The 288,358-nt window shown below is 40.8% G+C and overlaps 6 protein-coding genes across 12 annotated transcripts in view; 5 read left to right on the forward strand and 1 right to left on the reverse strand.

The window, feature by feature from the left end:
* Positions 1 to 2,359: 2,359 nt before the first annotated feature.
* On the forward strand, positions 2,360 to 112,809 carry LOC134354289 (sodium/hydrogen exchanger 11-like). Of its 2 annotated transcripts, none has more exons than XM_063063215.1 (10): positions 2,360 to 2,422; positions 12,562 to 12,613; positions 63,069 to 63,194; positions 69,551 to 69,649; positions 91,701 to 91,901; positions 100,084 to 100,221; positions 101,307 to 101,495; positions 103,766 to 103,877; positions 106,602 to 106,654; positions 112,642 to 112,809. In XM_063063215.1, exons 3-10 carry the CDS (start codon positions 63,069 to 63,071, stop codon positions 112,762 to 112,764), a joined length of 1,041 nt encoding a protein of 346 aa, XP_062919285.1. In that variant the 5' UTR covers positions 2,360 to 2,422; positions 12,562 to 12,613; the 3' UTR covers positions 112,765 to 112,809. The 2 variants fall into 2 exon arrangements, with proteins under 2 accessions (XP_062919285.1, XP_062919284.1); XM_063063214.1 differs by lacking the exon at positions 2,360 to 2,422 and adding an exon at positions 8,756 to 8,833.
* Positions 112,810 to 118,150: 5,341 nt separating this feature from the next.
* uevld (UEV and lactate/malate dehyrogenase domains) lies at positions 118,151 to 144,830 on the forward strand. Of its 2 annotated transcripts, XM_063062093.1 has the most exons (13): positions 118,283 to 118,333; positions 118,522 to 118,606; positions 118,839 to 118,969; positions 121,086 to 121,151; positions 123,200 to 123,363; positions 124,182 to 124,317; positions 126,831 to 126,949; positions 129,146 to 129,251; positions 130,682 to 130,852; positions 132,149 to 132,322; positions 133,239 to 133,332; positions 134,770 to 134,893; positions 140,863 to 144,830. In XM_063062093.1, the coding sequence occupies exons 5-13, from the start codon at positions 123,289 to 123,291 to the stop codon at positions 141,025 to 141,027; spliced, it is 1,164 nt and encodes a 387-aa protein (XP_062918163.1). In that variant the 5' UTR covers positions 118,283 to 118,333; positions 118,522 to 118,606; positions 118,839 to 118,969; positions 121,086 to 121,151; positions 123,200 to 123,288; the 3' UTR covers positions 141,028 to 144,830. The 2 variants fall into 2 exon arrangements, with proteins under 2 accessions (XP_062918162.1, XP_062918163.1); XM_063062092.1 differs by lacking the exon at positions 118,839 to 118,969 and having other exon boundaries at positions 118,151 to 118,333.
* Positions 144,831 to 146,251: 1,421 nt separating this feature from the next.
* tsg101a (tumor susceptibility 101a) lies at positions 146,252 to 170,755 on the forward strand. Its single transcript, XM_063062094.1, has 10 exons — positions 146,252 to 146,381; positions 146,556 to 146,640; positions 152,729 to 152,794; positions 153,602 to 153,765; positions 156,684 to 156,810; positions 160,535 to 160,598; positions 165,057 to 165,160; positions 167,300 to 167,502; positions 168,696 to 168,935; positions 170,482 to 170,755. The coding sequence occupies exons 1-10, from the start codon at positions 146,340 to 146,342 to the stop codon at positions 170,569 to 170,571; spliced, it is 1,185 nt and encodes a 394-aa protein (XP_062918164.1). The 5' UTR covers positions 146,252 to 146,339; the 3' UTR covers positions 170,572 to 170,755.
* Positions 170,756 to 171,087: 332 nt separating this feature from the next.
* On the reverse strand, positions 171,088 to 185,577 carry LOC134353756 (L-lactate dehydrogenase A chain). The gene is made up of 8 exons (XM_063062096.1): positions 185,457 to 185,577; positions 179,708 to 179,844; positions 179,135 to 179,252; positions 178,076 to 178,249; positions 173,913 to 174,086; positions 172,946 to 173,063; positions 171,695 to 171,818; positions 171,088 to 171,491 (listed from the first exon to the last, which is right to left on the reverse strand). The coding sequence occupies exons 1-8, from the start codon at positions 185,524 to 185,526 to the stop codon at positions 171,327 to 171,329; spliced, it is 1,080 nt and encodes a 359-aa protein (XP_062918166.1). The 5' UTR covers positions 185,527 to 185,577; the 3' UTR covers positions 171,088 to 171,326.
* Positions 185,578 to 189,690: 4,113 nt separating this feature from the next.
* Positions 189,691 to 273,061, forward strand: gtf2h1 (general transcription factor IIH, polypeptide 1). 3 transcript variants are annotated; one of them, XM_063062102.1, is made up of 17 exons: positions 189,691 to 189,849; positions 195,809 to 195,910; positions 198,209 to 198,264; positions 204,687 to 204,863; positions 208,033 to 208,234; positions 214,262 to 214,424; positions 214,897 to 214,990; positions 215,171 to 215,320; positions 216,142 to 216,221; positions 223,392 to 223,513; positions 234,640 to 234,727; positions 245,861 to 245,949; positions 249,384 to 249,501; positions 252,290 to 252,380; positions 258,941 to 259,056; positions 266,594 to 266,686; positions 272,108 to 273,061. In XM_063062102.1, the coding sequence occupies exons 4-17, from the start codon at positions 204,710 to 204,712 to the stop codon at positions 272,192 to 272,194; spliced, it is 1,647 nt and encodes a 548-aa protein (XP_062918172.1). In that variant the 5' UTR covers positions 189,691 to 189,849; positions 195,809 to 195,910; positions 198,209 to 198,264; positions 204,687 to 204,709; the 3' UTR covers positions 272,195 to 273,061. The 3 variants fall into 3 exon arrangements, with proteins under 3 accessions (XP_062918172.1, XP_062918170.1, XP_062918171.1); XM_063062100.1 differs by lacking the exon at positions 195,809 to 195,910 and having other exon boundaries at positions 272,108 to 273,060; XM_063062101.1 differs by lacking the exons at positions 195,809 to 195,910; positions 198,209 to 198,264 and having other exon boundaries at positions 272,108 to 273,060.
* Positions 273,062 to 282,613: 9,552 nt separating this feature from the next.
* The window catches only part of hps5 (HPS5 biogenesis of lysosomal organelles complex 2 subunit 2), a 69,433-nt gene continuing 63,688 nt past the window's right edge, over positions 282,614 to 288,358 (forward strand). The window contains exons 1-3 of one of the 3 annotated variants that reach the window (XM_063062099.1): positions 282,614 to 282,707; positions 286,519 to 286,723; positions 287,474 to 287,584. In XM_063062099.1, coding sequence (XP_062918169.1) covers positions 286,619 to 286,723; positions 287,474 to 287,584 — 216 coding nt within the window. In that variant the 5' untranslated portion in view covers positions 282,614 to 282,707; positions 286,519 to 286,618. Of the gene's footprint in view, positions 282,708 to 282,984; positions 283,094 to 286,518; positions 286,724 to 287,473; positions 287,585 to 288,358 lie in introns of those variants that run through there. The other 2 variants (XM_063062097.1, XM_063062098.1) reach the window with 2 other exon arrangements.

The raw sequence follows: 288,358 nt of genomic DNA on the forward strand, positions 1-288,358 counted from the left end.
AAGATGGTGAATGTTACGCCACTGTTCAAAAAAGGATGTAGACAAAAGGCGGGTAACTATAGGCCAGTACTTTTAACATCTGTAGTTGGGAAAATACTTGAAGCTATCATTAAAGAGGAAATAGCGAGGCATCTGGAAAAAAATGGATCCAACAGGCAGACACAGCATGGAGTTAGCAAAGGCAGGCCCTATTTGACAAACTTACTGGAGTTCTTTGAGAATATAACGAACGCAGTGGATAGAGGGGAACAGATGGACGTTATTTACTTGCATTTCCAGAAGGAGGTCGATAAGGTGCCACATAAAAGACTTATCCATAAGATAGGATGCATAGAGGTAGAGGTGATACACCAGCATGGATAGAGGTTTGGTTAGCTAATAGAAAGCAGAGAGTTGGGATACATGGGTGTTACTCTGGATGCCAATCAGTGGTGAGTGGTGTGCCACAGGGGTCGGTGCTGGACCCACAACTGTTCATGATATACATTAACAATCTGGAAGAGGGGGCCAAGTGTAGTGTACCTAAGTCTGCAAATGATACTAAATTGAGTGGAAAAGCAAATTTTGCAGAAGACACGGCGAGTGTGCAGCAAGATATAGATAGGTTCATTGAGTGGGAAAGGGTCTGTCAGATGGAGTACGATGTTGGTAAATGCAAGGTTATCCACTTTGGACAGAAAAATGAAAGCAGATTATCATTTAAAGAGTAAAAACATTGCAGCATGCTGCTGTATAGAGGGACTTGGGAGTGCTTGTGCATGAATCACAAAAGGTTGGTTTGCAGGTGCAGCAGGCTATCAAGAAAGTAAATGGAAGGTTGGCCTTTATTGCTAGTGGGATTGAATTGAAGAGCAGGGAGGTTACGCTGCAACTGTACAGGGTACTGATGAGGCCGCACCTGGAGTACTGCGTGTAGTTCTGGCCTCCTTACTTGAAGAAGGATATACTGGCTATGGAGGCGGTGCAAAGGAGGTTCACCAAGTTGATTCCAGAGATGAGGGGGTTAGACTATGAGGAATGATTGAATTGCCTGGGACTGTACTCGCTGGAATTCAGAAGAATGAGAGGAGATCTTATAGAAACATACAAAATTATGAAAGAGGTAGATAAAATAGAAGAAGGAAAATTGTTTCCACTGGTATGTGACACTAGAACTAGGGAGCATAGCTTCAAGATTTTAGAGAGTAGATTTAGGATGGAGATGAGGAGTAACAACTTTTCCCAGAAAATGGTGAAACTGTGGAATTCTCTGCCCAATGAAGCAGTGGAGGATACATCAATAAATATATTTAAGACAAGGTTGGATAGAGTTTTACATAGTAGGGGAATTAAGGGTTATGGGGAAAAGGCAGGTAGATAGAGATGAGTCCATGGCCAAATCAGCCATGATCTTATTGAATGGCAGAGCAGGCTAGATGGCCTACTGTTGCTCCTACTACTTAGGTTCTTACCTAATAATCTCGTTCATCTATCCCTTCTCCTTTCTGTTAATCGCTTATTGAGTCAAATCACCCGGTCCAGAGAACACCCTCCAGATCCTTCACAAAGTCTTGGGCACAAGGGCGTCCTTTAGTTCATCGCTCAATCCGTTATGGAATACAGCATTTAGTGCTTCTATATTTCAACCCCTCTTTGCGGTCATGGAACAAAATTCTATGGAATCATTGACCACAGACTGAATCCCCTGAACAAGTTGTCCCATGTCTTTCGACGGGATGATAGAACCCCCTCCTTAAAGTCTCTGTAAAAAGGTCTGCAGTGGCACAGATGGGTGAACCCTTCTGCCGGAGTGTGATGGCCAAGGCAAGGGGTCTTCCAGTAAGGAGCGAGATGATATAGGCTATCTTACTGTATTCCAACAGGTACTTGGATGGCTGTAACTTAAAGGCCAAGCAGTACTGTACCATGAATCCACGGCATTCTTCGGGGTTACCATTATACCACTCAAGAGCTGTAGGTGCAGTGATCCTTCATGAGTATTGACAGAGTCTCCAGCTTGAGCATGCCCAGAACTGGCAGCCATCTGGCCAAGCCTGGATCCTGCCTTCTGCGAGTTGGAGTGCTTCTGGAGAGTGGAGAGGATCTCCTGAAGATATTTCTCTCTCTCTGAATTAATTTCATAATTGTAATATTCCCAATAATGTACAAGCCTAGCTCAAGTTTCCTCTCGTGGTCTGCCCTTAAACACATTTTAACAAGTTATTTGCTTTTATCTTGTTCTGTACCAAGCACTTTGAACTGCCTTGTGTTTGAAAAGGGCTGTACAAATATACCTTGTTTGCTTATGTGAGGCTAGCTTAGAAACTGTAGGGGCCCTGCAGATGTATTTTAAATATCCTTAGCCATGGATGAGGTGCTGGAGGAATGGAGGATAACTAATATTGTCCCGTTGTTTAAGAAAGGCTGGAAGAATTATAGGCTGGTGAGTCTGACATCAGTAGTGGATAAATTCCTGGAAGGGACCGGATGTACAAGTATTTCAATAGACAGGGCCTGATTAGGGATAGTCACCATGGCTTTGTGCATGATAGGTTGTGTCTAACCAATTGTATAGTTTTTCAATGACATTCCCTAGATAATGGATGTAGGAAAGGCAGTGGATGTTGTCTACCTGAACTTTAGCAAAGCCTTTGACAAAGAGCTGCAGGGAGGTTAGTCAAGAAGGTTCAGTCACTTGGCATTCAGAATGATGTAGTAAATTAGATTCGATATTGGTTCTGTAGGAGAAGCCAAAGAGTGATAGTAGATGGTTGCCTTTCTGACTGGAGGCCTGTGACTGATGGTGTGCCACAGGGGTAGGTGCTAGATCTATTATTATTTGTCTTTTATATCAACTATCTGGATGATAATGTGGTAAACTGGATCAGCAAATTTGTGGAAGGTGCCAAGATTTGGGTTTAGTAGTCAGCGAAGAAGGCTATCAAATGCAAGCTTGATTTTTCCACTGAGATTGTATGAGGGGGGAGAAGATGGCAGCGCGATGGCAGCGCGTGTGGCCACTTCGGTAAATGATATCTGTTATCTGTCAAGTTGGGGACCATGCACAATTCTGATTTGATGGAGACAGACGTGAGAGCACAGAGGAACATCTGGAAAACTTCTGAAATGCTCGCTTCGCTGCCACCACTACTGTGTGGTAACTGGAATCTCCAGAGCTGAAGGCCCCGAAATCCTCGGCTTTGTGTGTTTCAGCGGCCAGGGTGAGATCGAAGGCGCTCAGCAGAGGGTGGCGCTCAGGAGGCTGTATCGGAGGAGCTGGTCGAAGGCTTGAAGTTTTTGGACGGATGGACTCAGTGTCTGCTGTGGTCGGCTGCTTCCAAGGTATCGGCAAGTTGATGGTGCCTGGAGGTTTATGGCAGGGAGTTTCTCCCTTTTGCCACCTGTTATCGGGGACTCGGGAGTCGATCGACTCAGGACTTTGAGACTTTTTTTTACTGTGCCTATGGACTGTTCTTCATCAAATTATGGTATTGCTTTGCATTGTTGTAACTATATGTTATAATTATGTGGTTCTGACAGTGTTAGTCTTTGGTTTGTCCTGTTTTCTGTGATATCACTCTGGAGAAACATTGTATGATTTCTTAATGCATGTATGCATTTCTAAATGACAATAAAGGAGGACTGAGTGTTCTCATAATCTAAACTAGAACTGGAGGTCATAGATTAAGGATGAAAAATGAAATATGTAAGGTGAACCTGACTGGAATCTTCTTCAATCAGGACAGTGCAAGTGTGGAATGAACTGCCAGAGGAAGTGGTGGATGTAGGTTCGATTTCAACATTTAGGAAAAGTTTAGTTAAGTATATGAATGGAAGGGGCATGGAAGGCTTATGGTTGAAGTGTAGGTCAAAGGAACTAAGCAGAATAACAGTTTGGCACAGACTGGATGGACCAAGTGGCTTGTTTCTATGCTGTGCTACTCTATGACCTATTGCTTTGGTTGTTCAGTAGCAAATACAGTTTGGTCAACAGACAAAATGCTTGAGAAACTCAGCAAATAAGGCAGCATCTCTAGAGGGAAAAAAATACTTGATATTTCAGGCTAAGACACTTCATCAGCACATAAAGCAGATGCTACCTTTGTGAAAACTATAGGTCATCGTAGGTTACAGTCCCATACCAGGTTATGATAGGGTTCTGTCCTGAGGACTCTGTGCCCCAAACAATTCACAAGATGCAAGTGTTGCTGTCTGGAAATATCTTTAAATAAAAGCATAAAGCTAACCAATGCGTAGTTTAACCAGGGTGTTCAATTCAATCATTCAGAATTCTCTGCAGGATGCAGTGATATTGCTGTGAACTGAATCCTCACATAGCAGCAGTTACCTCGTCTTGCAGGAACAGCAAATCCATCCCGCTGGTCTGCCATTTTTGTATAGGCTTTATGTGTCAGACATTTGTAACCTGGAGAAGAGCAGTACCAAGCAAAGAGCACCTTCCCTAATCCTGGACTTTTTGTTAGACTACACATCATGGTAAAAGGTCATAATTAAAGATTATTTACCTGAATGCATGAAGCATGTAATGATGTAGATAAATTGATGATAAAAATAAAAATAAATCATTGATCTAAATATGTTAGAGCCACAGTTGCCAGGTGACCAAAACTGGAAATAAAATTCCAGGTTTCAAAGTTCAAAGTACATTTATTTTCAATGTATGTATACTATAAACAACCTTTAGATTCATCTCCTTACAGGCTGCTGCAAAACAAAGAAACCCAACAGAGCCCATTTAAACAAAAAGAAAACCATCAAACACCCAATGTGCAGCGGAAAAGAAACAAATTGTGCAAACAATAAAAGTTCTGGAAAGTGAGTCCACAGACACAAAGCCGGTTATCACTGCAGCTGATTCAGGAGCCCATTAGTTGGAGGCCAGAGCTTGAGTTCAGTGCAGAGGCAAGAAGACCTCCCAGAGCAGCAAGCTGAACCAGCCCATCCCTCACCTCCAGCCTTGACACCCTGACCTTTCCAATCTGGCCTGACACTTAAATCATTCAAACTGTGGGTCATTCCTCACACTCAGACCTGGCCCTTCCACTTTGTAATATATTGTGTGAGTATTCGTAGCGTCAGAGTGCGTATGACGTCAGGACGTGCAGAAGTAAAATGGAAGTCTGGTGAATAAACGTGGTTGTTCAATCTACAGCGGTGTCCGAGTCACATCAATATTACACGGTGTCAGAAGAAATATCGGAACAAAAAGGAAGAGAAGACACGTAAAAGATGTCATAGTTACAGCCACCGTCAAGTTTAAGCCTACAAGGTAATCTTGCCGAGAACTGGAAAGTATGGATCCAGAAGTTTGAGCTGTTTTGCACCACTACCGGCGTAGCTGAGAAGACTGAGAAAGTGCAATGTGCTACGTTTCTGCATCTGGCAGGAGAAGAGGCAATAAAGGTTTGCAACACATTTTTCTTCCAAGATAATGAGCAAGATAAAACTGAAGTGTTGAAGAAAAAGTTTCAAGATTACGGCGAACCGAGAAAAAACCTACCGTACAACCGACACAAGTTTTTCACGCGGGCTCAAGGACCAATAGAGACCATAGACGCCTATGTAACAGATCTGAAGAACAAGGCAAAAAACTGTGAGTTCAGACAACTGCATGACTCTTTAATACGTGACAGGATTGTATGCGGCATACGGGATGATCAAGTGAGAGGCAGGCTATTGAGAGAGGCAGATCTTACATTAGAAAAGGCAACTGATGTTTGCCGTGCCAACGAGATCACGTCAAGTCAGGTTAAAGTGCTCAATGAAGAGATTGAAGTGCACAAAATAAAAACTCTGATAACTGATGAGAGTAGGACAAAACCAGCTCCACAGGATGATCAAAAGGAAGTTAACCGCAACAGATGTGGTTATAAAAGTGGATACAGAAAATGTCCAGCCTTTGGTCAGACATGCAAGTTATGCCAGAAAAGAAATCACTTTGCAAAGATGTACAAATCAAAGGAGCACACAAGGAAAATGCATGCTGTGGAACAGAGTGAGGGCAACAGTGACATGTTCATTGGCACAGTTGAAGTGCAATAGGAGGTATGCATCAGGAATATTGACAATGCAGAGATGGGGGATGAAGATGATTGGACTCAAGATCTGGTAATAAACAGGAGGAATGTGACATTTAAGCTTGACACTGGGGCAAAGTGCAATGTAATGTCAGCAGAAACATTCAACTCACTGGACATCAGAGGAAGACTGAACAAATCCACCTGCAAGCTTGTTGCCTATTTTGGCCACAAGATGGTGCCACTGGGCAAAAAAAGCACTCATCTGTGTGTACAAAGGTTAACAATACAAGGTCGAGTTTGAAATAGTACAGCAATATGTTCCAGCAATACTGGGCAAAGCAACATGCACAAAGCTAGGCCTGGTGAAGCAAATCTATGGTGTTGAAAAAGAAAATGACATTCTCAAAGACTTTGATGACTTGTTTTCTGGATTAGCATGTTTACCAGGGAAACAACATGTCCAGATTGATCCAACTATTGCACCAGTCGTGCATGTCCCGAGAAAGATACCAGTAGCTCTCAGGGATCAAGTAGTGGAGGAGCTACAAAGAATGGAACAGATGGGAGTCATAACAAGACAATTAGAACCGACCAACTGGGTGAATAGTATGGTGACAGTGGTCACAGAAAAAAAAAACGAGGATTTGCATGGATCCACAAGATCTCAACCAAGCCATCAAAAGAGAGCACTATCCACTGCTCACGGTTGAAGAGGTTGTCTCCCGCATGCCTAATGCAAAATACTTTTCAGTATTAGACGCAAATCAAGCTGGATGAAGAAAGTTCCAAATTATGTACTTCCAACACGCCCAGAGGGAGATATCGTTTCCTGCCTCTACCCTTTGGCATTTCTTCTGCATCAGAGGTATTCCAGAGATCCGTGGCACAAATGATTGAAGACCTGGATGGGGTGGTCAGCATCATTGATGATTTGCTGATATGGGGTGACACAATTGAGGAACATGATCAGAGACTGAGGAAGCTCCTGGAGAGAGCACGTGAGTACAACCTAAAACTGAACAAAAGTAAATGTAAGATCAGAACTACAGAGATCAAATGCATAGGTCATGTACTCAGCGCTGATGGGCTAAAACCAGATGATGAAAAGGTCAGAGCTGTGGTACAACTACCACCACCCGAACACAAGCAAGAACTATTGAGGTTCATGGGAATGATACAGTATCTTGCCAAATTCATTCCCAACTTATCAGAGGTCAGCGCTCCACTCCGAAAGCCACTAGAGAGCAACACTGAATGGCATTGGGAAGACAAACAAAAGAAAAGTTTTGACACATTGAAGCAGTTGGTTACCAATGCACCAGCACTCAGGTTCTATGATGTCAATAAACCGGTGACAATGTCTGTGGATGCCAGTTCGGAGGGAATAGGAGATGTTATACTGCAGGATGGGAGGCCTGTGGCTTATGGATCACGAGCACTTACGGACTGTCAATGCCGATATGCTCAAATTGAGAAGGAATTACACGCCATAGTTTATGGGTGTGAGAAGTTCCACCAATATGTATGTATATGGCAAAGAAATCCAGGTTGAGAGTGATCACAAACCGCTTGAGAGCATCTTCAAAAAGCCACTCCACCAAGCTCCTATGAGGCTGCAAAGGATGCTTCTCCGGCTACAGAGGTACACTCTCACAGTCACCTATAAGAACTGTACATCGCTGATGCTTTGAGCCGTGCTTACCTCACAGAGCAAAAGGAAGAGTTGCTAGGAAGAGAGCTGGAGGTCAACTGGGTTACACCTCAGCTACCCATCTCTGAGGAGAAGTTGAACATGTTCAGGAAAGCGACTGCAGATGATCCTGAAATGCAAATGCTAAGAGACATTACAGTGAATGGATGGCCAACAGAAAGAAAAGATGTTCCAAAGGAAGGATCAGGACTAATGTTCAAAATGGCAAAACTCATCGTACCAAACCAAATGAGACAGGAAATGCTCAACAGAATTCATGAGTCACACCTGGGGATAGTGAAATGTAAAGAAAGAGCAAGGGACATTCTCTATTGGCCAGGCACGTCAACTCAGATAGAGAACATTGTGTCTTAGTGTGCTGTCTGTAATGAAAACAAAAACAGCAATTCAAGAGAGTCTCTGCTTCCCCGCCCACTACCAGGAAGACCATGGGAGAAGATTGGCACACATCTCTTTCACTACAATGGTGCAGAATATCTGCTTTGTGTGGACTACTATTCAAAATATCCGGAGATCACCAAGTTAAGTGACATGTCCAGTCGAGCTGTCGTTACCACAATGAAATCGACATTTGCAAGACATAGTAGTCCAGATATTGTCGTTAGAGACAATGGTCCACAATATGCCAGTGGTGAGTTCAGAGGGTTCTCAGAAAGCTGGGAATTTCAGCATGTTACTTCCAGTCTAGGGCACACTCAGTCTAATGGACAAGCAGAGAGAACTGTACAAATTGTCAAGAACATGCTCAAGAAGGCACAAAGCAGCAACGGTGACCCTTACATTGCTCTGCTTGAATACCCCACGCAGCTGTTGATGGGACATCATCTGAAGTCCAAACTACCAACATCCACAACTCTACTGACTCCTGAAGGTAATGCTCAAGTACATGACAAGCAAATAAAGCAAAAGAGCTACTATGACAGACATACAAGACAGTTGCCAGATCTGCATACAGGTGAAAATGTCAGAATACAGAGAGGAGACACTTGGCAACCAGCTGTGGTTGTGAACAGACATCAGCAACCAAGATCCTTCATAGTTCGCACGCCGGATGGAAGAGTCTACAGGAGGAACAGGAAGCATCTGCTGAAGACAGGCCAGAGTAAGTTTCCACGTACAGATGCACAGGACATTTCCACAGATACAGACTTGGAAACAAACGACACCAAGAGTGATGCAGACCCCAAAGACACAGAGGTCACTCGGGAGACTGACACTGATGAAGGACAAGCACAGTCACAGTTGTATCACACACGGTCTGGGAGACAAATCAAATTTCCAGCTAGATACAGAGACTACGCATACATACAGTCTCACACAGTTTGAGGCAAAGTCACGCATGTTATAAGTTCCAAGGTGTGAAATAAAAGGTTTATTAGTCTATGTTAGTAAAAGAAAATACACTGCTTGTTAGTATTGTAAGATACAATGCAGAATACAGTACAAGAAGGTAAGATTTTTTTTAGTTTATGTCATGGTTGTTGCACTGTAAGAAGGGCATACATAGAGGCATTGTTTTGGTAATTCACAGTGTTGTAAAAAAAAGTCTTGAGAAAGGGAATGTAATGTACTGTGTGAGTATTCGTAGCGTCAGAGTGCGTATGACGTCAGGATGTGGAGAAGTAAAAATGGAAGTCTGGTGATTAAACATGGTTGTTCAATCTACAGCGGTGTCCGAGTCACATCAATATTACACACTTCAATACACCCTGGGGCCCTGGCCCTGCCACCTTGATTTGACCCATACTGCCTTCCCAACTTTGCCCGATGCTTATGTCAATCAAACCTCAGGCCCAGGCCCTGCCACCTTGACTCTGCATCGCATCGCCTCACCTTGGTTCTGCCACATCAAATTGCCTCAAGTCCGCACCAGTAATCGCCTAACATAGGCTCGTGGGTAACACTGTCGTGTCTGGGCCAAGCTGCCTCGATTCAGCCTGTACCCACCACATCACAACAAGACTTTGAGAATTTAGTTCACACCATAAAAAATGCCAGATCATACAGATGTTTCAACAACTTAACTCCAAAAGGGAAGTTACAGCTATTGATTGCAGTGATTGTATCCAAGAAAAGGTGTAATTAATACTGTAATTTTTTTCTTTTGTTTGCTCTCTGCAAAATATTGCTGTGCGTCACCAGAACCCTCTTAAATCTTAAATCTTGACATGGTAAGAAGAAAGAAAAGATGGTGGGGTAGTTTGAGAATAAAGGATGACATTAGGATAGTGATGCTGAAGTATATTGGCTTAGAAAATAAGGAAGCAGAATCAGTTTGGAGATTTAATTAAAAAAACATTACGTATGATTTTTGATGGGAAAAATCAATAGGTATCTTGGATATAAAGGTAATGTAATATTTATGGGTAATGTTAATCTTCATATCCAATGGAGAAATTGGCAAAGGATATCTCAAGAATAAAACAGTTGTCTCGACAATCAGATTCCATAAAGAGAGCAAAGTATTTTAAATCTGTAATAAGGCAGGATTAATTAGTGCTTATCATACAAGAAATTCTCCAGTGAAGAGTATTTCTTGACATGATAAGAATTTCATATTCTCACTAAAGATGGGGTTTTGGGGTACTTGGAGACTCATGGTAAAATAAGTCAAAGTCAGTATGGCTTCTGTAAAAGGAAATCTTGTCTGACTAACCTGTAGAGTTCTTCGAGAAGTAGCAAGCTGGATGAGCAAAGAAGAGGCAGTAGATGTCATTTATTTGGATTTTCAGAAGGCATTTGATAAGGTGCCACACATGAGACTGCTTAACAATATAATATCCTATCTTGTAGGAAAGATAGTGGCATGAATAGAGGATTGGTTCACAGACAGGAGGCAGTGAGTGGGAATAAAGGGGACCTTTTCAGGTTGGCTGCCAGTGACTAGTGGTGTTCCTCATGGGGTCAGGATTGGGACTACTACTTTTCCATTGTTTGTCAATGATTTGGATAATGTAATTGATGACTTTGTAGCAAAGTTTGTGGATGATATGAAGATAGATGGAGGGGTAGGTTGTGCTGAGGAAGCAATGCGATTGCAGCAGGACTTAGACAAATTGGAAGAATGGGCAAAAAAGTGGCAGATGGAATACAGTGCTGGGAAATGTACGATAATTCATTTTGGTAAAAGGAACAATAATGTGGACTATTATCTAAATGGGGAAAAGGTTCAAACATTAGAGGTGCAGAGGGACTTAGGAGTCCTTGCACAGGACTCCCAGAAGGCAATTTACAGGTTGAGTCTGTGGTAAAGAAGGCAAATGTAATGTTGGCATTTATTTTAAGGGAAATAGGATATAAAAGCAAGGAGCCAATGCTGAGGTTTTATAAGACACCAGTCAGGCACACCACTTGGAGTATTGTCAACAGTTTTGGGCCCCATATCTCAGAAAGGATGGGTTGTCATTGGAGAGAGACCAGAGCAGGTTCACAAGGGTGATTCCGAGAATGAAGCAGTTAACATACGAGGAACTTTTGGCAGCTTTGGGCCTGTACTCACTGGAATTTAGAAGAATGTGGGGAATTTCATTGAATCCTACCAAATGTTGAAAGGACTAGATAGGGTGGATGTGGAGAGGATGTTTCCTATGGTGTGGGTGTCTAGAACTAGAGGGTATAGCCTCAAAATTGTGGGGAGACCTTTTAGACCAGATGTAAGGAGGAATTTTTTTAACCAGTGAGTAGTGCATCTGTGAAATGCTCTGCCACAGAATGTGGTGGAGGCCAAGTCTGTGGGTATATTTAAGGCAGAAGTTGACAGTTTCCTGATTGGTCAGGACATCAATGGATATGGCAAGGAGGTGGGTGTGTAGGGTTGAGTGGGATTCAGGATCAGGCATAATGGAATGGCGGAGCTGAATGGCCTAATTCTGCTTTTATGTCTTATGGTCTTACTTAGATGAGGCAGTTAGAAAGGAATGAAGGGACAGTTGATGAAAATGAATTTGGAATTTAAATTTAGAAGTATAGTGGTGGATAAGCAGTGACAAGCAAAGAAATACATAATTCTCACACTTTTGAGGAATTAAAGCATTTACAGAATCTATTTAGGCATCTATCCTTGCCTAACAAAAGAAATGAATATGCTATTCAATTGAAGAAAAAGGCTTTAAAGTGATGGGAAGAAACGTGTATTGTCATTGATTGCATTGAATTACATCGAAACTGCACCTGGCAAAGCAAGTAAAGAGTATTACTTCATTAATAATAGTCTGCCCAGTATTGTGAAAGAGCTTTGGATTGAGGCATTAGTTGTCTGCCATAGAGCTCCCAGCTTCTAACCTGCCCTTGTAACAAATGTGTTTAAGTAGCAGTAGGTTTATGTTTAATGATAGCATGATTTTAATGAGGGATTCAACAATGGCTTAGAGATTGGCCAGATCTTGGTACATGTAGGCATAGACAATTTATGTGTGGAGTGGTGAATAGAACTGTGCAATGAGCAGACAATATCTCTTTGACTGACCTTTGGTGGACAAAAAACACTTTCAGCTGCTTCATCAATAAGCTTTATTTCACCCACTGATTTGAGAAGCCCCTCTCTTGGAAATGAGATGACTTGTCTCCAAAATCATCATTGTGTACCCATGAATTCAGCTGTATAGAGTATTACCATTGGCTTCTATTTTGCTGTCACATACAGTATAGTCACACATTGATTTGATGTTAAGGATCCCTGGAATTTGGATCTTTTGACCATATTTAAGCCTAGGCAATAATATGTTCTATATTTATAGAATCACACTTCAAAGATTTTATATATTTAAGAGAAAGTTGAAAAATAATTGTTACCAGTTCTAATACACTGAATGAAAAATTATTTTTTTAAAGCAACTGAGAAGTATTGTGGACAGAAATTATCAAGAGGCAATAAAAGAATTGGGTGAGTAACAAGTCTTGAAACTCTGCCAGTAAGAGGTTTACGATGTCGAGTTGGATTAACAGATGTATATATTCATTACAACAACAAGTCAAACTAGGAATTGACATACTTTGGAAATCTAGCAAAGAGGTATGGCTACAAAACTGGGCCATGTAACGTTGTTCTAGTTCAGTGATTGCCTATTTGTTTCCTATTTATAGAACTGCTTGTGATGTTTGGAACATTTATTAACAAAGTTCCAGATGTTTTACTCCAGTATCCAGTTGATAGATTTGACAGCAGGGCTATCAGATCGGATGTGATGTGAAATGAATGCTACCTTGATTATCCTGTTAATGGCATATTAATTTTGAATACAGAAATCTACTGTACCTGTTAGCCTCCTTCCTAATCTCCATTCAGGGTCCCAAACAGTCCTTCCAAACAGGCAACATTTCACCTGAATATCTGTTGGGGTCTTCTACTGTGTCCGGTGCTCCCAATGTGGCCTCCTCTACTTTGGAGAGACCCAACATACTGTATATTGAGGGACCACTTTGTCATTCATTTTCGCTCCATCTGCAGTAAGCAAGATTTCCTGGTGGCCAACCATTTCAATTCTAATCCCTATTCCCATTCCAACATGTCTGTACATGGCCTCCTCTACTGCTACAGAGGACACTCTTAGGTTGGAGGAACAATACCTCATATTCTGTCTGGGTAGCCTCCACCCTGATGGCATAAACCATTGATTTATCTAACATGGTAAATTTCCCCCTACCCCTTCCCTCTTGCATTATTCACTCTGGTTCCTCTCATACCTTGTGTCTTCTCCTCACCTGCCTATCACCTCTCCCTGGTGCCCCTCTCCTTCCTTTTCTCCCATGGTCCACTCTTCCGTCCTATCAGATTCTTCCTCCTTTACCTTTTCACCTATTAGCTCCTAGCTTCTCACTTATTTCCCCTTCCCCACCCATCTGGCTTCACCTATCACCTTCTAGCTTTCCCCTCCCTCTATCTTCTTATTCCAAAGGAGAGAAGGGAGGAGGAGGAGGAGCACCAGAAGGTAAGATAGGCAGGTTAGGAGAAGAGAAGAAGTTAAGAGAGGAGTCAGAAGAGGGAAGGAGGAAAGAGGATAATTTATGGGAAGTTAGAGAAATTGATTTTCATGCCATCAGGTTGGAGGCTACCCAAGTGGAATATAAGGTCTTGCTCCTCTAATGAGAGTGACCTAATCTTGGCAACAGAGGAGGCCATGACCTGACATGTGAGAATGAGAATGGGGATTGGAATGGAATTAAAATACTTGGCCATCGGTAGATACTGCTTGTTGTGTACGAAGCAAAGGCACTTGATAAAGCAGTCTCCCAATCTATGTACATCAGGCCTCACAGTGTAGAGAAGACTGCACTAGAATGATGGATTGCATATTTATTATTGTCTGGTTGCTCAGCTACCGCCAACTCGGCTATGTGAAAGTAGAAAGATGGACTTAAGAAATTATTATGGAAGAGGTGTGAGAAAATGCAAAAAGAGATCTGAAAGATGGCTATAATTATGAGCTTAACGCAACACCATACAACATAGGAGACTAATTAGACCATTCAGCCTGTTGAATGCTCTGCCATTCATGGCCAATTTTATTTTCTGTTTAACCTCACATTCTTGCCTTCTCCTAGTTTCATATTCAGTTACCTCTGCACTCTGCAGGCACAGATTCTATGCTGATGGCTCCAATGCTAGCCAGCACTCAGTCCTTCAGTATATTAAAATGCTTCCACTGATCTGCTGTTGCAAAAGGAATGGAGATATTGGAAAATACCATGCTACATGCTTAACTAACATGTTTGCTGTGGTTGAATAACTGGCAATGTGTAGAAGCTTGGGATGTGGAATAGAAATGGTGTGTGGATCAGCCTTGATTATTGAGAGAGAGGGGAGGAACAATGTCAAGGTACACACCATTTGTTGAAAGATGTCAATTCACACAACTGGGCTGCCACAGGAGGTTATTAAACTTTTTGCAGCACTGCATCCTTCTTGGGGTTTTATACCTTGGTCAACATGATGACATCAGTGTACTTTGATAGTAAATTTACCTTGAACTTTTTGAACTTTGATTTATTTTGATAGCAATTTCAGTTTGGGGCAGAGTGTAATTTTTCAATACTTCAATTTAATTTTAAAAGTATATTGAAAGTGCATATAAATTCCCTTTCTCCTGCCAAGATATTGGTCATGCACATGCAAATGTAAATCTGAAAACCATTAAAATGTTAGATACTACAAGTTCAAATTATCTGCTTAATTCCTATTTTTAAAAATTCCACATGCAACAGCAAATAAACAGAATGATCTCGTGTTACATACACTAAGAGCAATCAGTATTTTTAACATTAAATGGATAAGTCACTTAAAGATGCTTTCAGCTTATTAGTAAAATAAAACATAAAAACAAACATAAAAAATAAAACCTAAAAATAAACATAAGATCTCGCCAAGACAGTACTTATCAGGTGTGAATACTGCATGAATACTGTATGTAAGTAAAATTTCACTGTGCCTCTGAATCGTAGAAGTATCCTTCAAAGCTATTGACTTTAATAATTATCTTTTACAGATTTGATTTTGAATGCTACAGTCATTTAAAACTATTCAAACTACAATAATACATTTTGTGAATTAAAATAAATTTACTAAAAGGAGATCAAATTCCTTTCATTATAATAAAATAATTAAATCAATCACAAATCTTCCTCATTTTGCAGGCTGGGAGTCTCCACTTAAAAAAATGGGGTCTCCCATTCCCAAGCTTTGGATCAGAGAGCTTATTTCCCTAATGTTATGGCATCATCATTCAGCAAATTCTAGACTTACAGTAGATTTACATCATGTCCGGAATTTCAGTGCAAGCGGTTGAACAGTGTTGATTCCAAGAGTGACTGTAAACTATGTATCATCCAGTTTTTCATAGGGAACTTTGAATGTTTTTTCATTAGTGAAAGTTTATATAATTGAAATACAGATGTCTTGGTCGAGAAGTCACACTTGGTTCTGGAAGTTAAAAAAATCAATTATTGTCTGCCAGTTGTGCCTCTAACCAAACTGTTTCAATATAGGTATGACCAGATATGTTTTGTTCACAAAAAGCCGACGATTCAGTCTGTCTAATTATTGTCTACCCTCAATTGTCAATAAAATAAGGAGTCATGGAGAGTGCATTTGAACAACATTAACTCGAACAATAATCTGCTCAGTCATATTTTGGGTTTTGCCAGGACCAGACTCTTTGCAGCCTTGGTACCAACATAAACCAAAATGGCCTGAATTTCTGAGGTGAGTTGAGAATCAATGCTCTTGATATCAAGACAACATTTGATGAAGTGGGGCATTGAAGGGCCATGGCAAATGTGAGATCAGTGCCTTTATCTTTCTTTGTGCATGGAATGGTTGAAGTCATTCCTTGCACAAAGAAAGATGGTTCCTCAGGGTGATGTCCGAGATCCAACTAACTTCAGCCATGTAGGAAGACCTATGTCAGTGTTCAGGCACCGACAGGTAAATATCAAGTAATAATTATCCCATAAAAGTGCCAAACATGGACCCTAACATGAGAAAGTCTAATATTGACAGTCAATTGCTGTTATTGTTGAGTGCCCACTAATAGGGGATAAGCCATTAACCAAAATGTCAATTGTAATAGCCATAAAAATCCCATGGCTACAGGAGCAAGTCAGACATTGGGTATCCTGCTTGAGTACCTGCAGAGAGGACATCACAGGATGCAGAGAAATGGCTATGGGATTGCTTCAAGTCAGTGCACTGAAGTCAGTAGCTTCAAGGACTGGTATGTGGATCTGAATGAATACACCATGTTTGTCACAGACTTTCTGGAAAAAGTTATAGATGAGTGTGTCCCCACAAAATCATACAGAGTTTTCTCCAACCAGAAGATGAGTTAGATGAACCTTGAGATCCGCATTTTGCTGAGACCAGGTCAGAGGCATTCAAGTCTGGTGACCAAGAAAGTTACAAGGGGTCTACGTACCATCTCCAGAAAGGCATCTCGGAGGCAAAGTGGCAATTCCGTACTTGAATACTGTCACCTCTTATAAAATAAAATTGTGACTTAGGTGGCAACATGGCTTTGCTTCCAGATGTGCTCTATGCCTCCTATGCTCACTTTGACTGTCAAAACATGCAGGAACTATCTCATACATTCTCAGCCTCCTATGATCCTGTGATTTCTCTCTCTGAGGCTGATGTGCGAGCAGCCTTCAGGAACGTGAATTCAGGAAAAGCATCTAGCCCAGACGGTGTACTTAGTTAAGTACTAAAAACCTGTGTTGATCAACTCGCTGCAGCGTTCACTGAGATATTTATGCTCTCACTTAGGTAGTATGAGGTACTCACCTGCTGCAGGCTTCAGTTATACTGGTGCTTATGAAAAATGTGATAACCTGCCTCCATGACATCCACAGTGATGGTGTTTTGAGAGGTTGGTTATGAAACACATCAACTGCCTGGGAAGCAACTTGTATCCACTCCAATTTGCCTACTGGAGCAACAGGTCCACAGCAGATGCCATCTCATTAGCTCTTCATTCAACCCTGGAACTTCTAGACAGCAAAGGTGCATACGTCATTTACTGCCAATTGTGCCTCTGGCGTTTAGGGTAGCAATGAAGGTCCTCAGTCTCTGGTGATGTTCAGGGCTTCCTTCATCATGTCAGTAGCTTCCTCTTGGTTTTCACCACTTGCTAGTCATGCAAGTCCTGGGTGAAGCTCAGGAATACCATCGCACTCAGATGTAGAAGCAATCTTCATTGGTGTTTCTGTAACAATTTTGTTTCACCAGTCAGGGTTGTTAGCCTGAGCTGAACCCCTGAACCTGGAGGACTGTTGGACCACTATCAGTCTGGCCTCTACCCTTTGACCTGTTTGGCATGGGTGACCCTACCAAGAGCCAAAGCATAAAGCCCTGATTCCAGCCAACATAGCTCTCCAGGTCATTGAGGCACACGAGCCTCCAAATCCTATGACAATGTTGTGGTCCTCTTGGAGGATGCGTATGTTAGAATGCTCATTATTGACTGTAGCACAGTATTCAATACCATCATCCCCTCAAAACTAATCAATAAGCTTTAAGTCCTTGGCCTCAATAACTCTCTCACTTGGATTTTGCAATTGGATCCTGGATTTCTTTACTTGCAGATCCCAGTCAGTTTGAAATGGCAACAACATCTCCTCCACAGTCTTATCAGCACAGGTGCACCAAAAGGCTGTGTGCTTAGCCCCTAACTCTACCCACTTTAAACTTATGACTGTGTGCCCAGGCACAGCTCTAATGCCATATTCAAGTTTGCTGACGACACCACTGTCGTAGACTGAATCAAAGGCAGTGTACGAAATTTTAAACTTCGACAAACTCCTACAGATGTATATTGACTGACTGCATGTCAGCCTGGTATGGAAACACTAATTCCCTTGAATGGAAAATCCTATTTGATACAGCCAAGCCCATCAACAGGTAAAACTCTCCCTACCATTGAGCATATGTACATGAAATGTTGTTGCAGGAAGCAGCAATCATCATCAGAGAGCTCTTTGCTCTCTGCTGCCATCAAGAAGGTGGTACTGTCGATCTGTCTCTCTACCAGAAGGCTTTAGGTTCAGACCCAGGGAATAACTGTCAAACACAGTTTACTTAAAGGTACATAATGTTTATTAGCAAACTTGTGTGCTCAGTTGAACTACAGAGCCCCAGTCACAGAGCCTGGGACAATCTGCCACCCAAGTGATCCCAGAATACTGCTTGGAGCTGCTGATATACATTGTTATTCTGATTGTTGCTAGGTATTCTTGGCAGCATTCCCAGGCAACAAACACTTCTTTGTTCATTAGTCATCTTTGCAATATTATTAGCTTAGCTGCAAATAAGTCAGTTAGGTTTTAGTCTTTTTAATTCTGCATATAATTTCTTATTCCTGCCTTTTGTCATTCCATGACAACTAGGATTATCAATGTTGGGGTTGTTGTACATCTTAATTTTGATATTCGTGTAAGAAGGGTGGATAGTAACCCTTGGCATAAGCCGAAGGGCTTTCCGCATCATCGTAGTCTCCGCCCTCATTATTTGCCCCTCGGTCTCTCTGGGGTCCCCTTCCTTCTAGGGGCCTCTGTATAAATGTCCCCGTGGGTGTAAGACAAAAGCACCGGCTGACAAGGGGCCATAAAGCTCGCAAAAGTGCAACAAGTATGAGTGCTCCTGTGATGATGATAGCAGAACGGGTCAGTCCACCAAAGGTGCCACAATCCTTCTTCTCAGTTTATTTACCTCCTTTCGAATGTGAATGGAGAGACGGGTAATGTTCCCTCATTCATCTGGGATGTGGGTGTATCACTCTTGTCCTATAACGACACATGCACCTTTGGGGAGCATGCCTTATGAGAATAGGTTGAGTAAACTCGGCCTTTTCTTCTTGGAGCGACGGAGGATGAGAGGTGACCTGATAGAGGTGTATAAGATGATGAGAGACATTGATCATGTGGATAGTCAGAGGCTTTTTCCCAGGGCTGAAATGGTTGCCACAAGGACACAGGTTTAAGGTGCTGGGGAGTAGGTACAGAGGAGATATCAGGGGTAAGTTTTTTTATTCAGAGAGTGGTGAGTGTGTGGAATGGGCTGCCAGCAACGGTGGTGGAGGCGGATATGATAGGGTCTTTTAAAAGACTTTTGGATAGGTATATGGAGCTTAGAAAAATAGAGGGTTATAGTTAACCCTAGTAATTTCTAATGTAGGGACATGTTCGGCACAACTTTGTGGGCCAAAAGGCCTGTGTTGTGCTGTAGGTTTTCTATGTTTCTATGTTTACCTCCTCTTTCAGCCAGAAAAAAAATTGAGGGCCATTTGGTTCTGCAAAGCTGTCTGTTGTAGCACCATCATTTCAGTGGTGATGGCCCTCACCTGATCCTGGACACCATCCATAGCCTTAGCAGTACTATTGGCCATCTCCTCGAAAACTGTGGCCAGATTGATGATTTCCCTTGAATTGCGGGCTGCCCCGTAGAAGGGGAAAGCTGTCATCCAGAAGCACTCTGATTGTGAGATTCCTCGCTTTTGCTGTAAGAGGGAAGGATGCTGGTTCAGGGTTTTCCCCATTCGCCTGTGGGTACAGGGTAAGCCAGGAAGCGGCATCCCATCCAATTCCTACCGTCTTTTTGGGTGTCACATCGGCTAGCTCTTTCTCCTGGGAGCCACAAGCAGGCCGTTTCCCCGCAAACCCATTGAGTTCTGTTCAGGGGCATGGTGGTTTGGCCATTGTATAAATGGCACAGGTGCTATTGCCCAGAACGTAAGTCCCCTTACCTTTGAAATTACAGTAGCAGATAGTATTTGCTGGTTGGTCAGATCTGACAATGGTGGAAAGCCATGACATCTGACCTCCCCATTGGATGGCTTTTTCCAGGGAGACGAGTGTACCAACCATCAAAGCAATGGCACCTACAGTCTCCAATCACATCACAGGTGCAATCTTGGGCCTCACTAGTCTGAGTGTCATTAGAAAAGGCCCTGACTGACCGTTGTTCACTGCTGTTCATGTCACAATGGCGGGGGCACTGGGAGCAAGGGTGGACCCAAATGCAAGACACATCTTGTGAGGTTACTTAGGTTTAGTTTATTGCACAATACCAGGAGAGCAAGACAGAAGCAGGAATAGCGAACAGGATAAGGACTCAGGACTACGACTGGGCTGGGACCAAGGGTCTGGGCTTGGACTCAGAATTGGCTCCCAGAACTAGAGGAGACATGAAGAGGCTAGGGTATGGACTCCGAGCCCGAGACTGGGCAAGGACCCAGTACCTGGGTCTTGCCTCGGGCTCGGACCCCAGAACCAGGCAAGGACATGACATGGGCTAGAGAGAGTAGGAACATGGAAAACAGAGCCTCGGTCTCGGGAGAGCAGGTACATGGAACCTTGGACTCATACACAGAACAGAGAGCCGGGACCCCTCCTTGGGTACAGGACATAGGGCCGGGACTCATGACCCCCGCGGGGCAACGGCAAGACGGCCTGACTTACCCCATGGAGGTGAGGACAGGACGAGACATGACTCCCCACGGGGCACCGGCAAGACGGCCAGACTTACCCCACGGAGGCGAGGACAAGACAAGACAAGACAAGACCAACACAAATGAACACCAGACAAGTACCTATCTAACTCCGGTGATGGAATAGACCGAAGTGCAGGCGGGGGCTGCAGACGAGGGCTAGAGGCGAGAGGGGCAGAGAAGGGATTCATTCACACAAGGGGGTAGGACAGGAATCACTGACTGCCAGGGCCAGGACTAGACTCAGAACTGGAAGCTGCCAGGGCCAGGACTTGACATGGTACTTGATGGTACTTGAACACCGCCAGGGCCAGGACTTGACATGTTACTTGAACGCCGCCAGGGCCAGGACTTGACATGGTACTTGGATGCCGCCGGAGCCAGGACGTGGACGTGGTACTTGGATGCCGCCGGAGCCAGGACGTGGACGTGGTACTTGGATGCCGCCGGAGCCAGGACGTGGGCATGGTACTTGGATGCCGCCGGAGCAAGGATGTGGTGCTTGGAACCTCCGGGTAGTGCTGGGCTCTCGACTCGGCCCGGGAACAGTAGACAGCAGCTCTTGATTCTCTCCGGCGGGTTAACTGACGGACCCACCTTGATGAGGAAACTTTGCAGGCTCGCTTCAGCGAGGTAACTGGACAGGGTTGCTCCGGTGAGGAAAGGCGAATTACCGGCACTCACTTCGGGCGGAAACAAGGCTTGCTCCGGCCAGATGACATTGGCATGCTGTGACTTTGCAGACGCTCCCGCACCGAACGGCTGAAAGCCGGAGACTATAAACTACTGGTTCAGCCGAGTGTTAATTGCCTCTAATCACCAAAGTCGAGGGACACGGGAAAACAGGGAATCAACGGTCCGGATCATAACATAAACAAGCTAAATTTAAAGGGACCCTGATCTGGACCATGACAGTTCAGCGGAATGGCTGTTAGGGGAAGCCCTATCTTCCCATGGCGAGGAATTGCTGCACACACCCAGCAGGCAGATGAGTCATTTTCCCAGCATAACTACAGTAAAGCGACTCTAAGGTATTTGGCTTGGTTACTACAATACAAGTGCTTAAGATTACAAGTATAGATAGTAATAGCTTAGTCATGAATGCACACATTTGACGTGTCCTAGATATGTCCATTTCAGAAGTCCTTGTAGCTTGACTGCCATCGGAGTGGTCAGTAAAGCTTGGTAGGGTCCTTTCCAGTGAGGTTCAAGCTTCTTTCTAAGATGGTTCTTTACTAGAACAAAGTCTACTGGGCGAATTGGATGTTCACTTTCCAGTTCCTCTCCTTCCCGGTGGGCCTCCTTCACCTGTGAATGCAAGACCTGGAGAGATTTGTTTAGTGCCAGGATATACCCTGTAATTTCATTCGACATTTGATTCAGGTCCATCTCAGGTAATTTTGGGGGTCAGCAAGGCAGCCTTCCAGGGGGTTCTTAATGGACTGCCATATACTATTTCGGCTGCCGACAGACCATGTTTAGCCTGATAATGAGTTCTCATCTGGAACAAGACAATCGGTAGCACTTCGAGCCAATTTTGACCGGTTTCTTGTCCTAATTTAGCCAATTTGTTTTTCAGGGTCCCATTAGTCCTTTCAATCAGGCCTGCGGTCTGTGGGGATAATGGAATGTCTGTTTAATCTCCAGAGCCTGGCATAGTTGGGTATTAATCTTGCCCACAAAATGAGGGCTGTTGTCAGATACAACTTGCTCCGGTACCCCGAATCTGGGAATGATTTCTTTCAACAAAATACGCACCACGGTATTGGCTTTGTTATCTGTTGTGGGATATGCTTCAATCCATCTGCTAAAGACATCAAGAATTACAAGACAATACCTATGATAGTGCACGTGCGGTAATTTGATAAAATCCAGTTGGCAGAAAGGGTATCTTGGCAATGGGGTATATCCCTTTGGGCATGGGGTGCCTTTTCCTGGATTATGTTCTTGGCATGGTCTAGAAACATTCTCCACTACGTTCTCCAGGTCTGGGCTCCACCATGATTCCAGACATTGCCTTACCATTCCCTCCTTGCCAAGGTGAGTATTGGTATGTACAAAATCTACAATATTGCCCAGAATTGTTTCAGGTACGCAGACCTGATGGGCAGGAGTAAGCCAGAGGTCCTTGGTCAGTGAGTAAAAACATCCAGCCGATTTCCAGGTGGCTTTCTCTTTTTCAGAGGCGTCCCTCTGTAAAACATGTATATCCTCAATTCCAGGCGTACCCTTTGATTCAGAAACGGGGGATTCAGTTTTTCCCCAGCGATTCGTCACAATGGTGGAGGCGAATACAATAGGGTCTTTTAAGAGACTTTTGGATAGGAACATGGAGCTTAGAGAAGTAGAGGGCTATGGGTGACCCTAGGTAATTTCTAAAGTAAGTACATGTTCAGCAATGGCTGAATGGCCTGTATTGTGCTGTAGGTTTTCTATGTTTCCATTTGGGGAATAATCAGTGCTCCGGTAAGGGCAGCTTGTTTCACAGCTGAGTCATCTCTGTTGTTTCCACAGTCAGTCTCAGTCGTACCTTTAGTGTGTGTGCAGAGCGTTTAATAATGGCCATTTGTGAAGGAAGACAGGTGGTTGTCGATGTAAATTTTATTAGTGATGGGCATACCAGAGGAGGTGGCGTAACCCCTAGCTTTCCAAAGCTGGCTGAAATCATGAGCGACTCCAAAGGCATATCTAGACTGTAGAAATATTGGCCGATTTCCCAGTGGCTAGGATGCATGCTGTAGTGAGTGGGAGAGTTCAGCTTGCTGTGCAGAGTGAGGAGAAAGAAAGGAAGCAAACTCCATGGTTTTTATATCGGAAACAACAGCATATCCTGCATGGCGCTGGCCTTGGTTGTCTATAAAGGAGCTCCCATCTGCATAGAAGACTAAGCAGGGGTTAGTGAGGGGGACATCAGTCATGACATATTGGACTTCTGTCAACTGATGATTTGGTACAATCATGGGGCAGTGAGTCTAGACACTCAGGAGGGCATTCTGAAAAGGTGACTGGGTTCACAATAGAACAGGGGAAAAGATGGAGAAGGGGCTCTGTAGGAGGAGGACCTCATATCTAGTGCGGCCGAAATTGACAAGGCCCAGGAATTTACGCATCTGAGTCGGCGTGGTGTATTAACAATGGGGGTTAATTAGCACAGGTCAAGGGCTGAATCTGGTACCTTCTGGTCTATTAAGGTCTGTTCCACATTGATGCCACATTTGATAACAAAATCTTTTAAAAACAAACAAATCTTTCTTTCTTTCCGACAAACTAACACTAGATTTAAAAAAAAAAGTATAATGGAGTGTCCTTGTATTGTCCAGAATTGGACAACACCAAAAATCAACCTTTCCTCAGAAGGAAAGATAACAAATATTAAAATATAGAAGATTGCTCTAGCCATCCACTGAAAATTTAAATGAACGTTTTTCCCTTTAGATGGCCTCTGTGGTTTGCTATGAAAGACTGAACTACTACACTTCTTTCTGACAAGGCCACAGATTGTTAATACAGCTACAATGATAAATAATGGACGTCTTTATCTGATTTACAGCTTTCCTAGAAATACTTTGTCTTTGTGAACTACTAACTAGTTTAAAATGGCTTTCTGAAGTTTGAGTGCATTCTGACCAGTTCATATTGTTGACTTTAACGTTGTCGGCCATCTTGTTGGGCGGGGCTTGGAGATAAACAGCATTAAAGTGTTCTAGGAAATCATCAGGGGTCTCACCTTTTCTGGGTTTATACTCTAAGACCTTAGTTATATCTAAGGAGTGGGCCAGAGCATGGGACAAGGTGTCCGATATATTTTCAATCATCCGTGGTTCAGTTTGCCCGGTCGCAATTAACTGGTCGTAGTTGCCATGTCTGAGCCGAGTGGGGAGTCATGTCTGATCAGTAGGAGTAAGGGCAGCCATAGCCAGAGGGAACAAATCTCAGGAGTTAGCGGAATAAATAGTCAGGGCAGTTCTTAAATAACTATAGAACCCTTGGTGTCGGCCTTTTTGTCAGAGGCGGCATTCAGTATTCCACGGATTTTGGAAGGGGTCCAGGGCTTATGGATTTGCATAGTGGGTGCTTGTCCTGCCACTCTGGCTTGTGGGTGAAGAATGGTCTCCTTGGGCAATTGATACCGATTTCAATTGAGGTGAGTTAAATGTTAAAGTGATATTAAAAAACAAGGTATCCTTGCATGTTCCTTGAATGTAAACTTTGTAGCAGAGGAGTAAAGGGTTGCAAATATTAACTGAATTGCTTAGAGGACATGAGGGATATAACTGGAACATTAAGGCTAGTTGACTAAGTTGCTTGCAGGAAAATTTTGAGGATGTTAATCCAAGACATAGTTAATTAACATTTAGGAAAAAATGGATCAGTAAATGAAAGCCAATGTAGACTTGCTAAAAATTGAACTTTTGTCATGAAATAACTAAAAGGTCTGAAGAGAGTATGTTAGTTGAAATCATTATGGACTCTCAAATAGTGTTTCAGAAAGCTTTTGGAATTAAAAAGAGAATAGTGGAATGTATCCCATACAAGGGATAGAAAATGGAGAGTAATGGTGAGTAGTTATTTTTTAGATTGCTCGGAAGTATGCGACAGAATGTTAGAACCACTGTGTCTTCTTGAGATTTATTAATGATTTTAATGCAGGACAAAAGTTCAAGGTTTGCTGCTGATGCACAACTTAGAAAAATAGTAGTTAACTATAAAATAATGGATTTCAAGAGAACATAGACATGTGGAATTGACAGACTGGTAGATAAAGTTTAACTTTGAGAGGTACAAAGTGATGAACTTTGGAAGGACAAGGAATATCCTAATGAAGTAAGTTATACAGTCTTAAAGAGAACAGACATTGGAAAGTTTATGCACAGAAATATTTGAAGTGGCAGGCTAAATTGAGAAAAATGTAATAAAGAAAATCTGGGATGTTGAGATCCTTGGTGTTATTTAGAAAAAATATTATGAGTATAATAGCAAAGAAGATTGCAGACCCTTTATACAACAATGCCTAAACATCAAGTGGAATGCTGTACTTTGTTCTGGACACTCAGTTTTAAAAAGATGTCAATACCTGGAAAAAGTGCTTAAGACATTTATTTTATTTTATTTAAAGATACAGCACTGTACCAGGCCCTTCTGGCCCAACAAGCCTGAGTCACTCAATCACACTCATATGATCAATTACCTATCATACATCCTTGGAATGTGGGAGCAAACTGGAGCACCCAGAGGGTCACGGCAAGAACATGCAAATCACTTACAGACAGTGGCGGAATTGAACCCAATTCGCTGATGTGTAATAGCATTATGCTATGGTGATACCCCTTTTTTCACACATTTAACAATAAACAGTTACTAGGACGATATCAGCAATGAAGAATTCTGCTGTTGGACTAGAGAAGTTGCCATTGTTCTCCTTAGAATCAGACAGGATAAGAGAGAATTTAATAGATGTTTTTAAAGACATGAATGGATTTAGTAAAATAAATGAAAAATTGCATTTTGTAGAGTAAATATAAAACTGTAGTGGTTGAAGAATTAATAAACGGTACAGATTTGAGATGCATTGCAAAACTGGAAACGTGGAAATTTCTTTTAAGTAGCAAGGTGTAGTCTCAAATCCAATGCCTGAAATTGTGATGGAAGTAAATTTATTTATAATTTATAATAGAAAGGTTGAGAAACAAAGTGTTTCAGTCATTTCCCTGTCAAGGAAATCTTTGTGGAGAAAAATTTTAAACATTGGAATCATTGATAATGGAGATAATGTAAACTTTTGGATTGTGTATGAAAATCTTTCAGCATTGTAATTATAAATCTGGCAATCTGAATTAATAAAATTCAGCATCATGATTTCTGGTGACACACACAAAATGCTGGAGGAACTTAGCGGGCTAGGCAGCATTTATGGAAAGAGTAAACAGTCAATGTTTCGGGCCAAGACCCTTCATCAGGACTAGTCTGGCCTGCTGCTGCTTTGGATTTCCAGCAATGCAAATTTTCTCATGTTTATGATTTCTGGTGAAATTGCAGTTTACAACCCTCTGATAGCTTTTCTAGTACATTTACAGATGGGAATTTTCTTAGCAAATGATTTCATTCATGATTTAAAGTTCTTAAAGTAAAACTATCCAGAACGTATGTACCTTTCAAAGTTTATGGCTGTAGGAGGTATACATGAATAAATTTAATTCTCAGTGGGATGCAACCTTTTTAAGGCAATATGAAAAGTGTTCAGCAATTTTTCAGCATCCACAGATGTACGTATCCCATATTGATGTGTGGTATTTTTTGTATCTGGAGCTCAAGTACATTTCTAAAGGAACAGAAATGTTACATGATTTGGTCCCAAATAAATGGTTCAATTTAATATCAGAGAATATATACGGTATACATCCTGTAGACAACTATGAAATAGAAGAAAAATCCTAAAGAATGAATGACGAGAAAACATTAGAACTTCAAAGCCCCCGACCATGCACAAGCTGCAGCAAAAGCATCTTCCATGATAGGAAACATCCTCTCCACGTCCACTCTGTCTAGGCCTTTCAACATTCGATGGGTTTCAATAAGATCCTCCCTCATTATACTAAATTGCAGTGAGTAAAGGCCCAGTGCTATCAGTTGCTGCTCATACAAGAAGCCTTTCGTTCCAGGAATCATTCTCATGGAACTCCTCTGAAACTTATTCAAATTCAGCACATTATTTCATAAATAAGGGGCCCAAAACTGCTGACAGTTATAAGGCTTTACCAGTACTTTATAAAGCTTCAGCATTATACTGTTGCTTTTGTATTCTAGTCCTCTCGAAATGAATGCTAACATTGCATTTGCTTTCCTCACCACCGACTCAACCTGCAAGTTAACCTTTAGAGAACCTTGGATGAGATCTCCCATGTCACCTTGCACCTCGGAATTTTGAATTTTCTTCCTGTTTGGAAAATACACTGTGCTAGCTTTTCTCAACCTCTTCGCCCCAGAGGTACCTTGAAATATTTTTCAGGTCTCGGGGAAACCCTGCATAAAAATTATCATTTCTACAGCTCACAGTGTGACCAGTAAGCTGTAGATATAATAATCCAAAATAATTGTCAGTGCTCTTTTGAGTAGAGAATGAACTTTAGCCAACCTTTCTTGGAAAAAAAGGTAGTTAAGCTTATCTTGCCTTTCTTGAAATTAATCTTTCTTTCCCTTTCATAAATTTTTAGAAGTCAGAAGGCAAGCATAATAAATTTCTGTTAAATAACTGGCTTTAGCCAAAATAGGATTTAATTTTTCTAAGGTAGGGGCAGTAGGTTTAATTTAAATAAAGGTTGTAAATTGATTTTAATTAATGCTATTTGCAACATGTAAATTTATTAACAATGTTGAATAGTAAAGTTACTAAAAACCATAAGCCAAAGCAATTTGAATGAAAATATAGCTTAAGATGCAATTTTATACAAGGCTTTTGAAAAAACATTTTCTTACTAAGTGACATGATCAGGCTCAAACATCGGTCCAGCATGTGAAACCTGTGCTTGTTATTTTTGGCTGCACAAATACTCAATTCTGAGTCAAACTTGAGATAAGTACACATGGATTTCACCTTCAACTGAAATGAGACAATCTCTATCCTGCTCTTGATGCTTGTTAAACAAGAAAAAGCTTGCTCACACATGTAAGAAGTTGAAAACTGCAGCAAAATGTTCATTGCTTTCCTATGAATGGCAGGATACTGTTCTTTCACAAAAATCCAGAACTGCAGAAATGCAGCTCTTCCAAGTAGTTTCTGATCCTTCCTCACTCTCAAGCCCAAGCAGCGGTGGAAACATTTCAAGATTTCCTTTGGCAACATGATTTTTCCAAAGATTCAGTTTCCTTTTAAATCCAAGAATTTTGTCACTTGAAGTCAAAACATTTTCTACAGGGCCTTACAGAGACTTGTTCATCTGGTTCTTATGATGAAAAATGTCTGCTAAGTTGGCAAGTTTTTGCAGCCATTCTTCCTCTTCAAACCACTCAGCAAAACCTGGCCTACTATTTTCTTGAGAGTACTCCTGCAATTCACCTTTCAGCTCAAACACCCTTTTGAGAAATCTTCCTCTGCTAAGCCACTGAATTTCTGTATGTAGCAGGAGACTGGTGTGCTTTTTGTCCAGGGTTTTTCAAAAAATATTCTTGGGTGAACTGATCTTTGTTTTAATAAAGTTAACCATTTATGTAGCATCATCCAGAACTTTTTTTCATTTCATCTGCAAGATTTTTTGACAGCAGCACCTCTTTGTGAAGAAAGCAGTGTGTTGTGACAGTCTGGATTTTCTTTTTTGTACAAGAGAAAGGTAACCTCTCATGGTGCCAACCATTGATGGGGCACCATCAGTACAAATGCCAACACAGTCCCTCCAGGACAGGCTTTTTGTTTCCATATATAAAGGCAAAACATTAAATATATCTTAGCCTTTGCTTGTTTTGGGTAGCTCTTTGCAACAGGAAAGGTTTTTTCTTGAATTTCACCATCACTTACAAATCTTACAAAGGCTACAAAATGATATTTATTGGTGAAATCTGTTGACTCATCAACCTGAATAGAGAAGCTGTTGTTTTTCAGTTTATCTCACAAAACTTCTTCAGCATCATGTGACATGTCATCAATATGTTGACATCGTACTGTCTGAGAGTGGCTGCCTTCTTGCCTGAACAAAAAACCATGTGTAGCCCCCCTGGCCACCCTCAGGGTCGCTCGGCTTGCTGTCAGCTAGGGGAACAGCCCTCGGCCCCGCCCAAATAACAGACAATACACCAGATACAATTAAATGATTTACAGTTTATAGATATTACTGGAACTATATAATTAATAGAGAATAGAATGTAAAAGGAAATTAAAAGGCGCCACACTTATCAAAGTTCAATCTCTTCGTGCACAAAAAAGTTGGAGCTCAGGACCCTCCTTCTTCACCCTGCGACCCCTCGGACCTCCTCGACCGGCCACCTGGGACCAACAACGGTGGTCGACCAGACGCTCCACACAAGTCCGTCTCCGTCTCCCCTCCTTGCCGAACGCCCCGCTCGGGGTCCGACCCCATTAACGGACTCACAGAACCTGGTCCATTCTCTGTCTCTCTCTCCCGCCTTCTGCCCCAAAACCCCGCGCATACAGTATCTTCAAATACACCAAAAACATAACAATTATCCCAATTGGTTCATTCGTCCTCATATCAATAGATAATACAAAACAAACTGCTAGCGGGAAGGACCTTCTCAGCGTTTAACATAAAAAAGAAGCCATTTTAATTAGCCTACACAGTAACATAAAAGATGAAACCCCCTTACACATGCAAACACAAAATACTCTGCAGATGCTGGGGTCAAAGCAACACTCACAACACGCTGGAAGAACTCAGCAGGTTGGGCAGCATCTGCGGAAACGATCAATCAACGTTTCGGGCCGGAACATTGACTGATTGTTTCTATGGATGCTGCCTGACCTGCTGAGTTCCTCCAGCGTGTTGCAAGTGTTGAAAAAACCATGCAAGAGCCCATTCTCAAGCTACTATATGCTCCTCTCGCACATACAGAGGACGCTGTACATCTTGCAGTCTCTTGGTTCGCCAAGGCTGCAAAGTCTTTTGGGTTAATGGTAAGTCTGAAAAAAAACAATGATCCTCCATCAGAAGCCACCTTGTGGCATTTACAACCCACCACTGATCACCATTGATGACCACCCTCTCACCACAGTTAAGCAGTTCACCTACCTGGGCAGCGTCATCTTCAACGATGCTACAGTAGTAAGGGTCGCTGACAGTCGACTCGCCAGAGCTAGCAGTGCCTTCGGGTGCTTCCAGAAATGTGTGTGGAAGAACCACCAGCTGCATCTGTCCACAAAAATCTGGCTGTACAATGCTGCCATTGTCACAACACTGCTATACAGCTCCAAAACCTGGGTCTTGTACTGCAAGCAAATCCGGTTGCTCGAGCGCTTCCATCAGCACTGCCTCTGCTCCATCATGGGTATCAGCTGGCAGAATCATGCCCACAACAATGAGGTCCTGCAGAAGGCTTAAATTCCAAGCATTGAAGCCATTTTGTGCTCAGGCAACTCTGCTGGCCAGGCCACATTTCTCGCATGGACAATTCCAGGTTACTGAAAGCAGTACTCTACAAAGAACTCTTTCAGTGCAAGACAGATTATGGTGCCCTGCGCAAGAGGTACAAAGACCAACTTAAGCAGCAGCTGTCAGGCAAATATTGAAGTCAACAAGTGGCAGCAGCCAGCTTGTGACAGATCCATGGCAAGAATTTTGAGGAATCCAGAAGAGTAATCATTGAAGCGAAGATGAGATGCAGGAAGGATCCTACTACCCAAGCACCTGCAACCCTGCTGTTCCAGTGTCCCTAGTGCTCCAGAGTCTGTGGATCCAGAATTAACCTCTACAGTCACCAACAATCCTGGGGGCTCTTCTTTCCCTCCTGATCTTTGCAAGCGAAGAATGAGCCATCATCATTGATGAACGTGAAACTTTTTCAATTTCTCGTTCTCACCAACCGTGTGACTTTTCATTTTTTGGGTAACAAGTTCTGCTACTAAATAACTTGCTTCCTGGGTTTTTTAACAGACTGTGACTTTATTAACAAATACTTTACTCTGTTTTGAGATTCCAATAGCCGTTTAAAATTATCAACACTTTTATGTGTCATATGGCTGTGATTTATGGTTAAGTATCTTTCAATTCTGCTGGAGTCATTGCTGCATTTGTAAGTTGTTTGCTACAGACTAGATACAATGGAATGGGACAACTTGGGTCAACAGTCCATGTAAAACCCATTGATAAGTAGCTTTCAATGTAAAGATGGACTTTTTTGTGCCTATTGTTGCAATAGTGCAATGAAATTACTCAGAAGATTGTAATTCAAAAATCGCCACATTGAACCTTCAAGCATGTCTTAAAGCACAGGGATTAATAAAATATACAAAATGGGCGGGTCTACACAATGCTCAGAAAATGCACTTTATGATCTCACCAGCCTACTGACCTTACCTCTGTGCGATACAGTGCTCACCGATGATCAACAACCACCCCTCTCTTGCCTCAAAAACTGAGAATGGACTCAACCAAATAAACACAGTCCTACTGTGCACTGCCATACTGGGCTGGGAGACCTCGAAGAAGATTGCTGATGGGTCTGCTCAGTCACTGCCCATCACTGCAAGCGTGAAGTTCAAAAAACAATATATATATCTTTTAAAATAGCAATCTCTTGTAAAACTCGAACGATCTCTTGCGGAACCCCAAATGCATAACTATACACTTCCTGACACTGTATTCCATTTGCCACTTCTTTGCCCATTCTCCTCATCTGTTGTAGTCCTCTGCAGCTTACCTGCTTCTTCAACACTACCTGCAGCTCCATCTGCCTTCGTATCAAACACAAGCTTGGCCGCAAATCAATCAATTCCATCATCCAGATCATTGACATACAATGTAAAAAGAAGTGGTCCCAACACCAACCCTTGCAGAACACCACTAATCACTGACAGACAATCGGAAAAAGCTCCTTTTATTACCACTCTTGCCTCCTGCCAGTCATCCAAGACTCTATCCTTGCTATGCTGGTATCGTTCCAGTACTGTAAAACCATGTGCTCTTATCTTTTTAAGCAGTCTTGTATGGCACCCTGTCAAAGGCCTTCTGGAAATCCATGTACACAACATCCACCAATTCCCCTCTGCCTGTCCTGCTTGTTATTTCCTCAAAGAATTCCAACAGATTTGTCAGGCAAGATATTTATTTAAGGAAACCATGCTGACTTTGACCTAATTTACCATGTGCCTCCAAGCACATCCTTAACAATTGACTCCTAACCACTGTCAGGCTAATTGGCCTATAATTTTCTTTCTTCTGCCTTTCTTGAAGAGTGGAGTGACATTTGCAATTTTCCAGTCCTCCGGAACCCATCCAAAATCTAGTGGATCTTGAAAAGTCATTACCGATACCGCCACAATCTCTTCAGCTACCTCTTTGAGAACCCTGGGGTGTTGGCTATGCGGTCCAGGTGATTTATTGACCTTCAGATTTTTCAGTTTCCAAGCATCTTCTCTCTGGTAATAGCAACTGCACTCACTTCTGCGTCTTGACATTCAAACTTCCAGCATATTATTAGTGTCTTCCACAATACTTATTCAGTTCATCTGCCATTTCCATGTCCCCCATTACTATTTATTTTTCCAGTGGTCTGACATCTATTCATGCCTCACTTTTATTCTTTATATATCTGAAAAACCTTTGATATCCTCCTTGATATTATTGGCTAGCTCACCTTAATATTTCATCCCCCCCCCCCCGATGTTTTTTGTTGCCTTCTCTTGGTTTTTAAAAGTTTCCCAACCTTCTAACCTTTCATTAATTTTTGCTCTTATGTTGGCTTTGACTTCCCTTGTCATCCATGGTTGCATCATCCTGCCTTTAGAAAAATACTCCTTTAGGAAGTATCTGTCCTGCTCCCAGAAACTCCAGACAATGCTGCTCTGCTGTTATTAATTGCTGCACCTGTTACCAGCATATGTGCACGCATGACTGGATCTTATCAAAGTTAATATGTGAGATAGAACTTAGTGAATCATTGAGAACATGAGTGGGAAACAGCAAGTGAAATTGAGAATTTGGTTGAACAGGAATTGATTTTAAATGTGAATAGATCAGCTGCCAAGAGGTATGCATCCATGTAGAAATGTTTCACTGAGCTGCACACCACTGCAAAGCCTCCCAATTGATGTTTTGAGTTTTATTTATTCTATGTTGCTCCTCCTCTCTCCTCCCCATGTACGAAGAGAGATATCAGCTAGCTGACAAATGGTCGTTATTTTCAAATGTGGTACCAATTGTTGTAGGTCATTTCATATGCTAATAAAGAGATAGATTCATCACTTCTATTGTGAGATTGTTATACCCAAATGGAAAATATCCTAGACATAAATACAAGAGGTTCTGCAACTGCTAAAATCCAGAGTAACATGTGCAAGATGCTGTAGGAACTTAGTTCAGGCAGCATCTATGGAAAAGAACAACAGTCGAGGTCTCAGGCTGAGATCCTTCATCAGGACTGGAAAGGAAGGGGAAGAAGCTTGAATAAGAAGGCGGGAGGGGGTGGTTCGTAAAGACTACAAAATGATACCAAGTGAGAGAGAATGTGAGTGGGTGTGGAGAGGGGATGAAGGGAGCAGTTGATAGGTGAAAGGGGTAAAGGACTAAAGAAGGAGGAATCTGCTGGGGAGGAGATATTTTACAAGCATCAGAAGGACTCAGAGCTATAAATTAGGCTGTAAAATATTTACTTGAACACATCAATTTAACTGAATGGATGCTGCTGAGGAATTGTCAGTCACATGCAGTAAAAATGTAAGATTAAAATGGAATAGTTCTAATTTAGTTTGCATTTTGCATAAAAACATTGAGAGAATTGGGAAGATAGGTTTGTTTCTTGTCAGGTATGTTACACAGAAGTTTGGAGGTCAAACAGAATTATGGATATATAGGTCAAAGTAGAGAGAATTTCATGATTCAGCATTTTGGAATGGATCAGCACTGTTGGATTGGATTGTATAATTGTCATTTTCCTTGTAATTTAATTTGCTTATGCTTGTTTGTGTTTTTATATAATTACATATACTGTGTATGTAATTATTCAGTGGGTTTTCTACTTGTTGTGATTGCCTTTGTATCTTTCCAGAAACTTTCTAAATTTCAGTAGTGGGTATTGCATTACTTGAATGTGGCTATCTTATTGGTTAATTTAAGCAATGGAATTTAAATAGAATATGTCAATGGAATTTATTAGCAAACTGGTAGAACAGACCAAACCATATTGGCACTCTTGTTTTCTTTTGCTGTTTCCCCTGCCAATAGGCTCGTTGTTATTGCTCCCTGCCAGCTTTACTTTTCCCTCCTTTCATTCTTGTAACGCTTAATAAATGATCATAAGCAACAAGTTTTATGCCTCATTCTCGACTTCCGAAGATACATCAGGTAATAACAGCACTTGCCTCATTATGTACTTTTCCACTGTGTAGGAACTGCTCCCTGCTGGAAGCATTGGATTATTTCACTTTTGTTCAAAAAAGCTCGTTTCTGATGAGGGCAATATGAAATCATGATGATAGCTAACAAATAAATGTTGATAGTGACCCAAAATCTATGAAAAAATATATTGTGCACAGGTGTATGAGAGTAGTTCTTCATTATTGTTCATAGACAGATAAACAAATGAGTGCCTTGCTTTTATCTTCTCTGGCTGTTACCTGATTTACATTTTCCAGAAGTAACAATGCCCAGTTACTTTTGCAATTCAAGTCTATAGGGTGAGATGAAAAAAAGCAAGAAGTCCTGTTTGACACTAAGCACCTTTGCACCATCTGCCACAGGCAGGACTTGCCAGTGGCCAAACATTTTAATTCCCATTCCTACGCCAACATGTTGTTCCACGGTTTCCTCTTGTGCCAAGATGAGGCCACCCTCAAGGTGGAGGAGCAACACCTTGTATTCTGTTATAGTATCCTCCAACTTAATGGCATGAATATTAATTTCTCCTTCTGGTGAACAAATTCCCCCCTCCCTTCCTCTGTTCCCCACTCTAACCTTTCACTTCCGCTCTCCTGCGTATTACTTCCCTCTGGGTCCCCTGCTCCTTCCCTTTTTCCTATTGTCCATTCTCCTCTCCTATCAGATTCTTTCATCTCCAGCCCTTGTCCTTTCCCACCCACTTGCTTCACCCAACACCTTCCAGCTAGCCTTGTTCCCCTCCCCCATCTTTTTATTCCAATATCTTTCCCCTTCCTTCTCACTCTTTTCTGTAGATGCTGCCTGACCTGCTGAGTTCCTCCACCGTTTTTGTGTGTGTTGCTTTGGATTTCCAGCCTCTGAAGACTTCCTCATGTTTGTGCTTGACTCAAGACAAAGAATAGGGTGTAAGAATGTATGAAGGGTCCAGCTGTGATTCAGCTATTTCAGGTGCAGCACTGTAGCCTGATGGCTTCATGATTTCCACAAGGACAAGACAGCTCAGTGTTTTAAAGTTAGAGGAGATGGAGTATGCTTTATGATTAACTTATCATGGTACACACAGGCATAACAGTTGTGTCTCAATCCTGCTCACCAAACCTGGAACATCTAGCAGTCAAATGTCATGCATTTTAACTGCCAAGGGAGTTTTCCGCCATCATCTTGGTAGTGGTGTGCATTCCACCTCAGGTCAGAGTCAGGCAAACACTGGAGGAGCTGAGCACTGTGATCAGCATTCACGGAACTGTGCATCAGGGTGTCTTCCCTATCATTGTCTGGAATTTCAACCAGGCCAGCTTGAATAAGTCTCTGAACAACTATCCTATATGTATCAACCAAGGAACCAGAGGAGCCAACAAACTTGCCCACTGTTGTACCACCACCAAGAATGCTCACCACACCATCTCATGCCCAGACCTTAGAAAGTCAGATTATCTGGCTGTACTGCTCATTCCAGAGTATACCTAGAGACTACAGACCACAGCGCTAGTGGTGAGGACCAAAAAGGTCTGGTTAAGGGAGGCAGAGGAGCGCTTACAGAACTGTTTTGAGTCAGTGGACTGGATAGTATTCAGAGATTCATCTTCTGGTCTGAATGAATAAACCACAGTTGTCATTGACTTCATCAAGACCTGTGTGGATGAGTGTGTGCCTTAGAGGATGTACTGGACATACCCAAGCCAAAAGCCATGGATGAACTGGGAGATTCGTAGTCTGCTGAGGGCTAGTTCTGTGGCATTCAAGACTGGTTTCTTATTTAATTTATTTTATATGCTGTATTTTCAATGTAACTTATAGTTTTTAAAATTGTGTATTGCTTGTACTGCTGCTGCAAAACAACAAATTTCACAACCTATACCAGTGATGTTGAACCTGATTCTGATTCTGATGATGTGTGTCAACAGATAGAGCCGCACTGATAAACCCGTTAAACACAGATTTTAACTATATATAAAAATGTGTCTTTCCTCCAGAAGGCAGTTTATAAACCGCATTGTTGTTAGTGCTACTACCTCACAGCTCTAGTGACTTGATCCTGTGTTTGGCATGGTCTTTTTGTGATCTGATTTTCCTCCTTCACCTGTATGACCACTAAATTACATGGGTAGAATAGGTAAGTGGCAGAATAATCAAAGAGCAGTTAGTGACACAAAGTTGAATGATTGTAGGGAAATAAGGCTGAGAATGGAATTACTGGGATTGCTTTGTTGGGAATTGGCATGGACTCTGAGCTGCATCCTATATCGTAATAAGGAAATGATGGATTTTGCATACTTTGTTCAAATTTTTAATTTTATTCTTCAGTATAGTACAAGGCTAGCATAGCTAATTGGTTTTGAGAGGTGGTAGTGAGGCACTGTATTGAACTACTGATGTGCTGGTGAAGGACTCCCTGCAATCTGTGTTCAAAGTACATTTGTTATCAAAGTGTGTATACTATATACAACCTTACAGGTAGCCACAGAACAAACCCAGTAGAACCCATTTTAAAAAAGACCATCAAACATCCAATGTGCAAACAATAAAGGTAATCAAATAGCATTCAGAACCATGAATGTCCACAGCCACGAAGCCAGTACAGCCAATCCAGGAGCCTGTTAGTTGCTGGCCACAGCCTCGGTTCTGTGCAGAGACGAGTAAACCCTGTGCCAAACACCGGCCCTTCCCTTGCCTCTGGCCCCAACACCCTGACCTTTTCAATCTGACCTGGCACTTAAATTGGCCAATCCTTGGGTTGTTTCTCACTCTTGGATCTGGGTCCTGCTGCTTCAATATGCTTTGGGTCTGGGCACTGCCGCCTCGACTCTTCCTCGCCTCAGTTCTGCCACCTCAAATCACCTCCATCCACTCCAACAATGGCAAAACATTGGCTTGTTCTCTAGGTAGATTTATATCCAGCAACAATGAAGAAATAACAATATATTTTCAATCAGCTGATGTGTAACTGGAAGGAAACTTTCAGGTGGTGGTGTACCTGTGTATTTGCTATTCTTTCTTTGTGATAGAGGTTGCAAGTTTAGATGGTGCTGTTGCAGTAGTCTGGGCAACTTGTCTTTAGCACTCATGCTGCTTCCCAACGTTATTTACTATGGAGATATTCTTGCAGCTTTATCCTCCCATTAACTATTATTGCCTGTCAATATTCATAGATTTGGCAGGTTTACAAAGTTTTAATCTGAGGCTCAAAAGGGATTCTCTGTTTATTACATGCTGTTTTCGCTGTGCAGCTTGGCACCTATTTTTTTAAGTAGGTCTGCTCTGCTCCCAGTATGCTTCCATGCCACTGAATCAAATTGTATTTAATCCCCTGGTTTGATTGTAGAGTGACAGATGTGCAGATCATGAAGTTACAGTTAATGACTGCTGCTGCTATTTCTGTTGCTGGCCACAACATTTGGTTGATGCTCTGTTTTGAGCTGCTAGATCTCTTCTTAGTCTTTCCCATTAAGGAGAGTCCTCAACCATGAAAATGGGAGTTCATCTTTGTCTCAACAAAGGCTGTGCTTTGGACACTTACACTAATGCTGCCATGAATAGTTGCATCTGTCTACAACATTGAATCACAGTGGGTTTAATTTGGCTTTTTTGACACTGATCAACAGAAAAAGAATCTTTCTTGTCAAAGTGAAAACAGATCTCTGCAAAGTGATTTAAATTAATTACAAATATAAAACACAAAATAATTAATTGCATAAATATTCACCCACTTCAAGTCAGCATTTAGTAGATGCACCTTTGGCAGCAATTACAGCCATGAGTCTGTGTGGATAAGTTTCTATCACATTTGCACATCTGGACACTGCAATTTTTCCCCTTTCTTCTTCACATAACTGCTTAAGTTCTGTCAGATTGCATGGGCGTGAGTGAACAGCCCTTTTCAAGTCCAACCACAAATTCTCAATTGAATTGGGCTCTGGACTCTGACTTGGCCACTCCAAGGCATTAACGATGTTGTTTTTAAGCCATTCCTGTGTAGCTTTGGCTTTATACTTGAGGTCATTGTCTTGCTGGAAAACAATTTTTTTTCGCAAGTTGCAGTTCCCCCTGCAGACTGCATCAGGTTTTCCTCTAGGATTTCCCAGTATTTTGCTGCATTCCTCTCTACCTTCATAAGCCTTGCAGGACCTGCTGCAGTGAAGAATCCCTATAGCATGATGTAGCCACCACCATACTTCAAGTTAGGAATGGCTTACACCAAACATAGCGTTTAGTATGATGGCCAAAATGCTCAATTGTTTTTCATCAGACCATAAAACCTTCTTCCAGCTAACTTCAGAGACACCCCATGCCTTCTGGCAAACTCTATCCAAGATTTCATGTGAGTTTTCAAGCAACAATTATTACATGTGCAGTTTCTCCTATCTCAGCCTCTAAAGCTTGTAATCCTCCAGAGTTGTCATAGGTTTTTTGGTGGCCTCCCTCACTAGTCCCCTTCTTGCACAGTCACTCAATTTTTGAGGATGGCCTGCTCTATGCAAATTTACAGCTGTGCCATATTCTTTCCATTTCTTGATGATTGACTAAACTTTACCAAATGACATGGAAACATTCTTGTATCCATCTCCTGACTTGTGCTTTTCAATAACCTTTTTGCAGAGTTGCTTGGAGTGTTCTTTTGTCTTCATGGTGTAGTTTTTGCCAGAATACTGGCTCATAGCAGCTGGACCTTCCAGATACAGTTGTATTTTTACCACAATAAGGTGGTAAAAATAGAATCAATAGAATCACCTTAACTATACACAGGTTTCCAAAACGAGATCTCTATTTAACTAATTATGTGACTTCTGAAACCAGCTGTCTGCAACAGTGATGATTTGATGTGATATATTAGAGGGGGTGAATACTTATGCAATCAATTATTTTGTATTTTATATTTGTAATTAATTTAGATCATTTTGTAAGGATCTGTTTACATTGCGATGCAGAAGAGTTTTTCTGTTGATTAGTATCAAAAAAGTCAAATCAAATCCACTGTGATTCAATGTTGTAAAGCAATAAAACATGAAAACTTCCAAGAGGGGTGAATATTTTTTATAGGCACTGTCCCTCTGTGGTTCACTCACTTCCTGCCACAGATTCCATCCAGCAGCTATTGTCTTGGATATTGGTGATACAAGCCACATTTAGTGATATACATTGAAATCCCTCACCCAGTGTATGTTTTGTGCCCTTGCTACTTTTGATGCTGCGTTAAAGTATCGTTCAACATGGGTGAGTTTATATCTGTAGGGAGTGGTGTCAGGTAGAGTTTCTGATGCCTGATGTCTGAGTTAATTTTGAGGACTCTCAGGGCTCTCACTTTCCAGCACTGTTGGGTCTGTTATGCTGGTGGTACATGTTGTATCCAACTATTGTGATGAAGGAGACTGACAGATTCAAATAAATTATTCTTTCTGTGATGATGTCAAACCGTTGCTCAACTAACAGCTCTCCCTGTTTTGACACTAGTCCTCTGGTTACAAGGTACACCAGATTGGAAATACTTTCAATGCCCAGCTTGATAACAGCTTGTGTATCTGGTTTTATTTTTAGGTTTGGTATAATTGTTATAACACAACTGAACAGCTTGCTCTGGTTGTCCAATGTCTCCACATATGGAGGATACTGCTATAAACAATAATCTGACTTTGAGTGGGATGTATTGCCATTTCCCCAGTTGTTCCCACTCTGGGTACTTTGAGATTATTTTGCTAAGTGTGCTGCATAAGCTGAACTAGCAAGGCAGACATATCCAGGGACTCCAAAGGAGGAACCGAAGAAGATCTTATGGTTTATACTTTATCATGAACAATAAACAGAGGCCCACACTTCTATCTTAATCTCTGCAGCTGGAGACATATGTTTTCTAAATCATTAGTGACAGGAACATTTACCTTCTGCAGAGGAGACTGCAGACATACATTGCTTATCAGTGATGAATATGATTATGAAGACACGTAGTCCTCTTTTATTGTCATTTAGTAATGCATGCATTAAGCAATCATACATTATTTCCTCCGGTGTGATATCACAAAACACAGGACAGACCAAGACACAAAACACAGGACAGGACAGACCAAATATCATGATCTTTTAAGGATCGATGATAATGATTTGTATGTTTTGTGAGAATAGCACACATCAATCCTTGATGTGGCTAGTGGCACACTTGATAGGACATTGTACATTAAGATATATTCACTGATCTTTACCTTTGGAAAGTTTATCTGGAAAGTTGACTGACTCAGAACAAAGAAGCAGGTTTCTCATCTTCTCTGCCTTCTCTATCAAGGCCTGCAGAGCAGCCTGCTGTCTCCCATTCATTGTCGTTCAACACATAGTGAGCATCAGGATGTCTGCTCATATCTTCTGCTGTCAAAATATGCCTTAGCCTTAAAAAGTATGGTTTGACTTTAAGAAGCTCAAGCTATCTTAAGTTCTGTTACCTGTTCATAATTTTAAAGCCTCTGCTGAGCTAAGGCATCATTCAAATGTAAGGTTAACATGGACCTGGTGTAATGGTTACATCAGTGGTGACATGTAATGGCTTGATCATGAATCATGATATCATCTGTTGTTTTCTGAAGCTGCCTGATTTCTCTACCTAAATGTATTTCTGCATATTTGTTGAAAGATAACTCACATGCCCACTTCTGCAGCCGAGTTTATAATTAGCACACTATATCTTGATATCTTTGTTTTATATGACTTCAAAAATCCCCAGTTACATTTATTTGTTGATGTTCAAAGAAGGGAAGTTATTTGAACTTAAATATTTATTCTTATGAAATCTGTGTAAATTAAACAGTTCGAGCACGTTGGAATACAGGTTAATTTATTTCAAATATATGACATGGGAATACTTCATGAAGAATGCTTCCGCAGCTACAGCCAACGTAAAAGGTTTAACTCTTTAGCTGCTGTTGAAAGCCTGAGGCTTTTGAAGTCTTATTACTTTGATTTCTCTAATAGTACATGATACTATTCAATTTTCAGACTACAATTTATCTGTCAGTCTCCCAGATTATTTGCCCTGTTTGGGACATTTTTAATCCACTTAGTTCAGCTATTACTTCAGAAGTCGGTTCAGTAACACTGAGAGTGCATTTTACAGCTTTTAAAATAATCATCGTGAACCATCTTTCATAGAAGTAGGGTACTGATTTCTAAAACCCAACAATTAGGTATGAGGTAACTGAAATGAAAGTCAGATAATAACACTAATGGGCTTGTGCTATTGAAATTTCACTGTGAAGATAGATTTAGTACATTCCACAGTAATACATCCAGTTTTGTGATTAAGTAATTTCTTTATCCATTAAGTCTGGACAAATAAGCTTGTTATATGAACAAGATAAGGCTTTCAGACCATATTTCCCAAGCGGGTCAGAAACTGTTTGAGCTCATTACATATATGAAACCCCAGATGTAATCAGCCCTGTCAAACTGCTCTGATCATAATGTCTTACTGTGGGTACTATGAATTGACTGAGCTCTAACTATGTCTGTCATAAATTGGAAGTAATTAATATATAAATGTATTTATCAGAAGGAATGGGTAATATTTTTATCAACAGCAGTAATGCAAACCTGGCAATAAACTTATACTTTTATAACAAAAAATATTATAGATACATCAAAACATTGATTTTTTATCTTACATAAAATTATATCAGATGTAATGCTGTTTTGCTCCATTGAAAGCTCTTCTTTAAACATGTATAACAAATCAAGAATTTAACAACAGCATGAATCACAATAGGTAGTTTTTAAAAATGATGATCTAATTCTTACAAGTCAGCAAATACAGAAAATGGTTGAAACAGCATTTTGTAGCATCTGTGGAACGAGAAACAGAAGTCAGTATTTCAAAGTTCAAAATAAATTTATTATCTAAGTACATATACTGTATGTCACCATATACCATCCTAAGATGCACCTTCTTGCAGATATACACAGTAAATACAAAGAAGCACAACGGAATCAAATGAAAAACTGCCCACAACATAGACGGACAAACAACAAAGGACAACAAAATGTGTGATTACAAAAAGAAAAGTATAAACAAAATAGTAATAAATAAGTAATAAATATTGAGAACATGAGTGGTTGAGCCCTTGAAAGTGAGTCCATAGGTTGTGGAATCAGTTCATTATCAGGGTAAGTGAAAGCTATCCACTCTCTGGTTCAGGAGCCTGACAGTTGGTGGGTAATAACTGTACCAGAACCTGGTGATGTGGGATCTAAGGTTCCTGTACCTCCTTCCTGATGGCTGCAGTGAGAAGAGAGCATAGCCTAGATGGCGAATATTTCAGTTCAAAGCCCCTTTGCCAGAACTTTGAAAGAGAGAAAACAAGTTGGTTTTAAGTTAGAGAGATTGAGGACAAAGGCATTATCTCCGATAGGGTGAGTTCAGGGTTACTGTGGAATAGGCTGGAATTTCCATTTCATCTAATTTTCAACTTTAATTCTTTAGTCTTTGGCCAGTTCTTGCTTTTCTTTTTCTATTTTTGCTGGGTAACCTGTTGGACTTTTCTAGTATTTTACCTTTCAGATTTCCAGCAACTGTTGTGTTCTGTACAAGACCATAAGATATAGGAGCAGAAGTAGGCCATTTAGCCCATCGAGTCTACTCTGCCATTCATTCAATCATGGGCTGATCCAATTCTTCCAGTCAATCCCACTCCCCTGCCTTCTTCCAATACCGTTTGATGCCCTGGCTAATCAAGAACCTATCTATCTCTGCCTTAAATGCACTCAATGACTTGGCCTCCACAGCCACTCGTGGCAACAAATTCCACAGATTTACCACACTCTGACTAAAGTAATTTCTCCACATTTCTGTTCTAAATGGACATCTTTCAATCCTGAAGTCGTGCCCTCTTGTCCTAGATTCCCCTACCATGGGAAATAACTTGGCCATATCTAATTTGTTCGGGGCTTTTAACATTCAGAATGTTTCTATGAGATCTCCCCTCATTCTCCTGAACTCCAGGGAATACAGCCCAAGAGATGCTGAATGTTCCTCATATGGTAACTCTTTCATTCCTGGAATCATTCTCGTGAATCTTCTCTGAACCCTCTCCAATGTCAGTATATCCTTTCTAAAATAAGGAGCCCAAAACTGCACACAATACTCCAAGTGTGGTCTCACGAGTGCCCTATAGAACCTCAACATCATATACCTGCTCTTAGATTTTGTACCTCTAGAAATGAATGCCAACATTGCATTTGCCTTCTTCACCACCAACTCAACCTGGAGGTTAACCTATAGGGTATCCTGCACAAGGACTCCCAAGTCCCTTTGCATCTCTGCATTTTGAATTCTCTCCCCATCTAAATAGTAGTCTGCCCATTTATTTCTTCCACCAAAATGCATGACCATATACTTTCCAACATTGTATTTCATTTGCCACTTCTTTGCCCATTCCCCTAAACTATCGAAGTCTCTCTGCAGGCTCTCTGCAATCTCTCCAGCTACTTCCTTCAGAACCCAAGGGTGAATTCCATCAGGCACAGTAGATTTATCCACCTTCAGACCATTAAGCTTCCTGAGCACCTTCCCAGTCATAATTTTCACTGCACGTACTTCACTTCCCTGACATTCTTGAATGTCCGGTATACTGCAGATGTCTTCCACTGTGAAGACCAATGCAATATACTCATTCAGTTCCTCTACCATTGCTGCGTCTCTCATTACAATATCTCTAGTGTCATTTTCTATTGGTCCTATATCTACTCTCAATTCTCTTTTGCGCTTTATACACTTAAAAAAGCTTTTAGTGTCTTCTAGTGGGAGCTTGGGCTTTACTCTTTGGAGAGAAGGAGGATGAGAGGAGACATGATAGAGGTGTACAAGATAATAAGAGGAATAGATAGAGTGGATAGCCAGCGCCTCTGCCCCAGGGCACCACTGCTCAATACAAGAGGACATGGCTTTAAGGTAAGGGGTGGGAAGTTCAAGGGGGATATTAGAAGAAGGTTTTTTACTCAGAGAGTGGTTGGTGCGTGGAATGCACTGCCTGAGTCAGTGGTGGAGGCAGATACACTAGTGAAGTTTAAGAGACTACTAGACAAGTATATGGAGGAATTTAAGGTGGGGGCTTATATGGGAGGCAGGGTTTGAGGGTCAGCACAACATTGTGAGCCAAAGGGCCTGTACTGTGCTGTACTATTCTATGTTCTATGTTCTATGTTTTGATATTAGTTGCCAGCTTATTTTCATAATTCATCTTTTCCTTCCTAATGACCTTCTTAGTTTCCTTCTGCAAGTTTTTAAAAGCTTCCCAAACCTCTATCTTCCCACTAGCTTTGTCTTCCTTATATGCCCTCTCTTTTGCTTTTACCTGGCTCTGACTTCACTTGTCAGCCACGGTAGTGCCTTTCTTCCCTTTGAAAAATTCTTCTTATTTGGAATATATCTGTCTTGCACTTTCCTCATTTTTCACAGAAACTCCAGCCATTGCTGCTCTGCTGTCCTTCCTGCAAATGTCTCTTTCCAGTACACAGGGCCACACCACCCCCTCTGCCTACTAACCTAAGTTTCGGATACACTGTATGTCCTTGGACGTTCAGCTCCCAATGGCAGCTATCCTTTAGCCAGTTTGCAGAAATGGCCACAATGTCATACTCGCCCATCTATAGCTGAATTTCAAGATCATCCATTTTATTTCTTATGCTGCATGCATTCAAATATAACATTTTCAGTCCAGTATTGTTGCTTTCTGTTTTAACTGCACTATGGTTCTATTGCCCTGTAACTCATCCCACTGCCTGTGATTATGCCTGTCCTTTGACAGCTGGCTGTATCTCTCAGTTCTGGCAGATATCTGTTGTCTCATTTTTGTTCTCCACATATTCATACCTCCTTTAGACAGATTAGCTGTTATTAACAAGACTTTTGCACCCCCTCCTTGTTGATACTCATCATTGCCAGCCTTCATTTTAACATTTTCCCAACTCTGAAGAAAGGGCATCAATCTGAAACATTAACTTTTGGTTTTCTCCTCCTTTCAATAGATGATGTTTAACCTGCTTTTACCGTGAGTTTGTTTTTATTTCAGATTTTTAAGTAGTACAGGTGCACATTCCTTTATCCGAAATTCTGAAATCCAAAAAGCTCCGAAAACCAAAGTTTTTTTTTGCCAACAGTTGACGTCACTCACTGTGACGTGGCAGCACTAGCAGAGTCCACCAGACGTCAGTTGTGGCTCAGTGCTCGTATTGGTTACATGTGCATTTGCTGTTCGCTGATATTTTGTGTTCACTGTTGACTTTGTGTTTAATTTCACTGTGAAAATGTCAAAAAGAGCTGCAGATACCCCTATGGGTAACAATGAGAAAAAGAGAAGGAAGCATCTGTTTCATTATCAATAACGCAGAAAGTGGAGCTATTGCAGAAGCTTGATCGTGGTGTGTCTGTGCAGCGCCTGACTGAAGAAAATAGTGTCAGATCTACCACTGTATATGATTTAAATAAACAGAAAGACAAGTTACTGAAGTTTTATAATGACAGTGACACTGACAGTGACGTTCTATATTTATTCCAATAAGTGATTTACCATGTGTTTGATTCAGTTTGTGTGAAGCTGTATATTTTTATGTTTTATTGAATGTTTTTGTTGGAAATATTTTTTTTCTTGTCATTATTCCCTAAACAATACAGTATAACAACTATTTACATTGTATTAGGTATTATAAGTAACCTAGAGATGATTTAAATTATACGGGAGGATGTGCGTAGGTTTGGTGCGCTGCTGGGTCCTAAAGTCCATCGCATAGAGACTGGTTAAATGAGGGACTGGAGCATGCATGTTTTTTGGTGTAAACACGAGGAAATCTGCAGATGCTGGAATTTCAAGCAACACACATAAAAGTTGCTGGTGAACGCAGCAGGCCAGGCAGCATCTCTAGGCTGAGGTACAGTCGACGTTTCGGGCCGAGACCCTTTGTCATGTTCTTTGGTATCGGGGTCTGAAATCCGAAAAATTCTGAATTCTGAAATGCAACTGGCCCCATGGATTTCGGATAAGGGATTGTGGACCTGTATAATGTATTAATAATACAGAAGTTTGAGCTAATGATCTGGAGAGAAGCATTGAATTCCCACAACTGGAGCAGAGGAATTTAATTTTGGATATATTTACTGAATTTAACTTGTATGAATGCAACCATGGAATTGCCAGATTGTCGTAAAAAATAATCTGCTTCACTCATGGCCTTATGGAAAGAAAATTTATCACATTTATATTGTCTGACCTACGATAAACTTCAAACTCAGGCCAATGTGAATGACTTAACCTTCTCCCTTGAACTTGCCCTCCAAGCCACTCAGCTCAAGAACAGTTAAGGATTGCCAGCAACCTTCAATATCCCACCAATAATTCACATTTAAAAGATAAGTTTTAAAGGAGATACACTTTCTCATCTTGACCAGGTAGGTGAGATTACTGAATTTCTTAGAACACTGGATTTGTGTCCTTCAGCATTCTCTGCACCCATTGGTTGTGTATCTGGACAGTTTAACAGCTTCTGCAGATACAGCTCATCTCTAATGCCTCTTTCACATGATCTCCTATGTGATGCCTGGAAAACAATGGGCCTAATTCCTACTATTAGTCACCGTTCTACATATTTTTTCAAATCAATTTCACTTGTAGGAAATTCAACACCACCTGCTATAACCGTAGTGTTTTCCCTCTTTAGCATCAGTTGTCTTAAGTGGTGCAGGCTAGCTTTAACTGATCCTACTCATTCATAATAATGATTCCCTGTTAAAATGTGGGGTTTATGCTATCATGATGATAGAATCACTATACTTAACAAATATAGAAAGTTATGTTGTTGAAGTTGAATTTATTAAGCATAGTCTGATATTGATAACCATTTTAGAGACTAGCTAGAAAGCCCACTGTATTTTAGAGAATATTCTGGAGATTAACATAATAGTTTTCTAAGAGAGAGGCATCAGATTGTGAAAAATTTCTCCCCTTGCATGCATGCTGACATGATGTTACCTGGATCCATCATCATTCTCTCCTGAATTTCTTTTTTTCTGAACTCAGTGTGTTTCTTGAGGAGTTTGATTCTCCCGGTTTCTCGTTTCACATTGAAAATAAGAATGATAAATCAATTCATAGAGCAAAGCATTTCATTATGACAGCAACTTGATTATATTACCATATTTTGACATAAATGATAAAGAACATGCTGTCTGCTCACAATAGAGACTTGTACTGTTCAACTTGGGCAACTACAGTTTGAAGTCAGAAGTTTACATACACTTTAGCCAAATACATTTAAACTCAGTTTTTCACAATTCCTGACATTTAATCCGAGAAAACATTCCCTGTCTTAGGTCAGTTAGGATCACTATTTTAAGAATGTGAAATGTGAAATAATAGTAGAGAGAATGATTTATTTCAGCTTTTACTTCTTTTGTCACTTTCCCAGTGGGACAGAAGTTCACGTACACTTCGTTAGTATTTGGTAGCATTGCCTTTAAATTGTTTAATTTGGGTCAAATGTGTTGGGTAGCATTCCACAAGCTTCTCTCAGTAAGTTGCTGGAATTTTGTTCCACTCCTCCAGACAGAACTGAGTCAGGTTTATAGGCCTCCTTGCTCGCACATGCTTTTTCAGTTCTGCCCACAAATTTTCTATTGGATTGAGGTCAGAAAATGATGTCAAGTCTGGTTCATCCTTGGGAGCAATTTCCAAATGCCTGAAGGTACCACATTCATTTGTACAAACAATAGTACGCAAGTATAAACACCATGGGACCACACAGCCGTCATACTGCTCAGGAAGGAGATGCATTCTGTCTCCTAGAGATGAACGTACTTTGGTGCGAAAGGTGCAAATCAATTCCAGAACAACAGCAAAGGACCTTGTGAAGATGCTGGAGGAAACAGGTAGACAAGTATCTATATCCACAGTAAAACGAGTCCTATATCAACATAACCTGAAATGCTGCTCAGCAAGGAAGAAGCCACTGCTCCAAAACCACCACAGTTTTCAAGTGCACATGGGGACAAAGATCTTACTTTTTGGAGAAATATCCTCTGGTCTGATGAAAAAAAATTGAACTGTTTGGCCATAATGACTATCGTTATGTTTAGAGGAAAAAGGGTGAGGCTTGCAAGCCGAAGAACACCATCCCAACTGTGAAGCATGGGCATTGCAGCATCATGTTGTGGGGGTGCTTTGCTGCAGGAGGGACTGGTGCACTTCACAAAATAGATGGCATCATGAGGAAGGAAAATTATGTGGATATATTGAAGCAACACCTCAAGACATCAGCCAGGAAGTTAAAGCTCGGTTGCAAATAAGTCTTCCAGATGGACAATGATCCCAAGCATACCTCCAATGTTGTGGCAAAGTTGCTTAAGGACAACAAAGTCAAGGTATTAGAGTGGCCATCACAAAGCCCTGACCTCAATCCAATAGTAAATTTGTCGGCGGAACTGAAAAAGCGCATGCGAGCAAGGAGGCCTACAAACCTGACTCAGTTACATCAGTTCTGTCTGGAAGAATGGAACAAAATTCCAGCAACTGACTGTGAGAAGCTTGTGGAAGGCCACCCAAAACGTTTGACCCAAGTTAAACAATTTAAAGGCAATGCTACCAAATACTAATAAAGTGTATGTAAACTTCTGACCCACTAGGAAAGTGGCGAAAGAAATAAAAGCTGAAATAAATCATTCTCTCTACTATTATTCTGACATTCACATTCTTAAAATAAAGTAGTGATCCTAACTGACCTAAAACAGGGAATGTTTTCTAGGATTAAATTTCAGGAATTGTGAAGAACTGAGTTTAAACGTATTTGGCTAAGGTGTATGTAAACTTCTGACTTCAACTGTATCTTATGAAAATCCCAATTTTGCAGACTAAAGTTGCTTGATTTGCTTTCAGGTTACAGGCCTTCAAGTTTTGACAAAAATATCATAAACATCCAAGTTCTGAGGAGGAAAACAAGCTGTTAGAGGAACTACGTGGGGAGGCAAAGGGGTGGTCGATATTTTGTATCAAGACCCTAAGTCAAGGCTTTGCCTCTACAAGTGCTGCCTGTCCCACTGAGTCCTTCCAACAGTTAGTAATTGGCTTCTGCTTCCAGCATCTGCAATCTCATGTTCAAGCTTTTGGGAGAGATTGTCAGCTTCAGTTAAAAATATTGTTGGTGAAACCCCAGTGAAAAATTGCTTAATATGTATATTAAACATGCAAGGTTTTCAGTTATTGAATTTTTAAAAAAATTTTGTAAAGAAGGTTTTATAGGCAGTCACCAAATTGCACAATAAGCCAGCTGTAGTTGTGTGCTATCACTTAAATACTGAATTCCCTTTAAAAATGCCTACACCATGCTTGCAAAAATATTGACAGAATTTGTAGGCTATCCAAATGTGTTTTGGTAATATAAATAATTTTCTCCGGGTTGCCTTCAAGAAGTTGAGATCAAGTGTATGATTCAGCTATAAGAATGCCAATTTGGATTGAAACTTAATATACTTTTATCATTTTCATATTATTTGATCGTGTTTCCAATTAAAAAGCAAAATACTCAACAATATGATAGCAAATTTAAAGTTTGCTGAAGAAATATTTTTCTTCAGTATAGATTAAGGAGTGGTATATATAGATCTGGGATGCTTTCATGTCATCACAGAGTGATATAAAAGGTTTGTATTGGAATTTTCCATTATAAGTGTAATTCATAAATGTAGAACTTAAGAGATATACAAAGGGAAACAACATTCTATTGACAAGAAAAACTTGTAAACACATGCATATACAATATCACCTCCTCTCCCCAGAAGTCTTCATGTTTTATTCTTTTACAACATTGAATTACAGTGGATTTAATTTGGCTTTTTTGACACTGATCAACAGAAAAACTGTTGTGTCAAAGTGAAAACAAATCTCTACAAAATGATCTAAATTAATTACAAATATAAAGCTCAAAATAATTGATTGCTTAAGTATTCACCCCCTTCAAGTCAGTATTTAGTAGATTCACCTTTGGCAGCAATTACAACCTTAAGTCTGTGTGAATAGATCTCTCTATCAGCTTTGCACATCCAGACACTGCAATTTTTCCCCTTTCTTTTTCACAAAACTGCTTAACCTCTGTCAGATTTGCATGCAGATTGTGAGTGAATAGCCCTTTTTAAGTCCAGCCACGAATTTTCAATTGGTTTGAGGTCTAGACTCTGACTTGGCTACTCCAGGACATTTATCGTTTTTAAGCCATTCCTGTTAATAAAATTAATATTTTTCTGTATTAATTTTACCCTCCATCTTCACAAGCCTTCCAGGGCCTGCTGCAGTGAAGCATCCCCACAGCATAATGCAGCCACCACCATGCTTCATGGTAGGAGTGGTGTGTTTTTGATGATGTGTTTAGTCTGATGGCCAAATGGCTCAAATTTGCTTTCATCAGACCATAGAACCTTCTTCCAGCTGACTTTAGAGTCTCCCACATGTCTTCTGGCAAACTCTAGTCCAGATTTCATGTGAGTTTTTTCAACAGTGGCTTTCTCTTTGCAACTCACCCATAATTTGCAATTGGTGAAGCATCGGGGCCACAGTTGTATGTGCAGTCTCTCCCATCTCAGCCACTGAAACTTGTAATTTCTCCAGAGTTGTCATGGATCTCCGGGTGGCCTCCCTCACTAGTCCCCTTCTTGCACAGTCACTCAGTATTTGAGGATGGCCTGCTTTATGCAGATTTACAGCTGTGCCATATTCTTTTATTCCTTGATGATTGACTTAACTGTACTCCAAGGGATATTCAGTGATGTGGAAATTTTTTGGTATCCATCTCCTGACTTGTACTTTTACAATAACCTTTTTGCATAGTTGCTTAGAGTGTTCTTTTGTCTTCTTCATGGTGTAGTTTGTACCAGGATACTGACTCACCAGCAGTTGGACCTTCCAGCTACAGGTGTATTGTACTATAATGAACTGAAACATCTTGACTGCACAGGGTGATCTCCATTTAGCTAGTTACGTGACTTCGAAAACAATTGGCTCACCAGTGTAATTTGGTGTATCGTGTTAAGGGGGGGTGAATACTTATGCAATCAATTATATTGCGTTTTATATTTGTAGTTAATTTAGATCACTTTGTAGATACCTGTTTTCACTTTGACATAAAATAGTCTTTTTCTGTTGATCAGAGTTAAAAAAGCCAAATTAAATCCACTGTGATTCAATCAATTTTTGTTGCTTAGAGGAAGCTCAGAAAGGTCAAGTATATTCATTAGATTCCCCCACTAATTACAGACCTGCTCAGGCTTTAGATTGAGAGTATTGTGGCATAATTGTCCACTAGTGCCAGAGGGTTCAAACCTGATCAGGTCAACAAATTGTTCTTAATGTTTGTAATACTTTTTGTTATTGCATTCAGCTGTTAGTAAACTTGTTTCTTGACAGAAATTATGAAGTAGTTATAAAGTGCACTCCATGCAAAAGTGACTATTTGTTTAGATGTATGATTTCTTTGAATGTGATACATAAACACTTTATACTCAAGTGGAATTACTCAAAAACAGTTACTTTCCCCAAGCAGTAAGGTTGATGAACACCTCCACCCACTAACCCACCCCTCCACACCCCCAACCACCACTACTTTATCCCTTTCTGTCAGTTACCTTATAGACTTATGAATGTGCAATCTATGTATATCAGCTTTCATATGTATTCATATTTAGTATGTTTTTTTATTATTGTGTTCTTTATCTTATTGTGGGTTTTTGTGCTGGGTCGAATCTGGAGTAACAATTATTTTGTTCTCCTTTACACTGGTGTGCTGGAAATGATGTTAAACAATCTTGAATACCTGTTTGATACCACATGAAGCCAGGTTGTAGCATATCCTTCACATCGTCTGGATGCAAGAGCAATTAATTTATGCATTGATAACTAATTTATGAAAAGATAACTAACTTAAGCATAGATGTATCTACTGAAAATATTTAATGTTCATGAAACAATAAAGCAGAGCTGGTAGCATTGTTATTTACAGCTTGGGGGACTTTGGTTCAATTCTGGTGCTACCTATAAAGAGTTTGTTTGGTTTCCCTGTGAATTGCATGGGTTTCCTCTGGGTGCTCTGGTTTCTTCCAACAGCTCAAAGATGTACTGGTTGGTCATTGAAAAATTTCCTGTGATTAGGCTAGGGTTAAATAGGTTGGTTGCTGGACAATGTAGCCTGTTCTGCATTGTATCACCAAATAAATAAATTATCACGTAAAACAATAAAGCTTGAAAACTTCCAAATGAATACTTTTTATAGGCACTGTATGTACATTTTAGATCTTTGTATAGTATAGAAACAATGACATGCATATTATTGTCTTAAGTTTATTAAGTATCTTAATATTAATTATCTCATATGTAAGTAATTAGTATTGTGAAGTCATTTTCTAAAATGTACAGAAGACAGCAGTAAATAACATCAATGTCCATTAAGTACTATTTCACGTACATAGCAAAGGATATTACAGATTCAACTTTTTTTTACTTGCATTCAAGGAAATAAAATTACAAGGGAACCTGACACATTCAGACACTTCAATGATGATATTGCAACACTGCAACAAATGCACAATAGGTGTAGGATATAAAAATTGATCTTTATTTGTGCCAATTTTTGAAATTTTTAGAAGGTTAATTTGTTGAAGCCACCACTTCCAAGAAACATCTAGTGAGGAAAAGTGGACAACCCCTCCCCCACCTTATACTGGCTTCTGCACCCTTCCTTTCCAGTGCCGATAAAGGGTCTCAGCCTGAAACACCAACTGTTCATTTTCCTCCATAGATGCTACCTGACTTAATGAGTCCCTCCAACAGTTTGCATGTGTTTTTAGACAATCTTATCCAGAATACCTCTGGGATTGACTGCAACTTCCAGCCTCACCCCCCTCTACATCTGAGGGGTGTGCATGTCACAGATTCCTCCCAGTAGTTATCTTTTAAAACATTTTTATTAAAAATACACCTAGTTCTGTTTTCCTTAATTATAAATAAAATTAAACATTTAACATACATATTGTTGGTCACATTTTAATGTGCCAATGGGTAACTGGTTATATAAAAGAATATCCCCTTTTGTTGGTGTCTTCTCCCAATTAAGTTATTTTCTATATACTACTCTACCAAGCAATTTCATGAAGTTTCAGGGTTCTGCTTATTTCATAGTTAAGTAGTTTTATATCAACGCATTCAGCATTTTATTGTTAAAATCTACTAAGTGTTTTCTCGCGTGTCACATTTTAATTGTACATAATGTTTCAAATATGAACCATCCAAAGTAAAAATTTAAAATAGCATACAAGGTATGTAAAACTATGCAAAAATAATAGTTTTGATGTTTGTTTAGGTCTTCTGCAACGTGACCATCCAGAGATAGCAATATCAGTAAAGACCAGACAGGCAGTCCGAACTGTGCTTAATAGTGCCAGGGATACAATCCATGCTTTATTGTCGGGAGGTCTTCTTGATGATGCAGAAGCAATAAAACTAGATATGGTAATGCCTGCCTACTTAAAAATTCTAGATGTTTTTTATTTTACCAATATAATAGTATCTTTTATTAGACCTTCATGTGCCCAGTTTTACCTATTGTAACATATAGAAACAGAAACAGGTTTAATATTACTGGAAAAGGTCATGAAATATTTAATATACATTCACTAGCCACTTTATTAGGTACAAGAGTGGTACGTGATGTGATCTTGTGCTGCTATAGCCCAACCACTTCAAGGTTCAACATGGTGTGTGTTCAGAAATACTCTTCAGCACACCACTATTGTTATTTGAGTTACTGTTGCTTTCCTGTCTTGAAACAGTCTGGCCATTCTCCTCTGATCTCTCATTAACAAGGCATTTCTGCCCACAGAACTGTTGCTCACCGGATGTTTTTTTTTCTCACACCAGTCTCTGTAAACTCTAGAGACCTGTGTGTGAAAATCTCAGAGATCTGCAGTGTGTGAGATACTTAAACCACCCCTTTTGGCACCAGCAATCATTCCATGGTCAAAGTCACGTAGAATGGGGCCGAAATGTGATCTGATTTTTGGTCTGAGCAACAACTGAACCTCTTAATCATATCTGCATACTCTTATGTATCGAGTTGCTGCCACGTGATTGGCAGATTAGATATTTGCATTAATGAGCAGGTATAGCTAATAAAGTGGCAACTGCGTGAATGCACCTGCATTAATTATTTATTGTTGCATATATTAACATAAAAACCTTTACAGATTTCAGCCACACATACCTCTGGTAACCCTCATATTTAGGGTGACTGTAGGATTACTTCTGAACTTATGGTGAATTCACTATTTGAGTGCCAGGCAGCAATCCTTGGTACTAGTCACTGGTGTGATTGACTGGAAGTCAGTGAGTTGCTACAGCTGTTCTGGAAATCTGTGACCTCCGATTCAACTCATGTGAACACTTGTTTCCAAAATGAGAAGAGATAGCAAGGTGGGAATCATACTCACGTTCATATATGAAGATAGCTGATGGGATCGGTGAGTGGGTCATTCATGAGATGATACATTCTGTAACTTACACAGGGCTTCTGTAAGATTCTCAAGGTTCTCAATACCAACCTGAATGCTCTTTTAAGCATTTGTGAGCCAAATATTTCCAGGAATCTTTAAGGATGTTTCACTTACTCAGTTACAGTTAAGTTTTTGCTCAATGGCAGACCCCAGGATTTCAAATCGGGGCATAAAGCAATAATAATACTGTTGGATTTCAAGGGGATATGGACGGACTTCCATTTGTTGCATATGGTTGTCCCTTGACATCTAGAGCATAAATGTTACTTGCTGCTTAATCAGACCAAACCTGAATGTCTATGCCCCACTGCATGTAGAGAAGAATAACTTAATTATTGGGAGAATTATGAATGGAATGAAATAATGTGCAGTTATGTACAAACATATCCATTCCTGAGATGAAGTTAAAAAAAATCATTGATGAGGCAGCTGAATGTGGCAGCAGAAAATGAGACAGTTGACAAATGCATCAGCACTCTGAATAGTTCAGAATAGGAGTTCAAAGACAGCGTTTGCTGGAAATTTGGAAATTTTGGGATTAAGTGCTTAATGAGGTTGGTCAGCGGACATTCCCTGATCACCTCTCACTGCAGTGTCCTGGTGCCAAGATAACTTGCCTTCCAGTTTAAGATGGCACTGGTAAATCTCAGCAACTTCTATTTGGTGCTAATGAAACAAGGAAAACACTAAATTCTTTGTTAATCACTCTTTCTCTGGTAAACTATCATTGCAAGCAATAGTCTGTTACTTCCCTTTGGACTTGGAGGTAATTTGATGTGGCAGAACAGAGGCAAGGTGAAGCAGCAATCTTGTCACTGAGAGTGAGAAAGACCCGAGGCCTGATCGATTTAAGCTCCAGGCTGAATCAAAGGTTGGGTGTAGGTCAAATCAGGGAGGTGGGTCCATGCTCCAGAGTGCGTCAAGGCAACCGAACCCGATGTTTGGATGATGATTTAGGCGCTGGGCCAGATTGAAAAGATCAGGGTTTCGGGGTCCAAGGCAAGGTATGGGCCTATTCAGCTCGCTGCTCTGTGGCATTTCCTCGGCTCTGCGCTGACCTAAGGGTCTAGGGACCCACTCTCTGTGGACTTGAGCTCAGAACGCTATTTACTTGTGTTTATTGTATACATGATTAGTTTTTTTTCTGCACATTGGGTGTTCGAGCATCTTGTTTTTTTTAATGGGTTCTTTTGGGTTTCTTTGTTTTGTGGCTGTCAGACGAATCTGAAGGTTGTATGATATATGCATACTTTGATATTATATGTACTTTGAACTTCTTTTAAGGTAGTTGAACATATTCTTAGTGTGTGATAAATTCAGTTTATGAACAGTTTCCTGCTATAACATAACACAGGCGACTGAGCTCATCAACTCCATGTCAGTAGAGCAATTCCATCAGCCCCATTTGCACTGTTACTCAAGGTTGTCCATCAACTCCTGATTGATATTTTTTTGCCAGTTATTTACATAAAGGGCTACCTTACAGCGGTCAATTGACTTTCCAGCATGTCATTAGGATGTGAGAGGAAACAAGTACCTTGTAGGAACCTGCACTGTCACAAGAAAATATGCAATCTAAATACCTTCAAGTCATCAAGTCGCTTTTATTGTCATTTCAACCATAACTGCTGGTACAGTACACAGTAAAAACAAAACAACGTTCCTCCAGAACTATGGTGCTACATGAAACAACACAAAACTACACTAGACTACGTGAAACAACACAAAACTACATTAGGTTATGAGGACACTCAGTCCTCATTTATTGTCATTTTGAAATGCATACATGCATTAAGAAATGATACGATGTTTCTCCAGAGTGATATCACAGAAAAGAAGACAGACCAAAGACTAATACTGACAAAACCACATAATTATAACATATAGTTACAGCAGTGCAAAGCAATACCATAATTTAATAAAGAACAGACCATAGGCACAGTAAAAAAATAGTCTCAAAGTCCCCGAGTCGATCGACTCCCGAGTCCCCGATAGCAGGCGGCAAAAGGGAGAAACTCCTTGCTATAAACCTCCAGGCACCATCAACTTGCCGATACCTTGGAAGCAGCCGACCCCAGCCGACCCCGAGTCCATCCGTCTGAAAACTCCGAGCTTCCGAGCAGCCTCCGATACAGCCTCCCGAGTGCCATCCTCTGCCGAGCGCCTTCGACCTCTCCCTGGCCACTGAAACACGCAAAGCCGTAGATCTCGAGGCCTTCAGCTCCTGAGATTCTGGTTACCACACAGTAGCAGCGGTAGCAAAGCAGTCATTTCAGAAGTTTTCCAGATGTTCTGCTGTGCTCTCACTTCTGTCTCCATCAAATCAGGATTGTGCACGATCCCCTACTTGACAGATAACAGATATTCATCACCGGAGAGGCTGCACGCGCTGCTGTCGCGTCGCCATCTTCTCCCCCCATTAGACTTCAGGCCTACATGGGACTACATAAAGTGCACAAAACAGTGCAAGAGAGTACAATAATTAATAAACAAGACAATAGGCACAGTAAAGGACAAATTACAATATAATAATAAATGATGTAAATGTACACAATGTTTTAGCAAGAATTGAGAAAGAAATGAGCAAAAATTGCAAAGGGTGTGGAGTGATGTTCAGGTGTTTGTGTGTGTGTGTGTGTGTGTGTGGTCTGATGGCTTGGGGGAAGAAACTGTTGCACAGTCTGGTCGTGAGAGCCTGAATGCTTCGGTACATTTTGCCAGATGGCAGGAGGGAGAAGAGTTTGTATGAGGGGTGCGTGGGGTCCTTCACAATGCTGCTTGCTTTGTGGATGCAGCATGTGGTGTAAATGTCTGTAATGGCAGGAAGAGAGACCCTGACAACATTTCAGGATCAAATAGAGATCACAGAACTGTTAAGCAACAACAATAGTAACTGCTACACCATCTTGTTGCCCTTAATTCCATTGACTGTTTTTACCATAGTTGGTTATCCCATGCTTAGTGAAGTGCTGCCAAGATATGAAGGATACACTTATCTCTTAGCTGAAATTTAATCTTCAGCTACGTTGGAACAGTTTCAGCAGTTTTCATTTTAACTTAATTATTCAATTAATATATTTTAACCAGGATTTTGGAATCAGGGAATGTATCTTTTGAGTGAAAAGAGATATATGAATAAATAGATAAACTAAGTCTGCTACCAGATTCACTGATAGTTTGCTGAATGTAAAATTGGAGATAGTACGCCCCCAGGAACATCATGAGTGGAATAAATATGCAGCCAACATCTACATCACATATGTGGAGGTGACTGCAGAAGGTAGGAGCTGGAAGGTATTTCCTACATACCTACATTCAATGTCCAGATGCTTCATTGGATTGGCAGAAGTGAGCATGGTTACAATTTCATCTACATCCTAGTGTGTGTATTACTTCACTGTCTTAAGGCAAATCTCTCTATTACAAAATATCATTCCTCAGCAAATTAACTTGCAGTACAAAAATCCTTCTACCTCTGTGCATTTCCATACGTTCATTCTGTACAACCATTGCTAATAATGAACCTCACCTGTATGTAATGACATGTCTTTTTCTCAGTCATTGTCAATAAATGCTGGATCTGTGAATGAGATATCTGGAAAAACACAATTTCCCTTCCCACTATTCCATCTTCTTCATTCCCATTCCACTTACACCATTCTCTGCCTCTCTCTCCCTCACCTACCTATCATCCCCTTCTCACCTGCATCCACTTTCAATTGTCATATGTCATGATTGCTTCACCTCTTCCCCGCACCTTTTTATACTGGCTTCTTTTTTTTTCTTTCTTTTTCCAGACCGGAAATGTTCTGACCGGGAAGGTTGATTGTCCATTTCCCTCCATAGTTGCTGATTTCCTTCAGCATTTAGTGTGTTGCTCCAGATTTCCATCACGTACTGTCTCTTGTATCCGCAAACATTTGCTCTTTGGCTTCTTTTCCTTCTCAACAAAGACTAGAGTGTAGTCTTTTAGGAAGAACTAAGTAGTCCTCCATCCACCATTTAAAGTTTGCTAAGGATGTGGCCTTGGAAGTGGTCAAGATATTGAAATGGATTGCAACCAAAGAGAGGGGGCATAACACTACATATTAATACCACACATCTCTCAAATCGAAATTACTTGCATAGAAAGCTCACTCACTTCCTGCAGTTCTGTATCAGCGGCAAATGAAAATTGAGCATATTGATTTCCGAAGCTGTAAGCAGGCTTACTTTAAAATGGCATTCTAGTCTGGTAATTTAGCACCTCACTGACCTGCAGAAGTGTTCTCTCTGATTCATTGCTTGAAGAAGTATTTGGTAAGTCTCAAAAAGTCTGATGGTGCTAGGGAACATAGAAGTGGGGCTCTGATCAAACTAACATCTCACATTTTCTTCTCTCCCTCTCTGCACTAAGAATGCCACAGGCTGCCCAGTATCCCAATTGCAGTCCCTCTTTGAGCAGCAAAATGAGTGCAAACATGAAGAGTATTCCCAGACGCTCAAAAGAGTCATAACTGAGGAGCCTGTGCTGCAGTTTTATGACACAGAAAGGTCTACTAGGATCTTAAGTGATGCATCCTGCCACATTCTTGGAGCAGTACTACTGCAACAGCATAATGACACATGACAACCTGTAGCTTATACATCAAGGGGAGAAGCCAACTATGCAGATGGAGAGAGAGCTTCTCGCCAGCACATATGCATGTGAAAGGGTCCATCAGTACATCTATGGATAAGCTTTTGAAGTGGAGACAGACCTTAAACCATTGGTCTCAATTATGTCCAAACGACTGAATTACTGTCCATGAGGATAGAGTGCATGTTGATAAGACTATAGAAATATGATGTGAAGATGATCTACACACTGGAAAAATATGATTGCTGATGATGAGCTGTCTCAAGCAATCAAAAGGAAAGAGAAAAGTGACCAAGGTGTTAATGCAGATATACAGGCCTATGTTAGCATGATTGTCACCTCCCTTTCAGTCTCTCCTGATAGAACAGAGCAGATTAGGAAAGCAGCAGAGTCAGATGAAACAACAAAATAACTCGTAAGATATAATACAGAAAGGTTGGTCAGCATCTAAGAATGACTGTCCAGTGTGTATTCACGATTATTGGGCATGTAGAGCTGAACTGTGTGTAGTGAAAGATACGGTCTAAAGGGAACAGGTTTGTGATTCTACTGTCGCTATGCAAGGAAATGCTCCAGAAGATACACGAGGGGCATCTCAGTGAGGAAAAATGTAAACAGAGAGTTTGTGAAGTGGTGTACTGGCCGAGAATGAACCAAAACGTCAGCCAAACCATTGCTTCATGTGAAATATGGCTTACCTACAGATCAAAGTAGCAAGCAGAACTGGTTACACAACACCCTGTACCAGACAGGCTATATTTCAAAGTTGGAGTGGGTTTGTTTGATTGTAATGGGAAGAGTCATTTTGTTGTTACAGACTACTTTTTCAATTACCCAGAGGTTGCAACCCTTCAAATCAACATCCAGCAAAGGAATCATTGCCTTCCTGGTAACTTTGTCAGGCACTGAGTTCCATTGAAGTAGTATAGTTGATGGTCCAATCCACCGACCCAAAGTATACCTTGTAAGTGCTCTTCCACCTCCCTTGACCTTGGTCCTCACTAATGGTGCTACAGTCTGTACACTCTGCTTATATGCTGGGATTAGAAGTACATCCAGGTGATCAGACTTACAAAGTGTGGGTCTGGGAGAGCAGTGTGATTGCATCTGCTGTAGGCAAATTACAGCAGGTCCAGGTCCTTGTTTATCTAGGAGTTGATTGCAGCCAAGACCAACATCTCAACCAGTAGATATGAATGTCACTGGGCAATAGTCATTGAGGCACCTCACCCTGCTCTTGGGATGTTCCAGGGATTCACACAGGTGTAGTTTTATTCTCCATTTTTAGAGAGTGCGGAAAAGGCATTGAGCTCATTTGGAGTGAAGTATCACTGCCATTCGTGATGTTAGGTTTTGCTTTATATGAATTAATGACCTATAAACCCTACCAGAGCTGACGTTCATCCAATTTCATCTCTAACCTCAACTGGAATCTTTTTTCACTCTTAAGGTAGCCTTCTGTAGGTCGTACCTGGACTTATAGTATAGTTCTGGGTCACTGGTCTTGAATGCCACAGATCTAGCCCTCATAAGTCTGCAAATCTCCTGGCTCATCCATGACTTTTGATTTAGGTATGTCTGGTATGTCCTCAAAAGCACACTCTCGTCACACAGGTTTTGATGAAGTCGGTGACAACTGCAGCATATTCATTCAGAATCGAAGATGAATCGCTGAATTTTGTCATCTTTGTGATTGCATCAATATGTCGGGCCCAAGATAGATCTTCAGAGATGTTGACACCCAGGAACTTGAAACTACTCGCCCTTTCCAATGCTGATTCCCCCAATGAGGACTGGAGTGTGTTCCTGTGATTTACCCTTCCTGAAGTCCACAATCAATTCCTTGGTTTTACTGACATTGAGTGCAAGGTTGTTGTTGTGACACCACTTGACAAGCTGATCTATCTCACTCCTGTACATACCTTACTTCATCACCATCTGAAATTGTGCCAACAGTAAGGGAGGAGGAGCAGCACCTTGTATTCTGTCTTGGTAGCCTCCAACCTGATGGCATAAATATCAATTTCTCTTTCTGGTTAAAAAAGAATTCTCTCCCCTCCTCTCTTCTTCTATTCCCCACTCTGGCCCTTTACCTCTTCTCACCTGCCTATCACCTCCTCCTGGGTTCCCTCCTCCTTTCCTTTCTCCTATGGTCCACTCTCCTCTCCTATTAGACTCCTTCTTCACCTTTGCCTTTCCTGCCTACCTAGCTTCATATAACACCTTCTCGCTATCCTCCCCCTTCCTCCATCTTTTTATTCTGTCATCTTCCCCCTTTCTTTCTAGTGCTGAATAAGGGTCCCGGCCCAAAACATTGACTTTTTATTCATTTCCATAGATGCTGTCTAACCTGCTGAGTTCCTCCAGCATTTTGTGTGTTGCTTTGGATTTCCAGTATCTGCAGGATTTCTCATGCTTATGCCAACAGTAGTGTCATCAGTAAATTTATAGACTGAATTTGAACTATGGCTACCCACACAGTCATGGGTGTAGAGAGAGTAGAGCTCTGATCTAAGCACACATCCTTGAGCTACCCCGATGTTGATTGTCAGCGACGAGATGTTATTTCCGATCCACACCACTAAACTACTGTAAGAGTGCAAAGTGTGATTTTGATACTGTATTACTGAACAACTAGCCACCACAGGAGTATAACAATTGCACTAAATTTTATGACTGAGTAACACATTGCTGAGTTTTTATAGTAATACAGTATAAACCCACACATTCAGCACTTCCCAAAGTGGCACTCCTCGTCAACCTGCACTTAGAATGATACCAGGGTGCTGCCAAGGGAGTTCCCTGGCCAAAATCAGGACATGGCTATGGAAGTACCCAGGAATCCTCTGCACTGCACATCACTTGTGTCTTTTTGCCTGCTTACTGATGGTTGTCAACCTCTTAGTAAATGCTATGTAACAGTTCCCTTATTCTCTAACCTTTAAGTGTTAATAATTAAATGAAAATATACTGAACTCATAACTAACTGGTACATTTGATTAACAAGCACGCAATACCCTTGCCCCACCCACTTCCTACCACACCCAGGTTCTCAGTGCATGCAGTATAGTGAAGTTTTAGTGCACATGTTTATTGCTGCTATTCTACATTAGATTTTGACTAAGTTTTTATTCCTGGCTGCTTTTGGGAAACAGATGATTGAAGAAAAGATGAAGCGTCTTCTGAAATTTCCTTCTTCCATACAACCACCAACTGCTGAAGAACTGCTAAAAAATTTGCCCTGGCTGCATAATGCAGAGAAGCAGATTGAGTTCATTAAGGTATTTATTTATTTATTGATGTTTTCTTTAACTATTTTTCTCAAAATTTTACAGTGCAAGTCACTGAATTACTGTAGCGCATTTATTGACGAATAGAAGGAAGAATTATTGAATACAGGTTATAGCTACCTAATCATTTCATGCAATTGTTAACTTCTGGACTGAAGTGAATTGTTCAAGTTCAAGGAATTATTCCGCCCACTTAGAGAATTTTTTTTTATCCAGTTAGCAAAAATAGTCAAGATATTTTCACTTAGATGGTCAAGTCTTCCTTGCAGCTTCTATTACTGTATGGGGTATCTTCATGTCAGAGTAATAAATTCTGTTGAAGACAGATGATCATGAGTGTATATAATAGGTTATGCTACCATCTCATAAAGAGGATCTGAGTTTTCATGGACTTGACCTGCAGGAGCCTCTGCTAGAAATTTTGAAAATAGTGAAGGTAAGAGGTAGTCTGTGTTTATTTTCACATTCCTCATAAGTCAAAGATCCCTTATGGTTGACAATCTCTCCAGAAATCTTGGGATGTCTGAAACATCTCCCAACATCTTTTCCATAGTTTTGAGAAGCCTATTCAATCTGTTATAAATTGGAGTTGATATTTGTAACAGTCTTGAACAATGGCAGTTGAGTGCAAGGTTGATGTTTTAAAAACAACTCAGCAGATGCCTTTTAGGTCACTGTGTGAGATATGTTTGGTATGCAAGTTAGAAATGAGACACCTTCGGAAAGAAAGATAATGAATGGTTGTGACAATGTCTTTTCTCAATATAGGCAGGCAAGGTTAAAGTCCACCTCAACATTCTCAATGCTGGAGCCGTTGATGTGCTGATTGTGTTGATTGATTGATGTAAGGTCAAAAGGATTTGAAGTATGTCAGCAAGGATTTTCAGCCATGCAAATATTAGTGACCTTCATCAGTCAGGGCATTGCATAAAGGAGTTGGGACATTATGTTGCAGTTGTACACGTTGTTAATGAAGCCACATTTGGAGTACTGTGTACAGTTTTCGTCACCCTATTATAGGAAAGATGTTAAACTGGAAAAAGTGCAGTAAAGATTTACAAGCATGCTGCCAGGACTAGAGGGTCTGAGTTGCTGGGAGAGATTGGTGAGGCTATATCTTTATTCCTTTTTTAAAATTATGAGAAGCATAGATAAAGTGGGCAGTAACTTTTTTTCCCAGGGTAGCGGAGTCTAAAACTAGGGGGCATAGGTTTAGGGTGAGGAGAAAAGATTTAAAAGGGACCTGCAGAATAATTTTTCCACACAGAGGGTTTGAGTGCATAGAACAAGTTGCAAGGAGAAGTGGTTGAGGCAGGAATAATAGTATTATTTAAGAAGCACTTGGATAGGTACATGGAGGGGTGGGGCTTAGAGGGATTTGGGCCGAACACAGAAAGTGGGACTAGCTGGATGGTTGGCATAAACTTGTTGGACCATAGGGCATTGATCTATGCTGCATTGCTCTATGATTTTAAAGCTAACGGTATTACTTGTAAGATGAAGCACTTAACTCCATATGGGGATGCATAATATCCAGGTCTCAAAGGCTTATCTGAATTGTGTGTTAGCCATTAACAATTCATAGGTTTGTACTGATGAAATGCATCTTCATGCCATGTAAACCAGGGCCATCTGGCCTCAGCTTTCAATAACACAAAGTTGCTGTAGCCATGTTGGCAAGGAAGTCCATAATAATTCAACAACTCAACAGTAGGCTGAGCTGTACCATGTTGGCTGGTTCATGCACATTAATACCTTGAGCTGAGTCAGGTTTAGGCCCTTAGCATCAGTTCATTAGCCTCAAGATTCCACTGATCCTTGCAGGAATGGAAATTTTGCTAGTTTTTCTTAGATTCTGCACTGTTACAGTTTGGACATGACCTTCTCCAGGATTGTTACGTGCTCTACTACCATAGGTGTTTGTTGATCCCATTGTCTTTTATAGGGTACCAACTGACACAATGGACAAAAAAATTAGTATTAAGCTGCATTTAATACAACTCCTCTTTTTAAATGTGTTAATGCTTCAAACTACTGTTTATTTGGCTGGCTTTGCATTCACCTTGCTTCTCTTCCATCTGCATTAATACTTCATGCACTTAAACACAGCATCGTGCAATTAACCTTTTATCTGAGTCACGAACTTAGGGCTCCTCCATCTAGGTTCTTACACACACCAGGGTTCGGTAAGGAATTAATATATTTTTTTAACACCTATGTCCTATTTATTCTGTTCTCCAATGAGATGATACCACATTTACAGTCCAGTCCTGGTCCAACCCACCATTGGATTATTGGATGTTACACTGTCATAAGCATCTTTCACTTCAACAGTTAAAAAGTATCTTAGTTGTTATTTTTGAGTCAATCAAGTACACCAAAGCATAAGCTTGATTTGTCCAAACAGCTCAGTTTTAACACTTCAGTCCAGGTTTGCTCTTCTAGTTGCTATTGAGGGCAATGAGATGCCAACCATCTTCCAGAAAATGTCCAGTGTCTTTGTTTACTTCACATCTGACCTCTGGTTGTCAGTCTGGTATGAAAGTGCTATGGCACAGGTTTGGTAAGAGTTGTAGAAAGTTGCAAACTTTCACTGGCCTCCCCAGCATCAAGGACATCTTCAAAAGGTGACACCCCAAAAAGATCATTAAGGACCCACACCCAGGACATACCTTCTTCTCATTGCTTCCATCAAGGAGGAGGTACAGGAGCCTGAAGACACACACTGAATGTTTTAGTAACAGCTTCTTCCCCATCGCCATCAGATTTCTGAATGGACAATAAATCCATGTACACTACCTCACTTTTCTTTTTCCTTTTTGCACTACTTATTTCAATCTTTACATATATATATATATATATATATATATATATATGTATATGTATATGTATATTATTGTAACTTATAGGGCTTTTTAATGCATTGCAATGTACTGCTGCTGCAAAACAACATATTTTACAACATATACCATCGATATTAAACCTAACTCTTGATTCTAATTTCTTCGTCTTATGCTAGATTGGTTCTTCCCATGATTAAGTTGTTTTCAGTTCAATGCTGCTAATTATTTAGCATTCTTGAAGAATTTTGTGACTATTATATGACCTTGAGACAGTTTTCAAATGCTTATTGAGGGAAAATTCTGTTCTTCTTTGATGGTTGTTTTTAACCCTTAGATCCTGTTGAACTCGAGATGTATCTATGATCATGACACGTGTAGCCTCAGCAAAATATATTTCATGGTATGCTTGAAAAATCACTGATGCTGTTGAAACTTAGGTTCTAATCTATGTGGAGCCCTTTGTGGGTGTTATTTGTCGGGTAGACATTGGTTGTGATCAAATCCAGTTTAATAAAGAACTTCCCACTAGCCAAAGCAGCAAATAAACCCTTCATCATTGGTTTAATCTCTTGTGCAGTGATTTACCATGACCTTGTAGTCATCACAAATCCCCACTGCCCTGCTTTGCTTTGGTGTATCAACAAATAGGAGCTGCCCAGTCATGCCTCGTAATATGTGATGTAATACCATATCACTTTACTTTGATGCAGTTTATTCTCAACCACTTCCTTCAAGGCAGAGAGTACAAGTTGAGGTTTATGGAAGATGGAAATGGCTTTTGCTTGCATGAAGATCTTTACTTGGAAATCCTTTTATTTCCTCATGGCTCTCCTCAGTGAGCCATCAGGAGATAAAAGGATTCAACAATTACGGTGGTGCATATAGATGCCTACAAGACCTGGTGGGGCATCATATGGAGGTAATATGCAGTAAACCTAAATTTAAAGCCATCCAAAGGGTGTTCACCGGTATGATTTACATAGTTTCATTTGACTGAAATGTTACCCTCATTAAAATGCTTATTAGAATTTTTGATAGATTCCAGGCTGTCCATTTCAATAAAATATGTAATAGGATAGCAAGGAGGTCTTGAAAGAATGGGATAATGATAAATATGTGGGTCACATTTATTATTTAATTAACATACTGTATATTTATAAAATTTGACATGTAATAGAGATCGTGTTTGTATAGGCTGTGCTGTTACAGGAAGCTCCAAAAATTCCTCTTTACATATAGAAGTAAAATGATGTTTATTAAAGATGTGCTTGTCATCAGCAGAGGAGATAGGTTTCAAAATGCAGGACAACACATTGTTGGTACTTATTATTGCTTAGTCACTGGTAGTCTTCTATGCTTTCTCTTTTTGAAGAAGAGATTTTACTACCCTCTCTAAGTACCTCAAGTTCCACGACTTTCTACAATTCCTGACTGGTCAGTAAAGCATTATTTAAAAGTAGCATTTCATTAGTTATCCAATGATGTTTTAGGGATGAATAAAAACTTTTTATAATAAGCTTTGCTCAGGGTTTGAGGAACACCAAGTTGTATTGTGCATCAGTGGGAGCAACATGCACACATTGAAAGCTTCTGACCAAAGCCGGTTGCCACCCAAGGCCACCCAATGATGAGCATTGGTTGTATGAATTGACGCAATCTTCCAACAAGGTTTGATATAAACATCCATTAGAGTCAGAAGTTACCAGTTACTCATTTCACTGACTACTAGGACAGCCAACTTGTGCATGTTCTACAACTATGTAGAAATAGACAGTCATTAATAGATTGACATTTTCCCATGTTATCACAAGTCAGTAGCATAGGGGAGAAATTGAATAATATGCACACTTAAAGTACACCAATTTAACACAATGCAAGTTACACAAAATATGTGGTCCTTCCTCATTATTGTGAATGTATTATTGAGCCAAAGCCAATTTTTTTTGCAACAGTGTGAATTCATGGGGTACAGTTTTTGAATGATCATCACTAGACTGAAATACTGCCTCCTCTGAATAGAAGATAGTCATTGCTCCTGCTACTTCTGAAGGCCATTCCAAAGCCTCAGGAATGTGTTGTAGCAGAACAAAGATGTACTACTTTGATTTCCTGAGATCAGTAGAAGAAAGGGATCTGGGAATACAAATCCATAATTCATTGAAGGTAGAATCACAGGTACAGAGGATCTTAAAGATAGCTTTCGGAACATTGGCTTTCCAGACATCCCACCTCTCCCAGAAGTTCCGGGAGTCTCCCGCATATTAATAGTGGCTCCCTCATGCCTGCAAATTATATACAATGTCCCAGAAATCAATTTTTTGAGAGCGAGTGAGTGAGAGAGAGAGACAGCGAGAGAGAGAGCGTGAGAGAAAGCGAGAGAGAGAGCGAGAGAGCGCGCGGGAGAGTGAGAGCGACCACGAGAGAGCGCGCGAGAGAGCGAGAAAGCGTGAGAGAGAGCGAGCGAGAGAGAGAGACAGCAAGAGAGAGAAAGCGAGCAAGAGAGAGAGCGAGCGAGAGAGCAACCACGAGAGAGAGAGAGCACGCCATGGCAGAGTGTTCCAAAAAAAGAAAATATAAAATGTACTTCACCCCAGACTACGCTAAAGTGTACCCCTGCCTAATAGGGGTCAAAATAATGACAGTGTTGCTCGCTGCACTGTTTGCAACAGTGACTCTTCTATTGCCCATGGTGGGTTAAGACTGTAAAAGACATGTTGAGGTGAGTTTAACAGGTGTCATTCGTTCATTAGCATAACTAACGTTATTTAAACTACCCGGCTAGCTGCTAAGGAGCTACTCTATTGCAGACATCCCTCCTCTCCCAGAAGTTCCGCAAGTCTCCCACAAATTGATGATGCTACCTCCCTGAAATGAGTTTTTGCAGGGTGGGATATCTGCCTTTCATAAACCAAAGTATTGAGTACATGTGATGGGATGTTAAGTTGAAGTTGTATAAGGCATTGGTGAGGACTAATTTAAAATATTGTGTGCAGTTCTGATCACCTGCCTACAGGAAAGCTATCAATCAGTTTGAAAGAGTACAGAGAAAATTTATACAGATGTTATCAGGACTTGTGGACCTGAGTTGCAGGCATGGGTTGAATAGAATGAGGGGAGATCTTATAGAAGTATACAAAATTATGATAGGGTGAATGCATATAGGCTTTTTCTCTTCAGGTTGGGTGAGACTAAAACTAGAGGTCATAGATTTAGAGTGAAAGATGAAATATTTAAGGGGATCTGAGGGGAACTAGGCTGGCACAGACTAGATAGGCTGAAGGGCCTATTTCTGTGTTGCGGTGCTCTAGGACTCTATGGGGCGGCTGTGGGACCCTTGGCAGGGTGAGATAAAGAAGATGGTCTGGTTTGATACATCATTGACTGCATTAGCATCATAGTTGTGAGTTCAGTGTTCATTAGATTTATGCTATGTACTGGATATAACTTTATTGCTTTTAGTACTGTACATTTAAAATTTAATTTTAGCTGTTTTCCTTTCTTCAGTACCGAGCAAAACTGCTTTACTTTGATTATGGCGATGTTGTTGTGCACCAAGGAGAACAGCCACGAGGGATTCATCTAATTGTGTCAGGAATGGTTAGAGTAAGTCTCAATTCAAATAGTATCATTTCATTTACCTTTTCTGTTATTATGCAGTAAATTTGCATAACCCATCACTGTTCCTTTAGTATGTGTCAGAATCAAAATCAGTGGTGTGTTTAGTATTGCATTAGTTCCACACAGTCTTACTCTTAAAAGATTCAAAAAACTTTATTGTCATTCTAACCGTACATCAGCTCTGCAGGGCAGAATGAGACAGCGTTTCTCAGGGGCAGTGCAATCATAACATAACAAACACAACATTAAATAATAAACATAACAATAAATAGTAAAACACAACAGCCACATGTCAGTTAAAATCAAGTTATAAGTGTCCAGTGCAAGTTAAAAGTGTCCAAAGCAGAGTCAGGTAGAGCAGCTATTTAGCAGTCTGACTGCCTGTGGGAGGAAGCTGTTTAGTAGCCTTGTGGTTTTACTTTTGATGGTCCTGTAACGTTTGCCTGATGGCAGAAGAACAAACAGTTCATGGAGAGTGTGTGAGGGGTCTTTAATGATGTACTGTGTCTTCTGGAGGCATCGACTCTGAAAGAGGTCTTGGACAGAAGGTAAGGAGACCCCAATAACCTTCTCTGCTCCCCTAACCACCCTCTGCAAGGCTTTTTTATTGACAGCATTGCAGCTGGAGTACCAGGTTGTGATGCAAAAGGTCAGCACACTCTCAACCACGCCTCTGTAGAATGTATTTAAGATGTTAGTGGGGAGTGATGCTTGTTTAAGCTTCCTCAGAAAGTGCAATCTCTGCTGGGCCCGTTTCACAATCCCAGTGGTGTTCCTGGACCAGGTGAGATTGTCCAAGATCTGCACCCCAAGGAACTTGATGTTTTCTACTCTCTCCACTGTGGAGCTGCTGATGCTGAGGGGTGTGTGCTCAGGCTGAGACCGTCTGAAATCGACGATCATCTCCTTGGTTTTGGTGACATTAAGCATCAAGTTGTTATCCCTGCACCAGCTCTCTAGGTGTTTGACCTCCTCCCTGTATATTGTTTCATCATCTTTGCTGATGATCCCCACCACTGTCGTATCATCAGCAAATTTAATGATCAGATTCTCCTTGAATCTGGCTGCACAGTTATGTGGTAGCAGTGTAAACAGTAATGGGCTAAGCACACAGCCTTGTGGGGATCCAGTGCTCAGTGTGATGGAGTCAGAGATGTTCCTGCCAACACGGACTGACTGTGGTCTCTCTGTCAAGAAATCCAGAATCCAGCGACACATGGCAATGTTAAGGCCAAGCAGCGACAGTTTCTCCACTAGTCTCTGCGGGATGATGGTATTGAACGCTGAACTGAAATCAATGTACAGGATTCTGGGATAAGTGTCTTTGTTGTCCAAGTGAGAGAGAACTGTGTGCAGTGTGGGGAAGTTGCGTGCTCCGTAGAGGGATTTGGACGATAAGCAAACTGTAGAGGATCCAGTGATGAGGGGAGGCTGGCTGTGATATGAGGCTTGACAAGCCGTTCAAAACATTTCATCACTAGGGGGGTCAGGGCAATGGGACGGTAATCATTCAGACAGGCTACAACTGATTTCTTTGCTACGGGGATGATTGTGGAGGCTTTGAAGCATCTGGGGACAATGGCTTGACTATGGGAGATGTTGAAAATGTCTGTCAGTACATCTGCTAATACATCAGCACATTCCTTGAGCACACGTCCAGGGATGTTGTCGGGACCTCCCGCTTTTCGTGGGATGGCCCTGGCAAGGGTCCTCCGTGTTTGCCTTGGATCAATGATTGGAGCTGGCTGGTCAGATGGTAAAAAGGGACTGGCTCTCCCCCTTTCTGTAGTGTTTGATGCTTCGAAGCGTGCAAAGAAATTGCTAAGCCTGTCTGGAAGAGAGGCGTCGCTGTCATCAGTTTTCTGCCTGATCTTGTAGTCTGTCAGAGCTTTAATTCCCTGCCACATCCATCTGGTGTCACCTGTGTCATGGAAGTGTCCATGTATTTTGCCCACGTAGGCCCTTTTCGCTTTCCTGATCCCTAGTGAAAGTGCAGACCTGGCTGAGCGAAGCACACTCCTGTCCCCCGATCTTTAGGCTGTGTCACAGGCCTTCAGTAGTGAACGCACCTCTGTTGTCATCCATGGCTTTTTATAACCACGTGCGGTGAAGGTTTTCATCACAGTGACATCCTCCGTGCATTTGGCTATGTAGCTGATTACTGCCTCCGCATACTCCTCAATGTCTGTATGGTCATCATAGGAGGCTGCTGTTTTAGATATGTCCCAGTCTGTGTGCAAAAAATAGTCTTGTAGTGCTGAGGCTGCTCCTTTTGGCCAGACCCTTATCTCTCTTTTCTCTGCTCTCACATGTTTAAGCAGTGGTTTATATGCTGGCGTTAACATGACAGATATGTGGTCAGAGTGGCCAAGATGGGGGCGGGGGGCTGCTTTGTATGCCTGTGGTGTGTTGGTATAAACCAAGTCCAGTGTGTTGTCTCCCCTGGTTTTGAATACATCTAATATATAAAACCTTTTATCGGAAGTTGCTAATTTTTACTATATTTTGTGGAGAAAATAAAATAGCCTTTTTCCAATTTTAGGATTATATTTTCTTGTCGGCAGTAGATTATTGTTTTACCTTATGAAATGCCTTTATTATTTCAGGCAGTTGGTAAGATCACCTCACATCTGATTAAATTCATTATTACAATACAAATTAGATTTATATAATTTGTCCTCTTAAGCACTGGTATAATTCTGATGAATCTGCACTCTACTATCAGTGAATTGTAGCTACAGGTGCAATTATAAACTGCTTTAACTGACCAAAAGGATTCTCAAATGTTACCTATTCCAAACTGAGCAAAGGCTGGACAAATTTTTCTTCTTGAATCTGAAAGACAATTTTATCAGAATCTTTTAATGTTTTTGTTAAATAGTTTTCAATTTTTATTCTATCAGAATATTTTTGTTAATGATATCAAGTATTTTGAGCAATTTGTTGGTTCACTTTTGATTTATTTTTATTGATAATCTACACTAGGCATAATTATTGCATTCTTATTTGACACTGTTTAATGAAAACTGAATTTAAGATAATCATCTGATAAACTATATTTGTCTATAAGAAATACATTTCAATATAAAGTATGGCAGAAGAAATGAGAAGCCTTAAACATGCTGGAACAAAATAAAAATAAAATTATATTTATAAAAAAACTAACTTTATGATTCATATCAAGAATACGAACTGATTCCTTTGCTATATTATGGGAATTGTGAGATTTATGTATTTGACAATGGTAATTCAATGACAAACTTCAATCACTCAACCTTCAAGCTCTTCTTTTGATTAACATTTCTGTGACTAATCCTGATTATCAAAAGTTATTCTGATTATTAATCAGTAATTTAACTTGGTTAATCGTATTTGTTTTATCCCTGATGTTTTCATTGTGAAAGTGTTTGCTAATCTAACAAAGGCTAATAGGAATCAGTAGTTAAGGGAGGAGACTTTATCTTCCACACAGCACTGCGGCTGTAATACATCATTCTATACAGATAGGCTGGGGCATAAAGAGGTGCTCTGGTCATTGATACTGATCTGACAAATGGTCACATAGAAGTTGGATGTTTAGGAAATGTTCAGGCTTGTGGTTCATGTAGAGCTCAGTGGAAGTTCGGGTATTTGATTCAATAAATGAACTAAATCTGGAATAAAAATCCTGTGATTGTAAAGCCAATAAATTGTACATATTGTCCAGTTTGCTACTGTAATTTAGAGAAAGAAATATTTAGTAGAGGAAATACACTATTCTTACGTGGTCTCGTGCATATGTTTTACCTTCCTTTAGAAATGCAATTTACTGAGTAAAAACAAATGCCAAAAATGAACAATGATAAAGTAAAAGTGGATGGACTATAGTTAAGTGTGTTGCTTGGACTACCTGAAAATGACTTGGGGATCAACCATGTCAAAATTAGTTCTATACCAGACAATAATGCACATTCCTCTTTTTTTAACTATTATATTCTATAGACTAGTCAAACAGTAACTTCCAAAAACATAAAATAATAACACATGGAGAAACGAAATACAGATTAGGGAATTGCCTTTGCCTGCTACTTTAATTTTCTATCTTGTTGCCATTGTATTGATCTATGGTCTCCTGTACTGTTCAAAGAGCCCAACACAAGCTTGAGGGTCAGCAGCACATCTTTCATCTGGACATGTATCAACCTTCTGTACTTTATATTGAATTCTACAACTTCAATTAAATTGATGTAGTCTTTTTTAGTCATCCATCTGTGGAATTGGCTCAGTTGGTTTTATTTTGATCTCTTCTTCCTTTTCCCGTCTTTGTGACTGGAGGACATGCCCAGCCTGTCCTTTTGGGTATGTCTTCTTGCAAATTAATGAGCTTCATTTGTCTCCTTCTCAACTTTCCGAGAGGGGGGGAGGATGAGCACCCCAGTCGGATGGACACAATGACATCAGACCCAGGCAATGAACAAACGACGATGAGGAAGCAGTGTGCATGTGGCAAAATCTGCAAGAACAATCGCGGCTTGAAGATCCACCAAGCGAGGATGAAGTGTTTGGTGGGAGCAGGAGCAGCACAACACACAGGTGTCCAACCTGGTGAGACAAAGGAGGGGCCAGGCCCGGAGTCACCCCATAGTGCCCGGAACCTCCAAGTGTTGCAAACTAATCCCTCGAACATGAAGTCTAACAGGAGGGGGATCAAATGGCCTGCAGCTAACATGACTTCACTGTGGAAGCAGTTTGATGAAGATGTTAACCAAATTCTGGAGGCAACGGCGAAGGGAGGGGTTGATAGGAAGCTGCAAGCCATGACAACAATTATTGTCAGTATCGCAGCTGAACGCTTCGGAGAAGAGGAGAAGGAAGGCTCCAAAACATCTTACTCGAAGAACCAAAGAGCATTGAGGATCCACAACATCAGGCAGGAGATGAAAGCGCTGAAGTCCCAATACAAGGAGGCAGGAGAAGAGGATCGCATTGGCTTGGCCCAGCTGATGTGTATACTACGAAAGAAGATCAGGGTCCTCCGCTGGGCAGAGTGGTATCGGAGGCATCGTCATGAAAGGGCCCGAAAACGTGCTGCCTTTATCGCCACCCCCTTCAAGTTCACCAAGGAGTTGCTGGGGGAGAAGCGCAGTGGGAAACTGGCCTGTTCGCAGGAAGAGATAGACCAATATCTGAAGAAGATATATAATGATCCTGAAAGAGAGCAGGAGTTGGGAGAGTGCGACATCCTAATAGACCCACCTGAACCGGATGTGCAGTTCGACATGTCGGAGCTGCAACTAAAGGAAGTCAGAGAGGTCATCCGCAAAGCAAGGGCAAGCTCGGCTCCAGGACCAAGCAACACCTCGTACAAAGTGTACAAGAACTGCCCCAAACTCCTGCTGTGTCTATGGAAGATCCTGAGAATCTTCTGGAGAAGGGGGAAGATCCCAGAACAGTGGAAAGTGGCTGAAGGGGTGTGGATCCCGAAGGAGGAAAATGCCACCCAGATAGACCAGTTTCGCATCATCTCCCTGCTGTGTGTCGAGGCGAAGATCTTCTTCAGTGCAGTTTCCAACCGGTTGTGCACCTACCTAGCAAAGAACACCTATATTGATACATCAGTCCAGAAGGGTGGCATTTCAGGGATGCTGGGCTGTCTGGAGCACATCAGTGTGGTGACACAGCTCATCAGGGAGGCCAGAGAGAACAAGGGCAACCTGTCAGTGTTGTGGCTCAACCTGGCAAATGCATATGGCTCCATTCTGCACAAGCTGGTGCAGCTCACACTGACCAAATGTCACGTCCCCAGCAGAATCAGAGAACTTATCGCTGATTATTACAGCAACTTCAGGATGAGGGTCTCTTCAGGAGCAATTACATCAACCTGGCACAAGGTGGAGATCGGCATCATCACAGGGTGCACTATCTCAGTGACACTGTTCTCCCTAGCCATGAACCTGCTCACTAAGTCTGCTGAACCAGAGTGCAGAGGGCCCAGAATGAATTCTGCTCAATGGCAACCACCTATCAGGGCATTCATGGATGACCTCACAGTCACCACAGAATCAGTCCCAGGCTGCCGGAGGATTCTGCAAGGGCTCAAAAAGCTGGTGGAGTGGGCCCGGATGCGTTTCAAACCTGCCAAATCAAGATCGATGGTGCTGAGGAAAGGGAAGGCGGAGAACAAGTTCCGGTTCAGCATCGCATTCACAGCCATCCCAACCATCACAGAAAAACCAGTAAAGAGCTTAGGCAAAGTTTTTGACAGCTCTTTAAGGGACACAACATCCATTCAGGCAACCTGCACCGAGTTGGATGGCTGGCTGAAATCTGTGGTTAAGTCTGGCCTACCTGGGAAGTTTAAAGCCTGGGTGTATCAGTATGGCATTCTTCCCAGAATCCTGTGGCCCCTCCTCGTCTATGCAGTTCCGATCTTGACAGTCGAAACCTTAGAGAGGAGTGTTAGCAACCACCTCAGGAGATGGCTGGGGCTGCCAAAGAGCCTGAGCAGCATCGCACTCTGTGGACACCACAACAAACTGCAACTGCCCTTCAAATCCTTGGAGGAAGAATTCAAGGTAACAAGAGCCAGAGAAGTGCTACCAGTATAGGGACTCAAGTGACCTGAAGGTGGCTAGAGCAGGGATCCAAGTAAGTACTGGCAGGAAGTGGAGGGCAGAGGAACCTGTGCAGGAGGCAGAGGCGAGGCTGCATCACAGGAGGTTGGTGGGAGTGGTCACACAAGGCCGAGCTGGGCTAGGATCCTTTCCAACTCCCCAAATGGACACCAGAGGGAAGGAAAGGTGTCGTCTAGTTCAGGAGGAGGTGAGGGCAGTAGTGGAGGAGATGAGAGCCTGCAAGGTGGTGGGAATGAAGCAACAGGGAGCTTGGACAAGATGGGAGAATGCAGTTGAGAGGAAAGTGACCTGAGCTGATCTTTGGAAAGCCGAACCACACCGCATCCAATTTCTCATCCAGGCAGTGTACGATGTGCTTCCAAGCCCATCAAACCTGCACATATGGGGCAAGGCAGAGTCATCTGCGTGCCCACTGTGCTCCAAGCGAGGAACCCTGGAGCACATCCTCAGCGGCTGTGCAAGGGCACTTGGTGAGGGACGGTACAGGTGGAGGCATGATCAGGTCCTGAAGACCATCGCTGAAGCCGTCAGTGCAGGAGTTGAGTGGGCAAAGCGGTCCCAACCCTCCAAGCAGACCATTGCCTTTGTCAGAGCTGGGGAGCAGCCAATACCTGCCAAAAGAACATCGACAGGCATTCTGACCTCTGCAAGGGACTGGCAGCTGTTGGTGGACCTCGAAGGGCAGCTGAAGTTACCCAACCATATCGCAGCCACCACCCTGCGACCAGACATTGTCCTAGTGTCTGAGTCTACTAAGCAAGTGGTGCTGCTGGAGCTGACAGTTCCATGGGAAGATAGCTTGGAGGAGCCCTTTGAAAGGAAGCTCTCCAAGTACGCAGGACTGGTCAGCAACTGTCAGCAGGCTGGATGGAGAGCGAGGTGTCTCCCAGTGGAGGTTGGTTGTAGGGGATTCACAGCCCGTTCTTTAGTTAGGGCCTTCAGCATTTTGGGCATCGAGGGAGAGAGGAAGAGGAGAGCCATCCGCAGTACCACCGATGCGGCAGAGAGGGCCTCAAGATGGCTGCGGCTCAAAAGAGGGGAGCCATGGAGTCATAAGTAGCTAGCCATCTGGACACAAGCTGGGGTCTGATCAGCCCCAGCTGGGTCACCTGGAGGAGGTTGTATGATGTTGAAAGACCCGAAATACCCGATGATTCCAGGAACATCACTGAAGATGTGTCCAGAAGCATCAATAGATGTATGTACACAGCTAGACTCTTCTAATCTGATCTTGGTATATCTAGTCCCACTAGCAGTGCAGACCTCCAGGAAGTCTCACCAGATTATTATCATATTAGAGCAAAGTAGATATTCCTAACATTAATTCTTAATTCTATAATTGTTGAGGCATCAGTCGTGGACAAGAAAATCATCTGTGTTGATTGCCACCAAAGCAATCCTTTATGTCAAACTGTGATGGGATCCTGAAGTACCCCTATTAACTGTGCTTTTGAAAAGAGAGAGAGAGAGTTATTTACCACCGATAGTTTGTTTATAAAAGAGAGAGAGAGAGACGAAGACTAACTGTTGGACTGCCACTTTAAGAATTGGTTAACTTTTGGATGTCTGCTGAGTTGGAGAGAGATGGCACCGAGCAGCTCGAAAGTTGCTATGGTGGCCGAAGGCAGGTTGTTGATACTTTTTCAAGGACTTTTTTGCCTGCTTGTGCATTTCTTCACAGAGAGGAAGGAAGAGTTATTTGAATGACAGTTGATACTCAGTACGGGAAGATAAAATAGGAGGTCAGATGATACAGACCTCAGACACATGTTTGGACACTGAGCATTGTTGTGCCCACAGGAAAAGTGGGTTTTGGAAGATCGATCAGGTGGATCGATCCATCGCTCTAACAGTGGAAAGAGGAAAATGGTTAACTGGTGGGGAGTTGTCCATGTGTCCACCCTCACCCGGGGGATAGCTCCACCACTGAAAATCGGTCCCCTTTGTTAGAGTCACAGTCGATGACTTTGAAAGGATTTCGGAGGACAACGAGAAGATCGACAGCGTCAGCTCACCTGAAGACTCAAATCTCTCCCTCTGTCTCTCTCCATCACTACTCAACTCAATACCACGAACTGAACTGAACTGAACTTTACTCATCATCGTAAGGCTGTATCTTTTTACCCCAGATGCAAAGAAGCTTGGTTTTTCATACGTATATATTCCACACTTACTTTTATATAATCATTGCTAACCTGTTTGATTTATCTACATTTATATTACTGTATTGTGTAGTTACTAATAAATATTATTAGTTTATAGCAATACTGGACTCCAAAGTATTTTCCATCACTGCTGGTTCTTTATTTCCGTCACGGGTTTCGCGACACAAACACTAGTTAGGTGAAGCAATGAGAGAGGCAAAGTGTATTCTGGTTTCAGAATGCTGATGTCCATCAACAAAAATAGCAACCAAGGTGGCCAAATCCTGATTGCCATATTGTCATTTTGAACTAACGAGGAAAAAATCTACATGGAATCCTCACAGATACTGTAACAGATACATGTCAGAAATAATTGCCACAAGATAACTGAAAGTTGGTAGAGCCCAGTCTGCAAGTGCAGAAGTGACTGGGGCCTACTCTGCTTGTATCTCCACTATCATGGAAGTCAGTCTTACTGACAATTTGAACTGTGCCCTCAGTCTCTTACTTTTCTCTGTATACACTCTCTGTGGCCAAATTCTGCTCTAGCTTCATTTACAAGTCTGCAGGTGAAACTACCATAGCGGGCCTGATCTCAAACAATGGTGAGATGGAGTACAGGAAAGAAATAGACAGTTGAATGGCATGGTATCAAAACAACAACTTCTCCCACAGTGTCAGTAAAATGAAAGAGCTGATCTTTGACTTCAGAAAGTGCGTTGGAGTACGCACCCCTGTTTGTATCAGTAGCAGTGAGCTGGAGATGGTTGAGAGTTTAAATTTCTGAGTTGTAAATATCACCAGTTTGTCCTTATCCAACCACATGGGTGTGATGGCCAAGAGAGCCCACCATTGACTCGATTTCCACAGAACAGCATTCATCTCACGTGAACTCGAATATAAGAGCAAGGATGTAATGCTGAGGCCACATCTGGGGTAATGCGAGCAGCTTTGGACCCCTTATCTAAGAAAAGATGTGCTTGCATTGCAGAGGGTCCAGAGGAGATTCGCAAGAGTTATTCTAGTCATGAAAGGGTTAACATATGAGGAGTGTTTAATACCTCTGGTCCTGTACTCACTGGAGTTTAGAAGAATGGAGGGGGAGGAGCTCTCATTGATACCTATCGAATATTGAAGAGCCTAGAGTGGATGTGGAGAGGGTGTTTCCCAGAGGGTGAGTCTAGGACTGGAGGATAGAGGGACATCTGTTTAGAACAAAGATGAGAAATTTCTTTAGCCAGAGGGTGGCGAATCTGTGGAATTCATTGTCACGGATGGCTGTGGAGGCCAAGTCATTGAGCATATTTAATGCAGAAGTTGATATCTTCTTGATTAGTCAGGGCATCAAATGTTACGGAGAGAAGGCAGGAGGGTGAGGTTGAGAAAGATAATAAACCAGCCACAATAGAATGTCAGAGCAGACTTGATGGGCCAAGTGGCCCAATTCTGCTCCTACGTCTTATCGTGTTCTTAGAGGAAGAAAATTTGGCATGCCCCTGATGACCCTCACCAACTTTTATTGAAAGCATCCAATCTGGATGCAACACAGTTTGTTCTGTCCTAGACCTCAAAAATTACAGAGAGTTGCAAAACTAGCTCATTATCTCATTAAAAACAAACTCTTCCCTCCCCCTTCCCACAGATTCTGTCTACAATTCCTGCTTCCTTGGGAAAGTACCAACAAAATCAAGGAGTCCTCCCACCCAGTCATTCTCGCTTTGCACCCTCAATATGCCTCATCATGGCATCTGTCGATCTGCACTTACTCTGTAAATTTAACCCTATATTCTTCATTGTGCTTTTTTTGTGCCTTTCGTACTACTTTGATTTACTCATGTATTGGCTGATCTTATGTGGATGGCAGGCAAACAAAAACTTTTCACTGTATCTTGGTGACAATAATGAAACCAATTACCAATTGGCATATTGCCACTGCTCTGATCCATAATTCATTGTCTCTTTGGAAGAATAACTCACTTCCAGTCTGACCAAAGTTTTCCACTATTTACAAGACACAAGTCAAGAGGTTGATGGCAGGCTAAGAACATTTCCAACTACACTCATCTGCATTCTTAATGGCCAACTTGATTGACACTTGATTGAGCGCCTTAAGTGTTTAGTTTCTCCACCAAAGGAGCACTGTGGCTGCATCTCACTTGCTGGTGCAGCGTATATTATTTACAGGTGCACTGCAGTTGTTCTGCGTGATTTCTTTGACAATACTGTCCAAACTCCAATTCTACCAAGAAGCTTTCACCTTCTTGACAATGTTATTGGAGGGGTCCATATTTGTAGCTCTTACATATTTGTTTTTCTCTAACACCAGTCCCATTTGTATTTAGTGAAATCTGGGAAATTTGTAACCAAACAAATTAAAAAACATGTGAGTCTTTTTACATGATAAACTTCAGAGGATTAGATAATATCAGTTAGTCAAACTTAATCAGGGTCTTTGAGCTGTTTATCCTTTTTCTTTAACCATGGATTTCTCTGTACATAATAAACAGTAATCTAAAACAATATCTGTATTTCTTGCACTTTTCCTTGCATCCTTGCTCTGCCCAGTCAGAAACAGTATATTGGGTCTCCTTTTCTGACCTTGTATTTGCCAGCTTCTATATTGAACGGATCATCCTTTAATTTCCAGCATCCAAAGGGGATTCCATCATGAGCCACATGTTAGAGAGGTAGGCAGAAAGCTGAGAAGCAGGACCTCCAGAGTAGTAATTTCTGAATTGCTGCCTGTGCCACGCACCAGTGAGGGTAGAAACAGGATGATCTGGCCCTGTACTCACTGGAGTGGCTGAGAAGCTGATGCAGGGGGCAGAGCTTCAGGTTCTTAGATCACTGGGATCTCTTCTGGCGGAGGTATAACCTGTGCAAAAGTGACAGGTTGCACCTGAACCCAAGGAGGACCAATATTTTTGTGGGCAAGTTTGTTAGAGCTGTTGGGGAGGGTTTAAACTAGTTTGGCAGGGGTCGGGAACTGGAGTGAAGGGACTTAGGATAGGACAGATGGTAAAAAAGCAGTCAGACTGTCAGGGAAGGGCAGGCAGATGATGAGTATCAGTGCATTAGGGGTGCAGAATCAAAAAGGGTAGCAAAGATTACAACAGGAAATAGAAAAGGTTTGTCAAAAGGGCAATGTCATGTTAGTCATGGGAGTTTTCAACATGCAGGTTGGTTGGGGAATATCAGGTTGGTAATGGATTGATCTCAAGAGAGTAAGTTTGTTGAATGCCTACGAGATGGCTTTTTAGAGCAGTTTGTTGTTGAGCATACTAGGGAATCAGCTATACTGGAGTGGGTGTTATGTAATGAATTGCAGGTGATTCAGGAGCTTAAGGTAAAAGAACCTTTAGGAGACAGTGATCACAGTATGATTGAGTTCAACTTGAAATTTGAAAGGGAGAAAGTAAAGTCTGACTTAGCAGTGTTTCAGTGGAGTAAAGGAAATTACAGTGGTATGAGAGAGGAGTTGGCCAAAGTAAATGAAAGGAGATACTGGCAGGGATGACAACAGAGCAGCAATAGTGGTAGTTTCTGGGGGAAATGGAGCAAGTGCAGGACAGATGTATTCCAAAAATAAAGAAATACTCAAATAGCAAAATAATACAACCGTGGCTGACAAGGGAAGTCAAAGATAATGTAAAGGCAAAAGAAAGCATATACAACAAGCAAAAATTAGTGGGAAAGTAGAGGATTGGGAAACTTTTTAAAAATCTACAGAGAGCAACTAAAAGAGTCATTGGGAGGGAAAAGATGAAATATGAAAGCAGGCTCACAGACAATAAAAGCTTTTTCAAGTATGTAAAAAAATAAGAGAGTTGAGAGTTGATGTAGTATATCAAAAATGAGGCCGGAGAAGTATTAATGGGGACAAGGAGCTGGCTGATGAACTAAATGAGTACTTTGCATCAGTCTCCACTGTGGAAGATGCTAGCAGTGTGTCAAATGCTGAAGGGTGTGACGGAAGAGAAATGAGTGCAGTTACTATTACAAAGGAGAAGGTGTTTAAAAAGCTGAAAGACCTAAATGCTGTAATTGTACTTGAGTCCTGGGTATGACCCTAAACTACAACCAGTGATGAGGCTCTGATTGGGGATACGAATGAAGGCTAACAGCAGATCCAGCAGGTTTAGCAACTGAACTTATGATGGAGAAGGCGGATGAGCTACGACCTCAAATGTCAACGACTATAGTACAGTGGATGAACATTTGGGAAGAGAAATGGCGATTTCTTTAGTTCGCCCAATGGTAGGCAATAGCAAATCACCGTTGCTATTTGCTAAGAAAACCATGGTCAAACTCACAAAATGTATCACACAATAACAGCATCAGGAGGATCTTCAAGGCAACTCTAAAGATGCTTCACTTTCAGTACGCTGGATGAACTCAACAGGTCGGGCTGTCACAACGGTGGGGCATTGGGAGCAAGGGTGGACCCAAATGCAAGACACATCTTGTGAGGTTAATAATATTTAGTTTATTGTTCGATACCAGGAGAGCCAGGCAGGAGCAGGAAATAGCGAACTGGACAAGGACTCAGGACTATGACTAGGCTGGGACAAGGGTCTGGGCTTGGACTCGGAATAGGATCCCAGAACTAGAAGAGACATGAAGAGGCTAGGGTATGGACTCTGAGCCAGGGACTGGGCAAGGACCCAGTACCTGGGTCTTGCCTCGGGCTCAGACCCCAGAACCAGGCATGGACATGACATGGGCTAGGGAGAGGAGGAACATGGAAAAACAGAGCCTCGGTCTCGGGAGAGCAGGTACATGGAACCATGAACACATACACAGAACACAGAGTCGGGACCCCTCCTTGGATACAGGACATAGGGCCAGGACTCACACACAGAACAGAGAGCTGAGACCCCTCCTTGGGTACAGGACATAGGGCCGGGACTCATGACCCCCCAAGGGGCAACAGCAAGTCGGCCTGACTTACCCCACAGAGGCGAAGACAAGATAAGACAAGACATGACCCCCCGCGGGGCAACGGCAAGTCGGCCAGATTTACCCCATGGAGGTGAGGACAAGACATGACCCTCCGCGGGGCAACGGCAAGATGGCCTGACTTACCCCACGGAGGCGAGGACAAGACAAGACCAACATGAAAGAACACCAGATCTATCTAGTTCCGGTGATAGAACTACACCGAAATGCAGGTGAGGGCTGCAGATGAAGGCTAGAGGCGAGAGGGGCAGAGAAGGGATTCAGACAGGGGGGTAGGACAGGAATCACAGACCGCCAGGGCCAGGACTTGACTTGGAACTTGGAAGCCGCCAGGGCCAGGACTTGACTCGGAACTTGGATGCCGCCAGGACCAGGACTCGACTCGGAACTTGGATGCCACCAGGGCCAGGACTTGACTCGGAGCTTGGATGCCAAAGGGCCGGGACTTGACTCGGTACTTGGATGCCGCCAGGACCAGGACTCGACTCGGAACTTGGATGCCGCCAGGGCCAGGACTTGACTCGGAGCTTGGATGCCAAAGGGCCGGGACTTGACTCGGTACTTGGATGCCGCCAGGGCCAGGACTTGACTCGGAGCTTGGATGCCACAGGGCTGGGACTTGACTCGGAACTTGGATGCTGCCGGGGCCAGGACTTGGCTTGGTACTTGGGTGTCCCCGGAGCCAGGACATGACTTGGAGCCTCCGGGTAGTGGCGAGCTCTCGACTCGACCCGGGAACAGTAAACAGCGGTTCTTGATTCCCTCCGGCGGGTTAACTGACGGACCCAGCTCGGTGAGGAAACTTTGCAGGCTCACTTTGGCGAGGTAACCTGACAGGAGTGCTCTGGTGAGGAAAGGCGAATTACCAGCACTCGTTTCAGACGGAGACTAGGCTTGCTCCAGCCAGATGACATTGGCAGGCCGTACCTTTAGTGACTTTGCAGACACTCCCGCGCCGAACGGCTGCAAGCGGAGACTATAAACTAACAGTTCAACCGAGAGTAAATTGCCTCCAATCACCAAGGCCGAGGGACACGGGAAAACAGGGAATCAACGGTCCGGATCGTAACATAAACAAAGTAAATTTAAAGGGACCCCGATCCGCATCATGACACGGGCAGCATCAGTTAGAAACGATAAGTCGGCGTTTTGGGCCGGAACCCTTCGTCAGAACCCTTTGAAGGGTTCCGGCCCGAAACGACAACTCATCATTTCTAACTGATGCTGCCCAACCTGCTGAGTTCATCCAGTGTACTGAAGGTGTTGCTTTGGTCACAGCATCTGCAGATTATTTTGTGTCTAAAGATGCTTCGCTCGGTAGGGTTGATTCTGGCCAGCATCAAGCTACTGGTCATAAAATTCAGGTAACACAAAAGAAAATTATTGCCACTTGGAATGTAAGAACCCTATATCAAGCAGGAAGATTGGACAATGTGATAAATGAAATGGAAAGAGTGAAGATTGACATCATGGGAATTAGCGATGTTCATTGGATAGGTACTGGAACATGTCAGGTTAGAAGTAAACCACTATTTTATTCTTGTGGAACATCCCATACTAATGGAGTAGGAATTCTAATGGATGAAAACATGGCAAAAAGTGTTTTAGGACATTGGGCAATATCGGAAAGAGTGCACCTTGTTAGATTCAGAGGACAAACATTTGATTTAGCAATTATACATATATATGCACCAACAGCAGATGGAACAAATGAAGATATAGATAAATTCTATGAAGAACTTGAACAAGCAAAGAATGGATGCAAATCTCGAGATATTGTTATTGTCATGGGAGATCTAAATGCTAAAGTAGAACAAGGTGCTGGTGGAAATACCATGGGAAAATTTGGACTAGGGGAAAGAAATGAAAGCAGTGAGAAATGGGTAGAATGGTGAAAGATGAATAATCAGGTCATTATGAATACCTACTTTAAAAACCATCCAAGACGCTTGTGGACCTGGAAAAGTCCAGGTGATAACACTAGGAATCAAATTGACTTTATTACTATAAACGAAAGATTTAGAAACTCAGTAACTCAATGCAAAACATTTCCAGGTGCAGACTGTATTAGTGACCATAACCCAGTAGTATATCATGTAAAAGTAAAACTTAAAAAACTAAAGAAGCAAAAGCCTGAACAATCCCTTGACTACTTGAAATTAATTAAAGAAGAAAACTTAAGACAAAAATTTACAATTGAAATAAGGAATGATTTCAAAGTCTAGAAATAGAATCTCTTGAAGATTATAGCAATCATGTAGAAATGAAATTTAACTCTCTAAAGGATGCCTTGGTAGAATCAGCAAAGTCAGTGATTCCTAAAAAAGAAAAAAAACACAAAGAATAAATGGATGACAGACGAAATCAGAAATCTAATGGAAGAAAGGAGACGGAAGAAAGCAAATCCTATAGAATATAAGTCCTTAGATAAAAAAAGTTAAAAGCTTATGTCAAAAAGCCAAAGAAGAATGGTTAAACCAGGAATGCGAGCAAATAGAAAGAATCCCTCTTACTGATCCAAAAAGGCTACATCAACAAATCAAGAATATCACTGGTAAAAAGCTCCTCTGTCCTTCAGGTGGATGTTTGAAAGCAAAGGATGGTACCATTATCATGGAAAAAGATGAGATTATGAACAGATGGACTGAGTATATTCAGGAATTGTTTGAAGACGATCGAGGCGAAAAACCAGAAATTAAGAAAAACATTGAAGGTCCAAGTATTTTAAAATCTGAAGTTTATAATGTAATAAATAAGATGAAGAAAGGAAAGGCAGCAGGTCCTGATGAATTAGTAATAGAACAAATTATCACCCTTGAAGATTATGGAATTGAAAAAATTACCGATTTAATCAATAAAATTTATGAGACTGGAATAATACCAGAAAAGATTTTAAAAAATCAGTATTTATCACTGTTCCTAAGAAAGCTGGAGCAATAAAATGTGAATTACATAAGACCATAAGTTTAATGAGTCATATCCCCAAGATACTTCTAAGAATTTTGATGACAAGAGCTAAAAGTAAGATACAAACTGAAATTGGCAAAGAGCAATGTGGCTTTGTGAAAGACAAAGGTACAAGAAACGCAATATTGATGTTAAGCATATTATCAGAACGAGCTATTCAAGTGCAAAAAGATTTGTCTGTTTGTTTTATCAACTACACAAAAGCATTTGATAAAGTGAAGCACAATAAGTTATTTGAAATATTACAGGAAACTCTAGATCTAGATTCGAAAGACCTCCGCCAAATCAGAAATCTGTACTGGGAACAAACCGCCACTGTAAGAATAGATGGAGAAGTGAGTCAGTTTACGAAAATCTAGAGAGGTGTTAGACAAGGGCGTGTTTTCTTCCCTTACATCAGATGGCAGGTGCAACTTGGACATCAAAAGAAGAATAGGGATGGCAAAAGACACCTTTACAAGAATGAAGAGTATACTGACCAATACTAAATTAGGCATGACAACCCACCTCAGAGTACTGAAATGTTACGTTTATCCAATTATGTTATATGGCTCAGAAAGTTGGACAATATCTAGTAACATGAAGAAATGAATTGTAGCAGCAGAGATGTGTTTTTTGAGGAGGATGCAAAGAATATCATGGACGAAACGAATATCTAGTGAGGATGTCATGAACAGAGCAAACACAAAAAGAGAAATAATGTATGAGATCATGAAAAGGCAACATAACTTCATTGGACATGTGATTAGGAAAGAGGAGTTAGAATGCACGGTAATTATGGGAAAGATTGAAAGGAAGAAAGCAAGAGGAAGACAAAGACAAATGATGATGGAGACAGCAGCCAGAGAACTGGAAATGAATACCAATGAATTGATCCACTTGACCCGAAACAGGAGTGTGTGGGTCATGGCAGTCAAAGCTCAAACTGGGCATGGCACCTGATGATGATGATGAATTGTACTTGCCTCTACCACTACTTCTAGCAGCTCGTTCTGTCTACCCATGACCCTCTGTGTGGAAAAACCCGTCCTCAACCTTTACTCCAGGGAAATCAGTTTAGCCAATAGTTGTTCATTTCAAAGTCTTGGCAAACTAGTGTGAGAGCATTAAGCAAGAACCCATTGAAAGTGCTTTCTATTAAGGTTTTATTAAAGCTTGAATCTAACTTAATATATGATTCGGTGATCAGTGTGAGCAGTTTCTATAAGGAGTGATTTCAAGCCTATGTCATATTTCATGTCACCACAAACATACCAACACTATCCCTTAAAATTCTGTCAGGTTCCCTGATGATCTGTACTGATATGTTCCCCTTATCATTTTTCTTTCCTCATTTATTGTGCTCTCTCTCTCTCTTTTTATTAGATGGCCGGACAGGACTTCTGACATTTTGCCTTTGATTTCACCACTTAATTGCATTCTGTCAAATAATGGAGGCCTGGTGTCATCTACAGCATAGACAAAAATTTCAATGATAAAATTAGAAAAAGTTGGAGAAACTTAGTAGATCAAAAAGCATTTGTTAGAAGGAATCTAAGTTAATAGTTTGGTTTGATGAAGTAGGAAGATTTCAAAATACGTATTTTAAATTGTCAAGATGGGCAAGGTGGAAAGAACTAATGGTTCTGTGGCCATATAGGGCGGGCAATGAGGTCTTGTGAATTTCCAGCTGATGGATCTGCAAGAAATGTAAATAGGAAAGGGAGAATATGCTGGAAATCTTAAGCACAAAACAGGTACCGAAAATCTGAAATAGAAGAAAAGAGTAGGTATATTCAGTAAGTTGAGCAATGTCTGGGAAGAAGAGTGAATAATGGTACAGTTCTGAAACATCTTGGAATGCCATATTATTGCTATATAGGACATTGGTGAGACTGCATCTGGAATATTGCAGTTTTCATTGCCATACTATAAGAAGATAGGCTGGGATTTTTTTTCCTGCAGCAAAGTTGATGACCTTGTATATATTTATAACATCACGAGGGACATAGATAAAGTGGATAGTCATAGTCAGTTTTCCATGATAGGGGAGTCTAAAACCAGAGGGAAAAGGTTTAAGGTGAGAGGGGAACGATTTAAATTGGACTTGAGAGGGAAGTTTTTTTTACACAGAAGGTGGTGGATATATGGAATGAGCTGCCAGAGGATGATGCAGAGGCAGGTATAATTACAATGTTTAGAACACATTTGAACAAGCTTATGGATAGACAAGGTTTAGGGGGATATGGGCCAAATGCAGGCAAATGGGGGACTAGCTGAGGAAGGTACATATGTAGGCTTGGATGAGTTGGGATGAAGCATCTGTTTTTTCACTGTATAACTGACTAAATCAAGAGGTGAAACTTTAGAGGGATATAATCTCCTTAGGGATAATGAGCTGGTTAGTACCAAGTAACTGTAAAATATCAAAGTGGTAGGGAGCATCAGATACTGGAAATCCAAGCAACACACACAAAATACTGGAGGAACTCTGCAGGCCAGGCAGCATTAATGGAAAAGAGTACAGTTGACCTTTTGGGCAGAGACCCTTCATCAGGACTCAGTTTGAAATGCAATTTTATTAACTATATTAATTAACAACAATAAATTGAAAGATTAGATGGGGTAGATAATGACAAATCTTTACTTGAGGGACATATACAAACAAGGGCATCATTTTAAAATTATAGCTAAACATCTCAAAAGTAAAATCAAAAAATAATTTTTCACCACACGCAGAACAAATCCAATCTAACTAATTATCTGGTATTGATCTATCTTTTCTCAATCATCAGTGGGTTGATGAAGGATGCTGTAATCATGCTACCCTTGCTCTCCTCCAGTTCAATGATTCAGTTCTGATGAAAAATCTTCAACCTGAAGCATTAATTCTTTTCTCTTTTCATGGATGCTATCGGACTGGCTTAGTTCTTCCATCATTTCTCTTTGTGCTCGCTTACAAACTGTTGACAAGACAAGATATGAGTTTCAAAAGGTCCAGTGAATTCCAGTTCATATCAGTTGACTAAATGGGGCATCAAAGGGTGCTGCTAAAATTGAAGAACAAAATGAAAATATACACTCCTGTACCTAATAAAGTGGCCACTGAGTGTATGTTTATGGTAACATGCCACTGTACAGCCCATCCATTTCAAGTTTCGACGTGTTGTGCATTCAGAGGTGCTCTTCTGCACACCACTGTTGGAACACTTGATTATTTGAGTTACTGTACTACTTCCTGTCTGCTTGAACCAGTCCGACCATTCTCCTCTGACCTCTCATTAACAAAGCTTTTTTGCCCGCTGAACTGCCACTCACTGGATGTTTTTTTTTGGTTTTCACACCAATCTCTGTAAATTCTAGAGGCTGTGTATAGAAAATCTCAGAAGATCAGCAGTTTCTGAGGTACACAAGCCAACAATCATTCCACAGTCAAAGTCACCTCTCTTACCCATTCTGATGTTTGGTCTGAACAATTGAACTGCTTGGCTATATCTACATGCTTTAATGCATTGAGTTGCTGCCACATGATTGGCTGATTAGATATTTGCATGAACGAGCAGGTGTACCAAAAAAAAAGTGATTACTAAGTCTATCTTTGATTGACTGGAGTTAAACCTTTTACTCACAATAAGACAGCTCTGATAGTTAGATATTAATTATTTCATACCAAGACATTATTATTGAGGAATTTCTTAATGACTGAATCCTAGACCTGACTATTTTTAGCTGCTATACTAATTGCGTTCTCTTTGTGGTAAGATCAGAATTGGGGATTTTTACTGATGATGTGCCTAAAGTTCAATTCTGTTTACAACTCCTCAAAGAACGTAGCAGTTGATACTAATGTTCTGCCATAGACTGAGAACTGGTAAGTAATGCTCAAGTCATACAGATGCTGACAAAGACCACATACAACAAGAAATATAGCAATTTATTCCTGACAAAATATTCAGCATCTTGCCTCTCAACAATCTGGGGTAGGGGGTTACTTTCATCAGAAATTCAAGTGGACTAAATCTAGTGATTACCAAGTATGAGAAGCTTGAATGATCATGTTTGAAGTAGAGAAAAAAAGGAAGAGACAAAGAAAGAAGGCATTCGGGATATTGGAAGATAGAGGAGAAAAAATCAGAATAGAAATATGATAATGGCAGTGCCTATGCAATGTAATTTTAACATGGAGAAGCAAGTGAATTTGGAATCAGATGGAATTAAAATCTAAGTAGCTTTTCAAACTGGATCTGGCATACCATGTTTTTCAGTTTGCTCCACTGATTTAAGTTACTGAGCTGTCCACTAACATATATTGATTATTCAATTATACAGTCTTTTGACTTTAACAGTGGATTCACGGACTACACATATTCCTGTCAGAAAAGGTGGATGAGTCATATCAAGTCATTACATTTAAGTGACATTTAGATAGACAACAATAGACAGGGTCATCGCTTTGCTGGCCACATGCAAAAAGATAGCGAGGAAATGGCAGAAATGGCATCAACACAGATGGACAATTTCCATGTATTGCATCTAACAAAGCTGAATCTATAGGCAGGGACTAAGTTTCCTTAACTGTGTCTCTGAAGGCTTAAGTCCTCATGCCACGTAATGGGGAAGAAGGCTGAGGGAGAAGGAAAAACAAAGAAAGGAAAGCTGGTAATAACATTGCAATTGAGTTAGCAGCCCAGATCTTGGAATAAACTACTAATGCAAGGTTCATTTAAATTTTATTTGCAGAACCAAATTATAATCATATGCAGACACTAGGATCTGGTGCAACTTGTTGCTTATAATCATTTGCAATATCCACACATATTTAGCTGTCTCCGTTAGCACAAACACAATGAAAAAAAATTCTCTGACAGTTAATTGTGAGACAGATGGTTGCTCATCTCCAGTAATGTCACTATCATTGGCTTTCTGTCCAATTTTTAAATAAAAAAGTCTAAAATGTTCAATCAGTTTTGTCACCATTAATGCCAACAATATCTATTTTTTATTTCAGACTATTTCATGCAAGTGAAATGCTTATGGGATTTTAAACATTGTTATTAGGTTCAAAATAGTTTATCAATTTTTGTTGAGATTATTGCACTGACTTCACTTGTTCTGACCACCTTAAAATTTTCTTCACTAAAATGAAGAATGTAGTGATATGGCTAACTTACATTTTTCCCCAGAGCCTATGGAATTATCATGCTTCTGTTAATACAATGGTAGAGGACATAACTGAGACTGGGGTTTGCTACAAATAATCCTGAACCAACCATCTTAATATCCAAGTATTTTGGTCCTTCAATTAATACTTAGTTTACATTTGTCACTTTGTGGAAAGATTGCTAATTAACCTGTTTGCCCCATGTTTAATAGCTTCATGGTGTCAAACCCTCACTTGGAACCAGCAGTAAAGGCCTAGATATAGACGATGATGAAGATGAAGATGATTATCTGCCAGACAAAGCCAAGCCCACCTTCACAGATTACAGGAGCAGTGGAGCCATAATTGGAGAGCTGAACTGTTTAACTCAGCAAAAGATGGAAGTGACCGTTACTTGTGAAACTGTAGCACAGGTATGGAACCAATCTTTCACTGGTATTACTAATTATTACTTAAACCACAATATTTTAAATATAAATTAATACATGAGATTTATTGAAGGGAAGATAGATATAAATCATTATCAACATAAGAAAGTCTACAGATACTGGAAATCCAAAGCAACACACACAAAGAGCTGGAAGAACTCAGCAGGTCAGACAGCATCTATGGAAATGAATGAACAGTCGATGTTCCAGGGGAGACCCTTCTTCAGGACTGGAATGAAAGGGGTTAGATGACAGAATAAAAAGGTGGTGGTAGGGGAAGGAGGCTAGATAGAATGTGTTAGGTGAAGTCACATGGGTGGGACAGGTAAAGGGCTGGAGAAAAAAGAATCTGATGGGAAAGGAGAGCGGACCATAGGAGAAAGAGAAGGAGGAAGGGACCCGGGGAAAGTGATAGGCTGGTGAGAAGAGGTAAAAGGCCAGAGTGGAGAATAGAAGAAGGAGGGGGAGGGAGGGGGAATTTTTTTTACTAGAAGTAGAAATTGATATTCATGCCATCACAGACAGAAAATGAGGTGCTGCACCTCTACCTTGAAGGTAGCCTCACTGTGGCACAAGAGGAGGCTGTCATGTTGGAATGGGAATGGGAATCGGAATTAAAATGTTTGGCCAGCAGGAAGTTCTGCTTTTGGCAGATGGAGTGGAGGTGTTTGACAAAACGGTCCCCCAATTTATGACGGGTCTCACCAATGTAAAGGAGGCTGCACTGAGGGAACCAAACACAATAGGCAACTTCTGGAGATTCACAGGTGAAGTGTTGCCTCACATAGAAGAGCTGTTTGGGGCCCTGAAAGGAGATGAAGGAGGAATTGAATAGATAGGTGTAACACTTGGGCCACTTGCAGGAATAAGTGGCGGGAGGGAGATTAGTGTGGAGGGATGAATGGACAAGGGAATTACGGTGGGAGCGATCCCTGTATTTGTACATTTTTTCTGCTGCTCCTTTGAGCAAAGGAATTGAGGTGTTAACATAAAATAAAGTTCACGATGAATGTGAAATTTACCATAAATATTTTACAGGGTCATGAAAAATAATAAACAAGTTAGAGTCTGGTACTGTAAAAAGAGTCAGTGCAGACTTTCCTCTAGTCCTTAATTACACTTTTAAAAGCAGCAAAGTTTAGTTTTTTCTTGGCAAGATACATATTTGGTTATAAGGAATACAGGGTCTTAAGATTTACTTTGAACGATGTTAATTATGTTATATCCATTAATATACTGTAGCTACAAAATTGTGTACTTAATCAGTGTGGAAATGGGAACCATTGTTCCCTATCACTAATATTAGGAAACTGTTCCTATAAATTCTGGGGTGGGGTGGTGAACCTTTTTGAGAGCATGTCACCAAATTGATAATAGTCTTCTAAAAAATTCTTTTGCATTGTCATGGAAATTTTGAGTAGAGATTATCATTGATTGTTGAATTAGTAATGATAATTGTGGACTATTTTTAATGAAAAGGGATGAGTCCTGTTGCTTATTTATGTGTATTCTTTATTTTACAGTGAATAAAAATATAACACAGACAGATTGAAATATATGAATAATTTTAGAAAACCTGTTTAAAATTATTAATAAAATTTTACAGAGACAATCGGAAAATAACATTTTAAGATTATTGTTATTTAATCTGTTTACTATCTAAATACTTATGTTTACACTAGGTCTTGATTATTTCAAAATGTATCTTCCATCATCATGTATTGCAAAAAAAAATTAATAGCTTCATATGGCATAAAGGTAATCATGTGTCTTCTTATCATGGTGGATTTTAAAGAATTGAAGAGCGGTGCTGCATGCAATATGAAAACAAACTTTTTGCATTTGCATTTTTGGGGATGTATGCCACTCTTGACTTATGGAGTTGATAATATATTTTGTTTTTCACATGGAGTCCTCAGCCACGAGGACAGTCACAGCCAATTAAGGAGCCTATTAGTTGCAAAAGTTCAGCGCAGAGACAAGTAAATCTCGTGAGCAGCGAGCTCAGCCCCAGCCCTAAAACCCTGATCTTTTCAATCTGGCCTAGCACTTAAATTGGACAAACAGCGAGTCATTCTTTGCTCTCAGATCCAGGCCCTACCGCTTTGATATGCTCTTGGGCCTGGGTCTCACCACCTCGATTCGGCCCATACACGACTTTTCCAATCTGGCCCAGCACTTAAATCAGTCAAACGTTGGCTTGTTCCTCACTCTCAAGCCTGGGTCCTGGCGCCTTGGTGTTGCTGCTTTGAAGTCCAGTCCAGCAATGGCCATTCCCAGATATGGCCTGTACATACCATGCCACAACTGTCCTGCACCTTCGAGTCTTCAGTTCATACCACATAAATGCTAGGTCGTACAGCTGGTTCAGAAGTTCAATTCCAAAGGAAAGTTACGTAGGTTAGGTGAGTGGGCAAATTCATGGCAGATGAAATTTAATGTGGATAAATGTGAAGTTATCCACTTTGGTAGCAAAAACAGGAAAACAGATTATTATCTGAATGGTGGCCGATTAGGAAAAGGGGAGGTGTAACGAGACCTGGGTGTCATTATACACCAGTCATTGAAAGTGGGCATGCAGGTACAGCAGGCGGTGAAAAAGGCGAATGGTATGCTGGCATTTATAGCAAGAGGATTTGAGTACAGGAGCAGGGAGGTACTACTGCAGTTGTACAAGGCCTTGGTGAGACCACACCTGGAGTATTGTGTGCAGTTTTGGTCCCCTAATCTGAGGAAAGACATCCTTGCCATAGAGGGAGTACAAAGAAGGTTCACCAGATTGATTCCTGGGATGGCAGGACCTTCATATGATGAAATACTGGATGAACTAGGCTCATACTCGTTGGAATTTAGAAGATTGAGGGGGGATCTTATTGAAACGTATAAAATCCTAAAGGGATTGGACAGGCTAGATGCAGGAAGATTGTTCCCGATGTTGGGGAAGTCGATAACGAGGGGTCACAGTTTGAGGATAAAGGGGAAGCCTTTTAGGACCGAGATTAGGAAAAACTTCTTCACACAGAGAGTGGTGAATCTGTGGAATTCTCTGCCACAGGAAACAGTTGAGGCCAGTTCATTGGCTATATTTAAGAGGGACTTAGATATGGCCCTTGTGGCTAAAGGGATCAGGGAGTATTGAGGGAAAGCTGGTGCAGGGTTCTGAGTTGGATGATCAGCCATGATCATACTGAATGGCGGTGCAAGCTCGAAGGGCCGAATGGCCTACTCCTGCACCTATTTTCTATGTTTCTATGTACTATTAGTTGTAGTGATCGTTTATCAGAAAAAGTATCATTAATAAAGTAATCAGTAGTTTCATTTGGTGCCAGCAAGTCGTCCCTGTGCTTCACAGGTGCTATCTTAAACCAGAGATCAAATCAGAGACCATAGTTAAACACAATTGCACTAACTACCTACACCCTATCCTTGGAATTTTCTCAAGATTTCTGACGAGTGGGCCTATGGTTAGGTTTTAGCACCAATGTTTGTTGAATACCATGTCACTGAAATTCAAAAGACTGAACTAGAGAGAAAATTAAGACATTTTCTGTAATTTGTTCATGTCCTTGCGAAGATGACAGTGAGTCTCTGTGAATCTTATAGTTTGTTTTTTAGAGGTACTTAAGACTGCTGTGAAGGGAGTTCCTATATATTGAACTATCAAAAAAAGGAAATGTTTTAGATTATGAGAACACTCAGTCCTCTTTTATTGTCATTTAGAAATGCATACATGCATTAAGAAATGATACAATGTTTCTCCGGAGTGATATCACAGAAAACAGGACAGATCAAAGACTAACACTGACAGAACCACATAATTATAACATATAGTTACAGTACTGCAAAGCAATACCATAATTTGATGAAGAACAAACCATGGGCACAATAAAAAAAGTCTCAAAGTCCCGAGTCAATCGACTCCCAAGTCCCCGGTAGCAGGCGGCAAAATGGAGAAAATCCCTGCCATAAACCTCCAGGCACCGTCAAATTGCTAGTAGCTTGGAAGCAGCCGACCACAGTCGACACTGAGTCCATCCGTCTGAAAACTTCAAGCTTCCAACCAGCCTCTCCGATACAGCCTCCCGAGCGCCATCCTCTGCCGAGCACCTTCAACCTCTCCCTGGCCACTGAAACATGCAAGGCCAAGGATTTCGGAGCCTTCAGCTCTGGAGATTCCGGTTACCACACAGTAGCAGCGGCAGCGAAGCAGGCATTTCAGAAGTTTTCCAGATGTTCCTCCGTGCTCTCACGTCTGTCTCCATCAAATCAGAATTGTGCACAGCACTCTACTTGACAGATAACAGACATCACCACCGAAGTGGAAGTGCGTGCTGCCGTCGCACCGCCATCTTCTCCCCCCTCCCGGGAGGAAATGTATTCCCATTCTTAGTCATGGTTGAATGTGTCTTGGAAGATGGTGTTATTCCCGTGAACCTAATCCTCTTTATCCGTATAGGAAATAGAGATCATAGTTTAAGAGGCATTAAGAGGAAGCAAAGAGTGGGAATAAACGGGACCTTTTCAGAATGGCAGGCAGTGACGAGTGGGATACCACAAGGCTCAGTACTGGGACCCCAGTTGTTTACAATATATATTAATGACTTAGATGAGGCAATTAAATGCAGCATCTCCAAGTTTGCGGATGACACGAAGCTGGGTGGCAGTGTTAGCTGTGAGGAGGATGCAGGGTGACTTGGATAGGTTAGGTGAGTGGGCAAGTTCATGGCAGATGCAATTTAATGTGGATAAATGTGAGGTTATCCACTTTGGTGGCAAAAACAGGAAAACAGATTATTATCTGAATGGTGGCCTATTAGGAAAAGGGGAGGTGCAACGAGACCTGGGTGTCATTATACACCAGTCATTGAAAGTGGACATGCAGGTACAGCAGGCAGTAAAAAGGCGAACGGTATGCTGGCATTCATAGCAAGAGGACTCGAGTACAGGAGCAGGGAGGTACTACTGCAGTTGTACAAGGCCTTGATGAGACCACACCTGGAGTATTGTGTGCAGTTTTGGTCCCCTAATCTGAGGAAAGACATCCTTGCCATAGAGGGAGTACAAAGAAGGTTCACCAGATTGATTCCTGGGATGGCAGGACTTTCATATGATGAAAGATTGTATCGACTAGACTTATACTCTCTGGAATTTAGAAGGTTGAGGGGGGATCTTATTGAAACGTATAAAATCCTAAAGGGATTGGACAGGCTAGATGCAGGAAGATTGTTCCCGATGTTGGGGAAGTCGAGAACGAGGGGTCACAGTTTGAGGATAAAGGGGAAGCCTTTTAGGACCGAGATTAGGAAAAACTTCTTCACACAGAGAGTGGTGAATCTGTGGAATTCTCTGCCACAGGAAATAGTTGAGGCCAATTCATTGGCTATATTTAAGAGGAAGTTAGATATGGCCCTTGTGGCTAAAGGGATCAGGGGGTATGGAGGGAAGGCTGGTACAGGGTTCTGAGTTGGATGATCAGCCATGATCATACTGAATGGCGGTGCAGGCTTGAAGGGCCGAATGGCCTACTCCTGCACCTATTTTCTATGTTTCTATGTTTCTATCAAGATCTAGGCAAGTTACTAGGATATACAGAATATTGATGCCACATATTGCAGCCGCAGTAGATTTTTAGTGGAGGAAGTGCATATTCAAGGTGGAATTTTAATAGAGTGCAGATCGAAGCAGGATGATTTGTCCTGAGTGCCATCAGACTTAGTCACTGTTGTTAGATCAGCACGTTACAAATACTTCATTGTGCTTGGGCTTCTTGAATGTTTGCTAGTCACACATGCCCATCTCTTTTGTCCGCGTTTTGTAACAAAGCTGTAATGATGTCTAGAGTTGAACAATCATTATGAAAGCCAAAACGAGAATTGAGGAATAGATCATTGCTTAGCATGTATTGCTTAAGAATACCATGGCAGCACTGTGGAGTATCTCATTGCCTTGTACAATGTGCTACACTAATGGCTAACACGATTTGCAGTTTCTGATTCTGATGTGCATCTATTCCTTCATTTCTTATGCTCTTCTACACTGCTCAGTGATCCAGGGTTGGTTGCCTAATGGTGCACATGGATACTTATTTTTGATCTATACTGAATCTAAAGCAAATAGCATGATTGTAAGGTCACAAGCACGTCAGAGTCAGACCTTATTATCATTCTGATCTATTTAGATGGCTTTAGATTTAATATTCACATAAGCATTGAACACACCTGTCAAGAAATTGTATTTCACACTTTGTGTAAAAAACTGATTATGTGCTTTGTGCTAATACCAAATAGGGAATCCTCGCCCTCCACCCTAAAACAATCACAAAACTGGAAAATGTTATCTTCTAAAATCATTAGGATGGTTCTCATCCTGATTTTACTGTTAGAATGTGACCTATGCAGTTATTTGGAAATCAGTAAGGAATCTTCTGCTGGGTAACAATAACCATAAAAAGCTGCTAAGGAAGTCATGAACAACATGGGAGGAGAGTAGACAAGTGTCTTCATTGTGTGTGTGTCCCCCCCCCAATCATTTTGAGCCCCATGTTATGAATGATGTTCTTCTACTATGAGGCATGAGTGCATTATTCAGGCAGATATCATAATATTGTGCCATGGGTAAATTTGAAAGTAACAAGCACTGTGAGCTCCAGTAATTATGAAATAAATATGTGCAGCATTAAAAACTCATGAGTCACATACAGGCAATGACAAAATGGTTGGTAGTCTCCAAAACCCACGTCTCCGAAGTGTAGACTTTGCACCTTTTTAAACTAGGAACATTATAGATTTCACATAACATGTGACTGAAGGTGGAAGATATCAAATGCACTAAAGTGAATAGTGCCTGGAGATGTTCCATCTATTTCTGGTGGGTTGTACTTCTCTGGAAATCGGCACTACTGTATTATAAGATGTATAGGATGGCTCGTGTGATTATCAAAGATAAAGCAAAAAACATGAGCATTGCTTTTCAATTTCGGGGCTTACTGTCTACCTTAAATAATTGTTACTCTTTCAACATATCAAAGAAAATTAAATAAAATTTAATTTAATAGAACACATTAATCTAGCAAGCAACTCTGAAAATTATAATTGCAATTCTGTCTTTTCAGTGTCATTTAAGTTCTCCTCGTCGTCGTTAGATTGTATCTGGAATTTCCAGTTGGCTGACGATTTCTCTCCATGCCGCTCTGTCCCAACACTTGTCCACAACATCCTTAGTCTTGTCCAGCTTGGTCCAATCCTTGATGTTATCCAGCCACGTTGTTCTTTGCCTTCCTCGTCCTTTCTTTCCCTCCACCTTTCCATATAGCAAGTCTGACAAGATGTTATCTCTCCACGTAATGTGTCCACAATAAGCAACTTTTAATTTCATAATTTTCTCCAGCAGTATCCGTGGTCTATCAACTTCGGACAGATCCCTCTCATTTGAAACTTCCTTTACCCAGCTGATCTTCAACATTCGTCGATGGCACCACATTTCAAAAGCATTAATTCGTTTCGTGTTATCCTTCTTCAGGGTCCATGTTTCTGATCCATACCTCAGCACTGACCACACGTAACACTCGAGGAAGCGGATTCTACTTTGGATGTCTACCTTCTGATTGCATAGCAGATCTTTTAGCTTCATGAACTGGGTCTTAGCCGTACCTATTCTCCTTCTGATCTCAACTTCACATCTCCCGTCGCCTGTCAGACAACTACCAAGATATTCAAACTTTCGCACCTGTTCAATGTCTTGTCCATTCACTTGTAATGATACCATCATGAATGAATTTTTAGTATAAGTTCTAAGTTGAGTGAGTACACACATATTATACAAAAATTAAACACTTATATCAAAAAGCAAAAAAGGCATTTTGCTGCACCTAATGATCAGCATAAATTTAAATTTTCATGGTCTTATTAGACATGCTTTCAAATAGAGTAAAATAAATAGGTAGAAGCAAACTTTTTATAGATTACTATATATAAAATTGTAATCTAGTGACTAAGTGAACCTTTGACATTCCTTCTCATTTTGATTTAACTTTCCACAAGAAATTTAGAAATCACATATATATTACATATATAAAGTTAATGTAAAGTATCTGTAGATTTAGTTTTTAGTAAATTTTATTCATGCCAACATCTTTTTTATACATGTTGCTACTCTTATTTCTTTTTAGACCTGTTATATCTCCATTGATGACCTCTTTGAGGCTTTTGACGTCTTCTCTGAATTTCCTTCTCTTGAATATAAAATCTGGTTGGCATCGGGTATTCGTATTGCTGTAGGTATCATGATGGAGGATATTACATATCAGGTAACTATGATTTTTGTCCTTAAAATCATAGAGAAAGTTCACCTAACAGGCAACTATTGATATGCTCCTTGAGAAAATGAAGGTAAATTCACCCAAGCCTACACTAAGCAGAGAATTGCCTTCATGCAGAACAGTGTTAGAAGCAACAACACTGGTGTCAATTCTTAAATCTGTTGAAGAAATAGTCAAATAAAACTATTCGGACAAAGAATAAAAAGTAATGGGGAAAGTAATTAATTAGTAAATACAAGATGTTGGAGTGAAATGAGCTAGACATTATATGTTTTTAAGAAAGGTTTATAGAAACAATGTTGATGACTTGTACAGTCCATGAAATCCAAATAATAATGAATGTTTGATATTTGGCACATAGAATCTATGGGATATAATTTTACTTACTGCCTGACACTCATTTGGATAAAGTGAACCACCTTTTTGCACACCCTCTTACCTCTTTCCCACTCATGTTCACCCAGACGCATACTTCTCCCCACTTGCTCATTGCTCCCCCTCTCTTTCATTCTCTCCCATTGTCTCTCTTCCTTTCTTCACTTTCTCCCCTCCACAGATCTCTTGTTCCTTCCCACTCTCCCCTCTCTTTTTCTCTCCAACATCATTTCTTTTCTTTCCCATGCTCAATTATTCATTTTTCTCTACTGTCCCTCTCCGCACTTTTTCTTCTATCCCTACTCACTCTTCTATCTTTTTCAGTGCAACTCTCCCTCTTTTTCTGTCTCTCTCTATCTGCTCACCAAATCAAACAGAAAACAAGCTGGAACTGAGTGTCATTATTTGCATGCTGCAATCTTGTCTTCATTTCTGCATCTCACTTATTACGGAGTTGTGGGGTAGCTGGAAAAGGTGAGTAGGGTGAGTAGGTGCCCAGTAGTGGAGGGTGAAGAGGCTTCTGAGCTTCAAAGGTCAGGAACATTTGTGAGGTGGAGAATGTTTTCCGATCATTTGCAAATTCATGAATGTGATGTATTTGATCACTAGCAGGTTGTGATTCAAAGGGGAGAGTAGCCTTTAATATAAAAATTTTAAAAAGCTATGAAGTCTGAATTCACTTACTAATTTTATTCTAGGATTGGACATATAGCAGTGTCTGTGCTTACCTGGTTCGTTCTTATATAGTGGACATAGAAAAAAATAACAAATTTGATCTTTATGATGGGACAGTAGAGGATACCTTTCTTGTTTATGGAAGTGCTGAGGATTTGCAGTCACAGAAACAATATGATGCTCCTTGTTTTATTTCCAAAACCACTCACCAGGTATGAAGTTTTTTTTAGATACTGATAAGCTTTACAGAAGGTAAAGGATTGTACTGTATTTGTAGAAATCAGTAGCTTTACAGAAATATAGGTGTTTCTTAGATCTTAAGTGATCCATAGCTGTTTTGAAATTAGTATCTCTGTAATGTTGAGTAACACATATTCCACATTTACTAGATTAAAACTGTTATTTATTGAAGGTAGATTTTGATACCTGCTGTCTTTTAGAAACACACTTATAGCAACCCCTCCAAAAAAGTGAGGAATAATTAATTTTTGCCATAAACTTCCTTATAACCCATGGTCAAGGTGACGGAGACCATGGAACTTGTCAACATTAAGAAAGAGGATGTTCTGGAACCTTTGAAGAACATTAGGATAGATGTGTTCCCAGGGCTGGACTGGATATAACCCAAATTACTATAGGAAGCGAGGGAAGAGATTGTTGCGCCTTTGCCAATTGTCCTTGCATCCTCACTGGCCACAGAAGTAATACCAGATGATTCGAGGGTGGCAAATATTATTCCTTTGTTTAAGCAAGATAATAGGGAAAATCCTGGGAATTACAGACTAGTGAGTCTTACTTCGGTGGTTGGCAAACTTGAAGAACATTCTTAGATCCAGGATTAGTGATTTGGAGAAGCACAGTCTGATTAGAGATAGTTGATGTGGCTTTGTGAGGTGCAGGTTGTGCCTGATGAGTCTGATTGAGTTCTTTGAGGAAGTGATAAAGACAGATGAAGACAGAGTAGTGGATGTGGTGCTTATGGATTTTAGTAAGGCATTTGACAAGTTTCCCAGTGGTAGGCTCATTCAGAAAATCAGGAGGCATGGGATCCGGAGAAACTTGGCTGTGTGGATTCAAAATTAGCTTGCCCTTAGAAAACAGAGGATGGTGGCAGATGGAATGTATTCTGCCTAGATATTGGTGACCAGTGGTGTTCCACAGGGTTCTGTTCTGGGACCCCTGCTTTTTCTGATTTTTATAAATGGCTTGTATGAGGAAATGGAAGGGTGGATTAGTAATTTTGCAGATGACACAAATGTTTGTGGTGATGGATAGTGTAGAAGGTTGTCGTAGGTTACAATGGAACATTGATAGGATGCAGAGCTATTCTGAGAAGTGGCAGATGGAGTTCAACCCTGAAAAAGGTGAAGTGATTCATTTTGGAAGGATGAATGAAGGCAGATCGCAGGGTTAATGGCATGATTTTTAGTAGCATGAAGGAACAGAGAACTCCTGGGGTTCACATCCATAGATCCCTCAAGGTTGCAGCATAAGAGATGGGGTGGTTAAGAAGGTGTATGGTATGTTGGCCATCATTAATCGGGGCATTGAGTTCAAGAGCTGTGAGGTAATGTTGCAGCCCTATAAAACTTTGGTTAGACCACACTTGGAGTATTGTGTTCAGTTCTGTTTGCCTCAATATAGGAGAGGTGAGGAAGCTTTAATGAGGGTGCAGAGAAAATTTACTAGGATGCTGTTTACATTGGAAAGCATGATTTATTAGGCTAGTTGTGCAAGCTAGGGTTTTTCTCTTAGGAGAGAAGGAGAATGAGAGGTGATTTGATAGAGGTGTAGAAGATGATAAAGAGGCACAGAGAGAGTGGACAGTTAGTGCTCACTTCACCGAGCATCTTTGCTCTGTCCGCCACAAAAAGCGGGATTTCCCAGTGGCCACCCATTTCAATTCTACTTCCCATTCCCATTCCAACATGTCAGTCCATGCCTCCTCTACTGCCAGGATGAGGCCACTCTCAGGTTGGAGGAGCAATACCTTGTATTCCATCTGGGTAGCCTCCAGCTTGATGGTATGAAAACTAATGAGGCTAAAGTTAACAGGTTCTCTAGACGGCAGCAGGTGTTAAGTGGAATGGCAACAAAAATATTTATACTTTGGTTGTGATCTTTCAAAATTCCCTATTTTCTGTCAAGTTAGAAAACTGTATATTTAATGCCCTATTCAAAAAAGAAGGGAAAACGAAAGTAAGCCAGTTAGTCTAATGCCTATCATTGAGAAAATATTTGGATCCATCATTAAGGAAATAGTAGCAAAACATTGGGGAAATCATAATATAATCAAACAGTGTTTACATGGTTTTATGAAAGGAAACTCTTATTTGACAAATGTACTCAAATTTTTGCGGAGGTAATGTGCAGTGTGGTTAGATTTCCTGATTTGTGAGATGTGGTTTTACTTTAGAACTTACACTGCTGAAACTTTCCTTGGCATTGATTAGCATGGGTTTACTTTGTGCATATATCTTAGGTGCTGGGATTAGCTAATATCAATAAAGTACTGGTTGTCAATGCAGACGCGAAGCATTTGGAAGAATGTAACTCTGGTCCTTGCTTGAAACATATACAGCCACATACATCTGGTAAGCAAAACTGTATGAACATATATATTCCAAGTCCATTAGAAAGCTGGCAAAATGAATAAACCATAATATTGGCTCATTGCTATCATAATACTTTAGTTTCCTGCTCATCTTCACTCAGAAGAACAAGACTGCAAAGCCTAGTTCGTCAATTGACATATCCATGATGCTGTAGGCTTTGCATCTATCCATCTCTACTTCAGGTCTTTGATGTAGAAACCATATTTTCCTGGAGGTATTTAACTCAAGTTCCATTGATTTCTTTGACTTATTCTACCTTGAGATATGAAATTAAATGTCATCTCAAACTTTGACAAACTTCATTCAGTTACTATGATACTGCTAGCTGAAGACTTAGCCATCAAAATGTTTTCATCCCTCGAACTCTTTTCCATTATTAAAGTTTAAAATTCAAATTAAATTAATTATCAAAGTTCATATATGTCACCATATACCCTGAACCTCCTTTTCTTGTGGGCATACTCAATAAATCTACAGAATAATAATCATAACAGAATCAGTGAAAGACCGCCCAACTTGGGTGTTCAATCAGAGTGCAGAAGACAATGAACTGGGCAAATACAAAAGGAAAAATAAAATAATAATACGTAAACAATAAATTTTGAGAACATGAGATGAATAGTCCTTGAAAGTGAGTCCACTGGGGCAAGTGAAGTTGAGTGAAGTTATCCCCTCTGGTTCAAGAGCCTGATGGTTGAGGGGTAATAACTGTTCCTGAACCTGGTGGTGTTAGTCCTGAGGCTCATGTAGATGTGCTCAATGATGGGCTTCACCCGTGATAGACTGGGCCGTATCCCACTACTTTTTGTCAGATTTTTCATTCAAGGGCATTGATGTTCCCATACCAGGCCGTAATGCAGCCAGTCAATATACTCTCCACGACACTTCTATAGAAGTTTGTCAAAGTTTTAGATGTCATGCTGATTCTACACAAACTCCTGAGGAGGTAGAGGCCCTGCTATGCTTTCTTTATATTTGTACTTGTATGCTGGGCCCAGGACAGGTTCTCTGAAATCCAAGGAGCTTAAAGTTGCTGACCCTCTCCGCCTCTGATCCTCCAATGAGGATTAGCTCATGGACCACACACAAAAAATGCTGGTGAACGCAGCAGGCCAGGCAGCATCTATAATGAAGTTAGTCCTGACGAAGGGTCTCAGCCTGAAACATCGACTGTACCTCTTCCTATAGATGCTGCCTGGCCTGCTGCATTCACCAGCATTTTTTGAGTGTGGTGCTTGAATTTCCAGCATTTGCAGATTTCCTGGTGTTTGCATTTTTAGCTCATGGACCCCTGGTTTTCTCCTGCTGAAGTTAATAATCAGCTCCTTGGCCTTGCTAACATTGAGTCATCATCGTGGCTATCCCTCAAGGTCAAGGATGATGGTTTTCGTTCTGTTGATCTACTTAGGGGCTCTCAAATGGCTTATGAGTCCAATCTTGGAAACATTGAGTAAGAGGTTGTTGATATGGCACCATCAGCCAGAATTTTAATCTCTCTCCTAAATACTGATTCATCTCCACCTTTGACTTTGTATTATTATCAAAGGTTTCAAATGTACATTTAATGTCAGAGAAATGTATATAATGTACATCCTGAGATGCTTTTTCTTCATAACCATCCACAAAAAAACAGAGGAATACCCCCACAGAATGAATAACAGCTAAATGTTAGAACCCAAAGTCCCCCCAGCTACTCTCCCTCCCATGTGTAAGCGGCAGCAAGCGATGCTCCCCCATCCCCCCACCAGCAAAACAAACCATCAGCACCCACCACCGAGCACTCAAGCATGCAGTAAAGCAACAGCAAAGACAGAGACTTGCAATACTCCAAAGACTACTCATTCACCCGGTATTTGACATACCACGGGCTCTCTTTCTCCCTAATAAGGAAGAAAGACGTGTCTCCCTTTCACAGCAAGAGGAGAGACATAACAAACAACTCACTGGTTTACAATGTTAAAAGTCCATTGAGTCGCTTTTTCTGAGCTCTGTGCCCAAAGATCTCAGGTCTCCGGGCACACAGCCTTAGATCTTACAACTCCCACGACACACCGATCTCCAGCCCGACCCCAACCTCTGATTCCTCCCGTCTCCAGAGCCACGAAATTTCGGACTTCTGAAGACTAGCGAAGCTGTTAGGCCGCGCCCTTGTCACGCCGAATAATGGTCAGTCGTGAAACCCCGAGAGTGGGTTCCATTCCCGCAAAGAACTGTAGTCAGTGTGTAACTCCAGATCAGGGTCTTCAAAAGAACCATGAAAGGGAAAAATAGAGATATTAAGGATAAAAACAGGGCTGTTTCCGAAGATGCAAGCAAAGGAGTCGCCATTAGGTGCCATTGTCTCTCCTAGGCTCCTCTATATTGATAGCTGATTTAGTATCTGCACCGTTTGTTTTTGCTCACTGGTTGAACACCCAAGATGGTGCGGTCTTTCATTAATTCTATTACGGTTATTATTCTATTATAGATGAATCCCTAAGGGTTGTATATTGTGGCATATACGTACCTTGATGATAAATTTAATTGCGACTTTGAACTTAAAAATAGCATTATCATGCAAAAAATTACAAATATGAAGTAATAGTTTAGTGCAAGTTTTCAGTTAAATTCTTGTAGTTGTGTATATCAGTAAGAAAGCAAGAAGTTTCAAGAAGGTGAAGGTAATTTTAATTTTGTTCTGTAATTCTCTTTCATGATCAATAGGAACCTATTTTGGAGATACCTTTAGTGGCAGCCAGATGGAGCTCTACAACATGGTATAGTTTTGTATATCAAATTAAATTTTGCTTCCCTTTACTTGACATGTAATCTTAGAAGTACTTTTAACCTTTTGTGCACTCCACCCTCCAAGTTGACAGCTATTAATCTCAGAAATGAACACATTTCACTGAAAAATGACTGTGGAATTAAAGCTAGACATAGAGGTGCTGGTTATTGGGACCACTTCTTATGTTGTATATTAATGATTTAGATGATGGAAAAGATGGCTTTGATGATACGAAGATTGGTGGAGGGGTAGGTAGTGTTGAGGAAACAGGTAGGATGCAGAAGAACTTAGACAGATTAGGAGAATGGGCAAGAAAGTGGCAAATTAAATACAATGTTGAAAAATGCATGGTCGTGCACTTTGGAAGAGGAAATAAACGTGCGGACTATTTTCTAAACGGGGAGCAAATCCAGGAATCTGCGATGCAGAGGGACTTGGGAGTCCTTGTGCAGGACACCCTGAAGGTTAATTTCCAGGTTGACTTGGTGGTGTGGAAGGCAAATGCCATGTTAGTATTCGTTTCAAAATGTCTAGAATATAAGAGCAAGGATGTGATGCTGAGGCTTTATAAGACACTGGTGAGGCCTCACCTTGAGTATTGTGAACAGTTTAGGGCCCCTCATCTTAGAAAAGATGTGCTGACATTGGAAAGGGTCCAGAGGAGGTTCATAAGGATGATTCCAGGAATGAAAGGGTTATCATACAGGGAATGTTTGATAGCTCTGGGTCCGTACTCGCTGGAATTCAGAAGGATGAGGGGGGATCTCATTGAAACCTTTCAAATGTTAGAAGGCCTAGACAGAGTAGATCTTTAAAGGATGTTTCCCATGCAGGGAGAGTTTAGGACAAGAGGGTATATAGCCTCAGGATATAGGGCTGCCCTTTCAAAACAGATGCGGAGAAAATTCTTTAGCTAAAGGTTGGTGAATTTGTGGAATTTGTTGCCACATGAAGATGTAGAGGCCAGGTTGTTGGACGTATTTAAGGCAAAGATTGATAGGTTCTTGACTGGACATGGCATCAAAGGTTATAGGGAGAAGGCCAGGAACTGGGGTTGAGGAGGAGATAGAAAAAAAGGATCAGGCATAATTGAATGGCAGAGCAGACTTAATGGGCCAGATGGCCTAATTCTGCTCCTATGTTTTATGGTCTTATTGGCAGGAAATTGGAATTGGTTTATTATTGTTATTTTTACCTAGTGTCATGTACCCCGTGACTGGTTAAGGAACCAGCAGAAATGGAAAACACTTTGGAGTCCAGTATTGCTATTAACTAATGGTATTTATTAGTAACTACGCAATACAGTAAAATAAATGCAGATTATCCTACTGACTCTCTCTGAACCTCATCTTCTGTGAGAGCTGTCTCCTTTAAAGCCACAATTTCAGAATCTTTATTCTGTTCCTCTATAAATTCCTTCCTCGATAAGGACAAACCTTTCCTATACACCTTGCTCTCCAAATCCTGTTGTAACATGAAAGGTAGAGAAGTCTGTGACACATCATCATAGTTTAAACCTCTGGTTTTGCTGTTCTGGGCCTCAGCAGACTTCCTAAACATGCTTCGAGTAATTGCGCATGTGGGATAAACATCAGTCTTTCTGTGTGGTTCATTAGCAACATCTTTGCTCATTAATTGAATTGTTAATTCACCCTTACCTTGGAGAGTTGTCAACCTCCCAACATTGTTTACTAAACTTAGCACCATCACCAGACTTATAACTATTATGTGTACATTGTGGAAGAGGCCAAACAATCCATTTATCCTATTGCTACGACCTTCACTCCAACTTGTCTCCACAGCAACTTCCACCAGTGATCGCTCCTGGTCACAACAACACTTCAAGTTTTGTCTCTCCACACCCCAAACTTGGACAACATCATCATGAATAACATCAAAACCTTGAAGGTGTTTACCTCCAAATGTCCAAACAAAATTCAACAGAGGGAACATACTTCCTCAGCAGGCCTTTGTCCTGCAAGCAGGGTCAAAGCTCACGCAACCAATCCAACCTTTCCCAGTACTTTATTCAAAAGTTCAGGAACAACATTTCTCCCATTATTTTCAGTAACACCTACCTCACCAATTTTCAACCCATCACTAACTTTTAAAACACTGTCTAATACAAATGACCGAGAATTCTCAATTTCCACTGGTACCAAGGTTAACCCCCATTCACTGAACCAAAACCATCTGACAAAAAAAACTGCATCCCTTTCCAACCAAGTCAGACACCTCAGACCTTAACTGAATTTCAACACAAGATTCAGTACCCTGTGAATCCACAGGTACTTCAACAACCTGAACACTGGCAATCGGGACAGCTGCCTCTTCTGGACTGTCATCACTTGTCCCAATTTCAAATTCAAGGTCACCCCAAACCTCCCAGCTACTCTCTGGGTAACTCTCATCTGGAGTAAACTCAACCTCAAGGGTTAAAAGAACTTCGTCTGCTTTCTTAGCAGACCCATGCAGGGCGTCGGCATCCTCTTCATCTAGGTATGCCTTTACATCATAGGGGATACAACTTTTGAATTCGTCAAACAAAACAAGCCCTTCTGAGCTATAAAAATCATCAGGGTGCGACACTAAACCTCTCAGCTGCCACATCTCCCTCTCAAACTGTCTCTATTTTTCTGCCTCTTCCCTCTATTCTGTTTGTCTGCCTCTCTAGCCTCATGAACCCTCTGTTTTTCTGCTTCATCAGCCTCAAGCTGTTTTAATTTCAATTTCAATTGCAACTGAACCTCAGCCTCAGTAAGTACCTTACCTTCAACGAATAACTGTAACACCTCCTCAGCAAACTTCCACTTAGTTATATAATGCTGGGTTATTACCATCTGCATCTGGGCTTTTCTCATTTTAGTGGTCACCTTTAGTCTTAACTTTTGAGCAATTGCCAACAGCACATCCCTTTTAGCATCATCCAACGCCTCAGGGGTTGGTTCCAACAGAAACTTCTCAACACTAACATCTATTTCTGCTGTATTTCCACACAAGCAAATCAACAGGGACTTTCCCCAATCAATTCAAACAAGCCCCCCACACAATTTATTCATATCACAATGCAGGCCCCAATTTTGATAGGGACTTGGGACGGGTTAAAGAACCAGCAGAAATAGAAAACACTTTGGAGTCCGGTATTGCTATTAACTAATAATATTTATTAGTAACTATGCAATACAGTAATATAAATGCAGATAAATCAAACAGATTAGCAATGATTATGTATAAGTAAGTATATCAGTAAGTGTGGAAATATATGAAAACCAAGCTTCTTCAAGTCTAGGGATAAATAGTCTTACGATAATGAGTAAAGTTCAGTTCAGTTAGTGGTATTGAGTTGAGTAGTGATGGAGAGAGAGAGAGGGAGAGATTTGAGTCTTCAGGTGAGCTGAAGCCGTCGATCTTCCTGTTGTCCTCTGAAATCCTTTAGAAGTCACCGACTGTGACCACAACAAAGGGGACCGTTCTTCTGTGGTGGTGCTATCAACCCAGGAGAGGGTTGGCCACACAAATAACTCCCCACTGGTCACACCTTCTCCACACTGCGAGAGCCACTGATCGATCTGCCTGATCGATCCTCCAAAACACACTTTTTCTGTGGGCACAACAAAGCTCATTCAGTGTCCAAAATCATGTGTCTCAGGTCTATCATCTGACCTTCTGTTTATCTCCCCATACTGAGTACCAACTGTCTCTCAAATAACAGCTCCTCCCTTCTCTGTCTATAAGAATGTACAAGCAGGCGATGTCCTTGGGAAAGTATAAACAAACTGTGAGCAGTCTCTCTCTCTCTTTTCAAAAGCACAGTTCATAGGGGTAATCGAGCACAGTTCATAGGGGTAATTCAGGACCCTGTCACATGAGACACATCCTTATATACGCTCTTGAGTGAGCAGCATGGGTGGGGCTTAATGCTCGACCCTTATTTACTGGATTTGAATTGCCTATTGCTGATTGGTTAGGTTGAATTGGCCTTGTTCTGATTGGTCAATTTTTTTAGGCCCAATCTTCTTTAGGAATGCATGGTCTCACATTGGAGATATCGCTACACCCTTAGAACCTACATATAGGTTCCCCACATGCTCCACCTCTAGTGATTCCCTAATCTTTCTCTCATAGGCATTCTCTTCCTTGCCAAGGACATTGGCCTCATCGGACCTTGGCCTACATGAGCATGATCGGCAGTGTTCAGCGATCCCACCTCATTCTGCTCTCAAGTTTTTTAAGGCACTCTTATGTTCTGCTATCCTGGTCTTCAGTGCCTTTCAGTCTCACCAATATAAATGTTTTGGCATGGTGGTAGAGGGATGGAATACACAACTCCCTGACATAATTCTTTAGGTGTCACTTTGCTTAACCTTTTCCTTATTGTGTCCTCACTTTTTGCTATTAATTGGACACCACGTTTTTGGCAAATTCATCTTAGCTTTTCAGTTAAGCTGCCACTGTATGGCACAATACCCAGAGCAGTGTCACACGAAACAGCATCTATAACCAAGGACCTCCATCATCCGGGCCATGCTTTCTTCTCGCTACTACCATTGGGCAGAAGGTAGAGAAGCAGGTATTACCCTGTTTCAGAACAGGTATTACACAACCATAGGCTCCTGAACCTAAACACTGAACTGACTCCTCAACATATAGAGTCACTATCAAGGACTCTGCAACTCATGTGCTCTGTATTATTTACTTATTTCATTATTTTCATGTTTTGACTTCTTTTGCAGATTGGTAGTTTGTCAATTATTGTGTATAGTTTTCATAAATTCTATTGTATTTCTTTATTTTGTCTGTAAATATTTGCAAGAAGATGTATCTCAAGATAGTATATGGTAACATATATGTATTTTGATAATAAATTTACTTTGAATAATTGTGGTGGAGGTGTTGCTGCCTATCCTTATTGATTGCAGTCTGCTGGTCTGAAAATCAAGGATCCAGTGGCAGAGGGAGGTGTTGACTCCGGGGTCTGGAGTTTTGTGATGAGTTTGTGTGGAATGATAGCATTGAAGGCAGAGCTGTAGTCAATAAACATTAGCCTGATGTAAGTGTATTTACTGTCCAGATGCTCCAGAGGTGAGTGTAGGGGGATGACCTTGGAAGAAATTAAAATATAAAATATGCAACTACAACTGTAACTAATTCATATAATTTATAATACCAGTCCTTGACCCAAAACATTGACTATTCCTTTGCCTCCATTGCTGTGATCTGACCCACTGAGTTTTCCAGTGGTTTGGTTTGGTGCAAGCATCTGCAATCTTTTGTATAAAATCATTATTATATGGAGACACAATGGTGGATTTTGGGGCATACAAGAAATGGTATCAGAAGAAATGTCATATATAATAAAGTATTAAAATTAGAAGGCTACTGTGCATTTGGAAACTAAATGTGAAGTTATCTGCTATTCCTGTGGTCAGAAAGCAGTAGCACAACTGGTACTCTTTTAAAAGAAACTTTTGGTCTTTTCCATTTTCAATCTTGGTCTCTTTTGCTGCAAAATACAGATTTACCCCTATCTGATTGTCAATTTACTCCCCACTGATTGCCAGTTTTTGATTCAAATTACTGGTCATTTAATGTCAGTTTCCTTCCTTACATCCAAAATAAGTGTTTTCCCCATATCCAATTTCTGAGCTAGAAATCAGTTTCTGATTTCTAAGCCTCACTGCAGAACCTCTGATCTTTTGCTGTTCCCCCGTGGACCCCCCCCCCACCCACCTTCCAAATGCTGACTTCTGATTACCATCTCCCTCTCAGTCCTGGGAGCCAAGCTACTTCCAGCTTCTGCATCTGAACACTTGCACGAAGTCTTAACATCTGGTCCAAAGGATGACAATGTTACACACTCACTGACCTTCCTCATATTAAAGGAACAAGTTTATGAACTATATTTTTGTTTCACAAGAAAAATGCAAAGACAGGAGCATATAACAGAATGCTAAAATATTTTTAAAATCCCATTAGGATCCCTCACCGAACAAACTGACAGCACAAGCATCAATGATGTTTCGCACGCTAACTCCTCGATTGGAGGGAGGCCGTCTCCAAGCTGCCACATCAATTGCAAATGTAAAGAAGATATATTGATTGTAGAAAGCTTTTAACATTCAGATATTGTATTTAAGTAATATGTCATTTCATATTATCATACTATGTTCTTATAAGTAAATATTTGAGTAATAAAAAGTTTATTACAGTACATAATTTTTTTAAAACAATTTCTTTATTGAGCCAAGTCTTTGTCCATTTTACCTTCATAGATAGATTTGGTGGAATCATGTATTTAAGTGTGTGTTATTTATTTGGCTGAAGCTGATGCATGGATAATACAGCTGACTCCCTCCCCCCTTTCTCCATGTTACAGTTATTTGGTTTAAAGAAATTTGCCATTATAGAATTCACAAATCATTGCCCAAAATGTTGGGGTACAGAATAAAATTCTTTGTAATGGAATTTAGCTGTGAGAAATAAACACAAATAGTGAAAAGAATAACAAATGTCACTTTTTAGCATTTAAAACTGTGGGGCAATAAGATTTGGACATGACATCACTGCGTTGACTGGATTTTCAGTCACAGCTGAGCCCCTCCTCTGCCATGCCCTCTCCAGATCAGGGACTCGTGGGCAGAGTCTCACAGTACAGTACTGACGCACTGTTTATCTACAGGTTATTTTCTCTGACCCACTCCATTATGGGGTGTAGCAATAGCCGTGGTCATCTTATTAAAGTAATCACTGTCTTTACTCCACTTCTACTGTCACTGTACATTGACCCATTAACTGCCCCCACACTCCTCTTTCACCATCTTTCTCCACATGAGCCCTGATCCTCAAATGGTATCCCCTTCCCTGAGATCTCATTATCTAAATTCCTCACTAATTCATGAGCTTCTTACATCAGAAAGAATGCCTTGTGATAAATAGCGCAGCAGCTCTGCACTCTGGGATGTCTTCACATGGCCCCAGACTGGAGAGGGTGTGGCCAGGGAAGGACTCGGTTGTGACTGCCAGCCCATTTGACACAGTGTTGAGTGACTAAAAAAAAATTTGCAAAATTTATTGTTTCTTCCATATAATGCTTGTCCAGTCATGAGTCTAATGGCATTAAATAACAGTGGTGAGTCACTTTGTCATTGCCATTAAAATGGTTTAATATAAGGTACATCCTGTAGGAATGGGACAACACAGAAGCATGGTGGTTAACATGACGCTATTGCAGCTCAGGGCACTGGAGTTCAGAGTTCAATTCTGGTGACTTCTGTAAGAAACTTGTATGTTCTTCCCGTGTGCATGTGGGTTTCTTCCAGGTGCTCCAGTTTCCTCCCACAGTCCAAAGATGTACTGGTTAGTAGGTTAATTGGTCATTGTAAATCATCCTGTGGTTAGGCTAGGGTTAAATAGTGGGTTGCTGGGTGGCGCAGCTCATGGGTCTGGAAGGGCCTGTATCTCTAAATAAATGATGTTTTTCCATTTGTGTCATGGGATTCAATGGGAAAAGAGGTTTAATGTTACAGAGAGGTACAATATGGATTTTTGTTTGGGAATGCATTGCCTCCATAATGGGGGGGGGGGTCACCTGTACTGTTTATAAATAACTAAATGCATTATGCTAAGTGATTTCCCTGTTCACTCTAGATAATGAAAAAATGAAAAATAAAAACATTTTTGTCTTATAAACAGTCACCAGCTGAATGTTACCCTTTCATATCATACACCATTCTGACAGGAAAATATTTCACCATTTCTTTATCACTCGATTAAAAGCCAGAACTGCTTGTCATTGTCTGGACTGTACTGTTTCAAAAAAGGCAATTTACCACCTTCTCACTGGTATAAAGGGATTTACAATAAATCCTAGTTCTTGCCATTACCTCCCATATGCTGTGATTATATATGTAAAACAAGACTTTAGTCAACAGATAGAACTGTCTCAAGGTTCCCCTCTGGCAAATGTTCTTTGTGACCAATTTGAGACAAAGGGTTATAAATCTTAATTAACTCAAATTAAATTAATCTTACATTTCTACATAATAAGTATGTGAACAGTGCATAAACTGTGTAAAACTGTGGCAGGTGAATTTACATTCCTTAAATATATTTTACATTAAAAAAAAGTAAGTTTTTGCTGACTGGTAGCACTGTCTAATACTCCTGAAACATGGTTGTGGGTTTAATTCCGCCACAGAGTTAAGCAAGAAATTCAGGCAAATACTCTAATATGGTAGCAGAGGCATGACAATATTGAAAAGGCTGATCCAGAAATTTAGTCATGTTCAAATGTTCCATAAAATTTATTTATGTTCAAGATGTGCCATACTATTGAATTTGTGCACATAATCAAACATAGATTTATATCAGTAACTAATTTTAATGGTTCCATTACTTGAAGTTGTTCTGGTAACTTCCATGAGTGTCAAATTCCTTTTCAGGGAATACCTAGAGCAGGCAAGTTGATCATCAATTATTGTGTTCAGTTGGAAGCTTCCCTGAGAATTAAATGTTAAGAGAAATGTTATGACACAGGGTGAATCACAAGTGGGTCTTGGTATCAATTAGCCATCTCTACACTAGGTATCCAGAGTGAAGAGCGAAGGGAAGGGAAGGAACCTGAAAGAACAGTACTCAAGGGTTCAGACCAACAGTTAATTCAGCAGCCATGCTCCTTCCTCTGAACTTCTTTAAAAATAAGTACACACGCGGGCTGACATTTTGAGTCAGGAGTGATGTGTATCTGATGCTTTCTTTGAGGTACAGATGATACATGGAAATGAAAATTTAATGTCACTCTGAACTTGTTACCGCTGGGTCATTCCATACACTACCAGCAAATATATCTCATATTGAATTAGTTGTTCATCCTAAGTTACATCCCTATTGTTGCTAATTAAAGAGATTGAAATTAATTTCCTTCCATCTGAAAGTAGGCTATTAGAAATGCTCAAGTACAATCATGAGCCTAGAACTATTCAGAAATTACACACTCATTGAACTGGTGGTTAATGCTATCTATCCAGTAAATGGACTTAGTATCTCTCTCTTGCAAAAGTTGTGTTTGTTGTATTTCAAACATCACACCAAAGAGGTAGATAACACCCTGGGAAAGGTTTCACTGCTAATGTTTTTCTGTAGCAGCAGTGTTTGGGTTATGGCTAGAGATAACGGGGGCTTTGGAATGTGCGCCGTCTAATGAAGGGAGTGTTTTTTCTGCTTGTGTGCCTGCGACCGATGTGATTTGGGTCTTTTGTTCGGCGGAAGATGATGAGAGAAGATGCCAGAAAGGAGAGGTTGTAGACACCAGAAAGGAGTGGACTTGGAGTGGGGCTGGGAGTCGATGAAGCCGGGGGAAATCGATGGAGGACCAGGGGAAAGGAAACCATAAGCTCCAACTTGTGCACATTAGACTGTTTCAATAAAATGGCCCTTTTCTTTTTGCTTTACTTTACTAACCCTTTAGTCAAATTAAGAATTATAAAGCTGAATCTTTTAATTGCATGTAGTGCATTGTCTGTTATCTCGTGGTACTGATTTGTAACAGAGTAACACATCACACAGCATCCACACAAACAGGAGGTTTGCACCTCAACCTCATACGTTTGGTGGGGCCAGAGATTGTCTTTCCTAGACTTATGCAGTCGACAGAACCTGAGGGTTACAATTATGGGGGCTCATCCGGGATTGATTCCATTTGATGCTGTGTGATTGCCCTGAGCATTGAATCAGTGGGTTGTGCGTTTAAGTCTGCACTAAACTATTGTCTGGTAAAGCGTTTATGATATGTGGGTATGGCTGCTGCCAGGATTGAGCAGTGGTTACCAGTAATGAATATGCGGGCATTGAGTGGGGTAGATATTCATCCTCCTGGTGAATTATTAATTCAACTTTGGAGTGCTGTTAAAGCTGTAGGCAAAGTTACAATTGTGGGGCAGAGATTTGATAAAATGGCAGACACATACATTGTTTTAGTTCAGACTAGTGCTGATGTAAAGGCAGTGGAACTGCCTGGTACTATTGGAGCCCCAGGAGAGGGGGGACCATGGACTGTACATACTTTCCTGGAAGAGGAGAATGTAGGGGAGCAGGCCGAGTCACAAGTCGAATCTCCCATAGCTGGGGGTGAGACTTCAAAGACGGGGTTTTCTCGTTTCTGCTTAGCGAGGGATGGAGTGGTCTGATTTGGAATGTCTATTGAGTCCCTGTCCCTCAGTGAAGAGTGAGAATTCTGAGTTAGTATCCGCCCTTACCTCTCTGGCAAATAAATGGCAAAATGCCCAGGGTCAAAGTCTCAGCTATCGTAGACTCCACCTGTTCTCAGGAACAAAGCCCACCCCTAAAGGGGAAGAGGAGTATGATACTTAGGTGGAGCAGACCTCGCCGTTGTTAGATGCGTGGCAGTGCTCTGATGATGTAAAACGACAGCGATTGGTTGAAAATTTGAGTGAGCGAGTGACGTAGTGAGAGCCGTACAGGCACAAAACCCCCTTGCCACTTCTGCAGCCTAAATGAAAGCACTAGAGAAGGTGTTTGGTGCGACAGGAAGCCCCATGGAGCTCATGACAGGGTTTCAGAACGTGTCAGGAGATGGGGAAGCAGCTTTCTGCCTGCACCTTTCAGCTAGAGAGGCAGCTAAATTGCTTGCAGCGCAGAGGGGCCATCCAGACAGCTGAGTTAAGGATTGTCCCAAATAGTGAAAGGTGCCCAGTCCCAGAACCTGATCGCTTGGCGTCTCCGACTGTCTCTCATTATGCGCCCCCCCCCCCCGGTTTGTTGAGCTAATCAGAGAAGTATGAGGAGAAGAATGCGTTGGAGATGCTGGAGGCCTCTGTCGGCAGGGTACAGTCCTCGGTCCCCTGCGGTGAAGTAACCACAGATAGCCTGCCCCAGGGAATGGTAGAGGAGATTGTGGCAGAGTTGAGAACTGAGATGTCCTGGTTGTTATCAACAGAGTGTAGCCCCTACTTGTGCACGTTAGACTATATCCTTAAAATGGCCCTTTTCTTTTTGTTTTACTTTACTTTTTACTTTAGTCAAACTAAGAATTATAAAGCTAAATCGTTTAATTGCATATGTTTGTTATTTCGTGGTACTGATTTGTAACAGGGTAACACATCACACAGCATCCACCCAAACAGGAGATTTTGCACCTCAATCTCATATATTTGGCGGGGCCAGAGATTGTCTTCCGTAGATTTACGCAGCCAACGAAACATGAGGGTTACATAACTCTATCTAGTAAACGCACTAATTATCATTCTCTCGTAACCAGTTCAGTTTGCTATATTTCAAATGCCGCACCAAAGAAAGAGATAACTATTGACAAACATGACTCAATGCCGTCGGGGCTCCTGGTTGAAGATGAGACCATAAAAGCTCAATGAAGATTCTTGGATGTGGATCTGCGGGAGGCTGGCCGGTATTATGATTTACGGACAGCCGGCAGACCCGCCCATGCTCTGATGACAGTATCATGGACGGATTGGCTCGGCGTGTCCCAGGAACAAGCTCCGCCTCGCCAATCCGGCCCGCAGCTTGTCTCTCCGTTGACCTAATCGTGACGAAAAGTGGGAGCCGGAAGTGGCAGGAGCAATAGAAAATAGTTTGAAATCTTGTTAAGGTCATGGAGTTTAATGAAGAGATACTGAAGAGCCAGTTAGGCAAGGTGAGAGAGACCCACAGGGAGAGCCAGCGCGACCGAGAGTACAGGAAGCAGGGGAGAGACAACCACTGGGGCCGACCGACATCGGACAGTGATTTGTGCGTCTGGTGTTTGGTTGTGTGGCAGTGGGAGGGAGCGAGAGGGAGAGAGAGCGCGACAGTCACCGACTTGAATCTTATTTCTTTTTTCAGTATAAATTCCGGGATCTGACTATCAAGGAACTGAAACATATGCACCAAAAATTCCCTGATCTTAAGTCATCACTGGACACATACAGTAAGCTCTACAATTGTTTAATTCCTCTGATTGTATTCTCTGTTCTATGTAAGTTTGTGATATTAACACCCACTGCATTCAGGCTGAGGGAACGAAAAACTAACTAAGGGGAGGGGTCTTATTATAGGTCATTTCTTGAAAAATATGTTCATGGCCATCAAGAATAATCTAATCGGTAGTTTCTAGATTTGGATAACTAGGGAAAAATTTTGTTCTTTACCTAATTGTCTAGGATGGAAACGGATGTGAAGAATTGATACCAGGATAAAGACGTTTAGTATGCTAAGCAGTGCGATTCTAAACACAACGCACCGTTCTTACCCAACTGATGTTTATGATTGAATTGTTTTCTGGCATGTGCAGGTAATTCTGGCTGCTGTGTCTTACGTACACAATTTCTCTACCTGAGTTTTGACCTTCTCAACATATTAGAAAACAAAGTTTCAAAACCAACAAATATTAATCCTAGGAGATTGATCCTGATGTCCCTTAATTAGGTGCCAATGGGATGCTGGATGGCAGATACCAGCTTCATTTGCAAAAGTTACTAATGTCTAATTTAGAGACTGTTCAGTTGCAATGTAATTTGTGCCTCATCCCAGACATGAGTATCATTTTAGTAAGGTCACCTATAGCATCTTCCTGCAAGGTTGTTCCTGTAAGAGGACTGCTCATTTGTCTTCCCCATATATATTGACTATATTTGTTCATGATTGAAAGGCTACAAAATTGAAATAGTATTCAAGCTCCCTCATTACTGTTTGCCATTCAAGCTAATGCCATATTCATATCTTTATAATTCCAAAATGTTTTGATTAGCATACTGAATAAATGATTTGTTTAGTTGAAGGGAAGGTAGGAGGCAAGACTAAAGTACTTGCAACCACTTTCAACTGGAAATGCCAGGTGGGTCTCAATCCACCTTTCTTTCCTCATTGGATACATCGCAGAAGGCTTCCCTCAGCCAACTGGATTCACCTTGCATAATGAGAAATGTCAGAACACACAGCAAAGGCTGTGGGTTTGCAATAGAAACTGAAAATTCTGCAAACACTCAGTAGTCAAGCAGTATATAAAGATACCATTAATGCTTTAGGTTTTAGACCCTTCATCAGAATGGGTGTTAACAATAACCTAGTTTTGGTGAAGCGTGTTTCTTGTTTCAATAGGTTTCAATAAGTACATTTAATATCAGAGAAATATATATAATATACATCCTGGAATTCTTTTTCTTTGCAACCATCCACAAAAACAGAGGAGTGCCCCAAGGAATTAATGACTGTTAAACGTTAGAACCTCAAAGCCCCCACCAGCTCCCCCCTCCCACGCAAAAGCAGCAGCAAGGCAATGACACCACTCCCCCCACCAGCAAAAAAAAGCATAGGCGCCCCACTGAGCACTCAAGTGTGCAGCAAAGTATTAATAAAGACACAGACTTGCAGAACCAAAGACAACTCATTCATCCAGTAATTTGACATACCACAGGTTCTCTCTCTCCCTAATAAGGGAAAAAGAGGTGTTCCCGTTTCACAGCAAGAGGGGGAGACATAACAAACAACTCGCTGATATATGATGTTAAAAGTCTGTTGTGTTGCTTTTTCCAAGTTCTGTGCCCAGAGAGTTGGCCCCAAAAAAGGCCGCTGCTCCCACGGTGCTTCAGTCAGAAGCACTGGCCTTGAATCAGCTTGTCCTCAGAGCCATGAAAATCTGGCATTCTGAAGGTGTGCTAGTTTTCCAGACCTGAAATGTTAAGTATTTTGCAGATAATGCATTTCCTGTATTTCATTTCAGATTTCCTGCTTCTGCCTTAAAAAATGTAACATGGCAACTACTGATGACATTGCATGAAAAGCATTGTGGCTGACTACTGGCCCACCAGCCTTTTCATCAGTAAAGTGACACAAGGGGTTATTGATTCTGCTAGACTAGTAAAGGACAAATTAGTGACTTTGAACTGAAGTTCTTCAATGTGGTGTGACAAGAGACTGGTAAACAAAATTGGAATGTATAGGCTGCAGGGTAAAATGTTACTAAGGATTAGTTAATGGACAAATCAGTCAGAATGAATATGCCATTTTCAGTTTGACAAGCTTTGTTGAGTGGCTGTTACTGGGTGGGTGGGTTCAATATCCCGCGGCTTACCTCCTCGCTAACCAGTGCTACAGCAACTGGCTTGACTGTCCAATTATGGATAATGTGAAAAAAACAGAAAGCAGTGCTTATGTGACATCTCAGGACTGTTTCATCAGGCAAGATAACAATAATCAACATGTATAATCTCTGCATTTTTGGCAGTAAATGGTTATGGCCAGTCAGATGGTGTAGATTCAGAAAGAAAATGAGCATTGTGTTTGTGAAAAAGAAGCATTGCTTTGTGGTGAAAGCGTAGAATGAGTTACTGCACTCTCAGCTGAATGTTTTTCCTCTGGAAACTGTGAGCTTCTTGCAGATTGAAAAAAGACCTGTGTTTAAATTACAGCTTTCACTGATGGATCCCAGAAAGATTTGTTGAACATAATTGGAACCATCCCTATCCAATATCAAGGTAAGCCCCTCCCCATATTAGAGAAAGAATTTTTATTTATTTATTTATTCAGCGCGGAATAGGCCTTTCCGGTCCCTTGAGCCATGCTGCCCAGCAGCCCCTGATTTAACCCTGGCCGAATCACGGGACAATTTACAATGACCAATCAACCTACCAACTGGTACGTCTTTGGACTGGGGAGGAAACCGAAGCACCCGGAGGAAACCCACTCTGTCACGGGGAGAACGTACAAACTCCTTACAGTCAGTGGTGGGAATTTAATCTGGGCCGCAGGTACTGTAAAGCCTTGTGCTAATCACTGCACTACTATGCTGCCTCTATTCTTGCTCATTATCGAGGTTCTCCTCCCTGCCAGAACCACAAGCCCAATACTAAGGTGAGCCTTTGTCTATCAGCTGAAAATTGTTAGAGCTTCACAATCTGATATTGGTACTAAATGTGTAGTAGATTATGCTAAAGGAAAAGTATTCGTTAAGATGGGTATTACCAGTTGTGTGCCATTCGCTTAATACATCCTCTCTTGTTTCTCCTATCGAGAGCAAGATATCTGTATCAACTCTTACTTTTTCCAGTTTTCTACTCTCAAGGTTTTTGTTGTATTTTGTGCTTATAATACAAAAACCTGAAAGGCCATCCTGTTTTATTGAAATCCTAAATTCTTGTTTGGTAAAAGGTGAACTGTTGAACTGCTGAATAATATTTAGCACATTCAGAAACACTGGTTAAGATGAAATGAGATAAGCCTCTAATTTTACCTAATATAATTTCAATGCAAATCAATCATTCAAGTGCAAGATGGTGTTTTTTAAGCTGCTATTACAACTTCATCCCTTTAGTTTTTGTAACGTTGATTACCTGCTAAAACCCAAGGCAGTCATATAACACTACAGCACAGAAACAGCCCTTCAGCATCTAATCCATGCCTAACTATTACTCTGCCAAGTGCCATTGACGCGCAGCCTTCTATACCCCTCTCATCCATGTACTTACCCAAACTTTTCTTAAATGTACCAATCAACCCTGCATCGGCTACTTCTGCAGGCAGCTTGTACCAAAGTTATCCTTGGGGGTTCCCTTTCACTCTTAACCTATGACCTCTAGTTCTAGTCTCACCCAACCTCAGTCAAAAGCGTCTCCTTGCATTTACTTTACCTATATCCCTCATAATTTTGGTAGTTAACTATGATTGAGATAAAGTTCCTCCAGAAATACTATTGTGGAAAATCCATTTTCAATCAGATGAAAAATCTCCTGAGATTTGCGTTGCTTGATTTTGATAAACAATTTCATTTCAACATTCTATCTTGCTCTAAATGTTCTCTTGGATATAACAAATCTCCAGCATTTCCATTGCATTTCAGTAAAACATAATTGTCACTGTGAATAATTTTTATTGATTCACAAGACCTGAAATAATGACTGGTAGACTTTGTTACATTCTTTGAAGATGTAAACATAGTGATTGGTTCAACTTGCTGCCTTTAGGTGCCACAGACATAACAGACACAATCTCCTAAACCTTCAGACAGTGCACTATTGGTGAAACTATAAGGAAGGTATCCAAATCAAGAAAAGATACTCTGAAAGAACATTTCCATTCTCCATCTGAATGCTATGAAATTAACAAAAAGAGCAAACTGAATGAAAGTAATAGTTGCCACAGGTCTCTCACAGTCAATAGGAAACAAATAAAAAATTCTCTAGTAGTCATTTCTGAGCTTTGTACTGTATAAAATTTATCCCTGCTCATTCCAAAATTCAGTGGACATTTGGTTGCATGGCCCAGACCAAGCATTACTCGACTCTGACTTTATAGATTTTTGGGATTGAAAGAGTTTATTTATCCTGAGGTTTTTTTTTCATTATGCTATTGTTAATAAGAGAAATTATTACAGTTTTGTTCCATTTGAATCACCTTTGTTATTGTGGATTTCAGGTATCATTGTTAGTTTGATAATTATGAAAATTTTTAGGTTGCAAGTTTTTTTTGCGGAGGTGTAAATTCCTTAAGGAGATATAAATGTGATTTTCTTTCCTTGATTATCTAGGGTCTTCCTACAATATTCCCATTCGAATATGGATTCTTGACTCTTATCCATTTGGTCCGCCTTTATGTTTCCTGAGACCAACATCAAAGATGGTTATACGTGTGGGAAAGCACGTAGACATGCAAGGACGCATCTATTTACCATACCTGCAGCACTGGAGTCACGTAAGAACTCAAAATCCCCAGTGTCATTCTGGGTTCATCACCAGAAGGAGCAGTAAAACCAGGAAACGTAGGTTCAAGTTGAGCCTGTCAATGAAAACCAGCGAGGCAGGTGTACCGTATTCAGTTAGGTGTCAGAGTTCAGTGCTAGTGGCAGAGTGCGGGATTTCCACTTGCAGTTTGGGAATGTGTTTGGTTTGGAGGGGAGGTTGCAATTGCAGTTGATCTGTAGGCTCTAAGGATGTGTACAAGTAATTGGTAACTGGCTTATTTTTGTCTCATGTACTGAGAAGCAGTGAACAGCTTGGTTTTGCATGCCAACCCTACAGAATATTCCAAACATTCGCACATCGAGGTAAAACGAAAGGAAAAGGAGTATCAAAATGCAGAATGTAGAGTTACAGTTAGAGAAAGAATGCCATGCAGGTAGACAAATAAAGTTCAAGAGCCACACTGAGGTAGATTGAGTGGTCAAAGAGTTCATTTTGATACTTAAGGTTTGGCAGCAATTATGCATATCGATCATTCTGAAGACCCATACTACAGGGAAAAACCTGAGCTGCTCCTTAGATAGGGTAGGGTGCAAACTGATGTTTGTCCAGAAAATTGATTACTCAATGGTGAATTGCGCCAAGTATTCATATCTATCGACTGACGGCTAACAGGCACAGACGAATTTGCCCGTTTTCCTTATGACAGATTTGCTGATTACTATTTAACTAACACTTAATATCTAATCTGATCCAGAAAGGAGCAATAGGAGAGAAAAGTATCTACTTCGTATTTTTTTAATGTGTACTCATTGAATTCTCAAATTCTAGCCCAAGACGAATATCATTGGTTTGCTTAATGAAATGATCGCTAAGTTTGAGGAAGTAACGCCTTTGTACATGAAGTCCTCTGCTGAAGGACTGTCCTTGACAGAAGTCAACACCATTATTTCCAGTATTTCTTCAGGTTTGTCAATTCTTTTAACTTCCATTTGGGTATAAACATATGGAAATTGGAATTCATTAGTCTATATGCATCACAAGACTTTTATAATTGTTTCACTTCTTTCTCAACAATGCTTATCCATATCCTAAAATTTATCTACAACATCTAGGTCCTCTTAGCTCAATATTTTTCATGCCATGGAGCCTTACCATTAACCAAAGGGTAATGGACCCTTGCTTGGGAACCCCTGTCTTAGCTATTGGGCAATGGATTGTGTATGCTTACTGACCTCTGCATGAAAAAGTTAAATTCTCATCCTGCTGCTCTTTGTTTAAGCCCGTGATATCCATGTTTTGGCAAGCCATTTCAATGGTTCAATGGTTCCATTTAATATCAGAGAATGTATACAATATACAACTTGAAATTCTTACTCTTCACAGACATCCTCAAAACAGAAGAAAAACCCCAAGGAATGAATGACAGACAAAAAAGTAAAAACCCGAAGCCTCCGCTTCTTCCAACACACAAGTAGCATCAACCCTTCCCCCCCCCACACTCCCCATTCTAGCATAAAGCATCAGCATTCCCACCACCTGCCTTGTAAGTAACAGCAAAGCCTCCAAAGAGAGACCATGATCTATAGTACATAAAAACTAACTGTTCACACGGTCACTAATGAGGGAGAGACAGATATCACCCTTTCCCACCGAGAGGGAAGCTAGTCACTGTTTTGATGTTACAGTCACAGTCCGAAGCTTTTATTTCAAGTTCCCTGACTCAAGAATCTGCTGCAAACTCTCACTTACCATCGACAGAGAGAGAGAGAGAACGATTGATCACTGGGTGCAGAGGCCTCCGATAGCTGGTCTTGCTGTCTTGATGTTCCGGCTCCCACTCTGCTTAAGTTCACAACACCAGCGAGAATTCATGTCGATGAGGCGACGCAAGGCTGCACGCCAAAGTCGCCCGACTGCAGGCTGAACCTGGACATATGGAAAATGTGGCTGAATGGGAACACGTGCTGTGCAGACCACAGTTTGAGGACTGCTGTAGATCAAAGACCCTGACAGGACTCCAGCCATCCTGAGGAGCAAGAATTTAACTGTTTCAGTGATGGGCTGGCAGAAGTCGCCCTCTGGTGCCATTTTTAGCTCAGCCAATAATACCATTTATTGATATTTTCATTGTGCACATCACTTGGAATATCGAAAGCTTAAGATTTTCCATGGTAATATCTTTCCATATTCTTCTTAAAAGCCTTAGATATTCAATTTGTAATATCACTTTAGTTATGTTCCTCAATGCCATCAACAAATGCCTAAATGCTCCCATTAACATTCTAAGAGCTGATATTTCTGCTAATGGGCATAACATTGCTTGGACGGTGAACAAAGAATATTAAAGATTCTAATTATTCATTGCCCCTTGACAAAGAATTATGAATGACCAATTTTTCCTGACTGGATTCTGGATTTGAATAGTCAAGTCAACTTTATGCAGGGACCCAGCTCTAGGCATTTTGATCTGCTGTCTTAAAAAGTGTGACCTAATTTGTTTATGAACAGTAAATCTCTTGTTTTTTACTACATACATTTTAGAAAGGGTTTTACTTTCGCAATGAATGTAGGCAAAACTTAGGTCTGGAGCTGCCTAGTTGATATAAACGATCATGGGAGCAAACTCCGTTTGGTTCCTGTTACACCACCTTGGTCTCTGGCTTCATGTCATGGCAACAGGACTTACGACTATTTTAGAATTCAATGTATGCGTTAGTTTACAGAAGCTTCAGAAATGATGATCTAGGTAAAGCAATGAAGTTTTCATGTATAACATGGAATGGAGACCAAGGGGAGTTTGAATTCTGATTAAAGTAACTAAGAATAAGGAATCTGAGTACAGATGTTAAGTGAGATCTGCAAAAAGGTCACCTGCCATTGCAGGTAATAAAGATTTTGAAAGGTCAGCAGACAATATGAAAGTTGAACAGAAAAAAGGTTCCGTACAAGAGGATGCTAAAGTAGAAAGCAGGTTAAAATGGGACATTTTAAAATATATCTTTCTTTTCAAAATTCTATATGAAGAATAGGCATTGGTAAGACAAAGAAAATTACTAAACTGATTGACTGTTGTTCTTCCAAGAAAGAAATCTGCCATCCTTAACTGGCCCGGCTGGTTTGTGACTCCAGGCCCACTAAAATAGTTGATTCCTAACTCTCTCATCAGTTTGAAGCAATTAGGGTTGAACAATACGTTCCAGAATTCCGAAAGACCTGCACAAAGTCAGTAACAAGAGATTCTGAAGATATGGAATATTTTGTGCAACACATACAAATGCTAGAAAAACTCAGCAGGTCGGGCAGCATCTATGGAGGGGAATAATCAGTCAGTATTTTGGGATTCATCACTCGATAGTTGTCAGTGCCTTGTTGAAAGATGAGAAGAAAATAGGGAAAGGAAGTTGATTGTCATTTTTAATAAACAGTTTAATATGTAAGAGTAAGCCTGTGTGATATAATTTTATTGATCTCAAACAGGTCTTTCTGATGTCAACCCTCAGCCAAAAATGCAAGCTGCTGACTGGCACTCCAGCAAAGTTACAGTACTAGGAGCTGGTGACTTGGGAATGGCATGCACCATGAGCATTCTAGCAAAGGTAGAGCAACTAATATATCTGCTCTCAGGTATAATCCAGTTCCAGTTCTGGAACACATGGTTTGTGCTGATACTTTTTATTTAGAGTTGGAGAAGCTTCATTAGGCTGGGAGTGGTCACAATGTGAAAATTGCTGCCATGTGAATTTCACAGAGCAACATGAAAGGAGAAACTCTATGAACACACACATTTGAAAGAGGGGTAGATTAGGGGTAGGTAAAGAATGATGGGTGGAAATTTTTTTGGAACATGAACACCTGCCTGAACTAATTGGCTGAATGACCTATTTCAATGCTGTAAAGACTATACAAGATGATGTTTTGTTATCCCCTTGCTTTTCTTTATTGCTGTCTTTTACTGATCTACTGAAATTGGTCATGACTTCTGAATTTTCTTCTTTTTACTTCCCAGTATTGAAGCCAAGGTTTGTTATTTTGCTTCATTACATCAGTAGAGTCATAGCAACTGGCCATATGGCTCATCTAGTCTATGCCAAACTATTTAACTGCCTACTCCCATCAACCAACACTGGGACCATAGCCCTCCACACTCCTACTATCCGTGTACCTGTCCAAACTTCTCTTAAATGTTGAAATTGAGCTCTCATGTGTCACTTGTACTGGCAGCTCATTCCATACTCTCACGACCCTCTGAGTGAAGAAGTTTCACCTCATGTTTCCCTTAAACTTTTCACCTTTCACCCTTAACCCATGACCTCTGAATATAGTCCCACCCAACCAGTAGTCTGTCAATTCTTTTGCTCTTCCCATCATCCTACAATCTTTGAGTGTCTAAAGCTCAATTTTGGGCTCCAATTTCTCATCGTCTGACTTACTTGATCATTTTTGTTCACTGAATAATGGTTTGGTCTCAGCCTTAGTGATATCCTGAACCGAAGCTTAATGTCCTTTGAAGTCTGACAGTATTAAACGGTAGTGGCAGGCTATAGTGAGCATGTTTGTAATTGGTAGAACTGGACTAAATGGTGACTGTGTATTGAGATTGATAATGCAACTAGCTACCAATTAATCAATAATTTGTTAGTACTTATTCACTCTTGGTCTGTGTTAACCTTTGGGTTCCCTCCTCTGTTTATAATCTCAATCCCTGCTATTTTACTCTTACTATTGTAGTGCCAGAGATGAGTTTAGATAATTTTCAAATGTGCCTTCTTTATTTTTTCAGTAAGGCAGAGGAGATTGTGAGTAATTTATAGCCGTGAAGATAAAACTTCAATCCTGACTGGTAGTTTATCAATCACAGCAGATAGAACATATATCAAAGGATGATGCAAAAACATGCTGTGGTAGACTCATAGATCAAAACAATAGTTCAGAGCAAACTAATTTTGATCATGTACCCAAATTTAACTGAGTTTTATTGTGAGTTGTGTTGGCAACCCTTATTTATTGATATATTGATGTTGGGACTAAGCAATCACAGATGGTGAAACATAACATAAAGGAAAATTCTGTATGGTATGGTTTGAATGTATTGTTTGGGAAAGATCACAAATCTAATGTATCTTGTTTCTCATTTGAAGAATCTGGAAATTGTAACTTTTGATTCAAGAACAGGGAGGATTAATTGTTGTTAAGCTCTTATAATTGGATTTAGTTAAAATTAGCAAAGGATTATTATCTTCTTGCCAGTTCTCACACATGCAACACATTAAAATAATTGTACCAGTAACGTTTTCTTCTGTTATATTTTGGACGTTAGGAAGTGAGGTAGATTTCCCTAAGCTTGTTAACATTTGCAGGGTTTTGGTAAGGATTTCAAATTGCTGAACTACATTGAAAATGTTCATGGGGTAACCAGAGTAATGCCACAGGCAACAAGTGAGACCAGAAACTGGTCAAAATGAGTGGCTGAGACTAGCAAAGGCCTCAAGCTGTAGGAGTTAGATTTTGATCTGTGTATAGGAAGTTGAAAGCTCATCAGTTGGGTTCCCAAATGGAACGCCGTCCAGTCATTCTGACTGGAAAATGTACGTGTGAATTTTAGCTCAGGACTACATCAAGATCAGTGCAGTTCAGTTTATTGGCCAACTAAAACTTGCAATCTAGTCTTCAACATACAGAATGGATGAAATATTAAACAATTTCCAACACTGGTGATTGTGTCCAGTGAAGAATTGGAAGGCTGAAAATCGGAAAAATTAAATCATGCACATTTGTTTTTTTTTCCTTTTTAGCATATTGTGGAAAAATTAGTATTTATTCCCACCACAGAAAACACAGTAAAGAGTGGAACATTGGACATGGAAATCTTTCATCTGCCTAAAGTTGAAATCAGCAAAGGTTTGTGTCATCTGACTGGAAAATCCAGAAGAAAAAACGTGACTGTTTTTTAGTTGATCAAACGAGCTTGGGAGCAACGATGTAATCCCAAGTTTACATTAACAGAATGATACTTTACTTTGAAATCTCTGTCTCAAAATCCCTGAGTATTTTCCTTTTCACAAAATGCCATCATAATTGTTCAAAACTAGCAAAGATTGCGTTTGGAATCTAATAATTTATAGTAGTGGTCTATTGAGATTTGCTTCCCGTCGACAATTCATTGGCTATAGTCATGTTGTTGCTAATTAACTGGAGTTGGACAGCTTGTGCCCGTTTCCCAGACACACTTTTTTTACTTGTGGACAAGAACAGATCAGCCCTGTCACCAAACTATTGTGAAGCTTCAGCTCACATTTGTCAATTTTTATACAGATACTGATCCATTGAAACTTTCACTAAAGGTCAGATTTATACATCAAAAGTATGTGTATCATATAGAACGTTGAGATTCGCCTTCATGCAGGCACCTACGAAACAAAGAAACACAATAGGATTCACTAAAATGCACACACAAGACTGCCACATATCACATTGCACATTTAGACGGAGACGTAAAGATTTTTACTCCTCTTGTATGAAGGATGTAAGTAATAAAGTCAATTCATGCAATAAAAGAGGACAAATCACACAAATAGTAAAAAGAAAGTAAACAAAAACACATGGGACATGAACTGCAGAGTCTCCAAAAGTGGGTACATAGCTGCAGAGCCCATTCAGTGAATCCTCTCCAGGATCCCCATGGCTCTTGGGCAGCAATTGTCTAATTCCATGTACGCTTTCTAATTCCATCAATTGCATATATAAATACCAATTAAAATACATTTTTCAGATGTTAATAACCAATAAAATTTATGCATTAATGCCAATAATACTTTAGATTTAGTAAAATAACTGTCCAATAGCTAGCATGTGCCTCATAATTTGTACCTTGGGTTGCAGACGTAAAGGACGAGGCTGTGTAAAGAGAGGCTAGGTTCTCAGTCGTGATTGTACAATGTCTGCACATAACTTGAACTTTTGCCCTTCTGCAACCTCTACAGTAATACCTCAGTTTGCTCCTTTGTTGGACCCAGCAGAAACACATCTGTTCATTGGCTGTTCATGATTTTTTTCCTAGTGATTTTTTTTCCACACGGTAACAGGCCATTCTGCCCAATAAGCACACACCTCCCAATTCCACGCATGTGCGCAGTAAACCTCCTAACCTGCACGCCTTTGGAATGTGGGAGGAAACCGGAGCACCTGGAGGAAAGTCGCGCGGTTATGGGAAGAATGTAGAGACAGTGGCTGGAATTGAACCAGCATCGATGACACTGTAATAGTGCTACACTGCTATGCGCCATCCAAGCCATTCTCTGAACTAACTGTTTTTCTCCCCCTTCCTCCAGATTACTCAAACTCAGCAGGCTCAGACATAGTGATAATCACTGCCAACACCTGGAGCGGTGAGGACTCATACCTGGAAGCATTGCAAAGCAACGTGGATTTGTTCAGAATTATAATTCCCAACATTGTACAACACAGTCCCAACTGTATTCTCATTATTGCCTCCCAGCCAGGTACGCAGCCCTTTGGTTTTACTAGGAGGTAGGATGGCGATTTATAAGGCAGTAGGAGGGCTCATTAAGGCAAAAGTGGTTGGACTAGAGGACATTATAACACCATAAGACCTCGGAACAGAATTAGGCTATTTGGCCCATCGAGTGATCTGTCATTCTATCATGGCTGATATATTATCCCTTTCAAACCATTCTCCTGCCTCCGCCCCATAATGGTTGACACCCTGACCAATCAACCTCCACTTTAAATATACCCAATAACTTAGACTCCAGAACTGCCTGTGGCAATGAATTCCACAGACTCACTACCTTCTAGCTAAAGAAATTCCTTCTCATCTTTGTTCTAAATGGGCATCTCTCTAGTCTGAGGCTGTGGCCTCTGGTCCTAGACTCCTCCACTATAGAAAACATCCACTCCACATCCACTCTAGCCAGACCTTTCAATATTCACACAAAATGCTGGAGGAGCTCAGCAGGCCAGGCAGCAGCTATGGAAAAAGGTACAATCAACATTTTGGGCCGAGATCCTTCAGCGGGATGCTTTTTTCCCATAGATGCTGCCTGGCCTGCTGAGTTCCTCCAGCATTTCATGTGTGTTGCTTAGATTTCCAGCATCTGCAGAGTTTCTCTTGTTGCCTTTCAATATTGGATAGGTTTCAATGATATCCCTCCTCATTCGTCTAAACTCCAGTGAGCACAGACCCAGAGCCATCAGATGCTCCTCATATGTTAACCCTTTTATTCCTGTAATCATTCTCATGAACCTCCTCTGGACCCTCTCCAATGCCAGCACATCCTTTCTTAGATAAGAGGGACAAAACTGCTCACAATAGTCTTGTGGGGTCTACCAATGCTGTATAAAGCCTTGGCATTACATCCTTGCTTTTGTATCTCAAAGTGAATGTTAGCAAGGCATTTGCCTTCCTCACCATCCACTCAACCTGCGAGTTAACCTCTAGAGAATCGTGCACAAGGACTCCCAAGTCCCTTTGCACCTCTGATTTTTGAATCTTCTCCCCATATACAAAATAGTCCACATAATAGTACAAGTAATAGTCTATTATAAACTGTTGGTGCAGGTGACTCATGTTAGTTATAGCTTGTATTGTGGAATGTCTAGGAAAAGGATGGGTGTGGTTGAAGTCTATCTTATTATCAGAGATAAGGGGTTGTATGGGAGACCTCACAGGACTGGTGGTGCACACTGCATTTTCCATCTGACCATCCACAGTTCACAAGCTGGATTGACATGTCTCATTTGCTTTGGTCCTTAACATTTCCTTTCTGGATTGTCAGTTGATGTGATGACGTATGTGAGCTGGAAGCTGAGTGGCTTTTCTCCACACCGCGTGATTGGGACTGGCTGTAACCTGGGTACTCGACGGTTTCAGTTCATCCTGGGTAAATCTTTGAAAATGCCACCAGCTGGAATGGAGGCCTGGATTATCGGAGAGCACGGGGACAAGGAAGGTACCTGTTCAGTGTGTCGCAGTGTGGTTGTCATACTGGTTGATGATAAGTAGTTGGAGTAAAATGATACTTTGTTCCTTATGTCTCTGTCATTGTTGTCACTTTGTCTGTTCTTGTTCTGGTGTCACAGAACACAATCCTGGAGGCTGTTTTGCCCTATCCTTTCTCCCTCACTGGCCCATGAGTTGCCTTCCCTTGTGTACAACAAAATAGTGGTTATGTCTGACCCAGACTTGATGAAAATGACAGGCTGTTTCATTTGTTGTAGGATCGATGGATTGAATAATGCAGGCAAATGTAATATCCGATAGTGTGTAATGTTGAACTGGCGTGAGATGGATATCAGGACGAAGCTCTGCTAATTACCTTGCCCATATGTCTAAGAATTAGTGTAGACTTTAATAATGGTAAAATGCAACAGACAAGCTCATGGCTAATATTGTCTGGACTTCAATCAACGGGGTTGATTACATTTTTGATCATTTGGATTCTGTAATGGGATTGCTGTGAACCATAGGACTGTTACATTGATTTAGGATTTATTTGCAATTGAAATTTGGATTCATATTACTTCTGACTGAAGGAATGAGATCTGCTTCCCCAGTTGGACACGTAACAAAAGAGGCCAACGTCAGTTTAGAAAAATTAGGGACTTGCCATACAGATTATCCCAATAAACTCATCCAAAAGTCCCTGTTAGAGCTTTGTTTCAGACGTTGACTGAAGACCATCTATCTGAGGAATTTAAAGAGTTAGGAATTCTTCTGGATTCTTCTGCTTGCTTGGGAGTGTGGCATACTCATTTCAAAGATAAACTATTTATTACTCTTTGAGATATTTGATTTGACATGGAGAGTAATAAAATATTTGAATTCAATCATTCTTGGAAATGTCTGATTTTTCCTTTAATTTTCAGTGTCGGTGTGGAAGGGCTCAGAAAGGGATGATGGGCAGCATATCAGTCCAGCTGTACTTACAGACCATGACAAATACAAGCAGCTGGAAAACAGGTAGGAATCCCAGTTCGTTGCTAATTCTAGCAATCTGGGGAGACACAGGAGTATATTCAGCCAGAGACTCATTCCTCCGAGATGCAGCACAGAGCGTCATAGGAAGTCATTCCTGCCTGTGGCCATCAAACTTTACAGCTCCTCCCTTGGAGGGTCAGACACCCTGAGCCAATAGGCTGGTCCTGGACTTACTTCAAAATTTACATATTACTATTTAACTATTTATTACTATTTTGCTATTACTATTCTATTACTAGTTATTATTTCCATGACTATTACTATTTACTAACAGTAGTATTACTATTACTATTTCTATTACTATTTATTATTTATGGTGCAACTGTAACGAAAACCAATTTCCCCCGGGATCAATAATGACTATGACAATCACACCAAATTATTTTGGTATCCTCTGACATTCTTCTGCAGTGTAATTGTCTGTGTCTTCAAAGGTCAATATTTTCACAGGCCAGGTGGTCACTCACTGTGGAATTGTACTTGAGGATTCACAGCTAAGCCTGTACGTAAACCCTGCAGCATTTTAAGTTGTGATTGGGGGTGAGAATCCTGGTAACATTTTCCCTTGCCTCTCTCCGCAGAAAGCAAGTTCAATTAATGTTCCCACAACTAATGGAAGAAATAAAACCTCAGCTCTTTGTGCAAAAAAGGTTTAGACAAAACTCAGAAATTAGGTTGATGAAGATCAGTCATGTTGCACAAGGATCGGAATCAGGTTTATTATCACTGGCGTGTGGCGTGAAATTTGTTAACTTAGCAGCAGTTCAATGCAATACATAATGTAGAAGAAGAAAAAGTACATAAAAATAAAACAACAATAATAATATATAAGTAAATCAATTACAGTACAGTACACATACATATATTGAATAGATTAAAAATCATGCAAAAAACAAATAATATACATTAAAAAAGTGAGTTAGTGTTCCGGGGTTCAATGTCCGTTTAGGAATCGGATGGCAGAGGGGAAGAAACTGTTCCTGAATCACTAAGTGTGTGCTTTCAGGCTTCTGTATCTCCTAACTGATGGTAACAATGAGAAAAGGGCATTCCCTGGGTGCTGGATGTCCTTAATAATGGATGCTACCTTTCTGAGACACCACTCCTTTAAGTTGTCCTGGGTACTTTGTAGACTAGTACCCAGGATGGAGCCGACTAAATTTACAACCCTCTGTGGCTTCCTTCAGTCTTGTGCAGTAGCCCCCCACCCCATACCAGACAGTGATGCAACCTGTCAGAATGCTCTCCACAGTACATATAACCATATAACAATTACAGCACGGAAACAGGCCATCTGAAAACACCAATAGTTTTCAGTCCAGTGTGAAAAGCATTTGCAATCCATCCCCTCATCCCAGTATAAAACATGTCAACAGTTTTATTTCAGTGATGGATTTGAATATTTTGTTTGTATTCTAGGGCTTTAAAAGGATTAAAAGATAAAAGTAACAGATCCTGGTCTGTTGGATTGTCAGTGGCTGATTTAAGTGAGACTATCTTAGGAAATCTGGGACGTTCACATTCCATCTCCACACTGGTGAAGGTGAGTTGGGTTAACCCCATAATGAATTTTTCTTGTGGTGATGGTGATTAGAAGAGCACTTCTCTGACTGTTCACCCTCAGTGAACACCACTTCTCTGACTGTTCACCCTCAGTGAACACCACTTCTCTGTTCACCCTCAGTAAACACCTTCACTTCTCTGACTGTTCACCCTCAGTGAACACCACTTCTCTGACTGTTCACCCTCAGTGAACACCTTCACTTCTCTGACTGTTCACCCTCAGTGAACACCTTCACTTCTCTGACTGTTCACCCTCAGTGAACACCTTCACTTCTCTGACTGTTCTTCCTCAGTGAACACCTTCATCTCTGACTGTTCACCCTCAGTAAACACCTTCACTTCTCTGACTGTTCTTCCTCAGTGAACACCTTCACTTCTCTGACTGTTCACCCTCCACCTTCACTTCTCTGACTGTTCTTCCTCAGTGAACACCTTCACTTCTCTGACTGTTCTCCCTCTGTGAACACCTTCACTTCTCTGACTGTTCACCCTCCACCTTCACTTCTCTGACTGTTCACCCTCAGTGAACACCTTCACTTCTCCGACTGTTCATCTCGCAGTGAACACCTTCACTTCTCTGACTGTTCACCCTCAGTGAACACCTTCACTTCTCTGACTGTTCACCCTCAGTGAACACCTTCACTTCTCTGACTGTTCACCCTCAGGAAACACCTTCACTTCTCTGACTGTTCTTCCTCAGTCAACACCTTCACTTCTCTGACTGTTCTCCCTCTGTGAACACCTTCACTTCTCTGACTGTTCACCCTCCACCTTCACTTCTCTGACTGTTCTTCCTCAGTGAACACCTTCACTTCTCTGACTGTTCATCTTCAATGAACACCTTCACCTCTGACTGTTCTCCCTCAATGAACACCTTCACTTCTCTGACTGTTCTTCCTCAGTGAACACCTTCACTTCTCTGACTGTTCACCCTCAGAAAACACCTTCACTTCTCTGACTGTTCACCCTCAGTAAACACCTTCACTTCTCTGACTGTTCACCCTCAGTGAACACCTTCACTTCTCTGACTGTTCACCCTCAGTGAACACCTTCACTTCTCTGACTGTTCACCCTCAGTAAACACCTTCACTTCTCTGACTGTTCACCCTCAGGAAACACCTTCACTTCTCTGACTGTTCACCCTCCACCTTCACTTCTCTGACTGTTCTTCCTCAGTGAACACCTTCACTTCTCTGACTGTTCTCCCTCTGTGAACACCTTCACTTCTCTGACTGTTCATCTTCAATGAACACCTTCACTTCTCTGACTGTTCATCTTCAATGAACACCTTCACTTCTCTGACTGTTCACCCTCAGTGAACACTTTCACTTCTCTAACTGTTCACCTTCACTTTTCTGACTGTTCATCTTCAATGAACACCTTCACTTCTCTGACTGTTCACCCTAGGTGAACACCTTCAGTTCTCTGACTGCTCACCTTCAGTGAACACCTTCACCTCTGACTGTTCACCTTCAGTAAACGCCTTCACTTCTCTGACTGTTCACCCTCAGTGAACGCCATCACCTCTGACTATTCTCCCTCAGTGAACGCCTTCACTTCTCTGTTCACCTTCAGTGAACGCCTTCACTTCTCTGACTGTTCTCCCTCGGTGAACACCTTCACTTCTCTGACTGCTCACCTTCAGTGAACACCTTCACCTCTGACTGTTCACCTTCAGTGAACACCTTCAACTCTGACTGTTCTCCCTCAGTAAACACCTTCACTTCTCTGACTGTTCTCCTTCTGTGAACACCTTCACTTCTCTGACTGTTCTTCCTCAGTGAACACCTTCACTTCTCTGACCGTTCACCTTCAGTGAACACCTTCACTTCTCTGACTGTTCACCTTCAGTGAACACCTTCACCTCTGACTGTTCTCCCTCAGTGAACACCTTCACTTCTCTGACTGGTCACCTTCAGTGAACACTTTCACCTCTGACTGTTCTCCCTCAGTGAACACCTTCACTTCTCTGATTGTTCACCCTCTGTGAACACCTTCACCTCTGACTGTTCTCCCTCAGTGAACACCTTCACTTCTCTGACTGTTCTCCCTCAGTGAACACCTTCACTTCTCTGACTGTTCACCCTCAGTAAACACCTTCACTTCTCTGACTGTTCACCTTCGGTGAACACCTTCACTTCTCTGACTGTTCACCTTCGGTGTACACCTTCACTTCCCTGACTGTTCACCCTCAGTGAACACCTTCACTTCTCTGACTGTTCACCTTCAGTGAACACCTTCACTTCTCTGACTGTTCTCCCTCAATGAACACCTTCAGTTCTCTGACTGTTCACCTTCAGTGAACACCTTCACTTCTCTGACTGTTCTCTCTCAATGAACACCTTCACTTCTCTGACTGTTCACCCTCAGAGAACACCTTCACTTCTCTGACTGTTCACCTTCAGTGAACACCTTCATCTCTGACTGTGCACCCTCAGTGAACACCTTCACTTCTCTGACTGTTCTTCCTCAGTGAACACCTTCATCTCTGACTGTTCACCCACAGTGAACACCTTCACCTCTGACTGTTCATCTTCAATGAACACCTTCACCTCTGACTGTTCTCCCTCAATGAACACCTTCACTTCTCTGACTGATCACCTTCAATGAACACCTTCACTTCTCTGACTGTTCACCCTCAGTGAAGACCTTCACTTCTCTGGCTGTTCACCTTCAGTGAACACTTTCACTTCTCTGACTGTTCACCTTCAATGAACTCCTTCACCTCTGACTGTTCACCTTCAGTGAACACCTTCACTTCTATGACTGTTCACCTTCAGTGAACACCTTCACATCTCTGACTGTTCTCCCTCAATGAACACCTTCACTTCTCTGACTGTTCACCCTCAGTGAACACCTTCACTTCTCTGACTGTTCACCCTCAGTGAACACCTTCACTTCTCTGACTGTTCTCCCTCAATGAACACCTTCACTTCTCTGACTGTTCACCCTCAGTGAACACCTTCACTTCTCTGACAGTTCACCTTCAGTGAACAACTTCACTTCTCTGTTCACCTTCAGTGAACACCTTCACCTCTGACTGTTGTTCTTCAGTGAACACCTTCACCTCTGACTGTTGACCCTCAGTGAACACCTTCACCTCTGACTGTTCTCCCTTGGTGAACACCTTCACTTCTCTGATTGTTCACCCTCAGTGAACACCTTCACCTCTGACTGTTGTCCTTTAGTGAACACCTTCACCTCTGACTGTTTACCCTCAGTGAACACCTTCACCTCTCTGACTGTTCACCTTCAGTGCATTTCTGGGTGTCCTTCCCACCTTTCAGCTTGACAGTACCTCTGGTCATGCTGATTCATGGATTCCAGGTGACCGCTTCTAAACACTTGACAAACTGCTGATTCGGCCTCAGATGGCGTAGCAATAAAGCCCAATCTTTCTCCCAACCACCATCCATCTGCAGTTTCCTGCATCATTTAATGGATAATTAGTGCCAACCATTTTTGTTTCTAACATTTGGAGATGTAAAGTATTACATGTGGAAACAGGTCTAGACAGTTGAAGGTATACTCAGGTAACAATGGTTCACAGTTTTCATTGAGCAGACTAATTCAATCAGGAGTTCCACAGACCCTCTGCTTACTGGTATTGGTCCATGGCATTAAAAAGGTTGGGAGCCTTCGAGTTAAACAAATATGAAGGTTCATCATGAAGAGAATAGTGCCGATCTTATGAATATACCAATGGTTTATGCTGGATTATGTGTAGTATCATCAGCAAATTTTTCTACAACAGTTGTAAAAGTAGAAGAAGGTGGATGTATTGGAAAGTGATTAGAGAAGTACTGATGACCCAGTGCAAAAAGAGTGAACTGTAAGGAGTAATTCGAGCTTTGCAAGTTTGTGTAGTTTAGAAAGACCTTGAGAAAGGAGGATTACACCAAGGTGAGTAAACGGCTAGATAATACAGATAAAGCTAACCAGAACGAAAACTTGCAGCTTGCAGTGAGATGTTCGTATTTCCACAGTTAAATGTCATACTTCAGCATTTCCATGTGTCTGTAGGTGACACAGATTGAATGCAGGCATTCATGGTGGCTTTGACTAACGTGGCTTTGCCTCATGGAGTCTGAAGTCGTGACAGTTCCCCATCACTGAGGGTTTAGAATCTGTTGCTCGGAAATGATGCAGCAGCAATACACACAAAATGCAGGAGGAACTCTGCAGGTCAGACAGCATCTATGGAAATGAATAAACAGTCGACGCTTTGGGCCGAGACCCTTCATCAGGGCTGAAAAGCAAAGGGGAAGATGCAGTAGCAATTTTTGTACTCATACCTTTGGATAAGAACAGCTGTGAGAATGGCTACAGTTGTCCAAAGAAACTTAGACTGCTTCAATTGTTTGAATTTGTTTAAATAGATCGTGTTTTTTAAAAATATGTATTTGAAGTGAAATTTAATTGAATATGTTTAGTATTTTTAAACTGTTTCTGAATATGAGGACCTTTGAATCCTGGCAATGACAAGGGGGTTCTTGTAACTGCTTTGCTAGTTGGTCTTTTCTCCTTGAATTGTTACTTGCAGGTCAGACTTTAAGATAAGATCTCAATGAAAATTAGGGAAAAGTGAACATTGTTTAATTATAGACATCACAAGTAGGAAGAATTCTCAAGCTTCAAACAGAATGCAACACCTATTTGTCAGAATGTGCTCAGAGTTTAAAAATTATGAATACTGCATGGTCTGTATAGTATTTCATAGGATTATATTCTGATGACTTTAATGGATTAAATATAATCTATTGAGATAATTAAGGGAATTATTGAGGCTATTTTCACTAAGGTGAGAGGTCATTATCTCATTATCCTAAACTTGGCTATTTATGAAAATATCAGGAAACTCTCCTGCACACAAAGATATTAGAAATCTGAAATATCTTGTTGTCTATCCTTAATCAGTCACTGTCTATCCCAGTACTTATATATCCAGTCCCTTAGAATACCTTTTAATAATTTACCCAGTATTGATGTCAGGCTCAAGGGCCTATAGTTTCCCGACTCCTTCTCAGAGCCTTAATTAAACAATGGAACAATATTAGCTATCTTCTAATCCTTCAGTGCCTCACCTGTGGCAAAGGACATTTTAAACACATACCTCTGCCAGGGGCCCTGCAATTTCTGCACTGGAATCTCACTAGGTCCGAAGGAAGACCTTGTCAGGCCCTGGGGATTTTTCCACCCTAATTTGCCTCAAGACAACAAGCATCTCTTCCTCTGTAATCCTTATATGCCCATGATCTCACTGCTGGTTTGCCACACTTGTATAGACTCTGCCTCCATCTCCTGGGTAAATATAGATGATAAAATAAGTTCCCCCATCTCATTCGGCTCCTTGAATAGATGACGATTCTGATTTCAACAAGAACCAATTTTGTCACTTGCTACTCTTTTGCTCGTAATATGCCTGTAGAAACCCTTGGGATTCACTTTGATTGAATGGAAAATTTAAAAATTTGGGAGCAATATGTACAGACTGTGAGGGGACCCATGTTGATCTAATGGAGCAATGGAACGGGCTCCAAATAACGCTGCCTTTGGTCCTTGGTTCACATTCGTTTTTAAATTCCATGATAACTGCTTACAATGGCGTGGTGGAATTACAAATATAAAAGAGCAGTAAAATGTAGAAAGAAGATAAAATCAATATGTTTGTTGTCTGAATGTCTTTTGAATTCTTCTGTTTCTAATAATTAATATTAACTAGCATGTCTTGTGGGATAAGAAATAACATGTGTTTGTAGTTGTCATGACCAAGTGACACTTCCAGAGAGTTTTCAGCTATTTTTCAGCAGGTTGGGAATCCTCTGATAATATTCGTACAAGCAGGAGTAGATAGAAAGGAAAGGTGTTAGTGCTTAGTTTGGCTCATTTTGGCAATTGGCTTTCTTCATCACTCTTTGACGATTAACTCCACATGCATTCTTCCCACAGGGCTGGTGTGGAATCAGTGGGGAAGTATTTCTCAGCCTGCCATGTACACTAACCAGGGCCGGAGTGGTCAATGTAACTGCACCAAATCTATTGGAGGAAGATCAAGGGAAGTTACAGAACAGTGCAGCAACCCTCCAAAACTTTCTTCAGCAACTAAAGATTTGAACTGCTGTTTGGACAAATGTAAATAACTAAAGAAATTGCATCTTCTTCCAGTGTTTCCAGGAAGCATACACTCCGCGACTGGAAACTCTGTATCCTTAACTTACCAACAGCCAAGTGCACTTTATATAATCATTGCCATGTAGCCTTGCTAAGCTCAAGAGTCATGGTTTGGCTCTGTATTAGCATTTTCTGGTTGGATACATGTTACACAGTCCCAGAAAATGAAGTTCTTCCAAAGTCTTGGCCCACATTCCTTAACTGAACGTCATTGAGGAGCTTAGATTAACTTTAACTTAGACTCCAACTCACTTTCTTCATTTTGAACTTTGCAAGTTGAAAACCACATGTGTCTACATGTCAGCAATCAGCTTTCAAAGTTATTTTATTGCTTTTATTCTAGAGGTAATATATAAATTAATTCCCCATCCCATGCCCCCACCCTCATTCTCCTGACCCTGGTGTACAGCTATGTGCCTGTGATGCTGCTAGATCACATTTGCCCTGCATGTATCTGCCTAGCACAGCAATATTCAAGTAATGCCTCACTCTAGTGGCATTTCAAACAAACATTCATCCTGGGCAACAGCTGAAACAGCCTTGGTATCCACCAGGCTGAATCTGGAACTGGGGGAGATGGCAAACTCCATAACACCAATTTGAAACAAAGACTTTGCCACATGCTGCTACAGAAATATTGTGAAGTGAAGATGATGTCTGTTCAACCTTTGCTGTTTTATACCTTTTGGTTTGACCAGCAGATTTTAATATTTTGCCCGTATTAAGATCAACCAAAACTAGTACTCTTCACACCTCTTCCACCACTGACCTACCCTTCCCATGTTCATAACAGTAGTGTTTATTGAACTCACCTATCTGTACCTGTCATGCACACAATCCTTCACAAAAAAAGGACATCTACCTTATTTCCACACAATGACAGTGCTGGGGTGCATGCTAAGTTGTTGGAGTAAAGTTCTGCTGCACTGCCTCTTCCTACTTATCTTCTGACTCTCATTCAGCGTGCTTTCTAATTTGGATTTACTTTGGGTCTCCTCATTGTCCCAGGACTGAATCTCTAGTTATCTCATTATTGTCTTTCTTACATGTTCTGTAGACTGTTCAAAACTTGTCCCTTTAACTCATTCTTGGGGAGGCACTTGAGATTGATGGCAATTTCTTCCATGTCAGTTTTGCGGGCTCTAAAGAACTGCAGATGTGTCATGAGGTGCCATATGGGGCAAGCAGGTGGGTAGTTTGGGGAGATGATAAGCTCCAGCTGCTTATGCAGGGGCCTCTGTAGGCTTTAAATGGATGGTACTGAGATTCTCAATACCCTCCCCAGTTCTCTTTCACCACCTTAGACAGTCATGGGCCAGAATGTCCCAGGAATTGGAGGGATGTTGTATTTCAAGCAACTTTTGAGCACGTTGTCAAATCTTAGTCTCTGTCTACTGAGAGTGCATGGAAAATTCCAAAGGTTCACCTTCCTCTGAGTGAAGATATTTCTCCTGATTTCATTTCTAGGTAACCTACCCTTTGTTCTCAAACTGCACCTTCTGTTCTGAACTCCTTAACCAAGGGAACTCTTCTCTCTGCGTTTAATCTATCATGCACTTTAAAAATATTGTCAGTTTCTATTTAATCTCCTCTTATTCTTCTAATGGCTGAAGAATGCAGTCCCAGTATACTTAATCTCTCTGTATATGGCACATTAGCCATTCCTGGGAATTTTCACTGAATTTATTTCCATGATAAGTTCATTTTATAAGTAACAAGAACAAGGTGTGCACAACATTCAAAGTACAGTCTCACCAAAGCGCTATACAGATGTGTAATTAGACTTCCTTACTTCCGTAGTCAAACTCTTTCAAAATAGAAGTCAACATCCCATTTACCTTCCTAAATGCTTGATATCCCTACATGATGGCCTCAAGTGACATGCATACAGAGACTTGAAACAATAGGAACGATATAAGTATATTGCTGGAAGATGGACAAGCAACAAACTGCACCTAAATAGAAATGTCTGAAGTGATTCGGCAGACTATTTTGTTAAGCCTTTTGTCCCAGTATGATCAGACGGGAATCAAATTGATTGGGCAAATACCTAAAGCACTAAACCTGCAAAATATAACAAATAACCATCATGAAGGCCAATCCAATGTAATTGTCAATGTCTCAAATTCATTTATGGAATGGACTCCAATGTTCTTTATATTACTGAAGAGATAATAAATGAGAGCTAATGTCAGAAGTGTTTAAAATTTCAGGCTTTTGTGCCCTGCAAGACTGTGCAGCATCAACTAGATCGCACTGAAATAAAAAGAGTATCTCATGGTTTATGTCGGTAGTTACCAAAATTTCCTTTGCCCTCTCTCTCCAGCTCAAATGCTAATATCAGAACTGATGGGATTTTGGTAACTGTCAAAACCAATAACACCAGAGTTTTAAGGATAGATATATAGAAGGAGAAAATAAAACATAAAACAAATATAGATAATTAAAGAACAAATTATCAGAAGAAAAAAAGACATAAAATGACATTCGAAAATAATAATAGATGACTGTACTGGAATGAGTTTAAATGAATCATATATCCTTTCCAGGACAGAGATTGATTGGCATTAATGATGATTATTGTTAAGAAGGTACTTGTGCCATAATCAGAACTTCTGTGCTGAGGGTGACGGGCAACTATTGTGAAAATTCCTCAAGCTGGAGAAGTGCTTGGAAGGGGAGGATACGGTTGTCATAGTCCATTTAGGTATCGGTGCTCTAGGTAGGACAAGGAAGAAGTTTCTGCTGAGGGAATTTGAGTATGTGCAGACAAAACTGAAAAGCAGAAACTTATATAATCATCCAAAGACAAATTTAATTGAATCCGAGAGATAACTGTGTGGCTCAGTGATTGGTGTGGAAGGGTTTGTGGGGCCCTGGTATTGCCACTGAGAGGAGAGAGATCTTTTGGGATGGGTGGGTGTGTGAGACAGAGAAATGGAGAGTGCTAAAGAGAAACAAGGAAGGACTATATGAGGAACACGTGGGATAATATCATAAAATTGTTTCTGAGAAGAACACAAATTACTCGAGTGCAGTAATAAACCGGTTCCAGGTAAGAAAAATTGTAATAAGCGAAATAAGACCATAGGACAAAAATTGCAAAGGTCTCTAAAATGTTTAAAAATACAACTATAAAGATGCTGTATCTAAATAAGTGAAGTATTCATAATAAAGTGGGCAATTTAATAATTGTAGCTGTATTGCCTATAATTACTTTATAGAGGCATGGTAACGATGGCTGGGAAGTCTATTAAAGAGGAAGGTGGGATGGAGTTAGTGAACGATGAAATCAGAGAAATGGCAAGGAAGGGTATTGGCTCAGAAAATCAAGACCTCGAATCAGTTTGGGTGGAACCAAGGAATACCGAAGGGCAGAAAATATTGGTAGGGGTTTCCACAAGACTTTCAACCCTAAGTTTTAATATAGGTAACAGTATCAAATAGAAAGCCGGTGATGCATGGAATCATGGTTGACTTCAATTTACTGAAATCTGGTCAAACCAGCTTAGCAGTAACACTGCACAGGATGAACTCCTGAAGTTTACAGAGTTTTTTTTTGTTAGATTAATACATTGAGGAGTCAACTAAGGAACTAGCTCTCCTGGATTTGGTACTGTGCCACAATAAGAGGTTAGTTAATAAACTTGTGCAGGCTCCTCTGAGATACTGACCATATTATGATAAAATTCTTCTTTCCAAATGGAAATTGAACGTACATGATCTTTCCCTGTTTATATTATTAAATAAATTTTATAATGCAAAAAAAATGGTGAAACAGAACATGGCTTTCCTTTGGAAGAAGTTCATTTTTGATACTAAGCGATCAGAAGATGGTGTAATTGCCCAGCAGAAAGTTTTGGAACAGACTGACTCATTGACTCGTGATTGCTGGTCGGGTTTGCTCTGCTAGTTTGCCGAGCTGGGAACTTGCTGCTCTCCTCGCTGAAGTTGCTCCTGCAGAGTGATATCATCGTGCAGTCATATGTAACTCATGGGGTACTGCAGGAACTGGTACTAGAGCTCCAGCGGTTCATAATGTACGGCTAGATGAGAAAATGCAATGTAAATTCTCAATTTGCCCACAGCGCAAGACTTGTGCGGTTGTGAGAAAGAGGCCTCAAGACAATTTAGATAAATTTAATTGGTGAACAAATACTTGGCAGATGCAGTATTATGTGGACAAATGTGCATTATATCCTTTGGTGGAGAAAATATTAATTTAATAGTGACAGATTGTGTTGACATTGAAAGAAATCACGGTGTTCGTGCGCATTACTCCGTGAAAACAAGTATGCAAGTGCCGCAGAGTTAAGAGGACAAGTTATTACAGCGTCCCCAATCCATTGTTCACATAAATATTAGAACCAGGGATTTTGATCAACATAACTGAGAAATTTTATTTGTGAATCACATGCTCATTTTTTCAGTCAAGCCCCAAAAACAGGGAAATTAAAGCATGAGAAAGTAAACATTCAAAAACTAAAATGTCAGCAGTTCAAACGTATGCATCCCCCCCCCCCGCTCAGTACTTGGTTGAATCACCTCTCGCAGCTATTATCTTTCTGATTAAATCTGCTGAATGAGGGTCATTCTTACCCCTCGGCCATTATGCTCTATTATGAGTCAACCTATAGCCGGGGAAGTGATAACCCCTTCATATTAGACTGTTTGAGGTAACTTTTTAAAAATTCTTTCTACTTCACTTCTAATATTTACATATGTGCACTTGTGATGCTACTACTGTGACACAAATTTTCTTTGGAATCAATGAAGTATAAAGTATAATGGCTTTGCATAACGTGAATGGAGCAAGATTTGCCTATGCACCCTTTCAAAAGTGCTCGAAGTGTGCCAGGTCAGTTGGAGAGCGGCAGTGGACAGCACTTCTGAGACAAGCAGTTAAAATAGCTCAACAGATAGCGAAAGGCCAAATCACCTGCAAACGTTCCTGTACTGTATTACCAAGTAATACCAACCTGGACTAACGCAATGGGGGAGCCCAGTCCCATTGGGGACCCAGCCGCAGCCAGAGCTCCTTTCCCATTGGCGGCGCCATCCATCAGTGTGTCCAATTGACGAATCCTGTCCGTTCCCAAGGTCCCGCCCATTCCCGGGCCCCCCTCCAGAATACCCGAATCGCGCATGATCAGCTGAGTGCTTCCGGTTGGGATCTGCCTGATCGGAAGCGGAAGCAAAAGGAAACGCAAACAGAAGGGGCAGAAAGAGTAAACAAAGCGAAGGGAGTTGGGACGATGGCGATAGCCGAGGGAGTGCTGAAGAAAATGGTGTCGAAAGTAAGGAGAGGGCGATGTTGATAGGCGGCTTGAGAAAAGTGCGGTAGGAGTAAAGGCACGGAGGGGTGGGGGAAGAGTGTGAGGCTGGACTGGAGTGAGCGGTAGGGACGGTGGCGGAAGGAGGGAGCAGGAGCAAGCAGAGAACTGTTGTGACTTTTTTTCTTTCTTTTGAAGTATAAATACAGGGATCTCACCGTGCGAGAAATCCTAAATGTTACCTCCACCTATAAAGACCTCAAGCCCGTGAATGATTCATACGGTGAGTAATTGGGGAGAAATCAAAATCAATCTCTGATTTTCAGTCATGGTAATTCTGACTTGTGGCATGACGATTATGCGTTATCTTTAAGCCAATGAGTTGAAGTGACCCAGGAGCTGTGTAAATCATTGAATATCAATGCATCTTGTAATTGTGGACCTTTAGAATCTTCTTCTGGATTACATTGTTAGCGTCTTGCAGATTGACACAATTTCAAAATCTTTATCAAAACTCACGCAAAACCCCTCACAATGAAGCTTGACAACTATATCCTTTTAATCCCTGCCTATTCATGTATATATCTAATGCTTCTTAAACATTGTCTTCCTATGAGCTTCTAGCACCTTCTCTGGCAATGCAATCCACGTACTTACCAGTCTCTGTGTTACAAAAACACTTTTGCCTCACAAATCTTTATTTTTTTAAATCTCATCTTAGACCTCTGCACTCTAGCATTTTGATATTCCCAGCCTGAGAAAGTATTTGACTCGCCTATTACCAGCCAGCTTTTGGTGGTGAGAGTCCGTAATGATGGATGCCACCATCTCCAGTCATTGCCTTTTGAAGATGTTTTCGATGGTGGGGAAGCTAGAATCCTGAGTTTACAACCTTCTGCTGCTTTTTCCAATCCTGTGCATTGGTGTCTCCATACTGGACAGTGGTGTAATCAGTCAGAATGCTCACCCTCCACTGTACACCTGTAGAAATTTGTTCGGTCTTTGGTGATACACCAAATCTCTTCAGACTCCTAATGAAGTATACCTGCTGGCAGCCCTTCTTCATAATTGCACTCGGAGTAGATCTTTAGCGATGTTGACGCACAGGAGCTTGATGCTGTTCACCCTTTCCACTGTTACACCCTCAGAGAGGACAGGTGTTATGTCCTGGCTCCCCCCATCCTGAAGTCCACAGTCAATTCCCTGGTCTTATTGCTGTTGAGTGCACGGTTGTTGTACATCACCATCGGAGATTCTGCAAACAATAGTTGTGTCACCGGCGAATGAAGAGATGGCGTTTGAGTGCTGTCTGGCTACACACTCGGAGAGAGAGGGTTGAGCAGTGGGATAAGCACACATTCTTGATGCGAGCCAGTGCTGATTGTCAGTGAGGAGGATCATCCGCACTGACTGTGGCCTCCCGAGGAGGAAGTCAAGGCTCCAGTTGCAGAGGGAGGGACAGGAGGCCCAGGTTTTGAAGCTTATTGATTAGTACAGAGAGGATGATGGTGTTGAACAGTGAGCTGTAATCAATAAACAGCTGACGGATGTTACTATTGCTGTTGTCTGGGTGGTGCAATGTCGAGTGGAGAGCCAGAGAGACCACTGCTGCTGTAGAGCTTTTGCTTCTGTAGGTAAAACACAGACCAGAAGTCCCAGAACTGGACATAGACTATAAATGCAGTCTGGCCAAAATTTTATACAGCAGCAACCTGACTTGCCAGCTTTTATGTTTGATGGCCTGACCAACAAAGGCGACAATTGTTACGGGTTCCTTACCACCATAGCTGATTTTTGTTGCCACTTTCAGGGAGTTGTGGACATGGACCCTTAGATCAGTCTGGATGTCAATGTAACCAAGAGTCCTGCCATTTACTATATACTTTCCTCTTGTATTTGACCTTCCACAATGTATCACCTCGCAAAAGTGCAGATTAAATTCCGTCTTCCACATTTTGCCCAAATTTCCAGCTGGTCCATATGTTCTGTGTCCTTTAACCATCCTCACCTCCACTTACTAATTAGACTTCCTGCATTTTTGTCCAATATTACAAACATCGGAAGTCCTAGCACTGATCCTTCCAGAATGTCACTGGTCAGAACAAACTCTCCTCCACCATTATCCTCTATCTTCTATAACTAATTTTGTATCTAGTTTACCAGCTCACTAGATCCCATGTAACTTAACTTTCTGGACCTGCCTATCAAGAGTGTCCTTGTGAAGTGCTTTACAAAAATCCATGTATACAACATCCGCTGCCCCGCCTTCAATCGTCTTTGTCACTTCCTTAAAAAGCTCAGATCTAACTTGTGAACAGGACCTCACACTTGTGAACAGGACCTCACACTGACTATCCCTAATAACTACATGCTTTTCCAAGTTAGAGTCCTGTCCCTGCGAATCTTTTCCAGTAATTTCCCTGCAATTATCCCTGTTGCCCTTCTTAAACAGAGGAACAATATTGACTATTTTCTAGTCTTCTGGGACTTTGCCAGTGGCTAAAGAGAATACAAAGATTTCTCTCAAAGCTCCAACATTCTCCTCCCTCGTCTCACTCCCGTATCTTGTGGCAGGCTCCATCAAGGCATGGGGTCTTGTCCATTTTAAAGTTTTTCGGGACACCTAACACTAGTCTTTTAGCATCAATATGCCCTAGAATATTAACATACCCCACCCTGATATCACCACTATCTATGTTGTTCTTCTTTATGAATATTAATGCAGAGTTCTCAGTAAAGCCCCTACCAACTTCGTCTGGCTCCACGCATAAATTCTTTGTCTTGAGTGGCCCTTCTCTTTTCCTATCTTCCCTCTTATTCTTAATATACGTATGGAATACCTTGGGATTCTCCCAAATCCTAATTGCCATGAGAAGTTTCATGGCACGTTTTAGACATTAGCATTTCTTGATTCTGTCCTGCTTCCCTTCTGTTCCTCAAGGGCCTGATCCAATTTTGGTATATGTCTCATTTTTCTTTTTAACTAATTTAACAATATCTGTGGTTATTGATGAAGTGGGAGCCACCACTCTTAATGAGTTTTGGCAAGATATGTTTGATCTTTTAAACAATTTGTGCACAGGATGTAGAAATTACCATTAGTACCACGTGAATGAGTCACATCCTGTAGATCAGCAAGGAAAGCATTTTTTCCTCACTACAAGTTTGATCACTCAAGTGGGATTGTATATTACTTGTATCTTAATTGTAAAAAAAAACAAGTTTTGTAAAGTAACAAACTTGAGGAAGAAGTGTTTTGAAAGCACTTTAAAAATAATTTTCAGTTAATGCAAGCGTGGAATTTCAAGCATTGAGAATTAGGTTTAACTTAACTAGAGGCAGTTCAAGAACACTCACATCTTGGATATGTTGACCCTTGTCTTCTGAATTATTTTCACAATTTCAAAATCAGTTATAAAATGGCAGATTAAAATCACACAGCAAGAGAGACCACTTGCACCATCAGTGATTTGTGGCAGCCTGCTTTTGAAGAATGGCCCAGTTAAGTCTACTGCTTGGCTCTTTCCCCATGCAGTGACAATTAATTTGTTCTGTCAGTGTAATTGTGAACAGATCAGCTCCTGTTACTGCTGTAAGGAGTGATATCAATCCCTTCATATAATTAAGCCATTCCTCTGCATTGTTTCTGAGCCTTAAATTTTTTTTTGTAATTTTTTTTATTGAATTTAATCATCAAATTTTCCATAAGATGTGTTTTAGATACTGTACATATATATCATATAATCATATTTGTCACAAATCTCCACATAATATTTATCTGGGGTATACACTTATAGAAAGGAGAGGAAGGAAAGAACAATCAAAAGAAGAAAATTGTATGCAGAGTAGGGAGTGATCTTTTTTTTACAACATATTCATGGACTTGTGAGAATAAAATCAGGCCTATGAGGTGTTATGTAGTTAAACCATTTTTTCCAGTATGAATAAAATTGTTCCAACTTATGATTAACAGATGCTGTTATCTTCTCCATTTTGTAAATGTCCATTGTAATTTCCATCCATACATTTAAAGTTGGACTCACCTGTGATAACCATTTCCTAGTAAGGGTCTTTACCAGCCACCAGCAAACATTCATTAAATATTTATCTCTTTTCAACCATTCTTGAGATATATACCCAAAATATATGGTCATATATACATTTAAAGATGTCTTGTAGGGCATTATGTATCCCACAATATATTCAATATTTTCTAATGCTTTGTGCTCAGAATTGGTCACATGATCTTGTCTGCAGCCTAGTGAATGTTTTATAAAGATTTTGCACAAACTTTGCTGCCAAGTTGACCTTCCTGTCAAATGCACAAGTACAAGTATGCAGGATGTGCCATGAAAAGCTTGCTTGTGGCAGCATCAGCTGTGCAGCATTCACAAGGAAAACAAAACATAAATTATACAAGATAATAAGAGGAATAGATAGAGTGGATAGCCAGTGCCTCTTCCCCAGGGCACCACTGCTCAATACAAGAGGACATGGCTTTAAGGTAAGGGGTGGGAAGTTCAAGGGGGATATTAGAGGAAGGTTTTTTACTCAGAGAGTGGTTGGTGCGTGGAATGCACTGCCTGAGTCAGTGGTGGAGGCAGATACACTAGTGAAGTTTAAGAGACTACTAGACAGGTATATGGAGGAACTTAAGGTGGGGGCTTATATGGGAGGCAGGGCTTGAGGGTCGGCACAACATTGTGGGCCGAAGGGCCTGTACGGTGCTGTACTATTCTATGTTTCTAAGTTCTATGTAGAACAGTCTCTTGTGATGCAAAGTGATGATAGTGTTGCTGTACTCAGGTTGATTTGGGAAAAGGGAAGTAGCTGATCTTGAACCTGGTGGTGTGGGCCTTCAAGCTTCTGTACCTCCTGCTTGGTGGTAGCTGTGAGATGAGGGGATGGCTGAGTGGTCCGGATCTGTGATGGGGGGTGCTGCCTTCCCGTTAGGGAAGTTAATTTCCTAAGGAAATTCGATCAAGGTTGATGCAAGTAAATTAGAGTGGAGCCTCTAACAGTGTGTTTCGAACTCCAAATAATACAGAGAGCGCAGCTCCTTTTATGCATGTACAAATCCATTGCAAAAGCAAAGGCTGTTCAATTAACGTTGTGAATTGGAAAAGATAAGCAAGATTCACATGCAGTTCTCTTGTGATAAGCCATACCCATAGCAGCAGTCAAAATTCAAAAATTAAGTCCTGTGTACAACTTTGTATTAACAGTTTGTCTCATCCTTGAGTCTAATTCTTACAAGATAATCAACTGCAAGTATTTATTTGAAGAGTCATGTCTGCTAAAAGCCAAGGCCAGATCTATAACAAACCAAGCTGCAAACTGGTTTCCATACTCAAAAAGCCAATATTAACCCTTTGTCTATCAAAATCTTTACTGATACTATTTTCCTCAACACTTCCTGAGGCAGTGCCTCGTGCATACTCTGTGGTGGGGGGAGTGCAACGTGCATGTAGTGCGTGGGCATCCCCTTCAGAATTATTTCCTTTAAGTTTCTCTGTGATTTTTCCTGCTAAATTGACATTACTCTTCAAATCCTAATTTGAACTTGCATTCCGACACAGCATCTGTGCAATTTAAATTCGTTAACAAATTTTGATTAGCATGAATCCATTGGGTGGTAAAATCTGCCAGGTGTACTCACTTTCTTTCAGGCATGAAAATCCGCCGTCCTTGGCTCATCTGTACCATCTACTGTGTGATTTATTACACAAATCTGATTTTCTCTTGAACTAATTGCCTTATTTGGCAATTCCAGTTGAGGAACAATTAGGGATATTCATATTGTGTGAAACTGAGTTGTGATTTTAAAAAAAACAGGAGTAAAGGCAATTGAAATGTACTGACATTGGTTTCAAAGTGCTGGTATAATTCATAGGCTGTCATCTTCCCCATTTTACTGGATTACCTTACTGAGTTCAATATCTTTGGTTGTTTCTTTCCTGCATTTATATACATGAATTATTATTGTTTGTATTTGTGTGTAATAACTTTCAGTGTTTCCTGTGTGTACTTGAACTTCCGTCATACAGATCTATTCCATTTGGAATAGTTCAGTGGGTCTCATTTATGGCCATTTATCAAATGTGAAATGTATAAATTGAAAAGCAATGTTCTGTTGTAGTATTCACTTGATTTGCTCTTAAATGTGAGTTAAACTGGGTCACAAATGTGGAAGCTTTTTCAGCTTCTCACCATGAGCTGCTCTGACACTCGGTGTTACCACTGCTCATGCTGATGTTCTTTGCTGCACCAGGGGGCATGGTTTCATTACATACTGATGAAGCTGAGTGTCTTTTCCATAAACACTTGTGATTGAGTGAGATGTTGACTTTGTTTTCCCTTTCTGGTTTTAGTATTCAACAATGGTAATTCACAGGAGCTAATGAGTCTCACCGGGACGATCCCAGTTAGCTACAGAGGTAAGAAAGGAATTATGAGCGATTGTGGAAGTGGGACTTTGTTTTCTGTCAAAGCTGCTGCTGACTTGTCACAGCTTTAAATATCTCTAAAGACATTTATAAATCAAAAATAATTATTTTTTTAAAAACTAGAAAATTTTAAGTTGTAATCAAAAGTAAAAGTAAGCTTTGCCTCTCGGACCTATGTTCTAGAAACCCCGCTGGACTCTCGGTTATGATCTGGTTGTGGGTTCACCAGCAAAACGCGCCTTCCTCTGATGTGCCAGGAATATCAAGCGTGTTTGTATATTTAATAGGTGGCACATCTGGATGTCAGCTAAGTAGGAAGTTAAACTTTGGAACAATAATCAACTCTGTGTTCAATTCATGCTCTTTGAAAACTATAGTTTGGAGGTGGTTAGTAGGAAGTTCTAACCGTATCAAGGAAGGGAGAATGAATTCTGTGCACCATGAGGCTGAGCGGACCTGAGAGTTAACTTGACTTGCCAGCATGTGTTACTGGGTGGATTTGAATCATGATCTGTCTGCAGGGGCTTTCCTGTTATTTCTTTTCTGGGTGCATCGTTGAGAGGAAGTGCTGGAATTAGAAATAGAGAAGACTTCACGGATCTTTGGAGACGTCATTCTGGTCTAAGCACATTGAGCCCAATGTGTTTCATTCATGGACCAGCATTGGAATATTAATTAGTCATATTTATTTTTAATTTATTGTTGAAGCCAATCTTGACCTACTGTATTCACCCCTTTAAATGAGCTGTCAGTTTATTTTGGAAGCAATAAAGCTGTTTGACTACTTTATCTTTGCAGGCAATATGTACAATATCCCCGTCTGTCTCTGGTTGCTGGACTCCTACCCTTACAACCCACCAATCTGCTTTGTAAAACCCACCAGCACCATGATGATCAAAACAGGAAAACATGTTGATGCCAATGGGAAAATCTACCTCCCTTATCTGCACGAGTGGAAACATGTGAGTATCACAGATTTTAAATAAGGCAATTATCTTCCACAGAAGAGGAAAATATTAGCAGCCAAGATCTCTGGAAAAGTAGATGTTAGCGGATTGCCTCCAGAGAGTGTCAGGCTGACAGCCGGCTTGGTTAAAGATGGAAGATGTTAGATTGAGGATTCTTGGATACAAGGATTCAAGATTTTAAATGACATCTCTGGAACATGTGTAAAGGAGAATGAATTAATTGTTACTCCAGATCAGATGCAGCACAAAAAAAACCCACAATAAGATAAAGAACATCATCATAATAATAATAATAATAAACACAATCGTATAGTTTCTATTTAATTGGAACACACCAGGACCAGTACATTTTGGCCCAATTAAACCGCTGCCCCAATTAACTAAAATTTAATGGAAATGGCTAAAAATGTATAAAAAAGACAAATTGAGTAACAAATTATGACAAATGATGTATTTAAATAAAATACAAAACAAGTTAGAACACTACCAATGCTACTACACGACTATAAACTATGTATTAGTTCCTAGTACCAGTTGATGGAGGAATTCATCTGTGTCACATTCTTTTGACTGTAAATGAGCAAAATCAGTGCAGATAATAGACTGCCTTCATACAATGCTTTCAATGATTGCATCCTCCAAATCTTCATTTTAATTGTTATGTATAAGATGAGTGTGTCAATACCTTCAAACTCTTCATAGTTTTTGACTTGTTGAAGTAGTGAAATTGTTTCCTTTCCACTCCTGGCTGTTTCTGCTATCTCCAATCCTGAATGCTTGAAACCACAGTGAGCAAAATAGTTCTGAGTTGGAGTTGTCTTATTTCTCACCAACTATCATGACAAATTGCTGTTTTTTGAACACAAATGCAAGCATCTGACGCTATTTAAAACCTGTTCAATCAAGGTATGGTCTTATGTCTAATGGGCACACAAGTGCACATGACTGACACTAGTTAGAAACTGTTCCCAGCAGTCTCTTGCCAAAATTAAGCAGTTTAGTGTCCCAATAAAACGAAGAGAAACCTGACTATTTTCGCGATTCAGTTTTTGTTCTTTAAGAGTTGTGCCAAATAAGTAGCTGCCCCGATTAACTGGCGGCCCAATTAACTGGACTCTGCTATAAATATAAATACATAAGGTAACTTGTAGATTGATTGTATGTCCATAAAGTGACGCTAGGCACAGGAGTGTCTGTACATAAGGTGCCTGATAGAAAATGATAAAATAGTGGTGCTTGGGGGTATAGAGGAGTGGGTTAGTGGGTTGAGGTGTTAATCAGCCATATTGCTTGGGTAAAGTAACTGATTTTGAATCTGGCATGGATGCTACGTGGCCTCCTCGCTGATGGGAGTGAGACAAATAGATCATGAGCAGCGTGGGTGGGATCCATCATGATGTTACTGGCTCTTTTCCGGCACCTTTTTGTATATATGTCCTTGATGGCAGGTAGGCAGGTGCCAGTGATGTCGGGCTGTTTTGACTACCTTTTGTAGAGCTTTTCAGTCCGCCGCAGTGCAGTTTCTTTACCGTACGGTGATGCAGCTTGTTGGGATGCTCTCTACTGCATCAGCAGAACAATGTGAGAATAGATGTGCGCGGTCCAACTCAGGTGAGCTTTTCTGATTGTACAGAATGTGTTCTGGGACCATGATAGGTTGTGTGAGATGTACACTGCCAGGAGTTGGAAACCGCACGCAGTTTCCACTGCTGTGCCGCAGACCTAAAGAGGGGTGTGAGTGGTGCGAGCTCTCCTGAAGTCGCTAATCATCTTTATCTTATTGACATTGAGGAAGAGGTTATTTGCCTTGCACCTCCTTTCTGTAGACCATGTTGTTATTGTTGGTGATGAGTATAGAGGGGCTGCCAGGAAAGTACTGATCATTTTGTGGAAATCTGAGTGCTTTAGTCGACAGGGAATGAGAAAGCGAACCGGTTCAGCCACTAAAGTGAGTCCCAGCGCAACTCTAACCCAGTCACTGTTTAACTACATTGTGAATACATGTAAAGCCAGAATTTCAAGAATCCTAAAGAATTAGTTCCTCCAGCGTGTTGTGAGTGAACTTGGGTTACCATTCTCCAATGGAAGAGGGCATTTAGATCATTGAGACTAAGACCTCCAGGAGTGTGCTGGAGGAACTGTACCTGGTGAAATGACTGAGCGCAGAGCTGGCTCAGTGAAGGACATGGGGAATAGGTCCTTCTCTGCCTCCCGAGTCAGATCAATTACCTCTTAAACCAAAATCTCGTGCCCGAAATGGGACCTGAGTCTTCTTGGGCATAGATTCAATGGTAATCACACATTTCAGGGCCAATTTACAAAATGACAGTAGTACCAGTGAAGATTAAGGGGTTAAGGGTGCAATTTTTCTTTAATGCATTAGAAAGAATTGTTCTATTTTTGTTGAGACACTGTCACCAGTTCTGAGCCAGAAGGGGCTGCATTCCACTTGAACTGGAACAGGAATAGTGTCCTGGTAACAAGGATAAAAAGAAGTGACAGTCTTTAAATGGGAAGACTGGGTAAGTGTTCTGCAGCAACCAAAATCACTAAATATAAAATCAAAAAGAGCAGCGAAACGTGGTGGAAATGTTGTTCATCAAGGCTTCATTGCTCTTACGCCCATTAGCACATCTTTGTGACGTGAGGCCCAGAATAATCAGTAGTGTGGGTATTTCCTTTGAGAGTGCTGAGGGCCTGCTCAAAAGGTTTTTAAGTTATGAGATTTGAAAGACTGTTCAGAGTTGCTTTCAGGACAAGAACTCAAATGGGGAATTTGGAAGAAAATTGCACCAGTCACATTTGCAGATTGATTCAATGACATTCTGTTCATATTTCCGTGTGGAATCAGGAATCGAGAGCATCAGGGTGTTGCTTCAGTGGAGATTTAATGCTGTATTTTTCTCATCCAGCCACATTCTGATCTATATGGGCTGATCCAGGTGATGATCGTCATGTTTGGGGAGGAGCCTCCAGTCTTTTCGAGGCCAGCTGCACCTCCAACTTACCCTCAGTACCAAGCCGCAGGGCCACCAAACAGTAAGTAACTTTTTCAAGTGTTAAATCTGATCCATTTAAACCCGCGAATATGTATCTTTTGTTTTTACATTTGTAAGTTAACTGAGAGTACCCTCACTAAAGTTCATTCACCACTAGAGCATAAATTTATATAGTTTTTGAAACTCGTCCCACATTGTAAGAAAATGAGGCCATGAAAGATAATGCAAGAAATGTATACTCCATATTCTAACAAGGTCAGTCATCAAGGGCTGCAGATGACCTCTTAAGCTTAGGCTTTGTATCAAGGAACTATATAGGGTTCACCATTCAGTACCTGCATGTGCAAATGAAGCCCTAATGTGACTAGACATTTTTCTTGACATGAGATTATTTTGGCACTTTGTAACCTTCCTATAACCCAGGTCTTCCTGTCCAGGCAGCTTCCCTGTAAATCTCTTCTGCACCCCCTCCAGCATGGCAATGCCTTTCCTGTAACACAGTGACCAAAACTGTATATGATACTCCAAGTGTGGCATTACCAGTGGCTTATATAAGTGGACATAACATCCCCACTCCTTAACTTGGCCGTGACTGATGAGGCCAGCAAGCTAAAAGTCGTCTGCACCACCCTGTCTACTTACATGGTTGCTTTCAACAAACTATGCACTTGTACTTCCAGGTCCCTCTCAGTGCTCTGTAATTCACTGTATAGGTCCTACCCTGGTTTAATGTCCAAAATGAATCACCTCACTCAAAGTTCAAAGTAAATTTATGGTCATATGTGTCACCATATGCAACCTTGAGATTTGTTTTCTTGCGGGCATACTCAGTAAATGTGTGAACCATAATAGTTAACATAATGAAATGCCACACCCAACAGGACAGACAGACAACCAGTGTGCAGAAGACAACAAACTGGGCAAATACAAAAGAAAAAAGAAATAATAATACTTAAATAAGCAATGGACATTGAGAAAATGAGATGAAGAGTCCTTGAAAGTGAGTCTGTAGTTTGTGGGAACATTTCAATGATGGGGCAAGTGAAGTTATCATCTCTGGTTCAAGAGCCTGATGACTGAGGGATAATAACTTCCTGAATGTGGTGGTATGAGTCCTAGGACTCCTGTACTTTTTTCCTGATGGTAGCAGCGAGAAGAGAGCATGACCTGGGTGGTGCAGTGTGGGAGTCCTTGATGATGGATGCTGCTTTCCTGTGATAGCGCTTTGTGTAGATGTGCTCATTGATGGGGAGGACATTAACCGTGAAGGACTGGGCCATATCCAATACATTTTGTAGACTTTTCCGTTCAAGGGCATTGTGCTTCTATATTATCCTAAGTTGAAATCTATCTGCTATTCTTCGCCTATCTCCCTAACTGATCAAGATTGCTGCAATTTATTGTAACTAGTAAGAGAACTTACTAATTATGCCAAATACTTTCATATGCAAGTAATTTACATAAATAATGATTAACATAGGTCCTGGGGCACCCTGCTTGTTACAGGCCTCAAATTGGAGAATCACCTTCAACCATCACCTTCTGCTTCCAATCATCAAGCCTATTCTGAATCCCGCCCCCCACCCCTTGCTAGCTCCCCCTGAGTCTCATGTGCCCTAACCTTCTGAATCAGCTTGCCATGTGAGACCTTGGCAAAGGCCTTATTAAAGTCCATGTAGACTACATTCACTGCCTTACCTCTCAGTTACCTCTTTGAAAACCTCTAAGAACTTTCATCAGACATGACTTGCCATGCACAAAACAGTATTTACTTCTTGATTAGGCATTAACTATCCAAGTACTGTTCATTCCTTCAAATCACATGATTTACATCTGCTCCACTATTCATTGACTAAGGGAAAGAAATGTCCCTTAAACTTTCGGGTCAAAGATTCTTTGTCAGAACTAGACAAAATTTAAAGAAAAAACAAGTTATTAAATTATAGAGATTGCAGGGGAAGGAAGGAAAGGCCAGTGGAAATATCTGTAATGAAGTAATGCTAGAAATGCCATGGCTCTTTTAACAATGCTTCTTTGAAGTTAAACTCTCTGTCACACAGATGCTGACTGACCTGAGTGTTTTCAGATTTTCGGTATCTACAGGTCTTGATTTGGAGTAACTGACTAGCTGTGCCCACAGTTTGTGCCGCTTGCCGTTGTTTAATCGTGCTGAACTCCCAACTGAATTAAGCAGATTGGTTGGCATTGACACATCGACACTGCTAAACTAACTGGGTGATATAGTATTAGTGTTTTGTTCCAATGACATTAAATAAATTAGATGAAACTAACTGCTGTTTTTCAATCTGATCACATAAAGATTTGTGTCCATGTTTAAGTCTGTAATTCCGAAATGTCAAACTCCATAATATTTGGTAAAATTAAGATCGGAAAGCTGAGAAGCAGTGTTGTTTTGAGCTACATAAGAGATATACTCCTTGGTACCTCAAGATAAAGAGAAAAAAAATCAAATTAAACAATTATTTCAGGCAAATTTTGTTGCTCTTAGCATCAGATTTAGGATCATTTAACAAAATTGTATGACCATCCATCAACAGTGATACCAATATTCACCTTCATTGTAAGGGAGAGAACATGTCATGCTCAGCAAATTTTGCAAAATAATTTGCAGTTTGAGGATAGGAACAAATGTATCTATGTTCAACTATGTCTAACTGCATAATTGAAATTCTAAGCCGTATTATAATGGATAAATTATCAGTTGTAATGACTGAATAAATAAATGGATAGGGAAAGACTATAGAACATATTATCTCAGCCAGTGGTTTTCATTACACATTTCTTATTATAATGATCAGTAATACAACCCAGAAACCTTGTTTTATATTAGTTAGATGAATATATAGAGAGTGTTGTAGTTTTAAATAGATGAGTAAGCAGTCTCAATCAATCTCAGTCTAAGATGGAAACATTAATTCACAAGATATGATGCTTTCATCAGATTTTACTGCAGTTATTCCCCGATCACCTTTCTGTAATTAAATGCCCACCAACCCCCATCTCCATTGCCATCTCCCTGATTTCCTGTGTCAGTAGACCTACCTAAACACTACATTGATGCAGTGTCTTTTTGATTCTGCAGGGGCAGTTCCAAATCCATGAGCATCTTTCAGAATATAGTATAGTGATCCGATGTAACTGTCTCATTCCTTTTGCGAGGCATCAATTATCTGAGGCCTTCTAACTTACGGCAGTTAGGTCAAGAGAAGCATGATGAAGTGCTGGAAAAGGAGGCAGCCACTCCATCAGTGGAAGTGTCAGGAGATCTAACTCGGCTGGCTGGCTGGCAAGTGAGTGGTCGGAAAGTCAGTGGTTCATCGCTCATTGAGGGACTCTGATACACCCCCACTTTCTGAGTAGAAGCTGCCATATGTATAGGGAGTTAGTGCAGTGTTGGCCAGACGATCCAGCCCATTGCATTGGTCTTGTGCTGAGAGGTTTATGAATGGACTCCAGCAGGAACTGACAAAATTTCCAGAAGGATTATCAAGCAGTATTAAAATAAATTGTGCCGAATAATTCTGCTTAGATTGGTAATATTTATATGTGATAAATTAGCTATGATATCAACAAGGAAAGAAAGGGACTTTCAACTATGAATACTGCATAATTGTCTAATACATAACCCCTAGAATTTCTCTGAGTAACTTTAGCAGTATTTATGATATTGTAAGGATGCACATGATTAACTGAGCCATTTTAACACACCATTAATCTTTGCGTGCTTTGCTTTCTCATTTCAGCTTCCTACATGCCTGGAATGACAGCTGGAGTAGCACCATACCCGTCGGGCCATAGCAACACTGGGTACGGTTTGTATTTACCAGAACACTCACACTGAATGGTATAAATAACATGCACATTCTTTATGTGTTCATTTAAATGCTTCATTTTGGCATGTTAGCTTGGTTGATATTCTTTGCTACTGTTAGGTATTAAAGTTCCTTCTATCCATGTAGATGGATGTAAAAGTTCCGTGGTACTTGAACAGGACCGAAACAGTGTGATGATCCTCTAGCTGAGGCTGGGCTCGCATTAATTTAATAAAGTAATTAATGAATTGCTGGAAATAATTGTCTTGCTATATGTTAATCTGAGCCTGAAGTTAGCATTCCAGAACCAAGCGGAGAGAAAACATACAAAGCCGAGCACAGGTCGACAGAAACCCCAAAGGAGTTGCATACGTACTGCTAAGATTGCATGTGCCTGATATTCTGCAATCTTTGTGGCGTTGTTTGCAGTGAAAGTGAGGGCAAATCACAACAATCAGCTTTCAGAATAGGAACACTCAGACACTCTCTGCTGTAGTAATTCTGATTCTTTAATCTAAGAAATTCCTCTTCATTGGCTCTGTATAATTTTTATGGCCACATTGCCTTTCCCTTAAAAATACATCTTGTTGTGCGGGCATCACTTCTAGGGTGGTATTCGTCACTGTCCCTGTTATCCCTAAAGAAGGTAAGTTACCTCTTTGAACTGCTAAAGTACAAGTACATTGCCCCCTGGAAGTGGTGTCACAGGGAGAAAGGGTGGTGCTCCCACAGCACTGTTGAGTTGAAGTATGAAAATTGCTTTCATAGAGTCAGAGTGATACATTGTGGAAACATGTCCATGGTCCATGCCAACTGAGATGCCCATCTTAGTTAGTCCCAATTACTTGTGTCTGGCCCATGTCTTCCTAAACCTTTCCTATCCATGTATCTGTCCAAGTATCTCTGAAATATTATTAGTGTACCTGTCTCATCCACTTCCTCTGGCAGCTCCCTTATTTCATCCTTTGGATGAAAAGGTTGCTTTTCAAGTTCCTATTACATCTCTCCCTTCTTGCCTTAAACTTCTATAGTTTAGTTCTTGATTCCCCAAACGCTGGGGCGTGCATTCACACAATCATTATGTTATACACCTGTGTGTTCACCCCTTATTCTCCTACCCTGCAATGAGTAATGTCCTAGCCTGTTCAACCTCTCTAACACAGTCCTTGCAACATCTTTGTAATTTTTTTGCACTATTTCCAGCTTAATAGCATCCTTACTCTCATAGTGTGACCGAAATTGAACACAATATTGCAGATGCAGTCTTACAAACATCTTGTACGGCTGCAGTGTAACGTTCCAACCCCTGACTGATAAATTCCAAATCAAAAGCTGCCTTCACCACCCTGTCTGCTTGTGACACTTCCAGGGAACCATATACTTGTAGGTCCCTCTGTTCCACAACACTCGCCAAGACCCATTCACTGAAGTCTTCCCAAAATACAAACCTAATCCCTAGCTGAATTATATTTTATTTGGGCTTCTTACTTACTTGATCAAGATCCCATTTGTAATTCTTGAATACCATCTGCACTGCCGATAAATAATTTCAAATTCTTCTTCATTTCTTTTTCAAAGCTATCTCGTGTCCCTTTTTGCTCTTCTGATTTATTTCTTAAGTAGTACTCCTGCTTCCTCAGTACTCCTCTAGAGACTTACTTGATCCCAGTTGCCTGAATCTGACTTGTATTTCCTTTCTCCTGACCAGAGTTTCGATATCCATCATCCAGGGTTCCCTACTCCTGCCAGCTTTGTCCTTCACTATAACTGGGATATGCATACCTGGAACTCACATTTCACTTAAAAGCCTGTCATTTGCCAGACATCTATTTGCTCGCAAACAACCTACTCCATCTTTTACTAGTTCCTGCTTAATACTGTCAAAAGGACCTTCTGTATATTGCCTGAGGAAGCTTCCTGAGCACACTTAATAAATTCCACCCATCTAAGCCCTTAGCATTATGCCAGTCCCAGTCTATATTAGGAAAGTTACAAGCCCCTACTATACTTGCAACTTTCTGAAATCTCCCTGGATATTTGTTCCTCTAATTCCCAGTGACTGTTAGTACACTTCCAGCATGTTGATCAGCCACATATTTCTCAGCTCCAGCCATAAAGTCTCACTAGTAATCCCCTCAATAACTTCATCTCGGACTATTCCTGTGAGATTCTCCTTAATCATAAATGCAACTCCCCCCTCGTCTCTTTCCTCTGCCTATACCTGGAACATTTAGCTGCCAGTCCTCCTCTTCTGTTAATCTCACATAACTTTCCACCCTCTGGGTTCATCCACCTTACCTGTCAGTCCTTATATATTTAAATAAATACAATTTAATCCAAAAGTCTTTACTTACTCCGTACTATGCTGCTGCTTGTCTTCTGCACTGAACCTACTGTCATTGAATTCTGTATCAACTTGCAGGCTCCCATCTGCTCACTTCTGCTTTGGTCTAAAGAAGTCCCAGGAATAATGTGGGGCTGCATAGATGATAAGTGCATAGTTTCTTATTCTTAACCATGAAATAAATCTATTTACTGACCACCTATGACACACAATAAAAGTTTTAGTCAAGATGTCGGTATTGTCTCCACAAGTTAAAGAAAAGACAGAAGACTAACGTCACTTTGTGACCTCTGTTTGCACTGATGCATTTCCTAAGTTGCTGTCTGTTGACTGATTTTTGACCGATTTACGTGCAGGGCCAGATTGGAAAGGTTGGGTATGGGCCAAATCAAGGCAACAGGGTTTGGGTCCGAGAGTGAGGAGTGACCCGCTGCTTGGACTGTTTATGTGCCTGGCCAGTTTGGAAAGGTCAGGGTGTTGGGGCTGGAGGTGAGGAACGGGCCAGTGTTTAGCTCGCTGCCTGCAAGGTTTACTCGGCTCTGCGCTGAACTGAGGCTGCGACCTGCAGCCTACAGGCTCCTAGACCGGCTGCAGTGATGACCTGCTTCATGGCTGTGAACTCACTTCATGAACTTCAGTTCTGAATATTATTTGCTTTCTTTTTATTGTTTGCATGATTTATTGTTTTCTGCACATCGGGGGTTTGACGGTCTTGTTTTTTAATGGGTTCTATTAGCTTTCTTTGTTTTGTGGCTGTCTGTAAGGAGACATATCTCAAGGTTGTATATAGAAACATAGAAAATAGGTGCAGGAGTAGGCCATTCGGCCCTTCGAGCCTGCACCGCCATTTATTATGATCATGGCTGATCATCCAACTCAGAACCCAGCCTTCCCTCCATACCCCCTGACCCCTGTAGCCACAAGGGCCATATCTAACTTCCTTTTAAACATAGCTAATGAACTGGCCTCAACAGTTTGCTGTGGCAGAGAATTCCACAGATTCACCACTCTCTGTGTGAAGAAGTTTTTCCTAATCTCGGTCCTAAAAGGCTTCCCCTCTATCCTCAAACTGTGACCCCTCGTTCTGGACCTCCCCAACATCGGGAACAATCTTCCCGCATCTAGCCTGTCCAATCTCTTTAGGATCTTATACGTTTCAATCAGATCCCCCCTCAATCTTCTAAATTCCAACGAGTACAAGCCCAATTCATCCAGTCTTTCTTCATATGAAAGACCTGCCATCCCAGGAATCAATCTGGTGAACCTTCTTTGTACTCCCTCTATGGCAAAGATGTCTTTCCTCAGATTAGGGGACCAAAACTGCACACAATACTCCAGGTGTGGTCTCACCAAGGCCTTGTACAACTGCAGTAGTACCTCCCTGCTCCTGTACTCGAATCCTCTTGCTATAAATGCCAGCATACCATTCGCCTTTTTCACCGCCTGCTGTACCTGCATGCCCACTTTCAATGACTGGTGTATAATGACACCCAGGTCTCCTTGCACCTCCCCTTTTCCTAATCGGCCACCATTCAGATAATAATCTGTTTTCCTATTTTTGCCACCAAATATAGTATACATACTTTGATAATGAAGTAATTTGAACTTTGAACCACCCGTACAAGCACCTCCAGCAGGACTGCAGTACTTCAAGTATAAAGTCTACCACCACTTTCACTAGAATAATTAGGAGTCACAATAACTACTAGCCTTGTCAGGAAAGTCTGCTTCCTATTTACAATAAAAAATGTTGTAAATCTATAGATGCTACTTGCAATTCATATTTTATATCTGATCTAGCATCTGCTGAGGGAGATTCTACAAGCTACAACTAAACATTACGTTTGAAGAAACTAATTGTCAGTCATACTGTTGAACATATTTCTTTCTAAAAGGTCTTTTCCAATTACTCAATGTTTGTAATTTTTATTATGGATAAAAAATGGTGATGCAGAAGCCCATGTGACCAGATGCCTTGCTGTTTCCTTGTATCGATGTTCCTCTGGCAGCTGGTAACAGCCTCGGTTTGCTGCCAGTGTTGGACTTTTCTTACAAGTACGGTACGTCATTGTGCGTTGATACTTGGTTTTCTTTCTTTCATGCTTCCAGTGGATTTCCAGGATTTCCCTATCCTCCTCAAGGTTCATATCCTCCGACCACAGGGACTACGCAACAGCATCCGTATTCCAGCCAATCTTCTGCTGCAGGTGTTGGTGAGAACATACACTTAATTTTCTTTTTGCTTGCGGGCGTTTGGAAATATTGTCCTGTAAAAGCTGGAATGTAATATTTTATATCAGGTGACTTCAGGACAGTGCACTTGCTCTATTCTTGTCTGCTGGGCATGGCAGAGAAGTTCAGACAGCACAGGCTTCTGTTCCATCGATTTAGCATCACTCCAGTATCTTGGCAAATGTGCAATACTCATATGTGAGCTTATGAATAAATGTTGACTCACTATTTGCTGATTTATGGCATCACAATGAAACCTGTTCCTGTCCACCACTAAATTCACACTGCTTGCAAAAATCATTACAGTAATCAAGAGTAAGAAACCTTAGTGCTCCCTCCTCCCCTGCACTCTTCCCCCCCCCCCAACCCATCTCTCACACCACCCTCTCTTAGTCCAGGAGCATAGAGTCCTATTTAATATTCTGATTGGTGCTTAACTAAGATCATTCAACTCAGCTTCTTAATGTCACTGGGCTATATCAGGATCAGGAATCCTAGCTGACCTCTAGTTTCTAATAGATCATGCATTAGAGACCTATTAAGTTCAACAGAAAGGAATCTTCTACGTTTTGCTGACTCTTTAAAGTTTGCAGACAGCTACTAGCAACTGCTCAGCAGTGGAAAATTTACCTCTCATTCTTGTATGATACAAAATGCTATATCAGAATCCCAAATTAAATTCCCCTGAACTTCTGATTGGCATTTTAAATCATTTTAATGTATTTCTTAGAAATTATTAAAATATAAAACTGTGGAGCTGAGGCAATTCAATTTCTCTCATTATTTCAGTTTGGGAAACAATCATTCTTTGAGTCCACTGATATTTTATTACAAAATCTGAAATTTAACCAATACCATTTAGAATACATTTTTTCCAATGCTTTTAATTTTATTGATAATGTTCTGCTTTCTCCCATTGGCCTTATGGTAGAGTATTTTTAACCACTTTAGTTTAATTCACCATCTTATAACTAAAACACTTCTGTTAATGGCTGTGTCACGACTTGTATTTTTCCATTTCTCACATCTGCCACTTCCAACAAACTTCACGTATTCAGGATAACTTCATTGTCGTTTGTAAAAGAGTAAAGATAAAGATTACAAATTTCCACTGAGACCTTTGAAGTGTTTTGGGGGATGTAACTGCAGCAGGAAAAAAGATTGGCTTAGTCTATGCATCTTCCCTGAATCTTGAAAAGATCAAAAAAGGATCAAAGGAAAAGGATCAAAGTGGTTGAATCAAATCTGCTCCAAGTCTCAAGGACAATGTACATATTTTATTCTGGACAGTTTATAAATTTTATTCTAAGAGAAGGAGAGCTTGGGTATCCCTTATCCGAAAACCTCCGAAATCCAAAAGTTTTGAGTCCTTACATGAAGTTACAAATGGAAAATTCCACAAGGCACAGGAAAGGTTCCCAGACGATGCACAGGTCTTTGCACACCACAGTTCTGAGAAGTAACCTCACATATGTAAAGAACAGAAGTAACAGAAGTTAATGGAAAAATAGAAAAACTGCATAAAGTGAAAAATGAAGATCTTGATCGTGTAAAGAGTGTGGATGTCTGCGTTGGAATGAACATATGCCAGTTAACAGTACGCTGATGCTGAAACAAGCAAAGCTCTATCACGACGAACTGAAAATTGAAGGTTACTATGAATATTCAGCAGGCTGGTTAGATAAATTTAAGAAAAGGCACAGTATTAAATTTTTAGAGTCTGCTGATTACGAACTATTGATAAGTTTGCGAAGATTTTTGCTGATGAAAATCTAACACCAGAGCAGGTCTACAATGCTGATTGTTTTTATACCTTATATAAAACCTTAAATGGAAAGTAAAATACAAATACAGTGTAGTGTAACCTTTTAATCAAAACACAGCATCGTAGGTGAAGACTGAAAGCCTGCTGTTGTTTGTTGTTTTTCAACAGCTGATTCAGGTATTCTTCCGATGTTGCTGTGCTGCTTTTGTTACCCTGCACACATTGTATTTTGTTAACACTCATACCATTAAGTACATATGTGTAATGAAGACTGCTAACTGGTAGTAATAAATTCAGAGTTGGAAATGATGCCGTTCTCAAGCTATCTCATTATCTCATACTGTTTGTCTTGCAGGTCCTGGCAGAGACAACACCATTGGTGAGGACACAATCCGCGCTTCGTTGATCTCTGCGGTTAGCGATAAACTGCGCTGGCGGATGAAAGAAGAAATGGACCGTGCTCAAGCTGAACTTGATGCCCTCAAACGAACAGAGGAGGACCTGAAGAAAGGGCACCAGAAACTAGAAATGATGGTCAGTCAGCTGGATCAAGAAATGGTAAGACTGAGTTGCCTGAAAGGATTGCTCTTATTATATAACAGAATGATAATGGACCTCATTATTTTGTATCACCTTAAATTTGCCAGAAAGATAAATATTAACCTAATCCTTTTTATTTAAACCTGTTTTGTATCAGCTTTTAACCATACATGTTCTAAAGATCAATACCACTTCCTCAGTAATCCTAGCGAAGTAGTAGAAGTAGTTGGAATTGTGGGTAGGCAGTGTATTTCTGGAAATGACAGAGTTTGGTAAAGTTGATTCTCAGCATGGATCTGCTGATGACAGCTCCACCAAACTGACCGAATTCCAGATTTTAACCAAGCTTACTTGGTTTCATCTTTGTTTTGTGAATGACCTCTGACCTCCTGTTTTATTGTAAATTTATTCATCATTATGGAATGACTCATTTGTTTTAATAGAAATTTGTAAGTTAATTGTGGGGATGTTCACTCTGACTTGAAAAAGCCTAAATGCTTTCGAGAGGTTTCTGTGGTGAAATGCTGGGTAGCTGTAATGCCTACACCACCTTCAATAACAGGCAGACACATGTGGATCTGACATGTCTCTGAGCCTTGTGAAATTGTAATGGAGTCTGGGGTCATTTCCTAAATTGCTGAGCAGAGGCTGGTTGAGCTGTGCATCAAACACCTCTGCTTCACTCCAGCCTCATTTGAATGGTGCATTTGCTGACCTACATTTAAAGGTCAGATTCCATCTTTGGTTCAGGGATAGTTATGTTTATAATTAGTTTCAAGTTTTCAGATTGGAGTTTTTTCAGAAACTATGTGAGCCTTCAAGCTGCTGTATCTGCCATCGTGTGCATATTGAATTGCGGAGTTAGCATGGGAAAACTGCCAGGCACAGGTGCGTCAAGGCAACCTGCCCTATCAGTCTTGCGTCCTCTCCTAATCTTTCTACTTATCCTTCACCCTCATGTATCACTGTATTGGAGTACTTTATTTTAAACATCCTCAGAAATAATTTCTGAATAGAGGACTAATATTAGGCATAACGTAGCACAATCATGCTTGAATATTTTTTTTGAGTATTGCCTCAGGAGTCTGCCTCTGTACTTTGTAAATTGTATTCCTTCAAAATAGCGTATCCACCCTGTAGATTTCTTTAATAAAAACCATTCCTCCAGCTGTATGAAGTTTTAATGACTCAAAACCTGTCACTTTTCCCAGTCTGATGTAGACAAGAATATTGAAGCTCTGAAGAAGAAAGATGAAGAGCTGAGTGTTGCACTGGAGAAAATGGAGAACCAGTCTGAAAATAATGACATTGATGAAGTTGTTGTGCCAACAGCACCACTGTACAAACAAATCCTAAATCTTTATGCAGAGGAGAATGCCATTGAGGACACCATTTTCTACCTGGGTGAAGCTCTGAGACGAGATGTCATTGATTTGGAAGTCTTCTTAAAGGTGATTGCTTGAATTGATGTGTTAATAGATGCACCTTGGGTCGTATTCCATTCCCTGCTTATTGGCTCTGGTAATGACTTCCTAATTGTCCACATTACTTTCCTGAGAACAGCCCCAGCATGTTAGCAACCCTTAACAGTAATGTGAGCAGTTGAGTATTTCCCAGATCTCTAATCAATATGGTGTGAGCCCAGTTGTGAGGATTGTATCTCTAACTGGTTACTTACCCATCTCACCTTCTTGTCCATGAAATCCTTATTTCTAAAATTTTCAACTTTATTAAAATCTCTTCGCTGTATGAACCTAATCCAGAGCAGCAAGTTCTGCTTAACAAGATCTGAAATTTCATCCCCAGCACCCTATTCATTAGTTTTGTGTTGAAGATGATGCCAAAAACTTTTATTGAGCTGTTCCATTGTTACCTTCCAGAGTTTACTGTCAGATGTAGTTCAGATTTCTGCAAAGCCTTTTGCAGTTTTACTAGGTTAAGAGTCCAGTGTAGTAAATACCTGTTGTGACTGAGCATAGCCTAGAGATTCAGTTTAATGTGAGTAGCTCTGAGTTTAATACCAAATGGAATTGATTATTTTAAGTTTGGGCTTTCTATAGTTAGCTACAATATTTTTAACAGGAGGGTTAGTCATCAGTTCTTTATTATCTGTGAATGTAAATTATCATTAACTGACAGTTCATAGCTTAAATCAGTCTGGCATTAGGCACTTTGAGGCAATGAGCAATGCACTAATGAGAGAATATATAGTATTTGTTTTTCATTCCTGGAGCTAGTTCCCTGGTCTTTCTATTTTTTGGGTGAATTTCCTCATGATCCTTAGTCTTGGTCTTCCTCCCATTCTCCATGTATACTCACTGCAAGACTTACCAGTTTAAAGATATTACTAGTAAATCTTTAAACCCCGCTTTTTCTGACAGTAGGCGGAGGCAGGTACATGAATAGAAAAGATTTAGAGTGGTACTGACCAAATAGGCACCTTGGTCACTCTGGAGCAGTTGAGCCAAAGGGCCTATTTCCATGTTATGATTCTATCCTTAAGAATCTTCAACTCTCTATAATGTTACTGGAATTTTGCACTGTACTGAATGTTCTTAGATTTAATGAATATTGCCTAGTTTTTCCTTTGACCTTTAATGATTTTCAGTGAAGGCTTTCATTCATCGAGCTCCCTTTGTTTCTGAAGACCACCTGGACTTGTATCTTCAATAACTGACTTTCCTATTCTTTTAAATGGCACAGTTTGCTTTGAATTTAACAATTTCCTGTACTGCTGCTTCTACTTTGGTGTTGCTGACAATGTGTTTTTGTATTTAAACCCATTAATGATCCAGAAATATTCTGTATCCAACTTTAAAGCTATGATCCATTGCTCATAACTTATTTCTCCACGGTGACCAGAGGAAAAAAAAATTATAGACAACTGATCTGACACTTATGTTGGATCTTAATAATTTGATTACAGAACAGCTTTTAGCCAGATGTCTTTCAGGAGTAATGAATTTTGACATTAATGTTACTCTCTTCTCCCTACAGCATGTACGCCTCCTATCTCGCAAACAGTTCCAGCTTCGAGCATTGATGCAGAAAGCAAGAAAAACAGCAGGCCTTAGTGACTTGTACTGAATAATTGTCTGATTTTCAGAGAACGGTCTCTTTTTTTTGCCTGCAATTAACCAACTTCAAAAGATAAGTTATTAGATGTTCTAGCTGTAAATTATGTTGACTGATTGTTTTCTTTGAAACATCTTTGTGACAGCACTTTGTATTTACCTGTAACCTGAAGTAGACATTAGAATAAAGATTCTATCAATTTTAAGCTAAAGTGTCAATGTCATGAAACTTCCTAATTTTGCCAGCTTTCTTTGAAAAGCCTAAAACATTTAGAGAAAAGTCATCAACTGTATATTATTATTATGGGGGGGGGGGGAATCAAGCCATGTTAGACACAAGGACATCTTTAAAGGCTTAGTCACTCTTGCACATTCATAAATTTCTACAAATAATTTATTATGCAAAAAGGGTTTGGTCCTCTTTTCAGAAGTAAAATCCTTTTAGAAGACAGAAGTATTTAAGATAGTGTTGATGACCAGAGGATTACTCATTAAACCAACTTAAACTGTAGAGTTAATAGTGAATAAGAAAATGAACTTGGATGGTTTAAAGTGACTATTTTATTCATATCATACCAAGCTGCCTACTCTACATAAATACTTAACTGACAATAGTGAGGGACTGGGATAAGTAGGACAACATGATCAAACATGACAATAGTCTTCTGACCAGAGATAGAAAAATAAGTCACAATTTACTCAAAGCAATCCCTCTCATAGAACAGGGGCGTACACATAACTAGATTCCTAGGAAGACAGCGTGGAGGTTCAGAACTTCAGCTCCTTCTGAATGTCCCACAAGGTGGTAGCACTGTGCTGCAGCTTCCCTTCTTCATCGGGCTTCAGTGTCATCTTGACAATGTTAGAAATTCCATTATTATCCAAAACACTAGGAAGACTCAGGAAAACTTCATTGGTGATACCATAGAAATTCTGGAGGAAGAACAGGATAGTCAGTGTGTGCCACAACTATTTTCCAACTCTACCCTCCCATCATTAATTATCTCCTGTCCTCACTGGGATGATTATGCAGGAAAAAAATGAAAAGTTATGCTTCCATTTTATATACCAGTTCTGCTTCTTCCTTTCACTCCGTTTGTTTACCATGCTCAAGCACTTAGCATTGTTCCTCTTACCTTAACCATTGTAGATACTGGATGAACCCTACGCAGGTTTTTCATTATAGTTTCTGCCAGATCTGCCACAGACATTCCAATAGCCCAGGATGTGTATCCTTTCAATTTTATCACCTCATAAGCACTGTGGAATAAGCAAACTACGGGTCAGTCACTTTGGTAAGGCATTACATTTACTCCCATAATGAAATAGTTATGACTTTACAATAGATTTTACCAGTAACCTTCATTTTCTGTTGCTATATTTGTCTGCAGTACAGCAGTCCTGTTTCATGGATTACTACAAGCATACACTGAATTTTAATGGCTTGACTCCTCCCATAAACATTCATGTGAGTCACTTAAGTTTATGGTGGACAAAAGTCACGCCAAATTATGAAATGAAATTATACTGGAGTGGGTGCAACGACTGAAAATAATTAAGTTGTGCAAAGGAGGAATAGAAAAATCTACCAGCATAAACATTTTTGAAAACATGCTGATCTATCCATCACTCCATGTAGCTTCTATTTTCAGAATACATAGGAATCTTGTTTTTCCTTCTAACACACACAAAAAATGCTGGTGAACGCAGCAGGCCAGGCAGCATCTATAGGAAAAGGTACAGTCAACATTTGGGGCTGAGACCCTGTGTCAGGACTAACTGAAAGAAGAAATAGCAAGAGATTTGAAAGTGGGAGGGGTTAGGGTTGCGAGGGTTACCCCCTCCCACTTTCAAATCTCTTACCATCTCTTCTTTCAGTTAGTCCTGACACAGGGTCCCGGCCCGAAACGTCGACTGTACCTCTTCCTAGAGATGCTGCCTGGCCTGCTGCGTTCACCAGCATTTTTTTTGTGTGTGTGGCTTGAAATTCCAGCATCTGCAGATTTCTTCATTTTTGTTTTTCTTCTGTTTGTTATTTAAATTTGTTTGATCCGGACAAGACTCTGGAAGTTTGCTCCACTGATAACTTGTATTCTTCATTTCAATACCATTCAGTAAACTTTCATTATATCCAAATATCTAAATCACTGAATTTCCAATTTTGTTGCTAATTGCCATGGTTTGGTGTCTAATGTTAATAGAATTTGCAAACTAATATTAATCCTCTGTGGAAGTTTGGTGACATTTTGAAAAGCAGAATAAAAGATAACTTAATTTTCTCCAAATTCTGTTCAAAGGGCCATAATAGACAAGATGAAACTAATGTGTCCTAATAATACAAGTTATGACAAAATAATAGAACTGTGTTTGGTCACTGCAGTTATCACCTGTCAACCACATCCTTGTGGACCTTCTTCCAGTTTTCCTTGTCCTTGTCAGTTCCCATCTCAGGGTGAAGTTCCTTCAGGCTCACACCTGCAACATTCATGCCACTCCACACAGGTACTAATGTAAAAAAAAAATCCAAGAAAAATACATCAAAAGCAGCACCTAAAAATGACCCAGCATTTGTCACAGATGTCGTACAACTTAAAATACTATCCAGTCTTTTTAAGATAGTTCTGACTATGAGATAAGTTACTGTTTACAGGCAAATTATAATTCTGTCACTTCCTGGGAAATTATATTTTTCCATTTGTGCTAAGAAATTTTGACTGCTAGTGGTGGAGGGAAGAACTTGCATTCATGATGCTTAATTACAACATGGATGACTCAGACTTGAATTCTTCAAATATGTAGAATACAGCAAGAACTACTCACTACAAACCACATTCCTCAACCAGTCAAATCATCATTGATTTGTTTTAATTATATTTAAAAATCACTGAACATTTGAAACTATTGTGATTCATCATACAAATAAATTGAAATTGAATTTCTGACTCCATTCTGAAATTGGTATTGCATTTTTAAACTGTTAGTCCATCCCACACCCCTAAGGCTTTCTATTCCCCACAAGATCCATAATCTACCTGTAACACACTGGATTATGCTGAACCCAAGGACTCTCCGATGGGAAGGAGGCAACTATTCACTAGCTCTGTGCCATCCAGTTCAATACCACAAATATCAAGAACATAGGAGCAGGCACTTGATTTAATGATTGCAGCTCATCTGCCCCAGGTCTTCTCTTTCTACTTTATCTAATAACTTTATGCATACCATTTCCAAGTCTCACACCATTATTGTAAACAGCTGTTAAAGATATTTGACAGCTCTGCCTAACCAGTCCAACATGACATTTGACCTACTTCAATTTCAACTATAACCTCAGCACAGCTCTTTCAGACATACCACTGGAGTCTCCGTGCTCGCCAATCACCCAGCCATGACAGCTGGAGCTGTGGATTCCTAGTCTCTCCCCCATTAGGTATCTGAAGCGTGCAGAGTCCAAGTTGCAGCCACTTCCAATAACACGGTGCATAGGAAAACCACTCAGCTTCCACGCCACATAGGTCAGGATGTCAACTGATGGGGAAAAGAGAAAAACGTATGCAGATTAACTCCCAACACAACTGATCTGTTCATTCCTTCTCCTTCTCTTCAAGGACAAAAGGAATTTGCTCCATTTTCAATAATTAAGTATAAACTATTACAGAACTGTAGTAGTACACAAACAGGGCACATTAAAACCAGTTTATTCGGTCAACTATAGTTGTTGTTTAAGAGGGTTATTTCCTTTACGTTTTAATTCCAGTACTTATAACTGTCGGTGCAGTATGACTCAATAGGATTTGAGAATGCATATTTAGCCTGATGCTGTGGATATCTTACATTTTTTGTTTGAATACATGCCAAAATGGTGAACTCCAAGACAAGGTTGTCTCTGTAGCAGATTTATTTCCATGGTAATGATGCTTTGTTCTGAGCACAAGATAGTTCCCAGACAAAATTCCTACAGCTTTCTCAGTAGGTCCTATTAGTCATCTTTTCAGAGTAATTACCCTTTCTCCCTGTGCCACCAAACCCCAACCCGTCCATTTTCACATTTGTGTCATTTCATTTGCAGTTGCCTGCATTCCACTCTCTCAGCCAGTCTAGATCAGCAAGAAAGCTCCAAACGTGTAGACTGAACAGCTTTTTACATGTTACAAGCCTGGCTTCTCACTGGCTCTGAGCCACACCACCCACTGCAGGCTAAAAGCTCTGCCGACAAAATTAAATGAAAACAAGAGCAAATAGGGAATCTATGCATTAAGTAGGACTGAGAGTGGTGCACAGTATAGGTCATTACAGATAAGAACACCAAAATATATCTGGAAAGGAAACCATCTGGGATTTTAGGTAATTTTTGAATTGGTGTTTGAAGCTTAAATTTAAATTCGTCTCAATGAACAAAGGCATGGGAGCAGAATTTGGCCATTCATCCAATTGATCATGGCTTTTTTTATTTTCCATCTCAACTCCACTGACTTCTACTTGTAACTTTTGATGCCACTACTAATCAAGAACATATCAACTTCTGCATCAAGTATATCCATCTGTGGCTTTGAATTTCATATTCACCACCCTCTGGCTAAAATTCCTCATCTCTTTTCTAAAGGGATATCCTTCTATTATGAGGCTGTGCCCTTTGGTCCTGAAGTCTCCCACTATTAGAAACATTCTCTCCAAGTCAACTCTATCCAAGCCTTTCAAAATTCAGTAAGTTTAATGAGATCTGCTTTCACTCTTCTAAATTTCAGCAAGTACAGGCTCAGGGCCATCAAATGGTCCTAAGATACTGCTTGGGGTTAACATACAAAGCCACAGCATTACATGCTTTTTTATTCTAGTCCTTTTGTAATGAATGCCTTCCTTACTACTGACATCCTGCAAGTTGACCTTTAGGGAATCTTGCACTAGCACTAAGTCCCTTTGTACCTCCAATTTCAAAATTCACTCCATTTGCAAAACAGTCAGTGCCTTTATTCATTCTACCAGACTGCAGGACCATACAGCTCCCTACACTATTCCATTGGTCACCTCTTTGCTCATTCTCTTAATCTGTCCAAATCCTACTGCAGACTCACTGCTTCCTCAACACTACCTACCCCTCTACCTAACTTCGTATCAACCATAAACTTGGACACAAAGCTAACAATTCCATCGCCCAAATCATTAACATAAAATGTAAAAAGTAGTCGACCCAATACTGACCCTGTGGAACACAAGTTTCCAGCATCCAATCAGAAGCCTGTGTGGCACCTTGTCAAAGGCCTTCTGAAATCCAAGTAAAATCATCGACTGGCTCATTTGTCTATTCTGCCTGTTATTTCCTCAAAGAATTCCAATATAATTTTCAGTCAACATTTCCCCATGCTGACTTCGGCCTATTTACTCTTGTGCCTCCAGGTGCCCCGAAACCTTATCCTTAATAATCAATTCTAACATCTTGTCAACTACTCCAGTTAAGCTAGTGATAATGTCCTGTCTTTTACCCCCCTTCCTTCTTAAAGAGTAGAATGATGTTTGCAATTTTCTTGTCCTCCAGAACCATTCCAGAATCCAGTGATTCTTGAAAGATGGCTACTAACACTTCCACAATCTCTTAAGGTACCTCCTTCAGAGGTGCAGTCCATCTGGTTCAGGAGATTTATGTACCTTCAGACTTCCAGCTTCCCAAGTACCTTCTTATTAGCGGTCATATTCAGTTTTGCTCCCTGACGATCTTGGATTTTTGTATAACTGCTACTGCTTCCACAGTGAAGACAGACTGAAAATACTCATTCATTTTCTTTGTTTCCCATTATTACCTCTGGTTGGCCCATCCTTCCTTTAAAATGCTGCTGCTTCTTTGAGATTAACCGATCCTTTGCCTTCTGAATTACTTACGGAAATTCCAGCCATTGCAACTCTATGATCATTCTTGCTAGTGCCCCCTTCCAATCTACTATGGCCAACTCCTCTCTCGTGTCTTTGTACTTCCCTTTAGTCAACTGTAATAATGATTCATCCAATTTTAGCTTCTCTCTCAAATTGCAGCGTTAACTGTATTAAGACCACTTTCTCCTAATAGTTTCTTTACCTCAAGTTTCCTAATCAAACCTGGTTCATGACACAACACCCAGTCCAGAATGGCCTTTTCCCTAGTGGGCTCAACCACAAGCTGCTCCAACAAGCTATCTCATAGACATTCCACAACTTTTCCCCCCTTGGGATCCAGGAGGAATCTTGCTTTCCCAATCTACTTGCACATTGAAATCCCCTATGACCATCATAATAATGTCCTTTTTACATGCCTTTTCTATTTCCCATTGCAATTTGTACCCCACATCCTGGTTACTGTTTAAAGGCTTGTATATACCAACAAGGAGGTTCTTTTTACCCTTGCAATATCTTTATTCTGTTCCAAAGGAGGGTAAAGCTGGGGTTCTCCTCAGCTCTACCAGACAATCATGTGCTTGATGGAGCCGAGTGGGAAAACTTTGCTTTACAAATACTAACCTTGAAGTTATAGGGTTTTTCTTTACAATTTTATATCAGATAACAAACTGCTAGTTACACATTTGCAGTGATATTTGGGACAATGGATATGGCTTGAAAAACATGTCAACCAGGATTGGGAGAGGAGAGACTTTATGGTTTGGAATAGAGGCCACTCCAAGGATGGAACTTGGAAGTGACATTGCGAGGATTTTTTGAGTAGCTGAAACAAAGGACTGCATCTACACAATGCAATACCAGAAGCAGATTGAAAGAAATCAACATAATCTGTAGAGACTTTTCAACAATGACAAACATTGCCATGAAGGAAAAGAGATATAGGAGTCAAGGGATGCCAGTATTTTATTACAAGACTTATGAGTAACTAGGCAAGTCAGATTTACAAATTTCCGATGAAAGGCTCCATGGAGCCAGAACAGTGGAGTAGATAGAGTGAACTTGGACCAGTGAGGAAAGGAGGGTGGGATCCATTGCATTGTACCTTTAAGTATTTTTTTTTGTGTGCCATACTCTGCCAGAGCCTTGGCGACCACTTTTTCAAGTAGTCGTCTTGGAGGAAAGATGCTGTAGGTGGCCCCTCATGTCCTTCTCACAGTGCAGTATTGTCTTTTTTTTTAAAAAAACGAGGCTGAGTTGCGAGCTCCAAACTCAACCTGGCACGGATGGAAAGCGTGCCCGGGAGCAGCCCAAATGGATTCGAACTCCGGAACTTTCGCTCCAGAGTCCGGTGCTGATGTCACTGTGCCACCAGCCGGCGTATTTAAGAAATTACTACTTAATTAAAATCTAATGGAACTAGACTTAATAATTCTTTGAGCTACTTCAGAAGACTGTCAATAGCAAAATAAATACAAATTTTCTGCTCCCAGTAAACATGTGAAAACAACTACCCTTTCTGTAATAATGCTTCCATGATGAAGACAGTATCTTTTGATTAAGAGTTTGGCCACAAGATTTCATATCTGTAGTTCTAAACCCATAATATATCCAAGCCCCAGAACCCTCCCCATTGCAAAGTGGATACTACTCACCTGGGTTGGACACAATAAGCAAGACACAGTTTGGACTGTACTTGACAATATCCGGAATAATATGTTTGAAGATATTTACGTTGCGTTGAACCAGGTTCAGGCGGCTCTCTCCCTCCTGCTGCCGAGCACCAGCTGTGACCACAACCAATTTGGAGCCGGCACTAACAGAATAATCTATCATAGGAAGAAAATTGTTAGCCCCATCGCACATCTCAATTCTTACTCCATAGAACTGATATCTGATCTGAAAGAACTGTACCACATTACTTTCTCCACTAGCACACACTGTACAAGAATCGACATTCTAGCCCAACCTATAGGCCCATACACTAAAACCTCAACATTCAAGAGAAGGCTGAACAATCCCTTGCATAGAACTGCAGTTCTGGTTCCTGACTTGCAGTTGTTGTTTCTTATTTGAGACCTGTAAATTTGATCTACCTAGTTCACCACATTTATGGTTTAAAATCAGTAACATTCTTTGTAACCTTTGTACACTATTTGGCCTAACAATTCTCTGCTTATGATAATACTCTTCATGAGCCTCCTACAGTGTTCCTTCATTTAATCCTTTTCTCAATCTTCTAAACCAGAAATCATCTGAGATACTTGTCCCCTATCTTAGAGGTATTGGTCCTGATAAAAAAAAGTCCACACACTTCCAGACAATATTGTCTAAAAGACAGACCATGTGACTAGCTGGTGAGGACTGGTGCTCAGGACGGCAAGTTCCAGGGGACTTCTGTTCAGGAAAAAGGCAGGATCATTTAGCACAATGTCATAGGCACAAGAACCTATTCTGTGCTGTGCTGTGCTGTGCTGTACTGTTCTATGTTCTATAACAGCATTCCTTGCCAGCAATGTATAATATTTAACCCAGAATAACTTCTTAATCATTTAAACTACTAGCTCAAGAATTAATCAGGGAGATGCTGAGAAGGCACCTAAGTTAATGTCAATCCACCATCCCACTTCCACCTCACCTAGTCCCTAGTCCCCAGCCTTATATGCTCAAAACCCCAACTCCTCCCATTCCCCTACCTGTAACATCACACTCACCTTTGCCGGACACTATTTTGGAAGTGTGCAGGAAAAGGCTCCCATGTTGCAAGTCCATCATCTCTCCCTTCAATTTATCCTCCATTACATCCACCAGAGCCAACTCATCTACCAGATCCTGAAACATGGAACCATGCAACCACAATAAGAGTCAACCTAGCAAGACTAAAGGCCTAATACCATACAGTCCAGTAGTGTTTCAATTTGATTTCCACTCTTCTCACTAGCCCTGGAAAAAGGGGGTGGGGGGGGGAGAAAGAGAGAAAATTTATACAAAATCCCTATTCCTGATTGCTCTTGGAACCACATTACCTGCAGTTCAACAACAGCCAAATAAACTTTTCCATGCAGGCCAAATGAACAAAGGTAAGATGATAGCTGTCATTCGAGAGTTAATGGTCATGTTGAGTAGGGGGTAGAAATGGAAAAATGGTATTGGTTTGATATTCAAGTGTCATACATGCAAACTAGGGCATACTAACATTTTCAGCTTCTAAATGTGTTGAATAATAGTAACTCCCCAAGTCTAGTCCTGGTGGGAACTACAGCTTTGTTACTTGAATGTTGTCTTACCTTCATTAAGACACTGATGGCACATGCCATTCCTACTGCGCCCACACCAACAATGGTAACCTTGTTGTTTGAGTGCTTCTCCCCGGAGGTTGCCAAGTGGCCAATTAGCTTTTCCTTCAGGCTTGCCATTTTTGCTGCTGAAAAGAAACAATAGGCATCGATGGTCTTTTTAATCACTTTCCCAGAATCTAATCATGATACCACCCAGGAGTTCAAATTTTAAGGACATATCTTCCAAAGATTATGTGGTCTGTGATTACCTTGCTGCATAAAGCAACATACTAGCTGAATTCAATCATATGTAGCCCAATTCCCTTGCCAGGCTGCAAAGTTAAATTTAACTTGTGCAAGTGCTCACTTCTTATGATGCAAGTTCCCATTAGAGGAATTCACATGAAAAAGAGATAAGCTCTGTCAAAGTCTGGTTGCTTCTGACAAGGAGTAATAATTGACACCAGTTTCAGAATCCCTGCTGTTTGCAGTACATTTATAACAGACAGAGAACACTATGTATTAGATAAATTTTGGAAGCAAGATGCATGGAATCTCTCAAAATAAGAAATCAAACGGAATTAAGCCAGCAATAAAGGCTTATGACTGGCAACATCAAATAGGAGCAAATTTAATTTAATGAGAGCAGGCAGGCACAAACAAAACAACTGAAAGCATTGCATGCAATTCGGATTGCTTTGAGCTTTGCAACCATAGATCGTATAGAATAAGGCACTGAGGACCAATACATCAGGAAAGGAAGTTGAGGGTGGATACCATCCAAGTTCCTCAATTGATAAAATAAACATCATCTATTGCAACATATTCCAGAAATTGGCCAAGCTTAGAAATGGAAAGTAGTTTAGACACAACCACTTTAGGAACTACCTAGATTGGACCATCTGGGAAGTAGATAGAAAATTTTAAACTATTTTGTATTAGAGGAAATAAGCACATTAAATTTTGACATAATATGTAATTAATTTAGACAAGTCAAATTTCAAAATAGACCAGAGACTAGCATTGCTGTCCTCTGATCACACTTCAATAAGCATGCTTTGTTTACAAAAAAATAAATAGACTGGGTGTATTATATACGTGTTGTACAAGCATCGCTCTCCAAAATTTCATAATTTTTATTTGCAGCTGTTTCTCCATAGTCTCACATTACTATTAATTTTTACTGACTCATTTTTTTAAAATGCCTTTTGTATTATACTAATTCCTGGTACTCAGTTTGCTATATTTGCCCCCCTGCCCCCAAAGATCCATCTGTCAGTATTACATTTCAAACACCACTAATCTGATTATACAATTGACCTAAATCTTTTTCCATGTCACTAACAGCAACCTGTATTCAAGGGGGAAAAGTATCTGTAATTTCATAACATATCAATGACTATACATTGGATTCTGAGTAGTGTCCACATTTATAGTAATATCAGAATAGCTGGGTGGGAGAATTCTATCCTAAGTTATAAACCAACAAAATACTACACATCTTTTTGATACTACGCTGATTTATGCATTTGAGTTCCCACTTATCTATCCAAACATTAGTAAGTTCATCGACTCCAATGTGGATGGCAAATAAAAATTGCCATGATCTTCCCTCCTTCCATCTGTTATTACCAGGGTGTTAAAATATCACATTTTCCAAGTCTACAAAACTTTGCACCTCATCTTTCAACCTCCCTTTCCTCCTGCAGCCAATCTTACAAAGCCCAATCTTCTTCAGCTCTTCAAACAACTGCCTATGAGTCTGTTAAGTGTCCCTAATGTATCTGCCTCCACCACCGTCCCTGCCGCAAGTTCCATTCACCCACCACCATTTTTAAAAAAACACTACCTCTATCAGACCCCCGAAGATCACAAACCAATACAGGCCCTCTGGTTCATGACATTGTGCTGACCTTTTAAACTACTCAAAGATCAAACTAACCCTTCCCTCCTACATTGCACTCTTTCATTCACATACCCAAGAGTCTCTTAAATGTCCCTGTGTGTCACCATCTTACCAGAAGTCAGCCATGATGGAATGGTGGAGCAGACTTAATGGGCTGAATGGCTTAATTCTGCTCAAAATGGAGAAGGACCTTATGATATTATAAACCGTGGCAAAAGAACACACCACTTCCCAAGCCTGCTTGCCCCACAAGCCACCTGCTGCCCAATCTGTAGAAGCCTGTCATACCCTCACTGGCCTCTTCAGCCACCCCAATCCACAAAAATCAGAGCGGAAACAAATCATAATTGATTCCTAGCAACTACACAAAAGGCAACCCTTCACTGGTGCCGATTACCATTAGTCCGGTGACTAAAAGAATAAAATTTTAGGAGATAGTTATGCAGGGTGCAACTCCTTACTACATAAAGATTCCATGGCACTTTGAGGAACTTAAAATAATAGTTAAGGAATAAATAAGTACAATGATAATCCTGTAGTTTTTTTTTTAAAAAAGTACTCCTTTTAATAACTTACCTATTTCAACCACTCCCAGTAATTCAAAGCTACACAGTGGCTAAGGTAAAGAACATCTACATCTGCTTTACACAGAACTTCTAATGTATCAATTCTGCTCCTGCAAAGAACTGGTTGAGTAGAGGGAGATAAACCTAATAGAATTGAACTACCTTACAAATAAACATTATATTTCAAGAACTGAAAAATTGTGCAATAGCCAACTTGCACTCGCTATTGTTGGCCAAATGATTATGTGCAAGTAAGAGGTTGATGATTTGGCAATATCCTCCTTAGTAAATGTTCTGAGAGAGGAAGTAGCACAGAACATTTACTGAGGAGGATATTATCAAGTTATTTAATCGTTTGACCAACAAACTTGTCAACACCCATGAAAACTGTAACACTTTTCCCCACAAAGAGAATGATGCACTAACAGAATCCATTTTGAAAGCTGACAATAGCACGCAATCTTTTGTTCAAAATCTATAGTGTGCTAGCATATCTAAAGTAAAGATTTGAAATGCACGATATTAAAATTGTGCCAGAACTGTATAGAGGAAAGAATGTATGATTAGGTTTGTTTCTGTCAACTGACAGTTTATTAAATATCAGCAAAAAATTCTGAAAAGCAAACTTTAAATTTGCTAGTTAGTTACCTTGTATACCTATTGCTATTTTAAGTCAGAACAAGTACAGCAGACAGTTCAAATGTGTTTTGACGTACAAGGTTTGGTGAACTTTAGATCATGATTAATCTCCAAGCATAATTCATAGCATCAACAAACTGCAGTTTCCTCCCACAGTCTAATGATAAACCAGTTAGTAAGTTAATCAATCATTGGAAATTGTCCTGTGATTAGGCTTGTGTTAAATAGATGGGTTGCTGGGCAGGAAGGGCCTATTCCACATGATCTCTAAATAAATAAAATAAAAATATTTTTCTACATCTATAATCTCAGCTGAGGTCTGCCTCACCTCATTGCCTCCTTAAGTATTTTATGCATTTTGTTATTTATAGATTTGACTATCCTACTAAGGTGCTCTTGGCTGGCCTCATATCCACCTTTCTGAAAATAGAAGTCACTCAGAACACTGCTTCCCCTGTCTGAACTTGCATTACAAACAAGAGAAAATATAGAAATGCTGGAAATCCAAGCAACACACACAGTATGCTGGAGGAACTCAGCAGGCCAGGCAGCACCTACGGAAAAAGTGCAGTCGACGTTTCGAGCAGAAACCCTTCAGGACTGGAGAAAAAAAAAGCTGAGTAGATTTGAAAGGGTGGGGCGGGGGGGGGGGAATGGGAGAGAAACACAAGGTGATCAGTGAAACCTGAAGGGCAAGGGATGAAATAACGAATTGGGAAGTTGATTGGTGAAAGAGACAGAGGCCATGGAAGAAAAAAAAAGGGGGGGAAGCATCAGAGGGAGGCGATGGGCAGGCAAGGAGATAAGGGTGAGAGAGGGAAAAGGGAATGGGAAATGGTGAAGGGGGGGTTGGGGGTTTGAGATTTGAGATATTGAAGTTCATGCCATCAGGTTGGAGGCTACCCAAACGGAATACAAGGTGTTGCTCCTCCAACCCAAGTGTGGCCTCATCGTGACAATGGAGGAGACATTATTCCTCTGACCCATTAACAGTACTTACTGAACTATACCAGCTTCAGGGGTATAATTTTCATCATTTTCACTCAGGGAAACCATATGGGATACGTATGCATTAAAGCCAGGACCAACAGGCTCCGGAATAGCTTCTTCCACCAAGCTAACGGACTGATTAATTCATGTTGACACAATTGTATTTCTAAGCTATATTGACTGTTCTGTTGTACATTTTACTGCACATACTATTACAAATTACTCTAATTTGTACATTGCACATTCACAGATGTAACGTAGTGATTTTTACTCCTCACATGTGAAGAAATAAGTCAATTCAATTCACCTGCCGTTCCCACTAACCCTGATCAACTCCTGTCTTCTGCCCCAGAGTTAAGCTTCGACTTTCCAAAAAATTTTGTTCTCTTAAACTATGAATTTAATTACTCCACTATGCCTTCGTCAATCACACCTCCAAAATCTGAAAATCTCTACATCTGCATCCCGGCTTTCTATTGCCGGCTTTGAAACCGGATGCATTGTCACGTGTTCCTTTTAGTCTTTCTTAGGGACACAGGCCGTTTGGCCCTACGAGCTGGACAGGCCCGCAACCCACCCATTTAACACCAACCGAATCACAGGACAATTTGCAATGACCACCCGCTCAGGGAGAAAACCGAGGCACTGGGAGGAAACAATGAGGAACAACCAATGCCTTACACACGACGACGGAGCTGCAAGAGCCACGCACTCCCAACTCGTTTCCCTCTAGAGGCAGCATTTTGCAAATGAATTTGTCACGGGCATTTTCGAAGTCATTTTACAGGAACTATTCAGAATAAGACGTGCCATTAGGCGCGTCGCATTCGCCCCAGCGGGGCTACGAGCATTTAAATTTATTCCCATAGCCCAAGTGGACAAGAAGCCTCGATTCTATTTAAGTGAAAATTGTATTTACTTATTTCAACTTCTAAGCCCTCAAAATGATCACCAGTCACTTCGCATCCTCTCTATATCCAACTCCACCATAACAAGTGGACTATAGTCAACCACGCGTACTGAGCATGTAAACCACTCTAGAAAACGACTGAGGGCAATGGCCGAATTGCTTTACTGCAACCAGAGGGCATCGTATGCAGTGCATCGACGTTGCTGGATCAAAGAACAAATCATTTACGCCAAGATTCAACCTGAATTGAGCCCCATATCGGAGCCGATCTGGAAATCCAGATTAGGGCGATTTATGGTCTTGTTGCGGGTTAATTTATTGTAAATTCGCATACCGAGGATCCTTCAGACAGGTCACTCGTATCCGTTGGTGTTTATATACACAGTAAGACGAGCCTTACGCCATCACATCAGGAACCAAGTATCACATCAGGACCCAAGTATCATAAACAGGAATCCACCATTTTAATAAAACCATATTAAACACAACAAATGTGAAACTATATTTGTTCTATGTTATTGTACTAAGCTATAAAAGGATCAGCAGTATTTTTAAACCGGCGATGCAAAATAATCACATACAAATACTACTTAACAAAAATGAATTGCAATTTATAACATGTAATATTTCGTAATCGCTACCACAAAATTCATGCAATACGTTTGGACATACTGAAGCTATATAGTTTGATAAGTTAGTTAGTTAGCCATCCATCCATCCATCCATCCCTGCCACGCCACACCTTACCTTCCTCCTCTGAGCAAATGCTGCAGTGAACTGCACGCTTCGATGACGCTCTATTTAAACTGAGAGTCATAATGCATCACGTACATACTCTACATATCACGCAACGAAGATGCGCGATTACGCTAGGATGGGATTGACGGGACCCGGGCAAGTGGTCGTGTCTGAAGTCACGTACAGTAGAAATAAGTCTCTGTGAGGAGGTGGTTTGGGGAGATGTATAACTTGGGGGTGAATAACTGCTCAGGAAACTGAATACATCGTGTATTATGTGTAATGCACATTACTAAACATTCAGGGCAAATCTACGTAGAAATATCCAATAATGCACCCTTAGTGGGTATGTCTAATTTTACTGAACTGCTCGACACAGAATCCTCAATTGTGAATGAAAGGTTTGGAAAGCTATCCTATTAAACAAATTATCACAATACAATTTACGTGAACATCCATAGACTAACATTTTCATCCCAATGCAACTTATTACGTGCCAAGTAGAATTTCCAATTCAAACTTAACCAATTTGTAGCGGACTTTGTGAAGTGCCTTATGAACTGTTTTAATTTCCGGATACTTTTGATGATGCACTTTAAAATGAATTACGTGTATTTATTTGGAACGTATAAAGCTTTTAACAGCGCCATTTCCTCTTAACGAGTTGCTTTGCACGGAGCACTTAAGTCTACAAAATTTTCCTTGCCACATTTTAAAAGTATTATCAAGCATAGAGTCGCATTGAAGAGATTAAAAATAGGGCGCACGTTCCAAGAGAAGATGTGCTGAAGGAGGTTAAAGTACCACCAAGACTGCCCATTGAGTCTGCTCCGCCATTCCATCGTGACTGTTTTATTTTTTCCCCACCTGCCTTTTCTCTGTAGCCTTTGACGCCCTTACTAATCAAGAACCTATCAACCTCCGTTTTAAATACTGTATACTGAATGACTTGGCTCTCCACACACGCCTGTGGCAGAGAATTCCACAGATTTACCACCCTCTAGCTAAAGAAATTTCTGCTCTTCTCTGAAGGGACATCCTTCTGTCTTCCGGTATAAACGTGCCCTCCGGTCCATGACTCTACCATTACTGTAAGCACCTTCCTTACGTTCATTCTATCCAGGCCAGTGAATAAATTTGGCAGGTATCAATGAGGTTCCGAGTACAATTCAACAGCCAGCAAAAGCTCCTCATATGTTAACCCTTTCATCGCTGAGATAATTCTCATAACCTCCTCCAGACCCTCTTCTTCACCAGCACTTTTTCTTAGACACGATGCCCAAAACCTCTCACTGTTTAAGACAGCATGTTACAGGCCCTTCAGCCCATGATCGTCTTTTAACTCGTTCCAAGAGTAACCCTTTCCTCCCACGGAGCCCTCCATTTTTTTTTCATTCATTGCGGCTTGTTCCTGATTTGTGGCACTTTTTCGCTGCATTGAAGGGCCAATTTTTAGCTCACAGTTCAGACACTTGGTAATTATTGTACAAAAGCTTTGTTTTCACGACTGCTGCGTTGCACATAGGGATCATCAGTATGGAGCAACAATAAATTGCATTTACGCAGCTTATTCAATGCCACAAACACTTCCAGGATCATCACAGAAGCATCATTAAATGAAAGTTAATGCACAAAAGGAGATACTGCAACAGAGGACTAAAAGCTTGATCAAAACCAGGTGGCTTGGTGGATGCATCAAATGCACACGATTATGGTTATCTTACCCAAGGGGAAAAAGATAAACTTGCTATAGAAGGAATACAGTGAAGATTCACCAGACTAGTTCCTGGGCTAGCAGATCTGTCATATAAAGAGAAGTTGATAGTTTGGACCACTTTACATGATTTAGAAGAATGAGAAATTCCCTCATTGAAATGTACACAATGCTTAGAAGTCTTGACAGTGTAAATGTGGGGAAATTGTGTTTTTGCACTAAGGAGCCTAGAATAAAGGGTCATAGACTCAAATTATTGTTAGGAGATACAGGACTAAAATAAGGAGATAAAAGCTAAAACTTGGGTGAGGTTCTCATAAAATTGCATAACCTAAGATCATAATCTGGATTCACTAAAAGTAGAGAACCACATAATTAGAGATTTTATGTTTACAATAATACATTCAGTAAGACCTCTATCAGCTCAGCTGGGACATTTGGTTTCACAAAAAAAGGGAGCTTTCCAATACACTGACTAAAATTTTTCCATGACCTGTGCAACAAAACAAGTTTACTGGTCATTAATTTATAATGAGATCTTGTTGTTTGCAAAATTTATCCCACACTTATTCAATATGTTGCTCACTCACTGCCTTCTTCAGTTTTCTTACTCTATGTAAGCCATTGAAGTTCTCCCCCACCTCCCCCAGGTTTCACCTATCACCTTGTGTTTCTTCCTCCCACCTTCTAACTCTTGACTCCTCAGCTTTTTTTGCCCAGTCCTGATGAAAGGTCTCAGCCCAATGCGTTGGCTACTCTTTTCCATAGATTTGCTTGGCCTGCTGAGTTCCTTCAGCATTTTGTGTGAGTTGCGTGAAACATCTGAATATGTTTATCAAATCATTAGATTTCGAACATGATAACCGTGTAGTAGATTTTGGTGTTATATTGAATGTTTGGGCTAAGTGTGCTTTAAAGAGTTTGAATGTTGTGGTGCAATAAGGTGGATTCCAGTTAACCGGATCATTGGCCATTCGACCAGTTTGACCAGTTGATGTTTCCATTCTCGAGTACAAGCTTCATTGAATGTTCTTATACTGCTGGAGGTCCTTTGGCTTATTGCAGTGTCAGCTCCCAGGGAGTTGGAGCTTCCATTTTAATTACTGTTTTCTTGTAACTTTCCATGGCATTCACCATTTCTATCCTTCCCTTAGCTTGATGATTATGAAAACTCTCATGGCCATCGCTTTTAGAATCCCAGCAACTGACTACTACAATGCTCATTTGACCAATTTATCCAGTCTTAACATTTAGTAAACATTTAGGTCAATACTGACCAATTTACCAAGCCTTCACATCCAAGTCACCTAAAACTCTGCTGCAAATCTCACCCTATATAGTTCTATACATCCATTAGTGATCTATATTAGGTCTGAATTCCAGCACCTAAAATTTAAAATTCTTTTCATGACCTCACTATGACTACCCTTTCCTAGATGTTCAGTCTCTTTTGTCTCTTCAAGAAATCCCTTATACTCCAAATTCCATTGACTCCAGTACTTTACAGATCCAGCCTTTTCATCAGCAGGCTATACCGCAGTCAGAAATTCCTTCCATAAACTATTAGGTTATTATCTTTTATGTTAATTTTAAGAAAAACAGTTGAATCATGGTTTTTGATACATATTCCAAAATATGTTTTGATGTTCCACAACCAGAGACTTACAGCATGAAGGAAGCCATTTGGCTTTTTGTTGCTGTGCTAGCTCTCTGCAAGAGTACACCCTCCTTCCTGTTGTTTTGTTCATGACTCTGCTCTTCATCCTCGAGTATCTGTCCATTAAAATTATGGCAATCTTTAACCGCCATTCAATTTAGGATATTCCAAGATCCCAGCACACAAGGGGAACGTGCTCTCTCTGTCTGCATTCTAGATCTTTTTTCTTAGTTGGAAATACTCTCATCTTGAAAGTTAATCCTAGTTCACTTTGTAACTCATCATTCCATGGTGAATAACTCAAATGATTTCAATCACTGATCCTTGGTATGTACCTCATAATATATTTTTGTAAAGTAAAGCTAACTTTCTTTTCTCATAGGAGTAGTTTATAAAATTTTATACAAAAAAGTTAGGGCCTTAACAAGTAATTCGTAAATTCCTTGCAAAATCCCATTTATTTTATGTTCTCAGAACAATACGTTTTTGTAGCTACAGTATGACCTTTTAGAATTTGGATGGTCTGGCTAAAATGCAATCCGCACTTCACATTTGGTACTAATGAACAGAAGCGACAGTTGCTTCTCTCTCCACTGATGTTGTTTGATCACCAATTTCCGTGTCTTTCGGATTTCGGTGTTGTTTTTCACTGTAGATCTGGTGTCTTTTTAAATTATTCATTATTTTACATGAAGACATTCTCTGCTTAACGATTAAGAAGCAGCTAAGTAAACAGCGCCATACTGCAGCACCAAATCGCAAATCGAGTACCAGGCGTGAGGTTCAACCTCAGAAGCGCAAGCCGCGCTCTGCTCTGAGTGAATCGGTCATGCTGCTTTGACCCTCATGCGTCACTGCCGGTCACGTGTACACAGCGGCTACCGCCGCTAGGAACTTATGTGCGCGGCCCAATTGTGTGGGTGTGCAGTTCCGGGGGGTCCGGAGAGGCGCAAAGGTGATGTGCATGGTGGGTGTTAGAGAAGTTGGAGTCGAGTTTGGAACCAAAGCTTGAAGGAAAGAAGCCTTAGCAGGTATCTAAGAATAGAACGAGGGACACATACGGGGATGGTTGATCTTGTGAAGAGTGTACGTGCAGTAGTGTGCCAGTGCTTTCGGTACACACTCCATCCAGCAGTATGTCAGGGTGGAATGTACATTCAGGAGCGTGTCACTATATGTGGGATAGATTATATACACACACAATCTCATTCCAGTATGTCCAAGATGGTGTCTGCACTTAATAGTGACTATACCCGGATTGTAGGTATCTAAACTATATACAGAAAATGCTGGAAACACGAAGCATCTGTGAAAGGGAAACAGGGCTAACGTTTCGGGGCGAGGACTGTTCTTTGATGTGAAATATTGCATGTTTTCTCTGCGTCCATTCATTTTTCTAGTATTTTCTATTTTGTATAAAACTTCTCGCATCTGCTCTATCTCATTGTGTGCACTTGATTGCTTCCAAATATTGGTATATATAAAAGAATGATAGTATTCTTGGGTTAGTGTATCATAGAGAGTGGATCAAATGATGGCAGGATGTTTGGAGAGTATAAAAATCAAGCAATAATGCAAACTAAAGAAATAGGAGGCACATTTGTTTGCTAGTTTACCAAGAAAACGTGTAAGTGTACCAATATTCAAAGGGTAGCAGTTGCATGGTATGCCATGTATTAGTGAAATTTTAATGACATTTTCTCTGACGATGTAGAGAAGCAAAGTGTTTTAAATGTTAGAAATCTGAAATAGAAATGTAGGAATGTTCTCATGAGATGGCAAAAGAAAAGGAGTTAACATACTGGCAGAAACAGGAAAAGTTGACAAAGCAGATTTTAAAGTGCAGTTGAAAGGTGAGTTGAACTTATTGGGAATGCCTGTAATAGGATGAAAAGTAGGACTAAGAAAATGACAAAAGGGATGATAATGAAGAGTGAAATAGGGATTTAAAAATATGAAAATTCTGATCTGGAATGGCTGTAAAAGGGTGACGCAAAATAATTGTCTGAAATTGCTAGACTAAAAATCAATGTTCTGAAATTGTAGCCTCTGGCTTCAACATCAAGTACCTATCATTTAGCTGCAATATTGTTCCCCAGGTTTCATTGGCACATGAGTATCTTGAAGGTATAATGGGAGAAGGAGTGAAAGGGAGAATGTGTTCAGTCACATTTGTGGACTGGCAAAGGCCGTGTTCATTTTCTTCAGTACTTACAATATGAGTGGAGAATGTAGCATGTTAATTAGAAGAACCTTGTGTCTCATGCTTTCCAAGTGAAAGATTGATTTGAGCCCTGAACATTGGGAAGGGAGAAGATAAAGCACAGTATGGTTTGCGGCTGCTCAGTAAGTGAATATGGAAACATAAACCATTGAATCCTCAAGGTTCATGGCATGGATGAGGGGATCTCTTCAGAACACTGGTAGGGGAGAAGAAGGGAAGATTATCTTTTGAGAGAAGCGGTTTGTCAAATTCGTCTTATCTAGCTTTATATGGCATGCCCATTTCTCGTTACTATCATCGAGAACAGGAGCCTAAAAACATCCACACTGACTGGTATCCACACTAACTGCCTTTGAGACTACACGTTGACTGGTATGAAAAATATTAAACCAAGTAATTGGGAGGAAAAGAGAGGAAGCCAGCTAGCAAAAAATTAGGAAAGATTGAGCCTAGGAATATACTAGAACTTTAGAGTAAGTTTGGAGTCATTTTCTATTTTGAAGGTGAAAGTGTTTGCAGAATAGATGTGAGGAGCATAACTCCTGAATGAATTAATAATTCAAGGATCTTGCTTACCATCTAAGATGAGTTAACTCATTAATGATCTTGAGGAACGTAGGTAGCAGCTGAAGAGAATGATTTTAGATGTTGATTAGGAGGATGAATCAATATCCTTTAAAATAAAAAATAAACTTGGTAACAGGCAAATTTATTAATACATAAAATCTGCTGTTCTTTTCTGGACATACCCATTTAGAGCCCTGTTGGCTATAAATGTTGGTGGGAGGGCTAGAAATTGTGTTTGAGTGGCACTTAATCCTTGCTATCAAAAGTAGAAAGTGATAGATTCATAGGGATTTAGAATTTGGCTAGATGAAGCTGGGAAATTATTTAAACATGAAGTGAGAATTTTTAAGTTTGCAGTTCTGACAGTCACTAAGCCAGGGGAATAAGGTGGTTTAGGATATGGAAATCAATGGTTCCTACTGAGCTAGAAATTAAGGGTTCAGACGGAGTTATGTCTGAAGATAGATGGAAGGTTGGGCAGAGCAACACTAGAGTCATTATGTCAGGAGGTAAACCATAGATGAGAATTTCAGTAAAAGATGTGAAGTAAACAGTTTTAGAGCTGAACTCTGGATTCTTTTAATGAAACCAATAGCTGTGACAGTCTTGATTGTCAAAGCTTTTAATAGTTGAAGACTCTTAGGGTTTAATCGATGGGATTGTAATGAATATTTCTGATTGCAAAGTCATATTTTAAAAGGGGAAATAAGGTAAGAAATTAGAGATTTCAAACTTTTGTGTCTATTTTCCAGTGATTCACAATAATAACCATATACATAGTGGAACTTTCAGTGACAAGACATGGGCATTGAAAAAGAGTTGTCAGTGGAATTATGTTAAGGTGAAGATAGAACACTGAGAATAAAAACAAAAAAAAAATGAAAGATATTAATGATATACAAGCTCAAAGTAACATAACCATAAGAAATGAAAGCAGAAATAGACTATTTGACCCAATATGCTTGCTTCCCCATTCAACAGAGTCTCTGATCTTTTTTTCTTGGCATACAATTCTTGCACTGAGGAAAACGAGGCTAACCTTTCCATCCTTCCCTTTATTGCCTTCACTGTATATATCGTTCATCGTGAAGATTCAGTACCCTCTGGATGAAGAAAGCAGACATGAATGACAAAGGTCTGTCTGAAAACAATGCAGTTTAGGTGGAACAAAACTGAAAAGTGATACCTCAATGAGTAAGAGGATAGCTGAAGGGTAGTAAAGAAACAACACGTTGAGGACTTGCAGCAGCAGCAGCAGCAGGACTGGACTACATGGAGTGGAGGAACACCAGGTAAAGTAGGCGGGCAGTGAATGAAGGAGAAACAATTCCAGCAAAAGAGCAAATCTGTATTATGGTGAAAGCAAAGCAAATCTGAGTAGAGACGATCGACAGGTTCTGTTTTTACAGACGCACGTGAGTTGACTTTTGTCCAGAAGTCAGAACAGACTCAAAGATCACTCAGCGTGTTAATCGCATGCTGGTGTCGGGGTTAGCATATTGCTTTACAGCACCAGTGGCCTGTGCTCAGTGCCCGCTGCTGTCTTTAAGGAGTTTGTATGTTCTCCCCATGACCACGTGGTTTTCCTCCTGATGCTCTAGGCTTCTCCCACATCCTAGTAACGTATGGGTTAATAGGCTAATTGGTCACGTAGCTATTATTTTGCGGTGCAGGCCTGAGATTAATTTTCTTGTGGGCATACTTAATAAATCCATAATAGAATAATAACCATAATGGAATCGACGAAAGACGACATCAACTTGGGTGTTCAGCCAGTGAGCGAAAAGCAGCAATCTGTGCAAACACCAAGAGAAAGAAATAATACAAAATGAATAACCAATAAATATCAAGAACATGAGACAGTCCCTGAAAGTGAGCCTACAGGTTGTGGGAACATTTCTGTGATGGGGTCAGTGAAGTTATCCCCTCTAATTCAAGAGCCTGATGGTTGAGGGGTAATAAATGTTTCTGAACCTGGTGTTATGAGTCCTGAGGCTTCTGTACCTTCCTGACAGCAGCAGCGAGAGGAGAGCATGGCCTGGGTAGTGGGGGTACCTGATGATGGATGCTGCTTTCCTATGGCAGTGCTTCATGTAGATGTCCTCAGTGGTGGGGAAGGCTTTCCTCATGATGGACTGGGCCGTATCCACTAGTTTTTGTCGGATTTTCCGTTCAAGGACATTGGTGTTTCAGTACCAGGGTATGATGCAGCCAATTAATATGTTCTCCACGACACATCTACAAAAGTTTGTTAAAGTTTTAGATGTCATGCTGAATCTACACAAACTTCTAAGGAGGTAGAGGTGCTACCGTGCTTTCTTCATATTTGCACATAAATGCTGGACCCAGGACAGGTTTCGTGAAATAATTACACCGAGGAACTTAACATTGCTAATCCTCCAATGATGACCGGCTCATGGACCTCTGGTGTCCTCCTCCTGAAGTCAATAACCAGCACCTTGGTTTTCCTGGCATTGATTAGGAGGTTGTTGTTATGGCACCACTTAGCCAGACTTTCAGTCTCCCTCCTATATGCTGTGTCATCACCACCTTTGATTCGGCCTACGACAGCAAATTTGAACGCGGCATTGGAGCTGTGCTTAGCCACACAGTCAAAAGTGTAAAGCAAGTAAAGCAGGCACTAAGAACATAGCCTTGTGATGCTCCTGAACTGGTGGAGATTGTGGTGAAGATGCTGTTGCCAATCCGAACTGACCGAGGCCTGCAAGTGAGGAAATTGAGGATCCAATTGCACAAGGAGGTATTGAGACCAAGTTCTTGAAGCTTATTGATGAGCTTTGAGGGGATGATGGCATTGAATGCTGAGCTGTAGCTGATAGAACATGTTGATGTATGGGTCTTTGCTGTCCAGATGTTCCAGGGTCGAGTGAAGAGTAAATGAAATTACGTCCTGTGGACCTGTTGCTCCAGTAAGCAAATTGGAGCTTCTCAGGCAAGAAATGATGTGTTTCATCACCAATTTCTTAAAAGTATTTCATTGCTGTGGATGTAAGTGGTACGGGACGATAGTCATTACTACGTTCTTCTTAGGGACCGGTATAATTAAAGGCTGCTTGAAGTGGGTGGGGTACATCAAACTGCCAAAGTGGGAGATTAAATATCTAAAATAAAATGCAACCATATACTTATAATGAAGGACATCAAAATCACTAATAATAAGAAAGAACAATTGCTAAGAGTCGAGGGACAGAATACTACTGTCCATTTCATAAAAGGGGAATTTGTACAAATGCCATACTTTTGAATTTTATAATATTGGTAGATCTCGTTATATGTAGGGACGTCCATAAATCAGGCTTTTGTAACCTGGGCTAGCTTGCATTTATCTGAAAGGGTAGTCATCTTTTTGATTACTTGAGAGTGGAGGGGTTGGACCAATTAATATAGTTAAGAAAATAGAGTAACTGTCAGAGCATTTAGGGAAATCAAGCCAGAATGATATTATTTTTATTTTACAAATCCAAAAATAGTCTTCTGAACTTCCAGAGACTGAAAGGTGATCAAATCCATCTTCTCAATCTGATATGAATTTGGATAGGGCAGGTGTTACTGGTGGGAGTTCAGTCTAGATGGTGTTTGAATAGTGGAATTATGAAGGTAGATATTTTTTCTAAAGTTATTGTGGTTTTCACGTAGTCTTTTTTTCTCCTGCTGTAAGCTTCCATTCAAAGTGAATCCTCCATGTGTTAACTTTAGCTGTGATTTTTGACGTAATGTACGAGGGCATCACAGTTAGTCAGAGCCAGAAGTATGTTTGTGTTCAGGGTCAATCTGTTGGCTTGTTTTCACTTTGTATGCAATAATTTCCATGATGTTGCAAGTGAACTCTCCCCATCCCACCCGGCAGACGCACAGGTATGTACGCTCAAATGCAAATAGCGCAGAAGAGGGGCCATTTGACTCTTCGTGTTTGCTTTGCTCTTGAATATAATCATGTCTGATCCTCTATCATATTACCATGTTTTTACTTTTTCATTTACTTTTACTTTTTACTTCCACCTCCATCTTACAATATCCTTGAAGTCATTTGTGTCTCTAATTCTCCTTTTTAAATATATTCACTGACAGTCTCCATGGTCTTCTAAAGTAAAAAAATTCCACACCTCTCCCAGGTGAAGAAATTCCTCTACTTCTTTATCCTAAGTGTCTCACCCATATCTTGTGTTCCCCGATTCTAGATCCCCCAGGCAAGAGAAACATCCTCCCTGCACCCAGCCATTTTCATCCTGAGAGATTTTTGAATGTTTCAATGAGATCACTTCTCATTCTTCTAAACTCTGGTGAATATAAGCTAAGTTCACTTCATTGTTCTCCATATGACATCTTGGCATTCCAACAATCAGTCTGCTAAGCCTTCTTGTATTTGGACAAGTATATTTTACTTTGGGTAAGGGAGTCCAGAATGGTGTGCAATATTGAAAATGTGGTCTCATTAAAAATAATCATTGTGTGACATCCTTGTTCTCGTTTTCAAATCCTCTGATTTTGAAGGCCAAAATATCAGTCTGCTTAAGTACTTGATAGACCTGTGTGTTTACTTTGAATGATAGGTGTGCAAGAACTCCCACATATATTAGCATTTTCTAATTTGCCACCATTCAAATAATAATATCTTTGTTTTCAAATAAATTGTATAATTTCACATTTATCTGTGCTATTCTACATGTATTTACCTATTCACTCAAGATACGAAGAAAATTACTGCACTACTTATCACCTTGAAGATTGTTGTCTTGTAAATCAAGGCACACCCAAAATAAATCCAAATCAGAAGTATTCTAGCTTTCTAACTAAAAATTTCCTTTTCACTGTTCCTGTGGAGCAGGAGTGATGATGGTTTGCAAGAAAGTGATTAGGTGTTCTTGTGATATTTGAGAACAAAATCTGATTAAGTTGTGTTTCTGATTTTTATGTTGAAAGTGTTTTCAAAACTTATTTTTGCTCCTTTCCCTTGTAAATGCATCTTCACTCATAGACCGGATTAGAAAATTTCAAATTATTTGGATAGGCTTGTCCTTTAAAGCAACACTTACAAAATGCTGGAGGAAATAACAGGTCAGACAGCATCCATGGAAATGATGTTTCAGGCCGAGGTCTTTTGGGATTGGAAAGGAAGGGGAAAGATGTCAGAATGGCTGCTGAGTTCCTCCAGCATCTTGTGTGTTTTGCTTTGAATTTCCAGCATCTGCAGAATTTCTTATGTTTATGATTGACTTATCCTTCAAGCAGCTTACTAAATGCCTTCTGCAAATTAATCTGCTATTTATTTTATTTATTAGCCACTTCGAAGAATAATTTTATGACTATATATAGATCCTGGTTGTTTATTCATTAACACAGACTCAAATTATGGATTATTAATTTTTTACCAACTTATGATCAGCTGATTAAGCCTTGTCTCACATTGAACAGTTATTACATTAGCTATATTTCATTTCTCAAGATGTTCCTGTCAAGTTGCAGACCATACTGACCATATACATAGCTTTTTCACTTGGTATAAATCCTGGCAATCTCTACCCAACAGTGTTAATGTGACTATGTTTATCAGAAACACTGCGACAGAAAGAGGTTTATTCCTTTCCCTAATCATCAGAAAGAGGTTTATCACTTTCCCTAATTATCTATCATAAGATGGATAAAAAATACTATTCCTACCAATGATGTCCAAATCACAAAATGTGAATTTTCTAAGAAAAATTATGGTTAGAACTGGTGATATGCCTTTTGTTTTTAAATTTCGCTTATTAATCTGAGGAGCGAGCCATCGGGATCCAGTGACATTGTTTGTGATATTTACAAATACAGGTTCATTAGCTTTTTCACTTAATCTATACTTGCAGCACACTGTACTCTGAACTCTACTTTCACACATAAGTGAAAAAGAAGTGCAAATATTTATTATTTGATTTCATATCTCTAGTTGCCATGGATTCTCTTCTTTCCAAATCAGGCTTACCCCTTATGTCACAGTTCTTTTATGTTTAATTAATGTGCAAAAGTCAATAATTATTTTTATTCTTATCTGTATTTTCCTAGATTCACCAGTCTCCTTATTCCACAATCTTCTTTCAGATTTTCATTAACTGTTGTCTTAATTCATTGTTCTTCAAGAAATTCTTATCTTTTTGTAATCATCTTGTTTTGAAGACTGCTCCCTGTTGACCCATTTCTCTGTTTGCTCATGTCTCTGCAGGTGAGGCATTGAAATGGCTCTTACGGAAGGGTGAAATAATTTCTGTAATGACAAAATTGGTATTCTGATGGATGGAGCTGCTTTATTGCTGGAGATGCAATTTGTGAACTTGGAACTGTGGACTAGCAAAATGAAGAGTTGGAAGTCTGTCAACACTGAATTTACATTGATATTAATCTTTAATACAATAAATGTTCCAAGGTGTTTCATTGAGCATAATGAAACAAAATTTGACAATATTCCATATGAAATAACTAAAATCCAACATTCTATTATTCTTTATCTTGCTGCTTTACTGACTTTCAGATCTGGTATTTCTATTTATGTTGGCCTAAGGAGAAGTGTGTAAAACTTAACAAGGATATTTTCCCCCTCTCCTCAGCCGCCTCCTCTCTGCTTCTACCATCATTGCTCATGCTGAAAGTTAAAGGTTGGCTGGTAAGTGCAAATTATTTGCATTTTTCAGAAAATTTATTCAGTGGAACCTTTTATACATCCATGTTTTCCAGAAATGGTACCAAGATGGCAGACTTCTACTTAATTTGTCCTTTTAGTCTCAGATCTGGGAGTGTATTGTGGCCAATTAAGCTATCTCTATGTTGCACTTGGTTCTGGTAGTTCCACATGCTCCATTGCACTGCTTTGGTCTCAAGCAGGAAATCAATAAAATCATGAAATATAAATGTGCTTGAACAGGAAGTGGTTTTAGGGGAGCGAAAGAAAACATAATTCTGTACTTTGTAACCTTTAGTGAATCAGTCGATATGATCAAGCAATGAATCTCAATTTCAGAGCAGGGAAATGGGAGAGTATGTTTGCAGCTATGTTGAATAATAAGAGAATTAGAGTAATGACCAGAGTGAAGGAATGAGGAAACTTAGAACTGTGCAAATACATTGCAGGTTATGTAAAAGAGGGATCACTTATCTCAGGGATGATGATGGTAAATATGTTGCTTAAACAATGTTTGTACTGATTCATTCGACTATTTTAATTTGAGTTCTTTTACAATTTAAAGCTACATATTTTACCCAATTTGTGAAAAATGGGAATTATTTCATGGCATATTGAGAAGTACACCATTTAACCTGATTGCATGACCAGTTCAAATCCCATGCAGCTGTGTAATTTAAATAGTGCTGATAATTTGGACTTAAAAATATCGTTCCTAATTTCAGAATCAGATTTATTATCTGACCTATGTTGTGAAATTTGTTCTTTGTGGCAGCATTGCAGTGCAAGACAAAAAATTACTCTAAGTTATTTACTTGGAGGAATAGCGGGGTTCAGAAACTGTTCTGAGATTTGATTTCATAGTTTGCATCAGTGTGTTAGGCCCTGGATAGCTCCTCAGAGCCATTGACTCCCAGGAACTTGAAGCTGCTTACCCTTTCTGCTGCTGACCCCTCAATGAGAACTGTTGTGTTCTCTTGACTTCCCCTTCCTGAAGTTCACAGTCAATTCCTTGGTTTTGCTGGTAATTTAAGTGTGAGTTTATTGTTGTGACAGGCTGATCTGTCTCATTCCTGTATGTCTCCTCATTGCATCTGAGATTCTGCCAACAGCAGTAATGTTAGTGGCAAATTTATAGATGGATTTTGATATGTGCCTTGCCACACAGTCGTGTGTAGAGAGAGTAGAGCAGCTGGCTAAGCACACATTCTTGAAGTGTACGTGTGTTGACTGTTGGTGAGGAGGAGGTGTTATTACTAATCTGCACTGACCATGAGGAAGTAGAGGGTCCAGTTGCAGAGGGAGGTACAGAGGCCCAGGTTTTGCAGCTTGTTGATTAGTACTGAGGGGGTGATAGTGTTTAATGCTGAGCTGTAATCGATAAACATAGCTTGACACGTGCATTGCTACTTTCCAGGTTTTCCAAGGTCGAGTGGAGAGCCAGTGAGATTTCATCTGCTGTAGAATTGTTGTGCTGGTAGGCAAATTGCAGCAGTTCTAGGTCTTTGTTCATACGGGAGTTTATTCTGGCCAAGACCAACCTCTCAAAGCACCTCATCACAGCAGATGTGAGTGCTATGGGGTGATAGTGAGGCAACTCGCCCTGCTTTTCTTGGGCACCAATATGATTGATGCCCTTTGGCACAGTACTATACCAGATACATTATCAGGTCCTGATGCCTTGTGATGGTTGACCTTGAAGGATGTTCTGACTTCAGTTTCAGAGAAAGAGATCAAAGGGTCACTTGATGCTGTGGAGGTTAACATGGGTATAGATTTATTCTCCCTTTCAAAATTTGCATAAAAGGTGTTGAGCTCATCAGGGAGTGATGTAATAGATTGCAATTTATGCTGTTCCATTTTGCATTGTAGGAAGTAAAGGCATGCAAGCTCTGCCAAAGCTGTTGTCTCCTATTGTATGTCTAGCTTCATGCAGAACTGCCTTTTCACTCGTATAATAGCCTTCCATATGTCATATATAGATGTCTTATAAGGTTCTGGATTGATTGCTGGTCTTGAACACCACAGATCTTGGTATACTGCAAACTTCCTGATTCATCAGGTTGTCACTAAAAGCTTAGCTGGTTCACCAATGCCCTTCGGGGAGAAAGTGAACCATCTTTATTTATACTGGCACTGTAATTGGCTCCATAAATGAAGTGGAAATAGGGAAAGAATAAAACCAGATGGGCCATGACACTGCAAAATTGCTCTTTGTCTAGTCAATCTTGCAAAATTCCCTTATCAAACATGTATTGTGCTCTCGGAAGCCCAGTGAGTCCCGTTTTGGCATTAGACTGTGAAGTTTCATGGCACAGGTAATGAAACTCATTCTGATTACTATTAGCTGTCCACCAGCAACTGGTGAATCATTGCTACTCCATGTTAAGCAACATGCTAATAATTCTCGGGGCATAAACAGTACCCTAGGTAAGATTGGCATCACCAATATTTACCGAGATATCTAATTCCTAAAATAATATCTACCATATTGCGCCTAGAGCAGGTAGTTTATAAGCCAAAACAAAGTATGAACTGTGGAACTGGTGAGGATAGGAGTGTGGGGAGAGTCTGTGGCAAGTGACACAACACGGCCTTTCCACCTGTAAGACTCAAGTCAGAGGTGTGATGAAGTTTTCTCAGTAGAACTCGAAGCTTGATGCCATCCAAGACAAAGCAGATTGCTTGATTGGTACCACTCATCTACACCCTAAGAACTCCTTCCATCAGTGCATGTGGTTTGGGTATTGTACCACCTACAAAATTCATAGCTCACAAAACTTAACATGGGCAATCCTTCTATGTTAAGGAGAGGAAGGTGCCTGTGTATCATTCCTTTAACTTGAGATAGCTATTTGTAGCAAAATAAGCCTTGGTCCAAATTCAAGTCGATCAGATACCATAAGACATAGGAGCAGAATTAGACCATTAAGCCCATTGAATCTGTTCTCCCATTCCATCATGACTGATCTATTATCCTTCTCAACCCCATTCTCCTGTCTTTTCCCTGTAACCTTTGATACTCATACTGATCAAGAACCCATGAACCTCCTCTTTAGATATACCCAAAGCCTTGGCCTCCACAGCCATCTGTAGCAATAAATCTACAGACACACCACCCTCTGGTTAAAGAAGTTCCTCCTCATCTCTGTTCTAAAGGGATGTCCTTCTACTCTGAGACTGTGTTCCCACTACAGAAACATCCTCTCCATGTCCCGTTTATCTAGACCTTTCAATATTCGATAGGTCTCAGTGAGTTCCCCTACCCGCGCCCCCCCCCAAATGCCAGCAAGTAGAGGCTCAGAGTTGTCAAATGCTCCTATATTTCATCCCAATCATTCTTGTGAACCTTCGCTGGATCCTCTCCAATACCAACACATCTGTCCTTTCGATAAGGGGTCCGGAACGGCTCTGAATACTCCCAGGTGCAGTCTGACCAATGACCACAGAGATGAGATTCTATTGCACAAACTTAACATGTGCATACTGATACAGTAAAAATGCACAGTTCAATAACACACAAAATGCTGGAGAAACTCAGCAGGTCAGGCAGCATCTATGGAAATGACGGGGGGTGGTGGGCGGTTGGAATGCGCGATCATCCGGTTTGGTAGATAAAACAAAGTTTCTTTTTATTAACTGATGTGTGAGTAAAAGGTGTTGGTGTTTGGTAAGGCATGAAAATTTGAAAGTTAACCTTCAAATTCAGGAGGCAATTATGAAAAGATGGCATCCTTTCATCCTCTTTCAACAGAGCAGAAATGCCTTGCTCAATTGTAAGATCGCATATGGAATGTTGTGTACCCCCTGACGTACTATACAAAGCATAGAATATATTGGATGAACTTGCAATAAAATTCAGTTTGAACCTCTAGTTACCTCGGTGAAGTAGCAAGATATTCAAAGACTCCTCCCACTTGTATATGCTCTCTTCTGCCCTGTCAGACGGAATATATAAAAGCCAGATATTGCGTAACTCCACCCTTAAGGCCAGCTTTTATTCGGCTGTTGTAGGAACACTAAGTAGACCTTTTGTATAATAAAATGGACTCTGGCCTTGCGATCTATCTTATCATGACCTTGCACCTTATTGTCTACTGCACTGCACTTTCTCTGTAGTGGTAACAGCATATTCTGCATTCTGTTATTATTTTTCCCTTGCACTACATTGATGTCCTGATGTGGTGAAATGATTTGTATGTATAGCATGCAAAACAAAGATTTTTTTTACACTACCTTGATATAGGTGACAATAATAAATACATTTTTCAAATGGAGAAAGCTTAATAATAGAGGAGGAAATGATAGTTGATGTGGAAAATAGCAAAAAGCTCTAATGGAAAAGCATTTAATGGCAAAATTGATTTAAATTAGTATTTTTGAAGGGGAAAAATATAGTTCCAAAAAATCATATTAAAGTGGTATAACACTCAGTATATACAGTTTCAGTGAGCAGGAAAATTGTACAACTTATTAAAAAAAAATGTGTTCCTGGAATAGCATTTCTTGATCCACGAAAGCAACTTCAACAACATGAAGAAAGCATTGGAAATCGACATAAAGCTAATCTGCAAAGTTGCTTATGAATTATCAAAACCTAACCCTAACCCTAATGCCTGTTAATAATATGTGCAAAGTGTACTATTAAACTCAGAGCTTGAAATGGAATTTTCAGTGTGCATAAGGTCTGTGAACTGGCATTTTCTTTCAGCTGAAAGATGTGCCAAAAATACTCTGCGTGCCTGTCAAAACGAATGATGGTATTTTCCTCTATGGCATGACAAGTGACAGGTTTGTAATGAAGTTTAGGACTGGCATCACTTCAAAGACAACTGACAGGAGTGGACTTGTTTAATCAGTCTCACAGATAAAATCTTTCCTTGCTTTGGAATGGCAAAAATTGTGATTTCAATAGGGAGGATAAATTCTGTACATTGGGAAGACTGCACGTCTCAGGCACTATTTGCAAATCAAGTTTGCAAGGTTAGGAGCAACTTTGATTGTCCACATGAATCATGTTACCTGCACTGTCAATTTCATGAAATTGATTTACCTCTATCATTTACAAATTTGTTTTGAAAAAAAATTGATGCTGAATACTTTGTCATTTATCAGGTACAAATGGTTCCACTGAACAAATGTGAAGTCGTGAAGTTTGTGGTTCTGCTGCTGAAATTGATAACTTTTCTGATCATGATTTCTAGAATTCTGGAGAAAGCTTACTGGCTCTGAGATCTTGTTTTCTTAACTGATCTTGCTGTCCATTTTCAATAATATGAATGTGATCTTTAGGTAAAGGTATAAATTGTGTCTGACTTTGCCAGGCAAACTGTGACATTTTATTGGAGAAATTAAAATCATAAGCTGAGAAGAAACCTCAAGTATTCATTCAAAACCATCTTTTCAGACTTTCTTAATGATGCAAGAATGGCTAAAGATATTTAATGGCCTATCTTCAGCCAAGTAGAAACTGTGGAATACAATGGTCCACTTGAACTAATTGAGCCAAAATGCTTTGACTTTGTTTGCAGTCAGGGAATTTGCTCAATTTTTATGATTGCATTGATCAGGAACAGCTTACCAAAGAATGACAGTAGGCTATGAAATTTAATTGCCTCTTTTTTGTCAGTACAGGTTGAGTACCCTATATCCGAAATTCCAAAATCTGAAAACCTTCGAAATCCAAAATTATTTTGAGCACTGACATGATGTCACAAATGGAAAGTTCCACAAAGCTCTGGGAAGGTACCCGGGCAATGTGCAAATCTCTGCGTATCACAAACAGTTTGAAAAGTGACCTTGCATATGTAATGAGCAGTAGTCAATGAAAAATAGAAAAACACCGTGTAAAGCAAAAAATGATGATTCCAATAGTGTATTGAGAGAATGAATATATGCCACTTAATGCTGCACTGATCATGAAACAAGCAAATTTCTATCACAACAAACTGAAAATTGAGGGTAACTGGGAATATTCAGCAGGCTGCTTACAGAAATTGTAGAAAAGGCACTAAATATTCCCTAACTGGTCATGTGATGTATTATCTTTTATTTTGAGGAATTATCCGCTGGTAGATCTGTGTTGTCATTACAAATTAATTGTGTTTCATTGATTAAAACTTTGGAAAATTATCCTTTGGCGGACTATGCCATTTTGTGTTAAATAAATGTGATTCAATATACGTGTGTCTATTCATATATGGTTAAAACATTTTTTTTCATCAGTGACACTCCTGAAGTACTTTTGATGATCTGAATAGTTATGAAACATTGGCCATAATTCTGTATTAATCGTACTGAACTGGCGACTTGGCTCATGGGGACACATTCAAATCTGTGAATTCAAAGGTTCTGTACGAAACACATGACGTTAAATGCTTGATCTAGTTCTTTCATAATCTTTGCAGAAATTACTTACACACCATACATCATGGCCACTTCATCAGAAGAGGTTCTGCTAATTGTGAAGAAGGTACGGCACAAAAAACAGGATGGGGCGCTATACTTGATGGCAGAGCGTGTAGCCTGGACACCAGAAGGAAAGGATCGGTTTGTCATTAGTCATATGTATGCAGATATCCGCTGTAAGTATTTGTCTGATTGTCACCTACTGGGTTCAGATACAGTGCAAACTTGTGGTTATAAGGATCCTTCATAAAAACAACCTAGAGGCATCAGGGCTTGGCATCAAACTGTAACTTGCACTAAGAAACGACAATCAGGACTAGATACTCCAGAAAGTATAGAATGAGCTTGATCCTTCAGACAAATCAGACAAAGTTTTTAGGACTAACTATATTCCAGAGAATTTTTCCTGTGGATTAAAAATATTAGTTTTCTATTAAACAATTGAGGAAGGTAATTTGTCTTCCCATTCCATTAAACATGTGAAAGTTGCATAAATATGTGTATGCACAGGTGCAATGAAAACCTTTTTGCTGCAGCATCACAGGCAATCGCCTTGTGTAAGTAGTATTCACAAGAAAAAAAACATAAATGAAACTTAAATTATATCCATTTAAAAAAGCACACACACAATTAGAACAAAACAAAGTCCATTTTAGTGCAAACTCATCAAAGTCGTTATAGTTTAACAGTGATTAGTGTGGAGCTGGTTGGTTTGAGAATGAAATGATTGAATAGGAGCAGCTACTTGTGAACTGTGGTATGAGAATTCAGGCTTCTGTAACTCCTGCCCAAAGGTAGCTGAGAGAAGATGGAACAGCCTGGATAGCAGAGATCTTTGATTACTTTCTTGAGGCAGCATCTCTTGTAGATATTACCAATGGTGGGGAGGGATATGCATCTCCATGATTCTAGATCATAACATGAACCTCTTAAGAATCAGATTTTTGTTTCATAAATGCCACTTCCTTTGAATATTTTTCCTTGACCCAGCTTGTGGTTCTAATCTTGGTTCTGAAGTATCAGTTCTGAATTTTGAGGATGAACGAGGTGTGAGGAAAGGGGTTGCTGACTTCACAGATGGGGGGCGGGGGAGAGATAAAGAATGGAGACTGCATAATCCCAGTATGAGTAGGAGGCTGAACCCCTGGGATTAGAACAGAGAATATTGTGTAGAGACTTGGAAGAAGAGGAAATCTGATTTGGAACACTCAAAAATGAGAAAAATAGAAGGATTGCAGAGTTTTTAGTGGAAGAATACATTGCCATTATGTGGAATGAGAGAGAAGACAGGTGGCAGTGGATTAGTTAGACAAAGGAGAGCATTTGGAGCTCGTGAAGCTGGGGATGGTGGAAATGGAAATTGGAAATAGGAATAGTTCCTTCTTTGTGTCCAGAAATGCCCTTAAACATGTTCAGCAATGTGGCCTCCCTCCACTCTCCTCCCTGGAGAATTCCACGTTTGCTATCCTCTGACTGATTTTTTTTTCCTTCTTTCTCATCGCAGTTCTAAATTTTTTGCCATGTGGACTGAAATTGAGAGTTCTTGTTCTAGTCTTTCCAAACATGGGGAAACAATTTCCTCACGTTGTCTGTCTGGCCCCATTCCGACATCATACAATAGTTCTGATGTCCAGACATCTGATGGATGAACCGCTTCCGCATTACCTCTATGGGAAGTATATTGTTTGTTGGGTAATGAATTCAATACTGTGCACCTTTTTCCCAACTGGTCCATGCTAATCCCAGTTGCAGGTGTTTGGCCTTTCCACTCCATGCCTATCCAAGTGCCTCTTAAATAGTACAATTGTCCTGCCTTGACCCCTTCCTCTAGCAGCCCATTCCAGGTAATCACTACCCTCGGGTAACAAAGTTAACTCTCAGTTGCTTTTAAATCTCTCCCCTCCTACCTTGTAACCTGTGTGCTCTAGGTTTGGACTCGTTAATGCTGGGGAAAAGACTATGTTCACCTTAATCATACCCCTCAAGATTTTGTAAACTCCTATGAGGTCATCCCTTGTTCTCCTGCACTCCAGGGATTAATGATCCAATGTGGCCAAACTCTTCCTTCAACTAGTCTAGGCAGAATCCTTGTAAATCTCATCTGCACTCTCCAGTTTGACAATTGCTTTTTTTTATAATAGAGTGATCAAAACTACACAGTATGACTTGATCGATTTGCCTGATTGTCTTCAACTTGCATCCTCTTCACAACTTGCAATCCCACCCAAACCTCTGTTGTCAGCAAACTTGAAAGTATTAGGGAGACACAGGAGTCTGCAGATGCTCACATCTGGAGCAGCAAACTATCTGCTGGAGGAACTCAGTGGGTTGAACAATATCTGTGGGGGCAAAATAAATTGTCACTGTTTCAGGCAGGGGTTCAAACTGAGGCATTGACAGTTTCTTTCCTCTCATCGGTGTGGTTTGATCCACTGAATTCCTTCAGCAGATAGTTTATTGTTTGAAAGTATTCTTGCAGTTCCCTCATCCAAATCATTGATAGATGAATCTCAAGCACTTTTCCCTGTAATGCTATACTCTTTGCTAACTGCCACCTGTAAAAGTCCCTCCCACTCCCCCTCCCCTGCTTTTTCCAGTCTCTTAACCAGTTTTTTGTGTATGGGGTAGAGTAATCCCAATTCCCATGCAGTTTAATTTTATGTATTCGCCTGTTTAGTGGTGTGTGACAAAGATGAATGGTGGGGAAATGAAGGACACCTTGGGAGACAATGGCTTGTGAGGTAGAAGGAGAGATGTATATAGACTGGGGATGGGGAGAGGTTTGTGGTGAGGCTGAAGGTAAGGAGGAAGTGATGAGAGTCAATGTAGTGAAAGGAAGGGAACAATGTTCCTATAAGTTACCATTGCAGGATGGAGTGAGCCCTTGGGAGAGAGGAGAAGAGTGAGGTGGTCAGTACTACAGTAAAGAAGCAGAAATCCTTAGGATGAAGGGAAAGGGGGGGTAGGATGGCATCTTAAGATATATTTGAGGGCAAAAGGAGATTGGAATACTGAAGTTGAGAGAGGTCAGATGGAATCACTCCTTATCCCTCTGGGTGAAAGAGAGTGAAGGGAGGGATCAAATAAATTATTCCCAATGTGAAGAGATGGAGGAAACCATTAAAAGGAATGTGATACCTTGCTGTGTCAAGGATATTCTAGTATATCTTTATGTGCTAGATGGAAAACTTTTGAGTCGCCTTCATCGGAAAAAATGCATTTTTTAAAAGTGTGGAAACATATCACATTTAACATACAGATGTTCCTTCCACTTTGCTTTATAACAGCTCAGTCTATTGATATAAAAATTTCTGCAATGAGAATATTATGTTGGTTGAATTCCAGGTCAGAAGATCAGCCCTGAAGGTAAAGCTAAAGTACAGCTTCAGTTGATCTTGCATACAGGCGATACAACGATCTTCCACTTCACCAATGAAAACAGTGCTAACGCAGCAGCCAAAGACAGAGATGCTGCTAAAGACTTGCTCCAACAGTTACTCCCAAAGTTCAAGAAAAAAGCAAACAAGGAACTAGAGGAAAAAAACAGGTACCAGGAGGGGGGATAAAGGCTCAAGTACCAAATAAAAACAAATGGCTGATGATCCTCAGCAGAGCAGGTAGCACAGGTATATCGGTAGAGACAGGAAAACAATCAATATTTCAGGTCAATGAACATCAGATCTGGAAAAGTGTGAAAATGAGCATGTTTTAAGTTGCAGAGGGGGTAAATGGTGGAGAAGATGAAGGAAATGTTTGTGGTAGGACTGAGCCAAGGTGGTCCAGTTGACGTAATTACTTTGAGGTTTGCTGTGAGAGGGAAATCAACATTTGTTAATTATAGCTGATCTCCCTGGATGAATATAAAGGAAGATGGAACAAGTATAATAATTGGGGGGGCAGGGGGAGGGAAGCTAGAATTGTGAGACACAGAGCTCCCTAGAAAAAGAATGAAATAATATACTAAATACTCAAACAACAGGAATTCTGCAGATGCTGGAAATTCAAGCAACATACATCAAAGTTGCTGGTGAACGCAGCAGGCCAAGCAGCATCTGTAGGAAGAGGTGCAGTCGACGTTTCAGGCCGAGACCTTTCGTCCTGACACGTCGACTGCACCTCTCCTACAGATGCAGCTTGACCTGCTGCGTTCACCAGCAACTTTGATGTATGTTACTAAATACTCAGCTGATCCGGTTGCATTTTTAGAGAGAAAAAAATTGAGTGGATGTTACAGATGGATGCCCTAACATCAGAATTGGCAAGTTCCAGTACGTTAAGAATGGATAAGTAACGCATTTCTTGTGTAAAGGGGTTTCGACTTTTATGTTACTGCGGAGGCTAATTAAAATGGCGTCTTTGTTATGTTAATCTGGGGAATGCGGCTTTGTTGTGTTAAACGTTGAGAAAGTTTGCGCTCGCAGTTTGTTTTTGCTTTAGAGTGTGATAGAGCATGCTATTAACCAATTGGGATAGTTGTTACTGTTTTGGTGTATTTGAAGATACTGTATGCGCGGGGTTTTGGGGGAGAAGGCGGGAGAGCGAGACAGAGGATGGACCAGGTGCTGTGATGTCCGCTAACGGGGTCGGACCCCGAGCGGGGCGTTCGGTGAGGAGATGGAGACGGACTCATGTGGAGCGTCTGGTGGACCACCGTTGTTGGTCCCAGGCGGCCGGTCGAGGTGGTCCGAGGGGGTCACAGGGTGAAGAAACATAGAAACATAGAAACATAGAAAATAGGTGCAGGAGTAGGCCATTCGGCCCTTCGAGCCTGCACCGCCATTTATTATGATCATGGCTGATCATCCAACTCAGAACCCAGCCTTCCCTCCATACCCCCTGACCCCTGTAGCCACAAGGGCCATATCTAACTTCCTTTTAAACATAGCTAATGAACTGGCCTCAACAGTTTGCTGTGGCAGAGAATTCCACAGATTCACCACTCTCTGTGTGAAGAAGTTTTTCCTAACCTCGGTCCTAAAAGGCTTCCCCTCTATCCTCAAACTGTGACCCCTCGTTCTAGACCTCCCCAACATCGGGAACAATCTTCCTGCATCTAGCCTGTCCAATCCCTTTAGGATCTTATACGTTTCAATCAGATCCCCCCTCAATCTTCTAAATTCCAACGAGTACAAGCCCAGTTCATCCAGTCTTTCTTCATATGAAAGACCTGCCATCCCAGGAATCAATCTGGTGAACCTTCTTTGTACTCCCTCTATGGCAAAGATGTCTTTCCTCAGATTAGGGGACCAAAACTGCACACAATACTCCAGGTGTGGTCTCACCAAGGCCTTGTACAACTGCAGTAGTACCTCCCTGCTCCTGTACTCGAATCCTCTCGCTATAAATGCCAGCATACCGTTCGCCTTTTTCACCGCCTGCTGTACCTGCATGCCCACTTTCAATGACTGGTGTATAATGACACCCAGGTCTCGTTGCACCTCCCCTTTTCCTAATCGGCCACCATTCAGATAATAATCTGTTTTCCTATTTTTGCCACCAAAGTGGATAACTTCACATTTATCCACATTAAATTGCATCTGCCATGAGTTTGCCCACTCACCCAACCTATCCAAGTCACCCTGCATCCTCTTAGCATCCTCCTCACTGCTAACACTGCCACCCAGCTTCGTGTCATCCGCAAACTTGGAGATGCTGCATTTAATTCCCTCATCCAAGTCATTAATATATATTGTAAACAACTGGGGTCCCAGCACTGAGCCTTGCGGTACCCCACTAGTCACCGCCTGCCATTCTGAAAAGGTCCCGTTTATTCCCACTCTTTGCTTCCTGTCTGCTAACCAATTCTCCACCCACACCAATACCTTACCCCCAATACCGTGTGCTTTAAGTTTGCACACTAATCTCCTATGTGGGACCTTGTCAAAAGCCTTTTGAAAATCCAAATATACCACATCCACTGGTTCTCCCCTATCCACTCTACTAGTTACATCCTCAAAAAATTCTATGAGATTCGTCAGACATGATTTTCCTTTCACAAATCCATGCTGACTTTGTCCGATCATTTCACCGCTTTCCGAATGTGCTGTTATCACATCCTTGATAACTGACTCCAGCAGTTTCCCCACCACCGACGTTAGGCTAACCGGCCTATAATTCCCCGGTTTCTCTCTCCCTCCTTTTTTAAAAAGTGGGGTTACATTAGCCACCCTCCAATCCTCAGGAACTAGTCCAGAATCTAACGAGTTTTGAAAAATTATCACTAATGCATCCACTATTTCTTGGGCCACTTCCTTAAGCACTCTGGGATGCAGACCATCTGGCCCTGGGGATTTATCTGCCTTCAATCCCTTCAATTTACCTAACACCACTTCCCTACTAACATGTATTTCGCTCAGTTCCTCCATCTCACTGGACCCTCTGTCCCTTACTATTTCTGGAAGATTATTTATGTCCTCCTTAGTGAAGACAGAACCAAAGTAATTATTCAATTGGTCTGCCATGTCCTTGCTCCCCATAATCAATTCACCTGTTTCTGTTTGCAGGGGACCTACATTTGTCTTTATCAGTCTTTTCCTTTTTACATATCTATAAAAGCTTTTACAGTCCGTTTTTATGTTCTCTGCCAGTTTTCTCTCATAATCTTTTTTCCCCTTCCTAATTAAGCCCTTTGTCCTCCTCTGCTGAACTCTGAATTTCTCCCAGTCCTCAGGTGAGCCACTTTCTCTGGCTAATTTGTATGCTACTTCTTTGGAATTGATGCTATCCCTAATTTCTCTTGTCAGCCACGGGTGCACTACCTTCCTTGATTTATTCTTTTGCCAAACTGGGATGAACAATTGTTGTAGTTCATCCATGCAACCTTTAAATGCCTGCCATTGCATATCCACCGTCAATCCTTGAAGTGTCATTTGCCAGTCTATCTTAGCTAATTCATGTCTCATACCTTCAAAGTTACCCCTCTTTAAGTTCAGAACCTTTGTTTCTGAATTAACTACGTCACTCTCCATGTTAATGAAGAATTCCACCATATTATGGTCACTCTTACCCAAGGGGCCTCTCACGACAAGATCGCTAATTAACCCTTCCTCATTGCTCAAAACCCAGTCCAGAATAGCCTGCTCTCTAGTCGGTTCCTCGACATGTTGGTTCAAAAAACCATCCCGCATACATTCCAAGAAATCCTCTTCCTCAGCACCTTTACCAATTTGGTTCACCCAGTCTACATGTAGATTGAAGTCACCCATTATAACTGCTGTTCCTTTATTGCACACATTTCTAATTTCCTGTTTAATACCATCTCCGACCTCACTACTACTGTTAGGTGGCCTGTACACAACTCCCACCAGCGTCTTCTGCCCCTTAGTGTTACGCAGCTCTACCCATATCGATTCCACATCTTCCCGGCTTATGTCCTTCCTTTCTATTGCGTTAATCTCTTTTTTAACCAGCAACGCCACCCCACCTCCCCTTCCTTCGTGTCTATCCCTCCTGAATATTGAATATCCCTGAACGTTGAGCTCCCATCCCTGGTCACCCTGGAGCCATGTCTCTGTGATCCCAACTATATCATAATCATTAATAACAATCTGCACTTTCAATTCATCCACCTTATTACGAATGCTCCTTGCATTGACACATAAAGCCTTCAGGCACTCTTTTACAACTCTCTTAGCCCTTTTTAATGCTTGCCCTGGATTTGTCGGCCTGCCACTTTTACTTTTCCCCTTTGTACTTTTTGCTTCTACGCTCACTTTACACCCCTCTGTCTCTCTGCACTGGTTCCCATCCCTCTGTTGTGAACTAACCTCCTCACACCTAGCCGCTTTAATTTGATTCCCACCCCCCAACCATTCTAGTTTAAAGTCACCTCAGTAGCCCCCGCTAATCTCCCTGCCAGGATATTGGTCCCCCGAGGATTTAAGTGTAACCCGTCCTTTTTGTACAGGTCACACCTGCGCCAAAAGAGGTCCCAATGATCCAAAAACTTGAATCCCTGCCCCCTGCTCCAATCCCTCAGCCACGCATTTATCCTCCACCTCATCGCATTCCTACTCTCACTGTCGCGTGGCACAGGCAGTAATCCCGAGATTACTACCTTTGCGGTCCTTTTTCTCAACTCCCTTCCTAGCTCCCTATATTCTTCTTTCAGGACCTCATCCCTTTTCCTACCTATGTCATTGGTACCTATATGTACCAGGACCTCTGGCTCTTCACCCTCCCACTTCAGGATATCTTGGACACGATCAGAAATATCCCGGACCCTGGCACCAGGGAGGCAAACTACCATCCGAGTCTCTGGACTGCGTCCACAGAATCGCCTATCTGACCCCCTTACTATCGAGTCCCCTATCACAACTGCCCTCCTCTTCCTTGCCCTACCCTTCTGAGCTACAGGGCCAGACTCTGTGCCGGAGGCAGGGCCACTGTCGCTTCCCCCGGGTAAGCTGTCCCCCCCAACAGTACTCAAACAGGAGTACCTGTTGTTAAGGGGCACAGCCGCCGGGGTACTCCCCATCACCTTCCTTTTCCCCTTCCCCCTCCTAACCGTGACCCACTTGTCTGCCTCCCGTGGCCCCGGCGTGACCACCTGCCTTCCTTTCAAGGAAGAAGGTCCTTGAGCTCCAACGGTTTTTGTGCACGAAGAGATTGAACTTTGATAAGTGGGGTGCCTTTTATTTTCCTTTTATATTTTATTCTCTTTTAATTATATAGTTCCAGTAATATCTACAAACTGTAAATCATTTAATTGCATCTGGTGTATTGTCTGTTATTTGGGCAGGGTGGGGTACATCACATAGCATCCACACAAACGAATTATCCAGTTTGGCGGGGCCGAGGCTGTTTCCCTAGCCAACTGCGAGCCGAGCGACCCTGAGGGTGGCCGGGGGGGCTACACTTGGAACATCATTGTGATCTTGAATAATTCACTGCTATCATTTTATATCAAAACTGGAGTACTAAATTCATCAAAATTGAACTCTTCCCGGTTCTAAAGAGAGTTGGAGAATTTTCTTAATGTGTGTGTGACACTATTTCTGACTGACATTTGGAAGGGGTGACTTGGTTTAATAAAACAGTGTGTAATCAAATTACATTAAAATAGATGACCTAATATTCAGTTTGTTTTTCTGCGAGACATTGTTAATCAATGGAGCAGTTAGGGTTTATCAGTTTTGGCTAACTAGTCTTCCTTAATGGCTTTCTTTCCCAGTGTGTTCTTGAAACTATCCTTGTGAACTGGTTTTGATGAATGTTTAGGCAAACTCATCTTACTGAAGTGTCCAGAATCCTAGCCATTCTCTGCACAAGGTGAAGAAACACCTTGGGCTTTCCTGGTACATCATGTAATAATGACATTGGTTAACTTATAGTTATCAACTCCCTCTGTAAGACATTAGTTAATTTCTGCTAGAGCATTAACTTTGGTTTTCGGTGTCCCTGGTAAATGGAAAAGGATTTTGTCATGATCATTACAGGAAAGAGAATGTACATTGGCTCCAGGATCTCGTCTAATGATAATAACCTTCGCTTTTTGTATTGTTTCCTACATTACCATTTCACTTTTCTAGCATCCCCCGCAACCAACCTCACTAATAATGTCTTTCACTTCTAGAATGCTCCAAGAAGACCCAGTTCTCTTTCAGCTCTATAAAGATTTAGTTGTGAGCCAGGTAATCAGTGCTGAAGAATTCTGGGCCAATCGTCTGACTGGGAATTCTACAGATAACTCTCTGTCCAACAACAAGCAAGATATTGGAATATCTGCTGCATTTCTGGTGAGGATTTATTATGTGTTAGGCACCCTATTGGTCAGTTTTCTTTCCCTGTTAATATTGGTATGTATGTGCAAAAGGTGGGAATATCTGTATTTTCAAGGAGTGGAGAGGTATTGTTTGTACTGAAGAAGGAGGAATAGGTTTGGAAATTTCTGTTGAGGTGCATGGTAGTGAGGGAACAGGAGAATTCTTGGGGAAAGCATTTGTTAAGGAGGAGAGTAAATATGAAGTAGTGTTTGTTGAGGGTTGGTCTCTGAAAGAGATGGCCAGGCCTGGGCATGTGACATATTGCAATGAGCGCTGGAATGAGCTGGGTATTTGGGAGTGATCAGGCTGGAGAGCTGATTGTGTTATAGTATGCAAATTCTCACTTTTGTAGTTCCTTATTTTTGGGAGGGCGAAATTGGAATAACCATTTGAGAATGTATACTGCAGTATTAAATTAAGTACTTATTTTCTGCCATTTTCATAGGCGGACATCCGACCACAGACTGATGGCTGTAATGGTCTCCGGTATAATCTGACTTCTGATATCATCGAGTCAATATTCAGGACATATCCTGCAGGTAAATGTTATATTAATAGAAGTGAGGGGTTATTGGATAACATTTTTATAACATCTATCTCTAGGATGCAAAGCAATCAATTTCTAATTGATGTTATCCATTCTGACTGGAATTTTGATAGTTATGCTTTTGTCCGCATGCACAGGGTTTAAGTAAAGGATATGTTATTTCATTTGACAGTGAAACAAAAATACATGGAGAATGTACCTCACTGTATGACAGAGAAGGAATTCTGGACACGCTTCTTTCAGTCTCACTACTTCCACAGAGACAGGATCAATGCTGGCTCGAAGGATCTCTTCTCTGAATGTGCCAGGATTGATGAGAAAGGTAGGCCTTAAACTCAAATTCAAAGAAATTCCAGTAGATAATGACACAGGGCTGAATATGGATATCTGTATGTAGGGAAAAATTGGTCAAAGTGAGGAAAAGTTCTTACCACAATTATATGCAGAATGTTGCCAAGGGTCGAAAGACCCTTCATCAGACTGTTAAATATACTTTTATAAAACATGCCAAATTTAAATTCTTGCATATGTTTCTTTAACAGGTTTAAAAGATAAAGGTCTAGTCTCCTAATGATTTCTTTACCATGAAATGTTGGATTCCGATCTCTTTATATTCAGTTATCATCCTTACTTGGGTTGCTTGTAATCAGTTATTTGACTCTTGTTTGGTTAAACCTGATTTTTACAGCAGATCTATTGTCTTGCTTTAAAAGATGCCCATGTTCCTGAGCTGCTGCTTTTTAACAGAAATATTGATGGTAATGCTTTCTCCTGCACATGAGTTTGAATAAAGGAGTAATAAAATCTAATTGCTGGAATAACTCAGTGGGCCTGGCAGTATCCGTAGTGGAAAATGAGCAGTTAGCATTTTGGGTTGAGACCCTTTATCTGCACTGTCCATTTGCACTTACTTCTGTAGATGCTGCTGAGCTTCAACAATTTGTGTTTTGTTCCAGATTTCAGCATCTGCAGTCTCTTTTGTCTCCAGTTTGATTTAAAAAAAAGTAACTTTCATCAGTCTGCACGTACTTGACTCTTGTGGCTACCCTTTTACAGGACCAGGCTTTCTTTGTGTTGCATGGTTTTTAGTCTGCTTTTGTGTTATATCTAAGATGAGATGGTGTAATATTTTTCCTTGGTCAGGTTTGAAGACTTTGGTTAATCAGGGAGTAAGCAACCCTTTGGTAGACTTGACATCGCTGGAGGACAAATCACTGGGTGAGGTGAGCATTACTTCCTGTCACTAGATTGAGGAGATCGTAAGCAAAGTACAGTACATTTTATCAAGCTGACAGCCATACATTTTATAGAGCACTCATCACTTTCAACAGGTGCACTGGCTGGTGTGTAAGCCCCCAAGTTGGTAATAAACTAAAAAGCAAGGTGAGGGAAATTCAGAAGCAGCCGTGTAATTAATTACATCTATCTTGACAATGACGGCTGACAAAATGATGAGACCCATCTTGATGCGCAGAGCCAAAATGTGATGCAGTTTGAGCCAGTCACTTAGGAGTGATCTCAGGATTAAGAGGACGCATCTATATTTCCTTATTCCTGTCTTCCATACATGAAACTTCAGGGCTGTGGATGTATGTGGAATGTGGTATTAGCAAAGGCCCAGTGGGAAAGGGAAGCAAAGTTGTAGCACCCAGATTAAGATTGGCTATTTCACCACACAAAAGCTTAATGAAACAACCAAGTGAACAGAAGAATCAAAATGTGAACCAAGAAAAGTGTCAAGGTAGGATAAAATACCATTCCAATACACCCTATCCTCGTTATATGCAGGGGGTACGTTCCTCGCAGTCGACGCACAATGTGAAATCGCATAATATGAATAATTATTTAAATGGAGAAAATAGGGATGCGTTCCAGAGGGCTTCCTAAATACGTTTTATCTGTAATTTATTCACATTTTCATACCAATATGGCACAAAAGCAGTACCACAAGACAACATTTGTATTATATTCAATCAACTTAATTCAATGTAATAAGTCATAGAAAGTTAACATCCTCTGGTGTACAGTACTCATCAACAGTGGCAGGTGTGTTCGCTCCAGGAGATGAGTGGTTGTTGTGGTGTCGGGCAGCTTTACATGGATAAGGTGGATGGTTGTGGTCGTCAGCATAATATCAAGCACAGCAAGGGGTGAAGGAAGACTCACAGAACTCTTAGAACTGCCGGCAGCAGGAGATGACACCGATTTGAAGAAAGTGGTGAGGGTTGTTTGCTTGGCAGCATTTTGTTTTTCAGCATAAATTTGCTTGTAGGGAAGAAGGCTTGACGACAGGGAATGACTGAAATGCTGGCTCCGTTCTAAACTTGGGTCCATGTCTATCGCCATTTGTGCCAAGTGTTCCGACTTCCACCATTGCTAAACTCCCGGGATTTCCAAAATCGTCTGCTGCTTGCAGCATCTGAGAGATAGTTTGCCGTTAAAAAAAATACGTATGCCTTGAATGTGGATCACACCGGTCGAGTGGTTGAATCAGCGATGTTGTGTTAGGCGGCCGGAAATGCACTGTTATGTTAGGATGAATGCTGTCCAAATGTTTAGGATGGGCTGGCGCATTGTCAAGCAACAAAAAACTTTAGAGGCAAGATTCTGTTCCTGGCAGCAGCGTCCCAGAGCTGTTTTACCTGCTGATGCTGCGCTGTTTATAATTTCCAACTTTTTTTTTCAAGAGTTAAAGCAGTTCTCTGCTGCTCGGCTGATGGCCCAGGACATGACATCAGACGCTCAGGAGGCATAGTTAAATGTTTCAAGTACAAAATCACTGCACCGTAGATAAAATCAACAAAAGTTTAAGATCACGCATCCACACTTTGCCAAAACCAATGCGAGAGTGGCGGGAGTGAGATTGTGAGGCGCGCGCACCTGACTTGTATAGGCGGGAAAACAGTGCTCCTAGCATAACTGTGAGTTTTGGACGCATATAAGGAGGCGTTGGTAGAAATAGGTTCCTCACATAACTGTGAATCCGCATTGTCTGAAGACGCATATAACGAGGATAGGGTGTAAAATAGATACGGAAAATAGTTTATCCGTTAGCCTGATAGAAGCAGCTGACTGCCAAAAGTATGGCTTATATATACATGTTTAGTACTGTGCATATAAAACTGGATGTGAAATATCATTAATGTATAATCTTCACAATGTATTCTGTTATGTTCAGCAATCACAAGTTATTTTTAACATGGAACATGGAACACTACAGCACAGTACAGGCCCTTTGGCCCACAATGTTGTGCCAACATTATAAGCTACACCAAGATCAATCTAACTCTTTCCGTCTACGTGACCCACCTTTTTTCTGTCTTCCATGTGCATACCTATGAGTTTCTTAAATGACCCTTATGTATTCACGTCTACCACCACCCTTGGCAGAGTGTTCTATGAACCCACCACCCTCTGTTTTTTTTTAAAAAACATGCCTCTGACATGCTTTCCTCCAATTACTTTAAAATTTTGCCCCTAGTATTAACCATTTCTGCCCTGGGAAAAAGTCTCTGGCTATCTCCTGGATCTATGCCTCTTATCATCTTGTACACCTGTGAAGCCATATCTCGTTCTCCTTTGCTCCAAAGAAAAAAGCTCTAACTCACTCAAACTATCCTCATAAGACATGCTTTCTAATCCAGACAGTGTCCTGGTAAAACTCCTCTGCACCCGCACTAAAGTTTCCACATCCCTCCTGTAATATGGTGACCAGAACTGTACACAATATGCCAAGTGTGGTCTAACCAGAGTTTTATAGAGCTATAACATTACCTTGCAACTCTTGAACTCAGCAGCCAACTAATAAAGGCCAATACAACAAACACCTTGATAACCCTATCAACTTGCATGGCAAATTTGAAAGATCTATCAAGGATCTAATAACCCCAAGATCCCTGTGTTCCTCTACACTGCTAAGAATCCTGCTATTAACCCTGTGTTCTCCTTCAGATACAACATTCCAAAGTGAATCACTTCACACTTTTCTGGGTTGAACTTTCAGCCTGTCAATGCCCCATTGTAGCGTATGGCAACCTCCTATATTATGCGCAACTCCACCAACTTTCATGTCATCTGCAAACTTACTAACCCATCCTTCCACTTCATCTAAGTCATTCATAAAAAATACAACCCTGAACAGATCCTTGTGGAAGACCAGTGGTCACTCTCCTCCAGGGAGAAAACCCTCCATCTACAACTACCCAGTTCTATAGGCAAGCCAATTCTGAATCCACACAGCCAGGTTTCCCTGTATCCCATGCCTCCTGATGTTTGAATGAGATTATCATGGGAAATATGACAAGTGACTTACCAAAATCCATATACACCACATACCTTGCTATGCCTTCATTAATGTGCTTTGTCACATCCTCAAATAATTCAGTCAGTCTCATGAGGTATGACCTATCCCTCACAAAGCCACACTGACTACCTCTAATCAGACTATGCTAGTTTTACCTACTTCTGGAGGTTATCAATTGTCTATATTGTTGAGTTGTCCTATACTGGCATTGCACCTTGGTCTCTATCTTGGACTCAATTTGAAAGTAGGAAAATCTATATGTTCTCAAGTTCTGAAGTAGGTTTAAGTCTACATCCTTCTCATCAAGGAATTTTAGGGCAATAAACCTCTCCTACCCCTCCATGACCAGGGAAATAAAGTTGAGATCAGAGTTTTCCAGAGTCATAGAAAAGTATAGCACAGAAACAGTCCCTTTGGCCCAACTAGTCCATGTTGAACCATTTAAACTGCCTTGTCCCATCGTCCTGTACCTGGACCTCAGCCCTCCACACTCCTGCCATCCATGTACCTATCCAAACTTTTCTTAAACGTTGAAATCACATGTACCAGTTGTGCTGGCAGCTTACGACCCTGTGAGTGAAGAGGTTTCCCCTTGTTCTCGAACTTTTCACCTTCACCCTTAACCCATAACCTCCAGTTGTAGTTCCACCCAACCTCAGTGGAAAAAGTCTCCTTGCCTTTACCCTATCTGTACCCCTCATGACTTTGTATAGCTCTATCAAATCTCCCCTCAATCTTCTACTTCCAAGGAATAAAGCCCTAATCTATTCAATCTTTCCTTATAATTCAGGTCCTCCAATCCCAGCAAAGTCCATGTAAATTTTCTCTGTACTCTTTCAACTTTATTTATATCTTTCCTGTAGGTCGGTGACCAAAACTGCTCACAATACTTCAAATTAGGTCTCACCAGCATCTTGTACAACGTCAACATAACATCCCATCTCCAGTCAATATTTTGATTTATGAAGGCCAAAGTGCCAAAGGCTTTCTTCATGATCTACCTGTGCCACCACTTTCAATGAATTATGGACCTGTATTTCCAGATCCCTTTGTTCTACTGTACTTCTCAGTGCCCTTCTGTGCACTGTATAAGACCTACCCTGGTTGGTCCTAACAAAGGGTGCAACACCTCTTGTCTCCATTAAATTCCATCTGGTCCAGATCCAACTGCAAGCTTTGATAGTCTTCCTTGTTGTCCACTGCACCTCCAATCTTGGTCTGATCCATAAATTTGCAGATCTAGTTAACCACATTATCATCCAAATCATTGTTGTAGATGACAAGCAACAACGGACCCAGCACTGATCCTTGCAGCTCTTCACTAGCCACATCCAGTCAGAGAGGCAACCATCTACTTTTCCCACAAAGCCAGTGTCTAATCCAATTTTCTGCTTCATCTTGAATGCCAAGTGATTGAACTTTCTTGATCTACCTCACCTGTGGGACCTTGTCAAATGCCTTGCTTAAGTCCATTGCCTTCCTGGTAACTTCCCCAAAATACTCTACGTTTGGTTAGACACAACCTATGACACTCAAAGCCATGCTGACTATCCCTAATCAGTCCATGTCTATCCAAATTCTCATATGTCAAGTCCCTTAGAATATCTTCCAATAACCTTTCCATTACTGATGTCAGATTCACCGTCTAGTGGTTTCCTGGCTTGTTTATGGAGCCTTTCTTAAACAGTGGAACAATGTTGGCTATTCTCACCTGTCTCTAAGGATGATTTAAATATCCCTTCTAAGGAGGTGAGTGCAATTTCTGCACCTGCCTACCACAGGGTCCAAGGGAACACCTTGTCAGGCCTTGGGGATTTATTCACCATAATTTGCATCAAGATGGCAAATGCCTCTGGTGCAATTTTATAGGGTCCATGACCTCACTGTTGCTTTGCCTCACTTCTGTATCTTTGTATCTGTTTCCTGAGTAAATACAGATGCAAAAGACCCATTTAAAATCTCCCCTATCTCTTTTGACTTCATGCATTGATTGCCATTCTGATTTTCCAGAGGACTACTTTTGTCTATTGCAATCCTTTTGCTCTTAACATACTGTAGAATCCCTTAGGATTCTCCTTCACCTTGTGTGCTAGAGCAACCTCAAGCTGCCTTTCAGCTCTCTTGATTTCTTTCTTAAGCGTTCTCTTGCATTTCTTATACTCCATGAGTACCTCATTTGTATCTAGCTGCCTATACTTGCTATGCATCTCCTTTTTTTTCTTAATACCTCTTCAAAGCCAAGGTTTCCTCAACCTGTTATCTTTACCTTTTATTCTTACAGGGCCATACAAGCGTTGTACTCTCAGAATTTCACTTTTGAATGCCTTCTACTTACCAAGTACTTCTTTGCCAGTAAACAGCCTGTCCCAATCCATACCTGCAGACCCTTTCTGATACCATCAAAATTGGCCTTTCTCCAATTTAGAATCTCAGCTGGTGGACCAGACCTATCTTTTTGCATATTTACTTTGAAACTATTGTCATTATGATTACTAGATGCAAAGTATTCCCTTACACAAACTTCAGTCACCTGCCCTGTCTCATTCACTGATAAGAGATCGGGTATTGCACAACCACTTGTTGGAACTTCTATGAATTGATTAAGGAAACTTTCCTGAACATATTTGATAAACTCCATCCCACAGTACAGGATTCCCATTTAACATGTAGGAACTTAAATCATCTACACTAATAACCTTATGTTTCTTGCAACAGTCTTCGATCTCTCTATGTATTTATTTTGCTAAATCCCACATGGTTATAACTTTCTTATTCCTCAATTAAATCCATAAAACCTCACTGGACGAGTTCTCCAGAAAAGCACTACCATGACATTTTCCTGGCTAGTAATGTCACTCCTCTTCCTTTAATCCCTCCCGTTCTGTTGTATCTACAACAACAGAACCCTGGCATATAGAGCTGCCAGTCCTACCCCTCCTGCAACCAAGTCTCATTAATGGTTACAATATCATAATTCCATGTGTTGATCCAAGCCCTGAGCTCATCTGTCTTATCTACAATATTTCTTGCTCAGAGCATTAGTCACACCATGCTCAACCTTTTGATTCCTAACTTTGTCTGAGGTTTTAACAATATCTGCCTCCACAATCTCAACACTATCTGTTCTGGCACTCTGGTTTCCATCTCCCTGCAACTCTAGTTTAACCCTCCCCCATGTAATACTAGCAAACCTTCTCATTAGAAAATTAATCCCCCTCCAGTTCAGGTGCAACCTGTCCCTTCTGTATAGGTCAAACCTTCCCTGGAAGGGAAAAGCTAATTGGCCAACAGAGTATTGAAATTTAAAGTTCAAAGGTTAATTTATTATCAAAGTATACAACTCTGAAATTCTTCTTCTCCAGATAGCCTTGAAAACAAGAAAGAAAAGAAAGATAGCACGATCATCAACCTCCAAATCCCTCCTCCCCATGCAGAAAAATGAACAAAAATGGGCACATCGTCTCACCCCCCCCAATCCCTCTCCCCCCCCACACACACAAAAAAAGAGAAAGATTGGGTGAAAAACACAGAATACAAAAAAAAATCATAAGACTGGGGGAAAAACAAGTCCACAGTCCAAGTCCTCTGTTAAGTAAGCTGTCCTAGCTTGATGAGTTTGACCTGTGGGGATTGCAAAACAACTTCCCATTTTATGTTGGAATGTGAGAGATCATTTTATAGACTGATTTGTCACTAACACCTATCCTCAGCATATTGTTGCTCTAGGAATTTGACCCCACATGAAATAGATTTAGTGTTTTACAATAGCTTAGAACAATAGTTCAATTAACTTCTGCCAACGCTGCACTGTGCTGAAATTTGTCAGAAATTTTGCAATCCATTGGCAGTTATGTGCATGTTTGGCCTTGAGCACGTTTACAGCAGTGTGTTATCTGGGAAGGAATCATGCCTGTGTATTTGCAAGATTAGCTTGGGTAATGTATGAGATGTCATACACATGTTTTCTCATGAGTGGTTAATTCTGTGTGGGGTTGGGGGAGAATTTCATCTGGGTATTGTATAGTCATTGCAAAGTTTAAATTAGACAGAAGCCAAAAAAAGACGATACATCCAAAATTGTTGTTCACAGGGTTATGGATCTTCATCTGCACAGTTGTCCTCTAAATCCAATAAGGAGAGCAGCAACGCTGCAATAATCCGTCGCTTCAATCATCATAGCGCCATGGTGCTGGCAGCCGTCCTCCGTAAACAGTATGTATCAAAATTATTTCTTTAATTCCAACTCTGACCTTAAATGTCTGTCCGTTTTTTCCACATAATTTCGGCCCACCCCAACCTAGCTGAAGTTTGATGGGCTGAAATGAAATCACAATATATAATAATAACTTTTTTATCGAGCACTCTTCATACCAACAATGTAGTTCAAAATACAAACATGAAAATAAAAGACAAGAAGTTAGTGATAATAAATCTGTTTGCCACCAAGCATGAATAACTACCATCCACAGCTGCATTTTCTAGTTTCAGTGCAGCCTTTTGGCCCACTATACCCGCACCAAGCATAATGCCGATCTAAACTAACCCTATCTTCCTTCACATGGTTTGTATCTCTCAGTTCCCCAACTAATGATGTAGTGTCTCTTAAATGTTATCATCTTTGCTTCTACAAGATACCTCACACTTTTTCCTAAAAAAAATCTTGTAAATCTTTTAACTTTTCCTCTTACTTACAACTTGTGCCTCCTTGTATCTCCAACCTGAGAAAATGACTTTGCTTCTCATAATTTCATGTACAGTATGTTCTAATTACTTGGGACACATTGAGACTAGGTCATTTTGGCCCAATTAGCAGAAGTTTCATGTGGAAATAGTTAAGAAGGTACAGGTTTCCCCCGCCATCCGAAGGTAGAGCGTTCCTATGAAACGGTTCGTAAGCCGAAATGTTGTAAAGCGAAGAAGCAATTACCATTTATTTATATAGGAAAATTTTGTGAGCATTCGCAGACCCAACAATAACCTACCAAATCATGCCAAATAACACATAAAACCTAAAATAACTGTAACATATAGTAAAAGCAGGAATGATATGATAAATACACAGCCTGTATAAAGTAGAAATACTTTTCCACAATCATTACTGAACTGTTCTCTGGAGCAAAAATCTCATGCAAGTGCTATTGGCAAAAGCACACGCAAACGCTCTTCAGTAACCTTTAAGCTATGAAGCTGCCAAATCATACCAAATAACACGTGAAAATACACAGCCTATATACAGTAGAAATAATGTTTTACAGTGTAGTATCACTTACGGGAATTGGGACAGCACCGAGCACACTGATGATGGTGTGTTAGACTGAGTTGTCGGAGTTTGGGTGGTGCAGTGGCCCCTCACCCTCCAGGCCGCTGAGCGATACATTGCCGCGAAGAACGCAGAGGTCCAGCGGTAGCCGGGAGGTACACAGCCCATCTTTAAGAAAAAAGACGAAACAAACATGCTAATTAATTAGGTGCCGCCCGGCACATAATTGTCGGCCCAGATCAGTGCCGATTTCCGATCGTGTCGTCTCTGATCTGGGCCGACAATTACATGTCGGTGGCACCTATCTAATTAGCATGTTTATTTTGGCTTTATTCTTAAAGATGTGCTGTGTGCCTCCCGGCTACCTTTGCATTCTCCGCGAATCGGTATCTGTCCATGGCCTGGGAGTTGGGGTGGTGGGACACTGGGGTGTCATCTCGTCGCCTGTTTCCATTAGAGCAGGCAGCTCATCTTCTCCTATGACTGCCCGCCTCGATGTCGAAGATTGAGGTTCGTCGTCTGCTGTGGCTGATGTGGAAGGCTTGCTTGACTGCTGAGCCTCGCGTATTTTTCTATCACACAGTTCTTTAATAAGGACTCAAACCATTCTGCAAATATCCCCTAAACCGACGTACCCTTTCAAAATTAAAGTCATACTTTATCATTACTCATTCGGTTTCCATTGTTATCCTTTTTTCTTCCAATTGCATCAACTCTTCATCTATCAGTTCTTGGTGATGGGATACCAAAACCTCTTCAACATCATCTTCGTCAACTTCCACAAGCCAAACTCACGTTGTCCTTACTTCGTTTACCATGATCAAAACGCTTAATTATGTCTAGTTTTACCGTAAGTGTAACACCCTTACGAGCTCTTTTAGGCTTTTCCAATACCATAGAACTCATCCTGCGAACGGCTGCTCACAGGCTTGTGTTTAAGCAAAGCAGTTCTGAATCCGGGGGGAGAGCGGCTGCTCGGGGCGCACTGCCTTTTATCGCGCGCTGAATTTTTTTTTCGTAACAGTCGAAACACCTTCTGAAAGTGAAAGTAGGGTACTAATGTAGGTCTTTTGTAACAGTGAGGTTTCATAAAGCGAACGTTTGAAAAGCGGGGGACACCTGTATAAAAAAGTTAAGTAACAAATAATGTATCGAAATGAAATAAAGAACAAAATAGAACACTACCAATACTACTACAGTACTACAAAACTGTATTAGTTCCTAATACTTATCAACAAAGAAATCCATCTACTTTGTGTTCTTTTGACTGTAAATGAACAAAATGAGCGAAGCTGTTTTAGTGCAGATAATAGACTGCCTTCCTATAATGCTGTTGATGATTGCATCCTTCAAATCTTCATTTTCATTGTAACATGCAGGATTGTAATATTGTCGATACCCTCAAACTTTTTTGTCGTTTCTAACTTGTTGATGTAGTGAAATCATTTCATTTTCACTCCCGGCCATTGCTGGTATCTCCAAATCTGAATGCTTTAAACCTCAGTGAGCACTACTACTACTACGTTGACTCAGTGAGCAAAACAATTCTAACTTGTCTTACTATTTATTTCTTGCTAACTATGTGACCAAAATCAGTTTTTTAATGCAAACATGCCCAACTTACTCTATTTAAAAACTGTTTACGCAAAGCACGATGTTGTGTCCAACAGCCCACAAGTGTGTGCAACTGATGCTATTTAGAAACTTTTTGGCAAGTCTCCTGTCCCAATTAAGTGGTACAGTGTCCTAAATAAATGAAGGGAAACCTGGCTATTTTCTTGATTGGTTTTTGTTCTTTAAGAGTTGTCCCAAATGAGTGTCTGCCTCAATTAACTGGAATCCACTGTACTTCTATCACATCATTCGTCAGGAATGTATGCTTCAGCAAAAGCAATCCATGTTTGTCCAACTTGTCCTTGTAGATTCCAGTCCAGGAGCATCCTGGTGAACAACTTCAAAATTCTCACCAATGAACTGTATGTAGTTCTCTAAATGAGGTCTAATTAATATTTTATACAGCTGTAGCGTGACTTGCCACTTTTTATACTCAATAGCTAGACTAATGAAGGTAAGCATACCAATGTTGTTTTTACTACCCTACGCACTTGTAAACTATTGTGTGCACCCCAAGATCCCGCAATACATCGATGTTTCTTTCCAAATATAAAGTTCTATTTTTTTTTACACCTCGCTCAATTGAACAATTGGATATTGAGAATGTAATATGGGACTGTTTCTTTCCTTGCTGTTTCATTAGTCGATATCCAGCTCATTTAAGCATTGGTTTAATGTATACAACAGCAACACATTGATATGCTATGGGAGCTGAATTTGTTAATGTTTAATTATTAGCTGTTGAAGCATTGGGGAGTTCTTTAGCAATAAATTACCCTATGTCTGGACTATTGGATGTTACTCATTAATGCTTTCATTTCACTGTTTTTTACGTGTCACACAGAGATATAATGAATTTTCCAGGGAACTTGGTCAGTTTAAAAGGAGCGGGAAATACACAAGCACTCCAGACCCTGGTTCTGGCTGCAAGCCTAAAAAACGTTCTTGACTCTAGCCTCCACTTTTGGCCACACATCATACTTACATTTTTGTCCCTTAGATCACACTCCAAACTAATGAATCATTGAGATTTCTGGGCTGTCTAATGCAAGTTTAGTGGAATATTACCATACCATAATTACCATAATTTTGAGCTGAATTTGATCAGTGATTCAGGAGAGTCTTTTACATACTACTGCATTTTCTGTATGTCTGCTTAATATTCTCTCACTTTTGACATTTTTCTTAGTAGCAAGTTTATCAAATTCGAAATAGAATCAGTTTTAAATTTCACTTTTATGATATTTAAATTTATCCAGTTAAATTCACATTTTAACCTTTATTTGAAAGCTTCTATTTCAAAGCTCAAAATAAAATTGTCAAAATAAATATATGTCACCATACACAGCCCTGAGATTCATTTTCTTGCAGGCATACTCAATAAATCTATAGAGTAATAATCATAACAAAATCAACGAAAGACCACCCAACTTGGGCATTCAGCCAGAGTGCAGAAGACAACAAAATGTGAAAATACAAAAAGAAGGAAATAATAATAATAAATAAATAAGAATTAAATATTGAGAACATGAGATTGAGAGTCCTTGAAAGTGAATCTGTTGGTTGTGGGAACATTTCAATGATGGGGCAAGTGAAGTTGAGGGAAGTTATCCCCATTAGTTCGTGATGGTTGAGGGGTAGTAACTGTTCCTGAACTTGGTGGCATGAGTCTTGAGGCTCCCATACCACCTTCCTGTTTCATCAAATAGCAAAAGATTGACTTGATATTTTTTTCTGGGAGCTTTGATTCCAAGAATTGAAATTGTATTTCAACTGTCTCTGGTATCTTTAATATATTGGGCTAGAATGTAGGCTCTTTAGCAGTTTCATGAAGGGTTAATGCATGAGGCAAGTATTTTTCTTCTGTATCTGGCCTTGGTTTTCAAAATATTATTGTCAAGTGGTTGTTTCTGCTTCTGTTTACAACTCTGAATAGTTTTTTTAAATTTTTATTGAAGGAATGACACAATACAGAATATATAATGGATTACATTTTCCTCCATTTTGCTTTAGTATCGTACCCCCAAAGCAAACCTCCCCCCCACCCGCCCTCCCCGAACATATCATGGCAGCTAATATATTTACAACACAACAATTCACAAATACATTAGGGACATTTCACAACCATACCCCCACACTACTTCAATACGACAGCTCATACACATCTGCAACATGTCAGATGATCCAAAATACACTCATATTTACAATTCATCAACCACCCTGTGAGGTAAATTATAAGCGTGCTAAGTGGGAGGCAACTTCCCAAGTACAATCAAATGCCCTCAACTAGTAGGTAATTCCTTAAGACTCCCAAAATATGATGATAAAGGTCCCTATTTCGAATAGAACTTTTTCACAGACCCCCTCAAAGTGAATTTAATCTTTTCTAATTTCAGAAAAAACATTACATCTTCTAACCAAGCAGCAGCAGTTGGAGGAGTGGCAGATTTCCAAACCAGCAAAATTCTCCTACGGGCCAATAGCGATGTAAATGCAATGATATCCGACTGACTTGCATTTAAACCCAAATCATCATCTGCCACACCAAATACAGCTATAAGTGGGCAAGGTCTCAGTGTCACCCCCAAAACCTCACTGATAATTTTAAAAACCAGTGCCCAATAGTCATCAAGCCGAGGGCATGACCAAAATGCATGTACTAAACCAGCCGGAGAGAAAGAACACCTGTCACAGCCAGCATCTGTCCCAGGGTATATGTCTGCCAGTCTGGCTTTACTTAAATGTACCCTGTGTAAAACTTTGAATTGTATGAGCCCCAGTCTAGCACATGATGATGAGAAATGAACCCTATTCAATACTTTTGCCCAATATTCCTCCGCAAGATCCATACCGAGGTCATCCTCCCACCTACTCTTAGTTTTGTTTAGATCTTGAACTCCCAAAGACATCAGCTGAAAGTATAGTTCAGAAATCAGCCCCCTATTGTTAAAGCTAAGAGTGAATTTTTCCCATAACATAGCAGCTGGTAGAACAGGAAAAGAGGGAAGTTTTTCCTTGACAAAGTGGCGAATCTGCAGGTATTTAAAAAAAAATGATTATGCCTAAGGCCATACTTATCGCGCAGGTTATCAAAACTATCAAATATGTAATCAGTATACAAATCCTTAATGCGCATAAGACCGTTCAAACCCCATTGTCTAAAAGCTGAATCGAATGTGGAGGGAGGAAATAAATGGTTTTTATGAATGGGGCCCAAAACTGAAGCTGATATGAACTTATAGTGGCAGCGAAATTGATTAAAAATTTTGAGGGTGGAGAGCACGACCAGGTTAGATGTGAATTGAGAGGATTTCAATGGTAAGGAAGAATACACCAAAGCTGGGAGAGACGAGGAGTGGCAAGACCGTGACTCAAGCAGGCACCAGATTATATCTGGCCGGTGAAGCCAAAATAATACTTTTTGAATGTTCAATGCCCAGTAATAATGAATAAAGCTGGGAAGACCCATTCCACCTACGTCATGACCTCTTTGAAGAGTGCGCTTATTAACCCTTGGGACCTTATTTTCCCAAATAAAGGAGGTTATAGCTTGATCGACTGATTTAAAAAATAACTTAGATAAGAAAACTGGCAAACACTGAAACAAATAGAGAAATCTAGGAAGTATAGTCATTTTCACTGACTGAATTCTCCCAGCTATAGTAAGGGGTAAACTGCGCCATCTCTGAAATCAGCCTTCATTTGGCTAACCTGAGGCCTGTAGTTAGCTTCAAACAGAGATGTAAAAGAGCGAGTAATATGTATTCCTAGGTATACAAAACCATCTTGAGATAAAGGAAAGGGCAAGGATTCCTGTCGGATCTGTAGGGCCAAGTTATTAATGGGAAAGCATTTGCTTTTTTGAAAGTTCAGTTTATAGCCAGAGAAGGCTCCAAATTGACCGAATAATGACACAATAGCAGGACTACTACCTATAGGGTCGCTAACATAAAGTAAGAGGTCATCAACATATAAGGAAACACGGTGTTCCATGTCCCCTCTTCTAACATCTTGAAATAATGTAGTTGACTTAAGTGCAATAGAAAGAGGCTCAATTGCAATTGCAGAAAGAGGAGGGGACAATGGGCAGCCTTGGGGAGTGCCACGTGTTAGTGGGAAATAGATAGAAAATAATTTGTCTGTATACATGCTAAAGGTGAGTGGTATAATAGCTTAACCCAAGCTATAAATATTCTGCCAAATCCAAATTTCTCCAAAACTCTAAACAAGTATACCCATTCCACTCTATCAAATGCCTTCTCCGCATCCAAGGCGATAACAACCTCTGGACTTGGAGAATCACTGGGTGAATAAACCACATCAGCCAGTCGACGGATGTTAAAAAAAGAATAGCGATTTTTAATAAAACCTGTTTGATCATCTGAAGTTATCTTGGGAAGGGGACGTTCTAAATGACATGCAAGCACTTTAGCCAAAATTTTCACATCTACATTCAAAAGTGAGATGGGGCGATATGATCCACATTGAGTCGGGTCCTTGTCCTTTTTAAGAAGTAGTGAAATAGCTGCCTGTGAAAGAGAAGGGGGTAAGGAGCTGTTCTCCTGAAACACTTCTAGAAGGACCGGTATGAGCTTATCCTTAAATTTCTTATAAAATTCTATTGGATAACCATCAGGACCTGGGGACTTACCACTCTGCATAGCCATAATGGCATTATTAATCTCATCCTGCCCAAGAGCCCGATCTAGGTTCTCCACTTCCTCTGGTTCAAGAGTTGGTATTTCCAAATTATCTAAAAAAAGTTCCATATTTGTTTTATCTGAGGGGAACTCTGAGGCATACAGAGAGGAATAAAAAGTTGCAAAGATGTTATTAATCTCTTTTGGATTGCTTGTCAAGTTCTGGTGCATGTCTCTTATCTGGGGAATAAGTCGTGATGCAGCTTGACGTTTCAACTGATGAGCCATAAGCCGGCTCGCCTTGTCACCATATTCATAATAGAGGCCACGTGTCTTAAGAATTAATTGTTCTGATAGGTTTGTAGATAGAAGATTAAACTTTGCTTGCAAATCAACCCGGCTTTTATATAATTCCGCAGTGGGTGCCTCAGAGTATATTCTATCCAGGTCCCAAATAGATTGCAATAACACTTGCATTTCCTTCCTTTGCTCTTTATTGGCATGTGAAGTATAAGATATTATTTGACCCCTCAAGTAAGCTTTTAAAGTTTCCCAAAGTAAAGAGTATGATACCGACTCAGTTTTGTTAGTCTCGAAGAGTGTGTCAATGTTAGCCGATATATAACTACAAAATTTCTCATTAGAAAGCAAAAGGGGTTAAGTCTCCACAGAGACCGTTCTCTAACGTTTAAAGGAAAACATAGGTCCAGTTTCACGGGCGAGTGATCAGATTTAACTATAGCAGTGTATTCAATTTGTCTAATCATAGGTATCAAGGAGTTATCTATAAAGAAATAGTCTAGCCTGGAATAGGAGTGGTGAACATGAGAGAAGAAAGAGAATTGTCTAACTGATGGATTCAAAAATCTCCAAGGATCCATATAACCATTTTGTTGCATAAACATCGAGAAGGCCTTTGCCATGCCAGAAAATGTTCCCCTAGGGCAAGACCTATCAAACATTGGGTCAATAGCACAGTTCAAATCTCTGGAAAAGATTAGCTTATGTGTATTCAGGTTAGGTATTAATGACAAAACCTTATTTGCAAATTGGATATCGTCCCAATTAGGAGCATAAACATTTACCAAAATAACAGGTATCTGAAAGAGAGAGCCAGAGACTATAATAAACTGACCATTAGGGTCACTGATTACATCAGATGGTGTGAACTGCATTCTTTTGGTGATTAATATTGCCACCCCCCTGGACCTACTATTAAATCTGGAATGAAAAACTTGATTAATCCATGCTTTACGAAGTCTATTATGGTCCTCCACTCTTAAATGTGTCTCTTGTAGAAATAGTATATCTGATTTTAATTGTTTCAGATGAGAGAAAACTTTAGCTCTTTTAGCCGGACCATTGAGCCCTTTTACATTCCAAGAAATAAACCTCACAGGGTGGCCTCCATCAGTAGCACTCACATTAACCATATCAAAAGACACACAGGACCTACAATCCAAAACAGTGCGAGGGCATAAGTTGCACACAATAACGCACAATGAAAAGAAAGTCTGATCAATCCGTAACACACAAAAGAATAAACTGCCATGGTAATCCCCCAAAACGCTCCCCCTACCCCTTTACGCAAACAAAAAAACCCAATTAACCCCCGAAACCTAGATCTACCTCCCCAATTGAGGATGATCGCAGGCAGTACCCAACAAAAAACTTCCAAGGTGTTCCCCATACAACCCAATTTTCAATCTAATCTAGGGTGGCTCCCCACCTTAACATTTATCCTATCTCTTATACTACCTTTAATATAACATATAGGCTAAAGATGACACAGATCAAGCTAAGCATTAAAAACAAAAAAAAACACTGGACAACTTAAACGCCTGAGATACAAATCCCAAATATTTACATTTTGCCGGTTGAAATTTTTTGTTAATCAGTTTCGGCAGCATAGCAGTTCGACCCGATCGCGTTCCACAAATTAAACTGGAAAAAATGAACAAAGAAGTGGATTGTGAAAATTAACAGTTTGCCTGGGCATGAGGCCCCTTCCATGCTGCATGAATAACCTTAAAGAAAAGTCATTGCTGTTCTCGTTCTTCTTCTCCCCAACGAGAATGGTGAAACTCTTTGGCCGCCTCTGGTGTATCGAAATAATGCTTTTTACCTTCATTTTCGACCCGGAGCTGGGCAGGATACAAGAGACCAAACCTGACCCCTTTCCCGTAAAGCAGGGATTTCACCTCCTTGAAAGCTGCTCGTTTCTTACCCAGCTTCGCACTAAAATCTTCATAAAAAATCACGCGGTGTCCGTGGAAATACAGCTCCTGCTTCCGTCTGTTGATGATGCGTCGCTTATCTTGAAAGGAGTAAAAGCAAACCAGGAACGTTCTTGGTCTCGTTTGCTTGGCTCCAGAGACACCGGATGGTTTACGTCCGACTCGGTTAGCACGCGAAAGCACGAGAGGACTTGGGAAAAAATTTGTCCCCAGCACTTCGTCAAAAAACTCGGTCATATATTTAACAGGGTTCGAACCTTCCAGATTTTCAGGAATGCCGACCACTCTCAAATTGGATCTCCGCGACCGATTTTCGAGATCATATAGCTTTCCCTTCAGAAACGCGTTTTCGCTCTGCAACGCTGCAATGGCGGCTTCAGCGCTCACCAGTCGGTCACTAATCATTCAGGCTGTCTTCAACCTCACGAATGCGTTCGTCGTGTGACTCGTAAGAAGACATAATTTGTTCCATGGTAGCAGTCACTGGTGATAAAGCATCTTGAAGTTCTCTTTTTAAGGCAGAATGCACTGCTTGCGTCATGTCAGAAATAAGTACTAAACGAAGCCTCTCCAAATCATCGGGTAGGGCAGGTCCGGGTCCAGCTCCAGCAGCGTGCAACGGCGCCATTACTGTAACATCCGCCTTCTTGCTCGAGGCTTCGCTATCTTTTTCCCCAGTTTTACTTCAAAGGTACATTCTACTTGCCATTTCAATGTCCAGCTATGTCCCGCGTTGTTCACAATGGTAAATATTCAGTTATCTCAAGCATATGGCAAAGATAAACAGGTAGATTTTCAATAAAAATCTGGAGCCACACTCACACGCACCAACTCACTCCATACTCAACCCCGGAAGTGACAACTCTGAATAGTTTGAGCTTTAATCTTAATCTAATAGTTTGAATATTAATCTTTAAATTCATCTTCTGGGATCTGGGCATTGCAGTGAAATCTGACATTATTGCCCATCTCTAATTGCCAATGTGAAAGCTGGTGTGAGTTGCTACCGTTAACTACAGCAATCTAGTGGTGAAGATATTCCCACAGAGCTGCTGCTAGGGTATTTCAGGATATAGATCCAGTGGTGAATCTCTAATGATTAAATAATATTTGCAGTTCTGGATGATATGAGACTTTGTGGTGAACATACAGGTGGCAGTGTCTTTTCCCATATGTCTGTTGCGTGCAAGTATGATCCCAGCTACAGTCATTTTACTCAGTAATCAGTGTTTAAAGAGCAAAGACAATACAAAAAAATCACATCAAAATTGTCTAGTGAGAAAATTTGTCTAGAAAAATGCACTTAATGAAAGATAATTTGTGCCTGAATTTCGTCTTAGTGATTTATAGCAATGTGGTCAGAATTAGCTCCTACATGTTAGCTACCTAATTTACATCACTGTATGCTGTTATCTCCACATGGGGCAAATGTTGATAAAATTTGCTTTGAAACCAAGAAAAATTTATTTTGAAAGGCAGGCTGCTGGCATTAATCCTACTGATTGAACAACTGTGAAAGCTGGATGAAGGGTGAACAAGGGAACAGAGAAAGAGTGACTATGTAATATTTTTGTCTCCCCTTTGCAGAGAAATGCACAATGATCAGAATGGTGAGAACAGCAGCACTGATGGTAATTCTCGAGATTCTGATTGTTTTCAGCCACCTGTCAAAAAGGTGAGAATCAAGCAAAAACCTAGAAAAAAAATGCTGCGTTATATAGAACTAGGGAACTGCAGTATTTTTATATATGCAAAATACTGATTAGACAGAATATGGGACTGTGATTAAGATGGCAACCGACAACAGCAGAGTAAGATTAATTGAATAATGTCTTAAGTATTGAATTGAACCATCCATAAGTTTTATTTGGGTTTCATCTGGAAACTGTTTACTCTATTCAGTCTGTAACTTGTAACTCTTCCCTGGTGGCTTGGTAATTTCTATCAGTGAGAAAGAAAAGCATCACTGATGAAAATAGTAAAAGTTTGATTCTCAATCTTTTGAATCAATTGATTTCAGATGTGGCACCACAACTTCTTCATTTCTATTAGAGGGGTAATGTGGTAGTTCATTTTCTTAAATGGTCATTTAGTCCAAGTCTTTAATGTTCCAAATGAACAAATAGTTACAATTACACTTGCATATCCTATTTCTATATCCCCTCAAATTTCTTTCCTTTATCTGCAATTGCAAGAAAAAGTTTGTAAACCCAATTACCTGGTTTTCTGCATTAATTACCCATAAAATCTAAGTCACGATAATAGACAAACACATTCTGCCTAAATTAAATACATACAAATAATTGTACTTTTCATGTCTCTATTGAACACCATGTTTAATCAATCACAGTCCGAACTGAAAAAAGTATGTGAACCCTTATAATTAATAGCTGGTGGAACCTCCTTTAGCAGTAATAACCTCCACCAAATATTTCCTGTAGCTGCTGATCAGATTTGCACAACGGCAAGGAGGAATTTTAGACCATTCCTGATTCAGTTCATCAATATTACTGGAATACCTTGCATGAACAGTCCTCTTCAGGTTATGCCACAGCATCTCAATTGGTTTAAGGACTGGACTCTGTCTTGACCATTCCAAAACACAAATTTTCTTCTTTTTAAACCATTCTGTGGTTGATTTACTCTTGTGCTTCAGATCATTGTCTTGTTGCATCATCCACCTTCTATTAAGCTTCAGGTGATGGACTGCTACACTGAAATTCTTTTGTCAAATGTCTTGATACAGTTTTGAATTTATTGTTCCCTCAACAATTGCAAGCTGTCCAGGCCCTGAGGCAGCAAAACAGCCCCAAACCATGAGGCTCCTTCCACCATGCTTCACAATTAGAATGGTATCAAACAACACACATCAAAGTTGCTGGTGAACGCAGCAGGCCAGGCCGTATCTCTAGGAAGAGGTACAGTTGACGTTTTGGGCCAAGACGTCAACTGTACCTCTTCCTAGAGATGCTGCCTGGCCTGCTGCATTCACCAGCAACTTTGATGTGTGTTGCTTGAATTTCCAGCATCTGCAGATTTCCTCGTGTTTGCGAATTAGAATGATATTTTGGTATTGGTGTGCAGTGCCCTTTTCCCTCTAAACATAGCAGTATGCATTTCTGCCAAAAATTTAACTTTTGTCTCATCTGTCCACAGAATATTGTCCCAGATGCATTATGGAACATCCATGTCATCTTTTGCAAACTTGAGACATGCAGCAGTGTTTTTGTTTTGGAGGGCGATGGTTTCCTCCGTGGTGTCCTTCCATGAACACCATTCTTGTTCAGTGTTATTCTTATAGTGGATATTTGAACAGACGCTTTAGCAAGTTCTAGATATTTCTGCAGGTCCTTTGCTGTTACCCTTGGGTTCTTTTTCACCTCCTTCAGCACTGCACGTTGTACTCTTGGTGTGATCTTTGCAGGACACCCACTCCTAGGGGGAGTAGCAACAGTACTGAGTTTCCTCCATTTGTAGACAATTTCTCTTACTGTGGACTGATGAACACTCTGATCTTTTAGAAATGCTTTTGTAGTTTTTTCCAGCTTCATGCATCTCTACAATTCTTCTGAAGTCCTCTGAAAGTTGTTTTGATTGAGGCACGGTGCACGTAAACAGATCTTTCTAGAGAAGTGTAGGCTCTGTCGGTAACCTGACTTTGGATTTTTTTAATATATAGCAGGGCACCTCTACAACCCACACCTCCAATCTCATCTCATTGATTGGAACACCGGACTCCAAATAGCTTTTGTAGAAGGCATTACCCCATAAGTTCACTTTTTTTTAACCTAGACTGTGACTGTTTAAATGGTGTACTCAGTATTGACAAGAAGACGTACAATGTTTGTGTATTGTTTGTTTATGCAGATTGTGTTTGTCTATTATTGAGACTTAGATGAAGATCAGACCACATTTTATGAAAAATTAATGCAGAAAAACAGGTAATTGCAAAGGGTTCACAAACTTTTTCTTGCAACTGTACATAACAATGTATTGTGAATTGTGATTGTTTATCCTATAAGTGAATTTCACAGGAGATATCACATGGTTTTGTTTGAAATCTTATATCTAATTCTCATGGTTCACCCAAGATTGTTTCTATCCACATTGTGCCTTGTTTTCAGGACTAAGTGCTTCTGTCATATTGTCTTTTATTGCCTATGTTTTATGGGGAAAAAATCCATTTTTAAAGATCTCCCTTCATATTGATGTTTTTTTTATCAGTATCTTTTGTTTTTACCATAATAGAAAATTCAGTATTTCAATGGAATGTATTAGAGTACTTTGAAGTTTTATATAATTGTATTGTTAACTCTTCTATATTCTGGCACTTATGAGAGAAAAATGTGGTGTCCTGTTGCAAAGAACTGCTGGACATGACACAGAAAATGCTGGAAATACTTTGCAGTTCTGATAGCATCGGTCCTTTCACATTGAAAACCTTTCAAAACTGGGAGAAAATCAGTCTTAAAATGGAAACAAATATTGGAGGGAAAGGTGAAAAGGAGATAGGGTGGAGTATAGGAGAGATCAGATTAGGATCATGCAAAGCAAAAGTAGATGGCAATGGGACAAAAAGGAACAGCAACCTCTGTGTCCAAAGACAAGGCAGCAAGAGCAACGGGAATACTGTCACCCACAGGTTCTATAAGACATAAGAGCAAAATTATGCCATTTGGCCCACTGGATTTGCCCTGCCATTTAATCATGGCTTTTTATATTCCTCCTCAACTTCATTCTCCTGCCTTCACCCCATAACCTTTGATGCCCTTACTAACCAAGAACATATCAACCTCTATTTTAAATATACCCAATGTCTTGCCTCTACGCATTTGTGGCAATGAATTCCATAGACTCACCACCCACAGGCTAAAGAAATTCATCCTCGCCTCTCTAGAACAAAGAACAGTATAACACAGTGCAGGCCCTTCAGCCCACAATGTAGTGCCAGTCTTTTAAACTACTCCAAGTTCAATCTCGCCCTTTCCTCCCAAATAGTCCTCAAATTTTCTTTTGTCCATATGTCCATCAGAAGTGCCTGTTTCTGCCACTGCCCTGGCATCATTCCACAAATCTGCTACTCTGTGTAATTTAAAAAAAAACTACCTCTGACATCTCTTCCCCGCCCCCCCACCCCACCCCATAGTTTCATTTCATCCAGTCGCCTTAAGGTTACGCTCCTTTGTATTAGCTGTTTCCGCCCTAAGGGAAAAGTCTGTGGCTGTCCATTCTATCTTTTCCCCTTATCTTTATCAAGTCACCTCGCACCTTCCACTCGAAAGAGAAAAGACCTAGATTGTTCAGTTTATCTTCATTAGCCATGCTTTCTAAAGCGTCCTGGCAGATCTCCTCTACACCCTCTCTAAAGCTTCCACATCCTTGCTATAATGAGGCAATCAGAGCTGAACACAATACTCTAACTGTAGACTAACCAAAATTTTGCAGAGTTGCAACATTACCTTGATGCTCTTGAACTCAGCCCCACCCCCCAAACTAATAAAGGCCAAAATGCCATATGGATTCTAAACCATCTATCAACTTGCACTACAACTGTAGGATCTATGGATGTGAATCTCAAAATTTCTCTCTGCCTCCACGTTGTTTAAGGTCCTGCTACTAACCTTGTATTCTGCCGTCAAGTTCGACCTGCCAAAGTGCATCACTTGACCCTTTAATGGATTGAACTCAGTCTGCTACTTCTTAGCCCAGCTCTGCATTCTGTCAGTGTCCCATTATAAGCCATGTCAAGCTTCTACTCTATCCACAACACCACCAACCTTTATGTCATCCATATCCTATCAAGGTTGTGCTGTAACCTATGACAAGCTTCTAACACTAGGCATAACTCCCATCAATATTCATGTCATCTGCAAACTTATGAACCCATCCTTCCACCTCCTCATCTAAGTCATTTATAAAATTTATAAAGAGTTGAGGTCCTAGAACAGAATGCTGTGGAAACCACTGGTCACCAACCTCCAGGCAGAATATGCTCCATCTACTACCACCCTCTGCCTTCTGAATCCAGTCACACATGTTTTCCCGGATCCCATGCCTCCTGACATGAATGAGCATAGCACGGGGAACTCTATCAAATGACTTACTAAAATCCGGATAAACCACATCCACTGCTCTACCTTCATCAACATTTTGTCACATCCTCAAAAGATTCAGTTAGACTCATGAGACTCAAGCTGCCCCTCACAAAGCCATGTTGATGGTCTCAAATCAGATTCTGCTGCTTCAAAAGCTCGTAAATTCTGTCTTTAAAAATTCTGGCCAATGCTATCCTCTCCATTGACATAAGACTCAAGCAACACACATCAAAGTTGCTGGTGAATGCAGCAGGCCAGGCAGCATCTCTAGGTAGAGGTACAGTCGACGTTTCGGGCCGAGACCCAGTCGACTGTAACATCAACTGTACCTCTATCTAGAGATGCTGCCTGGCCTGCTGCGTTCACCAGCAACTTTGATGTGTATTGCTTGAATTTCCAGCATCTGCAGAATCCCTTGTGTTACTGACATAAGACTCACTGCCTTATAATTCCCAGGGTTATCCCTATTACCTTTCTTAAACAAAGGAATAACATTTGTCACCCTCCAATCCTGTCGCACTGCTCTTCTCCTGTGGCCAGTGAGGACACAAAGGCCATTGCTGAAAATGCCACAATCTTCTCCCTCACTTTCCGTAGTAATCTAGGGTATATTCAGTTTGGCCCCAGGGACTTCTGCTTTCAGAATTTCCTACATCCAGCAAATCATCTTTATTAACATCTGGTTTAAGATGGCACTGGTGAACTTATTGATCACATTTTTTCTCAGATATAACCACTGCAATCAATAGCCTGTAACTTCCTTCTCGCAGTTGAGCTTTTGGACCATCTGTATTGTGGTGTGAATGGGCTTCTAGATCGACTGCTGTGATAACTGGCTTTGTGACTGTGGGCTCACTTTTGTGAACTTCAGTTCTGAATGTTATTTGCTTGCTTTTATTGTTTGCATGATTTTTTTTCACACTGGGTGTTTGACAGTCTTTTTAATGTGTTCTATTGGGTTTGTTTGTTTTGTGGCTGCCTGTAAGGAGATAAATCTCATGGGTGTATTAGTGTATGTACTTTACTTTGAACATATCAGCTTGTTCTGCTTTGACCTCACTTTCAGCAAGTCTTCTCTCTCTGGCAAATGCTGAAGTAAAGTATTTATTAAAGACCTTCCCTACCTCCTCTGATCCAAGCGCGTTTCCTCTTTTATCCCTGATAGTCCTACTATCTCTAGTCTTGTTCTTCACATATGTGGAGAATGGCTTGCGATTTTACTTAATCCCTTTTGCCAAGGCTTTCTCATGTCCCCTATTAGGTCTCCTAATTACAAACCCCATTTCCAGAAAAGTTGGGATATTTTCCAAAACGCAATAAAAACAAAAATCTGTGATATGTTAATTCACGTGAACCTTTATTTAACTGACAAAAGTACAAAGAAAAGATTTTCAATAGTTTTACTGACCAACTTAATTGTATTTTGAAAACATACACAAATTTAGAATTTGATGGCTGCAACACACTCAACAAAAGTTGGGACAGAGGCATGTTTACCATTGTGTTACATCACCTTTCCTTTTAATAACACTTTTTAATCGAATTGGAACTGAGGATACTAATTGTAGTAGATTTGCAATTGGAAATTTTGTCCATTCTTGCTTGATATAAGACTTCAGCTGCTCAACAGTCCGTGGTCTCCATTGTCTGATTCTCCTCTTCATGATGCGCCATACATTTTCAATAGGAGATAGATCTGGACTGGCAGCAGGCCAGTCAAGCACACGCACTCTGTGTTTACAAAGCCACGCTGTTGTAGCCCGTGCAGAATGTGGTCTGGCATTGTCCTGCTGAAATAAGCATGGACGTCCCGGGAAGAGACGTCGCCTTGATGGCAACATATGTCTCTCTAAAATCCTAATTATATGTCTCAGAGTCAATGGTACCTTCACATACATGCAACTCACCCATGCCGTGGGCACTGATGCACGCCCATACCATCACAGATGCACCCCCATACCATCACAGATGCTGGCTCTTGCACCTTTCGCTGTTAGCAATCTGGATGGTCGTTTTCATCTTTGGCACGGAGAACTCGACGCCTGTTTTTTCCGAAAACTAGCTGAAATGTGGATTCATCTGACCACAGCACACGGTTCCACAGTCTTTCAGTCCATCTGAGATGAGCTCGGGCCCAGAGAACTCGCCGGCGTTTCTGCATGGAGTTGATGTATGGCTTCCTCCTTGCATAATATAGTTTCAAGTTGCATTTTTGGATGCAGCGACGGACTGTGTTGAGTGACAATGGTTTTCCGAAGTACTCCCGATCTTGCATTGAGAAATGTTCCTTTTGAACTGACTAACAATTCTCTCATGAATTTTGGCACAAAGGGGTGAGCCACGACCCATCCTTGCTTGCAAAGACTGAGCCTTTGATGGACGCTACTTTTATACCCAGTCATGATACCTCACCTGCTACCAATTAGCCTGCTTAATGTGGAGTCTTCCAAACCGGTGTTACTTGAATATTCTGTGCACTTTTCAATCTTATTTTAACTCTGTCCCAACTTTTGTTGAGTGTGTTGCAGCCATCAAATTCTAAATTTGTGTATATTTACAAAATACAATTAAGTTAGTCAGTAAAACTATTGAAAATCTTTTCTTTGCACTTTTGTCAGTTAAATAAAGGTTCACGTGAATTAACATATCACAGATTTTTGTTTTTATTGCATTTTGGAAAATATCCCAACTTTTCTGGAAATGGGGTTTGTACCTTCTTAAATTCCTTTCTGGCTACTTTGTAATTCTCTAGAGCCCTGTCTGTTCCTCGCTTCATTCTTCATCATGAATAGATGTTCCCTATCTCTTGTCAACCATGGTTCATTTCCCTACTTCTGTGGGACTGATCTATCCAGAACTCCATGCAAGTGCTATCTAAACCACCTCCTCATTTCAATTGTGTTTTTCTCTGAGTACTTTTTTGCTCTAAGTTCCTGCCTAATAGTATCATAATTCGCCTTCCCCCAATTAAATAATGACCATGTATCTGCTACTAAACTAAAGGCTATGGTAAAGGACAGGAAGTTGTGGTTACTGTCTGTGAAATGTTCACCCACTGAGTGATCTTTCACCTTACCAGGTTCATTGCCTTGTACCAGATCCAGTCAGCCTGTCTACAAGATGTGCTAGGAATTCTTCCTGGACACACCAGACAAATTCTGTTCATCCAAGCCTTTTGCTCTAAAGGGGTGCCAATCAATGTTAGGGGAGCTGAAGTCACCCATGACAACAACCCTGTTAATTTTGCATCTTTTCATTATCTGCCTCCTGATCTGCATCTCAATGTCTCTATTGCAACGGAGAGTGGAGGTCTGTTGGATACTCCCAATAAAGTGACTGCTTCCTTTCTGTTTCTCCTACTTTCTGACTCAGGACAAGCCCTCCAGGATGTTCTCTCTTTCTGCAGTTGTGGTTCTATTCTTGACTGGCAATGCTACTTCACCACCTCTTTTACCTCCCTGCCTGTCATTTTTGAAACATCAAAACCCCAGAAAGTCCAGCAGCCATTCCTGCCGTTGTGACAGCCAAGTCTCTGTAATGGCTACAATGTCGTAGGATTAGGATACTGACCTATGCTGTAATTCATCGCCCTTTTCCTGATACTTCTTGCTTTAAAATAGTCATTTCAACCAATACCACGGACTGCAAGTATGCCCTTTCCACTGCCTGTCCTTCCTCACAGTATTTCCACCTGCTGCCATTATCTTTACACTAACTACCCCAAACTCTGACCTGTCACTCTGGTTCCTATCACCCTGCCAAACTAGCTTAAAACCTCCCTAACAGCTCCAGCAAACCTACCCACAGGACATTAGTCCACCTCAAGTTCCGGTGTGATGTGTCCACAGAAGAGATCCCAATGATTCACAAGTCTGAAACTCTGTCTCCAGACCAAATCTTTAGCCACACATTCATCTGCCAAATTATCCTATTCTTGCCTTCACTGGTGCACAGCACAGGCAACAATCCAGAGGTTACTGTCCTTGAGGTCCTACTTTTCAGCTTCCTCCCTAGCTCCCTATACTCTCTCTTCAGGACGTCATCCTTTTCCCTACCTATGCTATTGGTACCAATATGTAACATGATATCTGGCTGCTCAGTCTTCCCCCTAAAGTGCCGTGGACCTGATCTGAGACATTCTTTAGCCTGGCTCCTAGGAGGCAAAAGACCAGCTTGGAGTCTCTGTCACAACGACAAAATCTCCCTCCGCTGTATTCCATCTGCTACTTCTTTGCCTATTCTCCTAATCTTTCCAAATCATTATGTCAACTCCCTGCTTTCTCAACACTGCCTGCCCCTCTGCTTATATGTGTATCATCTGCAAACTTGGCCACACGGTCATCAATTCTGACATCCACATCATTGACATAGAAAGTGAAAAGAAGTGATCCCAACACAGACCTCTGCAGGACACCAACAGCCAACTAGAAAAGGCTCCCTTTATTCCCACTCTGTCAGTCAGCCAATCTCTGTACATACTGCTATCTTTCTGTTAATATCATGGGCTCTAACCTTGTTTCGCAGCCTCATGTGCAGTTCCTTGTCAAAGGATTTCTGAAAATTCAATTATACAACACCAACTGCCTCTCATTTGGCTATTCTATCTATTATTTCCTCATAGAATTCCAACAGATATGTTGGCAAGTTTTTTTCCCTGAAGGAAACCATGCTGACTTCAGCCTATGTTATTATGTGCCTCCAAGTATCTCAAGACCTTACTCTTAATAATGGACTCTAACATTTTGCAAACCGCTGAAGTCAGTCTAACTGGTCTATAATGTTATTGGCCTTTGGCTGCTATCCACCATCACTGCAGGACTTGTATGTGTCCAGGACAATGAAGTGGCCAGGAAAAATCATTGTGGATACCACCCACCATGCTAGTTGCCTTTTCCAAAAGTTCCCTTCTGGGAAACACTATAGGGTTATTAAAATGAAACATTCATACCAGCTTAAGTTTCTTCCCTCAGGCAGGTCAGCCATTCTAGTTGGCTTCCCCACCCCCTTCTATCTGTTAACCCCGACACTGTACTGTAAACACTTTAAACCACTTTTTACAGTGCTGTTGAGATTTGTAAATACATGCTGTATTTATGCCCATACTTTAAACTCTTAACTTTATTTTTATCATTGCTAATTTTTTTTGTTGAATGTTGGACCCTGACCAACACACCATAGTAAATGCCTAATCATGTACGCTTTGTTAGGTACAGGAATGGAACTAGGTGTGTTCTTATGCTGTTGTAGCTCATCCACTTCAAGTTTTGACGTGTTGTGTATTCAGAGATGCTTTTCCGCAAATCACTATTATAGCACGTGATTATTTGAGTTACTGTCACCTTCCTGTCAGCTTGAATCAGTGTGACCTTTCATTAACAAGGCGTTTTCATGCACAGAACTGCTGCTCATTGGATGTTTTTTTTTGTTTTTTGCCCCATTCTCTGTAAACTCTCGTGACTGTTATGTATGAAAATCTCAGGAGTTCAGCAGTTAGATACTCAAACCACCCTGTGTGGCACCAACAGTCATTCCACTGTCAAAGTCACTTAGATCACATTTCTTCACCATTCTAATGTTTGCTCTGAGCAACAACTGAACCATGTCTTCATGTTTATATGCATTGAGTTGCTGCCTTATGATTGGTTGATTAGATATTTGTTTTAATGAGTGGGTGTACCTAATAAAGTGGCCACTGAGTGTATATAGAGTTGATCATTCCCGTCTTTTGCCATCCTCCCTTGAAAAGTGGAGTGACATTTGCAGGTTCTGCTTCAAGATGCACCATCCTTACTTGGAAATGTATTGCCATTCTTTTATAGTTGAAATGCTCCTTACCCAGCAGCATTGTTGGATCACCTTCAAGACAAGGACAGCATTGGTTCAAGAAGCTGACTTACAGCATCTTCACTCAGAGGGGACACAAAGATTGGCCTGTCAATAATGCCTATATCGTAAAATACAATGACTATATAAAAATCGCTGTGAGCTTTTACTCCCAAATCACTCTACTCTTCTACATTATCCAAAATGAACAAAATATTTCCTGGTACTTTAATTTTTTTTAACATGATGTGATTTTTGACTGTGTGCCCCTTACTGCTCCTTTTCAGAGAAAGGTCGTGTCCAGATCTGTTAACCCTTTTGTTGCTGATTCATCTTTTAATTTCTTTTCAGGAAATGTCTCAGTTCATTTAGTCATTGTTTGTTACTTATTCCCATTCTTTTCCATATTTCTCTTTGGCAAAAGTCATACTCTACAACATTGTTTTGATTTTTTTTAAAACATGGTCGTAGTTACATTTTTGCACTTTGAAATTAAGTATTATTTGGTGAAGTAGGGAAGTTTTCACCAAAGGTGGTTTAGTTTCAGTTCTGAATTTTCCCAGGTTGAAACCATTATTCTGTATCTTCTCTGCTTAGTGGGTTTCATTACATGATAGGATTTGGTATGGAAGGGAACACTCCACAAAATACGAATGAATTAAATTTGAGTTGAAATCAAATATCAAATCAAATTGCAACTCAAATTTGAATTGAAATTGGAGTTTAATTTAGCTTCAAATGTTTGACAGAAAAAAAAGTGCAGAGCCTATTAAGGTGATGGAGTAGGATATAGCAATAAGGTGAGATTGGGGAAAATAGTGTAAGACAATCCGGCAAGAGGATAGACAAGTTTAATACAATTTGATTGTTAGAGATTTTCTTTTCCAAAGGTGAAGTTACAGGAAGCCATAGAATATGAAGACCTGGGAGAAATGAACTCAAAGAAGACTGTTGCACTAAATTTGAAGAAGGCTGACAGGTAAGGTTTTGATAATGATTATAGGATGGTATGACCTAAAATTAAATAGGCAATGCAAAAAAAATGGCACCAAGACTAAAACTGACTTTTGTAATGTATGTGTTTTATTCTTTGGGAGGGGCAGACAGATCCATAAGACTATTCAGCCCACCGAGTCTGCTCTGCCGTTCAATCATGGCTAATTTATTATCCGTCACAACCTTGCATTCTCCTGCCTTCTTCCCATAACCTTTGGTGCCCTTGCTAATCAAGAATCTGTCAGTCTCTAATTTAAATTTGTCCAATGACTTACCTCCACAGCTGTTTATGGCAATGAATTCCACTATGTTTTGTGCTCTTTTCAGTCACCAGGGGACTTTTTTAACTTAGTATGATTACCAATCTCTGTCTCAAGAAATTCCTCCTCGTCTCTGTTAGAATATAGAACACTACAGCATAGGACAGGCCCTTCTGCCCACGAAGTTGTGCCAGCCCTTTAAACTGCGCCAAGATCATTCTAACCTTTCCCACATAGCCCTCAATTTTTTCATGTGTCCTTTTCTATCTAAGAAATTCCTCCTCATCTCTGGTCTAGAGGTCCTTTCAACCTTGCACTATATTATGGTATTTCTAGTGTCTTTCTTTTACTTGGGACTTGACTGCTTATTCATGAAGCAAAGAACGCAGTCTGTGTCCAGATTAAGAAATTGCTTGGAATAATACTCAAGGAATGCCTACTGAAAGTTATGGGAATGCAGACCATATTTTATTTATTGATTAATGAAAGATTCAGCTTCTGCATGCACTGTTAGAAGAATGAATTATGTTTATACAGTAAAATAAATGCTATGGTTTTTGTGTGCTGGGGTGGGGGATAAAACAGCAACTTCTGTGCCCCCTTACTGCATGAGTGAAATAACTTCAAAATCATTCAAACCATGTTTAGCAATTTTCAGAAATAATTGGCCAGTGGAAATGGCTGTTATTTTCTTGGACCATAAGATATAGGTGCAGAAGTAGGCCATTCAGCCCATCTAGTCTGCTCCGCCATTCACTCATGGGCTGATCCAATTCTTCCAGTTATCCCCATTCCCCTGCTTCCCTTTGATGCCCTGGCTAATCGAGAACCTACCTATCTCTGCCTTAAATACACCCAGTGACTTGGCCTCCACAGCTGCTCATGGCAACAAATTCCACAGATTTACCACCCTCTGACTAAAGTAATTCCTCCACATCTCAGTTCTAAGAGGACGTCCTTCATTCATGAAATCGTGCTCTCTTGTCCTACAATCCCCTACCATGGGAAATAACTTTGCCATATCTAATCTGTTCAGGCCTTTTAACCTTTGGAATGTTTCTATGAGATCCCTCCTCATTTTTCTGAACTCCATGAAGTACAGCCCAAGAGCTGCTAGATGTTCCTCATACAGTAACCCTTTCATTCCCGAAATCATTCTTGTGAATCTTCTCTGAACCCTCTCCAATATCAGTATAGTCTTAGTCATAGTCATACTTTATTAATCCCGGGGGAAATTAGTTTTCATTACAGTTGCTCCATAAATAATAAATAGTAATAGAACCATAAATAGTTAAATAGTAATATGTAAGTTATGCCAGTAAATTATGAAATAAGTCCAGGACCAGCCTATTGGCTCAGGGTGTCTGACCCTCCAAGGGAGGAGTTGTAAAGTTTGATGGCCTTTCAGGAAACCATGCTAGCTTTGGCCTATCTTGTCATGTGCCTCTAGGAACTCCGTAATCTCATCGCTAACAATTGATTCCAACAACTTCCCAACCACTGATGTCAGGCTAACAGGTCTATAGTTTCCTTTCTGCTGCCTCCCACTCTTCTTAAATAGCGGAATAACATTTGCCATTTTCCAGTCATCCAGTCTTCTTGCAGAGGTCTTCAGAATGATTTTTTGCTTTTTATTTTTCCCCAGTTTTCTGCTCTTTTCAGTCACCAGGGGGCCTTTTTAACTTCTGTATGATTTCAGCCTACTCGTATTCTTCCAGTTGATTGGCTCATTCACAAATTTTTAGATTCTTGTATTGTAGTTTGAAGGCTGGGAGTATCTTAGTAACATACTAATACTTGAAGCTAACATTTCAAACCAAAAAATTGCTGGGGAGTAAAATCAGAATTCATGAGTTCTAATGTAGTTAGGTCTTTTGTTTTAAATATAGTCTGTTCAGTCTAGCTGGAATCTATATAGATTGTGGTGACTAGGTGCAAATGATCGATTCTTTTGATGCAAGCTGCTACAATTGCAAGTGAGGAACCAGGCAAAGAACTTGGAGAAAGAGAAATTGCAGAAATGTGGATCTACAGAAAAATGAGTTGAAGAGAACTGGAGAGCCTAGTTTTGAGTTTTGAGCAAGGAATGGGTTATGTTTACTTTCCAGAGCATGTTATAGTACAATTCATTATGTTATCTGCATATGTCACTGCTTCAGCAGATAATGGACCTTGTACACAAATTCATCCAATAGAATAATATGGCTAATTTTGCAAAACCTTTTAACCTTGGAGATTTATGAAGAATAAATTCCTCTCGGGCTTCCAGGCAGTTATTTATACCACTGGATTAAACATACTCAGACATCATCCCTGAAGAAGCTGGCAGAGTTTGTCTTCGAAATGTTGGTTATAATCGATAACTGTATCTGGCTGGAAGCCCAAGAAGAGTCTATTCATCACGTACACCGGGAAAGCACTAGATCCTTTTTCACTTTGAGAGTTAAATCCTATTTTCTGTTTCGCTGCCTTGGAATTCATTCATTTCCCCCCTTTTTTTTCTTAGAAAGGTGAGGATTACTGGTTAAAGTAATGAGACTAATTATTGTTTGTAGAATGAAAATGGTAGGTTTCTCTTTTGGAAATTGTGTAGGAAATGAATACTTTATTGATAAATTTAAGGTAACCGATCTTGCTCTGTGTACTAAGCAAACAGGAGGATCTGTTATTATTCTTAAAGTTATTCAACTGATGTTATCCAGGTGTTCAAATAGTAACTACTATCTCTGTTGAGCAATACTGTATGCAACCACGTAATACTAGGTTGTTGTCTATTTCTTAGCTGCTATAATAAAGATACTTACCTGGTTACACAGTCATATTGCCTTACAAATGTTTCACTAGAACGTTTGGAGATGAACTGTCAGCCTCTTGATACTTTGAAGTGATCAGTTGAATTGCTTGGTGGAGGTAATGGAGATTATATGTCGTGATTACATTATTATGTACTGTATTATGATTAAAATTGTTTTTTGAAAGAATAATTTGGGCATTGTGAGCATTCTGTTATTGTTTATAGCACTATGATTTGTGAGCCTTTAAGAATGTATGTTTATCTATTGGATCGAGGTGAGATACAATGAAACAAAAAGCTTGGCTAACAAAAGAGATTTATTCTCCTTTGTTCTAAATGTCAATCGTTTTTTTCCCTTTGTAGGTATTTTCATGGCCCTACACCTGTTCAGTCTCAGCACTATGCATCCAGCCAGGATATTATTAACTCAGTCCACTGTATTCGACAAGAAATGGCTAACTATAGCCCCAGACTTACTCAGGTATGGTGTGAGTATAAAAAGCGGAAATTTTGTATGTCTGATCCTATCATGATTACATATGCATACTTTCAAAAGGTCAGATAGAGCAGTAGAAACAACCTTTGTATATGAAGGTTGTGAGGATGAAGATCTCTTGCAATAGGCAGACTACGATAATCTTTAATTTGATGGACATTGGAAAAAGCTTGTAATGCTCAAATTTCTAGCATCTAAAGTTTTGACTTGCTATTCTAATTATTCGTTTTGATTAAGGTTAACTCCTGATTAAATTAGGATTTTAAAATTCAAAGTGCTTAACTGATATTGTAGGTTAGTTCACATCAGAAAAAGGGACTAATAGGACAAGGGCAGCCTAAGTTTTTATTCAGATGAATTTTATCTATGGTTAGTGATTGGAGAACAATCAGGAGTACTTTTATATAGACAAGATTAAAGGTAATAAAGGCATTGACATGCTTATCAGCAGCAGATGAGCTGAGAACTGATGATTGAGCAATTTTATGTAGGTAGAATAATACTTTTTGGAGATCAGATATGTAGTCTGAAGCTTACAGTCTGAATCTACATCAGGTGTGGCATACAAAGTCTAATTCAGTCATGGACAATTTCCAGGAAGAGTGATAGAGTCAGTACCAATAACATGAAGTTTGTGATGAAGACCAAAGAAATTATTTCAGACTTCTCAGTATTAAGTTTGAGGGAATTTCTGCTTATTTTTGAATGCTAGACAAGCAAACAGATGTACAAACAAACATACATCCTTTTGTAATGGATGGCACTATTGACAAGGCCAATAATCCTACATACATTTAATAAACAGCTTCTCAGTTTGTCCTACCAGTTTCAGGTATATTAGTCATAAGGCCTGCACGTAAATCCTTTCCAATTTTACCATTTACATAGTATTGCTTCTCCATAATGCATTTGTTCACATGCTATGTTCCATCTGCCAGATAGCTGGCCATTATATTAGTCTAACATGGCTTTCTGAAGTTTTATGGTTCTTACTGATTTGATTTTTGAGTCTTTTGCAAACTTAACTATTATACTCTACAACCCACATCTCTATGTAGCAAAATGTTTGCTGTACAAAATTTAAGGACATGTCATTCATCCTTAATTGAGCACCAGCCCAGCTTTTTGTCTTATAGATTATTCCACGTCCTGTTATTGCATATTTTAAGCCTGTGTACTTTAATTTTATTAAATCCATTGAGTTATATTTTTCATGTAACTCTGGCTTTGAATTTCTTTCTTATTTCCCAACTTAAATTTGTTTTTTAAATACCCGATACTTTTCAGTTCCTGTTAGCGCAACTGTTTATAATTTCGATCAGAAGACATTTCCTCATTTGTTATCCATTTGCCAGTTAAAAGTTTTTGCACTCAAGTGCTCCTTTTTTCATAATTCTTCGAAACTTAATACTGTTTTTCCTGATGTACTCTTCCACTGAAACTGAACTAATTCCTGAACTGCCAACATCTATTGACCAAAAAATTGAAAGTTCTTAATATCACATCAGAACTTGCTGTTTTTTGCTTTTTACCTAATGCTTTTTTATTTAAAGCATTTAAATCTTTCATTCTTAATGGCTTAACATGAGAGCTGTATCTTCATTATTCTACAATTCTAACCCAATATTAACTATTGTTGCTTTAGGCATATGTTTTTTTTGTCGAGTTTTGTTGTGCAATTTGCCTATTCTGATGCTCAGTGTAACCTTTTCCCACTCTAGAATGTTTGTTTTTCACTGCTGCAATTTACTTGAAATCTTCCCCTACATTACTGGTGAACCTGCCATGTTGATTGTTGGCGCAGCTGTTTTGAAATGTAATCCACCCAAAATGAGCAACTCAGTTCTGGTTATTGATAGCAGTGCTGTAGGAACTAATAACTACTCTTTTCCTACATCACTTCTCAACATGTGTTAATCTGTCTTGTTCTGCTGTACATCATTTGTGGCTTTAGAGCAGGGATTCACAATCTTTTCTATGCAATGGACCCCTACCATTAACCAGAGGTCCATGGACCCTAGGTTGGGAACTCCTGCTTTAGAGTAATTTATGATTGCTGCCCTTTCAATTCTTGCTCTGCATTTTTACTCAAACTCTGAAAGCCATCTGCTCTTTTGCATCCTCAGGTACTGGTTTCCACTTAAACTACAAGTTCTAGGATTTCCTCACCTTCAGTCCCATGTACCTCTTCCTTTCACCAGCAGCTGTTTTCCACTCTATAATTGCCCTGTGCCCTGGACCAGTAACTCTTGCTTGCATAACTGTACATGCTTGACTTGCTTCATAAACATTGCTGCTGACAAGATTTTTTTCTTTCTACTCCTGAATAAGTCTTCCATTATAAAAGTTTAACTTACTGTTTTTCAATAACATTCAGCAAGTTAGTTTCCAGCTGGTATTTCGCTATTTGGTTATGTGTATGTAAGACTTGAAGGTGAATGTCTGCAAACTACCTATCATGCTGAAGCCTTGTGTCTTGTCCTGCTTTTTCAGTATCCTTCAGCACTCAAGAATAGGAAGCTTTTATTCCGTCCTAGCCTATGTATATTTCCTTAACATTATAAGGCTGCTATTCTAACTCCATGAAGATTTTTTTTCTTTAATTCACTTGGAGTTTGTTTAAAAACTTCACATTACTGCTTTTGCACTTGCTGTTCTGGATGATAGTATGAGCAAAAACTAGAGGGGACTGACTTTATTTTCATCTCACCAAAAGATGAAACAAACTTTAAAGTCGAAGTTCAATCACTGACGTCCATATTGTATGTGATAGGTTCTGTCCAGCAGTGTGGCCAGCAGTGCAATAACTGACCTCTCACCTGGTGGAGTGCTTATGCAGGGAGGAACATCACAAGCTATAAACCGTAAGTGTTTGTCCACATACACATTAGTTAAATGTTTAAGCAACTGTCACTAATTGTATCACTATGGTATAATTCATCTCTGTTCCCACAGTGCTTATAAAACATAGTGAATGCCTATCAACTGTTCACATCTTATGGGGGCTGCTGAGAAACAGTCCTCTAAAGTTCTGAACAGAGATATGCAGTAATGCATTGGATAAAATAGGAAAGTCCCAGGATACAGCTTTGTTCTAAGCTGATCCTTATTTGATTAACCATGAGTAGAGAGGTGTAATAGTTGTGAAGGGAAATGTTGAAAGCATAAGTTGGAAGCATAAATTGGGAACAGATGTGCTCATGGAAATGTACGGAAGAAATGTGGCAAATGTTCAGGGGATATTTGTGTGGAGTTCTGCATAGGTATGTTCCAATGAGACAGGGAAAGGATGGTAGGGTACAGGAACCGTGGTGTACAAAAGCTGTTGTAAATCTAGTCAAGAAAAGAAGAGCTGATGAAAAGTTCAAAAAACTAGGTACTGATCGAGATCTAGAAAATTATAAGGCTAGCAGGAAGGAGCTTAAGAAAGAAATTAGGAGAGCCAGAAGGGGCCATGAGAAGGCCTTGGTGGACTGGATAAAGGAAAACCCCAAGGTATTCTACAAATATGTGAAAAGCAAGAGGGTAAGATGTGAATAGGACCAATCAAGTGTGACAGTGGAAATGTGTGTATGGAACCAGAGGAGGTAGCAGAGGTACTTAATGAGTACTTTGCTTCGGTATTCACTACGGAAAAGGATCTTGGCGATTGTAGGGATGACTTACAGCGGACTAAAAAGCTTGAGCATTGTCGATATTAAGAAAGAGGATGTGCTGGAGCTTTTGGAAAGCATCAAGTTGGATAAGTCACCAGGACCGGACAAGATGTACCCCAGGCTACTGTGGGAGGTAAGGGAGGAGATTGCTGAGCCTCTAGCGATGATCTTTGCATCATCAATAGGGAATGGGAGAAGTTCCAGAGGATGGAGGGTTGTGGATGTTGTTCCATTATTCAAAAAAGGGAGTAGAGATAACCCAGGAAATTATAGACCAGTGAGTCTTACTTCAATGTTTGATAAGTTGATGGCAGTCTGCAAGAGAACTGTGACTTGGGAGAAGATTTGTTTTCCAGCAAGACAATGACCCCAAGCATAAAGCCAAGGCTACACAGGAATGGTTTAAAAACAACAAAGTTAATGTCCTGGAGTGGCCAAGTCAAAGGCCAGACCTCAATCCAATTGAGAATATGTGTCTGGACTTGAAAAGGGCTGTTCATTCACAATCCCCATGTAATCTCACAGAGCTAGAGCAGTTTTGTAAAGAAGAATAGGGAAAAATTGCAGTGTCCAGGTATGCAAGCTGACAGAGACCTATCCACACAGACTCAAGGGAAAGGGGTATCTACTAAATACTGACTTGAAGGGGGTGTGTAATTATACAATTAACACACATCAAAGTTGCTGGTGAACGCAGCAGGCTAGGCAGCATCTCTAGGAAGAGGAACTGTTGACGTTACAGGCCGAGACCCTTCGTCAGGACTAACTGAAGAAAGAGCTAGTAAGAGATTTAAAAGTGGGAGGGGGAGGGGGAGATCCAAAATGATAGGAGAAGACAGGAGGGGGAGGGATGGAGCCAAGAGCTGGACAGGTGATTGGCAAAAGGGATATAAGAGGATCATGGGATAGGAGGCCCAGGGAGAAGGAAAAGGGTGGGGACCCAGAGGATGGGCAAGGGGTATAGTCAGAGGGACAGAGGGAGAAAAAGGAGAGTGAGAGAAAGCATGTGTGTATATAAATAACGGATGGGGTACGAGGGTGAGGTGGGGCATTAGCGGAAGTTAGAGAAGTCAATGTTCATGCCATCAGGTTGGAGGCTACCCAGACGAAATATAAGGTGTTGTTCCTCCAACTTGAGTGTGGCTTCATCTTTACAGTAGAGGAGGCCTTGGACAGACATGTCAGAATGAGAGTGGAATTAAAATGTGTGGCCACTGGGAGATGCTGCTTTCTCAGGCACTGCTTCCTGCACTCATGCTGAGCTCGTTGACTTTATTAACTTTGCCTCCAACTTTCACCCTGCCCTCAAGTTTACCTGGTCCATTTCCGACACCTCCCTCCCCTTTCTAGATCTTTCTGTCTCTATCTCTGGAGACAGCTTATCTACTGATGTCTACTATAAGCCTACTGACTCTCACAGCTATCTGGACTATTCCTCTTCTCACCCTGTCTCTTGCAAAAATGCCATCCCCTTCTCGCAATTACTCCGTCTCCGCCACATCTGCTCTCAGGACGAGGCTTTTCATTCCAGGACAAGGGAGATGTCTTCCTTTTTTAAAGAAAGGGGCTTCCCTTCTTCCACCATCAACTCTGCTCTCAAACGCATCTCCCCCATTTCATGCACATCTGCTCTCACTCCATCCTCCCGCCACCCCACTAGGAATAGGGCTCCCCTGGTCCTCACCTACCACCCCACCAGCCTCCGGGTCCAACATATAATTCTCTGTAACTTCTGCCACCTCCAACGGGATCCCACCACTAAGCACATCTTTCTCTTCCCCCCTCTCTCTGCTTTCCACAAGGATCACTCCCTACGTGACTCCCTTGTCCATTTGTCCCCCACCATCCCTCCCCACTGATCTCCCTCCTGGCACTTATCCTTGTAAGTGGAACAAGTGCTACACATGCCCTTACACTTCCTCCCTTACCACCATTCAGGGCCCCAGACAGTCCTTCCAGGTGAGGGGACACTTCACCTGTGAGTCGGCTGGGGTGATATACTGCGTCTGGTGCTCCTGATGTGGCCTTCTATATATTGGTGAGACCTGACGCAGACTGGGACATCGTTTTGCTGAACACCTATGCTCTGTCTGCCAGAGAAAGCAGGATCTCCCAGTGGCCACATATTTTAATTCCACATCCCATTCCCATTCTGACATGTCTATCCACGGCCTCCTCTACTGTAAAGATGAAGCCACACTCAGGTTGGAGGAACAACAGCTTATATTCCATCTGGGTAGCCTCCAACCTGATGGCATGAACATTGACTTCTCTAACTTCCGCTAATGCCCCACCTCCCCCTCGTACCCCATCCTTTATTTATATACACACATTCTTTCTCTCACTCTTCTTTTTCTCCCTCTGTCCCTCTGACTATATCCCTTTCCCATCCTCTAGGTTTCCCCCCCTCCCCCTTTTCCTTCTCCCTGGGTCTCCTGTCCCATGATCCTCTTATATCCCTTTTGCCAATCAACTGGTCCAGCTCTTGGCTCCATCCCTCCCCCTCCTGTCTTCTCCTATCATTTTGGATCTCCTCCTCCCCCTCCCACTTTTAAATCTCTTTCTAGCTCTTTCTTCAGTTAGTCCTGACGAAGGATCTCGGCCTGAAACGTCAACTGTACCTCTTCCTAGAGAAGCTGCCTGGCCTGCTGCGTTCGCCAGCAACTTTGATATGTGTTGCTTGAATTTCCAGCATCTGCAGAATTCCTTGTGTTTGCGAATTATACAATTAATTACTTTGTGTTTAACAATTGTGATGCATTTAGACCAATTTGTAGAAATTTGTTTTCACTTTGACACCCAAAGAGTCATTTCTATTGATCATTGTCAAAAAAGCCAAGTTAAATCCACTGTGATATAATGTTATAAAACAATAAAACATGAAAACTTCTGGGGGGGGGGTTTGAATACTTTTTATTGGCACTCTATGTCCTTGATGGCAGACAGACTGGCACCAGCGATGCATTGGGTAGTTTTGATTACTCATTGTAGAGCCTTCCCATCTGCTGCAGTGCAGTTTCCCTGCCATGCAGTGATACAGCATGTTAGGATGCTCTCTACTGTGTATGATTATTGATGTACAGTGGACAAATCTGGGCTTGGCCACCATAAAAATCTAGCATGTTCAAGTGGTTCAGAAGTCTGGTGGAAGAAATTGACAATAAAAGTAATTGAAAGAAACCCAGTATGAATACGTAGAGAAAGGAACACAGTTGGCTTTGGTGACTGATGTTAAATCATTAGAACTTGATGTAGTTTGAATTTTAATAGTTTGTAAACAATTGCAGAACCAAGGAAAATTGGTGGGCTGTGGGTGAAAACAACAGGTTTATGATTGGGCAGAAGATAAAAATGATTAGGAATAAAGGCATGATAGTCCAAGGCAAATGTGTGAAGTAATTGAATTGACTTTATTACTTACATCCTTCATATACATGAGGAGTAAAAATCTTTATGTTCTGTCTCCGTCTAAATTTGCAATTTATAGTAATTTATAATAAATAGCATGTACAACAGGACAGTCAGTATAACATAGAAATACAATTGTATCAGCATGAATTAATCAGTCTGAAAGCCTGGTGGAAAAAGCTGTCCCGGAGCCTGTTGGTCCTGGCTTTTATGTTGCGGTACTGTTTCCCGGATGGTAGCAGCTGGAACAGTTTATGGTTGGGGTGACTTCGGGCCCTTTTACACACCTGTCTTTGTAAATGTCCTGAACAGTGGGAAGTTGTGCTCAGTTGTCCGCACTACTCTCTGCAGAGTCCTGCGATTGAGGGAAGTACAGTTCCCATACCAGGCAGTGATGCAGCCAGTCAGGATGCTCTCAATTATGCCCCTGTAGAGACAACAGAAAAACGGAATATTAGTCCAGGGAAGTGCAAGTGGAAGCTGCATTCGCATTATTAATTGCTGCTATTGAAAACATGAAATTGTTGAATTGTGTTGTAGTCTGTTGACAATTGCCTAAACAGAAGATAAGGCGATTTTCCTTGGGGAAAAGAAATAAATAAACATTAAATATCAAGAACATGAGATGAAAAATCAATGACTCTTCATCTCATGTTCTTGATTTTTATTGCTTATTTATTGTAATTTTTTTCTCTTTTGTAATGGCACAGTTGTTGTCTTTTGCATGTTTTTTTTGTCTGTCCTGTTGGGTGCAGTCTTTCATTGATTCTATTGTGTTTCTTGTATTTGCTATGTCTGCCTACAAGAAAACAAATTTCAGGGTTGAATATGGTAACATATATGTACTTTGACAATAAATTTACTTTGACTTTGAATCTCAGGATTGTACATGTATTTTGAAAATGAATTTACTTTGACTTTGACAATTGGCTTGTTAACCTCACTGAGAAAGTATAGGATGTAGAGGTAGGACTGGAGTGGAGATCTAAAGTACTAGTAAAAAAAAGGCACAACCGAACCACTGGAAAAGGCGTTACACACACAAAATGCTGGAGGAACTCAGCAGGTCAGGCAGCATCTGTGGAAATGAATAAACAGTCGACCTTTCAGGCCCAGACCCTTCATCAGCAGGCAGCTTTTGTAATATTTTCAGCTTATTTGGTTTATGAATGTACATTCTTTGGATTTTATATATATTTTATTTATCTTGTACAATCATTATAAATTATTAGACATTCACAAATCAATTATTTCATAGTTTCTGTATTCCCTTTCTTTATGCACATTGCTTGATCAAGTGTTTTTATTAATCTTCAGTTTATATTTGGAATTTGTGACATTTGTAGTTTTATGTATTTTTAAAAAATAATTGTAGTTAAGATTGGAAGATCTTATTAGGTAGCAAGGAACTTCATTCTTGAAGCAGCACATAAGGAAGTACCAGGATAAAGGGGAGTTTGATAATAAAGAAAGCAGCTGCAATTGCAGAATACTGCGAGTCACAGAACCAAGTATAACGGTTGGAATGGGCCATTTTGGGATAGATTATTATGAATCCCAAATGCAAATTACTTTGTCTCACAAAGTCAGGAATGCCTGAGTGATTAATCTTCATTAATTGCTGGTTAAGTTGTAGTAATGCTGTATTATTTTGTTGAGTAAAATATCACAATTGCCTGCCTTAGTAATTCAACCTTTACTATCTGAAAATTTCCTCTAAAATTGATCAAATCTAGAATGAATATAATCCTGTGTATGTTCATTATATCAAGATAACTACATTTTATATCAGTTATTGCTGATAACTGCAGTATTCATTGCTGATGAGAGAAATACAGTTAGAAGACCTTAAATCATAAAGTCGCCTTTGAAACTAGCCTTCCTACTCCCTCACTAGATTAACTTGATTAAAAGTTGTATTTATTTTAAAACATGTGAGTTCTGTTATGCATAAGGGTTTAAGCATCAATAATGTATAATAATAATAATGAGAAACATTCCCAAGTGTCTCAGTATAATTTGCTGTAATTTTATTTATCAGTCACAGGCTTCTAACAGAAAGAATAAGCGTTCTGAAAATAGACAGGAATTTTTTTTATGGTCGGTGAGCTGCATTTTTGGTTGGTTCCATTATTAGATTATTGTAGCCACTAGAAAATTCTAGAATGACTGCAAAACAAGATTGAATCATAAGAATTGGATTTCCAGAACAGAGCTGAGGTACAAAAAGGTTAAAGTCTGCACCTTAATGTTTTTTCTTTTGGGAAATTGAGCCCCTCTCCTACAATACTACCTGTTGTATTTCAAACTATGTTTGTGGCCTTTAATTTCTGCTTTCTTATGTTTCTTTTTTTTTGCAGAGATGGTGCCAAGTGATATCCAGATGGAACTCAAACACTTGTATGTGGCTGTAGCTGAGTTACTGAGGCACTTCTGGTCTTGTTTTCCTGTCAATACACCATTCCTTGAGGAGAAGGTAAGGAATTGGCGCCTGCTCAGAGTCTCCCGTCGTTAGAAGAGCTAAAGCCCGTCATGCTTTATCTATACATCATCTGGAGTATTTAACATCATTGGAGCATCTTTCTAAACCAAGAATGACAAAATCAATCTCAAATTTTATACAGGCTCTCAAGATTAATTTAGAATGTAATACTTAAGACTGTGATTTCAGTTTTATTATGACAAAATACTTCGTGATTCAAAGGAGGACCTTATTATTTTTGTATTCCACTTTCTTTTATTGCACTTTTTCAGATACTGAACTCTACATATACAGTGGGTTCTGGTTAAGTGGGCTGTTGGATAATCGGTGCAGCCACTACTGGGACAACTCTTAACAAAACACTAATCGAGAAAATAAGTCAGGATTCCAATTGTTTATTTTGCAGACTATGCCATTTAATTGGGGAAGGAAACTTTTGCCCAACAGATTCTAACTAGCATTAGTTCTGTGCCCTTGTTGTGGCCATTGGACACAACATCATGCTTCAAGCGAACTGTTTTTAATTAGCATTAATTGCGTGCACTTGTGTTCAAAAAGCAGTGATTTTTGTCATTGATACTTGGTGGAAATAAACAGTAAGACAATTCATAACTGTTTTTCTCACCATGGTTTCAAGCATTCAGGCTTGGAGATGTCAGAAACAGCCATTGAGTGAAAATGAAACAATTTCACTACTTCAAGTTAGAAACTATGAACAATTTAAAGGTATCAACAATCATCTTGAATGTTACAATAAAAATGAAAGTTTGGAGAATGCAATTGTCAACAGCATTGTATGAAGATAGTCCATTTCTGCACAAGGTGTGTGCGCTGATTTTGTTCATTTACAGTCAAAAGAAAGCAATGTGGATAAATTCCTTTGTTGATAAGTATTAGGAACTAATACACAGTTTTACAGTGCTGCATTAGTGTTGGTAATTTTCTAATTTGTATTGTATTTCATTTAAAAGCATAATTTGTTGCTCAGTTTGTCTTTTTTTTTATACCTTTTTAACTATTTCCATGAAACTTTGGCTAATTGGAGCAGTTGCTAAATTGGGCCATATATGTCCCTATTAACTGGAATCCACTGCACTTTTGTGTCCTGTTCTGTGTTGGTACATCGATCTTGAAACTTGCTTCTATGTAAGAAATCTTAATTTATCTTTAACTAATGTCAGGGATTGCGATTTCTTCCTTTGAGTTGCTGTACATTTCCAGCACTTTTTGTATGGGCAGTGTAAAGCCAGTTTACTCTTGGGTGATAATCTAGATTTCAAAATTATTTATTCTTTGTATTCTATCTATTGTAAAAATACAATAAAAAAGGACAAGTAAAATACAATAAGAAAGAATTGGAGCAGAGATACTAAGGAGCAGATCAGGATGTAGATTTTGGAAATGTACAAAAATAATATGGTTGTTTTTGTTGTGGGTGATTTCAACTTTGCTAATATTGATTGGCACCTCCTTATTACAAAAGGTTTAGATGGGGCAGAATGTGTTAGGTGTGTAGTGGAAACACTTCTGACACAATCTGTAGTCAGGCCAATGAGAGGTAAGGCCATTCTGGATCTGGGATTAGGAAATAAACTTGGTCAGGTCTCGGATCTCTCTGTGGTTGACCCTTTCAGAGACAGCAGCCTCATCTTTCTGACTTTTACTTTATGATGTTGTTAGGCAGGAACTTGGGTATGTAAAATGGGAGCAGATGTACTCAGGGCAATGCACAATGGAAATGTGGAGATTGTTGAGGGAACACAGTGGATTTGGTTAATTTGGACACATCTGAACCAGTACATTTTGGCCCAATTAAGTGGCTGCCCCAATTAGTGGAGGTTTCATGGAAATAGCTGAAAAGGTATAAAAAAGATCATCTGCTGTTTAACTGAGTGACAATGTATTTAAATGAAGTAAAAAAAAACAAATTAGAACACTTCCAATATAATACTATACAACTGTATTAGTTCCTAATAATTATCAAGCAAGAATTCATCTGGAGTACGCTGCCATGTTCTTTTAATTGACTGTAAATGAACAAAATGAGCGCAGGCATTTTGTGCAGGTAATGGACTCTCTTCACAGAGCGTTTTCAACAATTGCATCCTCTAAATCTTCATTTTCATTGTAATATTCAAGATGATTTTGGACACCTTCAAATTCTTTGTAGCTCCTAACTTGAAATAGTGAAATAGTTTCATTTTCACTCCTGGCCATTTTCAGCAGACAATTCAAAAACAGTTCTGAATTGTCTTACTGCTCATTTCTCACTAGCTATCAGTGGCAAAAAATGCTGATTATTGAACACAACACAAGCAAATGATGCTATTTAAAAACTGTTTGGCAACAGTCTCCTGTCCTAATTAACTGGCATAGTATCACAAATAAACAAAGGGAATCTTGGCTATTTCCTCAATTAGTTTTTGTTCTTTAAGAGTTGTCCCAAATAAGCTGCTGCCCCGATTAACCAATGGTTCAAATTAACTGGAATCTATTGTACTTGTATGGGGTTCTGGATAGGTTTGTCCTATTGAGGCAGAGAATGGATGGTAAGGTGAGGAACCATGATGGATAAGAGATGTGGAACATTAGTAAAGAAGAAGAAAAAGCTTACTTAGTGTTTAGGAAGTAAGGATTAGACAAAGCTCCAGAGAGTTTGAAGGTAATCTGGAAGGAACTTAAGAATGGACAGAGCTAGACGGGAGCATGAGAAGGCCATGGTAAGTAGGATTAAGGAAAACCCCAAAACAGTCAACGTCTATGTTAAAAACAGGAGGAGGACTAGAGTGAGAGTAGGGCTAATGAAGCATAGAAGAGGAAATATGTGCCTGGAATTGGAGAAGATAGGTGAGGTCCTTAAAGAATACTTTGCTTCAGTATTCACCATTGAGAGGGGGTTTGTGAGGACAGCATTAAACAGGTTGATATACTAGAACAAGTTGGCACTAAGAAGGGGAATATGGTGGAACTTTTGAAAAATAATAGGATAGATACTGTGCGTCCCCAGGACCGGACAGGATATACCCCAGTTATTATAGGAAATGAGGGGAGACATGGCTGTGCCTTTGGTGATAATCTTTGGTTCTTCACTGGCCACAGGAGTAGTTCCAGATGATTCCAGAGGATGGCAAATGGCAAGAAAGGGAGTAGCAATAACCCTGGGAATTAGACACCGGAGCAAAACACACAAAAGGCCAGAGTAGGAAATTGAAGAATAGTGGGAAAATGACCAGAAATTGGAGAAATCAATGTCCTTGCCATCAGGTTGGTGGCTACCCAGTTGGAATATGAGGTGTTGCTCCTCCAGCCTGAGAGTGGCAGTAGAGGGGACTATGGATCGACATATGGGAATTGGAATTAAAGTGGATGGCCACTGGGAAATCCTGCTTTTTGCAGATGGACTGAAGGTGCTTGATGAAGTGATCTCCCAATCTAGTTTGGGTCTCACCATTGTAGAGGAGGCTGCATCGGGAGCACCGGATGCGATAGACGACCCCAACAGATTTGCAGGTAAAGTGTTGCCTCACCTGGAAGGACTGTTTGGGGGTCCTGAATGGAGGTGAGGGAAGAGATGAATAGGCAGGTGTAGCACTTCTGCTTGCACGGATAAGTGCAGACAGGGGATTAGTGGGGAGGGACAAATGGACAAGGGAATCATAGAAGGAACAATCCCTGAGAGAGTGAGGGTGAGAAGATGAAGATGTGCTTGGTAATAGGGTCCCGTCGAAGATGGTGGAAGTTGCGGAGAATGATATGTTGGGTGCAGAAGCTCATGGGCTGGTAGGTGAGAACAAGAGGAACTCTATCCCTGTCAAGGTGGTAGGAAGATGGGTTGAGGGCTGATGTCCAGGAAATGGAGGAGGTGTAGGTGAGGGCATCATCAGTGGTGGAGGAAGGGAAACCCTGTTGTTTGAAGGAGGACAACATCTGTAACGTCCTAGAAATGAAAGCCTTATCCTGAGAATAGACGTGGCGGAGGTTAAGGAAAGACATTTTACAGGACTGGAAAGAGATACAGTCCAAAATATCCGTGGGAGTTGGTTGGTTTGTAAAAGATATTGATAGGCAGTTTGTCTCTAGAGATGGAGCCAGAGAGGTCAAGGATGGGGAGAGAGTGTCAGAAATAGACCATGTGAATTTAAGGACAGGGTGGAAGATTGAGGCAAGGTTGATGAAATTGAAAACGTTGGCATGGGTGTATGAAGCAGCACCAATGCAGTTGTCAATGTAGCACAGAAGGGGTTGGGAAGCATTACTAGGGAACACATAGCAGGCATAGCTGGGACCCAGGAGGGTGACCAGGGCTGCATCTTGAGTTTGGAGTAAATGAGACGAGTCAAAAGAGAAATGGTTGAGTGAATTATAGACCAGTGAATCTTACTACAATGGTGGGTAACATTATTGGAGAAGGTTCTTAAAGACCAGATATACCAGCATTTAGAAAAACATAGCCTAATAGTCGGCATGACTATTCGAGGGGCAGGTCATGTCTCACGAGTCTGATTGAATTCATTGAGGATGTGGCAAAACACATCAAATGTAGAGAAGTGGTTATGGTGCATATTGATTTTAGAAAGGCAATTGATAAGGTATAGCCTTTTCAGAAAGTCGGGGGGTATGGGATCCAGGGAAACTTGGCTGAGTGGATTGAGAATTGGCTAGCACATAGAGGGGAGAGGGTGGTTGTAGACATGGCATATTGTGCCTGGAGGTTAGTGACCAGTGGTGTTCCACGGGGATCTGTTCTGGGACCCCTGCTCTTTGTGATTTTTATAAATAACTTCAATGAGGAAGTGGAAGGATGGGTTAGTAAGTTAGCAGGTGACACAAAGGGTCGGTGGTTTTGTGGCTAGTGTAGAAGATTGTTGTAGATTTTAGCAGGACATTGATAGGATGTAGGGCTGGACTGAGAAGCGACCGATGAAGTCTGAACAGAAAAATCTGAAGTGATTAATTTCAGAAGGTCAAATTTGAAGGCAAAGTACAGGATTAATGGCAGGATTCTTAGCAGTGTGGAGAAACAGAGAAATCCAAGGATCCACATTCCTCAAAGTTGCCACACAAGTTGATAGGGTTGTTAAAGAAGGTGTATGCTGTATTGGCCGCCTTTAGTTGGAAGATTCAGTTAAAGAAACGTGAGGTAATGTTGCAGCTCTATAAAACCCTGTTTAGACCACACTTAGGAGTATTGTTATCAGTTCTGGTCACCTCATTTTTTGGATGGATATCGAAGCTTTGGAGAGCACACAGAGGAGCTTCACCACGATGCTACCGGGATTAATGAGCATGTCTTAAGAGGACAGGTTGAGCGAGCTAGTGCTTTTCTCTTTGGAGAGAAGGAGGATGAGAGGTGACTTGATAGATGAGAAAAAGATAATAAAGTGCATAGATTGAGTGGCTAATATGGGGGAGCATAATTTTAAGGTGACTAGAGGAAAGTACAGGGGGATATCAGAGAGTGGTGGGTGTGAGCCAGGGTTGGTGGTAGAGGCAGATATAATAGGAACACTTACAAGAATCTGAGATAGGCACATGGAAGATAGAAAATTGGAGCTCTACAAAGGAGAAAAGGGTCCACCCTTGCTCAATGGTATTGGTTCATGGCATATGGGGGGATGTCGACTCAGACCATGAGAGGCCTGAGTCAGGCATTTTCATGCCTTACAAGGCGCAGATTGGAAGTCTGTGTGGGGCGCCACTCCTCGCACAGACACTAGAGCAATGTGTGGTTAAGTGCCTTGCTCAAGGACACAAACACGCTGCCACAGCTGAGGCTTGAACTAGCGACCTTCAGATCACTAGACGAATGCCTTAACCACTTGGCCACATGCCCAACACAAATGGCATATGAAGGGTTGGGTACCCCTGGTAGATTGATCCTAGAATAGATTAAAAGTTGGACATAATGTTGTGGTCTGTAGAGCCTGCACAATGCTGTAATGTTCTATGTTCTGTAAGTGTTACAGATATTATTTGTGATGCTGATGACCTGTGAGCCTTACCAATTAATAATGAATGACAATATTTGACAACGGAGTAATTGCCATCCGAGTTCAATCCTGTAATTGCACAATAAATTTCCTTAAGTTCAAATTGAATTTGTTATCGAAGTACATATATGCCACCATATACAACCCTGAGATTCATGTTCTTGCGGGCGTACTCAATAAATCTAATTTATTTATGGAATAATGACCATAATAGAATCAATGGAAGACCGCACCAACTGGGCTTTCAACCAGAGTGCAAAAGACAACAAACTGTGCAAATACAAAAAGAAAGAAATAATAATAAATAAGTAATAAATATCAAGAACTTGAGGTGAAGAGTCCTTGAAAGCGAGTCCATAGATTGTGGGAACATTTCATTAATAGGGCAAGTGAAGCTATAGCTTTTGGACAAAAGCCTGATGGTTTAGGGGTAATAACTGTTCCTGAACCTAATGGTGTGAGTCCTGAGGCTCCTGTACCACCTTCCTGATGGCAACAGCAAGAAGAGAACGTGATCTGGTGTGTGCGGTAGTCTAGTCATGGATGCTGCTTTCCTGCAGCAACCTTCCATGTTCACATGCTCAATGGTGGGGAGGGTGATGGACTGAGTCACATCCACTACTTTTGCAGGATTTTCCGTTCAAGGACATTGGTGTTTCTATACCAGGCTATGACACAGAAGGTTGTCAGAGTTTTAGATGTTATGCCAAATCTTTGCAAATCGCTAAGAAAACATGCTGCCATTCTTTCTTCATAATTGCACTTACATACTGGGCCCATGACAAATCCTCAGGGGAATTTAAAGTTGCTGACCCTCTCCACCTCTGAGGACTGGCTCATGGACCTCTGGTTTTCTACTCCTGAACAGAATAATCTGCTCCTTGGTCTTGCTGAGGTCTTTGTGGCACCACTCAGCAAGATTTTCAATCTCCTTCCTATATGCTGATTCATCACCACCTTCGATTTGGCCTATGACAGTGGTGGTGTCAGCAAATTTGAAAATGGCTTGGATCTATGCTTAGCCACACAGTCAGAAGTGTAAACCGAGTGGAACGGGTGGCTAAGCACACAGCTTTGTGTGCTCCTGTACTGATGGAGATTGTGGAGATGTTGTGCCAATCCGAACTGACTGGGGTCTGCAATTGAGGAAGTAGAGGATTCAGTTGCTCAAGGAGGTACTGATGCCCAGTTCTTGAAACTTATTGATTAGTTTTGAGGGGATGATAGTACTGAATGCCACCAGATGGTGATCTGGAGCATGTTCTTTTGTGATGTCTTCCTTCTGCAAGTCTATTTCTAGTTCTTCATGCCTTGCCTATCAGCCTGGACAAATTAATGCTGTGATCTCGTGGACCAAATTTGGAAACTAATTGATAATAAGTACTGTATATAAGTTCTATATAAGTATATTGACTTAAAACAAAAAGCTGTGATGTTCTTGGAAACCTTTGAGCATAACATCTTCGGTAATACTTGTTGGTTATTCCACAAGAATTGTTTTTTGATGAGGCCTATAGTTATTTTTTTGTTTGGTATGGTAGGTTGGGAAGATGATGAATAACCTGGAGAGATTCCAGATGACAAAACTAAGGCCATTTCGGGAGAAACTACAGAAGCTGTACATCAGTACAAATGTGAGTCTGAGCAATTGCATATACTATGATGACTATCCTGGTACAAGGAATTGAATTATTTTATTCATTAATGGATTGGGTGCCATTTTCATTGATACTTAATATCAGTGGTATGTAATTAACTCTTTGGAGTTGATCATTGCCCAATAGTTGGGTAATGAGAATATTACAAATAGAAAATAAAGGCTTTGATTTTTGCCCATGTTGAACTAAGAGGACTTATTGTAGCTGCTCATTATCTGGGATGTTGAGAATGGAATTGAGCATTGTGCAAATATCCTCATTTGTGACAATTCATTGAAATGAGGATCATACTATGAGAAATCTGAAGGAGGTTGGCATTCAATAACCAAAACACTCCTTTGTCCACTTTAAGTATGGAAATGGATAATGGTATGCTTTTCCAAATTTCCATTATCTTTAAATGTTATGAAGACTTTTTGATCTCAGATATGTTTTTTTTTAAAGAGTCAACTACTTTGGTTTGCGGAATGGATATTGATGACAGATTTCCTTTTCAAAAGAATATTCATGAAGCAGGTGGATTTTTGCAACAGTCTGTTTCAGGATCAACATTTCTGGTTCTAGCTTTTTAATCCAAATTAATTAACTGAAGTTAAAATTAGTAGTCATTGCTATAGAATTTTCATGTGCCCAGATTATTGGACTAAACTTCTGCATTGTTAGATCTATAATATAGTCATGATGTTTCTTGCAGGAAAGAAGTTGAAGTAGCACTATCAAAGGTTTAAGTTGTCGCTAAAATCAGTGAAAAGGAATATTTTGGTCCCAAACATTTTTTAATGTTCTTGACTACTTTGAGGTCTGCACAAAATGCATGATCTTCTGTTATTTGGATACTAATCTGTTGTCATGTCAATTGTTAGAAAATGATTTTATAATAATGTAGCAGCAAATGCACCAATTCCATCACTGATAACTAGTGCAGACAGCTTCTGTTTTATGGTAATGGAAATTCACTCTTATAGAATCTACAAATCACAACCCAAAAATGAGATGAGGAATAAAATTTGTTCTCCAAATTTATGTAGGTGGGGAACGAAATAAATATATATTTTTTGAACTTGTGTTTCTTGACGTATGCATGGATGGTGTGGCTGTACATTACAGAAAATAATGACACAGAGCTTTTTCTATGATCGTAAACCTTCTCACATAGGAGTACAGCAAAACTATCCATATTTCATAGTTTTATCAAGAAGCATTATCTTCCTTTATTTCTTGGATCTTCAGCACTATTGAGGCATTCTGAAATGCAGGCTTTTGTTCTTGTGATTATAAAGAGGGAAATGCATTCATTAGATTACTGGTATTGTACCGTTTTGATCACTTCCCTGCCTGCTTAACTAAAAATACCTTGAAACTGAACAGCTTTGTGACTCTCACCATTCCAAACCTAATTACACTGTGATCCCCACTTCTCTCATGCTCTCTCCCTGAAACATGATGCACATGGGGTTCTTCATTTCACTTTCCATAGTACTACCACCTAGTTGGGCTGAGAGCCTAATGAAGTTAATTTCTTGTGTATCTTTGAGAAATTCAACAAAATTTTAGCGCATTTGCTATTTTATTATAATATTTAAAGCCCTTCACTTTCAATAATTTCAGTAGTCCTCTCTCTTCCTTACTACTGGTAAGGGTAATTAGTTTATTATTGTCACATGTACTGAGATGCAGTGAATAGCTTGTCTTGCATATTGTTCATACAGATCAAATCATTGAGATAAAACAATATAAAATAATAACTGAATGCAAAGTAAAGTGTGACAAATGTCGAGAAAGTGCAGTGCAGTTCAATAAGGTGAAAGATCATAATGTGATAGATTATTGTAAGGTCAGGAGTCCAACTTATCATACAAATAATATAACAGTAGGGTAGAAGCTGTCCTTTAGCCTGGTTATATGTGCTTTCAGAATTTTGTACCTTCTGCCTAATGGGTGAGAGGAGAAGAAAGAACATCTGGGTAGGTGGGGTCTTTGATTTCGCTGGTTGCCCTGACTGAGGCATAGACAAGAGTGTATGGAGGAAGGGGAGGCTAGTTTCCGTGATATGCTGAGCCCTATCCACAGCTCTCTGCAGTTTCTTAGGGTCATGTGCAAAGCAGTTGGCATACTAAGCCATTACGCATCCAGATAGGTTGGTTTCTATGGTGCATCAATTAAAATTAATAGGAGTCAACAGGGTCTTGCCAAATTTCTTTAGTCGCTTGAGGAAGTAGAATCAATAATATATTCCAAAGTAATATACAGGAAGTTCCTTTTATTTTTTGATTTTAACCAAATAGATTCTGATTTTGAACCCTCAATTACCTAATCACATAATAAATACTGCAGTCACTATTGTAACCATTTTCACTATTAAACATTCTGTAAGACCATGAGGCATGGGAGTAAAAACAGGCTCCACGATTTATTGGTTGACTTATTACCCCTCTCAACCCTATTCTCCTGCCTCTTCCCATCATTTTTGACACCCTGACTAACCAAGAACCTATCAACCTCTGCTTTAAATATACCCAATGACGTGGCCTCCACAGCCATCAGTGGCAAAAAATTCCACAGATTCACCACTCTCTAGCTAAGGAGCTTCCTTCTTAGCTCTATTCTAAATGGATGACCCACTATCCTGAGGCCGTGCCCTCTGGTCCTAGACTCACCCACTATAGGAAATATCCTCTCCACATCCACTCTATCTAAGTCTTTCCACTGCCCATCCCTTCATTCCTGATCATGGTTTTACTTGTATGCTGTTAATTTTTTTTCCCAGACTGTAAGCTTCAACATGATATCCCTACCTCTACCAAAGTGCAAATTGTCAGGTGTACAATTAAACTAGAAACAGCTCTGCCCCATGTGATGTATGATCTTGTTTCCAATCAATGTCTTGCAAAACAGTGCAATAACGTTGTGATAAATTAGTGAGTCAGCTTTTAAAAGTGACCTTATTGGAGTAGTTTCATCCACTGGCGTTCTGCTACATTATTTGTCATTATGTTATGATGACATGGTGGCACAATAACTATTTCTAAAGCACTATGTCTTATTTCATGTGTTTGCCAATGTTTGGCTGTTTTTGTGTTAGAAGTAGCTGTCTTTACAGTAATTACTGATTCTTGTATCTCTTCAGTACTTTATTGGTCTTATGAGGGTGGTGAATATGCTGATGTCTTCGTTGTGAAATCAACTGCATCATGGGCATAGATGGTCTTGTATAGCTGCATCTAGTTCAGCATAGCTTTCTAAATTTAGTTCCATGCTTTATTACATCGCCATGTAGACAATGAGTCAAAAAGGACTGTTCAAAATCATTGTCGTGTTGTGTCGTCAAGCATGGAAGCAGTCCCCTTGGCCCACCGAATCCTTGCCAGCCACAAATCATATTAATCCCATTTTATTTTCCTTGTATTTCTATCAACTCCTCCCTCATTCTACAACTCACCCACACACTAGAGGCAGTATAATTAAATAACTTACTTAACTTGATGTTTTTAGAATGCAGGTGGAAACCAGAGCATCAGGAGAAAACCTACACATTCACTGGGAAAACGTGCAGATTTATGCAGATAGCACCTGATATCAGGATAGAATCCAGGTTGCTGCATTTATAAAATACTGGACCACTGTGCTGCTCAGAGATTTTAGTTCACTGATATTGTCCAGCATCTGGTTTGAGTGACTAAAGAATGTTTTTGGAAACTGTACACATTTTCACAATTGGATTATCACCAATCTTATTCACAAATGAAAGCCTAATACAGAACTAAATTTGATTAGGGTATCCACCCACTGGCCTAGGACACCTGAACACCAATGTTTGCTGGCCTTTCGACCAAGCTTCTCCCTTTCATATCAGTGTGGGCTAGCTTTCAGAACACATCTGGAAACTTATTTTGGCTAAATACACATCAAGGATTCAAAATGTGAATGTAGTCTATTCATGCTTGTATGGCTTAAATTCATGCTTTAATATACTGCTGAGTTAAGATTTTTTTCATCATTGAATGTAAGTTTGAAATTTATGCAGCATGCAGTCTGTAGATTTGGGATGGAGTTATTCTCTATACTATGGCTATTATACAGGACTTTCTCATTTTTGTTGGTCAGTTATGTAAAATTTCTCAAGGTGCTTTTATGATACAATATTTGGTAAAGCTGCACGCCGAGACCAAAAGCTTCATCAACAAGCTTTTAAGGATCATTAGGGGAAGTGAAAGGAAACAGTTCTTAGGAAATGGTAAACACCTGAAGTTGTTAATTTCATGACTATGTCCAGATTAGGAAGGACACAGATGTTAGAGGATGCAGAAGAGGTTTTCAATTATGATGTCAAAGATGAAAGATCTCAGTAGTGTTAGGAAACATAGGTAGTCATAGCAGAGAAGTTTGAATAGGAAATTGGGTAGTTTATCACACGAGAGGTGAAAAGAAAGAAACTGTTTCCATTAACAGGAGACTGTGCAACCAGTGAACATAAATTTAAGATCGCAAACACGAGGAAATCTGCAGATGCTGGAAATTCAAGCAACACACATAAAAGTTGCTGGTGAACGCAGCAGGCCAGGCAGCATCTTGAGGATGAGGTACAGTCTGATATGTCTGTCCACGGCCTCCTCTACTGTAAAGATGAAGCCACACTCAGGTTGGAGGAACAACACCTTATATTCCATCTGGGTAGCCTCCAACCTGATGGCATGAACATTGACTTCTCAAACTTCCGCTAATGCCCTACCTCTCCCTCGTACCCCATCCGTTATTTATTTATATACACACATTCTTTTTTTTTCTCTCTCTCTCCTTTTTCTCCCTCTGTCCCTCTCACTATACTCCTTGCCCATCCTCTGGGTTCTCCCCCCGCCCCCACTTTCCTTCTCCCTGGATCTCCTGTCCCATGATCCTCTCGTATCCCTTTTGCCAATCACCTGTCCAGCTCTTGGCTCTATCCCTCCCCCTCCTGTCTTCTCCGATCATTTTGGATCTCCCCCTCCCCCTCCCACTTTCAAATCTCTTACTAGCTCTTCTTTCAGTTAGTCCTGACGAAGGGTCTCAGCCCGAAACGTCGACTGTACCTCTTCCTAGAGATGCTGCCTGGCCTGCTGCATTCACCAGCAACTTTGATGTATGTTGCTTGAATTTAAGATAATTAGTTTCTGTGACTGGGGGAGGGAAGGGCGCTTCCTGAAAGAGTAGAGGAAACTTTCATAAAAATGACTTTAAATTATTAGCATATTAAACAGTTTTGTTGTTTAGTTTTCTTGCAGCAGGAGCCTTCAATGGGCATTTGGATATTTCACATTGAAATTCTCTCTTCTTGATTTGTCCAGTGTTGGAGATGGTATGCTTTAGCCTATCATACATTTTGAAGTTTGCTTATGTTTCATACTTTTTGTGTCCTAACAGTTCACTGGTCATTTAGAAGATATGTTACAGGGAGCCTTCAATAAGTTCCATGCCTGGCAATCAAAACGAATGCAGAAGAAGACGTGATGATAATTGTATCAAGATGTTTGAGATTAAGAGCTATTGTTACCTGCAAAGTCCCAGCAGAAGTTGCTACCTGTTCTCTAAACTGCTGTGCTGGACAGGAGCTGGGAGCCCTACAAAATTGCAGAGACTCAATGTAATTTTCAGAGCTGCACACTGGGAGAAAGAAATGCAATAAGGTGGACCACTCAGGGTGACTCTCACCAACTGACCAAAACTGGAGGGAGCTACAGGACAAATACTGTGTGAGACAGCTTGGGAAGGCAGCGCTGCTTCTCTGCACAAAGAATCTGTCAAATGATAACTGAGTATATTTAGAAACTCTTTCTAGCCTAAACATTTTTTCATTTTTGTGTAAAGTTTTAAACATGAATGGCACAATGTAAATGTGCAACTTTTTTCAGAACTGTAGCCCTCTGTTTTTGGATCCTGTTTGTAACTGAGGGAATGGAAGATGTGGATATTTTAAATAAAGAATTAATGTGAAATTATTTTGACCATTCTCATTTGTTAAATATTAAGAGAAATGCAAATTATACAAGTTTTATATTTGCTGGAATGATGCAGTCTTTGAATGATACTATGCCCCATTTAACCTTTCACTCCTATGTCATACATATAAATTTGTTCCATTTTTTGCCTATCAGTGATCTTTGAATTTGGAAGATACATCTGAGAAGCAACGATAAAAATCTGAGCCATTTCAGACAAAGCTGATGTCATTGAAGATGGGGAACTGCTGTATTACACCATTGTTCAAAACAGAAAGCTGAGGGTAAACTCCATAACTATGTACAAGTCTGTTCAACACATCATAGAAGAACTTTTAGAAGCCATAATCAGGAACAGGATTATTGGGATTGGGTTTATTACCACTGACATATGATGTGAATGTTTTGTGGGAACAGTACAGTGCAATGCAGAGATATTCTATAAATTATTATGTATACAATATAATTATACTTGTAGAAAATAAATAAGCAGTGCAAAAAATAGTGAGATAGTGTTTATGATTCATTGTCTTTTAAGAAATCTGATGGCAGAAGGGAAGAAGCTTCTCCTAAAGCATTGAGTGTGTGTCTTCAGGTTCCTGTACCATCTCGCTGAAGGTAGCAACGAGAAGAGGGCATGTCCTGTGTGGTAGGGTCCTTGATGATGGACCCCTTTGAAGATGTCCTCGGTAGCGGGGAGGCTAGTGCCCATAATGGAGCCGGCTGAGTTTACAATCCTCTGCCGTTTTTTTTCCCAGTCCTGTGCAGCGACACCTCCATGCTGGACGGTGATGTTATTATGGTTGATAATGTCCACATGAATGTACATAATGGATCAATTTAAGTATGTTCACTTGAATATATATAAATTGATTCAGGGCAAATAGTGTTTAACTTGATGCAGATCTCTTTGGTGAATAGCAAATAATTGTTTTGTTCACTGGAGAAATAACAATTTGTTTCTTTGGGCTTTGGAATTGAACTTGAGTGAATGACACATGGCTTGGAAGGATGGTGAGCTTTGAGGAGTATAAAAATCAACTTCAAGAGGATACTATTGTACACAATCTGCTGGACTGGCCACAGAAAAATATACCACAAAAATGTGATGTGTTAGATTTCAGCAAGGGGTAAAAACAGTGACAATACGTATAGAGGGCATGATTCTAAAACGGAAACACGGTCTGAAATTCTAGGGTTATTTGTACACATTATTGAAAGTAGCAGGGCAGGTTGAGAAAGTTTTAAAGAAAAAATTAGGAACCTAGAGATTGTAAGTAGAGGCACATAATACAAGAATCAGGAAAGTCAAAATGTATCCTAATAAACATTGAAATAAAAATATGTTGAGCACCAGCACCTGTGTAGAGATAAACAATTGTTCTTTAGAGTTAATGATCCTTCATCAGAACTGGGACAAGTAAGAAATATTAAGCAAGTTTTAAATTGATGAGTGGGAAGGGGAGGAGAGAACAAAAGAGCAGATTCCTTAATAGCGTAGGATCCAAGTTGGAAGTGGGTGACAAAACTATGTATGAGTAAAATGTAAATTGGTTGAGGTGGATGAAAAACTTACAGGAAAGGATAAAATATATATAATGCTGGAGATGTGAGATATAAGGCTGGGATGGCTGATTATGTGGAATTATTAAATTCATTGTAGTGTCCTGAATGTTGGGAAATGAGAACCTGAGCATTACAGGGAAAATGATCCACTTGGAGTATGGAAAAGGGGAGGGGAAGACGTGTTTCGCGGTTGCATCATGAATGGTAAGTTAAAGGATGATCCAATAAACATGGAATTGACAGGGTGAATTTTTACCTCTTACACCACTCTTTTTCATCCATATTATTGATCTCTATCGTATCCATTTAATTCTCTCCCTTTCTCTGTAACTTAAAACTTATTTTTATAGCTGTTCCTGATCCTACTGAAAAGTAATCAACCTGAAACATTAGCTCTGTTTTCTTCCCTTGTATATTTTCTTGACAGCTGTTTAAGGGACACAACATCCATTCAGGCAACCTGCACCGAGTTGGATGGCTGGCTGAAATCTGTGGACAAGTCTGGCCTACCTGGGAAGTTTAAAGTATCAGCATGGCATTCTTCCCAGAATCCTGTGGCCCCTCCTCGTCTATGCAGTTCCGATCTCGACAGTCGAAACCTTAGAGAGGAGGGTTAGCAACCACCTCAGGAGATGGCTGGGGCTGCCAAAGAGCCTGAGCAGCATTGCACTCTACGGACACCACAACAAACTGCAACTGCCCTTCAAATCCTTGGAGGAAGAATTCAAGGTAACAAGAGCCAGAGAAGTGCTACAGTATAGGGACTCAAGTGACCTGAAGGTGGCTAGAGGAGGGATCCAAGTAAGTACTGGCAGGAAGTGGAGGGCAGAGGAAGCTGTTCAGGAGGCAGAGGCGAGGCTGGTGGGAGCGGTCACACGAGGCCAAGCTGGGCTAGGATCCTTTCCAACTCCCCAAATGGACACCAGAGGGAAAGAAAGGCATCATCTAGTTCAGGAGGAGGTGAGGGCAGTAGTGGAGGAGATGAGAGCCTGCAAGGCGGTGGGAATGAAGCAACAGGGAGCTTGGACAAGATGGGAGAATGCAGTTGAGAGGAAAGTGACCTGGGCTGATCTTTGGAAAGCCGAACCACACCACATCCAATTTCTCATCCAGGCAGTGTACGATGTGCTTCCAAGTCCATCAAACCTGCACACGTGGGGCAAGGCAGAGTCATCTGCGTGCCCACTGTGCTCCAAGCGAGGAACCCTGGAGCACATCCTCAGTGGCTGTGCAAGGGCACTTGGTGAGGGACAGTACAGATGGAGGCATGATCAGGTCCTGAAGACCATCGCTGAAGCCGTCAGTGCAGGAGTTGAGTGGGCGAAGTGGTCCTGACCCTCCAAGCAGACCATTGCCTTTGTCAGAGCTGGGGAGCAGCCAATACCTGCCAAAAGAACATCTGCAGGCATTCTGACCTCTGCAAGGGACTGGCAGCTGTTGGTGGACCTCGAAGGACAACTGAAGTTCCCCAACCATATCGCAGCCACCACCCTGCGACCAGACATTGTCCTAGTGTCTGAGTCGACTAAGCAAGTGGTGCTGCTGGAGCTGACAGTCCCATGGGAAGATAGCTTGGGAAGAGGCCTTTGAAAGGAAGCTCTCCAAGTACGCAGGACTGGTCAGCAACTGTCAGCAGGCTGGATGGAGAGCGAGGTGTCTCCCAGTGGAGGTTGGTTGTAGGGGATTCGTAGCCCATTCTTTAGTTAGAGCCTTCAGCATTTTGGGCATCGAGGGAGCGAGGAAGAGGAGAGCCATCCGCAGTACCACCGATGCGGCAGAGAGGGCCTCAAGATGGCTGTGGCTCAAAAGAGGGGAGCCATGGAGTCATAAGTAGCTAGCCATCTGGACACAAGCTGGGGTCTGATCAGCCCTGGCTGGGTCACCTGGAGGAGGTTGTATGATGTTGAAAAACCCGAAATACCCGATGATTCCAGGAACATCACTGAAGATGTGTCCAGAAGCATCAATAGATGTATGTACACAGCTGTTCTCATTTCAGATTTCCAGTACTGGACTTCATGCCTTTGGGCTACCTTGTAAAGCAATGGTTCAACCAAAACTGGAGGGCCAAGTCTAGTCTGGGCATCACACTTTAGGAACCAAGTTGCAAGCCTTGGTAAAATTATGCAGGTAGTGCAAAACAGCTTTACCAAAATGATCCCAGGATAAAAGACAGATTGGTGAAGTTGGTGTGGTTCTTGCAACAGAATTTGAAAGGGTATCTGATAAAAGTAAATGAAATAACCAAGGGTCTAGATGGAGTTAATAGTGCAGTTATTTCAAATGGCAGATGGGTCAAGACTAGAGAAATATAATGGAGATGGTTAGCAGAAGAACCAAAAGTGATATGTAGCAAGTGGTTAAGATTTGGAACGCAATGTCATAAAAGGTGCTGGAGACAAATTCTATAAGGTTTAGTTCTTAGAGGTGGAAAATATGTAAGACTTTGGGTTGTGGATGTAGAGTTAGTTGGATTGTTCCTGCACAAAGTTAGCATCGTTTAAGTGGACCAAAATACCTCCTGTTGTATTTTTTTTCCCTGTAATTCCACCCTCTTTTGAACATTAGTCTAACGTTTCTAAACCTCCAAAGCTCTGAAATCACTAGATAAGGAGGACTGGAATTTAGTGGTCACTACCTTTACAATTTCAACTCTCAGCACTTTAGGATGCATACTTCTAGATTTAATGTAGTGCACCCCTTTTTTAATCAATGTTAGTTTTTTCTATTTGCTTAATACCATATCCATTATAATGTTTGCATCTGTCATTACAAAGAAACCAAAGTACTCAGCTAGTACTTCTGCTTCCTGTGTAGATTTCTTTTGTTCCCTCTATTGACCTTACACTTTTTGTACTACTTGTGTATTATCAGAAGACAATTTGATTCCTTTTTTGTATATTTGCATATTCTTCCTCTTATTCATTTTTTGATTTCTCTCTAATGTTACGTTCAATTTCATTCTCACTTGTGTTAAATGTCACACATTCGTTGCTGCCGCTTATGTGCAGGAGTGGGGAGCTGGGGGGGACTTTGGGGTTCTCACATTTAACCGTCGTTCATTCTTTGGGGTACTGTTTTCACAGATGTTTGCAAAGAAAAAGCATTTCAGGATGTATATTGTATAATTTCTCTGATATTAAATTGGACCCTTGAACTTTTGAACATTCCCTTTTCAACTCTTGAAGTAAAGGAGTCCACAGCCCCGCACTGATGATTCCCTAATCCCACCTCCAACCCTCCTCCTGTTCTTGGACATCCCATTCTGCTTCTCTGCCTGCTCCATATCTTTTCATCTCAAATTAAACCCACGGACAAAGGAGGTGCTTTTCTAGAGTGGTGGACTGACCTCTACCTTGCTGAGGCCAGGCAGCAACTCTCAGATACCTCCCCTTACTTCACCCTTGACAAGGAACCCACTCTGGGCAATCACAAAACTGTCTCAGAGACCTCATCAACTCTGGAGAACTCCCATTCACTGCCACCAAACTCATAGTTCCCTTACCCTACACTACTTGCCCAATGTTTTTGCCTGCTCCTGCCCCACTGAAATCGTGTCCTCATTCTTTGACTCTATTCTATTCCCCTTGGTTCAGTCCCTTCCCACCTACATCCATGGCACTTCTCATGCTCTCAGTCTCCTATCTTTCAATTCCCTGGCCCGGACAGCCTCAATTTCACCATAGATGTCCAGTTCCTCTACGCTTCTATCCTCTACCAAGGAAGCCTTAAAGCTCTCCACTTCTTTCTTAATAATAAAGCCAACCAGTTTCTCCACCTCCACCACCATTCTCCTCCGTCTGGCAGAACTGGTCGTCGCCCTCAACAATTTTTTCTTTGGTTCTCTCCCACTTTCTTCAGATTCAAGGGGTAGCCATGGGCACATGCATGGACCCCAGCTATGCCCACCTTCTCGCTGGCTATGTAGAACAATCCATGTTTCAAGCAATCCCTGTTAAGACTCCCCAACTCTTCCTATGCTACATTGACGACTGCATTGGCACTACTTCATGCACCCAAGTTGAGCGCATCAACTTCATAAATTTGCCCCCGGCTTCTACACTGCCCTAAATTCACTCGGTCCATTTCTGACACCTTCCTCCCTTTTCACGGTCTCTCTGTCTCTATCTCTGGAGACAAACTATCAATTGCTATCTTTTAACCGAATCCCAGTTACCTTCTTGACTATACATCTTCCCACCTTAATCCTGTAAAAATGCTTTTCCCTTTTCTCAGTTCCTTCATCTCTGCCACATCTGTTCCCAGGAAATGGTTTTCCCTTCCAAGACATTGGGGATGTCCTCCTCTTTCAAAGAATAGGGTTTCCCTTCCTCCACCATTGATGCGGCCCTCATCCACATCTCCTTTCTCTGAACATTTCACTCACCCCACCTTCCCACTGCCTTAACAGTGATGGAGTTCCTCGTCCTTACCTGCCACCTCGAGTCATTCTCACAACTTCCACCATCTCCAACAGGATCCTACCACCAAGCATATCTCTACCTCCCACTCTCTCTCTGTTTTCCACAGGGATCACTCCCTCTGATTCCCTTGTCTATTTGTCCCTCCCCACTAACCTCCACCCTGACACTTAACCTTGCAAGCGGTTGAAGTGCTACAACTGCCCATTCATCTTCTCTCATCTCCATTCAGGGTCCCAAACAGTCCTTCCAGGTGAGGTAACACTTCACCTGTGAGTCTGCTGGGGCTGTCTACCATATCCCAGTGTTCCCAATACGGCCTGCTCTATATTGGTGAGACCCATCAGAAAATGAGGGTCATTGAGCACCACTGCTCCATCATCCAAATGTGGAACTTCTCGGTGGCAAAATATTTTAATTCCCATTCCTGTTCCCGTTCCGGCATTTGGTCCATGGCCTCCTCTTGTGGCATGATGAGGCCACCCTCAGGATGGAAAAACAGCACCTTACATTCCATTTGGGTAACCTCCAACCTGATGGCATGAATATCAATTTCTCCTTCTGGTAAAAAAAAATTCCCCTCCCCTCTTTTTCTCTCCCCACTCTGGCCTCACCTGCCTGTCAGCTCCCCCTGGGTACCCACCTCCTTCCCCTTCTCCTATGGTCCACTTGCCTATCAGATTCCTTCCTCTCCATCCCTTTACCTTCCCTAACCACCTGGTTTCACCTAACATCTTTTAGCTATCCTCCTTCCCTTCCCCCCCACATTTTTACCCGGTATCTTCCCTTCCAGTCCTGATGAAGGGTCTCGGCCCAAAACATGCCCTGTTTTTTCATTTCCATAGATGCTGCCTGACCTGCTGAGTTCTTCCAGCATTGTGAGTGTTGTTTTGGATTTCCAGCATCTGCAGAATTTCTCATGTCTCCATACAAGTTGCCCTATCTACCCCTCAATGGGAATGTACTTCCCTGTCCCCAAAACACCAATTCGTTAAATGTTGCTCTTAATCAGTAATAGATTTTTGACCTCAATTTACCCTGGCTAGATCTAATTTAAGCTTACTGAATTGATAACCATTCCACTCAACTACATTAACTTTGCAGTTTGTTTTTTCATAGTTAATCAAATCTTTATATTATGATCTTTGTTCCTTTAATGTGCTCTCCTGTCACTTGTTCGACTCACCCAAAGTTGTCCTTCCAGATCTTGTTCTCCTGCCCTTGTCCTCCCAGATCGTGTTCTCCTGTCCTGTCTGCCCGGGAAATGCTGACAGTTATTAATAAATTTCAAGAATTCTTTCTTCTTCAGCACATTAAGATTAACCCAATCTGTGTTAGCTTGAGTGTCATTGAACGACTCTACTTTCTTAGAAGTTTGCACAGATTCTGCAAGTCATCCAAAACTTTAACAAACTTCTATAGGTACATGGTAGAGAGCATACTGACTGGTTGCATCAAGGCCTGGCAAGGGAACACCAATGCCCTTGAATGGAAAAGCCTATATAAAAGTAGTGAATGGAGCCCAGTCATCACAGGTTAGACCCTCCCCAATATTAAGCACATTTACAGGTAAAGTCCTCCCCACTATGGAGTACATTTAGAAGGAGCACTGTCGCAGGAAAGCAGCATCCATCCCCACCATAGAGGCCTTGTTCTTTTCTCTCTGCTGCCATGGAGCACGGATGTACGGCAGCCTCAAGTCCCACACCACCAGGTTCACGGACAGTTAATACTCCTCAACATCAAGCTCTTGAACCAGAGAACTTTACTCACCCTAGCACTGGACTGTTCCACAACCCATAGACTCATTTTTATGGACTTTACAACTTGTGTTCTTGATATTTATTGCTTACATATTACTATGAATGTTGGCGTGTGGCTAAGTGGTTAAGGCGTTCAGCTAACACACGTAAAAGTTGCTGGTGAACGCAGCAGGCCAAGCAGCATCTCTAGGAAGAGGTGCAGTCGATGTTTCAGGCCGAGACCCTTCGTCAGGACTAACTGAAGGAAGAGTGAGTAAGGGATTTGAGAGGGGGAGGGGGAGATCCAAAATGATAGGAGAAGACAGGAGGGGGAGGGATGGAGCCAAGAGCTGGACAGGTGACAGGCAAAAGGGACACGAGAGGATCATGGGACAGGAGGTCCGGGAAGAAAGACAAGGGGGGGGGAACCCAGAGGATGGGCAAGGGGTACATTCAGAGGGACAGAGGGAGAAAAAGGAGAATGAGAGAAAGAATGTGTGTATAAAAATAAGTAACAGATGGGGTACGAGGGGGAGGTGGGGCATTAGCGGAAGTTACTTATTTTTATACACACATTCTCTCACTCTCCTTTTTCTCCCTCTGTCCCTCTGAATATACCCCTTGCCCATCCTCTGGGTTCCCCCCCCTTGTCTTTCTTCCCGGACCTCCTGTCCCATGATCCTCTCGTGTCCCTTTTGCCTGTCACCTGTCCAGCTCTTGGCTTCATCCCTCCCCCTCCTGTCTTCTCCTATCATTTTGGATCTCCCCCTCCCCCTCCCACTTTCAAATCCCTTACTCACTCTTCCTTCAGTTAGTCCTGACGATGGGTCTCGGCCTGAAACATCGACTGCACCCCTTCCTAGAGATGCTGCCTGGCCTGCTGCGTTCACCAGCAACTTTTATGTGTGTTGCTTGAATTTCCAGCATCTGCAGAATTCCTGTTGTAAGGCGTTCATCTAGTGATTTGAAGGTTGCTAGTTCAAGCCTTGGCTGAGGCAGCGTGTGTGTCCTTGAGCAAGGCACTTAACCACACATTGCTCTGTGATGACACCGGTGCCAAGCTGTATGGGTCCGAGTGCCCTTCCCTTGGACAACATCAGTGGGGTGGAGAGGGGAGACTTGCAGCATTGACAACTGCTGGTCTTCCATACAATCTTGCCCAGGCCTGCGCCCTGGAAACCTTCCAAGGCGCAAATCCATGATCTCATGAGACTAACGGATGCCTATAATTACTATGAATGCCGGAAGAAACCGGTATTTCTAGTTCTAACTTTCTACCTTCTATTAAATTATGTTAATATTTACTCGCCCCACTCTTTCCAAATTCAGGTATGAATATTAGCAGAAGAATCGACGCAAAATCCTCACTCATCAACATGCATGGTTTAGTGAAGAAAACAATCGCGAACACACCTTTCAGATAAAATCATAAACAAGAGAAATTCTGCAGATGCTGGAAATCCAAGTATGACGAGGTCCTGAATTACCCCTATGAACTGTGCTTTTGAAAAGAGAGCGAGTTATTTAACACCTATATCTTGTTTTTAAGAGAGAGAGAGACAAGCCTGCTCACAGTTTGTTTATATTTTCTACAGGACATTGCCTGCTTGTACGTTCTTACAGAAAGTGAAGGGAGGAGTTGTTATTTGAGAGACAGTTGGTACTCAGTACGGTGAGATAAATAGGTCAGATGATAGACCTGAGACACATGGTTTTGGACACTGAATGAGCTTTGTTGTGCCCACAGAAAAGGTGGGTTTTTGGAGGATCGATCAGTGGCCTCTCGCAGTGTGAAAAGGACGTGACCGGTGGGAAGTTATTTGTGTGTGAACCCTCGCCTGGGTTGATAGCTTCACCACAGAAGAACGGTCCCCTTTGTTGTGGTCACGGTCGGTGACTTCTAAAGGATTTCAGAGGACAACGGGAAGATAAACGGCGATAACTCACCTGAACACTCAAATCTCTCCCCCCCCCGCTCTCTCCATCACTACTCAATACCACGAACTGAACTGAACCTTACTCATCATCGTAAGACTGTATCTATTTACCCCTAGACTTGGAGAAGCTTGGTTTTCATATATCTCCAGAGTTACTGAAATACTTACTTATATATATTCATTGCTAATCTGTTTGATTTATCTGCATTTATATTACTGTATTGCGTAGTTACTAATAAATACCATTAGTTAATAGCAATACTGGACTCCAAAGTGTTTTCCATTTCTGCTGGTTCTTTAAACCGGTCACGGGGTACGTGACACAAGTAACACAGACAAGATGCTGGAGGAACAGCCGGGTAGGTATCTATTGGGGGGGGGGAGGAGCACAATCGACTTTTCGGGCCGAGACCCTGCGGCAGAATAAAATGCTTGATTTTAGTTGCACATCGGAGGGAAGTTACTTAAAGTTCTGAATTTTAGACCAGGAGTCCGGTAAATAATGCATCGCCTGGACGGGGCCCGCTCTCCACAGCTGGCGCACGGAACTTTCCCTCCCGCCCTGCCGAGAACCTCTTACAAGGAGCAGGCAGGCCGGCGGGATGGGGAGGGGCCTGAGCTGGTCAGCTTCCCGGGGGCGGGGCGGGCCCTGGCCGGGGAAGTCCGTGACGGGGACGGGGATGAGTGAAGGAGAAGGCGGTGGTGGCCCTGGGCTGGAGCAGCGGCAGCGGCAGCAGGTGGGTAGGTAGGTGTGGGTTTGGGGGTCCGAGCCACGGTGGTTCCGGTGGGACTGTGCGGTGCTGCGGAAAACGACTGAATCCCGACGACTGGTCAGGCGATAAAACCGGTGGCGAAGGTTCCCCTCCGCGGCCCGTCTGCAGAAAAAAAGTCACTGATAGCATGAAGCGCAGGGCTCGGAACCGACCACCCCGCTCCACAACCTCTCCGGGAACGGCCACCCCCCAATCCTGGACCGACTGATACCTCCACACCCCCCCCCAAATCCGGCGCCAGCTCCCCAAAGGTGACGGTGAATGAGGACATTAGTCTCAGTACCCACCAGCGAGACAGTCTGACTGTCCAGTATGTGTGATGATCCATCACCCAAATCTGTTGACCTCTTCCCACCCTCCGCCAGCGCTTCCCCTCCTGCTATCCCTACCCCCCCCTCCCGACAGCCGGATTGACTAACTAATTACAGTACCCAACAGTGGGACATTATGACTGTCCCGTCCCTCTCCCGATATATGTGGTAGATAGTGAGATTTGTTGACCATCTACTGTCAGCTTGCCCCTCCTGTTAGCTCCTCAAACAGGACAATTGAATGAGCTAACTCAGCCTAGTGCAGTGGGACTTCCTGATTGTCCCACCCCCTGCCCTCCATGTGTGGCAGATAGTGAGAACTGTTGACCCCCAACTCGTGGTGAGTTACACATCAGCTTCTTATCCTGACAAATAGACAGACTTCTCCAAATTGATCCCTCAATCCTGCATAAAGTGGACAACAGAGCCAAGTTTCTGTCTCCTCTCCCTTTTCCCATTGAATGACCCACTTTATGAAGGAGTGGGAAAGTTGGCTTCTTCCAAGTGCTGTGAAATGGAACATGTGGAAGTGGGGTTACTGTGGACAGTGGCAGGAGGGACTAAGATAAAGGAGAGATAAGTCGGAGTAAGGACGTGGAATGGGGTAAACATCCTGGTTTTCCAACATCTTGGATTTCCAGGCCATTGGAGCAAGATCTTGCTCTCTCAAGATTGCCTACCAGCTGGTGTGCAATAGCTATCTATTAAAAGAGATCACACAGACATCTTCCACTGTGCAGATGTGGTGTGGAAGCTGGTCAACCTTGATCCCGATGATGACCTAAGAAGAACTTTTCAAAGAAGTTAATGTTGTCTCAGCCCACTGCATTACCTGTGTGTGAATTATGTTACTGTATTCATTCTGTCAGTCTTCAGTACTGTGCATATCTGTCAGGTGTTGTCCCTCCATTATGTCCCACCCTCATCCCTTTGTGTAATTAAAATATTCTTGCACTCTCTGTTGAAGATAAGACTAGTGCTACTGAAATTATTAAATGTGTTCAACTCCTTGCATTGCTTCTTGTGAGGCTTTAGGTCATCTGTCGCCTGAATGTGGGTTATCCCTTGCTGTCTGCACATTTAGTCTTCCAGCATTGCCTGTCAGTGATATCTAATTCCCTGCATTGTCTTCTGTCCAGAATGTACCCCAACTGCCCTTAATTGCTCACTGCATTGATTTCCTGACATACTTTCTGCCTGCAGTCACTAATTGTGATGCTCTGCAGGACCTTCGGTTGTGTCAGACGTTGGATCTTCACTCATGGTATCTAGATGCTGTTTATAATTTATATTATTTTTATTTAGCGATACAGGGCGGAGTAATCCCTTCAAGCAGTGCCATCCCAGCAACCTCTGACAACCCCGATTTAACCCAAAACTAATTACTGGACAATTTAAAACAACCAACTCATCTACCTGGTATGTCTGTGGACAGTGGGAGGAAACCGGAGAACCCTGGGAACAAACCATACATTTCACGAGGAGGACATACAGACTCCTTACGGAGGAAGCAGAACGGAGATGTATTGCTGTAGCATATTTAGTTGATGTGGTCTGTTAGATTTGATTAAAGTTAGGGCAGCTGCTAATGCTTTTATTGACTAGGACAATAAAGCTTCAATATTTAGAAATCCAAATGACTGGCATCTGCTTCACCAGATAACATTTGCTGCACTGCCTACCTATTGCAGAGGCCCTGATACTCAAGCTCCATTTCCACTGGCAAGGCCCTCCCCGCTTCCTGCACATCCTTTCCACTAGTTCCCATGCTCCCTTTCCATTCATGCGGCTTTATTTCCTGTACTCTTTCCACTTATGAGGGCCTTGGTTCCTGGACCCTCTTTCCACCCGTAGGCATCCCGTTTCCCCTGCTGGGATCAATTTTCCTCCACTCCCATTCATCTCACCAGGCCCTATCACACCCTCTTCAAACTGACAAGCGTCCCATTTCCTGCCTCTCCATTGCCCTATGTTCTCTGGGAAATTTATTCCACTATATAAATTTTGTAAAAATAATATAAAAATGTACTTGTTCATTAATATAATAATATCCAATAGCCCAGATTTTGGGGTCTGTGTTTACTTTTTGTGATTTTTCTAGTGAGTTTTAAAATGCCTGTCAAGGCATTACAAAGCTGTGATGATCAAGCTCTGTAACTTTAATGAAATAAAAATCGCTATAACATACAGCTACTGTAAGAGCCAAGAGTAGAAAAATTAAAAGGGTAGTACACATCTACCAATTATTCTTCTGAAACTGAAATCATAAGACCCTAGTGCTGAGATCCTTAAGTCATATGAAAGTAATGGAAAGAAAAAGATAAGTTGGCCCATTGAGAATATCTTGTGCAGTAACTGGGAAACTATGCGTCATGATTTCAATCTACTGTCTCACTGGCTAGCAGTTAAGAATCTTCAGGGAGAGTCAAAGTGACTTTGATTTGGTACAGTTTTTTTTAAATGTCCTGCACTAATTTAGAATAAAATAGTCTGCTGAAAGGTCGTGGCCAAAAACGTCGACTGTACTCTTTTCCATAAAGATGCTGCTTGGCCTGCTGAGCTCCTCTAGCATTTTGAATATGTTACTTGGATTTCCAGAATCTGCAGGTTTTCTCTTGTTTGAAAATAGTCTGGGATTTGTTTTCTGAGTCCTCAGCCAAGTATTATGGCAAACTCAAGTTTATTGTGCTAACTAGCAGTTTGTTTCAAATGTAAGTGGACATCAATGAAAAGGATTACATCTGAAGTATATCCACTGGTTTTCCAACACTTCTGTAACTTGAGCATCCTAATACCCCTACATTGTGATAGTCTCATACCACTGATTATATCTCACACTCTGGGGACTTGTGCACAATGACGTTTAAGTCTGCTTTTAGAATACAGGTACGCAGGGACGTGACATTGCAATTCAATGCCTAATTCTATATGTTTCTGGTTAGAAGATCTGCTTTTACATTTTGCTTAATTGTGCCTGAGATTAGGAAGGGAACAAGTTTTTTTTTTAAGTTGGCAAAATGTAAATTATACTGCTTTTGTGTAAGTTTAGACTTTCATTGCAAGTTTATTTTATCTGTTTTCTGCAGCATGAATAAAACACGTCTCTAATGAAGACTAAGCATGATAACGGAGACGGCAAATTATATCTTTTACCAGTTTTCTTAGTGCTGTTGTGACTCTTCCACAATGTCATTGCCAACGGTCCCAGAAACATGCAGCCATATCCTAGTTGAGCTGGAATCTCTGGATCCCCTACTATCTGCTCTAAGGCTAGATTCAAACAGACTCAAGGTGAGTAAGAGAAGGTCACTCCCATGCACTTGCTCGAACTAAATTAGAGGATTTATGTTTTGTATTTTTATAGTAGGGAGCTTTGTGTACACTGATCCAAGGAGAATCTTGACGTCTTTAGATTATTGGGTCATGCGGAGATCTCACTGGAGGTTTTTAGAAGCAGTTGAAATCGAAGAACTTTTTGAAAAACATTTTGCTACGTTTCAGTTGGTTCCAGTGGTATGATTATTTGCAGCTAATTTGCTTTTAAGTCTTTCAAGGGACTGTAAGCTAACTTGTCTGGAGAGTGTGCTGAAAAAATGGTGGGAATGTTGCACCTAAATCCTGTTTTAGGTAAACATGATTCTGTACCTCCGAGCAGTTAAAGGGCAATGTGGCAGGCAAAATGAATGCACATTGATAGGCAGTGGTTTTTGTCTACTGTTTAGCTGCCTGATGCATTTTAGGTTTGAATGAGTATCTCTTCTATCTTTTGTTACAAAATGGTTAAATTTAGCTTTTGGTGGATCAGACACACCCAAGTAATTTTGCATGTTATCAGGCAGGTGCCAGTGTTATGACTGCACTGGAGCAATTTGACGCAGAACTACATGATACAGTTAATATATAGCAGGACTAGACTAAGAGGCTCAGTTGAGCTGATTCATCTTTCCAATGTAGGGGGGAGTGGGTGAATAGGATCTAATAATGAAATTGTGGCTAAAGTGGTATTAAGCCATTGGTTTGAATGCTTTTGTCTTTTCTTAGTGTACGTGTTTGTCAGTATCACGGAAATGGCTGGTGCTGGGCACATCAGCTGGTGGACTTCATCTCATTCAGAAGGAAGGCTGGAAGCAGAGAATCATGTTAACTCATAAAGTGAGTAACAAAAAAAGAGTAATGGAAAATGTGGAGGCTGGAGAAGGGTCAGATTTTTTTAAAATGTGAAGCTGAGGCTTGATTTTGTTTTGTTTTGAGGTTCCTATGTATTTTATACTGGAGGTATCTGAGAAATACAAATTAAATGTCTGTTTAATCTCATGAAATTCGGTCATCAAGGGAATGGCGGCGTAAGGAAAAGGTCTCTCGACAAAAAAGAAGGTAAACTGCCCCAAAATCGAATTTAGACAAATACTTAATATTGCATAACTATATTAATAAAAGGGGCAAGGATGATGTCTAAGAACAAGAATAAAAAGTCCGCTTCGAAGGCTGATAAACATAAAGAGATGCAGCAAGGCGAAGGGCCTAGCTCTCCCACGGCAAGCCAGGACGGAGATAATGAGGGGGAATCGGTGACTCTGTCTTTGATTCTCGGAGAGATTCGCGAGTTCCGACAAGATAACAGCAAACAGCTGGAAGATATTAAAGGAGAAATAGTAAAAACTAACTCGCGGATAGATGAAGCCGAAGCGAGGATTGTTGGAATTGAAGAGAAGCTACAAAATGCCGAGGAAGTGATAGCAGAAATGCTGAAGCTACAAGACCAACTCCAGTGGAAACTAATAGATCAAGAAGGCCGCTCGAGAAGGGAAAATGTGAGGATCTACGGAGTTCCCGAAGGAACCGAAGGTAAACCCGGATTGATGATTCCCTTCGTGGAGAAGCTGCTTAGAGAGAACCTTGATATACCGGCCGCAAAAGACCTACAGA

Source organism: Mobula hypostoma, chromosome 11 (genome assembly GCF_963921235.1).
Source record: "Mobula hypostoma chromosome 11, sMobHyp1.1, whole genome shotgun sequence".
Lineage (NCBI taxonomy): Eukaryota > Metazoa > Chordata > Chondrichthyes > Myliobatiformes > Myliobatidae > Mobula > Mobula hypostoma.

Excerpts from the sequence above, each read along its gene's own strand:
- LOC134354289 (XM_063063215.1), top strand. The coding sequence starts at position 63,069 with ATGATTGAAGAAAAGATGAAGCGTCTTCTGAAATTTCCTTCTTCCATA. Across the intron at positions 69,650-91,700 it reads TTGTGTCAGGAATGGTTAGA|CTTCATGGTGTCAAACCCTC; the intron begins GTAAGTCTCAAT and ends CATGTTTAATAG. Across the intron at positions 103,878-106,601 it reads TATACAGCCACATACATCTG|GAACCTATTTTGGAGATACC; the intron begins GTAAGCAAAACT and ends CATGATCAATAG.
- uevld (XM_063062092.1), top strand. The coding sequence starts at position 118,292 with ATGGAGTTTAATGAAGAGATACTGAAGAGCCAGTTAGGCAAG. Across the intron at positions 118,607-121,085 it reads GTCATCACTGGACACATACA|CTTTCACTGATGGATCCCAG; the intron begins GTAAGCTCTACA and ends TTTAAATTACAG. Across the intron at positions 123,364-124,181 it reads ACCTGCAGCACTGGAGTCAC|CCCAAGACGAATATCATTGG; the intron begins GTAAGAACTCAA and ends CTCAAATTCTAG.
- tsg101a (XM_063062094.1), top strand. The coding sequence starts at position 146,340 with ATGGCGATAGCCGAGGGAGTGCTGAAGAAAATGGTGTCGAAA. Across the intron at positions 146,641-152,728 it reads GCCCGTGAATGATTCATACG|TATTCAACAATGGTAATTCA; the intron begins GTGAGTAATTGG and ends TTCTGGTTTTAG. Across the intron at positions 165,161-167,299 it reads ATCTTCTGCTGCAGGTGTTG|GTCCTGGCAGAGACAACACC; the intron begins GTGAGAACATAC and ends TTTGTCTTGCAG.
- LOC134353756 (XM_063062096.1), bottom strand. The coding sequence starts at position 185,526 with ATGACTCTCAGTTTAAATAGAGCGTCATCGAAGCGTGCAGTTCACTGC. Across the intron at positions 179,253-179,707 it reads CCATCAGTGTCTTAATGAAG|GATCTGGTAGATGAGTTGGC; the intron begins GTAAGACAACAT and ends TCCATGTTTCAG. Across the intron at positions 171,492-171,694 it reads CAGTATCTACAATGGTTAAG|AATTTCTATGGTATCACCAA; the intron begins GTAAGAGGAACA and ends TTCTTCCTCCAG.
- gtf2h1 (XM_063062102.1), top strand. The coding sequence starts at position 204,710 with ATGGCCACTTCATCAGAAGAGGTTCTGCTAATTGTGAAGAAGGTACGG. Across the intron at positions 223,514-234,639 it reads GCAGCCGTCCTCCGTAAACA|AGAAATGCACAATGATCAGA; the intron begins GTATGTATCAAA and ends TCCCCTTTGCAG. Across the intron at positions 259,057-266,593 it reads CACCATTCCTTGAGGAGAAG|GTTGGGAAGATGATGAATAA; the intron begins GTAAGGAATTGG and ends TTGGTATGGTAG.